Raw genomic sequence first — 245,773 nt, forward strand, 5'->3', positions numbered from 1 at the left:
CAGCACCATCTGCTCCGGGAGATCCAGACTGCCATGTGCCTTCTGCTGCCCAGGGAACTGGCCAAACATGCCGTGTTGGAGGGGACAAAGGCGGTGACCAAGTACACCAGCTCCAAGTAAAACTAATCACAATATATTCTGTTGGCATTTATAGCTAAAGGAATAGAGTCATTAGGTATGGAAGTGTGATATAAACTATACAAGGCATTGGTGAGACCACACTTGAAATATTGTGCACAGTTTTGGTCCCCTTTTTTGAAGAAAGATGTAATGGCATTGGAGGCAGTTCAGAAGAGGTTCACTAGGTTGATTCCAGAGATAAGGGGTTTGCCGTGTGAAGAGAGATTGAACAGTTTAGGCCTATACTCTATCGAGTTTAGAAAAATGAGGAAACATCAAGTTGAGATGTTATACAAGATGATAAAAGTTAGGGATAAAGTAGACGTGGATTATATGCTTCCTCTTGTGGGGTGTTCTGGAACGAGAGGTCATAGTCTCAGGATAAGGGGGAGCAAATTTAAACCAGAGATGAGGAGAAACTACGGGCGGTATTCTCCGACCCTCCACGCAGGGGCTGAAAATTACCCAAAATAGGCCCCCACGCCGGCACGTGATTCTCCGGCGACTGGAGAATCGGTGCCATTTGCGCGTGTTCGATCGACGCGGTGCCAGTCGGGGGCCAGGCTCGTGATTGGGTGTCACCAATCGGCAGGCCATCGTGATCTGGAAGCGACCAATCTTCCTCCACGCGGACCCGCTGTATGGCTCCGCCGTGTCGGTGGTGCCCGCACCGAGGTGGGCCACCACGCACATGCGCGGACCTGCTTGTGGCCGCCGTGCGCATGCGCAGGCGTGCAGTCTGTCCAGCAGGGCCCCGCTGGCCGCCAGAGCTGCGGAACGCATGCCAGAGGCCTGCTAGCCCCCTGGAGAATGGGGAATCACCCCGGATTTACGAGGAAAAAGTCCGGAGTGATTCTTGCCCGCTTTCCGGCGGGTGTGGGAACTTAGTCTCCCAAAGGGAGAATCCCGCCCTACTTCTCCCAAAGGCTTGTGAATCTCTGGATTTCGCTACCCCAGAGTGCGGTGGATGCCAGGACAGTGAATAAATTTAAGGAGGAATTTGACAGATTTTTGATTGGTAATAGGTTGAAGAATTACGGAGACAAGGCAGGACGGTCGAGTTAAGATCAGGATGAGATCATCAATGATCGAATGGCGGAGTGGTCTCGAAGGGCCAAATGGCCTAAATCTGCTCCTAATTCTTATGAACTATTCTGTATCTTGCTCATCATATTTCATTGTTGTTGGCTACCTGAGCATGCTCTTCAGGTGGAAACAGTCAGCTTCCTGTTTGTCGACAGAAGACAGGAGAGAAAGAACGTAATGATCAGTGTAAGAAAAGATTTATCAGGGTGTTGCCTGGTATGGAGGGCATTAGCAATCAGCGGTTGAATAATAGGTTTGTTCTCACTGGAACAACGGAGGTTGAGGGGCGACCTGATAGAGGTCTACAAAATTATGAGGGGCATAGGCAGAGTGGATAGTCAGAGGCTTTTCCCCAAGGTAGAGGGGTCAATTACTAGGAGGCATAGATTTAAGGTGCGAGGGGCAAGGTTTAGAGGAGATGTACGAGGCAAGTTTTTTTACACAGAGGGTAGTGGGTGCCTGGAACTCGCTGCCTGGTGGAAGCAGGGACGATAGTAACATTTAAGGTGCATCTTGACAAATACATGAATAGGATGGGAATAGAGGGATACGGACCCAGGAAGTGTTGAAGATTTTAATTTAGACGGGCAGCATGGTCGGCACAGGTTTGGAGGGCCGAAAGGCCTGTTCCTATGCTGTACTTTTCTTTGTTCTTTGTTGTTCTTTGTAAGGAAGCTTTGCACAATTACCTTGATTGTGGGGTTAATTTCAAGTGACACCAAAGTAATTGAAGATAACGGTTACATGATCGAAAATCTATTTTCTGTCTGCTGAATTTCAACTTGAACAGCAGATTCAGGTCAGGCGGCCAGGGTTAAAATCACAGAAATCTGTTTCCCAAACCAAACTTACCAGCAACCCTCCCACTTCCTGCTATCACTGAAATCAGAAAGTGCATGGATAACCAACCCTCTCCAAGTAGCTGAATGCAAGGAGCCTCACTTTCATGCAGATTTTGAACGATGGCCGCTACCAATGGGGTTTCCCCATGGCCAGGAAGAGAGTAGGAGAGTGGTGATAAATATTCCAGGAAATAAATGGTGAAAGGGGACATCACAAAACTGGTGCTCAAGCATTTGTCAGGAAGCGCCTGCACTTTTCGAGGTTGGGTCATTATTATGCAGCAGATTGCTCTCAGTTCCTCTGCCGTAGTCTGAAACACAAACAACAGATTCATATCTAAACAATGTAGAACTCTTGGGTATGCCCTTGAACCACCATCGACAGTTATTATTAATGGTGAGGCCTTCATTACACAGCTGTAATAATTGGGCCGATCAGAAGAATACTGAGTAGGAGCCAAAGGACATGAAGTCAGCAGTGGGCTGCCCTCCTATTGTGATAAGCAATCATAATTGCTTTTGGAACATTGCAGCAACTGGCGCAGTTAATCAATCTGAGCAGTGGAACAACATTATCAAAAATTACTGTTGCTGTATTGTTTATGGACTAATGTCAGAATGCAAATACATAAGGAGGATGTGTCTCAGTTTTGTCAGACTATGTACAACAGGCATTTTATCTATTGTTGACCTGGTAATCTGTAAAACACACGGTCTTTTGTCATATTTCAGAGATTAATTTTTGCTATGTGATGTTCTACAGAGTTTTAATTACATCCACCATGATCAGCAACTGGCAATTGCCAATTTTGTAAAATAAAACTTTCATAGGAACTTGATTTATTTTTTGGAAATTCGTGAGATTTACGTCAGTTGTATCAGCTATTTCAGGTTCGTGGAGACTCCTGCCCGACATTCTGAATTCTCCCTCAGTGTACCCAAACAGGTAGCGGAATGTGGCGACTATGGGATTTTCACAGTAACATCATTGCAGTGTTAATGTAAGCCTACGTGTGACACTAATGAAGATTATTATTATTATTATTATTCATCTCCCCCTCCCTCAGCCTCCAACACTGGGTCTGGGATTCTCCCTTCTGGGGACTAAGCCCCCACGCCAGCGGGAAGACCGGCGCCAATGACTCCGGCGTCAACGGGCCCCCAAGGTGAGGAATTCTCACCTGTCTGAGGGGCTAGTATACGCTGGAGGGGTTGGCGCCGCTCTAGCCAGTGCCAAAGGGACTGTGCGAGTTCACGCATGCGTGGAACGACTGTCGTGATCTCACGCATGCGGGGAACGGCCGTCGTGATTCCGCGCATGCGCAGACCGGCCGTCAAATTGTGGCCCATACGCAGTGGGTTCCCTTCTCTGTGCCGGCCATGGCGGAGCTATACAGTGGCCGGCGCAGAAGTAAGAATTTCCCCCATGGAACAGGCCCACCCGCAGATTGGTGGGCCCCGATTGCGGGCCAGGCCACCGTGGGGACCCCCTCCCCTCAGGGTTGGACCCCCGCACCGTCCCTTGAGGACCGCCCACGCTGACTTACCTACCAGATCCCACCATGGGGGACCATGCGTAACTGACGCTGGCAGGACTGGCCAAAAACGGACGGCCGCTCAGCCCATTGGGGTCCGGAGAATCGCCGGGCGAGCCACTGCCAACACCACCGACCGACGTGGCGTGAGTCCTGCCTCTGCCCGAAAAACGGGACCGGAGAATACGGCAGCCGCCATCGGGGCGGGATTAGCACCGCACCCCCCCCCCCCCCCTCCCCGGGGATTCTCTGACCCGGTGGGGAGTCAGTGAATCCCACCCTGGGTGTTTTGACAGGCGGATTCTGTACTCGCTCATCCCGAATTGCCAGGATCAACTGATGTGCACCTTGGGACTAATAGATTCTGACTGGCAGGTGTTAGGGTACTGGCAGAGAAGCGAGGCCAGTGGCCCTTGATCCCGTGCAACCAAGCGATAAGCCTTGAACCCCGAGCATTTATCCCATTCTTTGACATTGAGTCTGTGGGGAGCTGTCATTTCTAATAGTTAATTAGTTTGATGGGCGTGAGTCTCTGAAATATCACAGGACACAATTGCTTTCTGCTTCAGGGATAGACAGAACTGATAGGCACTTTTCTGACTCAGGCTGCATCATTCAGAAATCTCATTGCTGTCATGTCTCAATACTTAAGCCTACACGACATTTCCAGAAAGTAAGAACCCCCAACTTCCCCGACAAGGGTGGGCACTGTGTTGCCTTCTCTTTTAGGGTGTCATCTGCCCAGCCTATTAGGCACTGCTCCTCGACTTTCATCACACACACCCTGCCCCCCCCCCCCCCATCTGCCCTGCAGCCCTATACTCCCATGCCACACACTGCAGACTTACACAGCACTAAAAGCTCCCATAAACAACACAGACAGCAGATTTCAGCACCTCCCTACCAACTGCAAACCGCACGCGGACCTGAAAGTGCAGCATTATACCCCCGATAGCTGCCTTTCTCTTTCTCTTACATCCCCGTTACCCCTTCAAAAGCCACAACCCCCACTCCCCCACCTCCCTCCAAACCCCCCTGGCACCCCTGGCCCCAATGTGGCCTGCAGTCACCCACACCCCTATGTCACAGACAGCAGGCTAACAAAGCCTGAAAGCACATTTAGACAACAGACAGAAGATCTCAGGATCACCCACACCAAACACAATCACCATCCTCTCCACCGCCAACCAACCCCCCCCCCCCCCCCCCCCCCCCCCCCCACCCATCGCCCCCACCGTCCTCACCACCCCCTCTCCAGGGCTGGCCAGTGGGCTCTGTTGCCTAAGATTCTCTGGTACTGATCAGCGACAGTGGTGCTTACCTCCTTCCTCCCTCTGGGAGGTCGTTGCACCTGATTCCTGGTTTTAAAAAGCATTAATAATTTGTGCCAGCGTAACATCATGCCTGCTGGGTGGGAAGATTCGATGAGAGCTGCAAATGTGACGTTAACACCAAGTACATGGTAATAGATTCAAATTCATTCAAATGCTGATCACTCCCTTCCTGGCATGAACCTGATTGTGTCATTGGAGAGGGCCCGGGAAGTTCGCGATCGGGAATCTTACCGCCGCAAATCCCATTTTTTTGGCTTCTTGCAAACATTTATTGGTCTTGACGGGATTTGCGCCCATGGCTGACGGGGCCTCCAAATTCCACCTAATGTTCAAATCAAAATTTGCACAGAGAAGCAATATTTACATAAATTCAAATATAATAACATTGCTCAAAAGATTTTTTTATTAAATCTCAAATCATAAACAGTTCATTATACAAATATCTGCGATCCACATTCTATTAAGCTTTACTGACACAGAAGCAGAAACTAAGTTTTGTAATTCCAAAATATTTATTTATGATTTAAATAAAAAACAGAAATCACTATCATGAAGGTAATGAATTGATTATTTATTAATCAATAAATTAATCAACACTTTTTAAAATTTTACTTAAATCAGAAATCACTGGAATGAAAGTAATACTTGATTTTATTAGAAAACACATAATTTCTTTCAACAATATGATGGTGTTTAAAAATTGGTCATCTTACTATGACCTCTTGACTTGTCTTCATTTCTGCTCCTTTGCACATTGGAGAAGTTTTCACACAGTGCACTTTTTCATTTTCATTTGGAAATGTACATTCATCATGGTACCTCTTGAAAACGTAAAATTGTACATTAACTTCAGTGCCAAAAATCTGTCAGCTTTTACAAACATTGCGTCCTATAACCTTAACCTTTTTCTGACACAAATAATGTTGGCAGCATTAACTGTGTCACCATCGCCTCCCTCACTGAACAATTATTTGAGCATCTTCATTGAATCATGGCATCCATGGCATCACAAACTCAGTCCCTTTGGAAACACTGCCCTCCTGAGCGGCCATTGAAGTTGAGTCTCTGCTTCTACACTCAATCGTGTGGATAATATCTTCTGCGTCCTCGACCGCTCTGCTGCTTCTCCCTTCTTCCTCATCACCCACATGTTTCTCCCCATCAGGATCCTGATGGTCACCTTGCCCCTCGTCCAAGGTTTAATCTGACCCAGCCGTGGCACTTACCCACCCTGATCCTGAGACGCAACCCTCAAAAGTGTGTGAATTTGTTTTTCGAAACTAGAGGTAAGTCAGCAAACTATTTCCCAGTGGGAAGTACGAGATTAGCTGTGAGCACTGAACATTTGTTGATGTCCAGATGCTTAACTTTGAATGGCTTCCATGTACAAATACTGCAGGTGCGATTTAGCGACTTTGTTGCGCCTGACTTGGTGTCGGGGTGAAGGCGTTGAATCTCGTGACAGGCCTCTCACTCATTTCTCGACGCTCGAAACACCTCGCAAGGTTCAACAAGATCCTGTGAGACATTGTGATCTGGATCTCACCCGAACTGGGTGTGATCCAGATCTGCATGTTTAAATGATTCAATACGCTGATTTAAATATGCGTTTGCGGGATTCTACTGGTGCCCGGATCCTAACGCCCATGTCTAGAGGATCTAATCAGGGTACCATTTAGCACTGATTTCCGCAAGTGCTGATCAGTTGTAATGGCACCTGGGGGGGGGTTCCGGGCCATTAGGGACCCCCGGGTGGTTGTGGCAGGCCAGAGTGGTACCCCTGCACTCCCTCTGATACCCAGGCACCTTAGCACTGCCAACCTGTGTGGTGATACAACCACTGTAGATATGTGTGCTTGCAGTAGGCCGTACCTGTAATACAGGTTTCTCCGGTAAGCCCCTGCCGGCTAGCTCCGCCCACAGGGAGCTTGTGTATAAATAAGCGCTAGCTTCACTGAGATACTATTCTACAGCTGCTGCCGGAAGAATAGCATCTCACAGCAATAAAGCCTCTCTTGTACTTCACTCGAGTCTTTGTGTACCATTGTCAGCGCCACAACCTGGCACCCTGGCAGTGCAAATCAAGCACCCTGGCAGTGCCACTCTGGCATTGCCAGGCTGGCAGGGGAAATGCCATGGTGTCAGGCTGGCAATGCCAGGGATTGGGCCCAGGGGGCCTTACAAGGTGAAGGGGGGTAAGGCTGTGTTCCCAGGGTCCTCCCCAAGGTTTCGGGGAGGTGTAGAACAAGGGGTGTGGCTGAAAGGTGGTGGGGGGAACCAGGCAACGAGACAAAATGACGGCCCAATCTACAAGGAGTCTTTCCTGCTGGGCATGCCTGCAAAATTACATTGAATAACGGGGTGTTTCCTGGCACTGTAGCCACTGAGAAACACCCCACTAAATGCGCCAAAAACCGGAAATAGATTTTTTTCCATTGAAATGCACCCCTTGACTTCATTTCAATGATATGTCCCAAGGAGCTCAGGAATGCCGTGCATATTATATTTAACGTAAATCCCATTTCAAAATCCTTTTGCCCAAAGCCCTCATTTAAATATTATAAGCAGTTACCTGCCTCTCCGGAGGAGGTTACACACACACATTGAGATAAACTGGAGTTAAACTAGAAGTCAATAAGTTGGAGACAACTTCCAAACACTCAGACATTTTTGAATTTAATGACACTCCTAGCCCAAACTCACGCACATTTTACAGTTAAAATTCTTCCCTTATCTCTATAGATTCTCTGAAAAGTATAAATAAAATTACATAGATAAATTCAATATTTAAATAGCTTGAATAAAGTATTAACTTAACATATATGTTTGAAATATGTGCCCTGTGTAAATACATAAATGTCATTGCAGTACTAAACGAGAGTATGATTGTATCAGTTAAATGAAAGACTTGAATTTATAAAGCACCTTTCACGACCTCAGCATACCACAAAGTCAATTAAGTACTTCAGAAAATTGATCATTATTATAGTATTAGAAACACATCAGCCAATTTGTGCACAAGGTCCCGAAGATTAATAATTATGGTCACATGAAAAGTCCTACATTCCATTCAGCTCATTGATGTGGACGTGTCAACTCTCACAAGTTTATCACGAGAGATGTGGGGCTGGATTCTCCCAAAATGGGACTATGTCTCCATGCCGGCGTAAAAACTCTTGCGTTTCACTCTGGAGTTTCCTATAAAATGATCAACCAATTCACTCACCTGCAGGGGGCTAGCACGCAGCTTTAGCTGTGGATACAGGCCTGCACACTTCCAGTTTTGAGTCCGCGCATATGCACAACGGCGGTCTACAGCGGGCGTGCCGAGCGCCATGGCGGACATGGACCGCGGAGGTAGATGAGAAATGTAAGCCCCCCAATCGGCCGAACGCCAGAAGATCCGACCACCCCGATATGTCCACCAGCCGCCCATAAGGCCTCCCCCCGGTGTCCGATCCCCCTGTCCCCCACCACGCGAGATTCCCGAACAGCGATAGGTGGTTCGAACTACGCCACCGGGAACTCAGCCTGTCGGGAGCGGAGGATCGCTGGGAGGGCCTCTGTCAATGGGCCCCCAACCGCGTGGAGTACTCCGCTATCACGCCAATTCTCGGGTCTCGGAGAATCGCCGGACCGGCGCAGGCCCGGTTTCGGCGTGAAATTGGATTCTCCACCGCCGCGCCAAACCAAACGCGACTTCGGCACGGGGCTGCAGAGAATCCAGCACGTGATTTCTGAGCATCACTCAGGATCTCGCACTGTGACTTTATAGGATTTTCTTTTTGCTAACACACATGTGCCTGTGAAAGAGGCAGAGGCTTCCCCCAAAATATACCATGTCAGTGGGAAGCTGGTGCTGAGTTGTGGCTGACAGTGATCTGAAGGTTACTTCTACCTCATAAAGAACAATAAATCTAACTCCAAACCAATTTTCAAGTGGGAATGGTGCCCTTTCCAGTCTCAGTTAAGGCATGAGGACACCTGCCATCTTTCACTGTGCAATATGGACACTTATGATTAAACCCATCTAACATTTTACATCTTTAAAAGCCATACCCATCCGATCACAAGCAGCCTGGTCACTGAAAGAAGATGATTAAATACGACCTGCCTGCTAATAATCAGGTCAACGCTGGTTTTAAACGTTGCTAAGATTCAAACACGTTTTATTCACAGTTGCTGAAGTTGTTTATATTTTCCAGTGGGAGGTTAATGAGTGATTTGTAAAGCCTTGGTTTCTTACCTTTTCAGATTATTTGGTAAAGTGTAAACACTGAATTATTTATTAGACTGAAAAAAATCATGCAGCCCTCACAGGAGAAGAAAATATATAACAAATAATTGCATCTTGAATTCAGGAGGCTTTCAAGCTACATTGACTTTTGTTTTTACAGTTTAACTTGCTTGAGTTGTTTGATGGGTAACAGAAAAGATTAATCAGGTTGATGTCAATGTGATGCACATGGAAATTCAAAAGGCGTTTGCCAAAGTGCCACACAACAGATTAGTGAGCAACGTTAGAGTTCATGGAATAAAATGGGACAGTAGAAACGTGGATACAAAATTTGCTCGATGACAGGAAAAAGGGAGTCCAGGTTCAAGGTTTATATTTGGACTGGAGGAATGGTTATCGTGGAATTTCCCAGGGATCTTCTCTTCCTGATATAATAATGACCTAAACCTTGGTGCACAGGGTCTAATCAAAATTTGAAGGTGATACTAAACTATGAAGCATTGTGAACAGTGAAGAGAACAGCGTTGAACTTCAAAAGGAAATAGGCAGCTTTGTGCAATAGGCAGACAAGTTACAGATGAAATTGAATGCAGAGACATGTCAAGAAATTCATTTTGGTCAGAAGAATGTGCAGAGACGATATAAAATAAAAGGTACAATGCTAAAGGAACAGAAGGGCCTGCATATATATGTGCATAAATAATTGATCATGGCAGGGAAAGGTGAGAGAGTGGTTAATAAAACATATGGCATCCTGGGGTTTATCAATAGGGCAGAGAGTACAAAAGCAAATAAATTATGTTAAACCTGTATAATACACTAGTTCAGTCTCAATTGAAGTATTGCATCCAGTTCTGGGAGTCATACTTTAGGAAGGATGTGAAGGCCCATTCAGAGGGTTCAGAAAGAAATTCACGAGAACTGTTTCAGAGATGAGGAACTTGTTACATAGATAAATTGGAGAGATTGGGACTCTTTTCTTTGGAGAAGAAAAGGTCGAGAGGAGATTTAATAGTTATTCAAAATCATCAGGGGTCTGGATCAGTTCAGGGAGAAATTGCCCCCATTGTTGCAAGGATTGAAAATCAGAGGGTACAGATTTAAGGTAATAGGCAACAGAAGCAACGATGACATGAGCGAAATCTTTTTCACACAGCGAGTGGTTAGGATCTGGAATGCACTGCCTGAGAATGTGATAGATGCAGGTTCAACTGAGACTTTCAAAAGGAATTGGATTATTATCAGAAAAGGAAGCATATATTCACAGGAGAGACACAATGGATTGAATAATCTCCTCTATGTTGTAACTACTCTATAGTTACACAATCTGGTTTAGCTCACTCGGCTAAATCGCTGGCTTTTAAAGCAGACCAAGCAGGCCAGCAGCACGGTTCGATTCCCGTACCAGCCTCCCCGGACAGGCGCCGGAATGTGGTGACTAGGGGCTTTTCACAGTAACTTCATTGAAGCCTACTCGTGACAATAAGCGATTTTCATTTTTCATTTTTCATCTACACTGGATCACTAAATCCATAGATTTGTTAATATGACCTTATAAAGCTTTTAATTTATTAAGTATTGCTTAAGTGTTCATTTTACCATAGAATTTCTCCTTGAGGGAAATTATGTCATTAATGCTAATGCTGTTAATATTTGACAGGAGATTACATATCATAGAATTTTCAGGGCAGAAGGAGGCCATTTGGTCCATCAAGTCTTCACTGGTCATTAAAAAGAGCACGCTACTTAAGCCCTCACCTCCACCCTATCCCCGTGACCCAGTAACCCCACCTAACCTTTTTGGGCACTAAGGGGCAATTTATCATAGCCAATCCACCTAACCTGCACATCTTTGGACTGTGGGAGGAAACTGGAGCACTCGGAGGAAACACACGCAGACACAGAGAGAACGCGCAGTCTCCGCACAGTCAATGACTCAAGCCGGGAATCGAAACTGGGACCCTGGAGATGTGAAGCAACAGTGCTAACCACTGTGCTACCGTGCCGCCCGTGGAGGTGCATTTTCCTTTCTGATAATTCTATGTCCACATTTTCAGGGTTGTTTATTTTTTACTGGCATGAGTTGCATAAAGCAACCAGTAGTAATGTCGGAAAAAGGAAATCAAATCAAGTGGCAATACCACAGATGGAAATATAATGCAGACTGGAGGAGTTCCCTACCCATAAGACCATAAGACCATAAGACATAGGAGCGGAAGTAAGGCCATTCGGCCCATGGAGTCCACTCCACCATTCAATCATGGTTGATTTCAACTCCATTTACCCGCTCTCTCCCCATAGCCCTTAATTCCTCGAGAAATCAAGAATTTATCAATTTCTGTCTTAAAGACACTCAATGTCCCGGCCTCCACCGCCCTCTGTGGCAATGAATTCCACAGACCTACCACTCTCTGGCTGAAAAAATTTCTCCTCATCTCTGTTCTAAAGTGACTCCCTTTTATTCTAAGGCTGTGCCCCCGCGTCCTAGTCTCCCCTGCTAATGGAAACAACTTCCCTACGTCCATCCTATCCAAGCCATTCATTATCTTGTACGTTTCTATTAGATCTCCCCTCAACCTCCTAAACTCCAATGAATATAATCCCACGATCCTCAGACGTTCATCGTATGTTAGGCCTACCATTCCTGGGATCATCCGTGTGAATCTCCGCTGGACCCGCTCCAGTGCCAGTATGTCCTTCCTGAGGTGTGGGGCCCAAAATTGCTCACAGTATTCTAAATGGGCCTAACTAGTGCTTTATAAAGCCTCAGAAGTACATCCCTGCTTTTATATTCCAAGCCTCTTGAGATAAATGACAACATTACATTTGCTTTCTTAATTACGGACTCAACCTGCAAGTTTACCTTTAGAGAATCCTGGACTAGGACTCCCAAGTCCCTTTGCACTTTAGCATTATGAATTTTGTCACCGTTTAGAAAATAGTCCATGCCTCTATTCTTTTTTCCAAAGTGCAAGACCTCGCACTTGCCCACGTTGAATACCCAGTAAATAAGAGCAGACATGCAAGTCAACACTCATTTTGACGTACATCTTCCCAGGATCATTGGAAATTCTGGACTAAACAACCTCAAAAAATGCCTGGAAACGTACAAGCTTGTAAGTCGAGCTGTGGCTTCAAACGTACCACAGTCGATAACAAGCTTGTTTAGCCCAGCCCAACAGACTTCAGGTCAGAAGATTGCAAATACTAATGTACTTCTTGCCAAGTCATTGCGAAACATGATTCTACCAATTGCGTTTGCAGATCATTTCACAAAACTCACAAAGCTGACATTCCCTGATTCAACCATTGCAGAAATCTCTTCCTGTGGGAAAACAAAAAAAATACTGCAATAACAAAAGCTCTTGCCAACCTCTATTCTGAACCAGTTGTAACTCATACCAAAACAGGGCCTTTTGCTTTGATGGTGGGTAAGTAATGATATTTGCAACAAGACTGAGTTTTGCATTGTCATTAGGGACTCTCACCAGACTTTTAAGGCTGTAAAAAGCGACCTCTTGTCCATGGAAATATATAATATCGCAAATGCGGAACTATAACATAGCATATGTAGAAAACCTCTTTACTGTTTAAATTCCATTTTTGCAAACCACCACTTTCCATGAGAGAAATATATTGGTTTCTCTTCTGACTGGGGGGGCAGAGGGGCAGGGGGGAGAAGGGCTGGGGGGGGGAGGGGGCGAAAGTGGCTGGGGGGAGAGGGCCTGGTGGGTTACAGGGGCTGGGGGGAGAGAGGGGCTGGGGGGAGGGGCTGGGGGAGCGGCTGGGGGTGAGCGACTGGGGAGGGGGGGCAGGGAGTGTGAGTGATGGAGAGGGTGCGTCCTGGGGAGGAGGGGGGTGTGGTTGGGAAGGGTACTTGCCGGGAAGGAGAGGGGGGGGTGGGGAGGGCGCGTGCCAGGGAAGAGAGGGGTGGCCACGGAGGGCAAGTGATGGAGAGGGTGCATGCCCAGGAAAGGGAGGTGCTAGGAGGGCAAGTGATGGAGAGGGTGCAGTTCTACATGTTGCCCTGGAGGAGCTGGAGCAGGAGCGTGCCAGGGAGGTGGCGGAGGCTGCCGTCGAGGAGCGTGCCGCAGGGAGGCAGGTGGCAGCTGCCCTCCCCCCCATATTCCCTCTTCCCCCATGGCTGGCCTCTCACATCGGTGGATATGGGGGAAGGGGGATATGGGGGAAGGGGGGATATGGGAGGATATGGGAGAAGGGGGATATGGGGGAAGGTGGGATATGGGGAAAGGGGATATGGGGCAAGGGGGATAGGGGAAGGGGGAATATGGGGGACGGTGGGATCTGGGGAAGGGGGATATGGGGGAAGGGGGATAGGGGAAGGGGATATGGGGTAATATGGGGAAGGGGGATATGGGGGAATGAGGATAGGGGAAGGGGATATGGGGTAATAGGGTTCGGGCCATTGCGCCGATTCACGGAGAATCCTGCCCCTTATCTTTCCAATCATTATCTGGTAATTATAACATTGCTGCTTGTTGGAGTTTGCTATGTGCGAATTGGTTGCTCCATTTCCCATATAACTATCATGTTTACCCACGTTCCCTCTGCTTCATGCATGGTACACAGTGACCTGGATGGTGGCATGCAGGCCATGCTCAAAATGCTCCTCTAATATGCTGTGTCTGGAATTCCCAGGCTGCTGGCGGGATTCTCTGGTCCCGCTGGCAGCACCCCCCCCCCCCCCCCCGGGCTCCCTAGCGATGTAGAGTAGAGTGGCTTCAAAGGGAAATCCCATTTACAGACAGCAGCAGGAGCAGAGAATCCAAGTAAAATACTTAAAAGTACATTCAATGAACAGACTTAGCACAATGAGCAATAATGAGAGTACTTCATTCATTAGAAAATGCTTTGGAGTGTCCTCAGCTTGTGAAAGGTGCTTTATAAATGCAGATTTTTTTCAAATTTAAATTACTCACACATTTTCCCAGTTCCTTCTGATTCTGTTCAGTGGCAATACACTCAATAAATTTACAAGCTAAAGCAAGAAAATGGAACAAGAAGGTTATTCTGGGAGTGCATTGAACAATGAGTACTTGCTTCTAGACATTTCCTGAAATGTGGTAGTCGTGTGTGATTTTTTTTAAAAAGCAGATTCACTTCCCTGGTGCCATTGAGCATGCTTAGTTTTTGGTGAAATCTGACTGCAACTTATTTTCTGGCTGATTTTCTGACTTCAGGAAGCAAAGTACTGTACACACCCCTGTCAGCATCAACGGGGCCGAGGTGGAGATGGTTAGCAGTTTCAAATTCCTAGGGATGCACACCTTCAAAAATCTGTCCTGGTCGATCCACGTTGACGCGACCACCAAGAAAGCTCAACAGCACCTATACTTCCTCAGGAAACTAAGGAAATTCGGCATGTTCACATTAACCTTTATCAACTTTTACAGATGCACCATAGAAAGCATCCTATCTGGCTGCATCACAGCCTGGTATGCCAACTGCTCGGCCCAGGACCACAAGAAACTTCAGAGAGTCGTGAACACAGCCCAGTCCATCACATGAACCTGCCTCCCAACCATTGACTCCATCTACACCTCCCGCTGCCGGGGGAAAGCAGGCAGCATAATCAAAGACCCCTCCCACCCGACTTACTCACTCTTCCAACTTCTTCCATCAGGCAGGAGATACAGAAGTGTGAGAACACGCACGAAGAGACTCAAAAACAGTTTCTTCCCTGCTGTTACCAGACTCCTAAATGACCCTCTTATGGACTGACCTCATTGACACTACACCTTATATGCTTCATCCGATGCCAGTGCTTTTGTAGTTACATTGTATACCTTGTGTTGCCCTATTATGTATTTTCTTTTATTCTCTTTTCTTCCCATGTACTTAATGATCTGTTGAGCTGCTCGCAGAAAAATACTTTTCACTGTACCTCGGTACACATGACAATAAACAAATCCAATCCAATCCTTTCCGATTATCCATCATCAATTCTTTTTTCCCACTTGCATTAGAGAGTGTGTTCACAAAACCAGTAAAAATACAGTTGAGACTGAACATTTGATCTAGAAACATCGATACCACCAGACAGTTGCACTCCAGGCCGTCTCCTTTGTTAACGTCACAAGAACCTGCCAGGGTTTCCAATTAAAAGCAGTGTGTTGGTGAAACCTTTGTCGACTTTCATGCAAAAATGGCACATATTAGTGAACTGAAATTGCAGAGCTCTGAGTATAAATATTAATTCTATAGTTATTTTGTCATTTCATTATATTTTTATCTCAAACCCTAGTCCGTTAACCAACATGTGTCATGGGTACACTGAAATAGACAGGGGTCATGTTCTTCGAGATTCTGTCACTCTTTCCACAGCAAAAATGATTGTCATTGCCATAAAAGGCTCAGCAGTTTTTCAATTTTTGAAATGTTAAAGAAATCAGGAACAATTAACAGCATAGAAATCGTTTTGGCTCGGACTGTTTACCAGCTTTCCACTTCATTCACGTATCCTAACAGAGGGTTAGCTTATTTAAAATAAAACTCCTGTTATTTCTTGCTCTGAAATTCCCACGCAAATTCCGCTCAGAACTGTAATAACACTTCTACAAAAAAAAATCCCACGTGCTAACTCCACTCTCCATCAACTGGTCTTTTTAAAAAGGAAACAATTGCGGAACGCAACACGAAAACGTAAATCTTCATCAAATGAATATGGATGATTGAGTTGCAAAAGCTCCCTGGCACACTCAATGAGTTTAATATCTGTTGTTTTGTTGTCCTTAGGGCTCTTCAACCTTGGGTTTATACAGAAACGTGATATCATTTTCTGGCTGCATCAGTCCAAATCCATATCTGCTTGTGTTGAAGGCTGGGACTTCTGCTTTTGGATCAGCAAGTTGAAAATCAAAAGAGCTTAACATGATAAAAGCAAACCTGCAAAACATAATGCATAATACATTTCAGTTAAATTCAGTGAAGGTTGCTAGATATTTGACGCAACTGAAATGGAATGAAATGAAAATCGCTTATTGTCACAAGTAGGCTTCAAATGAAGTTACTGTGAAAAGCCCCTAGTCGCCACATTCCAGCGCCTGTTCGGGGAGGCTGGTACGGGAATTGAACCCGCGCTGCTGGCATTGGTCTGCTTTCCAAGACAGCTGTTTAGACCACTGTGTTAAACCAGCCCCTAGTTTAGGGTATTGCTTTGATAGAGAAGGCCGGATTTTTGTGAAGGAGGCGAACAGTGTCCACATACCCGTCTCCGTTAAGGAGGCGCCGCCTCCTACATTCTCCTTCTGGGGAGGCAGGGGACTGCGGAGTCAGGACCACCAGCACCAGGCCCGAGCAGGCAACCCAGATGGTGGATGGCGTTGCTGGCAGGTTAGAAAGCACACCTCTGTTTGCTATCTTTTTATTGTTTCACAGGATATGGACTGTTCTGGCTAGGGCAGCATTTGTTGCCCATCCCTAATCCCAACACACTCCTGCATTTGAGAATGTGGCAGTGAGCTATTACATTCTAACAGCTCCCCCCCCCCCCCCCTCCTAACAGCACTGTGGGTGTGCCTATGCCACATGAACTGGGTTTGGATTTAGATTTGGATTAGATTTTGTTTATTGTCACGTGTACCGAGATACAGTGAAAAGTATTTTTCAGCTGCTCGCAGAAAAAATACTTTGCACTGTATCTCAGTACACGTGACAATGAACAAAATCCCATCCAAATCCAGTTAATGTGGCGGAGGTACACCCACAGTGCTGTTAGGAGGGGGGAGTTTCCAGGATTTTGGTCACAGAATCATAGAATTTACAGTGCAGAAGGCCATTCAGTCCATCGAGTCTGCACTGGCCTTGGAAAGAGCACCCCACTTAAGCCCACACCTCCAACCTAGCCCCATAACCCAGTAACCCCACTTAATCTTTTTGGACACTAAGGCAATTTATCATGGCCAATCCAACTAACCTGCACATTTTTAGACTGTGGGAGGAAACTGGAACACCCGGAGGAAACCCACGCAGACACGGGAGAATGTGCAGACTCCGCACAGATAGTCACCCAAGCCGGGAATCTAACCTGGGACCCCGAAGCTGTGACACAACTATGCTAACCACTGTGCTACCGTGCTGCCCAGCGACAGTGAAGTAAGTGATAGATTTCCAAGTCAGAATAGTGCATAGCTTGGAGGGGAACGTGCAGTTGCTGGTGTTCCCATGTGTCTGCTGCCTGTGTCCCAGGTAATAGAGGTCATGATTTGGAATGTGTTGTCAAAGGAACCTTGGTGAGTTGCTGCAGTGCATGTTGTAGATGGTACACATGGCTGCTACTGTGTGCCGGTAGTGGAGGGAACAAATATTTTAGGTGGTGGATGGAGTGTCAATCAAATAAATTGCTCAATCGTCCTTGGTGTTGAGCTTCTTGTGTGTTGTTGGAGCTGCACTACTCCAGGTAAATGAAGCGTATCCAGGGAAATAAGGAGTATTCCAATACACTCTTGACTTGTGCCTTATAGTCGGTGAACAGGTTTTGATGAGTCAGGAGATGAGTTGCTCGCTGCAAGATTCCTCACCTCTGACCTGCTCTAGTAGCCACAGTATTTATATGGCTGGTCCCTGGTTCAATTTCTGGTCAATGATAACACTCCCAGGATGTTCATAGCTGGGGATTCAGTGAAAGATTTTGCAATATTGTCCAGGTCTTGCTCCTTATGGGCATAGAGTTCTCAAGTAGTTGCGAATGATATTGAATATTATACAACCATCAGTGAACATTCCAACTTCTGATCTTATGATGGCAGGAATGACATTGATGAAGCAGGTAAAGATGGTTGGGGCTCAGATACAACTTTGAAGAACTTCTGCAGTTTGTCTGCGTTGATGATTGACATTTTCTTTTCTGTTTTCAAAGATATCCTAGTATTGAGATAAGCACCTCCACAACCATCGAGGAGGGATAGTTTTGTTTGATTGACCTCTTTATTGCTTTATAATAACCTGCTCTTTCTTTGAAGAGTTTTCGAATATCTATGCATTTATTCACACAAGATTAAGAGGGGAGAAGTGTATAACAGCCTTTTTGTCATTGATACCATGAATGTCTATGAGAAGGTATGAAGGGCAATGTGTTTCAGAGGGAATGTTGCATGGATTTCCTTTTTGTTTCTGGACTTGGAACTATGGTTCCCTCAGGATTCACAATTCCTCTGAGGTGATGTGTACCATATCTACTGACAGAAAAGCTCCATCAAAATTTCATAGAATGGAGAGGTTGAAATGCGTATACCTGCATGGAGCTGGCAGGTGTGGAAGTGTTATGTGCCATTCTCACCCTTGTCCCGCATCAGGAAAGATTTCTGGAAACAAGAACTGGGTGGGAATCCCAGAATCTCATCCTGACTGCCTCCCCACTCTGCCGCCCCCCCCCCCCCCCCCCCCCCACCCACCCCCCACCCCCCTCCCACCTTTTTTAAAGGCCTTCCGGTTCAGACTCATTGAAAATCCTGGCCAGAGTTACTGGTGCTGTGGGTTTGTCTGGGTTGAAGATTGACATTTTCTTATCTGTTTTCATTTTCCCCCTGGACTATTACCCAGCTTGATTTCTATTCCAGTCGAGTGGACAGAATAGCCTGTATACTAAAGAAACAAATAGATTTGATCACTTCAAGCTGAGCAGGAAGGGTGGCATAAACGTTTAATACCATGAGAAAGAAAACTTTGGGTAGAAGTGTCACAGAATTGGGGCAGCACAGTGGCGCAGTGGTTAGCACTGCTGCCTACGGTGCTGAGGGCCCAGGTTCGATCTCGGCCCCAGGTCACTGCCCATGTGGAGTTTGCGCATTCTCCCCGTGTCTGCGTGGGTTTCACCCCCACAACCCAATGGTTTGCAGGTTAGGTGGATTGGCCATGCTGAATTTCCCCTTAATTGGAAAAAAATAATTGGGTACTCTAAATTTTTTTTTAAAAAAGGAATTGTCACAGAATTTTCCCATTTTCCTGCCACAGGTTCCGAAGATCAGTAGCAATCGTGAAAAACTGGCATGAACGTCCACTCTTAGCCACTTGAGCTCTTACTCCAGGAACTGCATTGAAAATCCCTGTGGAAATTCCAAAACCTTGCTCATGCCACATAGCACTCCAGCCCAAAACAGACAAACCTTTCTTAGTTGAGACAAGCAGCAATGCAATTCAACTGGTCTTCAATCACAGTCATCTGCATGCTTTGCTATGAAGGCAATGAAGCTTATGTGACATGGCCCATTTCAGGCAGCGAAAGGATTTTCTCGCAGGTCTCATGGCGCTGTCAGTATTGTCCTTACCTCTGAGCCAGTGGTTCTTTGTTCAAGTCCCTTCCCAGTACTTGATGGCCAAGGGAGGTGCGTTCATAATGCAGCCATACAATTTGAGTATCAGCCCACAAATCCTCCCACCACATGCCAATAGCAGACTGTAAGAGCAGTAAGAGCAAGAGTGATTCCTGGTCAGCCATGTGATGGTAAGAAAGGTGGAGCCTCTACCATCAACATCCATAGCTCCAGGCTACAACATGCATGTAAACATGTATGTTGCCACAGAAACTCCCTCACTGAGCGAACTGTAACATACACGAGGGGAGGCAATGGCATAGTGGCATTATCACTGGACTAATAATCCTCAGATCTAAGGTAATGATCTAGGAACATGGGTTTGAAATTTGAATCCAATTAAAATCACAAATTAAAAGTCTAATGATGACCATAAACCATTGTCGATTGTTGTAGAAAAACCCATTTGGTTTACTAATATCCTTTAGGGAAGGAATGCTGCCGTCCTTACCTGGTTCGGTCTTCAAGTGACTCCAGATGCACAGAAATGTGATTGACTCTTAAATGCCCTCACAAGGGCAATTAGGGATGGGCAACAAATAGATGCCAACATCCTATAAAAGAATTTTTAAAATACAACCACCGCATGGGTATCTCTGTGATGCAGCATATATTTATCAGGTGACAAAATGACTTTTCAAGAGAGTTCTGGGGATTTCATCAAGTTAGTCATCACAACAAGAAAGAGCAAGATGTGTCATTCCAGTTTTATTGGGTGGTTGGCTTTCCTGTCCCTCAAGCTGCATTAGTTGCCTTGCGAGCTCATTATAGCTGAGCCTCTTAATTTCTTCAGGCAAGTTATATGTAAATATTAGCCCTTTATAGACAAATGAGATAAATGTGAATCGATATGAAACTTACAATTTTAGGCTATTCATTGCAAAGGATTGTCCAATACAGACATTGACTCCTGCACCCCAAGGCATGTTGTAGTACTTCAGCTGTTTTCCACCCTTGAAGAACATTGTTTTCTTTGTTCCGTCCTTGTTTAAAAATCGGTCATACTTAAATTTCTGTAAATCCAATGAGAAAATGTTTTAATCAAAATCATATATCTTGGAGTGTAGTGACACAGTACCAAACTGGTTCACAAGCAAGGATTAGAAAGCAAGATGCTGAGAAGGACTGAATACTGGCAGTGGCACAGCAAGCTCAGCTCCATAGCAAAGGGTGCCATAAATATCAGTCCTGGGGCCATTGGCATTGACAGTGTCTGAGTTACATAGAACAAGGAATCAAAACAAAGCTAGCCAAGTTTTCAGATGTCAACATGGTTTAAAAGAATGGCAAATAAGAGCAAAAGCGCAAAGTGATCCAGATTGGTAGTATAGATCTTAAAAAAGTAGAAAAATGTGTTGAAAATGGCAATTAATATATACAAGGTTCAAGCCATCTATCTGTAAGCTGTGTTAACAACAGCGTGTGGCTCAAAATGGACCACAGGACTCTGTAACTTATCACAAGTATTTATTAATTTAAGAATATAGGGAAATTTATTTTACTGTGAGCCTTAAAAAGTCTTTATTTATTTTGGTTACGTTTAGTTAGTCTAATAAATAAAGCCATGGAAGGCCATGGCTGCCCTACAGCTGGGATTTAATGGAGCTTGCTGAGTCATACTAGGATTTGGGTGGGCCGGCATAATTACAGGGAAAGCCACACAACCTGTCCCTGCTTACAAGAGAATTGACCCCCAATTATACAGTGGTGGGAACGGGCCCCAGACCACTGATTAATTAGGCTCTTCATTGAACCAATTAAAGGTCACTATCCCTGAGCCCAGTGGGATTTACTCAGGGAATCTCTTCAGCGTACATCGATTTCCATGCTTCCTGTAGGCCACACAAAACACCTGGTAGAATTTGTCAGTGGCCTCTCAGCGGGATTCCTCTTTTAAAGGCATTTAGTGCCCAATCTAGGGGCCCGGTTTTGGGAGGGGGTGCCACCCCTGCCCTTGAGTCCAACCTCACCAGTGAACCCCTCACCACTTTCAACATCCTGGGGATTTACCATTGACCAGACACTGAGCTGAAATAGCTTCAACAAAGGGTCATCTGGACATGAAACATTAGCTCTTTTCTCTCCCAACAGATGCTGCCAGACCTGCTGAGGTTTTCCAGCATTTTCTCTTTGGTTTCAGATTCCAGCATCCACCGTGATTTTCTTTTAGCCATTATAAATATTGTGGCCACAAGAGCAGATCAGAGGCCAGGAATCCTGCTGCGAGTAACTCGCCTCCTGACTTCACAAAGCATGTGACCAACTACAAGGCACAAGTCAGGAGTGTGGTGGAATACTCTCTGCTTGCCTGGATGGGTACAGTTCCAACAACGCTCAAGAATCTCAATACCATCCAGGACAAACTGACATTCTGTCCACCATCTTGGGCATTCACTCCCTCCCCCATTGTGGCACCATGCCAGTGGTGTGTGCCATCTGCCAGATGCCCTGCAGCAACTCACCTAGTCTGCTTTGACAGCACCTTCCAAACCCAAACAAGGCCATGGGAACACCACTACTTGGAAGTTCCCATCCAAGCAAAATATAGCACTGTTCCATCACCGTTGTTGGGTCAAAATCCAGGCGCTGCCTCCCTAATAGCACCGTGGGTGTACTGACACCACATGGACTGCAGTGGTTCAAGAAGGCAACTCACCACTACCACCACCTCCTTCTCAAGGGCAGTTTAGTGTTGACAATAAATACTAGCTTAGCCAGCAGCATATATCACTCTTCCTTCATTGTTGCTGAGTTAATATTCAGGAATTCCTCACCAGCCACCATATTGAATACACCATGACCAAAATGATTGGAACAGTTCAAGGAGAAAGCTTGTGACCACCCTGCCATGGAACCTATGGATGAAGAATAAATGTAGCATTGCCACTATTTCCCACTCATTAGAATTTTTTGATAATGCCTTTTAACAACCATTATTCTCCAGAGCACTGCACTGAGGAGGGTAATCCCAGCCAGGGAGATTTTAACCTTATCCATCTGGGGGAAAATGGTGGACAGTTAAAACACTCAGGGTGACTTACCCCCCACTTCCCTCTGACAACCTTCATTTTAACCTGCTCCTTAAGCAGACATCGAAGGCAAAGTCAGTGAGTCCTTCCTTTGTTAAATATGCAGAAGACTTCATCAGGTCCTGAACACAATTTCAACATAGGCCTGTGCAATGAGAGCAGTGGTTCAAAAAGGCAGTTCACGACCAGCTTCTCAAGGGCAATTAGAGATGGGCAATAAATGTTGGCCCAGCCAGGGACGTCCACATCCCATCAATGATTTTTTTTTTTAGTGAAGCTGATGCATCTTTCCTGTCAGCCTGAAGCAGGTCAGGCATGTTGAAGTGCAATAATGTGAGGTAGGTTTTTACTTTCCTTTGTGTGACTGGGGCCAAGTCCCACAAGGAATATTTAGGTCTCACCTACCTCAGGCCTACACCTCCAGTTCAACCCCCCAGCCCCCAGCTCCCCCCGCCCCTCCACAAGACCCTTACATAATCTCCTTCCTCAGAATTATCTGTGTGCCTGTGAGTGACTATGCGATGTCCAACATTTGGAAGACCAGTGACGTAGTAATGAAGCCTGGAATGCTGAGGTTAAAATTGAAAGACCTTCATGCTGTCACCAAACTAACTTCAGACAAAGCAACCCGTTTGATTGGCACATCACTCACAAAGATTCATTTCCTCCACCACTGATGCACAGTGGCAGCAGTGTGTACCATCTACAAGGCGCACTGCAGGAACTCACCAAAGCTTCTGATGCAGCAGCATCCAAACCTTTGCCATCTCAAAGGACAGGGGCAAAAGATGCATGGGGACAGCACCACCTGGAAGTTCTCCAAGCCACACACGTTCTGACTTGGAAATATATCACCATTCCTTCATTGTCGCAGGGTCAAAATTCCCGAACCCCCTCCCTAACAGCACTGTGGATATTCTTACACCAGAAGGACTGCAGCGGTCCAAGAAGGCGGCTCGCCACTACCTTCTCAAGGACATTTAGGGATGGGCAATAAATGTTGGCCTGGCCAATGACACCCACATCCCGTAAATTAATTGTAAAAAAACTGATTCATGTGGTTTCCCACCAGAGACTAAAAGTGGTCTAAACAACTTGCCCATGGGACACCACCTTCCACAATGCAACATCTCTTTAGTAATGAATTGAATATCAGCCCTACATTTGGAACTAAGGTCCTGGAGTAGTGGGACTTGAACCCATGGCTTTCTGTCTGAATGAAAAGAGTAGGAGCAATTGGACCAAAATGATACTTTACCTTTGTGTTCGGGACCTGATGAAGTCACCTGCATATTTAACAAAGGAAGGCCTTACTGACTTTGCTTTCAATGTCTGCATGTTTCCCCACCTTTGCAGTGCTGAGAAACACAGGGGTATGCAACTCGACTCTCGTTGTATAAGGGGCCACAACCAAGAATGGCGAAAGCCCCGTTTTGTACACTTGGGAGCTCCGCTCGCTGGAACATCCCAGTGTAGCGAAAGATTGGGACGCCATTTTCGATGCATCCTGATCTCCAACAACCCCGAAGTGATCTACAACACCCTCCCCCCAGCCTGAACGCACTATGGGAGGGTCTCCTGCCTCCCCCCAAACACCCAAGCAGGGCAGCCCCAGCCCAATCGCACATGTGCAAAAAATGCCAGCTTGGCACCTTGGTAGTGCCAACCTGGCAGTGTCCATGCCAGCTGTAAATGCCATCTAAGCACCTTGACAGTGCCAGGCTGGCACCCAAGTGGCTCTGCCAAGGTGCAAGGCTGGCACAATCAAGGTGCCAGGCTGCTACTGTCAGGCTGCACTAGCATTGCCAGAGCACCACGCTGCCCAAAGAGAATGCAGCCACAATGGGCGGGATTTATATCTCAACGCCCCGCGTGATCGCGATGGATCTCACGAGGCATTGCGAGCCGGTTAGATCCCGGAAGCAGGGTCTCCCTACTTTTACCAGCCACGCTGTGCCGCGGTGAGCTGCTTTTCGGATGCAGCATAGCCATTGGATCCCGCCCTTATGTTTGGCATTGAAACTTTTAAATTACAATTTTTGCAAGCTGGTAAAGGACAATGCTGTTGAATTGATTTCATAGAATCATGGAATCTCTACAGTGCAGAAGGAGGCCATTCGGCCCATTGAGTCTGCACAGACCCTCCGAAAGAACACCCTCCGAAGACCACTCCCCCTCCCTATCCCTGCAACTCTGCCTAACCTACACACCTTTGGACATAAAGATTCAATTTTTATTATGGTCAATCCACCTAGCATGCATATCTTTGGACTGTGGGAGGAAACCGGAGCAGCCAGAGGAAACCCACTCAGAAACGGGTAAGAAAATGCTAACCACTTCACCCAGACAGTGACCCAAAGCTGGAATTGAACCCGAGTGGCTGGCGCTGTGAGGCAGCAGTGCTAACCACTGTCCCACGTGCCGCTGTCATTTTAGGAAGATATTAGGCCATGCGAATTTTCATTTTGAATAGTTTCTCAGCCATTTATGCAATGCATCATCAGATGAATCTAACTTACCTCGGGTCCTTCATAGATTTCTGGGTCCATCTGGGGACTTAAATAAGGAAAGAGGCAGAGTCTGTCTCCCGTGCGAAGGAGATATTTTCTGCCATCTGCAAGCTGCAGTGACATGTCTTGAAGAATCTCTCTGGTAATATAGGGTGCTGCTGTCAGTCGCAGAGTCTCGTTTAAAACACTATCTGTGAACAAAGAGGAAATTCACTGTATTTTCTGAAATTAATTAACTTAATCCACCTACTTTGTCAGCACATTGTTTTGTTTTCCAGTGAAGCAAAATTGTGATATTGATAACACAGCAATCCATTTTATTACCTTTTTACACTGTCATGAACTCCTGAATATTTGCTCTGAAATTACACTGAAGAACAGATTGACTGGTTCCAAGATCTCATCCCCAAATAAACAAAAAATATTCCAAATATTCTGAAGCCACCAGGACAGATTAATATCCCCTGTAAGCCACTGCAAGCTTTTAGTATCACAGAATGATTACAGTACAGGAGGGGAGGATATTTGGCTCATTGAGTCCATGTCAGCTCTCTGCAAGAACAACACAGCTGGTACCAATCCTCTGCCCTTTCCCCGCAGACCTCCAAGCTTTTTTCCTTCCAGGATTCTTACCCCATTCCCTTCAGCAGTGCAATCCACATCGTAACCACTTGCTACGTAAAAATGTTTTTCCTCATGTCTGCTTTGGCTCTTTTGCCGGTCTTGTTCAATTGGTATTTTCTGGCTCCCAACTCTTCCAATAATCGATACAGTTACCCCGTTTCTACTTCCTTTAACTTCTTTCAAGATTTTGAATAACTATAACAAACCTCCTGTTAGCTTCCTCATCAAGGAGAACAATCACAGCTTTTCCAATGTATCCACCAAGTTTCTCGGCCCTCAAATCATTGGGACAAATATTTTCTACACTACATAATCAAGCTTTTACATCCTTCCTAAGTGTCATGCTCAGAATTGTACACAATACACCAGTTAAGGCTAAATCAGTGTTTTATAAAGATTCATCATAACATCCATGTTTTTGTACTCTACTCCTCTCTTTATAAAACCTTTTTAACCATTTTCTCAAGCAATGTTCAACAATTCATCCATGTTTACCCGGAGGTCATGCATCCATTTTGAATTGTACCATTTGGATTATATTGCCCCGTTTTCTTCTTCCCACCAAAATACCTTTAACTCTCTGCATTAAATTTCAATGGCCCATTCCACCAGCCAGGTTAAAACATCTTGAAGTCTTTCAACATCCTTCTTACTTTCAAGTTGTGTTTCAATTTTGAAATTGTGCCCAATGCGCCCAACTCTAAGATTCACTGAGATCACTGCTCATTCTTCTGAACTCCAGAGAATACAGGCCGAATGTTCTCAGTCTCTCATCAGAGACCATCCTCCTTATCCAATGTAAGTTTATCCTTCCTTCGATATGTAGATCAAAAATCCACACACTCCTCAGTTGTGGCCTTCCAAAAGTCCTTCACATTTGAGTAAGACTTATTTAACCTTGCATTCAAATCCTTTTGCAATCAAGGACCCTCATGCCATTTGTCTTCCTAATTGCTTACTGTACCTGCATGCTAACTTTCTGTGTTCCTTGTACAAGCGCACTTGAGTCTCTATGAACATCAACATTTAAAAAGTTTGTGCCTTGAAAAAAATCTGCTTTTCTCTTCTTACTACCAAAGTGAACAACCTCATTCTGCACAATATATTTCATCTGCCATCTTACTTGTCTTATCTATGTAGGACTCTGTCAACTAAAACAAAGAAAACCGTGTCATTCAGCAATCTTGGTTAGCTTTGAAACCAAATGGTACAGTCAAAGGAGTATGTCCAAGCATATTTTGCCACCCAGTCCCCTGATCCCAATAAAATTCAACTGTGTTTAATTTAGATGAGAAGTTCACATGACCAAATATTAATTACAAGTTGACCAGACAAGACCTATCTATGCAATTGTAATTTTTACATTAGTCTTAGTATGGCATTTGTACAAAGCTGCCCAATGTGTGGGTCTCATGCACCTAACAGTACCATCAATGTAAACTTGCTGAATCCAAAACATTGCACATGCACGAAAATACAGCCCAGAAAGTCAACCTGAAAATGTCAGTGCACTTAATTTTACAAATTTTTGTGACTAGTAGAAAAAATAATCACATCAGAAAATAAACTACAATAGGACTGTGAATTTAGAAATTCTGACTCAGAAATTAAAGATGAAAATTGAAGTAGATTGGGTCCATGACCTTCACTTGGGTAGCCACTACCCATGTTATTTTATTAAAAACTATTACGATAATTGGTTAACATTTGATAATTATGAAATTAATAAAACAACATTTTAAGTAAAGAAGATGTTACCTAAAATTGGAGTATTGTCAAGAACATCCTGAGTAATAGTAGACATAGCATTGGTAAAGCCGATTTTCTTGACTTCTTCCTGGACTGCAGCCATTGCTTCTGGATGTTTCAGCAGAAAAACCAGGAGCCAAAATGCTGCAGGCCCAGCATTACCCTAAAAAAACATCAAAAGCAGTTAATCTTGACAGATCTTTTGACAGGAATTTTTTTCTTTTGTTGAGCTTTTCCGTATATGTGTCAATGCCAAGTGGCAATGGCCATAAATAGATATGTAGGACGCAGTTTAGAGAAATCATTATTGACAGACCCTCTGGAAAAAACTGTCAGAGATTCAACAGAGAAAATGATGGAGCTTCTATATATTTTCCAACGAAGAGTCCTTCATTGTATCTAATGAGTTGCACGGTTATGTTTTCTATCGACTGGTAATTTAATTTTTATATGTTATGCATGTTTTTTTAAAGTAAGGAATAAAACAGCTGTTCATAACAAAAGAGTCTTTTTTTTTGTAATGTAGCAAGTCTGAATTACTTTATGCTTATGTTTCTCGGAGTCAGTTATCAACTTCCAGTAATGTTAATACATATAAGATTAGATTCTCTGTCACCCGATGCCAGTATATGGTGGACCTCATGGAGTACCAAGGGGATAAGTATTTAAGGTAGGTGCCCCCAATGTCCATCCAATGTTTATAAACATCTGGGAGTCAAGTGCTTTTACTTCCTCTTTTTCTCAGCAGAAAGCACTAAACAGTTTTTGATGTAGTCATGAGCTGTCAATCATAGCTTGATGTTTATAAATGTTGGAGTTAGGTTCACATCAATGTATTTGCGATGTATTCAAGCATGAAAGGAGATTAAAATAATTAATCCAGACATCTGGCTGTCTGGAAGCTGTCAATTACAGGCTACTAAAAGTTATTTATTTTTGAAATGAATAGAAGCCTTGCAGATCAAAGGATATGAAGGGGTTTAAAGCCTTGTGGTATGGTTTTGGCTTTCTATTAAGTTACAGCTGCTATTTTTAAGACATGAGGCAGCATGTATAAGGCATAGGTAAGTGAGAAAGCAGTGATTTTTAAAAACTTTCTATTTAGTCTGCTCGTCAGATTTCTGGCAGGGGTGACTGATAGGGGGTTCGCTGCAGCATTGGTTGCAGTTGTTGGGAGGATAAAATCCCATCTTCGCACTGAGGACAAATGTCATTGTGTTTGGTGGCACTAATACCATGCTAGATGGAATGGATTCAGAACAGGTCTAGCAGCTATAAACTGGGCACCTATGACACGCTTTGGGCCAGCAACAGAATATGTTCTGTCACAATCTGCAATTTTTTTGCACAGTATATTCCTCACTCTACCACTGGGTGGGAGTCAGTGCCCTTGTCATCAAGGCATATTTGATTGAGTGTGGAATAAAGGAACCCTAGAAAAATTGAAGTTAATCAAATCAATGTAAAACCCGCTACTGATGGGAGTCATACATTGCACAAATAAAGATGGTTGCCTTAATTTTTGAAGGTCTGTCATCTTAGTCACAGGACATTACTGCAGGTGTTCCTTGTGGTTGTGCCCTAGACCCAACTATCTTCAATTGCTTCATTATTGTCTTTCTCTCAATCATAAGATCAGAAGTGGGGTTGTTCACTGATGATTACACAATGTTCATTTCATTCACAACTCATCAGAATATGAAGCAGTTCGTGCAGCAAGAACTGGGTAACATTTAGCCTTGGGCTTCTCAATATAGAAAGTAACATTCACATCACACAGCGCTCAGCAATAATTATAGCTACACGCAGAAGGAATTCAACCATTTCCATTGGACATTCAACAGCATTATCATCATTGAATCCCGGCAATCAACAATTGACAGAAGCTTAACTGGAACAACCACGTAAATACTGTAGCTCTAAGAGGAAGGCAGAGGCTGGGAGCTCCATGGCAAGTTTCTTCCTAACTCCCCAAAGCTCATCCACCACAATTCAGTAGTGTGATAGAATACTCTCCACCTATCTGGATGAGCGTTCAAGAAGCATTCAAGAAGCTCAACACCATCCATGAAAATGCAGCCCGCTTGATTGGTGTGCCAACCACCGCATTCAACAATCACCCCCTTCCCAGGGGCATCAGTATGTACCAGCTACTGCAATGACTTGCCAAAACTTCTTGGTCAGCACCTCCAAAACATGCAACCTCTAATGCTTGGTAGCTGAAGGCAGCAGACACCTGGGACACCACAACCACAGTTCCCTCCAAGTCACACAGTGTCCTGACGTGAAAATATATTGGCCATTCTCGCTGTATAAGTATCCTGCAACTTCCGAATCAACAGCATTGTGGGTGTGCTATCACCACATGGGTTTCAACAGCTCAAGAAGGTGGCTCACCACCATGTTCACATTGGCAATTGTGAGTGGGCAATAAATGCTGGTCTTGTGAATGATGCCCACATCCCATGGATGAATTAAAAGAAAGAATCTGACTAGGGGCAACAAATTTAGGAGTCTATATCTGAAAACAAATCCCAACCAATTTAACAGTGGTCTCAACTTTCATGTAGATTTTTGGGCTTCAACACTGATAGATTGATGACCCGTAGTAATGTTAGTGTCCAAAATCCTTGACAAAGCTTTTGGAGCTACATGTTAAATGTATTGAGAACCGAACATGCAGGTCAGTTCCAGGATCTGGCCTGCCCAGCGTGATTTCGGCATGTCCACCACGGTTTCCAAATCGGCAGCCATTAAAGGATAGGGAGTGGGCTTGGTATCCAATCATATGGGATGCTGAAGCTTGAGAGGCGATGGGAAGCCGTCCAGCACTCTGTTATTGGCAGCCTCACTGGCTCTGAAGATGGAAACAGATGAGCGACGAGTGGAGCTGAGTTTATTTTCTTTTTTAAAAGGCCAGATGCCCAGACATGAGGTGCGACCCCTCCAAGGGATCACTAATACCTGTGCTGTGGCCTAGTGGCCGTTATAGGTCTAGTGGGTATGTGTGTCTCACATGGGCTATTATGACCCCCCCACCCTTGCCCTGAACCCACCCTGTTTACCTCGGCATGGTCCAAAGCCGCCTGCATTGCTGACCAAAAATCCTAGTCACCGTGGCAAGGGGCCTTAATAGCCCCCATCATTAAATTTAATTGGCTGCCCACCCACTCCCTTTCAAAATAGCTGGCGTCAGGGTTGTGGTGGTTAACCAATGCCAAATTGCATGCACCCCCTCCCCTCCAAGTGGATAAAGATGTTTAGTTAGGACAGAGGTTCAAAATGTGTCATTATTTGTGAAACAGCATTTCAACAACAAACAGCGACCTTAGGAGAAAGGAAGGAGAAATTGGACCTTGTTTAACTTGTAATTTTAATCCTTATTTATTATGCGCTGATGAAACTTAACCATCATTTGATAAATACTTTCAGCTCCCTTTAAGCCTGTGATCATTAAAGTTATTTGTGTTGAGGATCTCCAATAGAGAATAATTATCATTATCTAATGTCCCAATAAAGCTGCATATGGACATAAAAGCACAGACAATTGTAATATTTAGGTTATATGTTTCAATATTCTAGAAATTCTCAAAATATACAGGTCTTGAATAATATTTGAACACTATTTTTCAATTTTGAATAAATTTTAAATTGGTCAGCAATTTTAATTACGAAATAGCTTAAGGAAACTGGTAACCTTGAATTGCATACATTGTTGTCGAAGTAATAGGTAGATAGGTTTCCAGTTACAGCATTGGTAATACACCAAGTCTAATCAATCAGATCGCTCAAAATGGCAACCCTGCAATTTGTCCTCAATTTCCATCAAACCAGTCGACTCCTCTTTCTTTTTTTTAATTAAGGGGCAATTTAGCGCGGCCAATCCATCTACCCTGCACATTTTTGGGTTGTGGGGTTGAGACCAATGCAGACACGGTGAGAATGTGAAAACTCCCACATGGACAGTGACCCGGGGCCAGGGTCAAACCCGGGTCCTTGGCACTGTGAGGCACAGTGCTAACCACTGCGCCACCGTGCTGACCACTGCGCCACCGTGCTGTTCCCGTCTATTCCTCGTTCTGACCATGCACTTAATTAGACTTTACAGTTTTCACTGAAATGGTATAAACTGAAAATTTCATTAAGAAAATTAATTATTTCGGGTTTTGGTCAAGGGTGGTATCATGATCGGTACAGGCTTGGAGGGCCTGTTCCTGTGCTATAATGGTCTTTGTTCTTATTTTTTGGAGAGACTAGAAATACACAATTTAATCAAAATTATCTGATATTGCTAGGTATGATAAGTTACTCAATCAAGTGCACAAAAGTTATTTTTACCAACGGTAAGAACAGGTCTGTGGAATATTAAAAGGAGGTCTCATTATCAAGACCCTACTTAGTAGTTAAACAGCTTCGAAAGAATTATTATGGTAGCATCCTTACAATTTTCCTTTCTTCCCATATCATAGAGCAGAATTCTCCCATGCCCACGCCAGCAGATTCAATGGGGGGAGGGGGACACGAGGGGTGGTTGGACGTGTGACAGTGGGGGGGTATTTGGCATGAGGCCAACAAAATTGGCTTTGCACGGCATGAATTTCCAACAGGATCCTGTGCTGATGCCCGCCATGGCAGATTGGGGCACCCACTGGTGGTCGGCAAGCAACTGATTTGCATCCCGTTAATGTGCTGAAACAGGTGAAGCCCCGACTGAAATCATCCCCCCAACCCTCCGTGACGCCAGTGGGAAAACAACGATCCTGGAGATTCATCATTTTTTCCAGGAGGTCCATCATCTTTCTTCAACGGTGGGTCACTGATGTTGTACACTATTTCAGTACCTCAATCAGATATAATGCCAGGATACACTCAATCAGGCCTGGCCCGCCAAGGAATATGGCGCTAAACCCCCAGATGCCCAATTAGTGTGATCAGGGCTGGATGATATGGCATGGTTTCCTGTCAGCCTCCGCAGTGGGAAACACACCCCACCAAACCCCCCTCCACTTTCATGGGATTTGTCCTAGATGAGAGAATTCCGCAATTTGTGGGAGATTTTCAGCCGGTGATCACCACGAGTGAAAACAGTGAGGCCTACGGTCAATCCTTCAAGACCGCGGGAATGAGAATCCCGCTGGCGAGATTGCATTCTTTGATTATCCCTGCCCCTCACCAGTGATCAAATGCGATCTTTAAAGGACACCCCAATCACCGTGGAGTTGGGTGCCAGCTTTATCAGGCCATGTTCCACCAGAGTGATGGCGTAAACCCCGCCCAGTCAATTTGATTTTACTCAGAGAGGCTCAGATCTGTGAAAAGTGGTCTGTGCAGCTGGAGAGCTAAACATCGGGTTTCAGTCTGCCCTGACGCTTTGAAAAAAATCTGGTAAGATTCCGCCATAATTTGTAGCCAGGATGGTGTGTGAGGGAACTTGCAGATGGTGTTGTTTCCTTGTATTTGCTGCCCTTGTTCTTCCAGACGTTGCTGAAAGGGTGTTGCAGATGGAGCCTTGCCATTCTGCAACAGTGCATCTTGTAGATGGTACACACTGCTGCCACTGTGTTGGAGGTGGTGAATGTTGAAGGTAGTAGATGGGATGCCAATCAAGTGGGCTGCTTGGTCCAGGATAGCCTCAAGCTTCTTGAGTTTTGCTGGAGGTGCACTCATCCAAACTTCTGACCTGTACTTATCAATCATGGGCAGGGGAGTAAGGAGATTAGTTACTCACTGCAGAATTCCCAGCCTCTGATCTACTCTGTTACCCACATTATTTATAGGGCTAGTCCAGTTCAGTGTTTGGTAGTTGGTGACCCCCAGCATATTGATGGTGAGGGATTCAATGTAATTCCATCAAAAGTCATTGGGGAAATGGCTACATTCTCACTTGGTGGAGATAATCACTGGCCGGCTTTTGTGAGGGATGAATGTTACTTGCTATTTCTCAACCCAAGCCTGAATCATAGGATTTACAATGCAGAAGGAGGCCATTCGGCCCATCAAGTTTGCACCGGCCCTTGGAAAGAGCACCCTACCTAAGACCACACCTCCACCCTATCCCTGTAACCCAGTAACCCCACCTAACCTTTTTGGACACTAAGGGCAATTTAGCATGGCCAATCCACCTAACCTGCATATCTTTGGACTGTGGGAGGAAACCGGAGCACCCGCAGGAAACCCACGCAGACACAGGGAGAACGTGCAGACTCCACACAGACAGTGACCCAAGCCGAAAATCGAACCTGGGACCCTGGAGCTACGAAGCAACTGTGCTAACCACTGTGCTACACTGTTGCTTCACAGCTCCAGGGCCCCAGGTTATCCAGGTCTTACTGCACACAGGAACAGAATGTTTCATTATCTGAGGGGACACAACACTCATGGAGAGCTTTATTCTGATTCCCATTGACTTCAGTTTTGTTAAATATCATTGATGCCACCTGGTCAAATATTGGCCGGAATTCTCCAGCCATTTGCTGGCGGCGGTATTCTCTGGTCCTAGCAGCAATGCATCCCTGCCCGCAGGTTCCTTGGTGGCTTCAAGGGGAATTCCTACTGACAGCGGCAGGAGCACAGAATCCCACCACCAGCGAACAGTGGCCACCTCCCGCCGCCAAGAAACAGGCAGCTGGGCAGCCAGAGAGTCCCGCCATGGCTTTGATGTCAAAGTCAGTCACTTACACCTCCTCATATTTAATTATGTTGGCTGAGGGATGAATGTTAGTCCAAAAACCCTCCTATTCGTACCTCAAATAATGGCTTGAGGTGTGTTACATTCACCTGTGAAGGGGGCAGCTGCTCCAATTAATGTTTGATCTGAAAGGCAGAACCTGTAACGATACAGCACTTCCTCGGCATTGCAGTGAAGTCTTAGGTTAAATTATGTGCTCAACCTGTAACTTTCCAACTCAGAAGTGAGAGTGCTACCACAGAGATGACAACGGATGGTTGTTTCAAATTAATGAATTTATCAGAAGGTTATGGAACCCTAGAAAAGGTCATCCATAGGTGAAAATAGATTGAATCTGCAGTACATATACAATCAGGGATGAGCTTTGATGATAACAATTGAAGCTGCGTACGAGAATCAGCAGAGTAATGCATGTTCAGGAATCTTCCAGTGACACTTTTTTTTACAAATCGCATTAAATTTGGGCAGCACGGTAGCATAGTGGTTAGCACAATTGCTTCACAGGTCCCAGGTTTGATTCCCTGCTTGGGTCACTGTCTGTGTGGAGTCTGCACGTTCTCCCCGTGTGTGCGTGGGTTTCCTCTGGGTGCTCCGGTTTCCTCCCACAGTCCAAAGATGTGCGGGTTAGATGGATTGCCCATGTAAATTGGCCTTAGTGTCCAAAATTGCACTTAGTGTTGGGTGGGGTTACTGGGTTATAGGGATAGGGTGGAGGTGTGGGCTTGGGTAGGGTGCTCTTTCAAAGAGCTGGTGCAGCCTCGATGGGCCGAATGGCCTCTTTCTGCACTGTAAATTCTATAATTCTATGATTCTAAACATCCCTGCCCGCCTGCAACAATACAGGGTAACCCATGGTGCATTCGATAGTGTATTGCTATATACAAAGGACAGCTGCCTTTATTATCCCACCTGATTGGTTTTCTTGCTAAACTGAGATGCTCATAATCTATAAAGGGATATATTTGTTGCAGATTCTTAGAAAATGCATACGGTTATCTAACAAAAAGAATCGATGAATTTTGTCCTTGGCTTTTATATTTTAACCTTCATGTGTTAGAATAGAAACAACAATTCAAATCACTGGAAAAAAAAACTTACACCCAGAGGAAATGTGAATATATAATGCTAACAATAACAGACAAAATGTCATGTACAATACCTAATACTAACTGAGTGTTTTATCTTCTGAGATTGCAACGCCATGGTCAAGGACATGTATATCAATTCCAAGACTTTAAAGCTTCACCTAGTGGTTATGAAACAGTACTGACAAAATAAAAGCAAGCCCTTCAATTTTCATACTTTGAATAGGCAGAGGATGAATCAGAGAATGCTATTTTTTCTCCCAAGTGATCAGATCACGACAAAAATAGCTTTTTAATAAGATACCACTCAAGGGAGAATAATAGCACTTATCACAGCATGAGTGAAGAGCCAAGAATGACTTGCATTAAGATAACCACTTTAGCATTGTCCCAAAAAACTTCACACAATGAGTTATTTTGAAGTGGAGTGATTCTTGTTCTCTTCGCCAACGATCGTTTAAAGATCTCACGAACAACACTGAGCTGAATGACTGGCTGATCTATTTTTACTTGAATATTGATTGGAGGTGAAATGCTGGCCAGAATACCAAAATAGACCTCCCTGTTCTTCTCAGACCAAAAACAGATGATTATAATTGCTGAATACAATTAGAAAACACAGCTGCTGCTGGCACCTCAGTGGAACATAATTTCCCGGTCCTTAAACTTGCTTGGATAAGAAACTGAAAAGGATCTACAAACTTAGGTTCAAAACCTCACCTAATAGCTCCTGTGGGCCATGGTTGCTAAAACTACTTTTACTGCTCTTTCTTCCATATAACTTTGCATGCAACCATTTCAATTTAAAGATGGGCTGAATTCTCCGTTTGGGAAACTAAGGGCGAGAATTTGCAGACATAAATCAAAGTTCACTTTCGGCCACATTTGGCGGGGTGTTTCTCGATGTCTGAAGCACCGAGATTGATTCCGTTAGTCACCGTCTTTTTGATGCCACACTTAAACAGATTTCATGCAGAACCGGCTCCTCACAAATTAGGGCACATTTTGACCGGGCTGCCCCGACCTCTACACCCTGCTTTGAGGATACCCCTTCTTCACCCAACCTTTTCTTGGCCCATGGAAACCTCCTCACCCCCCTCTATCATGGGCAACTCTCCCTCCTGAGCCTGACCCCTGACAGTGCTAGGAAGGTAGTGTCAAGGTGCCCAGGGGCAGTGCCAAGGTACTACCCTGCCCTGTCTGCGACCACCTGGGGATTGCTAATGGCTTGCGAGACCCAGCACCCCCCACCCCCACCCCCAAGGTACCATCACGCCTGGTCCACATTTGTGAAAAACATTTCTAAAGGGCGATGGGTTGAGTCCTCATAGGTGCAGCCGTTGACTTCAGGCGCTGGGTGAAAGCAACATCCGGGTATATAAATGAGCCTAGTGGCTCATTTAAATATACTGATTTGGATCACACCCACAGAGATCATGAACCAGATCGCGCCGAGCGGAACGAGTCAGGTGACTTGCGATTGGCCTGGTGCCTGGCGCAGAGCCCAGGCGCAACACTGCGGCTAAATTGCTTCCTAAGTGTTCAGCCTGGGTTGAACAGGATGCGATTTGCATTCCAGCTATTCGTTCTACGATTCAGGACATGTCAATGGGCTAGCACTCTGCTGCCGTGAATTGGAAGTAATTCCCAGCCCAGAGGACGGTGTAACTGCTGGGGCCGGAATTGCTTCCACTCACCCCACGCTCACTGCAGCCACGAACATGGCTCAGAGAAGACCTGCGTCCTAATTTTGGGAGTCTGAAGTGGATTCACTACTTGAAGACAATGAGGAGAGGAGGGATACCCACTTCCCCAGGGCGGGCCACAGACTCAAGTCATCCCTCCTGAACAGCACCTGGGAGGTGGTGGCACAGGCAGTCAGTGCTGCCCGCCTCACCAGGGGGAGACAGCTCATGATCCTGAGGGGTGGAAATCACGAGTGAGGCCTTTGCCCTGCGAGGGACAGTTGTGCCAGGGAGGGATTTGAAAGGATAGTGTGCAGTTGTCCTTTTTTTGGGGTGAGTTCTGCTAATCCAGTGCTTCCTGTGCAGTGGGGCTACGCTTCTCAGGAGTGCGAGTGGGCCAGTGATTGAGCATTTCCCCACCCATCCCCTTGATGATACCACTGGAGTATGAGGGTTTACAGAGAGGTGGCCTAGGTGAGCTCCCACAACACAGAGGTTCTTTTAACATTTACAGGACATAGTGAGCAGTCAGCAGTGTGAGCAGCCAGGAGCCTGTAAGTAGCACCAGAGGGGTGCATTTAAATCACAAACTGCAACAATGGCGGTCTGAACCAGGCCACCCCAATCCAGCGCGGGGGGGGGGGGGGGGGGCCCGAGTCCAAGGACTTGGCGTCAAGTCATTCCCCGCTACCCAGCCCCCAGCCCAAACAGCCACTCCCGAGCAGGGCCGACAGTTTTTGAGAGTCTTTGTTTACCCGTTCGCTCCCCCTCAGCAGCCATGTCGCCCAGTCCCTGCTCTTTAAACACTTGCACCAATTCGCGCCCATGTGACTTCCAGCTGAGAGGGGTGGAGCATAAAATGCCCAACCCAATAATGTGATTTAAATCCATGCAAATGACATTTTTTAATGGACTCGCCTGCGCGAGATGCAAACTTCGGCAGTGGGGGACCGGAGCATGGAGTCAGAATTGGTGCCGGGCACAAATCGTGAGTTTTCACTTACGTGCTATTCTCTGCCGGACCCCAACCGGTGGTGTGAAGTGGAAAGTTCTTTAACTAATTTACTGTGTTAAATTGAATTCCAAAAATCACGTTCTAATTGCTGCTAAATACTGGAAAGAAGTGAGTATTTTACATGCCATAATAATGATTATGTTAAAACAGAATTAATAAGCTGCTTTTGGAAGGTGAGGCTCCCAGTCAACAGCCGAAGCTGCTGAAACTGGAACAGAAGATTGGTGGGCAATCAGCCATTGGAAGTGCTGTGAGTTGGGCTCCTAGTGAGTGAGATATCACTGTAGTTGCTTTACTTCACAACATTTACCTAATTATTTAATGCTTACTGCTCAATGCTCACTGGCAGTTTATAAAATATAATTACCAGCAGCAAGAAATGGAACGCTCCCAAAAATAATTATGCTCCATTGTGGGAAATGGATTTTGTGGTTTACCTATTTGCCAATGATGGCAATCTGGGATTAAGCATTCAAGTGTTATCTTTGCTTCAGTGGTAGCACTCTCACCTCTGTGTCAGGTTTGTGGGTTCAAGCGACACTCCAGGGGATAATCCAGCCTGGCACTTTAGCATATTACTGTTGGAACTATCAGAGGTGCTGTCCCCCAGGTGAGATGGTAACCTAATATGCCCTCTCCGGTAGACAAAAAAGGTCTCATGGAGCAATTGAAGAAAAAGTACCGAGTGTTCGAAGTGTGTTGGCCAATATTACCTTTCAACCAGCACCACTTTAACAGATTATCTCGTCACATATTTCATTTTCTGTTCGTGGAACCTCATTATAAACAGTGTTTTTCAAATTTTTTTTCAGGGGACCCATTTTTGCCAACTGGCCAACCTTCGGGACCCAACCCGGCCGACCAGCGACCCACGGCATCCGACCTTCGCGACCCACACCGGGCGACCTTCGCGACCCATGCCGGCCGACCTTTGTGGCCCACGCCGGCCGAGCTGCCCGACCCACCATCTTCTCTTGCCTTGTTTGTTGCTGACAAAAATGGAGGAAATGGTTTTGGGTCCCTTTGGCCCCAATGGTCCCTTTGTCCCTTTCGTCCCTTTGGCCCCCCGAACATGAAAAAAAAAGGCTGCGACCATATTTTTAAAATGCAGCCGCACTGCGCATGCGTGCACGAACAAAGGTGCGCATGCAGATAGTTTTGCATGCGCAGTGCGGCCACATTTTAAAAATCTGTTCCTGGCCATTTTGAAGGCCACACGCAGCCGGCATTATTAAAAACCAGCTGTTGCGTGCGGATTTGTGCGATCGGGAGCGCCGCGACGGACGGCTCCGTGACCCTCCCGACACCCACCTGCGACCCACCCGTGGGTCACGCCCGTGGGTTTGACAATGCCTGGTTTAGAGAATCCCAAAGTGTAACACGGAGTTCACCTGACCCCAACTTTTAACAGATTGTGGTTTTGGGAGCACACGTGCCTCCCTTACAGGGGTAGTGCAACAGAGAGTTAAAGTGCTTTTAAATTAAAACAATGATTATTTATGAAACCAGTTAACACTTTATAAACCCACAGTAAACAACAGTACTCTATAAGTAACGCTTAATCTTTCCTTGCAACATCCATAAGACTAAAAAACACTTTTTACAGAAAGACATAAGAACATAAAAACTAGGAGCAGGAGTAGGCCATCTGGCCCCTCGAGCCTGCTCCACCATTCAATAAGATCATGGCTGATCTTTTGTGGACACTTTCCGGCCTGAACACCATAACCCTTAATCCCTTTATTCTTCAAAAAACTATCTATCTTTATCTTAAAAACATTTAATGAAGGAGTCTCTACTGCTTCATTGGGCAAGGAATTCCGTAAATTCACAACCCTTTGGGTGAAGAAGTTCCTCCTAAACTCAGTCCTAAATCTACTTCCCCTTATTTTGAGGCTATGCTCCCTCGTTCTGCTTTCACCCGCCAGTGGAAACAACCTGCCCACATCTATCCTATCTATTCCCTTCATAATTTTATATGTTTCTATAAGATCCCCCCTCATCCTTCTAAATTCCAACGAGTACAGTCCCAGTCTACTCAACCTCTCCTTGTAATCCAACCCCTTCAGTTCTGGGATTAACCTAGTGAATCTCCTCTGCACACCCTCCAGTCCCAGTACGTCCTTTCTCAAGTAAGGAGACCAAAACTGAACACAATACTCCAGGAGTGGCCTCACTAACACCTTATACAATTGCAGCATAACCTCCCTAGTCTTAAACTCCATCCCTCTAGCAATGAAGGACAAAATTCCATTTGCCTTCTTAATCACCTGTTGCACCTGTCAACCAAGTTTTTGTGACTCATGCACTAGCACACCCAGGTCTCCCTGCACAGCAGCTTGTTTTAATATTTTATCATTTAAATAATAATCCCGTTTGCTGTTATTCCTACCAAAATGGATAACCTCACATTTGCCAACATTGTATTCCATCTGCCAGACCCTAGCCCATTCACTTAACCTATCCAAATCCCTCTGCAGACTTCCAGTATCCTCTTCACTTTTCGCTTTACCACTCATCTTAGTGTCGTCTGCAAACTTGGACACATTGTCCTTGGTCCCCAACTCCAAATCATCTATGTAAATTGTGAACAATTGTGGGCCCAGCACTGATCCCTGAGGGACACCACTAGCTACTGATTGCCAACCAGGGAAACACCCATTAATCCCCACTCTTTGCTTTCTATTAATTAACCAATCCTCTATCCATGCTACTACTTTACCCTTAATGCCATGCATCTTTATCATATGCAGCAACCTTTTGTGTGGCACCCTGTCAAAGACTTTCTGGAAATCCAGATATACCACATCCATTGGCTCCCCGTTATCTACTGCACTGGTAATGTCCTCAAAAAATTCTACTAAATTAGTTAGGCATGACCTGCCCTTTATGAACTCATACTGTGTCTGCCCAATGGGACAATTTCTATCCAGATACCTCGCTATTTCTTCCTTGATGATAGATTCCAGCATCTTCCCTACTACCGAAGTTAAGCTCACTGGCCTATAATTTCCCGCTCTCTGCCTACCTCCTTTTTTAAACAGTGGTGTCACGTTTGCTAATTTTCAATCCGCCGGGACCACCCCAGAGTCGAGTGAATTTTGGTAAATTATCACTAGTGCATTTGCAATTTCCCTAGCCATCTCTTTTAGCACTCTGGGATGCATTCCATCAGGGCCAAGAGACTTGTCTACCTTTAGTCCCATTAGCTTGCCCATCACTACCTCCTTAGTGATAACAATCCTCTCAAGGTCCTCACCTGTCATAGCCTCGTTTCTATCAGTCACTGGCATGTTATTTGTGTCTTCCACTGTGAAGACCGACCCAAAAAACCTGTTCAGCTCCTCAGCCATTTCCTCATCTCCCATTATTAAAACTCCCTTCTCATCCTCTAAAGGACCAATATTTACCTTAGCCACTCTTTTTTTGGTTTATATATTTGTAGAAACTTTTACTGTCTGTTTTTATATTCTGAGCAAGTTTACTCTCATAATATATCTTACTCTTCTTTATAGCTTTTTTAGTAGCTTTCTGTTGCCCCCTAAAGATTTCCCAGTGCTCTAGTCTCCCACTAATCTTTGCCACTTTGTATGCTTTTTCCTTCAATTTGATACTCTCCCTTATTTCCTTAGATATCCACGGTCGATTTTCCCTCTTTCTACCTTCCTTCCTTTTTGTTGGTATAAACCTTTGCTGAGCACTGTGAAAAATCGCTTGGAAGGTTCTCCACTGTTCCTCAACTGTTCCACCATAAAGTCTTTGCTCCCAGTCTACCTTAGCTAGTTCTTCTCTCATCCCATTGTAATCTCCTTTGTTTAAACACAAAACACGAGTATTTGGTTTTACCTTCTCACCCTCCATCTGTATTTTAAATTCCACCATATCGTGATCGCTCCTTCCGAGAGGATCCCTAACTATGAGATCATGAATTCATCCTGTCTCATTACACAAGACAAGATCGAGGACCGCTTGTTCCCTCCTAGGTCCCATTACATACTGTTCTAGGAAACTATCGCGGATACATTCTATAAATGCCTCCTCAAGGCTGCCTTGACCGACCTGGTTAAACCAATCACAGATCATAGCATTTACAGTACAGAAGGAGGCCATTTGGCCCATCGAGTCTGCACCGGCTCTTGGAAAGAGCACCCTACCCAAGGTCAACACCTCCACCCTATCCCCATAACCCAGTAACCCCACCCAACACTAAGGGCAATTTTGGACACTAAGGGCAATTTATCATGGCCGATCCACCTAACCTGCACATCTTTGGACTGTGGGAGGAAACCGGAGCACCCGGAGGAAACCCACGCACACACAGGGAGGATGTGCAGACTCCGCACAGTGACCCAAGCCGGACCCTGGAGCTGTGAAGCAATTGTGCCATCCACAATGCTACCGTGCTACCCAATCGACATGTAGATTAAAATCCCCCATGATAACTGCTGTACCATTTCTACATGCATCCATTATTTCTTTGTTTATTGCCTGCCCCACCATAATGTTACTATTTGGTGGCCTAGAGACTACTCCTGTCAGTGACTTTTTCGCCTTACTAATCCTGATTTCCACCCAAATGGATTCAACCTTATCCTCCATAGCACCAATGTCATCCCTTACTATTGCCTGGATGTCATCCTTAAATAACAGAGCTACACCACCTCCCTTACCATCCACTCTGTCCTTCCGAATAGTTTGATACCCTCGGATATTTAACTCCCAGTCGTGACCATCCTTTAACCATGTTTCAGTAATGGTCACTAAACATAGTCATTCACGATGATTTGCGCCATCAACTCATTTACCTTATTCCGAATACTACGAGCATTCAGGTAAAGTACACTTTTATGTTGGCTTTTTTACTCTGTTTTGAATCTTAACACCTCGATCAGTAACCTCTCCTAAGTAATATTTCCTCTTAACTGTTCTCCTAATTTTCCTTCTCGTTGAACCCATATCTTAATGTAACAACCTGCCACGTCGCTTACCATTAATGTTTTTACTTCCAGTTTTATTCCTTTTAGTATTACTGGCCTACTCACTGAGCTTCCCTCAGTCCCTGTACCTTGTACTGTCACCCTTTTTGATTTTTGCCTATGGCTTCTCTGCCTTTCACTTTCCCCCTTACTTCCTTTTGCTTCTGTCCCTGTTTTACTACCTTCCAACTTCCTGCATCGGTTCCCATCCCCCTGCCAAATTAGTTTAAACCCTCCCCAACAGCTCGAGCAAACACCCCCCCCCCCCCCAGGACATCGGTTCCAGTCCTGCCCAGGTGCAGACAGTCCGGTTTGTACTGGTCCCACCTCCTCCAGAACCGGTTCCAATGCCCCAGATTTAACATCTCTGCAGTAACAGGTATAAGTTTTAAAATCACGAAAGTATCTGGAGACAGTCTTTAGATTGCAGAGAGAGATCCTTATACAGGTGCTTGCTTTGCCTTCAGCTATCCAGCTCTCAAAGCGAAACAAAAATCTACCCTGTAGCAGACAGCTCCAAAGCAAAAGTAAAAGCAGACAGAGAGCCCAGCTCAACCCACTCTCTGACATCGCTGCAGCCAACACTCATTTCTTAAAGGTACACCCACTACAGCTGTCTGATAAACACCCATTTTGTAAAGGTACTCTCACATGACAATAGTAACAGAACCACAGAGCAATAAGAGTAGACTATTCAGCCCTATGAACCAATTGCCTTTCAGTGAGATCACTGTGATCTGGATCTTAACTCCATTTATCAATTGTGGTTCTGTATCTCTTAACTCCCTTACTAAACAACAATCCATCAATCTCAGTTTTGTAATTTTTAGTTGGCGTGCCACCTCAACAATATTTTGTGGAAGAGTTCCAGATTTCTGCTGCCCAATGTGTGAAGAAACGCTTTGTGATATCATCCCTGAAGGGCCGAAGCTATATTCTCTTGTTTGGACTCCTCCAACTGACAAAATAGCTTCCCTCGATCTACCATTTAAAGACCTTTAATTAACTTAACAACTTCAATCAGATCCTTATACTCAAGCTTATCTATGCAAACTGGTCTCACAATATCATTTTTGTGGTAATTCTGGTGTATCTGTCCTGACCCTCTCTAAGGCCAATAGCTCCTTCATGATCAGAACTGTAGAATTCCAAATATAATCTAACCAGAGTTTTTGTTAATTGTTTCGGGAGTTGTCAGTATTGCTGGCAAGACCAGCATTTGTTACTCATCCCTATTTGACCCTTGAGAAGGTGATGGTGAGCTATTTTCTTGAACCACGACAGTCCTGCTGGTAAAGGTGCAGGCTGTCAGGAAAGGAGTTTGTGGGTTTTGACCCAGCTGCAATGAGGGAATGGCAATATTGCGCCAAGTCAGCTGGATGTGTGACTTGGAGGGAAGCTTGCAGGTAGCAGTGTACCTATGTGTCTGCTACCCTTGTTCCTCCAGGCGGTAGAGGTTGCAAGTTTAGGTATTGCTGAAACAGGCTTGGTGAGTTGCTGCAGTGCATCATATAGATGGTACACACCGCTGCCATTGTGTGCCGGTGGTGGAGGGGGAGAATGTTGAAAATGGTGGATGGGGCGCCCCTCAGACGTGCTGTTAAGCCCTGGATGGTGTCAAGCTTCTTGAGTGCTGTAGGAGCTGCACTCATCCTGGCAGGTGGGAAGTATTCCACCACACTCCTAATTTGTTCCTTGTCGATGGTGGGCAGGCTTTGGGGAGTCAGGAGGTGATTTTAACAGAGCAGGAAACCCAGCATCTGACCAGCTCTTGGAGCCACAGTATTTATAAGACTAGCCCATTAAGTTTCTCATCAATGGTAAGCCCCCCTCCCCCTTCCCCCACCCCAAGATGTTGGGGTTTCACCGATGATAATGCAATTGAAAGTCAAGGGGTAATGGTTTGATTCTCTCTTGATGGAGATGGTTATTGCCGGCACTTATGTGGCATGAATGTTCCTTGTCACTTATCAGCCCAATCCTGAATGTTTTCTAGGTCTGGCTGCATGCATGAATGGATGTCTTAGGATCTGAGGAGTCGTGAATGGTAATGAACACTGTGCAATCAACAGTGAACATTCTCACACTTCACCTTATAGTGGAGGGAAGATCTTTGATAAAGCAGCTGAAGATGGCTGGGCCCATGACACTTTCTGAGAAACTCCTGCAACAATGTCCTGGGACTGAGATGAATGGCCTTCAAAAGCCACTAACCCTTTTCCTTTCTGCTAGATGTGACTCAAACCAGTGGAGAGTTGTCTTCTGATTCCCATTGACCATGTTTGAATCAAAGCTATAATGACAACTGGTGGCCCTCGCAGAACCCAACTGTGCATTGGTGAGTAGATATCGCTGTGTAAACGCCACTTGGTGGCACTGTCGATGACATCTTCCATCACTTTGCTGACAATTGAGAGTAGACTGATGGGCATTAATTGGCCAGATTGCATTTGTTCTGGGTGCTGTGGAGAGGATATATCCGGAAACCTTCCACACTGTGGGGTAGATGCCACTGTTATAGTTGCACAGGAGTAATTTGACTATAGGGACGCAGCTTGTTCTGGGGCCAGTCTTTAAAACTACAGCCAGGATGTTGTGAGGGCACATAGAAGTAATAGCAATTGTCAGGGTGCAACTGTTGTATAACTTCCATCTGCTTTTTATTCCACCACCTTGAGATAAAGGCTAACATTCTGTTATCCTTGTTATTTACTGTCCCTCTGACTTTTCCTTATGCATTCTGGGAAGATACAAACAACCTGCAGAATGTATCGCAGACTATCCTGTTAGAGGCTGCTCTGCAGGGAATCACAAAGAAATTGCCATGCTCTGTTACATTTTGGCAGTGTTCAAGATTCCAATCATTTCCTTTTCCCTGTAAGATAAGATTTGAATTGCGCAACATTATTTTATGCAATGTTGCTTTAAAATGTAAAATATTCTATAATATTTATCTCTGGAAAATTGCAAATAATTGCCACCCAGTCTTCTTCAAGGAGCACATTCATAGGTTCAATGTCTTTGACAGAGGTATCCTATTCTTTCTTGTGCCTGAAATAGTCATGCAATAGTAGAAGGATAAGAGGGAAATCTTCAAAGACAAAAATGGTTTGAGATCATTTTGCAATATAGGGGAGTAACAGTCCAGTACAATGTAACAGGATCTGGTATTATCGTGCAATCTATGTTTAAAATAGCACTGGTTCCATTCTGATCTGTGCACTCCTAAGCAGTATGTGCTGCCAAGAACTGCTCACAATATCTCACAAGGTCTTTTTAGTGTGCCGGTAAACAGAATCTGTGGGGATTCTCCACCAACCTGTGACACTGCTTCATTTCCAATTCAGCTGAATATCAGAAAGCTGCGTTTAGTAATGAACATGAAAATTACTTCATACAATGTGATTTCATTTCATACATCTCAGTTTCCATAGCACCCCATAACACTGGACTATTTAATCTTAATATAAAGCCCAGCATAGAAACTATTCATGCAATTTGCAGTGTTTCTGTATTTCCTGGGATAGTAACAGGTTGGACCATTCAAAAAACTGTAAGTTCAAGAAAATGCTAGCAAGAAGCCTCATTCAGCTTCCATAGAAAGAATGCTTCAAACAGTTACTGGATTTTCGGAAAAAATAGATTGAAGAGACCAGAGAGACAGCAATCCAGTTTTATTTGACAATGATTCCTTGTGACTGATTGATATAAAATAATATATATAATATGATAAATATAATAAATATAATATAATGGTACTAAATTTATCTTCGACAACCCCGGAATAAGTAGAGGGGGTACATTATTGGAAACAATCTGATCTGCCATATATTGATGTTCAGCTCATTAATTTTGTCTGCTTTTTGTGAGAACATGCATCTCATATAAATAAAATAGTTAATTTCTATTTTCCAAGATGTGGGGGATGATTAATTAACCAGTTGCATCCGAAGCGGATTCGGGTGCAACAGGTGAATCATGCGCGAGTCCCAAATCGGGTTCCATGCTTAGTGGGAATACCTTGGGCGAGTCACCTGACTCGCTCCACCCAGAGCAATCTGGACCTCACCCTCACTGGAGGCACTGCCAGTGTGTCCAGGTGGCACTGGCAGGATGCCCAGGTGCCAGGTTGGCACTGCCAGGGATTGGCCCGGGGGCTTTGCCACGTGGAGGAATATGCGGGGATTCCCAGGGGCCTCCCCGTGATGGTGGGGGGGGGGGGGGGTCAAAAGAGCGTTGGAGCCTGAAACGGGGAGGGGATCGGGACAGCTTTCCAAAACGGCACCCCAATCTGTGAGGAGCTTCTGGAAATCTCTCTTAACAGCAGCCTTGGCGGGAAGGAGTTCCTCAAGGCCAAAAATAATGGCAAAGTGCCGTTGGATCGCGGGCCGTTTCTCGGCACTGCAGCCGCTGAGAAACACCCTGCTAAACTGGTCATTCAGTGGACTTTAGCTTTAAAAAAAAAATTCCAATTAAGAAACAGTTTAGCGTGGCCAATCCACCAAAACTCCAGCTGGGCTGTGGGGGTGAGACCCAAGCAGACATGGGGAAATGTGCAAACTCCACATGGACAATGGTCCGGCAGTGGACTTTAACTTGAGTCCGCTGAATCACTCTCGTGGTTTTCTTTGCTGTTTCAAAGCATGTTAGACATCATTGGATATATTTTCCAATCATTCAAAATGGTTCAATACACTCCAGCAACATGCCTTTCTATACACTTCCCAGATCAGCGTTAATTCACAGAATCTTTACAGTGCAGAAGGAGGCCATTTGGCCAATCGAGTTTGCACTGGCTCTCTCCGAAAGAGTATTCTATCTAAACCCACTCCCCTGCTTTATTCTCGTAACCTGCACATTCTTTCTTTTCTGATAGCAATCCAGTTCCCTTTTGAATACTTCAATCGAACCTGCCTCCATCAACCTCTCAGGAAATTGGTTCCAGACTCCAAACACCCTCCAGGTGGAATTTCTTTTCCTCACATCACCTCTACTCCTTTTGCCCATCATTTTAAATCTGTGAACATACGAATTTTGAGCAGGAGTAGGCCAGTCGGCCCCTCGAGCCTTTCATTAAGATCATGGCTGATCTGATTGTAACCATAACTCCACATTCCTGCCTATCCCTGATACCCTTTCACCCCCTTGTTAATCACAAATCTACCGAACTCAGCCTTAAATATATTCAAGACACTGCTTCCACTGCATTTTGAGGAAGAGAGTTCCAGAGACTCACCGTCTTCAGAGGAAAACATTATCCTCATCTCTGTCTTAAAGAGTGACACCTAATTCTAGATTCCCTGACATGAAATGAAATGAAAAATGAAAATCGCTTATTGTCACAAGTAGGCTTCAAATGACGTTACTGTGAAAAGCCCCTAGTCGCCATATTCCGGCGCCTGTTCGGTATGGGAATTGAAACGTGCTGCTGGCCTGCCTTGGTCTGCTTTAAAAGCCAGCTCTTTAGCCCTGTGCTAAACCAGCCCCTGACACTAGGAAACATCCTCTCCACATCCACTCTGTCAATGCTCCTCAGGATCGTAAAGGTTTCAATCAAGTTGCCTCTTACTCTTCTTAACTCTAGTGGATCCAAACCTAACCTCTCCAGCCTTTTCTCATAAGACAACCCGTTCATTCCTTGTATTAGTCCAGTAATCCTTCTCTGAACTGTTTCTAATTTATTTACATTTTCCTTCAATAAGAAGACCAGTACTATACACAGTACTCTAGATGTGGTCTCACCAATGCCCTGGAGAACTGAAACGTAACCTCCCTCCTTTGTAATCAATACCCCTCACAATAAATGATCACATTCTATTAGCTTTCTGAATTACTTGCTGACCTGTATACTAGGTAAGGTAGTATAGTCCCAGATGACTATAGACTACTTTTCCCTTTCAGGGGGAGAGCTGACTGGTGTTGTTTTGACCTGAGGATCACCACACCTCAGGTGAGGGTCAAGGTTGAGAAGACAGGGCCTTCATGGTTACCTGTATACTAGCCTTTGATTCATTTAAAAGACACCCCGATCCTTACTACCTCAGATCTCTGCAATCTCTCACCACGGCGGCACAGTGGTTAGCACTGCTGCCTCACAACGCCAGGGTTCGATTCTGACTTTGGGTGACTATCTGTGTGGAGTTTGCACATTCTCCCCATGTTTCCGTGGGTTTCCTCCAGTTTCCTCCTACGGTCCAAAGATGTTCAGAGTATGTGGGGTTACAGGAATAAGGTGGGAGAGTGGACCTGGGTATGGTGCTCTTTCAGACAGTTGGTGGAGACTTAATAGGCTGAATGGTATCCTTCTGCATTGTGGGAAGTCTATGGATTTAGAAAGTAAGCCTCTTTTTTATTCTTCCTGCCAAAATGGAAAATTTCATATTTGACCACATTATACTCTATTTGCCCACTCACTTAACCTATCTATGTCCTTTAGTAGCCTCCTTATGTCCTCTTCACAATTTACTTTCCTATGTATCTTTGTCATCAGCAAATTTAGCTAGCATACCTTCAGTCCCTCATCCAAGTCATTTATCTGAACTGTAAAAAGCTAAGGCCCCAACACTGATCCCTGTGGCAAACCACTCGTCACATCCTGCCAAGCAGAAAAAGACCCATTCATGCCAACTCTGTTTCCTGTTAGCAAACCAATCTTCAATCTCTGACAATATGTTACCTCCTACACAATGAATTTTTATTTTATGCAATAACCTTTGACGTGGGACCTTGTGAAATGCCTTCTGGAAATCTAAGTACGGTACATCCACCGGTTCCTCTTTATCCACAGCACATGTGACTCCTTCAAAGAACTCCAATAAAATAGTTAAATATTATTTCCCTTTCACAAAACCATGTTGACTCTGCGTGATTTCCAAGTGTCCTTCTATAACATCTTTAATAATGGCTTTGACATTTTCCCTACAACAGATGTGCAGCCTGTAGTTTTGTGCTTTCTGTTTACCTCCCTTTTTGAATAAAGGAGTTACATTTGCTACGTTCCAATCTCGTGGAACCTTCCCCAAATCTAGGGAATTTTGGAAAATTAAAACTGGTGAATCAACTATCTCGTTCTCCACTTCTTTCAAGACTTTAGACCCAGGGATTTGCCAGCTCACAGACCTAACTATTTACTCAATACCACTACCTTGGTGACTGTAATTTCCCTTTCATTCACTGGTTTACATCCATTTCTGGGTTACTTCTGTACTCTACAGTGAAGGCCAATTCAAATTATCTGTTTCATTCACCTGTCATAACCCTACTTTCCATAATCAATTCCCCAGATGCACTTTCTATTCGACCAACACTCACTTGGTTAACTCTTTTCTTATTTAAATATCTATATAAACTCTGTGCCCTCTAGATCTTCATGTATTTTTGCGAGGGAACAGTTTCTCACTCTTTACCCTGTCTATACCCCTCAGGGTTTTGAATACCTCTCATCAGGTCTCCTCACAGCCTTCTTTTCTCCAGGGAAAACAGACCAAACCTGTCCTCATTTCAACAGTTGTTTATCCCGGGAATCATTCTTGTGAATCTGCTCTGCAGTCTATCCACTGCCTTCTCACACTTCCTCAAGTGTGGTAACCGGAACTGGATGAGGTATTCCAGATCAGGCCTAACTAGTGTCTTGTACAAGTTCAACATGACCTCCTTACTCTTGTACTCAGTGCCCCTATTAGTAAAACCTAGGATACTCTACATATTCAATGACTTATGTACATATACACAGGTCACTTTGTTCCTACTGCTCTTTATTTTCTCTTTATTTTACATTGGCCGGAATTCTGCACCATAGGGATTCTCTGTTCCTGCCGACAGCGCACCCCTGCCCATAGTTTTCACGATGGCATTGGGTTGCTACAATAAAAGAATCACATTGATAAGCGGTGGGAACAGAGAATCCCGCTGCCAGTGAACGACACGTCACCGAGAAAGACATGGGGCTGGATTCTCTGATTACCGACGCCGAAATTGTGTTCGCCGATAGGCCAGGGAATCCGTTTTTACGCCGAAATCGGAGGCAGTGCCTCCTTGGATGCTCCGCCCCCTTAGAAACACCGTCATCGCTGAGTACGTCGCACGCTTTTGGGACAGCCTCAGGACATCACCTGCGGCCCTCCCCCGATGCTCTGCCCCCCATGGGCCAACTTCCCGACGGCGTGGGGTGCATGAGCTCACAGTTTTCGGGGACCTCGCGTGGCGGTTGTGGACTGTGCCCAGCGCCTCCTCAGTCAGGGGGGGTGAGCCGTTCCGCTGGCCGAGGGAGCTTCGGTGGGGGATGGGGGAACTGTGAGCATTTGGTCCGGGAATAGCGAGGGGGTTACAGGGCGGCACTATCTGGCAGGCCGGGTCAGCAAGCAGCCGGCGCAACTGCTGCATGCGCGGCCACAGACCCGGCAATTCTACGTCTGTATCTGCAGGTAAAGCTTTACGTGGCGCGGCTGCTAGACTCCCACTGGGTGGAACATTGGTGCGGGGCGACACCAACTTTTTGGTCGTAAGACAAGACACATGCTCCGAATATAGCCTCAAAATCAGAGAATCCAGCCCACGGTGGTTGGACGGGAGAATCCAGCCCATTGTCTCTCCATATTTTTCCTGCCAAAATTAATCACCTCACACTTCTCTACATTGAACTTCATCTGCCATTAGTTGGTACATTCCACCAATATGGCTATATCCATTTGAAGTTCAAGGCTATCCTCATCATAGTTGACAATTCAAATCTTTGTACCTTCTGCAAATTGTGAAAGCACACCCTGTACACCAGTCTAGCTCATTAATATATATCAGGAGAAGCAAAGTTCCATTCAATCAACCTGTGACTGTAGTTCACCATTTTCTTCTCCTTTCCTCTCTGAATTTCCCCAGATTCCAACAGCAAACGTCCTGTGAGGACATTAGTCCCACTGCTGTTAAAGTGTAAACCGTCCTTCCTGTATGGGTCCCACTTGCCCCAAAACTGGTCCCAAAGCCTCAGAAATCTAAAGCTCCATTTCTCCAGCCATGTGTTGAACTGCTCAATCTTCCCATCCTTCTGCTCACTAACACGTGGCACTGGGAGCAATCCTGAGATCACTGCTCTTGTGGTCCTGCTTTTCAATTTCCTTCCAAATTCCCTCAAATCTGCTTTCAGGACCTCATCCCTTTTCCTGCCTATGTCATTGGTCCCAATGTGAACTATAACCTCTGGCTGTCTGCCTTGCCCAAAAAGAATGTTTTGCATTCTTTAAATTATTTTAAAATTCATACTTGAACTTTACTAGTTGTAAAATATTCCTCTAAAATCTTAAAGTTGTATTTTCAAAACAACCAACCATCATTAACTGGTTCATCAATGCCCTCCCTTCCATCATAAGATCAGAAATGGGGATATTCACAGATGACTGCACAATGTTCAGCATTATTTGCGACTCCTCAGATAATGAAGTAGTCCATGTCCAAATGCAGAATGACCTGGACAATAACCCGGCTTAGGCTGACAAGTGGCAAGTTACATTCACGCAACGCAAGTACCAGACAATGACCATCTCCTCCAAGGGAGAATCTAACCATCTCCCCTTGGCATTCAATGGCATTACCTTCACTGAATCCCCCACTATCAGCATCCTGGGGTTTACCACTGATCAGAAACTGAACTGGACTAGTCATAATAACACTGTGGCTACCAGAGCAGGTCAAAGGCTAGGAATCCTGCGGCAAGTAACTTACCCCCTGACCCGCCAAAGCCTAGCCACCACCTACAAGGCACAAGTCAGGAGTGTAATGGTATACTCTTCACTTGATTGAGTGAGAGCAGCTCCATCAAGAAGCTCAACACCATCCAAGACAAAGCAGCATGCTTGATTACTACAAACGTTCAATCCCTCCCCCACCGACGAACAGTGACAGCCAAATGTACCATCCACAAGATGCACTGTAGGAACTCACCAAGGTTCCTTAGGCAGCACCTTCCAACCCCACAACCACTACCATTTAGAAGGACAAGAACAGCAGACACCTGGGAACCCCACCACCTGGAGGATCCCCTCCAAATCACTCACCACCCTGACTTGGAAATATATCGCCATTCCTTCACTGTCGCTGGATCAAAATCCTGGAACTTCCTCCCAAACAGCACTGTGAATTTAGCTACACCTCACCTCAGGGACTTCAGAGGTTCAAGAAGGCAACTCACCACTGCCATCTGATGGGCAACTAGGGATGTACAGCAAATGCTGGCTTAACCAGGGATGCCCACATCACGTAAATGATTTTTAAAAAAGATAAACTGCTGAAATGGTACTTCGGTAACTTTGGATCATCATCAATCAATAATCTATTAAAAATGTGGGTCCTTATCAGAAAGACTTAAAAATATTGAAAATTTTAATCTCAATGCATTTTGGGGACAAAGTACACTCAATGGAATCCAATGAAAGTAATTTATGATGTTGGATATGTCTGTCGCATGGATACTAGAAGTAATAGTTTATCAATAAATGTGTCTGTTGAAATATTAAGTGACTTAGGTATCTTGGCTGGGATTCTCCGAGCCCACATCCGGTCGGAGAATCGCCGATGACTCCGAAAATTCCCGCCACGCTGCTCCATCGCCGGGATGTGATTCTCCGGCGACCGGAGAATCGGCGGCAGTCGCTCGCGCGTGGTTGATGCGGCACTGGCCGTGGGACGTGGAAAGAGGCCCCCACGGCGACTCTCCATGGTCAACCAGCCGCGTTCCGCTGGCGTGGTTCACATATGATACCATCCGGCGGGAGCTCGGACCCGCGGCCGTGGTGGCTGTCCTGATGGGGGGGGGGCGGGGCGATCAGACTCCGGGGGGGGGAGGCCTCCGCGATGGCCAGGCTCCCGATCGGGGGCCTACCTCCTTCCGTGCCAGCCCGCTGTGTCGTTACGCCATGTTGCGTGCCTTGGCGCGGAAACAGCCGCCGCGCACATGCACGGACCAGCGTCTGGCAGTGGAGGGCCGTGTATCGGTGCCGGAACTGTGTGGAGCACTCCAGCTCCGTGCTGGCCCCTTTTGGGCCACTGAATCGCTGGGCCAAGAGGCCCGTTGACGCCGGCATGAAACACGATTTTGGAGAATCCCGGACCTTACCTGTACATTAAAGTCAAGAATTTAAAGTGTTATTACCGCATATGGATAAGGTGGAGGTATTCTGGACAGGCATTATACTACTCAAATCTAAGTGTAGGTTTGCAGCAGTGAATGGAGCATCCTTTCATGGTGATTCCCTACCTGTGTGGCCCAAAGCTGTAGTACCATTGCTCGGGCCTGCATGTCAGGATGCACGCCCAAATTCTGAAGCTGGTTCCGGTAGTTTTCAAGCCAGCTGCTTCTGTTGACTTTTGCGTTTAGATTCTCCACAGACAACAACTGCCACAGGCGATTCTTGACCAAGGTTGCCTCCTTCTTCTCATCTTCCAAGATTAAAATAAGTAACTCATTTACCACCCTGCTGAACTTTATACTAATTGAATTTGATTTCAAAGTGTTCAACTATTACAAAGTGCAGAAATTAGCAATGACGGTCTGATAGACCTGCAAATATTTTAAATTATCTGCCAATATAATTTGTTTCTCCAACACCATCACACATTTGGTTAATACATAGATAATTGGCTAATAGTGACTCACCAGCAGATAACGTCGATGAGACCAATTTCATCAAGAGTTGGTCGAGTCGTTTGTACACATTGTAGAGTTGAGCTGAATGAATCCCATCTTTAACCTTTGATGTTTGCTCATTAATTTGTACAGCTTCATTTCCAAACAACGTAAGATATCCCGCCCTAATTAAGCAATGAGAATGGACATGAAATTTGCCAGTCATCATTTCAGATGCTGATCATGACAAGAAAATAAACAATTTCTCCCAAAATGATTTAAAACCTGCTTTGGAATTGATCAGGTGCATTTCATTTTGAAGTGACATTGCTCATGTGTAACATACAAAAGATCATTTATTCCCTGCTATTCGTAAATGCAGGTGCATCTTCAGAGTATATAATACAAGAGTCTATTTCCTGATCATCGGCACTACCAGAACATACAGTCTGAATTTGGACAGAAACACAATCCATTATGTGTCATGATCAAGAGGTATTGTAAATCAATGGATGAAACTGTTGCTGAAAGGAGCAGAAATTTTATTACAATCTTAAACTCATTGGTAATGATATGTGGGGAAACTCATACAGAACTTTCCATGATTTTCACTGTGTTAATCTCACGTATTGTTATGAATGTAGAAATTTCAGGTGTATTGTATTATAGATATTTGGTGCAGTAAGCCTAGGTTAGTGTGTGTATGACTGATGCAGTCATGTTTTAAAACAAATCCTAGTCTGAAAAGTTGAGAACCAGGGGTGCAATTGAAGCATTGTAAAAAGCTTGGGCTAATGCAATTTTGTTTTCATTAAGGGGATTCCCTGTGCAGTGAATTAGATTTCAGCTTGGTAAGATGATGTAATTACTGGGTGGAGCATAGGTATCAGGCATTTTGTAGGAAAAGCAGGTTGCCGCAGTTGTGGATGAGGACGATACGTCAGGCAGATTGCACTCTGAAGTTCAGTTAAAATAGATTAATATTATTTAAAGCAGTACAGACTTGTCTGAGAACAAGGGGGAGCTGAAACAAGCTGAGAAACAGCTTCTGAAAACATACAGCAGAGTTTCTGCGTGAGCCTGACAGGAGACAGATCTTGGGCGAGATTCTCCGACCCTCCGCCGGTCAGAGATTCGCCGGGGGCCGGCGTGAATACCGCCCCGCCGTCTCCGGCACCAGAGATTCAGTGGGGGCGGGAATCGCGCCGCGCTGGTCAGCGGGCCCCCCCCCCCCGGCGATTCTCCGGCCCACGATGGGCCGGAGTCCCGCCGCTGTCATGCCGGTCCCGCCGGCGGGATTCAGACCAGCTACCTTACCGGCGGGACTAGGCGGTGCAGGCGGGCTCCGGGGTCCTGCGGGGGGGGGGGGGGGGGGGGTTGTGGGGCGATCTGGCCGGGGGGTGCCCCCACGGTGGCCTGGCCTGTGATCGAGGCCCACCGATCGGCGGACGGGCCTGTGCCGTGGGGCACTCTTTTCCTTCCGCGTTCGCCATAGTCTTCACGATAGTGGACGCGGAAGTGACCCCCTCCCCTGCGCATGCGCGGGGATGACGTCAGCAGCCGCTGACACTCCGGTGCATGCGCGGACTTCCGCTGGCCGGCGAAGTCCCTTCGGCCCCTGCTGGTGTGGTGCCAAAGGCCGCTTCCGCCGGTTGGTGGGGCGCCAACCACTCCGACGTGGGCCTAGCCCCTCAAGGTTAGGGCTTGGCCCTTAAAGGCTTAGACAATTCCGCACTTTTGGGGCAGCCCGACGCCGGAGTGGTTCATGCCACTCCATCCTGCTGGGACCCCCACCCCGCTGGGTAGGGGAGAATCCCGGCCCTTGTCTTTAAAGCAGTATCAAGAGATCTCTCTTTCTCAAAGGACATCTCTGTCAAATAAGTATTCCTATAGGCCATTGGTAGTTACAGTAGATTGAGAGGCTGAGATGGTTTTTCCCCCTTTCATTTAAATGGGAATAAATATAGCAATTAAGGGTATTGTATTCACTTTATTAAGTAGCATCGTGTAAGGGGTAATTATGAAGATATTTTCTCATGTGATGTTAAAGATTTTAGAGCTGCGTTAGTAATAAAGTTTATTTTAATATACACTATCCCTATTTCTTTATGTAATCACTCCAAGAGCGAGGTATCCCTTCCTCACATAGAATCATGGCAGTTACAGTGCAGAAGGAGGCCATTCGGCCCATCAAGTTTGCACCGGCCCTTGGAAAGAGCACCCTACCTAAGACCACACCTCCACCCTATCCCTGTAACCCAGAAACCCCACCTAAACTTTTTGGACACTAAGGGCAATTTGGCATGGCCAATCCACCTAATCTGCACATCTTTGGACTGTGGGAGGAAACCGAAGCGCCCGGAGGAAACCCACGCAGACATAGGAAGGACGTGCAGACTCCGCACAGACAGTGACTCAAGCTGGGAATCGAGCCTGGGACCCTGGAGCTGTGAAACGACAGTGCCAACCACTATGCTACCGTGCCACCTTAGTTTTACAAAATTAAAATAAACCATTGGGGCTTCTGTTCAGTATCCTTGACACGGTTGAGGCCTGGTCTGGGATCATAATAGTATAAAGACCATCGGCCTTTTGGCGAGAGTCATTCATCACAAATAGGGAATCAGAATTTAATTGGAGATCTGTGATTTTTGATTACAAAGCTCTCAGTTTAGTGAACATTTAGGACAAAGATTATCATTATCAAATTTTTTTCTAGATGCTTGGTAACAGCTTTAGCTGAGATTTTGTTCGGTACAGCGTCTATATAATTTACAACATAGGCCTGCAGTAGGATACTGCACTAATTTATTTAGTGGAAGAAAATGAGGAAAGAAGGGATGCCAGGCTGGTTGGTGGATGTAATCTCAAGTTAATTGCAAGTGAGATGACACTTGAGACAAACAAGCCTTTTTTCATTGTTATCTGTATCTAAGGCAGAGACACACCCTACCTAGGTATTTCTGAGGAAAGCTCTTTCTGTTTGTCATTGAGGAGCAGAGATAGCAGTGGGATTGGCTAGAAACTGACCTCCAGTTAATCTTCAACACAGCAAGCTGCATGTGGATGTCAGGGGCGAAATTCTCCGACCCCCAGCAGGGTCGGAGAATCGCCTGGGGCCGCCTAAAATCCCCGCCCCCGCCGTGGCAGAGATTCTCCGCCACCCGGGAAGTGGCGGCGGCGGAATCTCGCCACTCCGATCGGAGAGGCCCCTGCGGTGATTCTCCGGCCCAGATGGGCCGAAGTCCCGCCGCTGCGAGGCCTCTCCCGCCGCCGAGGTTTGAACCACCTCTGGAACAGCGGGATCAGCGGCGTGAGCGGGCCCCCGGGTCCTGGGGGGGGGGGGGGGGGGGCGATTGAACCCCGGGGGGTGCCCCCACGGTGGCCTGGCCCGCGATTGGGGCCTCTCGCTCTGACTCCGGGCCAGTGCCCTGGGTGCACTATTTTCTTCTGCGGCCGCCACGGCCTTCGCCATGGCGGAAGCGGAAGAGAACCCCACATCGCGCATGTGCCGGCAGTGACGTCAGCGGCCAGCTGCCGCTGACATCACTGCCGGCGCATGCGCCGACCGACCGAAAGCCTTTCGGCCAGACCCGCTGCTGGGGGCGCCGGTTTTTTTGCGCCAGTCTTCTGGTGCAAACCGCTCCGGCGCAGGGCTGGCCCCCAAAGGTGGGGACAATTCCCCACCTTTGGGGAGGCCCGACCCCTAAGTGATTGGCGCTACTCCCCTACGCCGGGACCCTCCGTCACGCCGGGTAGGGGAGAATGCCGCCCCTGGATTGTGACAGTTTATAACTTTTGATTTTCATTTTAAGGCAGTTTACAGTGTTGTGCTTTCTCAAATCACATAAGAGTAACTTCCGCCACAAGGGTGACATTGCATCTGTGGACATTTTTTAATTCAGCTGTTTTAAAAGTTGTTGAGCATGCACCTCAAGATACAGGTACCCTCTATCTCCCTTACCCGCAATGGAGAATTCAGCTCCTTACATGCTGGAGAGCTTCCACTTGGCGCTCCAGCTTTGTAATAACAATTAATAATAAGAATCATCTTTATTAGTGTCACACATAGGCTTACATTAACACTGCAATGTTATGGGCTGGTTTAGCACAGGGCTAAATCGCTGGCTTTGAAAGCAGACCAAGACAGGCCAGCAGCACGGTTCAATTCCCGTACCATCCTCCCTGAACAGGCGCCAGAATGTGGCGACTAGGGGCTTTTCACAGTAACTTAATTTGAAGCCTACTTGTGACAATAAGCAATTTCTTCTTCAATGAAGTTACTGTGAAAATCCCCTAGTCACCACACTCCGGTGCCTATTCGGGTACACTGAGGAAGAATTCTGAATGTCCAATTCACCCAGCAAGCACGTCTTTCGGGACTTGTGGGAGGAAACAGGAGCAGCCGGAGGAAACCCACGCAGACATGGGGAGACCATGTAGACTCCATACAGACAGTGAATCGAACCTGGGTCTTTGGCGCTGTGAAGCAACAGTGCTAACCACTGCCACCTGCCATTCATTCGACAGCAAACATGCCCTCTGTCCAGGAGTTGGTTAATTCAAGGAAAATCTTAGTCAGATGACTATTCCTGACACAGTACATCATCAGGGCCTGGGTTCTCCACTCTGCAACACCAGCAACTTGGAACCCCCCCCCCCCCCCGAACCCCCTGAGGCCCCTGGATGGGGGGGCCCTGCCGAGACCCCCGAACAGGGAGCCACCGAGAATTTCTGGTTAGCGGGACCACATCCAGACCCTCTGACTAAAGAGATGCCCTCAGATACCCTGTAACGAAAGGGACCCCTCCAGAGATCCCGTATCTAAAGGGACCTCCCCGAGACCCCCTAACTAAAGGGACCCGCAAGAGACTCCATAACTAAAGGTACCCCCAAAGACTCCCCAGAGGGTCTCCCTATTCAGGCGGTCTCTGGGGGGGCGGGGAGGTTGGGTCACCCCATACCTGGGGGAAGAGAGGTTGCAGAAAATCCAGGGGTGGGGCTGGTTTGTGATGTTGGGGGGTGCAGTCTGCTTTGCGATGCGGGAGGGGTTGGGGGGCTGATCCATGATGCTGGGGGTGTGGGAGCTGTTTTGCGATGCGAGGGGGTGGGGAGGCTGATCCACGATGCGGGTGCTGATCCACGATGCAGGAGTTGTGGGGGCTGTTTTGCGATGTGGGGTGGGAGTGGGGGGGGGGGGGGGGGGGGGGGGGGAGTGGCCACCTCACCATTGGGCCGCCTGGGATCTACTTGGTCTTTATGATTCTGTTCTGCATTGTTTTAAACCAGTAAAACTTCAGTGTGCCTGTCAAAGCTAATTTCAAAGTTCTATTGATTCAGGATTCTGACCAGAGACACTTTAGCCTGGAAGGCTCAGTCGCGCATCAGCTAATATATTTTACCACCATTTTTCAAAAATAATCTTACTTTCTGCTCAGTTCCTAATATCAGCACATTGGCATTTACCGCTGAACAATAAAATGTGTCGTACAAAGCAGTTATGTAAGAACACAAAACCTTTTCGTAACTCACTTTGGACTCACTTTGAAAAATAACTTATGCAGCAACCTCATACACCAGGCATCAGAATAGAATCCACATAAGTGCAGAAACTCATCATCACACTACCTGAACATAGCATCATAACAGAAGTTGAATAGCTCTTCTTTCATCCAGGCATTCTTTGTTCCATTTTCATCGATCAATAAAATTATTTTAAGATTAGACAGAAATGCCTGCGTCAACGAAGAAAGGTTTTTCCCTTGAAGTTGCCTGACAGAAACAAAAAATAATCACCATTAACATTCACAAAATGCCTTTATATTTGTCATTGAGATATTCCAGGACAAGTTACAATTCAATGAATAAATTATAACTTTCCTGGACTGTAATACCTTTTAAATGTGTTATAAATGTTAAATCATGGCTGAGGGGAAGTTTATTAATGAGCTGTGGATTCACCATTATCTTGCTCATAACCAATAAGCTTCCTTTATCAAAGCAACATTTTCACTGATTAAAACTTGCTTACAAAGATGCCCCCACATAATTGTCCCCTATTATAAGCTGTTTTTCTATAGATCGATGCACAATCAATGGACACGAAACGTAGATGAAGCCCGAACGAAAGACTTTAATTAGCAAGAAGTGGACCCAGCAGCAGACGTACAGAAGAATGGCTGGCTGCCGGGGACCACGGGTCCTTATACCCCACCTTGGAGACGGAGCTACCTTCCTCTCAGCCAATCGGCTGAGAGGCACACAATACCTGGGCCAATGGGCAGCGAGTCCTCTGCACCAATGGCAGCTCACACTCCCAGGTAGCGTAATACCCCTAGTCATACTACCACATTGCTGTAGCGTCTGCGGTTTTGCTTCGTATTGATACAACAATAGTGGCTCCAAAGCAAAGTAGCAAGATATCTGAATTCACCACACTACCCCCCCCCCCCCCCCGCCCACCATTCTATCCCCCTCCCACCATTTTATATTACACATGTTTTATCTTTGGAGCAAAGCCAAATTTGCTTCAGAACTCGTTCCTTAAAATTATCTTTCAGAGAAAATATCCCATTTTGCCTCCCTGGATATCTTGGCGCTATAAAGGAGATGAAAGCTGTTGTTTTCAAATGTGAAGAGCAGGCTTCATCATCTCATCAAATCTCCACACCACCTCTTCTAGCAGGCAGTGGTAATTCTCTGAAGGCTGCATGAGCATTGTGGTGATCCAATCACTGTAATAAAGCCTCTCTTGTACTTCACTTGAGTCTTTGTGTACAAATGTTAGCGCCACAATTTATTACAGTGAGATTTTCCTTACACCATGGACATCAGGATTAAACCTGACCGCCTGCAGCTGGATCCGCAGTCGCCCCACGGCAGGAAAGACTTTGTTCACTGGCTTGCAGTTTTCGAGGCCTACATCTCTTCAGCGGACCCTCCACTTTCAGAGGCTCAAAAACAACAGCTTCTTTACTCAAGACTCAGCTCCAGCGTCTTTCCGCTAATTCGAGACGCACCTGACTACGCCCGGGCCATGGAACTGCTCAAAGAGAACTACGTACAGTCGACGAACACCCTGTTTACGAGACATCTACTCTCTACTCGCGTCCAACAGCCAGGTGAGTCGATTGAGGACTTTTGGAGGGCCCTTATACCTCTAGTACGAGACTGCGACTGCCGGGCCCTCATGGCCACAGAACATTCCGACTTACTCATGCGGGATGCCTTTGTTACGGGCATTGCATCGGACCCCATCCAGCAACGACTGCTGGAAGGGGCCGCTCTCGATCTCGCGGCTATAAAGACTGGCACTATCAATGACGGCCGCCTCCCGTAGTGCGCGATCCTACCCCGCTAGCCACTCGTCCTACCCCTCGTGGACCCCGCAAACAGCCCCCCGGCCCACCCGTCCTACCCCCCGTGGACCCTGAAACCGGCCCCCCCAGCAGCCGCCCCCGTGCACTACGCCTGCGCTGCTCGCCGCACCACGCATCCTGGGGGTCCCCGCTGCTACTTCTGTGGTCAGCAGAAGCATCCCCGCCAGCGCTGCCCGGCCCGCACCGTGACCTGCAAAGCTTGTGGCAAGAAAGGCCAATTTGCAGCGGTGTAAAGCCTCTCTTGTACTTCACTCGAGTCTTTGTGTACAATTGTTAGCGCCACAGGCATGGCAGTGATATGAACGCTAGATGTGTGTGACATTAAATGATCAGCAGAGTGAAATATGCAAAACACTCAAAGTGAGCCAAAAAAAAGAGCTATAGGTACTGCAAAGGGTTTAGTGCGAATGATGATCATATGCAGTTGAATCTTCTGTGAAACTTAAATCTGAAAATCAATGCCAAGCAAAGGCAAGCACTTTTAATTACACAATTTTTATTTAGATTCAATTGCCATTTTATACCTCCATATTTTCTCATAGGACATAATAAAGTACTTTAATTGAATAATTCCCGTGCCCCCAAGGAACAATCAATGTCTGCTCCAAATAGAACTCAAAAGCTTCTTAAACTCATTTTGAAGTAAACTAGATTACCTGTCCCAAATGCATGTTAGTCGGATCACATAAGATTTTAATATTTCATTCTTGTGTTTTTGGCATCAGATTAGCAGGACGACGTGATCTCATAAACCACGAAATTGAAGTAAGCAGACAGTTTGCAAATAATTTTATCAGGGTCTTTGCTGAAATGAAAATCGCTTATTGCCACGAGTAGGCTTCAACTAAGTTACTGTGAAAAGCCCCTAGTCGCCACATTCCGGCACCTGTCCGGGGAGGCTGGTACGGGAATCGAACCATGCTGCTGGCCTGCTTGGTCTGCTTTAAAAGCCAGCGATTTAGCCGAGTGAGCTAACCAGTCCGAATCAGATTTTTGAAGAGACAGTGGCCATGCAAAGCTCCCAGAGTTTTTTCAATGGCTTGAATTTACTGGTGAGACCAATCACTTAATAAAAAGTGACTTCACAAGGAGCTGATGTTTAGGGAGAAGTGTTCATTTCCCCTTTCTGTTTACCTTCTCAGAGATACAGGGCGGGATTCTCCATTGGCTGAATCCGAAATCGGGAAACGCGATTGGGCGGGCGCCGATTTGACGCCAAATCGCAATTCTCCGTCACCTCGACAGTGGCTTCGATGCAGTCCGGAACGCCCATACTGCAAACACCGTATGCATATTATTAGCGGGCCTGACCCATTATTCTCCGGGGTCTCCGCCTCTGATGGGCTGAGTTCCCGATGGCATAGTTCACTTGTGCTGTAAAAAAGCATTAAACCGGCGTCGTGATGAGGGAGAGAGAGGAGGTATGGAACGTGTTCAACATCGCCATAGTTTGCTGACAGTTGTGCTGCTGGCTGGGGGGCTTCTGCCAAGGCCGGGGGAGTTGGGGTGGGAGCAGCGGGGAGTGGCCAGGAGGTGTGTTGTGGGGTTGGTGTGGACGGGTATGGAACACCATTGCCGCAGCCGGAAAGGCAGCCAAGCATCTGCGCACGCCACTGACAGCCCATCCTGAACTTAGGGCCACGGTGTCCCCCAGGCCAACCCTCTAGGTGCCCTCTGGCACCAGCCAACCCATCAGCTGTATGGACACGCTCCAGCAGAACCAGTGCCATCTTGTTGGCTGGGGTGAGTCTGTGGGGGGATTGTAATGTGTATACGCAGCTGCAGCTTGTCAGCCTCCTGAGTGTCAATCACGGACCCGGCAAATCCGATTGAAATCGATTGTGTTCCACATGGCGCCGGTGCTGAATCGGTCAGGTTCAGCGCCAGTTTTTCTGCTGTGAAAGTCAACGAATCCAGACCCGGCAAAAACTCTTAGTCTCAGGAATGGAGAATCCAGCCCATAACAAATTTGTTACAGGAGCAGAATGCACATCTATGCATCAGATAGAAACATTGGCCCCAATGGCGAAGCAGAAGCAGGTTCAGGAGCGGGATTCTCTGGTCCACCAGCTGCATGTTCCTGGGCAGCACGCCCTCGTTGGAAATAGGATTCTCCATTCCTGCCACATGGCAGTGGTATTTCATATCGTGGCCACCCCGTGCCGCCAGGGAACCAGCGGATGTGGGTATCCTGCCGGCGCAACAGAAAATCCCGGTGGCGGAGAATTCAGCTCAGGGTTTTTGACAACATCTGCACCTGTGAGAAGCCAGCCAGAGACACAAACCTGAGCATTCTTGCCATCACAGACAAATGTGAAGTAATTAACGCCCCTGCAAATGTCCCAACATTGACATGCTTTTAGCATTTATATATGGTGGACCGGGAAGTCCTGGACATTGGGGCAGCACGGTAGCATGGTGGTTAGCATAAATGCTTCACGGCTCCAGGGTCCCAGGTTCGGTTCCCGGCTGGGTCACTGTCTGTGCGGAGTCTACACGGCCTCCCCGTGTGTGCGTGGGTTTCCTCCGGGTGCTCCGGTTTCCTCCCACAGTCCAAAGATGTGCGAGTTAGGTGGATTGGCGATGCTAAATTGCCCGTAGTGTCTTAAAAAAGTAAGGTTGGGGGGGGTTGTTGGGTTACGGGTATAGGGTGGATACGTGGGTTTGAGTAGGGTGATCATTGCTCGGCACAACATCGAGGGCTGAAGGGCCTGTTCTGTGCTGTACTGTTCTATGTTCTATCTCTCCAGATGGGCCTTAGGAGGAGCCAGGAGGAAATAGCTTGAGGGTGGTGGTGGCTCTCATAGCCACTGATGACATGTAGCCATTAGCTTCAAGAGGCTCCAGATGTTAGCAACCACCTGACATGCCAATCTCAGCCTTCAGATGCACTGCTCCTCCACTGTTGAGTATCTGTTGGTCTCACCCTATTACTCGGGAAGTATCTGCTGCAACTTCTATCTTTCTGCTGCTTCTTCCCTCTGCCTATCACCTACAGCTCCACAGCAAGCTCCTTCTGCCATGAGTAGTTATCATGCTCCAAGTCTGAGACCTAATCCAGTGTTTGTAAATTATGTTGCAGACGATGATTGTTCATAGAATCCCGACAGTGCAGAAAGAGGCCATTCAGCCCAGCGAGTCTGCACCGACCCTTTGAAAGAGCATAATCCCCAGGCCCCCACTCAATTCTCGCAACACCTTGTAACCCCACCTAACCCGCAAATCTTTAGACATTATGGGGAAAGTTAGCATGGCCAATCCAACTTCCATGCACATCTTTGGACTGTGGGAGGAAACTGGGGCACCCAGAGGAAACCCACCTAGACACTGGGATTACTCGATACAGTCACCCGAGGTCGGAATTGAACTCGGGCCCCTGATGATGTGAGGCAGCAGAGCTAACCACTGTGCCACCGTACCACCCCTGGCACCAGAGCAGCCATGGCACCATTCATCTTGATCCTGAGCCTCAATACCTCCAAAGTGCACAAATTAACCTTTCAATGCAAGTATTTTCAAATAACCCTTTCCCAGTGGTAGGTAACAAAGCCACTGCAAGCACTGAGTATTTATTGATATCTGTAAGCCTGACTTTTGATGAGCCCCATGAATTGGTAATCAGTCATCTAACATTCATTACAATGACAAATTCCCAATTCCGGAACCATTAATGGGCTAGCACCGGCGCCACGTGGAACACGGACGATTCCAATGAAAAACGGTGTCCGAATCGCCGGGGTTGGGCTTGACACACGAGAGGCTGATAAGCTGCAGCTGCAGCTGCATATTACCACTCCACTCCCCACACACACCCACTCATTCCAGCAAACAAGATGGCACTGGTTGCGATGGCACGTTCCTATCCCGTTAATGGATCGGCTGGGCCAAAAAATACCTAAGGGGGGTGGACACCAATATGACCCATGGCACTAAGTTCACAGTGGGTAGTCACCGGCGTGTGCAGCCCCATGGCTGCCTTTCCAGCTGCAGCAATGGTGTTCCGTGCCCAACCACCCCGACACCATGGCCTATCTCCTGGTCATCCCCGCTACTTCCTCCGGCCCTGGCAGAGGCCCCCTGGCCAGCGGCACAACTGTCAGCACACGATAGCGATGTTGAACACTTTTCATACCCCTTCTCTGTCCCTCAGCAAGCGCGGCACCTGTTTCCTGATTTATAAAAGCACAAGTGAAACTCGCCATTGGTAATTCTCCTTGTCAGAGATGCAGCATCGCGAGAGCCCCGGAGAATACCGGGTCGGGCTCGTTAATGAAAAGCCAACGGCATTTACTGTATGTTCGGAGTAGAACGCATTGATGCCGCTGTTGAGGTACTGGACCATGGCATTCTGTCGGATGCCTGGTACCGGCCATGATTTTCACCACGCAATTCTGCGCCCAATTGCGTTTTTCCGATTCCGGCGCCGGCCGACGGAGAATCCTCCCCCCCCCCCCCCCCCCCCCCCCACTCCATGAATTCCATTGTTCTACACACTCTGGGAACAGAATGTTATGCTCCCCACACCAGCGGGTGTTTAGGGGACGGAGGAGCGTGAAATTGAAGGAATGTGTATGATTGGATTCCCCTCTGACTGGACTTTATAAAATGTAAAAAACCTTAAAACCCATGGACACAAACCCCATAAATAAAAGTCAAACCTCAGCGCAAAATACACAGACGCTGGCTATACTGTAAGGGGCTCATTTCAAACATTCCAACGACAGTAGAACCAATAATATTAAGGAACCAGAAATCCGGACATTATTACAACAGTGGCACAAGATAGCTGCCATCAGATAACCCAATTAAGAAGCTGAGGGGGCCACTGTGACTACCAAATGGCCCAGACCACAGCCATCTCACAGCATTCACGGCAGTCAAGAAAGTGAGAGGCTTCTGCATGCATATCAGCTTTGGAGGCAGCAATAACTCACCTTAATAGAAATCACATCAGCACTGAAAGCGTCTGTCTGGCTCAAGGTAGGTCATTGACTAAAAAGGTTGAAAGGGGCTAAGCAGATAATCCAGCAGGATGACTACAGGAAATATGTTTATGCTTTTCCAATAAGAATCATCATGAAAAGGACAAAATCGTCGGGCAGCACGATGGCACAGTGGTTTTCCTCTGGGTCCCCGCCCACACTGACCACACAACAATGTTACACCGGAGTTTTCCAGCATGAATTGGCTGCATGGCACTCAGAGTCACTCCTCCGACGGCGGGAAGCAAGATCCTTGACAGCCGACAAAATCAGCCCTAGACATTATTGTGAATTAAAGTTAATGTTTATATCATAACTGCTGCTCTACAGAATAAATATTACATGGGAAGTATGAGTTATATTTGCAATGTAACTTTTGGACGTGTTGTGTTATGCTTCACGGAGCATGAGCTGCTTCCTTGATGAATACTCTGACTGAGGAAGGTTCGGACTTGGAGATAGATTTAACACATTTATTGAACAGTTAACAATTCTCCTACTTGGGTTCAACTCTCCTGCTAGTCTATCTATAGTCACTCAATCTGACTAACCAGTCTGCTCTAATCCATGCGGTGGGTGTGATGCTTCCTGATCTGCCCCTGTGTCTCTGATTGTCACCTATGGAAAGAGAAAGCATGTGTGCCCTGTCCTTTTATATGGGTTGCCCCCTTGTGGTAGTGTCACCTCTGGGTGTGTCTTGAATGCCCATTGGTTGTGTCCTTTTTTACTAGCCTATTGGTTGAATGTCTGTGTGTCATGATGTCTCTGGTGCTCCCTCTAGTGTTTACTTAGTTCTAGTGCATTAACCCCTTGTCTATTTCCAGTGATGCATATCACCACAGGACGGATGCATAAAAATGAAGTAAGGGTCTCTGGGCTATAATGGGAAACGGGAAATGTGAATCAAGCTCACTTACTCCAGCATATCACTGGACAGTGATAGTGATGGAAAGCCAGTCTGTGAAAGGGGAAAACTGGCTCGGTCACAGGAAATATTGACATGTGCCAACAGTGTCATAGATGCAGCCTCATTCATTGCTCTTTCTGATATAATTTTACATTTTAAACTCCCATTATTATAGAAAAATAATCTCCAGTTCCACATTTTAAATCATCTGTGGAATAGCATTGGAAGGAATACCACAAGAAAACCTATCCATGAGTTAGCTTTATTGAATTTTTATGTATTACTTATTTCATTAGAAGTTAATGCCCTCAAATTATGCTGTGAGATATGAGCAGAAGAATGTTCAATAAGTCTGTCTCATAACTGATTTAAAATAAATGGACTTGTGCCTCCAGCATCGCTAATTTTGCACATTGCAGCTTTTCCATGGCATTGTGCCTAACATTAAAATCAATGGGCAGATAATTGGTGGAGTTGTAAGTTGGGCATTCCGACACTGGATTCTCCGATTTCCAGGCCATGTCCGGAGGATCCGTGGCATTTTACGTCAAAAATATCGGCGCCATCCCAGCACCGATCCTCCGACGAGTGAGGGGCGAGCAGCCACGCCACGTAAAATACACGGTCTCCATGACAAAAACAGCCGGAGAATTGCTGGGTCCATGGCCATGCATGTGCACGGTGACGGCCTGCAGCGGTCGCGCGTACAACGTGGCGCCGGCTCGCGTGGACCTGACCTACCAGCTAGTGCCCCTCTGGACACCCGCTGAACACCCCCTGGCCACCCCCACCAGTCCCCCAAGTCCTCACAGAAGCCCCTCGGCCAGCAGCATGGCTCCCGCCCGACTATGGTGGCGCTGGACACAGTTCGCAGCCGCCACGCCAGGTTCCCGACCGCTGAGAGCACACGGCCCCCCCCCCCAATGCGGTCGGGAACTCAGCCCATCGGGGGTGGAGCATCGGAGGAGGGTCTCAAGTGATATCCTGGGGTATTGCGCGGCCCGCCCAAGGGCAAGGCCCACAGTAGCCCCTACGAGAGGGCGCCGGATAAGGGTTGTGAAGCGTACTGCTGGCATGGCAGCGCCAGCAGACAGTACCCCTGGCAGCAGGAATGGGTGCCAGGATAATAGATCCCCATGGCACTAGGCACTGATGAGGCCAGTGGTGCTGGGATGGGGGGGGGGGGGCATACGGGGGCAGAGTCCACAGTGCCAACTGGGGCCACTGTGTAGTCCAGCGGACCTGGTTGTGGATGGGGGTACGCACCATGCTGACATGTCAACCTTTCACCCCCTGCAGCCAATGTATATTGGAATCCAACGAGCAATGGTGGTCTTTTCCCAGTCGCTGCAGCCATCGGGGATGTACGGCAGCAGCCCAAGCTGGAATTGCTCGAGGAGGAGGGAGCCGAGGCAGCAGTGCCTGCCCAGAGGGACAGAAGGTAGCTGCTGAGGTGGAGAGCCAGCCACCCAACAGGCCGAGGAGGAAGTGCAAAGGAGACGCGGCATGATGCCTCGTGTGTACCAGCACTGCTTATCATTCAGGGACCTGCCGGACTGGGCAAGCTGCCAAAGTATCCGGCTGAGCAGGAGAAGCGGGGAGGACACCTGCTCCTGGTAGGCATCAAGGTGATGGTCACCCCTCAACGGGGTCCTTCCAGGTGCCAAGTGTGATCCTGTCTGGAATCTCACAGGGGTGTTGAGATGGGGGTGGGACACTTGGTCAGTGAGTTCTGGGTGAACCCCATGGCAAGTGGCCAATCCCTATCCCCAATGTCCACCCATTCCAGCTCCTGCCCCATGCCTCCTTTGCAGCCAGCCCAGACCAGCCAACTCCTCACACCCTTCTGGCAGAGAACCAAGGTAGTTTGTAACATTATGCACAGGTGTCTAATGTGAAAACATATATATGGATTTGTGCCCTAGCCCCTGTCACTAAACTGTGCCTGCAACTGTGCCAACTTAACTGGTGTCTACTTTTCTGGCCTTACGGGCCCAAATGCTACATAGGTACATAGATACATAGAACATACAGTGCAGAAGGAGGCCATTCGGCCCATCGAGTCTGCACCGACCCACTTAAGCCCTCACTTCCACCATATCCCCATAACCCTCTAACCCCACCTAATCCTTTTTGGACACTAAGAGCAATTTAGCATGGCCAATCCACCTAACCTTTGGACTGTGGGAGGAAACCGGAGCACCCGGAGGAAACCCACTCAAATAAGGGGAGAGCATGCAGACTCCGCACAGACAGTGACCCAGCGGGGAATTGAACCTGGGACCCTGGCGCTGTGAAGCTACAGTGCCAGCCACGTGTGCTACCTTGCTGCCCACATCTTGATGGATCCCCAGTCAGCACATCAGGAGTGCAGACGGCCTGCTGTTATTCCCGCCCTGCACCCTGGGTTCTCTTTGGCGGCCGTCTTCTCGGGCGACCGGACCTGGGTCGGCCTGGCTGCTGCTTGGGTGTCCCAGGTGACATGGGGCTGCCCTGTTCTGCTCGCGGTCCACCAGATGCACCAGGGGCTGGAGGGGGGAGTCCGAGACGCTGCGTGTTCCGGCCCCTCCCTGTTGGAGTCACTGGCATGAACAGCACCTCCTCCTCCCTCGGGCTGTCTGATGGCCCCCGGGCTACTCCATTGGACAGCGGTGCGAGTGGAGCTAACCCCTGAGTCCCCTCGCCACCAGTCCTAGAGGTCCGCTCTGGTCTCAGCCAGAGTCTGCAGGTTACTAGTGTGTGGGACAGGGTTGGTGCCAGGGGCACAGTGTTGCCTACTCACCCTGGCCGCCCTGAGGAAGTCGCACAGTTTCTTATGGCACTCCTAGCTGGTCCGGATGGCATTGTTGATGGCGCTTACAGCCTCTGCCACCTGTGCTGAAGCATGACAAACGGCAGTGGCTGGCACCCTGCTTCCTGGGCCAGGATACAGGGTCGCCTGCCTCTCCTCCACGGTGTCCAGCAGGGTCTCAAGTTCGGGGTCCGTAAAACGGTGGCGCTCTCCTCACTGTCATCTTGTTGGCTGGGATAGTGTGTGTGGGGAGCGAAGTGTGTACGGCTGCAGCTTGTCAGCTTCCTGAGTGCCAATTGCGAATCCCATACCGTTTCTCATTGCAATCGATTGTGTTCTACATGGTGCTGACGCTAGCCCCTTAACAGTCATTGAATCGGTCCAGGAGCGGCGGCAGTTTTGCTGTCCTAAAACACCACAAATCCTGCCCCAGCATCAACACTTAGCCTCAGTAACGGAGAACTCCGCTGTAGCTCTCTAATGGACAGTTGAATTTTGAATGCTAAATTGATGGCTATGGAAAGCAATTTTCTGAGTTGTGTCTCACTAATGACAACGAATCAATGAAGTTAATCCTCAGAAATAGATTTAAACATGAAATAGTTTTAAACTTGACTGGCAGATACCTTGAAAATCAACTGCAACATATTCTGTTCACCTCTGCAAATACATTTTAGAGAACTGCATGTGCCTGTTCAGAAATAGAGTTTCAACAATTTCTAAATTTCGTTTAACTTTAAACTGAATTGGTATTTCTGTATTTGTGTTCTCAGAAAGGGTTATTAATTTCAGTTTTGTGTCAAACAAAGGTGTCTAAAGTCTGTAGTTTAGTTTTACTTTAAACTTTGCCTGAAATGTAATTTAGGAATTATGTTGTAAAATCAATTACAGGGGTTAAAAGAAATTAAGCTGATCTGCGCAACCGAGGGCCCACAATGTAAAACAGAAGTATTTGAGTTTAGTTGTAACTAGGTAACTGCCAGGTACAGGCAGAGCAATATAGAGGGACAGACAGCAGAAGCTAAAAATTGAAAGTCCAGGAACCATGGAATAAAAAAAAAAGAGGAAAGTCTCAGAAAGACTGAAGTCAAAGGGACAAAGAACTGGAATCTGAATAAGGTACTGCTCACTGAATTCAGGAGCAGAGAGAGAGAAGCTCCGAGTAAAAGACACGGGGCTGGATTCTCCACCCCGCCGCGCCATATTTCTGCCCTGACCCGCCGGTGGGATTCTCTGTGATGCTGGCCAGTCAATGGGGTTTCCCATTGCGGGGCTGCCCCACGTCATTGGGAAAATCACGGCAGTGGAGTATCCCGCCCAGGGTTACAAAGTACAGACCTGGAGAAGTCGGCTAGTGAGTAGCCAGACATCCATGATGTTCCTAAGGTTGGTGACACTTAATGCAGCCTGTGAAGCAGTGATATTCTGTTGACATGGCTGGGTATTTGAGAGACTGTGTGGAAGCTTGAATGCACATGTAGTGGAACAATGAAAGGAGAGGTTAATGTCCTGGGTATGGATCCTGGGTGAATGCACCAGAGAGAAAATGTTGTTTGGAAGAAGATTCCAAAACGTGTTCTTTAAGAGTAGATTTTGGAAACCCTCATGTGAAAGCCAGAGTTCCAGACCAGTTGGCTCACAATGTGTTCAACATCCGGATGGGGTGGGGATTTGATGAGAAACCCTATTGGGTGGCATCTGTCATTTCATTTCACAAAATGGTGTATCTGGCCACATTCCCCTGATTGGTTTACATGGACTGTGTACTTACGGGGAACATTAGTGCATAAGATACATTTTGTAACTTGTATGATCCTTGCAAATCTATGCATATCTGTAAAGGAATAGCTCTGATGAAGGAATGGTGGATTATCATTAGTCTTTTCTTGTTTAAGAAATGTTTCTTTTAATTTAAATTTATTCTGCAATCTTGTGATCTTATTTATCCATGTTTCTAAACAAAATTTAGTTATGATCTATCGAGCCAGGGTTCAAGCCAGACTGTCCAGTAGTAACATTAGCTGTCATCGTAGCAACCTATGTAACTGCAATTGATAATTTATGCGGCAAATCATTTTACTCGTTTCACTTATCTGAATTATTGTTTTCCTTAAAATGGGATGCATTTCCATACAATAAAGCATTTAGCCCATCACTTGCTACAGTGGAAATGAGAATGTACTGATTACTATGCCATTGATTTCTTTCTTGAAATATTTATAATATATATTCTGTGACTGCAGAATACTTACATTTTCAACAAAGCTTTTTCTTTGTTGTGATCATAGTCAGGCAGCTGAAGGTTGAAGATTCGATCCATTAAAACTAATGCGTACTTTGTGAAGTTCAACTTTGCACTGGACTCTCTCACAACTGAATCGAACGAATGAGGATCAAGTAAAACCGTTATAAATCGTCCCGCTATTTGGACCTAAGTAGGGAAAAAAGATCAATAGCTGTGTCATAGAGTTCCCCAAAATGAAACCCACACAGTTCCCTCTTGTAATTTTTGGTTTTCTTAACTTATTGGAGGTTAGATCAGACAGCAAAGTTGTTTTAAAAATTTGTTTTCTACACACAGACTTTTGCTTCCCAAGAAACAAGAGATGCATATGAATCCGTTTGAGATGATTCAAGAGTTCAAATTGTTCGAGAATCATGAAAATTTATTTATTTAGAATTTGTCATGATAATTAATTTTCAGCACATTGGAACTTCAAATAGTCCATTCTATCCTGTTAATATTACTCTAAAATTGCAATAATTAAAATTTTGTGGCACTTACTATTTGAATGTTTTCAGAGTATCTACCCTTTCTTTCCAGTCCTTTTTCTTAATTTCTAACTGAGAAAATATTGTCACAAGTAGACTTACATTAACACTGCAATAAAGTTACTGTGAAATGTCCCTAGTAGCCACACTCCAGCGCCTGTTCGGGTACACAGAGGGAGAATTTAGAATATCCAATTCACCTAACATCTTCAGGACTTGTGGGAGGAAACTGGAGCACCCGGAGGAAACCCACGCAGACATGGGGAGAACGTGCAGACTCCGCACAGACAGTGACCCAAGCCAGGAAACGAACCAGGGTACCTGGAGCTGTGAAATAACAGTGCTAACCACTGTGCTACCGTGCCGCCCTGGTCTATTAGTTCTTTACACCTCCACCTCGTTAAATAGTCCATTCACAACAGGTTCCCGATGCACAGGTGTGCATAGCCCCCAAGGAGGACAGGGTCATGCCCGGGTAGTACCCAGTCACTGCCCATGGCACTGGAGGGTAACAGAGATTCTACGTTTTTGAAGTATGTTTTATGTTGTATAGTTGCTCTGTTTCCACTGGACAGGCTAGGATATAATTAAAATCCCAATGCAAACTGGGATGCACATTACAGGGCAGGATTATCCGACCCCCATGCCGGGCCAGAGAATTTCCGGGGGGGTGGCATGAATCCCGCCCCCGCCGGCTGCTGAATTCTGCAGTGCAGGAATCGCACCACGCTGGTCGGCAGTCGCTGCCAGCGGCCCCCCCAGTGATTCTCCGACCCGCGATGGTCTGAGCGGCCGCCCGTTTTAGGCCGGTCCTGCTGCCGTAAATTAGACCTGCTACTTACCGGCGGGACCTGACTCTGCGGCGGCCTCCAGCGTCCTCGGGGGGCACAGGGGGATCTGGCCTTGGGGGTGCCCCCACGGTTGCCTGGCCCGCGATCGGGGCCCACCGATCCGCGGGCAGGTCTGTGCACTCTTTCCCTCCGCACCGGCTGCTGTGGAACTCCGGCATGGCCGGTGCGGAGACGAACCCCCCTCGCTTGCGCTGGGATGATACCAGCACACGCTGGTGCTCCCGCGCATGTGCCAGCTCGCGCCGGCCAGCAGAGGCCCTTCAGCACCGGTTGGCACGGCGCCAAGCCCCTTCTGCGCCGGTTGGCACGGCGCCAGCCCCACTGCCGCCCATCTAGCCCCTGAAGGTACGGAGGATTCGGCACTTTCCAGGTGGCCCGACGCCGGAGTGGTTCATGCCATTCCTCAGTGCCGGGACTGCCACCTCCGCCGGGTAGGGGAGAATCTCGCCCCATAATTTGTTGAAACTTCAATCTGTGAACTCTCTCCTCCATCTTCACCCCATTTGTATTTCTATCTATTAATTTCATTTCTTCCACACCACTTTCCATCTTGTTTTTCACTTACCACCATCTCCCCTCTCCCTACACCACATTAATAGGGCCATCTGTTCCTGTTCCAGGTTGTCCTTTGACACACTGTGTACATTTGTTCTGATCTATTAAGTTCCACTACCTGCACCCTTCTTAGCCATGATAACCACCATTTATATTCCCTTTGTCTTTTAGTCCATCTCTCTCTAACCTCCATCTGTCACTGGCCCTCAATCCGACCCCATTGCTCCGCCACCGACTGCAGCATAAATATGATTCTGGGCGGGATTCTCTCAGTTCAGGTCGGGCCGGAGAATAGCCGGGATGGACGTGAATCACGTGACACCTCCCTGACGCTGGTCCGCCAATTCTACGGAGTGCGGAGAAATGGCTCCATTGGCGTCGGCACGGTCGGCGCAGCGCCGATTGGGGGCCAGTCTAGGCAGACCACACCTGCGGCGATTCTCCGCCGGGATGGGCCGAGCGGCCATACAAAAACTTTAAGTCCCACCGGCGCCGTCCACGTGTGGTCTTATCCGGCGGGACCTCGGCGTGCATGCATGCGGGGACGGCCTGGTGGGGGATGGGTCCGACCCCGAGGGGGGGGCTTCCGTCGTGGCCTGGCCCGCGATCGGGGCCTACCGATCGGCGGGCCGTCCTCTCGGGCTGGGGGCTCTTGTGCTCCGTGCCGGCTCCTGTAGCCCTACGCCATGTTGCGTTGGGGCCGGCGCAGAGAAGGGAGCAACTGCGCATGCGCGCAATCGCACCGGTCCCACTGCGCAAGCGCAGACCCGCGGTGCCCCCTGATGTCGGCAGCTGAAGCAACGTGGGTTACTCCAGTGCCGTGCTGGCCTCCTATAGGGGTCAGAATCTCTGCTCCTGAGGGCATGTTGACGCCGTCGTGAAACGCGACGGTGTTTATGGCGGCGTCGACATTTAGCTTCAGGATCAGAGAATCCCACCCCCTATTTCCAGTTCTGTCTAGCTCTGACGTGGAGTCACCCAGCCTCGAAACATGATTTCTATTCTGTCTCCACAGATGCTGGTGAGATTTTTCAGCATTTCATTTTTTTGTTTAAAATTAATCCCATTGTTTACTGGGAGTTTACAGATACAAATATTTTACAATCATCAAAATAATTGATCAGTGACATTTTTCATGCATTCTTTCTTTCGCAAATGTTTCATTCTCTTTTTATTGAAAAACATTTTATTGAAGGCACTTTAAATATGCATTAATCACAAAAATTCAAAAGCCAACCATGTCAACAGGTAACAAAGTCCACCCTCCCTGCACCTCCCCTAACTAACACCCCCCCCCCCCCCCAACTCAGCTTGCTACCATTCATAGAACACATTCATAGAATTTACAGTGAAGAAGGAGGCCATTCGGCCCATCGAGTCTGCACTGGTTCTTGGAAAGAGCACCCTACCCAAGGTCCACACCTCCACCCTATCCCCATAACCCAGTAACCCCACCCAACACTAAGGGCAATTTTGGACACTAAGGGCAATTTATCATGGCCAATCCATCTAACCTGCACATCTTTGGGCTGTGGGAGGAAACCGGAGCACCCGGAGGAAACCCACGCACACACGGGGAGAATGTGCAGACTCCGCACAGTGACCCAAGCCGGGAATCGAACCTGGGACTATGGAGCTGTGAAGCAATTGTACTAACCCACAATGCTACCGTGCTGCCCAAGACCACCCGCCTCCCTTTGCAATCTTTTTGCCCCCCACCCGAAAAGTAAAACATAACTGGCCCCCACACCACCCGCTGATGACTCAATACCCCTTAACAAAGTCTATAAACAGCTTCCACCTCATGGTGAACCCCTCCTCTGCTCCCAAATGCCGAACTTGATATTTTCCAAATGCAGGAACTCTGCCAAATCGCTCACCCATACCCCTACCTTCGGTGGTTCCGCCACACAACAAAACCCGTCTCTGGACTATCAGGGAGGCAAAGGCCAAATTAGGAGTTGGATCGGTGATCCTGGAAGTGGTGTGGAGGTGGCTGCGTGGACAGCCTGCCTTGCTGCTCTGGAATGGTATCAAACTTAAAACAAAAGAAAAACAGAACAGCCTGCGAGCCCTCATCCCTCACACCCTCTCATCCCCACACACTACCCATACCCCACGCATGCCAACCAATGACCCATCCCCCCCAATTGCCTCTCATATCCTCCATGCCAACCTATGCCTCCAACACATCCTTCATGGTGCTTTTTCGCCACTATGTCACTTCATGCCAACCCATGACCTTACAACTACCCTATCGAACCATACTCTATTCCCATTCGGGTAGTTTGGGGCCTCAGTGACAAGGCCACAGTTAGTTCATGTTTCTTGCACTGAGGAGCTCCGCTCGCCAGAACTCCTCAATGGTGAGTGATAGGGTGCTATCAGGGGTCTGGGTCGGGGAGGGGAAGATCTCGGACATCTATAAGATTATGCAGGAGGTGGAGGAGGTACCAGTAGAGGAGCTGAAAGATAAGTGGGAGTTAGAGCTGGGGGAACAGATAGAGGACGGGACATGGGCAGACGCCCTGGAGAGGGTTAACTCGTCGTCGTCATGTGCGAGACTAAGTCTCATTCAATTTAAGGTACTGCATAGAGCCCACATGACGGGGACAAGGATGAGTCGGTTTTTCGGGGGTGAAGACAGGTGTATTAGATGTTCGGGAAGCCCTGCGAATCATGCACATATGTTTTGGGCATGTCCGGCACTGGAGGAGTTCTGGAAGGGGGTGGCAGGGACGGTGTCGAGAGTGGTGGGGTCCAGGGTCAAGCCAGGATGGGGACTTGCGATCTTCGGGGTTGGGGTGGAACCGGGGGTACAGGAGGCGAGGGAGGCTGGAATATTAGCCTTTGCGTCCTTGGTGGCTCGGAGGAGGATCCTGATTCAGTGGAGGGACGAAAGGCCTCCGAGTGTTAACACCTGGTTAAACGACATGGCAAACTTCATCCAATTGGAAAGGATCAAATTCGCCCTGAGAGGGTCGGTGCAGGGGTTTTCCAGGCGATGGCAACCCTTCCTAGACCTCTTGGATCAGAGATAGAAACTGAGGCCATGACAGCAGCAACCCGGGAGGGGAGGGGAGGGCGGGAGGGGGGGAGGGGGGGGGGGAGGGGGGACAACGACGAAGGAAGTACGGTAGCGGCGGTGGCACGGGCAAGGCCTGCCCGAGGACGCTGCTAGAAATGATAAGTTGGTCTGACTGTCGGTTCGCCGGCGGGGGGGGGGGGGGGAGACGCGCGGGTAGGGGGGGGGGGGGATTCTTTTTCTTTTTCTTGTTAAGTAGGGGGGTTTGACTTTGTTTTGTTATAATTTAAATGTAAATGTAGGGGGGGTTAAAATGTTTGTATTTTGAAAAATTCAATAAAAATTATTTAAAAAAAAAAAAAAAAGAACTCCTCAATGCAGGAGGAGATCAGGAAGCCATTCTTACATGGCATCCCAATCTCTGAACCCTTACGTGACTCAAAGCCCCAATTCACCTCAAAGTGGTCCTCAGCACCATATCCACACAGGGCACCCTGGGCCCAGTCCCCATCATGGGACAAATGCCAGCTGGCAGTGCCACCTGGACACCTTGGCATTGCCAAACTAGAACCCAGGTGGCAAAGTACCCAGATGGTACCAGCAGTGCTAAGATGCCAACTTGCCAGAGGCCAAGCATCTGGGCACCTCCAAAACCCTGGGAGACTCCCACGAGTGCTATTCTGTCAGGTCATTGTTTGTGGAGACCAGCACTGAACGGCGCTCACCCACCCAAGGTCTGCAAGGCAAAGGGCTTAGATCCCAAACCCTTGGGTAAATCATGGGAGTACATATTAGAGTGAGACTAGCTGTCTCACTCTAACAGGCAGATTTGCTAAAAAGTGATCTGCTCACAACGGGCAGGATTCAAATCACGATGTCTCGTGAGAACACGTTAGATCTCGCGAGCTCTGGACAGCCGGATAGATCCTGGAAGAGGGATCTCCCGGCATCTACCGGCTTGCTGCGTTTTGGGTGTAACACGGACGGTGGATCACGCCCAAAGTGTGGGTGAATATCGGTCTGGATCTTCCTGTTAAACTCGCCCAAAATGACTCTTTTTTTTGGGTGAATCGCGCCCACAAAGTGAAATTAAAGCCCTGTTTCTGGGAAGAAACATTCCAGTTTTCAGTCAGAATCTGTATTATGCCATTTTTTATAAAAGTTCCATCCCTTTTCACCATTCTTGTTACTTTCCTGTATTAAGTTTTAGTAACACTAGATGGCAGTGAAAGTTCGCATTTTGCATTTTCTGTGCAGACCTGCCTTGAAGAACCTTCTTTAAGACTGAGCTTTAACATGAACAACATTATACATAACTAACGTTTAACAACTGCTTCAGTGACCATGATAGCAAAAATAACTTTCCAATTGATCTACCTTGCTGGGCAGGGTAATACATTTTAACACATTCCCTTTCATACAAGTTCAAATTGGAAACACAATGGGGTGAATTCTCTGACTCTCCAGCCGCGTGTTCCTCGGTGACGGGCCGACGTCGGCAGCGGGAATCTCCATTGGGATTTCCCATTGTGGCCACCCCACGCCACTGGGAAACCCCACGGACAGGGGTGCGCTGCCGGCAGAACAGAGGATCCCGCTAGCGGAGAAATCACCCCAATGTCTTTGATTTGCCAATCCCGCTGCAGTGAATGGAGATTTGGCCGAGCGCCAAGTCCTCTGTCCTTGCTGGCAGCAGGCACCAGGCAGACTCACAGCGGAGAATCCTGCCCAATAACAAGAACAGATCAGCTGATGAAAGTCATAATAATTTTCTTCACATTAGAATGGTTTGGGAATAAATGTTTTTACAATTTTATTTTCAATTTATTCTGCGTACTGCGGTATGACATTGTTCTATTCTTCAGTAAAGAATTTAGGCAATGTAACCAAGATTAGCTAAATTAGACATCAGCTCTACTGTGGGTAGAGCAACAACAAGCTGATCCAAGAGCAACATTAAATGGAAACAAGTATTTTTGGAAGTTTGCAGATATGGTTCAGTATCAAAGTTAAAGAGTTCTTACCGTGAAGATGTCCCCATATTTTTTCTTCATTTTTATTAAGAATTTGGCACTATCCTTGCCAAATTCAAAGGCATGCCCCAGCCATGGGATGGTACCTTTATCTAGAGGTGGTTCATTTGATAACCTAAAGGAACAATTAAAACATGAATTCTAAGTTCATTCTTATTATTACTACCGCTATTACTTTAATGGATATGAAAACATGTATGCCTCAATCAAAACATTCACATAAGCGGGTTAAAACCTGGATTAAAGCACACAGAGGAGCCTCATATTCAGAAGGGGAAGATTCAACCTCATCACCTCCTTGAATTCTTTATGAGGTGTGACACCTCAAGGGGATTGTGGTAAATTCAACCAACTTAGACTTTTGGATGGCAAAGTTTCACTCACAATACTATTATCAAATTTGTGGGTTAATCTATTTGAGATTGGCTAAAGGGTAGAAAGGTCGTTAGGAATTCCATTGTGGTCAATCTGCATTGAGGGATGATGGGAAAGTACGGAGTGGTTTTGTCCTTAAGTTTGGTGTTTCTGGTTTACATCAACCACCGAGATTATCCATGCCGGTTCATGGTGGGGGTCATGGTGGGCGAGAGCAGAAAACCTCACAAGATGAGCAAACATTGGTTTTAAGGTGTTGTAAAACCAGGTCACAATTGTGTGCACAAGCTGTCAATGGCAGGCCGTGTTTCCCACCATCACATTGGGAACATCATTTCAATATATTTTTATCTCATTGTAAGGATTCCTTGCTGAAATCATCCCCGCACTGGATCAGCCGGACATGTTGGTATGCAATTAGAACAACATGTTTTAAGAAAGGTGGTGGCATAATGGTATTGTCACTGGACTAGTAATCCAGACACCCAAGATAATGATCTGGGGACCCAGGTCCGAATCCCACCACGACAGGTGATGAAATTTGAACTCAATAGCATTTCTGGAATTAAAAGTCGAATGATGACCAAGAATCGAGTATCGTAAAGGCCCATCTGGTTCACTAATGTCCTTTAAGGAGGGAAATCTGCCGTCCTTACATGTGACTCCAGACCCATAGCAATATGGTTGACTCTTAACTGCCCCCTCAAGGGCAATTAGGCAATTAGGGATGGGCAATAAATGCTGACACAGCCAGAGGCGCCCATGTCCCATGAACGAACAAACACAAAAGTAGGGCATAAACGACGTGCATTATATGTGTGTTAAACTTAGCCCTGCTGCCTCACGGCACCGAGGTCCCAGGTTCAATCCCGGCTCTGGGTCACTGTCCATGTGGAATTTGCACATTCTCCCCGTGTTTGCGGGGTTTCGCCCCCACAACCCAAAGATGTGCAGGGTAGGTGGATTGGCCACGCTAAATTGCCCCTTAATTGGAAAAAATTGAATTGGGTACTCTAAATTTAAAATATATATATATATATATGTGATAAACATTCATGTTGTTGCTCTACTCAATAATTCAGTTCTTAAACAGTTAAAAGGTTGAAGCTCGTAGAGCAATCATGCAAAAACTGATCATTCCAGTTGAGGTAAATTGGATTGGATTTGTTTATTGTCACGTGTACCGAGGTACAGTGAAAAGTATTTTTCTGCAAGCAGCTCAACAGATCATTCAGTACATGGGAAAAAAAGGGAATTAAACAAAATTCAAGAAAAGACAAGAAAATACATAATAGGGCAACACAAGATATACAATGTAACTACATAAGCATTGGAATTGGTTGAAGCATACAGGGTGTAGTGTTAATGAGGTCAGTCAATAAGAGGGTCATTCAGGAGTCTGGTGACAGTGGGGAAGAAGCTGTTTTTGAGTCTGTTTGTGCGTGTTCTCAGACTTCTGTATCTCCTGCCCGATGGCAGAAGTTGGAAAAGTGAGTAAGCTGGGTGGGAGGGATCCTTGATTATGCTTCCCGCTTTCCCCCGGCAACGGGAGCTGTAGATGGAATCCATGGATGGGAGGCAGGTTCGTGTGATGGACTGGGCGGTATTCACGACTCTCTGAAGTTCCTTGCAGTTCTGGGCTGAGCAGTTGCCATACCAGGCTGTGATGCAGCCCGATAGGATGCTTTCTATGGTACATCTGTAAAAGTTGGTAAGGGTTAATGTGGACATGCCAAATTTCCTTAGTTTCCTGAGGAAGTATCGGCGCTGTTGTGCTTTCTTGGTGATAGCGTCGACGTGAGTGGACCAGGACAGATAAATGTTCAAAACCTAGTTAAATGTTAGGAAATGCAAATTTAATTGAGCAGGCCTACATTCCAAAATTATAGAGATAGCAGAGATTCTGTTAATGTATCCGAGAATTTTTGAAACAATTTAAGTTTGTTCCAATTTAGCTTTTCAAGTGGGAAAATAAGCTGCAGGATATTTCCACTGAGTGAATTCCAGTTGACTCAAATGGAAATGTAATGGAAAGAAATAAATGAAGTACAGCTGGAAACTTCCTTCTGACTATATTAGTAGATTCACAGTATTAACTGTGAATAAAAACTGCCCTATTTCCTTCCTGAGTGAGACTCGATCAAAAGCAGGGCCTTGAGCCCAGTCTGTATAGCAGCAATATAGCTGATTCCAACAGAGCATCTAACCTGCACCAGAGTCCTGGCTAATCGCATAACCAGCGCTGTAGATTGGACTTTAAACTAAATAGTGGGGGGGAGAGGGTTCAGCTGAATGGTGAATTAGAAAATCCAAGTTAAAGGAGAAGGTAAAAGGGCAAGTTAATGGGGAGTACTTTAAACGAGTTAAAGGGGCAAGGGCTCAGGAGAGGTGAGTAAAGTTTCCAGAACAAGTAATAGAACAGAAAATATAGACGGTGGCACAAATCGACCTTCGGGTAGAGCAAAAAGGGGGGAAAATATGAAAAGGCGGGTGGTCAATGCAGTGCTGAGGGTGTTGTACCTAAATGCGCTCAGGAGACAAAGGTAAATGAGCTTATTGCGCTAAATAGAATTGGCCGGTACGATGTTGTGGGCATCACAGAGACGTGGCTGCAAGGGGATCAGGGCTGGGGTCTAAATATACAAGGATATGTGTCCTATCGAAAGGACAGGCAGATGGGCAGAGGGGGCGTGGTTGCATTGTTAGGAACAAATAAATTTTAATTGATAGCAAGAAGCGATATAGAATCGGAGAACATTGAATCTCTGTGGGTAGAGTTGAGGAATCGCAAAGTTAAAAAGACCCTAATGGAAGTTATGTTCAGGTCCCTGAGCAGTAGTCAGGGGGTGGGATTCACCTATTTGGCAGCAGAGTGTCCACTCCGTCGGAAGCAGCGCCGCGTTTCACGACGGAGTGAATGGGCCACTGGGAGTACCGATTCTGGCCCCTACAGTGGGCCAGCACGGCGCTGGAATGGTTCATGCCACTCCAGACTCCCATTCCGGTGCAAACTGTGCACTGTACCAACCCGCGCATGCGCGGTGGCCTCCCTCAACGTGCCGGCCCCGACGTAACATGGCACGGGAGTTCAGGGGCTGGCACTTAAGAAAATAGGCCCGGGGAGTGAGAGGTCGGCCGCCGATCGGTGGGCCCCGATCGCGGACCAGGCCCCATCGGAGGCACCCCCCAGGGTCAGAGCCCACCTCCCCTCCCCCCCTCCACAGGCCGTCCCCCGACCCTGCGCGCAGAGTTCCCGCTGGCTGCGACCAGGTGTGGACGGCGCCGGCGGGACTCTGCCTTTTTAGAGTGGCCGCTCGGCCCATTCGGGCTGGAGAATTGGTGGCCCGGCCGCATAGAGCGTCCCGCAACCAGCGCTGCACCAAATGCGCCGGCGCCAATGGCGCCAATTCTCTGCTCTGAGGAGAATCGTGTGCCGGCGTCGGGGCGGCGTGGCATGGTTGCGGGGTTCTCTGGCCCAGCATGGGACAAGGAGAATCCCGCCCAGGCTGTTGGACTAGGATAATCCCGCCCAATGTACAAGGAATCTCTTGTGGTTTACCAAAGAAGTGGAATCTCTTGTGATTTACCAAAGAAGTGGAATCTCTTGTGATTTACCAAAGAAGTGGAATCTCTTGTGGTTTACCAAAGAAGTGGAATCTCTTGTTAAGAGGAAGAAGGAGGCCTATGTGAAGATGAGGCGTGAAGTTTCAGTTGGGGCACTTGATAGTTACAAGGAAGCGAGGAAGGATCTAAAGAGAGAGCTAAGACAAGCAAGGAGGGGACTTGAGAAGTCTTTGGCAGGTAGGATCAAGGAAAACCCAAAAGCTCTCTATAGGTATGTCAGGAATAAAAGAATGATTAGGGTAAGAGTAGGGCCAGTCAAGGACAGTGGTGGGAAGTTGTGTTTGGAGGCTGAGGAGATAAGCGAGATACTAAATGAATACTTTTCGTCAGTATTCACTCAGGAAAAAGATAATGTTGTGGAGGAGAATGCTGAGACCCAGGCTATTAGAATAGATGGCATTGAGGTGCATAGGGAAGAAGTGTTGGCAATTCTGGACAAGGTGAAAATAGATAAGTCCCCGGGGCCTGATGGGGTTTATCCTAGGATTCTCTGGGAAGCCAGGGAAGAGATTGCTGAGCCTTTGGCTTTGATTTTTATGTCATCATTGGCTACATGAATAGTGCCAGAGGACTGGAGGATAGCAAATGTGGTCCCTTTGTTCAAGAAGGGGAGTAGAGATAACCCCGGTAACTATAGGCCGGTGAGCCTCACGTCTGTTGTGGGTAAAGTCTTGGAGAGGATTATAAGAGATACGATTTATAATCATCTAGATAGGAATAATATGATTAGGGATAGTCAGCATGGTTTTGTGAAGGGTAGGTCATGCCTCACAAACCTTATCGAGTTCTTTGAGAAGGTGACTGAACAGGTAGACGAGGGTAGAACAGTTGATGTGGTGTATATGGATTTCAGTAAAGCGTTTGATAAGGTTCCCCACGGTCGTCTATTGCAGAAAATACGGAGGCTGGGGATTGAGGGTGATTTAGAGATGTGGATCAGAAATTGGCTAGTTGAAAGAAGACAGAGGGTGGTGGTGGATGGCAAATGTTCAGAATGGAGTTCAGTTACGAGTGGCGTACCACAAGGATCTGTTCTGGGGCCGTTGCTGTTTGTCATTTTTATAAATGACCTAGAGGAGGGCACAGAAGGTTGGGTGAGTAAATTTGCAGACGACACTAAAGTCGGTGGAGTTGTAGACAGTGTGGAAGGATGTTGCAGGTTACAGAGAGACATAGATAAGCTGCAGGGCTGGGCTGAGAGGTGGCAAATGGAGTTTAATGTAGAGAAGTGTGAGGTGATTCACTTTGGAAAGAATAACAGGAATGCGGAATATTTGGCTAATGGTAAAATTCTTAGCAGTGTGGATGAGCAGAGGGATCTCGGTGTCCATGTACATAGATCCCTGAAAGTTGCCACCCAGGTTGATAGGGTTGTGAAGAAGGCCTATGGTGTGTTGGCCTTTATTGGTAGAGGGATTGAGTTCCGGAGCCATGAGATCATGTTGCAGCTGTACAAAACTCTGGTACGGCCGCATTTGGAGTATTGCGTACAGTTCTGGTCGCCTCATTATAGGAAGGACATGGAAGCTTTGGAACGGGTGCAGAGGAGATTTACCAGGATGTTGCCTGGTATGGAGGGAAAATCTTATGAGGAAAGGCTGATGGACTTGAGGTTGTTTTCGTTAGAGAGAAGAAGGTTAAGAGGTGACTTAATAGAGGCATATAAAATGATCAGAGGGTTAGATAGGGTGGACAGCGAGAGCCCTCTCCCGCGGATGGAGGTGGCTAGCACGAGGGGACATAGCCTTAAATTGAGGGGTAATAGATATAGGACAGACGTCAGAGGTAGGTTTTGTACGCAAAGAGTGGTGAGGCCGTGGAATGCCCTACCTGCAACAGTAGTGAACTCGCCAACATTGAGGGCATTTAAAAGTTTATTGGATAAGCATATGGATGATAATGGCATAGTGTAGGTTAGATGGCCTTTAGTTTTTTACTTCCCATGTCGGTCAGGGCCGGCTCAAGGCACCGGCAACTCGGGCAGTCGCCCGGGGCGCCATGTGCTAGGGGGCGCCAGAGACTCGGGTCCCACGCATGCGCAGTTGGGCCGGTGCCAACCAACGCATGTGCGGTGGCCGCCCTCCCCCAGGCCGGCCCCCCCTCGGTCTGCCCCCCCCCCCCAGTCCGCCCCCCCCAGGGTCCTTCCCCCCGCCCCCCCTCGGGTCTGCCCTCCCCGCTCCCCCCTCGGGTCCCGCCCCCCCCTCTCGGCCCCCCCGCCCCCCAGGTCCGCCCCCCCCTCTCGGCCCCACCCCCCGGGTCCGTGCCCCCCATCTCGGCCCCCCCCTCTCGGCCCCGGCCCCCCTCCCCCCTCTCGGCCCCGGCCCCCCCCCCCCTTCTCGGCCCCGGCCGCCCCCCCCCTCTCGCACCCCCCCCCCCCCCCCCAAGGGCGCCGAAGTTCAGCTTGCCCGGGGCGCCAGCAACCCTAGGGCCGGCGCTGATGTCGGTGCAACATCGTGGGCCAAAGGGCCTGTACTGCGCTGTATCGTTCTATGTTCTATGTTGTGCAGAAAATAAATCAGGAGATAGAAAAGGCATATAAGAAAGGCAATATTACAATAATCACGGGGGACTGCAATATGTAGGTGGACTGGGAATATCAGGTTGGTGGTGGATCCCAAGAAAAGGAATTTGTGGAATGTCTATGAGGTGGTTCTTTTGGAGCAGCTTGCGACAGAGCCCACTTGGGAGCAGGCAATTCTGGATTGGTGATGTGTAATGAGGCAGAGCTGGAGCGGGATTCTCTAATTGCGTGGATGAGTGCCCACGCTGTCCTAAATGCCGTCGCGTTTTACGACGGCGTGAACGTGCCGACCCTATGACTAATTCTGGTTAACGCCGCTCCAGCTGCTGATCCCGGCCTGAAGTGGCCGCCGCGAGATCTGCGCATGCACAGTGGCACCGGCGCCAATGCGCGCATGCACAGTGGCTTCCTTCAACGCGTCGGCCCCAACTTAACATGGCGCAGGACTACAGGGGCTGGTGCGTAAGGAGACCCCCAGCCAGAGAGGCCGGCCCACCGATTGGTGGGCCCCGATCGTGGGCCAGGTCACATCGGAGGCCCCCCCCACCCCCGCCAGGTTCGGACCCCCCCCCCCCCTCCCCCAAGGACTATCCCCAACCCTTCCACGCTGAGGTCCCACCGACTGAGAGCAGGTGTGTACGGCACCGGCGGGACTCGCCGCTTTCACGACGGCCGCTCAGCCCATCCAAGGCTGAGAATCGGCGGGCTGGCCATGTATAGCGGCCCGTGACCATCGCCACGCCAACCACGCCGTGCTCCGCTCTGCAGAGTATCATGTGCCGACGTCGGAGCGGCGTGGGGCGATTCGCGCCGCTTACAGGGATTCTCCGGCCCGGCCCCGGGCTGAGAGAATCCCGCCCCTGATTAGGGAACTTAAGGTGAAGGAACCCTTAGGGAGCAGTGACCACAGTATGATAGAATTTACTCTACAGTTTCAGAAGGAGAAGCTGGAATCAGATGTAACTGTATTAGAATTAAATAAGGGTAACTACAAAGACATAAGGAAGGAGCTGTCCAGAGTTGATTGGAAGGGGAGCCCAGCAGGGAAGACAGTGCAACAGCAATGGCAGGAGTTTTGAGTGGGATTTTGGGAGGCACAACAGAAATTAATCCCAAGGAGGAGGAGACATGTTAAAGGGAGGATGAGGCATCCATGGCTGATGAGGGAAGTCAAGGACAGAATAGAAGAAAAAGAAAAAGCATACAAGATGGCAAGGATTAGTGGGAAGCCAAAGGATTGGGAAGTATTTAAAAGCAAGCAGAGGATAACTAAAAAAGCAATAAGTGGGGAGAAGATGAAATATGAGTGTAAGTTAGCTCATAATGTAAAAGAAGATAGCAATAATTTTTTCAATACACAAAGGGTAAGAGAGAGGCAAGAATAGACATTGGACCACTGGAAAATGAGGCTGGAGAAGTAGTAATAGGGAACAAAGAAATGGAAGAGGAACTGAATAGGTACTTCACATCAGTCTTCACAGTGGAAGACACAGTGGGAGACCAGAACCGCAGAAGAATCAGGGGGCAGTGGTGAGTTTAGTGGTCATCACTAAGGAGAAGGTTTCTGGGGAAACTGAAAGGTCTGAAGGTGGATAAATCACTTAGACCGGATGGACTACACCTCAATGTTGTAAAGGAGATAGCTGAGGAGATTGTGGTGGCATTGGTGATGATCTTTCAGGAATCACTGGAGGCAAGGAGGGTCCCAGAGGAACATGGCTATTGTAACACCCTTATTTAAAAAGGGAGAGGCAGAAGATTGAAAATTACAGGCCGGTTAGCCTGATTGTTAAATAAGATAAGAGCCCATGGTGTTAAGGGGAAGATACTGGCATGAATAGAGATTCGGCTGACTGGCAGAAGGCAGAGAGTGGGGATAAAGAGGTTTTTTTAGAATGGCAGCCAGTGACTAGTAGTGTCCCTCAGGAATCGGTGTTGGGACCATAACTTTTCACAATATACATGAAAGATCTGGAAGAAGGAGCTGAAGGCACTGTTGCTAAGTTTGCAGAGCAACAGGTAGTATTTAGGAAGCAAGTGGGCTGCAGAAGGACTTGGACAGACTAGGAGATTAGGCAAAGAAGTGACAGACAGAATGCATAGTGGAAAAGTGTGAGGTTATGCACTTTGGTAGGAAGAATGGAGGCATAGACTATTTTCTAAATGGGAAAAGGCTTAGGAAATCAGAAACACAAAGGGAGTTAGGAGTCCTAGTTCAAGATTCTCTTGAGGTTAACGTGCAGGTTTAGTCAGCGGTTAGGAAGGCAAGTGTAATGTTAGCATTCATGTCAAGAGGGCTCAAATCCAAGACCAGGGATGTACTTCTGAGGCTGTATAAGGCTCTGGTCAGACCCCATTTGGAGTATTGTGTGCATTTTGCGGCCCCGTATCTAAGGAAGGATGTGCTTGCCTTGAAATGGGTCCAGAGGAGGTCCACAAGAATGATCCCTACAATGAAATTTTTGCCATATGAGCAGGGGTTGAGGACTCTGGGTCTGTACTCGTAGGAGTTTAGAAGGATGAGGGGGTATTGAAACTTACAGGATACTGAGAGGCCTGGATAGAGTGGATGGAGAGAATGTTTCCATTCCTAGGAAAAACGAGAACCCGAGGCCACAGCCTCAAACTGAAGGGACAATCCTTTAAAACAGATGAGGAGGAATGTCTTCAGCCAGAGAATGGTGAATCTGTGGAACTCTTTGCCGCAAAAGGCTGTGGACGAGGTGACAAATTTGATTGATTAGGAGAAGGCGGTGGATGTTGTTTGCATGGATTTCAGTAAAGCCTTTGACAAAGTGCCGCATGACAGACGGTACAAAAGGTGAAGTCACACAGGATCAGAGGTGAGGTGATAAGATGACTGCAGAACTGGTTCAGCCACAGAAGGCTGTAGTAGAAGGGTGTTTTTCTGAATGGAAGGTTGTGACTAGTGGTGTTCCACTGGGATCTGAGCTGGAGTCTCTGTTGCTTGTAGTATATAAAAATGCTTGCCTTCATTGGACGGGGCACCGAGTATAAAAATTGACAAGTCATGCTCCAGTTGTATCAAACCTTGGTACAGAGCCTCACTTGGAATATTGCGCACAATTCTGGTCGCCACACTACCAGAAGGATGTGGAGGCTTTGGAGATGGTGCAGAGAAGATTTACCAGGACGTTGCCTGGTCTGGAGAGTGTTAGCTATGCGGAGAGGATGAATAGACTCGGACTGTTTCGATTAGAACGAAGGAGGTTGAGGGGTGACCTGATAGAGGTCTACAAGATTATGAAGTGCATGGATAGAGTGGATGGGCAGGCACTCTTTCCCAGGGTGGAGGGGTCAGTCACAAGGGGCCATAGGTTTAAGGTCCGTGGGACAAAGTTTGGAGGAGATGTGCGAGGCAGGTGTTTTACACAGAGGGTGGTGAGTGCCTGGGATGCATTGCCAGGGGAGGTTATGGAAGCAGTTAACATTAACGGAATTCAAAAGGCATCTTGACAAACACATGGATAGGATGGGTATAGAAGGATGCGGCACAAGGAAATGCTGAGGGTTTTGGCCAAGGTTGGTATCATGACTGGTACTGGCTTGTAGGGCCGAAGGGCATGTTCCTGTGCTGTTTTGTTCTTTGTCTTTAAGGCAGAGATAGATAGGTTCTTGATTAATAAGGGGATCAGGAGTGTTGCGGAGAAGGCAGGAGAATGGGGATATCAGCCATGATTGAATGGCAGAGCAGACCCAATGGGCCAAATGGCCTAATTCTGCTCCCATGTCTTATGGTCTTATGGTCTTGCCAGTTAAGAACTTTCTATAATTGTCTGGCTCGAATTCTGAGCTGGGCCACTAGTACGTCCAGTGGGTTAGGAGTTGGGGGGATGGTGAACAGGAAGAGGGAGAGCATGGGAGCAAGCACAAGGAGGCAGCGCCTAATAGTATTACTGTGAAGGCAGAAGAAGCTCGCCTTCAGATGAAAAAGATTGAGCGGAGGATACACTGTGTCCAGTTCTGGCAAGTTTTACAGTGGGGTCTTAAAACAGGCTTTACAGTTGTCCAAATGTACATGCCGTGCCCAGAATACAGACGTAATGAAGACCAAACCCCTTCTCCAATCCTGTAGTCTGACTGTGTTGTCAGTAAGTGTGCTCGCTGCTGACTTCGAAGAAAGCCTTGCCGAGAGATAAAGTGGTCTCTGTGGAGAGAACTTCACGTCTCCTAAAGGGCAAGTGATGGCAACATTCTGTCGTTGTTCTTTCCTGCGTCAAACTGCACAGACCGGCAGGAACTGAAAAGCGCAAATAGCAAATCACTTGTAAAATTTGCACTAAGAAAATAAAGGTTGGGGCATGCACATGGGGTTAAGGTGGAAGCTGAAATGTCAAGAACAATTAAACCTCGTTTTAAAAAAAATCTCGTAATTAATTAATCATAATTAACAACTTCCCACAAAACTTGACTGTTTCAGAGCCAAATGAGGTGTTCAGCATCAGTTATTACACAGATTGCTATTTAAAACCCAATTACGCTTAATGTTTCATGGAGTTTCTAACAGTGATATGAGAACGGGATAGGGGATGTTTTGATTGCATGAGCTGATTTCACTGATTCCTGGCTTGTGGGTGGGGATGGCTCAGGGATCCACAGCGTGTGGTGAAGCAGCAAATGATAAATCACAACTCTATAATTCCACCTTAATCTGTGCTTACGATAAACCGTGAAGTTGCAGTTAGATTCAGAGGTAATAATGCTGACAGTTTGCTGTCAAAACATCTACACCTTCAGCACTCCCCATTCAGGTACTACATCCATTTTAGTGGCAAAAACTTATCAACAATTAAGTTCCAAGCTTGGACCACTGGTGTCCTATGATCTAACTTCAAAGGGAAGGATTATAAAGTTTCCCTTCATAACTTTGGTGTTTACACTGATTTGTTCAATTCTGTACCATTTGTTACTGAACTTTGTTTGATGCATGTCAAGAAAACTACTTAAATAAGGCAGGAATCAAAATGTTAATCAAAACATTTTGCAAAGCAAATGTTTTTCTTTGTCCACTTGCTCTCATTAAACAGCACGTTTTCCATTTTATGCCTGAATAAACATTCCTCTTAAGTAAAGAGTGTTTGTTAGCCGCAATTAGTTAGTTGGCAAAAGGAAATACATACATAATAGATACAGAATAATTTTCATATTCTAAGTATCACAATAAATGGAGAGGAGCAATGTTGTACTTCTCTGACTTATTTTTAAAAAATTTTTAATAACTTTCGTTATATCTACTCAGTTGGAGAAATGTTTCTATTTTTGATTTCTCAATATGTTATGTTAAATATTCACCAGTCTAGTGAACCATCGTACACACATTCAGCAATTCAACTATTTGATATTTAACACACAGACACATGTTCATGCCAAATTAAGAGTCATAGTAGTGAAACCAATGTTATTCTAACACAAATAAAATTAATGTAAAGGAACATATCCATAATCTATTTGCAGGTTCACAAGAAGACTTGATCATGTTGTGCTACCAGACTGGAATGGTTCTTACTCTGATGATGGGTGGAATTTAAACTAGGTGACAAGACTCTCGCCCATTACTGGAAAGCTGGCAAGAGCCTTTGTTGCTTCCTTTGGGGAAGGTCCACCATAATAATTGCCACTCAGACCAGTGGTGGGCCTTCCCCAGGATCAAGGACCCTGGCTGTTATAATATGGGTGCTGTCCGCTGTCACAGTATGTTGTATTATGGGTTCTTTAAATGTGTTAATACGGAGGTCTTGAGACTTCTCTATTTAAAACTTGAATCACAGAATTGTTACGGTGCATAAGTGGTCCATTCAGCTCATGTTTGCACTGGCTCTCCAAATGAGTATTATGACCAAGTGAGCATATGACTTTAACTGTTCACAGATCCAAGGTATGGTAATGCATGGTGCTGCTGCTGCCTTGCAGGTAGGCTGCTTACTTACAGAGTTCTGTTCTCTCAGAGTCTCTTCCGATTTGAATCTATACACCATGCTGTGTGTGACACTATTCTCCAGTCCCACATTATCCTTTGCCCTGCCATGCACCTTTACATCTGCGATGGCATGCAGGCACTTATCACAACGCCTGGTCAGAATCCTGCCCCTGAATGCTGCCTGCCAATCAGAGGCTGGCAGCTCCTCACTGCTGGCAGCTGAGAGAGTGCTAAGAGCTGCCAGCACTGCGCCAACTAGAGGCCACAGGTAAGTGAGGGCGGGATGGAGGTCGTGGGAAGGGCGGTCAATGGCTGAGCGGTGACAGGCACATAGGAAGAAAGGGCAGGGATTGGCTGTCAGTGGCCGTATCCACTTCCATGCCGAGTACCTGAATCGGATAACAAGTGCTCCCCAGGAGCACCAGAAACAAACATGGCAGGATGGTTGAGTACAAGTAGCAGCAGGATGAGGTCCTTAAGTATCAACTAAAGGGTTTGAATTGGCATTGGGATGCAATGGCTGTCTGCTGGCTTTCCTGCCCCAGGCTTAGTCAGGACAACAGCAGGGGGGGAGCGGGGTCCCTTGGTCTTGGGCCAGCAGGTCAGAGTCAGAGAGTTGAGACACTCCTTGAGCTCACAGCCAAGTACTGAGAGAGTACAGACTGTACTGGGAACACGTGGACCTCACAGTCAAGTGAGATAGAGAAGAGATAACTCTGGGGTGCAGTCGGCCATGCAATAGGGCACGTTGTACTCTCACTCCAGGGAGGCGGAAGGGCTGTGTGGTAATATGAGATAATGCTTGGTGTGCAAGGCATTTTCACAATCACTGTCCATGTATTTGTCTGCTTCTACACTGGGCTGCAGATGGGATGGTAATGTTTATTGGAGTCATCTCCAGCCTGTATCTGGGAAGATATAATAAAGGTGTGTGGTCTGTGAAGATTTCTTGGGACATGGACAGTGAGAGAGGGAGCGTTGAAGCTGGTCTCCAAGTAATATCCTGCATTCTTGAACAAATGGCGCAGTTGTCAATCATAGAAACATGCATAGAAAATAGAGCAGGAGGAGGCCATTCAGACTATTGATCCTGCTCCACCATTCATTATGATCATGGCTGATTATCAAGTTCAATACACTGATCCCGCCTTCCCCCCCCCCCCCCCATATCCCTTGATCCCTTTAGCCCCAAGAGCTATACCTAATTCTTTCTTGAAATTACAAAATGTTTTTGCCTTAACTACCTTTTTGTGGTGAATTCCACAAATTCACCCCTCTCTAGATGAAGAAATTTCTCCTCACCCCAGCCCTCATCCTCAAACTATGACCCCCTCGTTCTGGGCTTCCCCCCACCATCAGGAACATTCGTTCTGAATCTACCCTGTCTAATCCTGTTAGAATTTTGTACATTTCTATGGGATCCCCTCTCACTCTGCTCAACTCCAATGAATATAATCCTAACCGATTTAGTCTCTTCTCATATCTCAATGTTGATATGTGACTGACGCTAATGGCTGTATGAGATGCTTGGAGAGAGAGGCCCTTTGAGTGCATGATGCCATGATGAGAGTATGATACCGGAATGAGTTCAAGGTTGAATTACCTTGGTGGAACAGATGAGATCATTCATTCTGCTCCTGCACTAGATGGCATTGCGGGTGCGGAAGCCAGCTGCTCTAACCTCCTCTGCTGATGGCCTGTCAGGCCGGAGTTGCGAGGCTGGTGTGCTTTCTGGAGCCCTCCCTCAGCTACAGCACATCCCTATGTTGCCGCACTCCTTTAATCGTGGCCTTCTTGTGGTTTGAGGCCTTGTTTCTCGGGCTGACAGGCATCTCTGTGCATGTCCAGGAGACCTCTGGGCACGAGAGTGTGATATGTATGTGCTTGGGTGGAATTTAAATGTGGTGCACGGAACTTCGACCCCACCAGGTAACGGCAGGATGGATTAATCAGCTCCTGACCAGCTGGGTGATTCAGAGAATTAATCATTCCTGCATAATTAATGATTTTTGAAGTGCTGTAACAACTATGACTTCCCATCATTCCAACTAGAGAGAAATGTGACACAGAATCCACCCACTTCTCCACTCTGTATCAAAAATGGAAAATTGCACCCATTGTGCCAATCCATTGAAAGATTGTGAAATCAAGGAGAGAATTTCCTTCTGTTAACATTAGCAGACAAATTATAGAGAGGTCAAGATGCAATTTTTTCTATGGAGAGGGAAATGTCTTCCCTGTCTCAAATTGTTAAGCCAGTAATTAAGATCTCATTGGCTCCAAATGAATGCTTTTGTTTAGAGAGTTGAGAAATTTTAGAAATTAACAAGTTAATGAATCAGCAGATTTCAAAATAGTTGCAAGAGAGAATCAGATAGCAGGAAGTGTCATATTACTATTCTGGTAATGCTGACAATTGCTCCATACAAAATGAGTTGTTTGTAAATGGGCTACATTGTTTCATGGTTGGCTGCATGATCTAATTGATCCAACTTGGAGAGTGATGTAAAGTGACAGCATCATTTGAAAGGCCTGCTTCTGGATGAAACATTAAAGCATGGGCCCATCTGCTCTCACACCTGGACATAAAAGTTTGCACAGCACTATTTAACAGAAGAGAAGGGAAGTTACTCCACTGCCCAGATCAACATATACCCCTCAATCAACATCATTTAAACCAAATTGATTATCTAGTTGTCACTTCACTGTTGTGTGCAGGTGAACTGCTGTGTTTTCTACATTCTAGAAGTGGCTACGTTTTATTAGCTACAGCCCTCTCAGACATCCAGAAGTGTTGAAAGGTGCTGGTTATAAATGCAAGCTGCTCTTTTGTGAGGGAAGCACCAAAGAGTGGTCATCACTTCTTTTTCTATACAAGTCACTAACCTTATATAGAGTTCAGCTCATTCTGAAACCTTAATTAAAATTGCAGCATTAATCTTTGGGGACAGTCCCTTTCTCGTCCCTGGTGCCTCAGGTCATGCTGCAGTACTGTAGCATTTCCCTGACTAGTTGTGGTGAGTTTATTAAGGCTCGGAATCCAAAGTGAGTAATAGTAAAAACAACACTTATTTTACAACAAGTGTGTATATGCGTACGGCAGAACCTCACCAAGCACTTGCTCCTGTCGGTCAGTTTCACACTAGCCCCCCTTTTATACAAGTAAGGGTCAGCTACCCTGCCCCTAGTGAGGGAGCTCATACACCTCACGGAGCATGTGGAATACAATCATCCCCACACCGTATGTTCTGTGCTGGTTATTCTGTGCTGGTTATTACAGTGAGCTACCTCGGCGAGACAAAGATCTCGTCCAGAGTCAATATTCAATTCCTAATCGGACAGCACGGTAGCATAGTGGTTAGCACTATGGCTTCACAGCATCAGGGCCCAGGTTCAATTCCCGGCTTGGGTCACTGCCTGTGCAGAATCTACACATTCTCCCCGTGTCTGCGTGGGTTTCCTCCATGTGCTCTGGATTCCTCCCACAAGTCCCAAAGGATGTGCTATTAGGTAATTTGAACATTCTGAATCCTCCCTCTGTGTATCTGAACAAGCGCCGGAATGTGGCGCCTGGGGGCTTTTTACAGTAACTTCATTGCAGTGTTCATGTAAGCCTACTTATGACAATAAAGATTATATTAAAAAAATAATGAGACCCAACTCATGAAAATGTTTCTGAGCCACGGCAGCAAGTGGACGTCCTGTACCAAGCTAGTTCTGCCAATGAGCCTGCCTTGGGAGAAAAGAGAGAATGGAAAGATTTGCATTCAAAAGCGCTTTTCATGGCCATGTCTCAAAATGCTTGTCAGCTCATGAAGTAAGTGTAGTTACTATTGTAATGCGTGGAGTGCAGCAGCCAATTTGCATTCAGGAAATTTCCCCAACAGCCAAGTGCTAGTGACCACAATAAGTTTTGGTGTTTTTGGTTGGGAGATAAATATTGGCCAAGATACCATATATAACGTTCCTGCTCCTTGTCAAAATAGTCACATGATCTTTTACATCTATCGAGTAGGTAAATAGGGCCTCGGTTTCATATCTCATGTGAAAAATGACACCTCCAACAGTTCCATGATCCTTCAGCAATGCACATGAGTGTCAGCCTTGATTTTTGTACTCAAACCCTGGAGCGAAACTTGAACCCGGCACCTTACAATTCAGGGCCTATCCCATAAAATATTAAATCTGTGGGTATAAACGTAACCGAGTCATTTAATGCAGATGCTTTCCAAGTGCGAAGGGACTCAACGTTAAAAAGACACAGAGTTGCTTGGTAGTACAGAGCTTAAATATTGCTGGAAGGAGAGACATGTTACAGAAACTTTTCATCTTGCATTCATCAGAACAAAGGCTGAGTTCTTGCTTTCTCCATGGCAACCCCTTGCCCAATGCCCAATCTAAATTGACTTGCCAAACACCCTTTTCTCCTGGAGTGTCAATTATTGTGATCCTTTGAGATTTGGTATTCTTGCATTTGTGCTGATAAGTGCAGTACCGAAAACCTTTGGCAACATATCTCTCCTTTCAGCAAGATACACCTGGGGTGTTTGGAACCCTTGGGCGTAGTGCGAAAAAATTGAAAGTGTAGAATTGCTTAGTCATTACATTAAATGGTGGAAAATGGGACAGGCCTCTTTACTGAGGTGTGATCCCCTCCCAACGTCTCAATGTCCTGTGTCCAGGTGATCCAATGCCCCCAGGCACAGGGATACTCAGCTGCCATGTATCTGATTCAAATATTTTGTCACAATTTAAATGTTGATATTTTCTCGAACTTTGGCTCACCTCTTCAGCCTAATATAGGTCTAAACTAATGGCTGATCAATCAATGTCAGTGAAAATATGTATACTAGCAGGGGAACTTGCAATAAGTTTCGACCTTGTTGTGACTGAGTTCTTCACTAGAATCTACAGCAGCTGTATTCTTTCACTTAACTCCACCTGTCACCTCTTCTGTATACAAAACTGCAATGTTTATATAAAAAATGTTTGAACAGAACTATTAGCTTTCCTGCTCTTGACATCAGTAATTATTCATTATGCTGTGTAAATCAGTAAAACTGTCGGAAAAGCCTGCAAAATTCTTACATGCGATAATTTAATTGAAAGAAGAGATAACTAAAAAAGCTTAAAATCAGCAATGAGAAGAATTTTAATCCCATTTATCTCCTCCCCAACTGGGCATAGTATGAAATATGTATTTTAAATGCAGTCCACGCCGACAATTAAAGTGAACGAGTTGAATTAATGCCAACAGTTCAACAACTTTTGTCTTCAATTCATGGAATTCTACCTGAGAGTAATGCAAGATATTTACAAATTATTGCTTGTTATCCAATGTCATTAGCAGATTGGCGAACTTGTTAAACCTATTCACACAGTATGATTCACGTTCGTCCTCTATATCTGATGGACTCCAGACTGCACAACACCAAGATCGTTGTCAGTGCCCTGAAGCTCTGAGGTGTTCCTAGTTCAGTCAATACTTTCGCTCTGCATACTATTGAATCCCTCTGATGGCTGGGAAGTATGCATTCTCACAGGAAAGCCAATACAAGCTTTGGGGTGTGGACAATGTATGGTCTTGTTCAGTGCTTTAAACACGTCAAAAAAGAAGATGCAATCTCATCGGTGATCACGAAAGATCAAGAGGACAATACAACCAAATGAAGGTTGTCTTCAATTCCATAGTTTTGAGTAGAACTTTTAAGAAAGACCAGTGGATTGAATCAGAAGCTTATCATTGAAAGAAAGAGCTAAATTGATATCTTCTAAAGAACTGTATTTGTCGTTTTTTTTATTTATTGGCTGTGGGTGGTGCTGGCTGGGCCAGTAGTAAGGGTATTTAAGAGTCAACCACATTGCTGTGGGTCTGGAGTCACATGTAGGCCAGACCAGGCCCTCAAGGATCTTAGTGGACCAAGTGGCTTTTTACGACAATGTTTTCATGGTTCATCATTAGATTTTTAACGCCAGATTTTTATTGAATTCAGATTTCACCCTCTGGCACGGCTGAAGTCAAACCCAGGCCCCCAGAGAATTAACCTGGGTCTCTGGATTACTAGTCCAGTGATAATACCATTACACCACTGCTTCTCCTAATATCTGAAAATCGGAAAGCATTATTATTTCATTAAAAAGAAAGACACTGTTGATGCCGAAAAACTGAAATAAGAATAGGAAATTTGGAATAACTCAGCATGACATAAAGTTATCAACCTGAAACACTGGACTGACTTTTAGTTCCAGACTCTTGATCCCAGTACTGGGCTGCACTCCAGGTCAGGAACCCGGATGTGGGGGGAGATGACCTCGGCGGGTAACTAAAAGACTACTTCCGGGAACTCTGTCCCATTAGATGACAGTAGAGCCAATGGGAGCAGCCCAGAGTCTGGGCAGCTGACAGCCCCACATGAAAAGATGGGCACTGCTGCAATAAGTCACGACTACGAGGGTGCCTCAAGATGGATGCACCCTGTGAAGATTTGTTCAAAGTGTACCAGGGTCACAGTGCCAGTCCATCAGAGCAGCGGGAGAACTTCGCCAAAGGATGGTCTCAGGCTGCTACTGTTGCCCTCACATGCACCTCTGTTCTTTCAGGCCTGCCCCTCGGAGACCACCACCATTCCATTTACAGGCTCCATCTATTTCAGGGGGCCCATCAACATCTAAAAAAATCCATATAGCATTTTATTAAATTTCAAAATTATGGACATCACCAGATAGGCCAGCATTTATTGCCCATCCCTAATTGCCCTTGGTGGTGGTGTGTTGTCTTCTTGAACCGTTGCTGTCCATCTGTAGGTGCAGCACGGTAGTACAGTGGTTAGCATTGTGGCTTTACAGCACCAGGATCCCAGGTTCGATTCCCCACTGGGTCACTGTCTCTGTGGAGTCTGCATGTTCTCCCCGTGTCTGCGTGGGTTTCCTCCGGGTGCTCCAGTTTCCTCCCACAGTCTAAAGACGTGCAGGTTAGGTGGATTGGCCATGATAAATTGCCTTCAGTGACCAAAAAGGTTCGGAGGAGTTATTAGGTTATGGGGATAGGGTGGAAGTGAGGGCTTAAGTGGGTTGGTGCATACTCGATGGGCCGAATGACCTCCTTCTGCACTGTATGTTCTATATAACTTCTATATCTTAGCACCTAGCTCTAAATGGCTGCAAAACCTTTACTGATAGTGTAGCTGGAAGCGTCCGGCTTTGGGTATTGGATTGAAATGAGCAGCTTGGGAAAGCTTTCTTGGAATTGAAATATTAACAATTTAAAGGCAGAGTTAGAATACTGTGGAAAATGGTCTTCACTCAGTATTCACCTCTAGTTGCCCGTGAGAAGGTGGTGGTGAGCTGCCTTCTTGAACCATGGCAGTCCAAGCGGTGTAGGTACACCTGCAATGCTGTTAGAGAAGGAGTTCCAGAATTTTGACCCAATGGCAGTGAAGGAATGGCAACATGTTTCCAACTCAGGATGGTGCGCGACTTAGAGAGGAATGGAAAGTGGTAGTCTCCCCATATATCTGCTGCCCTTGACCTTCTGGGTGGGATGTGAAAAGTGCCCTCAATTGGCACTTTAATTGATCTAATTAGCTATCCATCACTAGCGAATAGATGATCATCACCTCCCAAGAAGCCGTCTCCCTGGAATCCCTCACCACCCCTACCCCCCTCACCACCCCTACCCCCCTCACCACCCCTCACCACCCCTACCCCCCTCACCACCCCTCACCACCCCTACCCCCCTCACCACTCCTACCCCCCTCCAATGCCTCTACCCCCCTCCAACGCCCCTACCCCCCTCCCCCCCTCCCCACCACCCTACCCCCTTCCCCCCCACCCCTACCCCCCTCCCCACCACCCCTACCTCCCTCCCCAACGCTTCTATCCCCCTCACCACCCCTACCCCCCTCCAACGCCCCTACCCCCCTCCCCACCACCCCTACCCCCCTCCAACGCCCCCCCCTCTCAACGCCGGTACCTCCCCCCTCCTTTCAACGCAGGTACCCCTCCCTCTCTCCTCTCCTCTCAACTCAACGCCGCAACCCCCCCCTCCTCTCCTCTCAACCCCCCCCTCTCCTCTCCTCTCAACTCAACGCCGCAACCCCCCCCCCCCTCCTCTCCTCTCAACTCAACGCCGCAACCCCCCCCCAAAACGCCAGGACACTCTCTCCCCCCCCTCCAAAACGGCGGGTCTCTCTCTCTCTCCCCCCTCAAAAACGCCGGGTCTCTCTCTCCCCCCCCCCAAAATGCCGGGTCTCTCTCTCTCTCTCCCCCCCCCCCCCCCCCAAAACGCCGGGTCTCTCTCTCTCTCCCCCCCACCCAAAACGCCGGGTCTCTCTCTCCCCACCACACAAACGCTGGGACTCGCCACTTCCGCAGCGGGTGAAACTGACGTGTATCGCGTAAGTCCGCTGCTGGCCCTTTCGGGAACGGAGATTAACGGCTTAAAAGAAGGCCCCGACACCGGAGTCATCCGCACTGCTTTTGCCCGCCGGAAATGGGCGTCACGTCGGTCCGCGGAGAATTTCGCCCCCTGTCTGCAAATGTGACCTGAATTACTGAGTATTTCCTGTATTTTCTGCTTTGATTATCATTTAAGTGTTTTGATAAAACCTTGGTGGCACGGTAGCACAGTGGTTAGCACTGCTGCCCCACAGTGCCTGGGACCTTGGGTGACTGTGTGGAGTTTGCACTTTTTCCCATGTCTGTGTGAGTTTCCTCTGGGTGCTCCAGTTCTCTTCCACAATCCAAGATTGTGCTAAACTGCTGTGGCCTTTCAGAAGGTTGGTGCAGAGTGGATAGGATGATTGTCCTCCATCTGCACTGTAGGGATTCTATTCTATTCTATCAGACTCTGGGTAGACCAATGTGGAATTAATTTACTCGGTAGAATTTGAATTTGTTCGTAAATATTTGAAGATAGTTCTTTCTGAAGATTGCACTCTCTATTTCAAAATAAAGGTGATGAGCAATGGGTGGGAATTTCCACACAATTCCTCAGTGGTGGATGCGGCCTGCCATTGGCTGGCGTTGGGATCTTCCGGTCCCGCTGTTGTCAACAAGGTTCCCAGTTGTTCCCACCCTCCGGCATCCAGGAACCTGCAGTGGGGGCTTGTCATCAGCGGGTCCAGAAGATTCCGGGCGCGATTCTCCGAGCCTCGCGTGGGCCGCGATTCTCCGAGGTGCAGAGAATCGACGGCATTTGCTCCGGCGCGTTTGAGGCCGCCGATTCTCCGGCCTGGATAGGCTGAGAGGCCGTGCGGATACAACAGAGTCCCGCCGGCGGCAGTTCATCCCTGGTTGCTGCCGGCGGGAACTCTGCGCGAAGTGTCAGGGGGCAGCCTGTGGGGCGGGGAAAAGCGCTCCTTCACCGGGGGGGGGCCTCCGATGGGGTCTAGACCACCACCGGGGCCCACCAATCGGCGGGCCGGCCTCCGCCCCCCCCCCCCCCCCCCCCCACAGGCCTACTTTGTTGCACGGCCGGCCCCTGAACCCCAACGCCATGTTGAGTCGGGGCCTGGGCGCTGAAGTAGTCCCCCACGCCAGGAATGGAGGCTGGAGCGGCGTGAACCGCTCCAGCGCCATGCTGGCCCCCATCGGTTGTCCCCGCGCCCATTTGGCACCATCAGGGTCATTGACGGCGCGAACACTTGGTCTCCATTTTGGAGAATCGCTCCCCCCCATTGGCGGAATGGCCGGAAAATCTGTCAGATCTCTCTTTTATAAGTGTTACATGTAGGCTTACATTAAACTGCAATGAAGTTACTGTGAAAATCCCCTAGTCGCCACTCTCCAGCACCTGTTCAGGTACACTGAGGGAGAATCAGAATGTCCAATTCACCTAACAGCACGTCTTTCGAGACTTGTGGGAGGAAATTGGAGCACCCGGAGTAAACCCACCCAGACACGGGGAGAACGGGCAAACTCTGCACAGACAGTGACCCAAGCCAGGAATCAAACCTGGGTCCCAATCTGAACCGCGTAAATGTTGTGATGAAAACTTTACAGAGAAGTTCTGTGACCAACATTTTGTTGAATGTGTCTAGAAAATATGTACCCAGGGGTTTTATCAGTTTGAAAGAAGCCTATGACCTGGATAAGCACTTTCATGATCATTCCTATCTCCTTCTCCCATCTCCTCCTGCTTCAAATGCGTTAATGTTTGCTCCACTGACGATCCATGGGCCTCAGGCGAAACCCTGAATTTCAACTGATAAAGATCAGAGTAAGTTTAAAAGTTAATCTCCTCCAGATGTTCATGTTAGTCATTCCTTGTGCTCATTACAGGACAGTGTCTCCTCGAGACAGTAAATGTCCTGGGTTATCACCACCTACCTAGTGTTGGATATTTTGCAGAAACATTTGAAATGGATTGTTCATACGTTGGACGCCTTCAGCAGGGGAAGATCTTTGGATTTCAAGAGCACACGTGAACAGAGTCAAGTTGAGAAATTCCTGCACCCCTCCAATCACCCTCTGGGTAACTAAAAGCCTTCATTCCTTACTAGAACAAGAAATTACATTGCAATGCAGCCTTAGTCATTTCTCAGCTCATGTTCTGCAAAATGGTGAGGACTGAATCTGGGCACTAGAGCCAATAATCTGCGGGCTTTCACTCTCAGTTTAAGACTGGGATGCAGCCACTGTGGGAGATTCATTGATTCTGGTGTTGTTAATGGGTACTTGTATTTTATGGGTGCACCCAGAAGGGGAAAAAACAGTAAAACGTGGAAATAAGAATACTGGTCCGAGTTGTTTTCTTTTTTCCCTTCTGGGTATTTCCAACCATAACAGAGCAGGGATGGGCTCGAAAACACAAGAGTTGACCAAAACACATGACTTACCAGTATCACTTATTTTAATTTGTGTTGGAACTTTTTTCACCAGATGCTCGTCTTTAGTTTCTTTTCTCAGGCACTTTGCTTCTCTTCTATTTTGACCTTTATGCTTCTGGCTTATTGCCCTGTTATTTTTACTCTTTCCCTTAAACAACAATTTCCCGCCTTCATTATCCCAGCTTACGCTGTTTCTTTTATTGCTGTCTTGACTGATTCTCATTCAGACAATCAGCCAGCCAGATTTGCACAGTTGATGCTCCACCATCAGAGACAACTTATTGCAGACTACTTGAGGTCGGACCTTCATATTTAGCAACTTTGACAGCTGCCAAAACTGTGAAGTGGATCTCATTTTTAAACTGTAGAAATAGCAGCCCTGGAATTCTCCCCCAAACTTAGATCAGATTCAATTAAAGACTGATATCATCAAGAGTGGGAGAACTGTGGTAACATTCACACCATGGACACTATTTTTAGGGACAATATGTAGCTGTCAAGCATGTGCATGGCTGCACAAGATCTGTATATTTGGTCTTTTATAATATATTATTTTGTGTCACCCATGAGGAATATTAAGAAGACATGTGTTCAACCTGGTGAGACAGTATGCAGCTCCATTCAGATGACAGCACCACTCCTCCTGCATATTATTTATGATGTGAACCAGGGCAGGTCTGTCAGCCCAGATTAGCCTGACAAACAGTTTTGAAGCTTAGAAACCACCTTATGCGTTACTAAGAGTGTACTTATCATACCAATTTGCAAACCGTGATGTGCTTCCACATCATTTGCAAATGTTGTTGTGGTATACAACCAAAATGATGCTTTTACCTGACTTTAAAGGATGCAGTGAGGTATCCCGGTGGACGGGTTAATGCCAGAGAAATTGGATAAAGCAGCATAGCAATCGTAATCATAACCGTAATCTTTATTATTGTCGTCACAAGTAGGCTTACATTAACACTGCAATGAAGTTATTGTGAAAATCCCCGAGTCGCCACATTCCAGTGCCTTTTCGGGTACACTGAGGGAAAATTCAGAATGTCCAAATTACCTAACAAGCACAACTTTCGGGACTTGTGGGAGGAAACCGGATCACCCAGAGGAACCCCACCCAGACATGGGGAGAACATGCAGACTCAGCACTGATAGTGACCCAAGCCGGGAATTCAACCTGGGACCCTGGCGCTGTGAAGCAACAGTGCTAACCATTGTGCTATCCTGCCGGTAGCGGAGAACGCTCACTTCAATGGAACAGCCAGGTCTGAGGTCGATCACAATTGAACTTTGGGCCTCACCCAAATAAGATTGCTGAGCTCTGCACCCCCAGGCAGCATGCCGTGAAGCGGCAATCAATTTCTAGTTGGTCAGTTATGGTGTGTTGGGTCCTTAGCAGAACTTATGTAACTGTTTTAGGCCTGTGGAAGTACCTATCGTGCGCACAAGACATTTAAATCTACTGGCTGGGAGCAGTGCAGCATGTAAATATTCTCTTTAACTTACACTGCAACTGCAGCTGCTACAGCTACACTCTTGTCCTACCCAGGATAATGTTTTTTTTGGAAAGGACGAATCCAGAGCTAAGGGTGTTGAAAATGGCAGCAACATTTTGAAACAGAAATAAGGCCCAAATTTACATTTGTGTATTATTGGGGTAGCGAGTGTCCTGGACGACTAAAATACACCCAAACCAAAATGGTGGCTGATGACTGCACATCCAATGGATAGTCATGCAGTGAGATTCCCACAAAAAATTCAGAAGCTTACTGCCTATTTTTGCAGAGCAAAATAGGCGACTGTTGGTTGAAAATTGCTCCCAGTTCCTTCTTTCTTTCACATTGCCAAACCCTTAATTTGTTACATTTTGTGAATCCATACCTTAGGAGTAATTTACTATTGTTACAATGTATTTCATAATGTTTAATAAAGTTCCAGAGCAATTCTCTTCATTTCTGTGCAAACTATCCCACTTAAGGCAGGCAGTCACCCCTAATGAAGACATTAACAATCACCATTGAAGAAATTATTGGGGAAATTGTCCTTTAGGCACCAACAAGATTTATGATTGGTACTGTCTATTACTGACAGAGCTTGTTGTTCTGTGGTTTTGCCACTGGCAGTATTTACGAGTAAGGGTTAGGCTAAGAGAATTCATATCTGATGAGGTGTAGACTGAGGTTTACCACTGTTATGATTTGCCTAATATTGATTTTGAGCAGCAACCCCACAACAATCACCAACCCTGCAAAACTCTCACCACAAAGTGGCCAAACCAGGCTGAGTCAGTGAGTGCCATTCATTAAATTTAAATTTGGTGTGGGCATATATTTCTACATCAGTTTTGAGTAACTGGGCAGCATTATGATAATCCAAACATCTCCACTTGACATTCAACAAAATTCCCATCACTGAACCTCCCCCCGCATCCCCTTCAGCATCTTGGGGGCTATTGACCAGAAACTGAACTGGACCAGACTGATAATTCCTGTGGCCTCAAGAGCGGGTCAGAGATTAAAAACTCTGCGATAAGGAAATTCCTCACTCGCCACAGACTACCCAAGATCTGCAATCATAAATCAGGACTGTGACAGAATACCTTCCACTTACCTTGTGAGTGCATTTCCGATAACACCAAAGGAGCTCTTCACCATCCAGGACAAGACAGCCTGTTTGATCAGTAACCATCCATCACCTTCAATATTCATTCCCTCCATCACTGACGCACTTTGGCAGCAGAGTGTTCCATATGCAAGTTTGCGGCGAGAATTCACTATGCTTCCATCGACTGCACATTCCAAACTTGCTACCTCTATTCCCCCCTGGAAGGATTTGTCCTTCCAAACCACACATCATCCTGTCATGGAATTGTTTGTTCATCCCTCTGCTGTCACTGGATCAAAATCCATGGATTGCAGCAGTTCAAGAAGATGGCTCACCATGACCATCTCCAAGGCAATTATGGGTGGGAAACAAATGCTGAGCTTGCAAGCAATGCGCACATCCCACGAAAAAATAAAGGAAAACAATGAGATGAGGAAGGTAGCCCAGACCCAACAGCAAAGTTTGAATCAGAATTTAACAAAAATAAGCCAAGAATGCGGAGAATGCTGAAAAAACTCAACAGGTCTGGTAGCACCAGAGTAAATGTGTCAAGTCAATATGACTCTTCTTCAGAGCTGAAGAGAGACGGAAATGTGATCGGTTTTATGATGTGAGAAAAGGGTGGAGGATACCGTATGCTTGCCCAGGGTGGCGTAATAAGGGGAACTGCTTTTAAACACTCCCTCACCACTCACCCCCAGTCAACACACTCTGCGCGTTGCTCTTTGCTTTGGACAGCACGGTGGCACAGTTTTTAGCACTGCTGCCTCACAGCTCCAGGGACAGGGTTCAATTCCAGCCTCGGGTAGCTGTCTGTGTGGAGTTTGCACTTTCTACCCCTGTCTGCGTGGGTTTCCTCCAGGTTTTTGGCCATGCTAAAATTGCCCCATAGTGTCCAAAAAGTTAGGTGGTGTTACTGGGTTACAAGGAAAGGGTGGAGGCATCGGCTTAAGTAGAGTGCTCTTTCCAAGGGCCGGTGCAAACTTGATGGGCCGAATGGCCCCCTTCTGCATTGTAAATTCTATAATTCTATGATTCTATGATCAAGTGAAACAATGATCAGGCGGCACGGTAGCACAATGGTTAACATAGGATTTCTGAGCATCTGGAAAGACACTGCTTGATTAGGGATAGTCAGCACGGATTTGTGAGGGGTAGGTCTTACCTTACAAGTCTTATTGACTTCTTTGAGGAGGTGTCTAAACATGTGGATGAAGGTAAAGCAGTGGATGTAGTGTACATGGATTTTAGTAAGGCATTTGATAAGGTTCCCCATTGTAGGCTTATGCAGAAAGTAAGGAGGCATGGGATAGTGGGAAATTTGGCCAGTTGGATAACGAACTGGCTAACCGATAGAAGACAGAGAGTGGTGGTGGATGGCAAATATTCAGCCTGGAGCCCAGTTATCAGTGGTGTACTGCAGGGATCAGTTCTGGGTCCTCTGCTGTTTGTGATTTTCATTAACGACTTGGATGAGGGAGTTGAAGGGTGGGTCAGTAAATTTGCAGATGATACGAAGATTGGTGGAGTTGTGGATAGTGAGGAGGGCTGTTGTCGGCTTCAAAGAGACATAGATAGGATGCAGAGCTGGGCTGAGAAGTGGCAGATGGAGTTTAACCCTGACAAGTGTGAGGTTGTCCATTTTGGAAGGACAAATATGAATGCGGAATACAGGGTTAACGGTAGGGTTCTTGGCAATGTAGAGGAGCAGAGAGATCTTGGGGTCTATGTTCATAGATCTTTGAAAGTTGCCACTCAAGTGGATGGAGCTGTGAAGAAGGTATATGGTGTGCTAGCGTTCATTAGCAGAGGGATTGAATTTAAGAGCCGTGAGGTGATGATGCAGCTGTACAAAACCTTGGTCAGGCCACATTTGGAGTACTGTGTGCAGTTCTGGTCACCTCATTTTAGGAAGGATGTGGAAGCTTTGGAAAAGGTGCAAAGGAGATTTACCAGGATGTTGCCTGCAATGGAGAGTAGGTCTTACGAGGAAAGGTTGAGGGTGCTAGGCCTTTTCTCATTAGAACGGAGAAGGATGAGGGGCGACTTGATCGAGGTTTATAAGATGATCAGGGGAATAGATAGAGTAGACAGTCAAAGACTTTTTCCCCGGGTGGAACAAACCATTACAAGGAGACATAAATTTAAGGTTAGTGGTGGAAGATATAGGGAGGATGTCAGAGGTAGGTTCTTTACCCAGAGAGTAGTGGAGGCATGGAATGCACTGCCTCTGGAAGTAGTTGAGTCGGAAACGTTAGGGATCTTCAAGCGGCTACTGGATAGGTACATGGATTAGGGTAGAATAATGGAGTGTAGATTAATTTCTTCTTAAGGGCAGCACGGTAGCATTGTGGATAGCAAATTTGCTTCACAGCTCCAGGGTCCAAGGTTCGATTTCGACTTTGGTCACTGTCTGTGTGGAGTCTGCACATCCTCCCCGTGTGTGAATGGGTTTCCTCCGGGTTGTCCGGTTTCCTCCCACAGTCCAAAGATGTGCAAGTTGGGTGGATTGGCCATGATAAATTGCCCTTAGTGTCCAAATTCTATGATTAACCTAGGACAAAAGTTTGGCACAACATCGTGGGCCAAAGGGCCTGTTCTGTGCTGTACTTCTCTCTCTTCTCTCTCTCTCTAACATTGATGCTTCACAGCGCCAGGGTCTCAGGTTCGATTCCCAGATTGGGTCACTGTCTGTGTGGAGTCTGGACGTTCTCCCTGTGTCTGCGTGGGTTTCCTCCGGGTGCTCCTGTTTCCTCCCACAAGTCCCAAAAGATGTGCTGTTAGGTGAATTGGACATTTTGAATTCTCTGTCTGAGTTTCCGAACAGGCGCCCGAATGTGGCGACTAGGGGATTTCCACAGTAACTTCATCGCAGTGTTAATGTAAGCCTACTTATGACAATAAAGATTATTATTATAAGAAAGTCAAGGGTTGGTTTGAGCGTAGGAGAGATTAAATCCCAAAACTGCCATGGAACAAATGGCAAAGAGAGTGGGAATGGTTGAAGGAAAGAAACAAAGGTCCAGTGTTGGTGTTTAGAGCAGAATAAAGCACAGTTTGAAAGCAAAAACCAGTTACAGACTGGCACCTTTGGCAAAAATTAATAAAAACAGAGGACAGAATTCATAGTCTGAAGTTGTTGAACTCAACTTAAAGCGAGGGCTAACAGCAGGCAGAGGAGAGAAATATGAGCAAGGTGATAAATTGAAATGGCAAGCGACAGGAAGGTCAGGATCATGCTTGAGGACTGAGCAGAAGTGTTCCACAAAGCTGTCAACCAGCCTGTGTTTGGTCTCCCATTGCAGTGTAGACTGTATCGTGCGCAGTGAATATATAAATTGAAAGAAGTACAAGCAATTCGCTGTTTCACCTGGAAGGAGGTGATGGGTGAATGGACAGAGGTATCGGAGGAGGAATGATTCCTTTGAAATACTGATGGGGAAGGGGGGGGGGGGTTAGCGATAGCATCATGCTGGAGGTGGAAATGGTGGAGGATGATCCTTGGAATGGTGGGGTTGAAAATGAGAACAATTGGGATCCTTGGTTCTGACAGTGGGGAAGGGGTGAGGGCAGAAGTGTAGGAAATGGGTTGGACATGGTTGAAGGCCCTGTCAACCATAGTGGAGGTGATTTCTTAGTTGATGAACAAGGAATACATGTCAAAGGTTCGTTGTGAAAGGTTGCATCATTAGAACAGATGCGACAGAGATGGAGAAACTGGGAGAATGGAATGGAGTCGTCATAGGAAGCAGGGTGTGAGGAGGTGCAGTTGAGGTAAGTGTGGGAGTTGGTAGGCTCATAATGAATATTATTAGACAGTTTATCTCCAGAAATAAAGACAGAGAAGTCAAGGAAGGGGCAGGAATGTTGGACATAGATCACGTGAGAAAGGTGGAAATTAGGAGCAAGATTGAGTGATTTTTCCATTTCCGAATTAGAACGGGAGGTGGCACCAATGTAGTCATTGGTGTATAGAAAAAGAGTTCTGGGAGGGGGCTTGAGTAAGACTAGACCAGATGCCAAATTCTTCTCTGGACCCATGTTTGATTTCTTTATTACAACCATTATTACTCCATTGCCTTTTCCTCCATGACATCTTTGGTAGTTTATCTCTTCTGCCCCCAATCCATCCTTCACTTTCCTTTCTGTTCTACCCGACCTTCTCCCTTTTCCAACACCACAAATCCCATTACATTTCAGTTCTGGAGAAAAGACCTCTATTGGACTCAAAACGTTAACCCTGTTTCTCTCTCCACAGATGCTGTCCAACCTGCTAAGCTTTTCCAACACTTTCTAGCAGATTGCTTTTATACAGATCATCCTGCACTGAATTCTGAGATTGCCATTAAGTCCCACTGCATGGCTTAAAGTCAGAGGCAACTCCACTTTGGTGGGCAATGGGGGGCAGAACCTTTGGTGGCGGTCAGTTGAAAACCTTTGCTGGTGCAGTGCCTCTGTCCAATTAAGGACGATGGCCCATCCCCAACAGCACCGGAGCAATTAGAGAGTTAGGAACTCAAGAGCCTCAGCAGTACCACTGACACCATTGCATCAAAGGGGAACATTGCTGCTGTTGGGGCCTCTTTGTGGAGTCTCCATACAGAAGGCCCTCCCTCAGAGCCTGTTGGAAGATTTCACTGGGCAGTCTCGCACATGATGACTGGCTTTCTGGATGCAGACAAAATACTGGAAGTGGCCCTCAATTGGTCACAATAGCTCAATTGCCCTCCCATTAGGCTGTCATCCTTCCCCTCGCTGATAATATGCCATGGCAGTTGGAAGATGTCAGGCCCGGCCTTCAGCATCGCTGCCCCCCCCCCCCCCCCCCCCCCCCCCCCCCCCCCACCTCCTAGGTAGCCAGGTCTCCCATCTCCCAGCCCATCCCCATAGAACCCGAAAAATTCAACCCCATGAGCCCAATCCACTTCTGCCTCAATGCTGAAAAGATGTTTCAAGAAGAGAAATAAAAGGTAAAGCTTTTACCGGTTGGCCTGGTAATACAATGGCTGGTTAACAAAAATAAGTTGAGAAACTGGAAATGGAAATTGGCAAAAGTTCCACTTTCAGTCTCATTCATGAATAGGTTCCGGGTGTACGCACCCATCCACCCACCTGACAGCACATCAGACCCATACCCACAACAAAAATAAAAACAAAGCCTAGTCACAGATCTAAGCGTCATCTACAGACACACCTCTCACAGAAATGAAAGGACTAAAAGTGCTATTGTCAGAAACCTCACCCACAAATCACGTTATCTCTGGTTTTTCAGTTAATCCTTTGTTTATATTGTCTTTCATGATTGCTGATTAACTATAAGACCATTCCATACTGATGGCGTACGCCAGTTTCACCCCATTGTAGGGTGGAGGCCTTGTCACTCAGCAGGGAGTAACCCTGTCTCTGAACTGGAAGCTTGATTTTACTGCAACACCCCCCTCCCCCGCCCCCCGGCAATGCCCCTTCTGGACATGTTTTTGGGATAGAACATAATGCATGGCTAGCCTCTCCGACAGAGTCCCCATACTAAGGGGAGGTGCTAAAATAAGAGCCTGTCCCCCATTTAAAAAAAATTTTGTTAACAAGCCTTTAATAAGCAGACGGGGAGTCCACACCAAGTAAAATAAGATACAAAGTTTATTTACCCAAACAGTACGTTCACTGCCTGGTAGATCCTGGTGGCACTACATGGTGGCGCAGTGGTTAGCACTACTGCCTCACAGCTCCAGGGTCTCGAGTTCAATTCTGGCCTCAGGTGACTGTGTGTGTGGAGTTTGCACTTCCGGGTTTCCTCCGGGTGCTCCGGTTTCCTCCCACAGTCCAACAATGCGCAGGTTAGGTGGATTGGCCATGATAAATTGCCCCTTAGTGTCCAAAAGATTAGGTTGGGTGGCAGTGCAGACTTAAGTAGTGTACTCTTAAGAGCCGGGGCAGACACGATGGGCCGAATGGCCTCCTTCTGCACTGTAAATTCTATGATTCTATGATCCCTACTGGGTTCCAACCGAGATCGGTGCCTTACTGGCTGACCTTATATACATGAATTAATTGAGATACCCCACCCCCTAGCAGGGGAGCTCATACTCTGCAAGAAGCACAGGGAAGACAAGCATTCCCACCCCATCGGTTCCGTTTGGGATATTGCAAAGTCAATTGACCTGAATATTATGTTGCCCATGCCAAATACAATTGGCATAGGCAGATGGACCAGATTCTGAAGGTCAGTTTTTAAATAACTTTGTCGAAAATGTGGAAGTTGGGAAAAGATGTACATCGTTTGGGTGGACCCAGTGCGCATTAGGGGCACTCCCATCCATGATGATACCCCAACTTTGTGCTTCACAGCCTGGCCTCCAAAACTCACCCCCCACACTCCTCCTTCGGCTCTCCAATCCCTTTTCGCCCGGGAAGCCTGGGACCTACCTTATTTGGGTTGCTCCTCATTATTGGGCCTCCTTGTCGTCCCAGCAGTGCACACTATTGAGTTCTGGTGCTGCTGGTACCAAGGCTGCCAGGCAATCAGATTGGTAGGCAGGCTTCAAGGGCAGCACTTCCTCCCATGGGATTGGATGTGTTATTGCTGCACGGCATCTTGTTGAACCTCGGTCGATGCAGCAGCACCAACATTTCTGCCGGGGATGTAGTGGCAAGGGCGCCTCAACACCACTCCCCCCACACCTGCAATTAAACCCCAGGACTTGTTGCCCATGGAAGAAGTGTTCAGGGCACAGTTCAAGCAGGATGATAATCAGCCTTTTAACAGTTCCTCACTCTTCTCCAAAAGAAATTAAATATGTGTGAAGGTATGAAACAATTCCCTATTTCCGAAATAAAAAACACAAAAGTCTGGTTTAAAAAGCCCCTAATTTAGAATGCCAAACGGAATTTATACTTCAATTGCCAAAATAAATGGTCATGATGCTACTTGACTGGATTAAAATCGTCAAAACTTTATTCAACTATCAACTTTGTTGTCACTACTATACACTGACGATTAAACACAAGATATCTCTGTGAGTTAACAAGTGGCACACTTGTCTCCCTGAGCTGGATGGAAAGACTGGAAATTAAAGGGGATTTCTCTGGATAACTCTCATTTCCATTCCAGCGGGCAGATTCAAAACAGTTGTGCAAATGGTCTGGGAACAGGTCATGTCCATCCCTTCTGGGATTGCAGGCAGGGGACCAAGTGTACTTTTAGAATAAGTCCACTTATTTTGATAAACACCAATTTACATTCCAATACAGATTCTCAACTGGAACTTGGAACTGGAATCCATGAACAAATAAATGTCAAAGTATCAGGCATCATTTGAAAAGTAGACCTAATTAAATCAGAATTATTCACAATATATTAAATGACATTAATAACTAGAAAACGATAATGGGCTAGATTCTCCAATTTTGAGACTAGGTGCTGACGCCGGCGTGGAAACAGTGGCTTTTTACGACAGGACAAACGGCACAATAGCTGCACCCATTCAGCACCTCTAAATGGGCTAGCACCATCGCCATGTGGAACGCAACCAGTTCCATGCGAAACAGTGCCGGATTCGCCGGGCCCGTGATTGGTGCACATGAGGCTCACACGCCGCAGTCGCACTTATACAATCCTTCTCCCACACACACCGTCCAACAAGATAGGTGGATGGAGAGCAGCACCACAGTTCAGGGATGCTGAGCTGGAGACCCTCCTGGACGCCATGGAAGAGAGAAGGATGACCCTGTACCCCGGCCTGGGAGGAAGGCAGCCAGGCACCACCATTCGCCGTGCCTGGGGGCAGGTGGCAGATGCAGTCAGCGCTGTGGGCAACACCATCCGGACTGGCCAGCAGTGCCGGAAGAGGCTCCACTATCCCCTCAGGGCAGCCAGGGTGAGTTGGCACACACCTGTCCCACACAGCCGTAACCCTACCAGCCCCCCGGGGATGGAGGAAACCCCACCCTGCCCCACATGCCAGCACCCATGCCAGCCGCAATGGCTGGGTGCCCTGGCCACTGAGGCCATCACCTACCCAAACCCTGGGCTGCATGCATCGGACCGTCTAACAGTGTTGATGTATGTGTTCACCGCACCCACCGCCAAGAGAATGCCGCACCCAACCGCCGGGAGCGGGAGAGGACCGGAGAGGGACCACCAGACCTTGCGGCCCCTCCCTATGTCCAAGCAGTTGGTCCACGACCTGGAGGAAAGGGAGGTCACCGAAGTGGAGGTCGGCGGCGGGCAAGCAAGTGAGACCCTGCTTAGTTACGCATCCCCATGACACATATGTGGGTCGTCCCCCCCCCCCCACCCCCCCCCACAACCCCCTCAACCTATACACCCCTCACCCCTGTTGGACCTTCTAAACCACAGTGTGTGTCTTTAACCCTGTAAAAGGTGGGCAAATGACCACACATGTTGTTTAATACGGTAATAGTTTATTACACGCACCCAAAGTGAACGCACACATACAAGTTTCACTCTACACTGAGACACAAGAACTACCCTAACTTCACGTCCAGGTGACTGGCAAGTACGGAGCCCATATCTGGGATCTGTTGTCTGGCAGTGCTGGATGTTTGGTGCTGGTCGTCTGTGTCCCCAGCTTTGTTCCCTCTGTGGATGGCATGGATGTTCCTCTCCTTAGCTGGTGAAGGTATCACCGTTGTTGTCGTTGTGGTCGAGAGAGCGGGTGGTGGGCTGCACAGCATTTTTGATCCCTTGCAGGTTTTGCGTGCTTTTGGGCAGTCCCAGGTAGATGTCCAATAGATCGATCAGGGCTCAATCACCCTGATCGATCTCAACCAATTCGTGGTGGACACCCTGACGGTGGGGCGGGCCCCAGTCAGCCTTGACCGTTAGTGTCCGAGGCACGTAGGCCTTCCCAAATACACCACCATGTCTGCCACATATTGTTACTTTCTATCTGGAGCCCATTGTCCTGGGATGGCCTTTCAACGGCCTTTTCCCTGTGTCAGTTTCTGCAAGGTCAAGGCTGCAGCCCTTGTATATTGCAAGCTTCAGCCTGTTTCCGTCTCTGTTTCCCATGGATCTGTGCGGGTGGTCATTTTGGATGCATCCTCACCCCTCACCCTCATCATCCTTACCTCCTTCACCCCCCCTCACCCCCGGCCTGTTTTTCCACCAGTGCCTTCGGTCCTGGCGCCCATCCCTGCCGCCAGGGTCATGTTGGCTGGCACTGCGCTCATTGAGTGTGGCCCTGGGTGGGCTCCCGGTGGGTTGCTGTTGGTTGGTCGGGGTGTTCAGTGCCGGCGGGGCGGGGTGGAGGTGGGGGTGGCTATATGGCCAGTGCCACTGTGTGGAACCAGGGCCCAGAGTTGGTCGGTAATGGTTGTTCAGCAAGATGGTGTTCGATGCCTGGGCATTGCCCCAGTCATGTGGTGAGGGCACCCTGGCTGCTCAACCCGGCGTCCCCCCTATCCCTCCCCTCCTCCTGCACTGTTCACGCCCCCACCACGGACTGCACGGCCGATGTCCAGGCCAGCAGCCCGCAGTCACTCCATGCCATTTCCTACCTCCGCTCTCTCGCTCAGCAGCCAGAATGCCAGGTTCACGATTTGCGAGAGCACAACTGAACAACGCCATTGGGAACTCGGACCATTGGAGGCGGTGATCGCAGAGGCCCCGGAGCATTGGGTGTCAAGCCCGCTAATGATATGCCCACTGTTCTTTTAGCCCGCGTGGCAAGCGACGCATTTACGCTATTTTCGGGATGCCTGTGCATACTGATTTGGCATCAAACTGGCGCCTACCATGATTTTGGCATCGGAACCAATTCTCCGCCCAATCAGGTGTCACAATTTTGCCGTCAGCCAATGGAGAATCCCGCCCAATGCATCCCTTTAACACTCGCAGTTTGCATTTTCACCACATTTGCTGAAATACAAAAGTAGCTTTAATTTCGAATGGACTTTTATTTCTCTGCTTCCCCAGATGTCTTGTACAAATGTCTTTTACTGCTATTTTAACAGAGGACTTAATCTATTCATTTATTTATTTATTTTTAAAATAAATTTAGAGTATCCAATTTTTTTTTCCCAATTAAGGGGCAATTTAGTGTGGCCAATTCACCAATCTTGCATATCTTTGGGTTGTGGGGGGCGAAACCCACACAGACACTGGGAGAATGTGCAACTCTATTCATTTTAAATGGATTAACACTTTCATTCAATGTGCTGAGAGGAATTTGGTATGAGGTCAATAAGGATTTATGTGATAACATCTCCCGTTGTTACGTCTAACCTTTAGAGTTCATTTTGAAAGAGGTTTACTGTTATGAAAAGGCTCAATCAAATTGTTTCCACCGTTACAACTATTGGGTCTAAAATTCTGTATTGTTTAGTTTCATACAAACTTGAGATTGTTCTGGTGAAAGGGATCGGGATTTAGGTGTAATTCAGATATATTTGAATTAATATGGTACAACAGGGACATGGGCGACAGATCAGAAATTAATACATGTATAAAAATTATTCGGTAATGAGGACCAAAGCAGTTCCAGTAATCCACCATTTTATGCCTTAATTGTACCGCTTGTTTCTTTGCTAGCACTGGATGGCAACTTGGTTAATGTCACATTAAGCCATGGTAGATTTTATATCCTACTGCTATGCTAAGTATTTGCCGCTTCTCAAATAGTTTTTTAAACTCCTATCATTCTTACCAGCTCCCCATCTCGCCATTCTCCGATTCTTTCCTCCCATCTCTCACCCTCTCAACTATTCAATCCTACCACTCTCTCCAGCCCTGCCCGATCACTTAAATATCTATCCAGAACCGTTTGGAGTTGGAGCCTCTCACAGCATTATATAGGAGGTACAGTGGGATGTAATTGCACAACTCGACCTATAAAATTAGCTGACTTGCACTCTATGGGAGTCCTGATCCAGGCCTATTTCATTGGCATGGTTAGAATTTCAAGGTGTTTGTCTTTTTTTATTTCTCATAGACCTGGGGCTGGATTCTCCATCCCACCGTGCCAGATTTCTGGTTCAGCATGCCAGCGGGATGCTCTGTATCGCTGGCCGGCCAATGGGGTTTCCCATTGTTGGGCAGCCCCATACCGTCGGGAAACCTCCAGGCTGCCGACAAAATGCAGCCGGCGGAGAATCCAGCCCCTGAACTTTTAGGGTGGCTGGGGCTTCGCCCCCACCACCTGAAGAATCGGTGGGAACACATTTCCACCCATCACTCAGGAGGAAGTCCTCCCTTGGAGAGTTGCCGGTCAATCAAATTGGCTGCCAGCTCTCCAGTCCCTCTAGAAACAGGGCTACAATAGCCAGAAGAGACACTGCATGAAGCTTCCTGAGCCTAAGTCCCGGTCCCAAGTATCAGGGTCCAGACGGGAACTGTCAGAAAGACCTGGGGGTGTGGTGAGGCTGGCAATTGGACACTCGGGCATAGGCTGGGGTGGTGGGATGGGGATCCAGAGGTCACTGGCCTTAAGGGGAAGGTGCCCCCAGTCAGGTGGGGACATCTGATGGGGGGAGCACCCTCCTTGCCACCCAATATCTAACTCTATTTATTTCCAGGTTTCCAACCGGAGCTGCCATCCGTCCGCCAGCCTAGAAATTGGCTGGGTGGGAAATGGCCCTTAAGTTGCCACTTAAGGTTCTTTATTGGGGCAGTGGTGGGCTTCTTGTCTGAGACCCTGCCCACCCCAGCATAAAATCACTGTGAGGTTGGGGTGGGTGGGGACCCAGTGGAAATCCTGTCCATGTAGTTTCACGACCCCCCAGCCCTACATCAGAACCCACTGGATTGTGGTTATCTAGCTTTGTATATATATATATTTCACATTTTATTTTGTTTTATTATGACCAAAAGAATAAAGCCATTTTTTGATGACAGTAAGAAGTCTTACAACATCAGGTTAAAGTCCAACATGTTCGTTTCAAACATTAGCTTTCGGAGCACTGCTCCTTCCTCACCTTCCTCAGGTAAGGAAGGAGCAGTGCTCCGAAAGCTAGTGTTTGAAACGAACATGTTGGACTTTAACCTGGTGTTGTAAGACTTCTTACTGTGCTCACCCCAGTCCAACACCGACATCTCCACATCATTTTTTGATGAAGTAGTGAAGAATATGATTGTGTATATAAGAATATATTCCAAACAACATTCAGCAATACAACCCTGTCACATACAGGGACAAAAAAAGGTGAAATTCATGAGATTTTAGGAAATCATCAGTCAGTGAGTCCATCAGCTTCAAGTTAAAATTCAGTAAAGGAAAAACTAAAAAATCACGATTAAGAGACTAGAAGAGAATATTGGTAAAAGCTAAAAATAATGAAGGAACTCCGAGATCAGGATATACAATGTGTCACTCAATGCATTTTATCTTATGAAGAAGTAGCTGAGCTAAGTGGCAACAACATAGAGCAGGAATACCACTCCTCACTCTACTTATTGCCAGCTCAGAGCCCCTTTAATTGTTGAGATGTTGAGAGGTTTAATCTTGAATGAAGTAGATCACCTTAAGCCGACGGACATGCAGTTACTCCACACCAAATTATGTGCTTGCTTATCACAAAAATAAAAAGCTTTTATTAATTTTTAGAGCTTTGTATCACATGGCAGTACTTGTCACTATTTATTTTTAAACTGGATAATCAAAGTACAAAAACATCAGTGGGTTTGCCAACAAACTAAATGACATGAGAAAAGATATTTAATGTGCCCTGGATTTTAAGTTACAATTCAAGAATTGACCTGCTCCACTACTTTCCCTACAAAAGAAAAGAAAACATTTATTTATTGTTATTTATCTTACCTGACCCTTTTACGTTTAAGGTAGAGTATAACAAACAGCATAACTGCAAACAACAAAGTGTACCACTGCATTCTTGTCCCACAAAAACCGCCTTCTTCACTTCTTCTGTGGTGATGCTTAATGAGCTTCCTGTGGGATATTTTGAATGTCAATTGGAAGAACAAGTTTAAGTCTAAAGGCAGATAATCCAGACAGCAACAGGTTTGACTTGCCCTGTGACTTTCTGTCAAAGTGGCGCAGTGCAGAGCATCGCTGCCTTTATAACTGAAATTCCTAACTTCAGAATATGGCATCTTTCCATTTCTAGGGGCCCTCCCCTTTTTCAATGAACGTGATGTAAGATTCAAGTTTTTTTTTCAGCACAAAAAAAATCTCCTCACATGAAATACAAACCAGGGGCGAAATTCTCTGACCCCCAGCAGGGTCGTAGAATCGCCTGGGGCCGCCAAAGATCCCGCCACCGCCATGTCCAGAATTCTCCCACCCACAAAAAGTTGGCATGCCGCCAATCCAGCCGCCTGCCTCGAAAAATGGCGGGGGCCGGCGAGAGGCTACGGGCTTCTGTGCTGCCGTTATTCTCCGTCTCGGATGGGCCGAAGTCCCGCCACTGAGAGGTCTCTCCCGCTGCCGTGGTTTGAACCACCTCTGTGCCGGCGGGATCGGCGGCGCGAGTGGGCCCCCAGGGTCCTGGGGCAATCGGACCCCGGGGGTGCCCCCACAGTGGCCAGGCCCGCGATCGGGGCCCATCGATCGGCGGGCGGGCCAGTGCCGTGGGGGCACTTGTTTTCTTCCACTGCCGCCACGGCCTCTACCATGGCGGAGGCGGAAGAGAATCCCCCAGCGCGCATGCGCCGGTGGTGATGTCAGCGGCAGCTGACGCACCGGCGCATGCACGAACCGGCGAAGGCCTTTCGGCCAGCACCGGCACTAGGCGGCGGGCATCAAAGGCCGTTGTTGCCGGTTTTGGCGCCAGTCGGTGTGGTGCCAACCGCTCTGGCGCGGGCCTAGCCCCTCAATGTGAGGGCTTGGCCCCTAAAGGTGCGGAGAATTCCGCACCTTTGGGGAGGCCCGAAGCCAGAGTGGTTGGCGCCACTTCGCTACGCCGGGACCCCCCGCCCCGCCGGGTAGGGGAGAATTTAGCCCCTGAACTTGATCTGCTACTTTGGATGTTCCCCTGAAGAGGCAGCTCCGAGATAAACCTAGGGACACTAGTTACATAACTTGCAGCTCCTGACCTGCAATAATATGTTCAGATTACCTTTGAGATGGCAGGTAAAGGTATCAGGATGACATAATTCTGAGATGTTATTACTTACCTTGTGATGTTTTAGCTGGTTTAGCACACTGGGCTAAATGGCTGACTTTTCAAGCAGACCAAGGCAGGCCAGCAGCATGGTTCAATTCCGGTACCAGCCTCCCCGAACAGTGCCAGAATGTGGCAACTAGGGGCTTTTCACAATAACTTAATTGAAGCCTACTTGTGAGAATAAGCGATTTTCATTTCATGTTCTTTGTGTTCCTTATTTCAGGATGGTTGCCATAGTGTTCGCAAAGGCCACAAAATTGCTTTAACTTAAACAAAGTATTAATTTATTTACACTACTAATTTAGATTCGGCACGTACTCCTTAAGAATACACAATTGATCAATGACATCTAACTACACTGATCTACAGCTAATCTCATTACTGATCTAACCTCACTTGCACTATCTGCTCTTCTGACCTTCACTAGCTAACTCCTGCATACACTCCTCCCCTAAGGTCTAGCATCGCTGCCTTATATAATTGTAACTGTAGCTCCTTCTGGTGGCTACTCTCAACACGTTTAATACTCAAAAGTAGTGAGAGAAGATGAGATTTGATCAACTATATTTCCTCAGGTTCAGGAAGCAATATTTGGCCAGGAATGTATATTTCATACAAAACTAACACAATTAACTGTTATTACACCTGTAAATAACAGTGAATCAGACCTAAATTTTCAGGTTGTGCCAGTTGTATGGGTGGGACAGATCTGATGGACCAGTAAAAGGTCCATTAAATGTGGGCAGGCATTACACAGGGTACTGTTTAAATTTTCGGCATGCGAGGTTGTCCCGTAGACATGAGTGATTTATGTGTTCTTGATTTCATCAAGTAAGAGACATGCAGGGGAAGCCTGGAACTCACCCAATGGAACAGTAAGACCTGATCAATTTTCCTGGAAGGGCTCCATATCCATAATTCTGCTGAGTTAGGAGCACTGAAGCTCTGGCGACTTGCTATGCCATCAGGGTGGGATATCTGGAGTCTCCTCCTCGGAAGAGGATGGAAGTTCAGGATGTGGCAGAGGGACAGACTGGCAGTGTGCAAGCTGCAATTTTCTATCGTGCAACAGGAGGAACATTCTCTTTCCTACTGCTTGTTAAAGCTGCTCAATGACTAACATCAATGGATGGTGCATTATTCTGTCTACATGGTATAAACAAATGACATTGAGACTCGGCAGCCAATGTAGGACCGCCATTTAAATCTTTAAATCAGGATCCCTTCTGTTTTAGGTGAGAGCACTAGTTACCCATTTTGCGGCCTGCTTGAATCATGCATCAGGTGGCTAACGGGTAGGAGATTTATCGAACATTTGCCTATCTCCACTTGATTTTCACCTGAACAGAGATTTAGACAAAATTTATCCCCATACACACATTAAATGAAGTTTATGCACACAAACTGCATCTCCAGAAGATAATATACAAAAAGGTAGCGCACGACGGTCAAAATCCTCTGTCTTCATTCGGGGCTGGGATTTTCCTGTACTGCAGGAGTGCACGGAGTTTTGTCTGGAATGCCAAATTTCCGGTTCTCGCTCGCAATGGGTCCCACCACAGAGAGACTGGAAAATCTTGCCCCATAGATTATTTTTATTTTACGTATTTTACTTTAACTTATTTCTTAATTACGCAATTATCCGATTTCAAAATTACCTAACAAAATCCAGTAAAGCTTTAGGTTTGAACAAGACAGATCATAAGGCAAGATGGACCCCTGAGTGGTAAGTTAAAAGAGAAAGTTTATTTTAAAACACAATAGACTTCACAGCCTCAAATGAGTGACCAGGTCACTGAAAAGTAAGGTTATCCTATAGTTCCTTCATTGACAGCAATATTTCCAAATTTTGCCTCTGAACATTAAGTACATAACTAACTACCAAAGATGACATTCAAAGACTTTACTTTTATCCCTTAAATTATGTGTGAATCTAAAGTGTGCAGATTAGACCAGGTAAAAGGAGGTCTGAATTTGGTGTATTATTTTGGATACCCAGGGTTCTCCTTTGAAGAGGTAAGGTACCTCTTTGAACATGGTTTTGGGACACCTTTGGGAGGGTTAAGGCACCCTTTGGGTCGTTAAAAGTAAACATGATTATGCACTTTTCATGCACAAACACATTGGAACTGTCAAGCTGTAAAAAAAAAAGCATCCAACTGCCCAGGGAACACTTAACTGTCCAGGAAAGGTCCAATTGTCTAAGAATTGTCCAGCAGTAAAATGTGTCAAAGCTATCCAGGAAGTGTCAACACAGTCAAAGAAATGTCAAAACGCACTAGTTGTGTTGGCATGCAGGGGGTAAGGGCAAAAGATGGTGGGGCATGGATTGGCATTATGTTGGTATAAGACAAATGGGGAACTGCGATGGGAAGAGGGACATTAAGTTGATAAAGGGGTGTGAGGGTTTCAGGGGGATGGGTAAAGTGTAACATAGATGCCATGGGTGGTGCATGGGGATCATGGGTTGGCATGGATTGGGCATATGGAGTGTGTTAGAGGATGAATGGTGTGGTCTGAAGGGATGTTTTCTTCTTATTATTCATTTAAATACCTGCCCTTTGCCTGGATTTTTTCTGGGGTCACCCACCCCAAATCCAGTTTCAGCCCACCTCACCCAACCAAACTTCCCATCCACGGGGGTCCGTTTTTAAAGGTTGGGTTCACCGAATGAGAAATCACCCAACTCTGTGCTCCCAACTTGGGCACGATAATCTAGGCCCATGTCTGTGTAATTTCATAATTGCTTAATTTAATTATTGCTTTGTTTTAATTGGAGTTTGACTGCCGAAGCACATCTCCTGAAAGGACAATATTTATTTTACAGTGTCTTTTGTTATCTGACTTTGCAGAATTGTTTATTGTCCATTTGGTCATGACTTTGTCTGAGTTTAGCCCAAAATATGTGATTTGATAGCCATCCAAAGCAGAAATCGTAAACTTGTAAGCTTTTAAATCTAGCCTCAACACAATTACTTGATGAATTACTATTTCTTCACTTACAACTTAATGGAGATACACTATTTGGTCATTATCAGTTTCTGGCTGGTTCCTAATTATGTAATAACCCTCAATTAATATATGTGAGTGATTATAAAGTACAGAACACAAAATGGCTTCTTATCTCAGTATTGACAAAAAATGGTGTATTGACCTTGTTAGTTTATTACAATTAATATTACATGAAATTACTCTATAAAGAGTATATAGGTTTTAAAGAGACTATTCTATCTTGAGTGTAGAACTTAAAGGTGCAATAATATGTATAAATGTAGACATGTGAATGTTCAGTGTCAGCTCTGCTGATTGGGTTAATCCTTCAACCTGCCACCAAAGTACACTGCTTTCAATCAATCTGCTTCCTGTGCCACATGTTTAAGTGTGTTATCACTATTAAAGGCTAACATATATCTGACAGGCTGTGAGTCTCTGGGGCCAGCCCCAATGAACTCCCCAACAAGGTTCCCGCCCGATCTGGCGTGAACATGCAAACAGCTCATTAGACCTGTTTTGAATCTAAGTTAGGGGCAGAATTCCCAATTCACCTGCCTCCAGGGATGCTCCAGCACCCCCCAAGCTGGAGTCCCGCTGACATGAATTGGTACAAGTCCTGAGAAACAGCGACCTGGCTTCTTGCTGAGCTGAATAACTTACATGTGCGAAGGATAAAGAGGCAGCCGCTTAAAAGGAACTGTAGTTAGCTGCTCCCAAGTTAATTGAATCTCTGTAGAGCTTTACAAATAAACAACCTTAATCCTCCCTTTGCAACTGACTGGACCTGTCAATCAAATAGCTTGTGAAAGGCAACGGTCTGTAAAATTCAACATAACCAATGCAACTCAAAGCTTTAAGGCTTCTAGGCATACAAACAGGCTTGAAAAAGTTAAAGGGCAATGAAATTTACTGTGAAAACCACTTCAAAGTTTTCCACCACATTATAGGGAATATTTTTAACTTCATCTCACAGATCTTTGTGCTTAACATACTGACAGACAATTTGAAGAGTTCATACTACAGTTGGGAACACTTTCACTGTATTATCAGAGAACTTTATTTTTGACATACTGACTGTTTAAAGGGTTTGAAGGCTGCAGACAGAAAGACAAGCCAAACGAACCCCTCCCAGGAAAGAACCCCAACCTGAGTCCCTCCAGCCCAGCACAAGCCCTCCCCCCCTCCCATGAAACACCCCCCTGGCATTCTGGAAGCAATTTTAGGGAGGGCACTCAAACCCTTGCCACCCCTTGGAGTGTAAGGTGATAGGTTGGCACTGCCAAAGGGCCGGGCCTGAAGGGGGAATTGGCACAAGGGGGAACATGGAAGTTGGGAGGAATGAGGGGGAACTGAAGGGGGGGGTAGCTGAGTGGACTGGGTTAAAAGGGTGGAACTGAGTGGGGGGCCTTGCCAGCGATTAGGGTGGTAGGGGGCCTTGCCAACAATCCGGGGGTGGGGGGGGGGGGGGGGGGGAGGGCGCTGCAGCAGCATTCTGAGATTGGTGTGCCCTTTAAAAGTGACACTCTGCTCTCTGAGGAGCGGGACTTGACAGAGAGATTAGGTTCTGCCCATCTCACATTCAGCAAGAACCCTGATGTGCCATGCAGTGGGTTGTCGGGTTTGCTCCTGGAGCCAGTCGGTATCACTCCCGCACTTTGTCTCCAATCAGGAGACTCGCACCCACAGATTCTACTGCTGTTACCATGATATATTCTGTTGTCGCTGTGCTTGAAGGATACTGCAGTTCGGAATAAGTCACAAGGACATTTTTATCAACAATACTGAACCAAATACATATTTACAGTAGGTATGGAGAGGGCTCCATATTAAGTCCTTACACATTGCTACTCATCTCTAGATGGTACCCATTCTATGACATGTGCCTTCTAACATCACTGTGTGGGTGACACTGTGTTCAGTCTCATGTTCGTCCTTTAGGTAACAGATGCTCTACTACAATATGTACATTGTTTCCGCAGCCAACATGAAATTCGAAGAGTACATAATGTTTTATTAACCCACAGAAATACAAAAATCTCCCTTTACGATGTCCTCAAGGTCACATATTGAACTTAAAATGGTTGTTTCCAACTATGTTGTCACAATTCACTGGAAGTTAGATTAATTAGCTTAAAACTGGCCTGAACATTACTTACAACTTTGATCGGTGAGGCTGAATATGTTGATATACAACTTATTGCAACAGACTAACACACATACAAAGTAAACCCTAGGTCAGTCAAATTCAAACATTTAAACATAAAATAATTGACTTCGGTAAAATACTGAAAGAGAAGCCAAAAGGTCAAATACAACTTTACTGATGTTGGTTCAATCTCAGCCCTCAGAATGGTCTATGTTCCTTATGTTAACTTGTCACAGGTTTTTGTAAGAAGTTGATGTTGCAATGTGTGTAAATACAATTCTCATGCACCAAAAATCTTGTGCAAGTTTCCGCATGAAGGTGAGACCCACTTATGATTTTGCAATTTCTGCGTCAGTGTTTAAAGCCTATGAATGAGGAAAGCTAAATTTGCAATAATCAAAATATTTATGACTATCAACATTTGAACCAGAACATCCAACCAAAAATGTAAGTCTCTACATCATTGTGTCGTGATCAAGTCTCTACCAGAAACAGGACTACCCAAGTAAGCCCATCATGTCAGCTTGTTCCTGCCCCACTGAATTAATTTCTTCCTATCTTGACTCCATACTCTCTCCCCTTGTCCTGCCCTTCCCACTTACATTTACGATTCATCCGATGCCCTACACAATATCAGCAACTTTCAGTTCCCCTGCCCTAACCACCTCCTTACCATGGTTCAATTCCTCTATACCTTCATTTCGCATCAGGATGGTTTGAGTGCCCTCTGCTTTTTCCTCTAACAGAGGCCTGAACAATCCCCATCCACCACGACTCTCCTCCGCCTGGCTGAACTTGTCATCTCATTAGACAATTTCTCCTTTAACATGTTTCACTTCCTCCAAACCAAAGGTGTGGCTATAGGTACCCACATGGGTCTCAATTTTGCCTGTCTCTTTATGGGGTATGTGGAACATTCATTGTTCCAGTCTTACTCTGGCCCCATCCCACAATCTTTTATCGGTTCATCGACTACTGTTTCGCTGCCGCTTCATGTCCCTGTCTGGACCTGAAAAAATGTATTAATTTTGCTTCCAATTTCCACCACTCTATCACCTTCACATCGTCCATCTCCGACATGTCCCATCCCTTCCTTGACCTTTCTATTTCAATTTCTGGGGATAGACTATCCACTAGTATCCATTACAAACCCACCGACTCCCACAGCTATCTCGACTACAAGTCTTCACATCCCACATCCTGTCAGGACTCCATCGCATTTTTGCAGTTCCTTCGCCTCCGTTGCAACTGTTCCAATGATGCCACTTTCCAAAATGGTGCTGCTGACATGTCTTTATAATTCCTTAATTGTGGTTTCCCACCTACTGTGGTCAACAGGGCTCTCAACCGTGTCCGCCATCTCCCACACCTCTGCTCTTACCCCTTTCCTTCCACCCCAGAACCAAGATGGGGGCCCCCTTGCCCTCATTTTTCACCCCACCAGACTCCGCAATCTAAGAACCATCCTCTGCCAATTCTGCCAACTTCAGCGCAATGCCACCACCAAATACATTTCCCCTCACTCCCCCTGTCAGCATTTTGTAAGGATTGTTCCCTCCCGGATACCCTGATCCACTCCACCATCACCCCAACACCTCACCCTCTTCCCACGGCAACGTCCCATGCAATTGCTGGAGGTACAACACCTGTCCCTTTACCTCCGCTCTGCTCACCATCCAAACTCTTTTTAAGCAAGACAGCATTTCATGTGCACCTCCTTCAATCTGGTTTATTGCATTTGCTGCTCCCAATGCGGTCTACTCTACATTGGGGAGACTAAATGCAGACTGGGTGACCACTTTGCAGAACACCTTCAGTCCGTTTGCAAGCAGGATCCATGTTGCTTGATATGTCAAATCACCATCCTGATCTCATGTCCATCCTTGGCCTGCTGCAATCATGGAATCATAGAACTTACAGTGCAGAAGGAGGCCATTCTTCCTATTGAGTCTGCACCGGCTCTTGGAAAGAGCACCCTACCCAAGGTCAACACCTCCACCCTATCCCCATAACCCCACCTAACCATGTTTGAACACTAAGGGTAATTTAGCATGGCCAATCCACCTAACCTGCACATCTTTGGACTGTGGGAGGAAACCGGAGCACCCGAAGGAAACCCACACAAACATGGGGAGAACATGCAGACTCTGCACAGACAGTGACCCAAGCCGGGAATCAAACCTAGGACCCCGGGGCTGTGAAGCAACTGTGCTAACCGCTGTGCTACCGCGCTGCCCATTCTGCAATGTTCCAGTGAAACTCAATGCAAAAGGGAGGAACAGCACCTCATCTTCTGATTAGGCATATTACAGCCTTCCGGACTTAACACTGAGTTCAACAACTTCAGACTTCTCTCCTCCACCTTCACTCAATTTTTATTTATATCAATTTATTTTCATTTCTTCCATTGATCTGTTTTTCCCTCATAATTGTCCCCTCTCCACCCACTACATCCCAGCCCCTAGTTGCATGTTGATACGCTACTTACCGTTGCTCTGCCATTAACACATTCTAATCTCTTTATGTTTCATTATCAGCACCCTTCTTAGCCCTAATCACCCCATTTATATTCCCTTTGTCTTACTGTCCACAACACCATTGTCAATCTCCATCAATAATATTGCTAGCCCCTTATTCACCACTCCACACACCCCTCTCTACAACAGTATAATCTGAACCTATTTATAGTTCCCTCCAGCTTTGACAAAGAGTGATCCACGCTCCAAATGTTAGCTCCATTCTTTCTTTACGGATACTGTCAGACCTGCCGGGATTGTCCAGTATTTTCTGTTTTTGTTTCAGATTCCAGCATCCACAGTAAGTTGATTTATTTATTATGTAAGCCTCTTACATAAGATCTTAGTGGAAACTAAGATCTTATATATTTTTATCAAACAAATATAAATATATTTTTGGACAATAAATCACTGGAAGCAAGGAGGGTGCCAGAGGACTGGAGAATGGTTAATGTAATACCCCTGTTTCAGAAGGGAGGAAGGCAGAAGACAGGAAATTATAGGCCGGTTGGCCTGACTTCAGTTGTTGGTAAGATTTTAGAGTATTATTAAGGATGAGATTATGGAGTACTTAGAAGTGCTTGGTAAAATTGGACTGAGTAAGCACATATTCATCAAGGGGAGGTCATGCCTGACAAATCTGTTAGAATTCTTTGAGGAAACAACGAGGAAGTTAAAGAAAGGAGAACCTGTGGACGTGATCTATTTGGATTTCCAGAAGGCCTTTGACAAGGTGATGTACAGGAAGCTGCTAAATAAGATAATGGTGTTAGGGCCAAGGTATTGCCATATGTAGAGATTGGTTGACAGGCAGAAGACAGAGACTGGGCATAAAGGGGTCCTTTTCAAGAAAGCAGCTGATGACTAGTGGTATTTCACAGTGTTGGGACCACAGCTATTCGTGATATACATTAATCATCTGGAAGAAGGAACTGAGGGCATTGTTACTAAGTTTTCAGATGATACAAAGATATGTAAAGAGACAGGATGTGTTGAGGAAGCAGGGAGGCTGCAGAAGGACCCGGACAGGCTAGGAGAGTGGACAAAGAAGTGGCTAATGGAATGCAATGTAGAAAGATGTGAGGGTGTGCAGTTTTACAGGAATAATAGCGGCATCGACTATTTTCTAAGTGCGAGAAGGCTTCAGAAATCAGAAGCACAAAGGAATTTAGGAATCCTAGTTTAGGATTCTCTTAAGGTTAACATGCAGGTTCAGTTGGCAGTTGGGAAGGCAAATGCAATGTTAGCATTCCTGTTGAGAAGGCGAGAATACAAGAGAAGGGATGTACTGTTGAGGCTGTATAAGGTTCTGGTCAAACCCCATTTGGAATAATGTGAGCAGGTTTGTGCCCCATATCTAAGGAAGAATGTGTTGGCCTTGGAGAGAATCCAGAGGAGGTTCACAAGAATGATCCCTTACTTTGAGTTCACTCTATCATGAGTTTGCTGTGGGGGAATTGGATCACACCAATATTTAGAGTTGGGGAATACAGCACTGCTCACAACGGGGGAAGTAAATCCAAAACACCATTCCGTTTATGGACTGGAGGTAAGATAAATTGATGCTGCATTAACAGCCCCCAACCCCCCAATCTATGATAGTAGACAATTTTAAAGAATTATTGCTTGGCTATCCCTAGGTTTTCCGTCCTAACTTTGGTACGACCAACCCAGGAAAATGAGTAAAACCCAGTTCGGCTGGGTCACTGTTATCTTAGGAAGATTGTACAAGTTGGGAGACCCTTCTGCCCCTTGATGGGCAAGCACGAAACCAAGGCCAAAGAATCTCTGAGCCAGAGGTCCCATTAAAAACCTCAGTCAAAGCACAGTGGCGCAGTGGTTAGCACTGCCACCTCACGCTGCCAAGGACCCGGGTTCGATCCTGGCCCTGGGTCACCGTGTTTGCATGTGTCTCACCCCCACAACCCAAAGATATGTACGCTAGCTGAATTGGCCACACTAAATTGCCCCTTAATTGGAAAAAAAAATAATTGGGTAATCTACATTTATTTTTAAAAATTAAAATTATGAAAGCCACGATCCTGACTGGATTTTATAATGGTGGTCAACACACCAGATGTATGGCAGTATGCTGACCTCCACAAATCCATATGTTGTATCGGGTGCAGACCAGGCAATCAGCCGAGACCCCAAACATATATTTTTTAAAAACATCACAGATCAGTCCATTTGCTTAGGGGACCAAAATAGCTATGATAAGGATTGTGAGAGGATTGGGCCGCCCAACTCCCATGGATGAGCAGGGATTTTAGTAGGGATCCGCAGGTGTGCATTGGCGATGCCTAAGATTTCCTTGAGGGATCTCAAGGGGCATTCCTGCTTTCTTTGATCCCACACGGAAATTTAAAAAAAATAAACGCACCTTCTCGTGTCTTTTCAACCCCTAATCCACTGCTGTGTTTATTGGTCTGGCAGGGCCACCCTGATTTTCCCCACTCATTTGAGGGATTTTAACTGTGCACCTGTTAGATTTGCACCACGTTTTATCAACTATTTCTGGCAGAATGAAGTACTATGAGGAACGGGGGAGGTTGATCTTAATGACAGTAAGTGGCAAAAGCAGACAAGTCAGTTCAATTATCTTTCTGTGGTTCTAATGTTTATGCTCTCGTTGACAAACCACAGCTGCATTATGACAAAAGCTGGCCTTTACACAGCATCACTGACTATCAGGCAATTCTGCTTCACTCGGCCTGCCTGCACAGCAGCTGCCTTGAAGTCAGGAGCCTCCTCTTCCTCCTACTCATCTGAGAGTATTGTAAATCCCTTGGCAGGCTGCGCAAATTTATTCTGGTTGCAAAACTGTGAAGAATTATGATCTTACTCCTGTTGTTTGCACCAGATAGCAACATCCTTCTGAAGAAAACAAAACAATTCAAACATTGCTTCAGTATGCCTGCGCTATGCTCCACAATAACTCCCGTGTAACATATTGTATTACCACTCTGACGTTATGTGGGATTTGCTGCATGATTGGCATCATGAGAAAGGCTTACAAAGTGATAGGGAAATCTTTCAATCTTCCCTCCTCCTCCTCTTTTGTTTCAACCCAGTTATGAGCATGCTTTCCTTCCAGTTTCCAATTCTAATGAATGATCCATGCCCTAACGTTAATTAACTTTTCTGTTGACAGATTCTCTTAAACCTGGTGAATTTTGAATAATCTTTTGCTTTTATTTCAGTGTTCACCATATGCAGCTTTAAAAAAAAAAAAATTTAGAGTGCCCAATTATTTTTTTTCCAATTAAGGGGTAATTTAGCATGGCCAGTCCACTAACCAGCACATTTTTGGGTTGTGGGGGTGAAACCCATGCAGACACGAGGAGAATGTGCAAACTCCACATGGACAGTGACCCAGGGCCGGGATTCGAACCCGGGTCCTCAGTGCCATAGGAAGCAATGCTAACCATTGTACCGCATGCCGCCCGCATATGCTGCTTTTTAAAACTTTGTTTTTATTAATATATTAATACCCTTGTAATACTGTGAAAAAATTTACTAAAATGGCAGGTAAACAGTATCACTATGTCCCAAGGCCTATAATATTTTAAATCTCATGCTAGTTATATCATTTGCTGCTTTAGTCAATTTGCTGCTTTGGCAATAGCTCCATTACAGCTGGGTTATTGCACGATTCTGGTGGACATTGAAAAAACTTCACTTGAGAAAACTAAGGACATGATTTTCCGACCACGTCACGCCCGGCGGCGCAAGTCGCCTGCAATATGGATTAGGACCCCGCCATTCACCTTATTTAAATATCCCGATGCCGTATTCACCCGGCACTCAGGAGTCAAGAGCCGTGACTGCGAGACTTCAAACAGGTGCTGTTTAGCATTGATTTCCACAATTGTGGACAAGGTGTTTTGGTACCTCGGGGGATCTCGTAGGTCATTAAAGCGCCGTGGGTGGTTGGGGACAGGGCAGAGTAGTACCCTGGCACTCACCCTGGCACCAGGGCACCCGGACACCTTGGCACTGTCAGCCTGGCACCCTGTGTCAGGATAATGCTGCCAGGGTGCCAGGGCACTGCAAGGATACCAGGCTGGCAGTGCCAATGTGCCTGGATGCCAGATTGACAATTCCAAGGATAGGGGCCTGAAGGGTTATTCCCGTGAAAGCGGGGATGAGAGGGGATTTCAGGGGGGCCACAGAAAGGTTGGGGGGGAGTGAAGGGGGTCCTGAAATGGGGAGAGCCTGAAAGTTGGGAGGTGGGGGTGTAGATCGGGGCAGCTTTTCAAAATGGCACCCTGATCTGTGTGGTACCAGTCTGGCTGGTGAGCTCAGCTCCCCAGTGGAGAAAAACATTCTAAGTGTGGCCTCAACAAGGAGAAAGACCCTGAGGCTTAAACATAGAACATAGAGTGCAGAAGGAGGCCATTCGGTCCATGGAGTCTGCACCGACCCACTTAAACCCTCACTTCCACCCTATCCCTGTAACGCAATAACCCCTCCGAACCTTTTTGGTCACCAAGAGCAATTTATCATGGCCAATCCACCTAACCTGCATGTTTTTGGACTGTGGGAGGAAACTGGAGCACCCGGAGGAAACCCACGCAGACATGGGGAGAACGTGCAGACTCCTCACAGACAGTGACCCAGCGGGGAATCAAACCTGGGAACCTGGCGCTGTGAAGCCACAGTGCTACCCACTTGTGCTACCGTGCTGCCCCCAGCTGAATATCAATCTCGGTGTTGTAGCTGCTGAGAAACACCCCACCTTATGTGCCCGAAACCGGACTCTGAACTTTTTCTGATGAATCGCGCCCTAGAGCTCCAATTTTAACCCAAGCTGCTCAAATAGAATAGTGGAGAGAAAAATTGGGCGAGGTGTAAAATGGGCGTCCAGTCTATACTTGGCTTGTTCCTGCCAGGCACAGAAAAGGTTGAAAGTAGTATGCAGTTTATCTGCAAGCAAATCCATTCGCAATCCAACAAGTTATAATAAACATAGTTGATAGGATAGTAGAAGTATTTTAAATAGCCTAGTATTGTTATAAATTCAGACTTCTGGAAAATAATCTCTAGTGAAATTTTCCCTTGTAGAGAAAACTGTTGCTTGGAATTCCCATAGGGGTTGTCTGGCAACAGATTGGTGGAACTTCCAGACACAGAGCAGAAATGCCTAAAAATGTACAGTTTCCTCCACGTCTTCAGGGATCGCACCGATATTCCACCAAAGCTGCAGCACAAAGTTGGGAGGCGTCAATGAAACTAAGGGTCAATAGTTCAAGTAATTAATCTCATCAAAGAAAAATATGCATTAAAAGATCTCAAAGGAAAGTGAGTAATTTGATTTGTGGCCCTGGATGACTGCATTATTTACTTTTCTGAAAGGTCTCTGATAGTTATGTCATTTGTTATTTCAAGTTGAAGGGAAACTATTTTCCTCATGATTCAATTAATGTTCTGTGATTGTACGGACGTATTTTCATTTCCTTTATGTCCCCATTCAGTCTCACAAGTAAGGAGTGGTTATTAGAGAATTACTGGTTCATTGCCAGTGGCTGAAATATTATGCAAAGACCGATAGTGGGCAGGAAAAGTGGCATTGAAGCTGCTGGCACCAATGGCGGCTTTCTCCTCCATATCGAGCAATGCACTCCCTAAGCTCCTCTGGGATGTCTGCTCACCAGGTTTGACACCCGTCTGCCTTGAAGTCGGCAGGGACGATCACATCATCCGTTTACATCGGCGTGGAACATGATTTCACGGTTTGGGCACCTTGTGATATTTTCGTTACCCACCGCTGAATCAGCCCAATGAAAAGTGGTTCACAGTGGAAAGTTGCCCAACTGCATGTGAGGATTGGAAGCAGTTTTCTGGTCTGAAAGCATACAGGCTGTAGCAAGGGTACCAACTCCACGCACGAAAAAGGAAACCTTTACCTTCCTCGGAATAGTCGGCTATTGCAGGCAGTGGGTACCGGACTATAGAGAGGTGGACGCAGTACTGCCCAAGGCTACCCTACAGGATGCCCCTTCAGTTGTTACCTGGATCCCAAAGAGGGAGCAAGCATTTTGTAACTTGAAACAAGCTATGGTTAGCGCCCTTGCCTTGGGACTTCCTAATTTCAGCAAGTCCTTTCCTCTTTATGTGAATGAAGCAGGGGGATTTGCAACGGGGTCCTTTGACAGATGGGTATGTCAGCATGGCTTTAAACTCAGCACAACTGCACTCTCAGACAGCCAGCACAGGCACAACACAGCCATCTTAAAAGCTCTTGGCTGACGTCCTCTGGAGGGCCTGGAGCCGGGGGGCCCTGGCCGACTGATTGGTGTCACTGACGTTGCCATACCATCTTGGGCTGCCCGCTGTCCATGAGATGCACCAGTGTCAGGAGGGGGGGATTCTGAAGGAATGGAGACCATCATAGTCTCCTTGGTGGCAGGCCTCAGCTTGGCCTCCAGCACCACCTCCTCCCTGGCATTGCCCCTGGGGGGGATCCCTTGGGACAGAAGGGCAGACGCAGAGGCCTCTGAGCCACCTGACTCTTCCAGTCCTGGAGGCTCCACGTTGTCTGCACCATTGTGTTGACAGCGATGCTGCTCAGTTACTGGACCATGCTCTGCAGTGTCTCGGCAATGTCCATGTGTGTCCGGCTATACGTTTCTCAATGACTGGGATATGATGTCGGATCCCTCAGCCATGGTTGTCTCAGACTGTGCTATGCCATGGACACCATCATTCAAGATGTAGATGCCGTGCTCCAGGTTTTCCACTGCAGTGTCGGCACCATCTCATGTGTCTTCAGCCTTTGAGACTCCTCCAATCGACTATGCACTCGCTGGAATGTTGAAGACACCCCCTTCCTGATTCTCACAGCTGTGTCTTATCATCTGAATCAGTTCTGGGAGAAACATGTCCAAAGGTTCGGCGTCTGACTGGGATCCAGCAGACCCACGACCGCCATTTCCCATGAATGTTCCTGCCTCCAACTGATGTGCATCAGCAACTGTGTGGTATTCACCAAACTGTGCCCCAGTAGCCTGTCCACTCCTGTCGCCCAGCGAGGCGTGTGTCTCTGTGATGGTGGAAGCTGCAGGTGAAAGTTCTGACACCCCAAAAGTGGTCTCCTCGGAGTTTTCCTCTGAGTATTCTCGTTGTGTGGCGAGGGAGGAAGAACTGCAGATGACCCGACCCCATTGATGCACTATCAATTATGACGAGACAAGAGTAGGATGTAATTGAGGCTTTATTACACTGAGATGTGTGGCCTCCTACAGCAGCTGATGAAATGGCTGCTGTACGGAGAGCACACACATTTATACTCCGCCTACTGGGCGGAGCCAGCAGGCAGGGATCTACCCGTGTACCTGTAGTACAGGGGTCTTACCGTAACACCCATATATATACAGTATAATAAATCAGTGGTGACTACCACATTGACCCCCTGTTAAAAATGAGTCCAGAGGGGGTGGTGGTGAACTATATATAGACAAGTTGCTTTTAAAAATCACAGTGAATATAGCAAATTTAGGCGGTCCGGTGCCTTGATCTGTCGTCGAGAGCGCTGCAATGCTGGTGGCGATTCAGGCGTCGGCTTGGTCTTCGGTGACTCCGGGAGCGTGTCAAAACCCTCTTCATCCCCGGGTGGGAGCAAGGGGAGGACGGATTGTCCTGGAGCGGGGTCTGCGGTGGGGTGCACCGGGGGAAGTGAGGGTGCGTGGGGAACCAGCTGGTGCCGGGTCCCTGAGGAAGACTGTGTCTTGGCGGCCGTCGGGATACGCTACGTAAGCGTACTGCGGGTTGGCGTGGAGTAGCTGTATCCTCTCAAGCAACGGGTCTACCTTGTGAAGTCACAGGTGTTTACGGAGGAGAACGGGTCCTGCAGCTGCCAGCCACGTTGGGAGCGAAACCCCGGAGGTGGACTTCCTGGGGAAAGCAAAGAGACGTTCATGGGGGGTTTCGTTAGTCGCGGTGCACAGGAGCGACCGAATGGAGTGAAGTGCGTTGGGGAGGACTTCCTGACAGCGGGAGGCCAGGAGATTTCTGGACAGGTGTTGTACCTCCAGCAATTGCGTGGATAGGAGATGCCTGGCATAGATTTTGTTGGCCCGCTGAGTGTAATTCTCCTTCAGCGCATCCTGGACGGGGGGAAAAACGTTGGAGCTCAGCCGTGTGTACAGAATCTGGAGCTTCTGTGCTTCTGGGATTGGATCTGACGCAGACCCGATGTAAGCTTCAAAACAGGCTAGCCAATGCTCGCAGTCTTTTTTGGCGTTGACTGCTTGAGGATGCAGCTGCAAGTGATCCAGCTTGATGCAGAGGTCCATCTCTGAAAAATCTCTGTGTAATAAATTGATGCACTATCAATTACGGCGAGACGAGAGTAGAATGTAATCGAGGCTTTATTACACAGAGATGTGTGGCCTCCTACAGCAGCTGACAAAATGGCTGCTGTACGGAGAGCACACACATTTATACTCGGAGGGATCTACCCCCATACCTGTAGTACAGGGGCCTTACCCTAAAACCCATAAAAATACAGTATATACATCAGTGGTGACTACCACACCTATCAGATGGAGATTCCTGCGTGAGAAAGGACATGTGGTCAGTGAGGGGAAGGATCATTTGATCTGACAGGAGCAACTCAATTGAGACAGGTCATCTGGCTAAAGGGGCAGTGGATCCTCACCTCTGTGGCGCAGGCTAACCTCACTGTCAGTGACTGCTCTCTCCTCGGGCAACCCCGTGGTTTCCACAGATCGTTACTCTTAGGGGGGTGAGGACTTAAATTTCTGGGACTCGGTCCCCAGTCTTGGCCTTTCCCATTTATTATGGGCGGCACAGTGTCACAATGGTAGGCATTGCTGCCTCACAGCTCCAGGGTCCCGGGTTCAATTCCGGCCTCGGGCGAATGGCTGTATGGAGTTTGCACTTTCTCCCCATGTCTGTGTGGGTTTCCTCCAGATTCTCCGGATTCCACTACAGTCCAAAGATATGCTGGTTAGGTGAATTGGCCATGCTAAATTGCCCCTTAATGTCCAATAAAGGTTAGGTGGGGTTACTGGGTTATGGGGATAGGGTGGAGGTGTGGGCTTAAATAGGGTGCTCTTTCCAAGGGCTGGTGTAGACTCCATGGGCAAATGGCCTCCTTCTGCACTGTAAATTCTATGATTCTATCTTCTCCTGCAAGGACAAAGAGATAGCATTGTGAGCTGCACACGTGGTGGGTCAGGGGGAACTATAACAAGTGGCATGTGTGGGTACCACACCTGGATATGATCATAGAATCAAAGAATTTACAGTGCAGAAGGAGGCGATTCGGCCCATTGAGTCTGCACCGGCTCTTGGAAAGAGCACCCTACCCAAGCTCACCCCCCCCCCCCCCCCCCCCCCCCCCCCCCCGCCCTATCCCCATAACCCAGTAACCCCACCCAACACTAAGGGCAATTTTGGACACTAAGGGCAATTTAGCATGGCCAATCCACCTAACCTCCACATCTTTGGACTGTGGGAAGAAACCGGAGCACCCGGAGGAAACCCACGCCGACACGGGGAGAATGTGCAGACTCCGCACAGTGACCCAAGCCGGGAATCGAACCTGGGACCCTGGAGCTGTGAAGCAGTTGTGCTAACCACTATGCTACCGTGCCGCCCTTGTGCTGGTGGGTGACAGGGGGTTCTGAGGAACAAGCACGAAGATTGGATTGGATTGGATTTTGTTTATTGTCACGTGTACCAAAGTACAGTGAAAGGTATATTTCTGCGAGCAGCTCAACAAGTGCATGAAAAGAAAAGGAAATAAAAGTAAATATATAATAGGGTAACACAAGGTACACAATGTAACTACATAAACACCGGCATCGGGTGAAGCAAACATGGGAGTAGACAGTCCATAAGAGGGTCGTTTCGGAGTATGGTAACAGCGGGGCAGAAGCTGTTTTTGAGTCTGTTCGTGTGTGTTCTGGAGGTTTGTTCGGATGTGAGGAGGATGCAGGTGTCAGCCAGTGATTTAGAATTTAGAACAGTACAGCACAGAACAGGCCCTTCAGCCCTCGATGTTGTGCCGAGCCATGATCACCCTACTCAAACCCACGTATCCACCCTATACCCGTAACCCAACAACTCCCTCTTAACCTTACTTTTTAGGACACTACGGGCAATTTAGCATGGCCAATCCACCTAACCCGCACATCTTTGGACTGTGGGAGGAAACCGGAGCACCCGGAGGAAACCCACGCACACACGGGGAGGACGTGCAGACTCCACACAGACAGTGACCCAGCCGGGAACCGAACCTGGGACCCTGGAGCTGTGAAGCATTGATGCTAACCACTATGCTACTGTGCTGCCCACTGATGTGGGGGAGTTTGGGAATTTTAGGGGTGGCAGGCGAATTGATACCAGGAGAGAGGAGGTAACTTACCCTTGCAACTCGTTGTAGGTCGTTTGTCTTCTTTCTACATTGGATGGCATTCATTCTGGTCATGCTGCTGCACTGACAGCTGCTGCCACTGTGTCACAGGCGGCATTGATGACCATACTGCTGGTCCTCCGACCCTCTCGGGGGCACAGGGCAGCCCACCTCTCATCCATAGCATCAAGAAGCCATGTGAGGCTGCCATCCCCAAAGCAAGGAGCAGGTCTGCGTGCAGCCTTGCCTGTGTGTTGACTGGGAGGGAGTGGTGAGGGAGCGTTTAAAAGGAGCTCCCCTGGTTGGCTGCGAGCTGCTGAGGCGCAAGTCGGGCGAATCAGGCGGTGAGGGAGTTAGTCAAGTCGAGAATATCGTGGGGGCTCATTATTGGCACTAAATGCTGTTGAATATGGGTTGCGATCTCGCCAATGGGACAGTCGCAAAACACCCCGCCAAATGCATCTAAAACTGGACTTTGAATTTTTTCCGCTGAATCACGCCCCGTGATTTTTCAAAAAGGTCAATCATTCTCAGACTAACCAGGTTAGGGACAAAGGAAGCTATTTGAGAAGTAACATGTGATTCCTTGACAGTAATCACATTATATATTGTTATATTAAAAACGATTTAGACAAGCCAGCAACAGATGATTTTATCACAGTGAACATCAATTTTGAAGAACATTGGAATGAATGAATAGTTATTTTTTTTTAAAGTTGACTATAAAAACTCTGAACAAAATGTATGACACTGCAATATTGAAAACTTTTGTCAAGGTTCAACATCATTTCAGCGTGTACCCTCCAATAACACAATGTATCAAAATGCATTGAAACTTGTGCCAGTAATATCAAAGTTGCAAGCAGTGTGTCTATTATTGAATAAAAATCCAAGATTTAGCCCATTAATTCATGAAGACAACTGGGATTGTTAGTTCACCCTGAAAAGGTACACAATTTTAGCTGTATTATGTTACATTTTTAGGCTTTACATTTTGAGTTCAGATTAGCTTGCTGGAATTGCTTTTGTAGTTTTAAGGCAAACAAGAATGGAATGTACGTAGCTTGGGAAACAAAAGGAAAGGACAGATGAGACCTTGTTGCATCAATTCATGTGAGCAGTTGGATCCCGGTCCAGAACTCACGACTGAATCGGAGTTATAATTAAATAATTCTTAATTCATTGGTTTTAAATTTACACAGGAATGTACCTAAAGGGATTAAGTTAAAATGTAGACACAAAATGGCTACAAAGAAATCAGATTAGAGGAAATCTAAGAAACCAAAATTATACAAAATTGAAACCAACGTTATAGAAAGTAAAAAGTTGCATGGCTGTAGTAAAATTAGAAGAACACATTGTTCTATTACCAAAAATAATTACGCACAAAGGCGAAGACCAATTAAGCTAAATGAAAGAATATGTTAGCCAATCAATAGGTGACAAGATCCCATGTGGATTAACAAGATTAACATGTGGTGAGAGAGGGTCTTGAATCTTTTCTAAGGGTTAAACATTCCATCTCCAGAGACACCGACAGCTAGCGTATCCGGACTGAAGAGAAGTTGCAAACTGTATCCGGACACAAAAGATAAGGGGCAGGATTCTCTGTTGGCCGATGCTGGAATCGGGAAACGCGATTGGGCGGAGAAACGCGCGTGAGGCGAAAATCGTGGCTTGTGCCAGAATGCCATGCTCTGGTGCCTCGACAGCGGCATCAATGCGTTCTACACCGCATGTACAGTAAAGGCTGTTGGCATATCATTAGCGGGCCCGACCCGGTATTCTCCGGAGCCTCTGCAACGCTTTGCCTTCGCCAGGAGGAAATGTCGACGGCGAGTTTCACTTGTGGTTTTAAAAATCATGAGATAGGCACCGTGGTTGCTAAGGTAGAGAGAGGGGGTACGAAAAGCGTCCAACATCTCCATAGTGTGCCGACGGTTTTGCTGCTGGCCGGGCTTCTGCCAGGGCCGGTGGGTGGCGGGGATGGGAGCAGTGGGGGGAGTGGCCAGGTGGTGGGCCGTGATGGACGGGCACAGAACACCATTGCAGCAGCCTGCAAGGCAACCATGTGGCTGCGCGTGCCACTGACTACCCACTGTGACTTTAGTGCCACGGTTCATACCCACCCCCCTAGGTACCCTCTGGCCCCAGCCGAACCATCAACAGGATGGTGCGCTCCAGCGCAACCAGTGCCATCGTGTTTGCTGGGATGAAAGTATGTGTGGGGAATGGAGTGCTAATATGCGGCTGCTGCTTATCGGTCTCTCGAATGAAAATCCTGAAACTGGCGAATCGGACCCCGTTTTTCATTGGAATTTCTCGTTTTCCACGTGGCGCCAGTGCTAGCCCATTAACGGTTCAGGAATTGTTCCGGAACCTGTGTCTATTTTGCTATGGCAGAAGTCCACTGACTCTGTCCCAACGTCAACATTTGTGGCGCGATTCTCCGATCTCGTTTCGCTGGAGCGAGAGCGAATAGCGGGAGAGGTCAGAAAACGAGATCCGTGCCAGGCGGCAAACAGTTTGTGGTGCAACGGGCCCATTCCCATAGCAGAAACCGCGATCTCGCCGTAGCCAGGTGAGAAACCAATTATTACCACTTAAGCCCCATTTCCATACAATTAACGAGAACCATCCCATATCCAACAGCCTCCCCAGCAAGTGCTCACACTGCCACCAATTAGTACTCCTTTGCAAAAATGTGAAACTGACGGAAGGGCTTCTGTGGGGAGCTGAGGAGGTGAGTAGCCATCTTTGTTCACAGGCAATAAGCCTGGGGGTGCTGGGTTTGCCACCCTAGTGCTTTTTGCGGGGTGAAGGACACTTGGCTGGGGTGGAAGGACCCTCGGCTGAGGGTGCGGGGGCCTCCGAAGTGATGGGCCACCATGAAAGGGAGAGGGGGCGAGGCGCGGGCAACCACTCGCGACACCTGCATGCCAACCCTTGGATTGCTTACCATTCCGAGGGCCATCCTTATCTCTGCCTGTCTCCCCCAATGACCACCCATAACCTCCATCGACTGGCCCCTGGCTGCGCGGCTGAAGGCTATTGCCAATATAGAATTGGCAATCGTGTTTAAGTGAGCATTTCCCAGATGCCAAGACAATTCCCGTGGGTGGGCGGGCAATATAGAATGTGGGAGTCATTGCCTAGCATCCCAATCACACCTTGATGCATGAACACTGTGCTTGAGTAATGCGGAAGCAACACCACACACACAGTTTCGAACACCCAAGGGATGGGACATAGCTCCTGGGGCATGTCCACAGCCGGAGGGTGGGTGAGCGCCACGGGGAGGGGAGAGGATGTCTGGAGAGATGGGCAAAGAGTCCGGAGGTCACCCCGCATTACGGAGGGAAGAGACTGAGGCATCATAATGGTTGTAGACAAAGGTGTTTAATGTGTTGTATAATACCTCACTTCTGATGGTGTCATACCCCCCACCGCTCCAACCCTCACCCCCTCTCCTGGTCCCCTCAGTGATCCTCAATGTGCCTGGCCCTCCTAGCTCTACTACTATGTCTAGGTGTGTCCCCAGGAAACACATATGAGGTGGAGGCTGCCAGCTGCTTACCTCAATCCGTGGCCTTCAATGCCCCTGACATGTGTCCTCTGGGGCCAGAACGCCCCAGCTCAGTTGTCAGCGGCACATGCACAGCCGTGCCGCCCTGTGGCAAGTGCTGACCTTGAGACGCAGCCTCACCAGAGAGGTGGAACTCGGGGGAGCTGTTGGCCACTGTCGCCATTCCACGGGACGGGTCTGGGTTGACACACAGCACCCCCTCCTCCCGATTGGTGCCCATAAGGCCCTGGCGTTCACCTTGAAACGGAGGGGCAGCTGGTTCGAGCCCCAGCAGCCCTTGCATCACCTGGCTCTGCCAGCCCTGGCGGTTCCCCATGGTCCGCACCATTGTGTCAACAGCCTCAGTGATGTTCCTCAGTGACTGGAACATGGGACATGTCCCGCAGAACCTAATCAAGGTCAGCCTGGCACTGGGTCACGTCCCCCAGCGAGTCGGACATTCTGCCGAGACCCTCAGCCATAGCTGTCACCGACTTGGACACCTTCACTCATGGTGCCAACATCGTGCACCAGGATCTGCAGTGCGGCTGCCACCCGAGCAGTGTTGCCCTCAGTGCCACTCATTGCTGGCACCATCTCCTCTGCCCGTTCCCTCTGAGACTTCTCCAAGTGGCTATGGATGTGCTGGAGTGACACTGACACGTCCCTCTGAATGTCCCGGCCACTCCCTATCGTCTCCATCAGCTCCGAGTATTTCTGGACCACAGGCTTAGCATCAGGCTGGGACCCAGCTGGTGGAGGCTGGGTATGACAGCTGTGACCCGACTATAACAGTTGCATCCTCAGAGCTCTCCTCCAAGGTAATCAACTCGGAGTCAGGAGAAGGTGCCGCCCGGGATGGGCAAGTGCCATCAGTGGAAGGGAGGACTTGTGGGAGAATGGACATGTGGTCAGTGAGAGGGATGGGTCAATTAATAGGGCAATAATAATTTGTGCTTGACAGGTCCTCCAGGTAGAGCCAGGTGGTTCCTCACCTCTGCGGTGTCTGCCAGCCTCCACATGGCTGAACAATCTATCCTTGTCACCTCCAGGGCATGCTCCTTGAAGAACGTGCGCATTCTCAAGTCTGGTACCTCTCCGCCAGTCTGGGCCCTCTCTCGATCATTATGGGAGAGCTTTTCCTGAGTAGACACAGAGAGGGCATCATTAGCCACACGCATGGTTCACAGTGGTTGGAAGTGGGGTGTGGAGGGAGGGTTGGGGGCTTGAAGGGGGGGTGGTTGGAGGATGGTTCACAGTGGTTGGAAGGGGGTATGGAGGGAGGGTTGGGGGCTTGAAGGGGGGGTTGTTGGAGGAAGTACTGGGACCGTATGGGGATTTGGGTGGTGGGTGGTCCCTTGGGGGTAGGGTATTGCTGTCTACTCACTTGTGCTGCCTGGTGTAGGTCGTTGACCTTCTTATGGCGCTGAATGCCAGTCCTCCTGGTCACAAGCTGACAGCTGCCGCCACCTCATCCCAGGCAGCATTGGCTGCCTTGTGGCTGTCTTTCCAGGACCCTCGGGGCGAACTGGACATTCTTCCTGGCCTCCACAGCCCCAGATTTGCATCACCGAATCTTCAGGCTGGTCTCCTCGGCACCATTGCTGCGAGCTCGCAGGGGTTGGCTAAGCAAGTGCAGCTTATGTGCTGCTCGTCTTTGTTAGCAGGGAGCTGGCATGCATGGTGCCGGCGAATCAGCTGGTGAGCATTCATTTGCAACAAGAAGCCTGTGAGTCCTTGTTAAGTGAACCAATTAATGTTGAATCCCGTTGCCGGCCTGGTCGGCCGAGCAGCGCGAAGTACTTGACAATTCCCCACTCGTTACCACACTGAGAAATCTTTACGGAGAATTGCACCCTTAGGGCGCGATTCTCCGCAAATGCGGAGAGTCGTAAAGGCTGCCGTGATACTGGCCATGTTTCACGGCAGCCTACGCGCCCCCTCCCGGGACCCGATTCTCCCCCCCCGGTCGGGGCTAGCAGCGCGGCCCCATGAAGAACGGCATCGCGGGTTTGGCGACCGTCGCTAAGCCCGCGCGCCAAGCGTCACGGCGGCTGACGCGCACGATGACGTAAGCTGCGCATGCGCGGGTAGGACGGCTCCAACCCGCGCATGCGCGGATGACGTCATCACGCATATGCGTCAAACCCGCGCATACCCGGGCCGTCATGCCCTCAGCCGCCCCGCGGACTGATCCTGTGGGGAGGCGGAGGAACAAAGAGTGCGCGGGTATTGGACCCGCTGCCCGCGATCGGTGCCCACTGATCGCGGGCCCATGCCACCCATTGGCATGGCCATGGTGCGGCCGTGCCAATCGGTGCCATGGTTGTCCGGGACGGCACTTTGCGGCCGTTTTCACGAACGGTGAGAGCAGGTGTGTTTGCGTTCGTGAAAACGGCCATAAAGGCCTGGGAACTCGGCCCATCGGCCAGGGAAGAATCGCTGTTCGCCGTAAAAAGCGGCGAGCAGCGATTCGTGTCGTGGGGCGGCCGTGGTAGGGGGGAGAATAGCGGGAGGTCGGGAAAAATGTCGGGAAGGCCCTCCCGCTATTCTCCGACCCGTCGTGGGCAGCGGAGAATCGCGCCCTTAGTCTCTGAAATGGAGAATCCTGCCCAAGATGTTGCTAGCCGTATCAGACTGAAGATAAGAAGATTCATGCTTTCATGCAACTGACCACCCATTAAAAGTCATAGACGTCTATTGGACATGATGACTATGTCTATATCCATTAGAATTATGTTGCTGAAATTCGTTCAGTGCATAAAGAAGTCAGAGAATGATGCTTATGAGAAGGTTTAATTGTATGGATGTATGCTTCTTGTATGTTTTGATTTAATTGATCCTGTATTATAATTCCATAATTCTATATTACAACTCTGTACTAATTTTTATTATTCTTTCAAATAAACTTCTTTTGAATTCATTATTGAAAAGAGTCTCATCTTACCATGTGGGTTTAAAGTTTTGTTAAAATTAATTTACAGGATATGGGAGTCGTTGGTTAGGCCGGCATTTATTGCCCATCCCTACTTGCCCTTCAGCAGGTGGTGGAGAGTTGCCTTCTTGAACTGCTGCAGTCCCTGATGTTATGGGCCAGGGTTTAGAGAACCCCAAAGTGTATCATGGAGTTCACCTGACCCACAACTTTTATTAGATTGTGGTATGGGGAGCACACGGCCCACTCTTCAGGTGTGGTACAGCAGAAATGGAAAAGTAATTTTGAAAGCAAAACAATGTTTATTCTATAAACTCAAGTTAACCTTTTTAAAACAAACAGTGAACATCTTAGCAACCATAAATTCAAATACAACCCCCAAATAATACAACAGTAAGTAATCCTTTAAGCTTTCCTTTTGGCATCCATAAGACTTAAAAACAAAAACTTTAACAGAAGCACCTCAGATTTAACTTCACTACTGAGAACAGTTACCACGTTGAAATCAGCAAATGGGCATTCATCAGCTTGCAGAGATTCACACACATCCTGCTGTGATTGAAGCTTCTGCAAAACGAAAATGAAACCAAACCCACCCAACAGCAAAAAACCTAAAGCAAAAGTAAAAAGCTGACAGACAGCCCAGCTTCACCACTCACTGACATCACTGCTGTAATAAACACCCATTTCTTAAAGGTACTCTCACTACAGATATTTATATACACATCCATTTATAAAAACCCATTTCTTAGAGGTACTCTCACATGACACTGAGGTGTAGGTACACCCAGAGTGCTGTTAGGGAGGGAATTCCAGGATTTTGACCCAGCGACAGTGAAGGAACGGCAATATATTTCCAAGTTCGGATGGTGAGTAACATGGAGGGGAACCTCCAGGTGGTGGTGTTCCCAGGTATGCTGCTCCTCTTGTCCTTCTAGATCGTATTGGTTGTGTGTTTGGAAGACGCTGCCAAATGAACCTTGGCAAGTTCCTGCGGTTCATCTTGTAGATAGTACACACGGCTGCCACTGTTCATTGATGGTGGAGGATTGAATGTTTGTGGAAGGGGGAGCAATGAAGCGGGCTACTTTGTCCTGGATGGTGTTCAGCCTCTTGAGTGTTGTTGGAGCCGCACTCATCCAGGCAAGTGGAGAGTATTCCATTACACTCCTGACTTGTGCCTTGTTGATGGTGGACAGGCTATGGGAGGGGGTCAGGAGGTGAGTTATTCACTGTAGGATTCCTCCCCTTTGACTGCTCTGGTAGCCATAGTATTAATATGGCTAGTCCAGTTCAGTTTCTGATCAAGGGTAACCCCCAGGATGTTGATTGTGGGGGATTCAGAGATGGTAATGCCATTGAATGTCTGGAGGCGATGGTTAGATCCTCTCTTGTAGAAGGTGGTCATTGTCTGGCACTTGTGTGACGTGAATGTAACTTGCCACTTGGCAGCCCAAACCTGAATATTGTCCAGGGCTGGCTGCATTTGGACATGGACTGCTTCATTAACTGAGGTGCCGAACATTGTGCAGTCATCCCCAAACATCCCCACTTCTGACCTTATGATGGAAGGGATCTTTGATGAAGCAGCTGAAGGTGATTGGGAAGAGGACACTACCTTGAGGAACCCCTTGATGTCCTGGAGCTGAGATGATTGACTTCCAACCACCACAACCATCTTCCTTTGTGCTAAGTATGACACCAACCAATGGAGAGTTTCCCCCATGATTCCCATTGACTCCTGTTTGGCTAGGGCACCTTGATGCTATATTTGGTCAAAAGCTATCTTGATGTCAAGGGCAGTCACTCTCACCTCACCTCTGGCATTCAGCTCTTTTGTTCATGTTTGAACCAAGGCTGTAACAAAGTCATCAAATGAGTGACCCTGGCAGAATCCAAACTGAGCATCCGTGAGTAGGTTATTGCTGAGTAAGTGGCACTTTATAGCACTGTTGCTGACTGCTTCAATCACTTTGTTGATGATGAAGGGTAGATTGATAGGGCAGTAATTTGCTGGGTTGCATTTGTCCTGTTTCTTGTTTACAGGACACACCTGGACAATTTTCCACATTGCCGGGTAGATGCCAGTGTTGTAGCTGTACTGGAACAGCTTGGTTAGGGGTGCGGCAAGTTTTGGAGAACAAGTCTTCAGTACTAGTGCCAGAATATTGTCAGGGCCCATAGCCTTTGCACTCTTCATTGAACCAGGGTTGATCTCCTGGCTTGGTGGCAATGGTAGAGTGGGAGATATACCGGGCCAGAAAGTTGCAGATTGTAGTTGAATACAATTCTGCTGCTGCTGATGGCTCACAGCACCTCATAGGTGCCGAGTCTTGAGTTGCAAGATCTTTTCGAAGCCTATCCTATTTAGCATGGTGCTAGTGATGGTACATGCTGGTACGTATCCTCAATGTGGAGTCTCTTTCGGAACCCGACAGTTCAAATCAATTGGGTTGACTCCAATTGCAATCCATCCAATCCATGAAGGTGTGAGCAAAGCTAGCATACCTAGTTGCTGCAGTGATGATTGTTCTGGATGGTTAGAGGATATCTATATAAATTGGGATGGTGCGTGGCCATTATGGTGGATGTTATGTTCTCATACGTCTGTTGCCTTGCCTTTCTCGGCAGTGGAAGTTATGGATCTGTGAGTTGTCGAAGAAACCTTGTTGACTTGCTACTGTTAAGACAGTGGACAGTACGTACAGCAGCAGTGTGCACCAGTCATTCAGGGTTTGGATGTTTAAGCTATGGTGGGCTGACAAAAATTCCTGATGGTCTTTTAAAATGTCTGAAAAGAGTTGACTACAATGGTGTAATGGTATGAACATACACTCATGGGTGGCACAGTGGCTACCACTGCTGCCTCAGCGACAGGGACCTGGGTTTGATTCTGATCTTGGGTGACTGGAATTTGTACGTTCTCCCTGTGTCTGCATGGGTTTCCTCCGGGTGCTCCAGTTTCCTCTCGCAGTCCAAGGATGTGCAGGTTACATGGATTGGTCATGCTAAAATTGCCCCTTAATGTCCAAAGTTGTGCAGGTTTGGTGGGGTTACGGGATAGGGTTGGAGAATGGGCCTAGATAGGGTATTCTTTTGGCGGGTTGGTGCAGACTCGATGGGCCAAATGACCTCCTTCTGCTCTGTAGGGATTCTATGTCTATAATGTCTGGAGCTTCACCTGTTGACTTTTCTTCCACACAGTTTCCATCCATTAGCCTGGATGGAAGATTATCGGGAATGTGTTAACATTTGGCAATTGGGTTGTAAATTCTTACAATTATCCATTTATTATTCTTTATTTTAAATCCATTGTGAAAAATGCCACTGGTTCATCCTGTTAAGTTTATTATACTTCAAAACTGTGGTAACCCAGACCAAAGATGGATTCCATTCACATACATAACTCTAAGCCCTCTGTAAGCTGCTGCTATTCAATATGGATTTCAGAACACTGATATCAGTGAGGCAGCTTCCAGCATTTGTACTGTCTAGCTCAGTTCTCACATATCCCTGGCAGCATTTCCAATTTTTCTTGGATCTAAAGTTCTGATACTGGGCTCAAGAAGCTGGATTTATTATATAAACACTGGGCTTGAATGCCAGCAGGGGAGAATCAACAATGATTCTCCAACAAGAAATTAAAATCAGAACATTTTGTAAATTTCGAACAGGTCAGCCAGAGAAAAGGGAAGTTCATGCTTTGGTTGCATAGCGTCCGTCACCACTGCAAACCGTAAGATGATAACTATGAGATAGAATCGGGGAGGTTGAAATTGGTGGTGGAAAAGCAGGAACAGTCGCACGAAAGTGCTGAGAATGAGATACTGCAGCAGCACAATATGCAGGCAGGAGGTTGAAGAGAAGGGAAAGCAACGGCCACACAAATATAATAAAACAAGTGAGCAAGAAATCAGCCCTTACAGCAGTCACATTCTCAAATGTGGCTATGTTTCAAATCTTAAATAGGAAGTTAATACAAACAAAGTCTTAAACACTTTTGAACTGTTAGCTAACTAATAAATGCAGATGTAGAAAAAAGATAGGTCTGCTGTTTAGGAGCAACAAGTTTGACCAGGGTCCTCAACAAGTTTCACATAATTTCATTACTTTTGAATTCTGCACCCATTGAAATGCATCCCAGTACTTTGCTTGCATTTCAATTGCTTTGCTGACCCTTGATGCTGTTTTATTTATTTATTAACTAGTATACCTGGATACCTTTTCTCTTTGACCCCATTTAACTTATTTTCTAAGATGCAGGTAATGCGTCTATATTTTGTACCAAAGTGAATCACATCATATTTATTTCTGGTAAAGTCAATTTGCTACTTAACTTCCCAGCCTGTAGACTGCGTCTCATTCAGCTAAAAGTAGTGTTTCGAGCACACCTCATGAAGGCTAAAAGGAGACGTTTTTTCGATGGGGTGGACGATAGATGTGGCGCGGGATTCTCCATCCTGACCCACCTGTCCGCTAGTGCGGCCCACCCCCATCAGCAGCGGGATCCTTTGTCCAGGCAGCCGACCAATGGGGTTTCTCATTGTGCACAGCCCAACTCTGTTGGGAAATCCGCAGGCGTGAGTGCATTGCCGGTGAAGCAGAAGATACCGCTGACGGAGAATCCAGCCCGCGATCGTTGTTCAAGGGGGCCGGCACGCCACGCGCACATGTTCTGGTTGTGCTAAAAGCTGGTAGGCTTCTGGAGGTCCTTTCTTGATACCATGTTGTCAATCCTGAATGTTAGGTTAGAGCCTTGCCCACTGGTAGCAGCTTTTGGGGTTTTGGGTGTGCTGGAGCTCCGGACGGTGGCAGGCGCAAACGTTCTGACCTTAGCCTCGCTCATGGCATAGAAGTGGATCCTCTTAGGCAGGAGGCTGACTACATCATCAAGGGCCTCGGTGTGGCTTGGTGACCTGGTGGAGTTTTTTCACCTTGTGAAGGTCAGAATCACCGTGAGAGAGTCGGTAGAAGGGTTTTACTATAGATGGCAGCTGTTTATATTGTACTTTAAAGAGTGTTAGCCGTCGGGGTGGGGGTTTGGATGGGGTGGATGGGGGATTAGTTTATATTGTTATGGGGTGGTGGCGTTATTACTGGGCTGCACAGTAATGCAGTGGTTACAGCTGTTGCTTCACAGCGTCTGGGACGCAGGTTCAATTCCAAGCTTGGGTCACTGTCTGTGTGGAGTCTGCACGTTCTCCCTGTGTCTGCACGGGTTTCCTCTGGGTGCTCCAGTTTCCTCCCACAAGTCCCAAGAGACATGCTGTTAGGTGAATTGAACATTCTGAATTCTCCCTCAGTGTACCCGAGCAGGCACCGGAGTGTGACAACTAGGGGATTTTCACAGTAACTTCATTGCAGTGTTTATGCAAGCCTATTTATGACACTAATAAAGGTTATTACACTATTATTGCATGTTATTGTTAGTTTTTTGTAAAGTTTGTATAAAAATGGTTAAAATTTCAATAAAAATATATATTTTAAATACTTCCCAGCCTGCAAGCTTTCAAATGCCATCTTGTACTACGGTGATTGCTCCCCTGATGTTTGCTAACTCACTCAATTTGGTATCATCTACAAATTTGAACTGTCCCTGAATCCAAATCATTCTGTTGAGTAATGAATAAAAATGAACCAATACTGATCCTTGTGAAACAATAATTTCTACCTTCCTTGAAACTGAATAAATAATAATAATGATCGCCTATTGTCATAAGTAGACTTCAATGAAGTTACTGTGAAAAGCTCCTAGTCGCCACATTCCGACGCCTGTTTGGGGAGGCTGGCACGGGAAATATGGTTTATCCTCACTCTCTGCTTTTTTTTTTACCAATTTGTTATCTATTCAAATACTTGTCCCTTGCCTCCACATGCCCTAACCTTTGTCACAAGCTTACAGTGTGATATTTTATTGAAGGCTTTTTCTAAATAACAGGTGCAATCTAACCAAATTCGTTCTAAGTGTGGTAGCAAGAGGAAATGCCTAGAGTTTTCTGACAGCCAGCCCAGCTGGCCATATGGGCCTCCTTATATTGGACCTGCACATTGGTCGCCGATCTCCATACTGGTGTCATCAGACACGTCCTAAGCGGGTATCCCTTATCCTGAAAGAGACATCCGGCCATCGATTCCCCGTTTTCCTAAGGGTCTAGCATGCCGGCTGCGTCAAGCACCTGGCTCTAGCTGTCGATACTCCCCAGAGAATTGCCAGGTCCATGGCCGCACACGAGTGCAGCGATGGCCTGCAGCGGCCACTGATACATGGCGGCGGCTGCTCGTGGAACCTGCCCGCGAAATAGTCCCCCCGTTTGGCTGGCTCGCGCGCCTGGACCACCTCCCCACAGTGCCCCCAGCCCCGAATAATGAACCCCCTGCCCACTGATTGGCCCTCCCTGGGGAGGATTGACTGAGTCCGCAGCCACCACGCCGAGTTCCCGACGGGTGAGACCAAACACGGCCCACGCCGTCGGGAACTCGGCCAGTCTGGGGCGGAGCATCGGCGGGGGGGGGGGGGTGGGCCTCAGGCAATATCGATACGTGGCGCGGCGTACTCGCAGAGTATGCCGCTTTGGAGTGGGCGGAGCATCGCAAAAGCGCCGATGCCCCCCAATTTCATCGGAAACTTGGATCCTCTGGCTGGTTGCCGAATGCAATTTTGCCGTCGGGACCAGAGAATCCAGCCCATGTTCCTGCAAACCCACATGAAGTGCGAAATTGGGAATAGTGTACAGACCTAATAATGGGAGTGAATTAGATAGGTTCCAGCCATCTCAAAATTACTTACCTGCCGTACTTTGCTCCTCCGGATGTGAAAATCCCTCTAACTCTTTAGCCAGCTGCCCTGAGCAGTGATATGCTTTAAATTCAAAACCCCAACCATAAAGAGGCATTATCCTTAACTTCAGTCATCATAACCAATAAACTCCATCACCACATTAGGCAATGCAAGATAATTTTACCCAGCATGCAACTGTACTGCAGTGCCAGCATGTTATTTAGCAGCTTGACTGTTGAGCGTATTCACACTTCATTAAAATGCTCAATGCACTTACATCCAACTCTATTCCTATTTCAACAAAATAAAACCTGCAAAACATTAATCCAAAGGTAGCCCACCAGCTAACTGCCCCTCCCCTGCAAAGCAGTCAACCAAATATTCTTTCACATTAAGCAACATGTTACTTATGGGCAGCACGGTGGCACAGTAGTTAGCACTGATGCCTCACAGCTCCAGGGCCCCAGGTTCAATTCCAGCCTCAGATGACTGTGTGGAGTTTGCACTTTTTCCAGTTGGCTGCGTAGGTTTCCTCTGGGTGCTCCGGTTTCCTCCCACAGCCCAAAGATGTGCAGGTTAGGTGGATTGGACATGCTAAATTGCCCCTTAGTGTCCAAAAAGGTTAGGTGGGGTTGCTGGGTTACAGGGACATGGTGGACATATGGAATTGAGTCGGGAGCTCTTTCCAATGGCCGATACAGACATGATGGGCCAAATGGCCTCCTACTGCACTGTAAATTCTATAATCTATGATCTCTTGTACTTGCTTCACTTTGGTTTATCATATTCGCTGTTCCCAATCCACTCTCCGTTAAATAGGGGAGACTGAAGGCAGACTGGGTGACTGCTTTGCAGAACACCTTTAATCAGTTTGCAAGCATGACCTCAACCTTCCTGTTGCATGCTGTTTCAACTCAGCACCTTGCTCTCATGCTCAAACATCCATCCTTGGCCTGCTGTAATGCTCCAGTGAAGCCCGGCTGCAAGCTGCAGGAGCAGCATCTCATCTTCCGGTTGGGCACGTTATAGCCCTTGGGACATGAGTTTGACAACTTTAGATTTTGACAAGTCTTCTCCATCTTAAACCCCACTTTTCTTTTTTTTTATATTCCATACATGTATTGCCTCAATGCAAAACACCCACCTCTCCCTCTGACACCAGGCTGTCCGTCTTTTCTTTTTTTAAAGTTGCTACTTTCTGTTGCAGTTTCTACATTCTCCCTCCTTTCAGTTCTGATGGAGTCTATGGACTCGAAACATTAATTCTGTTTCTCTCCTGATAGTAAGAAGTCTTACAACACCAGGTTAAAGTCCAACAGGTTTGTTTCAAACACGAGCTTTCAGAGCACTGCTCCTTCCTCAGGAGCAGTGCTCCAAAAGCTCGTGTTTGAAACAAACCTGTTGGACTTTAACCTGGTGTTGTAAGACTTCTTACTGTGCTCACCCCAGTCCAACGCCAGCATCTCCACATCATCTTTCCTGATCGACTCTGGCAGACCAGCTGAGGTTTTCCAGCTTCCTCCTTTCTTGTGTCAGATTCCAACAGCTGCAGTATTTTGCTTATTTTACTGAATTGATGTAGGTAGATCGTTGCCTTGATTTTGTTGTGAAACATGCAATGGGCGGGTGTTACTCAGGCTGACCAACCTGTTAGATGGCACCAGTGGGAGACCCTGTTGATTTTCATGGTTGGGCTTCTTTAGGCAATCGGCTGATTGGGACACCAAGAAATCAAATGGCCAAAGATTTACAGGGGCCCTGTAAGAAAGGATTCCAATATGCCAGGGAGAAATTGATCAATTGACCAAGAAATTCAGGACATTTTGTATGTTATCAGCTGACGTCCTATTCACTTTAACTGAATGCAAGCAGTCACTTGGAAGTATGGAACTTGAACATTACGGGAAAGAGAGACACGCTGCCGATGCTTTTCATCAGGACAAATGCAAGAATACCAAATTTTAAATGATCACAAATTATACCTCAAGAGAAAAGAGTACTGATTAGTTAGCAAGTCAACTCTGATTTTCTGAGGCATTGTGACAGGCAAAGCTTCAGGGAACAATTGGGTCCCCACGTTTATGTGTAATTCACAAAGGCCACAAGGCTTGAACATGTGTTTTTTGTTCATAGAAAATAGTTCCCTGCATATGAATGCATGTCACTTCCAGCAACTGTAAATGAACCACATTACAAGCTTGACTGGCACATGCTAGCACAGTGGTTAACGCAGTTGCTTCACAGCTCCAGGGTCCCATGTTCAATTCCCTGCTTGGGTCACTGTCTGTGTGGAATCTGCATGTTCTTCCAGTGTCTGCATGGGTTTCCTCCGGGCGCTCGGGTTTCCTCCCACAGTCCAAAGATGTGCAGGCTAGGTGGATTGGCCATGCTAAATTGTCCTTAGTGTCCAAAAAGCTTAGTTGGGGCCACGGGGATAGGTTGACAGTATGGGCTTGGTTGGGTTGCTCTTTCCGAGGGCTGGTGCAGACTCGATGGGCCTAATGGCCTCCTTCTGCACTGTAAATTCTATGGTTCTATGGTTATCTTCACTTAGTTGTTCGTGTAACCAATAGCACACTCAGAATTGTTCAACAAGTGCTGCTCAATAGTGGAATCGTAGCTATCAACGGACATTTTCTTTTGGATGTTATAAGCGTTGACTAGTTGTGTACTATCCATACTCTGCCTATTGTGAACGACTAAAGGAATATACTGTTCCATTCGGTCAGCCTCAAATTATAGTGGAAAGGCAAAGTATTTCAAAACATTGATCAACAGGTTAAAGCAACTATTTCATGCTGCTACTATTTGATGGCTATGTGAGTAGTTTTTTCCATAACAGGATGCTGCCTTTGGTCCACAAATACATTCTGCCTACCGCACAGTTGAGCAATATCTGAATTTTGTGGTTAATGTAATACCAAGCATTTAGGCTGTATGGCTCAACAATAGGTTGTCAGCGATGCCCACATCCCATGGACGCATAAAAAAACGGTCCATCAAATCAAACATCTGTTTCGAAGTTTTGATTTTGGGTCTGTGCTGAGATAACTGATCTCTGCCAGTAATACAGGGTGTCAGAATTGACGTGTGAGAGACAAAATCAATACGAATTATGTTCCTGACTGCGATCAGCAATCTCCACCGTGAGACAAGCTTGTGTCGGTTTGTGCGAGAACAGAATTGGACTTAGCTATGAGGCTCTCCACTTTCTCACTGTGTCCATGCCTTCATAGAATGGGTGAGGGGTGGGGAGGAAGTTAAATAGCACAGGATAAGGGAAATAGGTGGAAAACCAACAGCACTTTATAAAGAAGTAGAAACTGACAGCACCCATGAGCCTTCCAATATTTGTTTTGATATGTCACAACTTGAACGATTTACAGACATTGTCCAACAGCTTTATATGAGCAAATTCAAACAGACTTGATTTATTGAGCTGGAGTACCGCCGAGAATTGTGCCTTAAGGTGAAAAAGGTGGAGGACTGTAAATCATTATGCTTGCTGGTGTTAACATTTTATGTAATTGAATTCATATTTTGTCATAGTAAAAGTGTTCTGAAGACATTGTGAAATATACTTAAGGTGTTGCCACAACTACTAGAAGAAACGTCTTATTTATTGGCAGAGTAGATGGATGTTGAATAATATTGTGTGTTTGGCTGAACATATTACAATGTTGAACTCAGACCACTCCACGGAACGTATTGCTTTGGCTTATGAATATTTATGAAATAATGGAAAGACCGTTGAGTTCATTTAATCTGTTTCACACAGTTGTGTTGTCTGAAGCATCATTATTTGACACCCGTGCGGCCCAACCAGCAGCGACCATGAATTCCCCTGCGGGACAATGTAGATGCTGTGGCTGCGCAGGACTTGCACTTTTACAATAATTGATAAACCAATATAAGGCAGAAGTTAAACCTTGTATTTCTTACTAGACTCTCGGACCTATTAATTAGTAAGATTTTTATTAATATTAATGAGTACGTTTTTTACGCAGAGGGTGGTGGGTGCCTGGAACCCTTTGCCAGCGGAGGTGGTAGAGGTGGGCACGATAGCATCATTTAAGATGCATCTAGACAGATATATGAATGGACGGGGAACAGAGGGAAGTAAATCCTTGGAAAATAGACGACAGGTTTAGATAAAGGATCTGGATCGGCGCAGGCTGGGAGGGCCGAAGGGCCTGTTCCTGTGCTGTAATTTTCTTTGTTCTTTGTACTTTATTGTACATTAACACTGCAATGAAGTTTATTTATACTTTAAGATTAGGCAGAGTGGTTTGTTTCTGATTGGAGCAATACAAGACCCTACTAAGCTGTTAAAATTATGCAAAGCACATATGCCATCTCTCTAATTAGCCTTGGATGAATGCTGTCTGGGCTGGTTGCCTGATCCATATCAACGTGCTCAGCTATTTTAATATTTTATTTATTTTATCCACCATACAAATCTATGCATGGCTGGCGATTCAACATTGTAAGCAGGAGTGAAGACTAGAAGTGATTATTTAATACCACTGGGAGTCTTTGGGAGTCCATTTGATTCTGTCCTAAGGTATCCTGCAATTGCATTACACTTTCTTTCATGGTCCTCTGGTTCCTAACAAATACATCGATCCTGTGCTATGCTGGTTTAATAGGTATTCCTTTCAAGTACAAGTCAGACAATAATTTTCTTTGTTCCTATATTTTATTGCTGTATAGATTCATTGCTGTCAGAAACAATATTTAAAAAGTTCTGTATGGGAATTGGAACTTACAAAACTAGCAACCTAGACATTCAGTGTGAGAATTTGAATTCTGTTGGAAATACTGGTATCAGTAACCATCAATCTGTTGCATTTTCATAATGATCCAAGAAGTTCATTTATGTCCTTTAGGTCTGAGCAAGATATGACCACTGCAGCATCAAAGCAGGACAAAGATGGCACTGCCAGGGGATATGGGGATAACCATGAACTTTTTGTGCATTTAGTTATTTCAGGCTAGAGCAAGATTTGTAACATGTCCAAATTCACTGTTCACTGCTGCCTAAAATAGGCCATATGTCTTCAAGAGGATTGCAAGGCACTATTTGTTAATTATATGTTAATTATGTTTACTTGTATACAGATGATGCCCGCTAGTTGACATTTTCCTTGAGATAGATATAGAGACAAAAATTGAAACGGTACAGTGGTTGGGTTAGGAGGTGTATGCTTGTAATGTTTAATTCTGTAAATAACTATTATTCACCAACTGGCTTTCTGGATTAAAACACCGTTGACTATTGGCACCTCTCTTTGCACACACCACATGCCAGCCCTAATCTGTCCCATGACTACAAGGGATTCCACTCCTTTAATGTCCAGCTGGTGTAAAATGTATAATGCAGGTCGCTGCCCAGTATCCTGGCAGCAGTCATGGTACCTTCATTTTTTGTAACATCTCAATTTTAGTCATTGCAACTAAGCAGAGGGTGGCTATTGGGTGACAAATGGGCTAACCACTTACCACATGGCTCATCGCTTCTGTGCGCACCCACACACGAGGTTAGATATTAATAACAAGTGCCATGTTCCCACGATAAATATGATAGAACAAACCACTGGAATGCTTTAACAATAAACATAGACTCATAGATCCCTACAGTGCAGAAGGAGGCCATTCGGCCCATCAAGTCTGTACCGACCCTGAGAAAGACCACCCAACCTAAACCCAATCCCCCGCCCTTTCCCTGTAATCCCACCTAATCTTTTACACACTTCAAGGCAATTTAGTATGGCCAATCCACCCACCATGCACAAGTTTGGACTGTGGGAGGAAAGTGGAGCATCTGGAGGAAACCCACGCAGCCACAGGGAGAATCTGCAAACTCCACACAAACAGCCACCCGAGGTTGGAGTCGAACCCGGGTCCCTGGCGCTAAAAGGCAGCAATGCTAACCACTGTGCCACTGTGCACCCCTAATTAATTTAAATTGAAGTAATGGGAATATAAGCACAGACAGGACTAAAGACATTCATTACAATTGAATTAGTAAATTAATCAGAACAGTGTAAACATGGTAGGGCAGGTGATGTGTTGCGCCTGCAGCACATGGGAGGTCCTGGGTACCAGTATGATACATGGCAAACCCATCTGCAGTAAATATCTGCAGCTCGAGGAGTTTGGGCTCAGAGGCAATGAGCTAGAGGTTGAGCTGCGGACGTTGCGATGCATCAGAGAGGGAGAAAGTTATGCAGACATTTTGTTACAGGTGTCCGTCACACCTTTAGTCTTCTGATTTGTTCCTTGGCAGGGACAGTAGGGTGTAATTGCGAGTGCAGCAGGAATGGGGATTGAGAAAGTAAGAATGAAGGAACTTCAACCCTTGTAATTGTCCAAAAGGTTCAAGGATCTTGTGGTTTGTGCGGACGTAAGCAGGGGCTGCAGGACGGGCGAGTAAACTGACCCTGGCACAATGGTACAGAAAGCCATTCAAGCAGCAGTGGGTGGGATTAATTTGGAATGTGGTAACCTTAGTAGTCGAGTGTAGTCAGGAGGATAGACACATTTCTCTGCAGCCAAGAACGAGAGTCCAGAGGTCGGTGTTGCCTACCCGGCACCAGGGTTCAGGATTTATGGGCTGGAGAGGAACTTGCAGTGGGAGTGGGACGATCCAGTTGTTGTGGTCCATGTAGGCACCATTGACACAGATAGGATTAGGAAAGAGATTCTGCTCGGGGACTATGATCGGCATAGGGTGTCCAAGCTTAATAAACCTAAGAGCTACGTATGACAATCTTCAGATGTTCGAGAGCCACAAAACATGAACAAACTTTACGCAAGCTAATTACTGCACGTAGAGACTTCATGGGTCTCCATTCTGGCCGTAAGTCTTGAAAATCCGGCTAATATATTGTCAAGGCTGTAATCCACTGAAATCTTCAGTTTTTCCCTCTGTATGCTTCCCAGCTTTCCTGGCACCAGCGTTTTGTCTCTTATCTTCCAGGCTTCCTTCACATATTATGCAGATTGTGACAAAAACAAATCTGCTTCACAGACGCACATCAGAGCTGGCACATGCTCACTGCTCAACTGACTTTTGCAGCCTCTGCCCTTCCAATATGGAAAATCAGGCAAGCGGTTTAAAAAAGATTGATTTTACTTGAATAAAAAGTTGTAACCGCCTACTGAACAACATATTGGAATCAGAGTAAACCATGTCCCAATACAGTCGACCTTTCTTCAGTTTTAAACTGTTTCCTCCCTTTCCAGGCAGATGCTGCAAGTTGGAGGGTCAGCAGCAAGCGTGTGGGCTAGGGAGCCAAGGAAAATGGCCACTGAGCATCACACGGCTCCATGGTGGGAAACTACAGAACTATAGGGCAGCACGGTAGCATTGTGGATAGCACAATGGCTTCCAGGGTCCCAGGTTCGATTCCGGTTTGGGTCGCTGTCTGTGCGGAGTCTGCACATCCTCCCCGTGTGTGCGTGGGTTTCCTCCGGGTGCTCTGGTTTCCTCCCACAGTCCAAAGATGTGCAGGTTAGGTGGATTGGCCGTGATAAATTGCTCTTAGTGTCCCAAATTGCCTTTAGTGTTGGGTGGGGTTACTGGGTTATTGGAATGGGGGTAAGTGTTGGCCTTGGGTGGGGTGCTCTTTCCAAGAGCCGGTGCAGACTCGATGGGCCGAATGGCCTCCTTCTGCACTGTAGATTCTATGATTCTATGAAATATCGCGACAGTGCTGGAATGAATCAGTAAATAGGAGTGGCGGATGGTTTAACATTTAGTCTCAGAACTGTGGCAAGATTTCTTTTATAGTTTTTCATTGATTCTACAGTGGGCTGCATGAGTCACAGGGCAGCACTTTAAGTATGTTTAACCTCAGTGCCCGGCCTGCGTACTGTCGTTCAATGTTAGTTTAACAATTCATATTTTAATGTTAATGTTCGTACGGAACGAGAGATTCTACTGTTAAGTTAATCTGACTAGGATGATGGGTTTAATTTTCTCAAAAAACTTGTGGAGATGTATTTACCATCAAAGGTTGTTGTTTTGGGTCATTTCTGTTTGGATTCGCTGCTCAATTCCCAAATGTTTCATGGTTGATGGAGTGAGCCCTTGAAACTCAAGAGAACCTCAAAATATACTTCCAAAAAAATGCAGTAACTTTTAAAAGGAGTAGTACGGTGGTAAAGTGGTTTACACTGCTGGCTCACAGTGCCGGGACCCAGGTTCAATTACGGCCTTGGGTGACTGCGTGATGTTTGCACATTCTCCCCATGTCTGCGTGAGTTTCCCCTGGGCTTTCGAGTTTCTTCCCATAGTCCAAAGATGTACAGGTTAGGTGGGTTAGCCATGCCAAATTGCCCTTTAGTGTCCCAGGATGTATAAATTAGGTTAAGGGTTTGGGTGGGAAATTGGGCTTGGGTGGAGTGCTCTTTCAGAGCGTCAGTGCAGACCTAATGGGCTGAATGGCCCCCTTCTGCACTTGAGGGATTCTATGATTCGAAGATGCATTGGAAACCTTTCTTTGCCATAGATTAGTAAAAAAACAGGTATGATTATGCTGGTTCGTTAGGCACAAAAGCAAATCCTTGAGATGGATGCACAATATTGCGAGAGGCCAGAAATGGGATTTGTGCCGGCAAAATTTTGGAACGTGATGATGTGATCAGGTTCACGCCCAGTAAAGGCAAGAACCAGATTTGAATGAATCTGAATGCATTTCAAGTTCATTAGCAAAGTTACAGCTGAATCTTCAGACCTCATGAATCTTGCCGCCCACCAACTTGATATCATGCGGGTGCAAATCACTGCTGCTTTCTACAAATGGGAACCTTGCGCCATGACCTCCAAGAAGGAGGAAGTAGATAAGAACCCCTCTCCACCTTGTAACAGGATGTATAGGAGGACAGCATCCTCTGAGCAACTGCAGAAGGTGGCTGGTTCAAGGGCGTTGGGCAGAACTGAGAGGGGGGGGGGGGGGGGGGTTGGAGGTGAGTGTGGGTTCGCCCAGATCTTCCTCCGCGATGGGGGTCGGGGCTGGTGTGTGTTGTTCTGAAGCCTTCAGCCTGTCTGTTTGATAAAGTATTCACAGCCCGGAATGATTTATTAAATGTGCACAGCCTAGAATTAAACTTTTGCCGGTGTGGGAAGGAAGTATTTTAGAAGAAGAGGAATTCGTACAGTTTCAGAGGGTCAGTGCAGACCGAATGGCCTCCCTCTGCACTGTAAGGATTCTATGATTCTATGATCTTTGGACACAAAGGGGCAATTTAGCATGGCCAATCCACCGAACCTGCATATCTTTGGACTGTGGGAGGAAATTTAGAGATTATGCAGTGGCTGTCTAGGAGTCTTCTTAAGTGCAAAGGCATGACAGCAAAGAGATCTGGGGATGACATAGCCTGATTATGAATGGTACCCTTTAGTGTTGCCTACCTCAGCTACAGAGTAATTGTGCCCTCTGACAGTTATGTTCGGCAAATTAATTGGCCATTATGAGTTAAGCATTAACAATGTCACCTTCCCACATTGTCAAAATCAAGGAGAGGGGTGCAAACTCCTGTATCAAGGATTAACGCAGGGGACCAAGTGGGAATGTTTGTGCAGGGCCTGCCAGAGAGAAAAAAAAGCCTTCAATGTGAAAGGCAACAGAGTGAGCGCTGGCCACTGGAGAAGGTGAAGGAATGAGGCATTCCAGGACCAGGAGGACAAGGGGTGTTGGGTGGATAGGAAGGCAACCAGAATACCAACCTCACTGTATCTCTCTCTGATCGTTCACAGAGTTCCGAGAGACCTCGGATGGGGCTAGTGGATTTGGTGATTCTACTAATAATTGCAATGGAGGAGCACTGGCTCCAGCAGCTATGAGAGGTCACACCCAAAGTGAGCCCAGTGCCAGGAGGCCAGGGGGGCATAGGGCAGACTCAAGGAAAGTTCCGTAGTTCAGGCCAGACAGGAGACTCGAAGACTAAGGAGACCGGGACTTTACAGGACCCAGGTGTTTATCACAGAGCTGTCGGACAACATGTGCTGCTGGAGACTCCGCTTCACAAAGGAGATGATGCAACACCTGTGCGACATTCTTTCAAACCCAGGGCCACGTGGAGGAGGAGGGCACCCGCTCCCTGTGGCTGTGAAGGTGATGGCAACCTACAATTTATAATAATAATCTTTATTAGTGTCACAAGTAAGCTTACATTAACACAGCAATTAAGTTACTGTGAAAATCCACCAGTTGCCACACTACGGCATCTGTTCGGGTACACTGAGGGAGAATTCAGAATGTCCAATTCACCTAACAGGCACGTCTTTTGGGGCTTGTGAGAGGAAACGGAGCACCCGGAGGAAACCCACGCAGACACGGGGAGAACATGCAGACTCTGCACAGACAGTGACCCAAGCCAGGATTCGAACCCGAGTCCCTTGTGCTGCGAAGAAACAGTGCTAAACATTGTGCTACTGTCCCGCCCATTAGATACGCCATTGGATCATTCCAGGGCTCAATGGGTAACCTTTATGACATCTCGCAGACATCTGTCCAGAAAAATGCTTCCATGAGGTCATGAATGCACTCTATGCCAAGGCATTGGACTACATTAATTTCAACCTGGACCAGGCCCATCAGGACGAGAGGGCAGCAGGATTCAGGATCATAACTGATATGCCACAGGCGCAGTGTGCCATCAACGGATGTCATGTGGCCTACATCCTTTCATCCCATTGCACCGGAATGAGACTTGAGGCGAGAGTATAATGTTCACTGATTAATGCCAGAGTCCTTCCAGGATGTACATTAATCTCAGTTTGAGTGGGGCAGCATGGTAACACAGTGGCTAGCACTGTTGCTCACAGATCCAGGGTCCCAGGTTTGATTCCCGGCTTGGGTCACTGTCTGTGCAGAGTGTGTACGTTCTCCCCCTGTCTGCTTGGGTTTCCTCAGGGTGCTCCGGTTTCCTCCCACAGTTCAAAGATGTGCAGGCTACATGGATTGGCCATGATAAATTGCCCTTAGTGTCCAAAACGGTTAGTTGGGGTTCATGGGTTACAGGGATAAGGTGGAGGTGTGGGCTTTAGCACTGAGATCTTTCCAGGCATGATGGGCCAAATGGCCTCCTTCTGCACTGTAAATTCTATAATTCTCTGAGTGGGCCCAGCTGTTTCCCTTACATTGAGGGCCTGTAAGAAAAGCTGTGTCCAAATGGGGTGAGGACGTATCCTGATGGGAGGAGAGTCAAAGAGAGTGAAGCCTTAAGGGTGTGAACAACAATAGATTTTAACAAGTGCAATTGAGACATTTCTTTATGATTCCCAACTGTCTGTGCCTAACATCACCAGTGCCCACTCTGTGCTCCGACAACTCCTTATTCTTGCTATCTCCCAATTTGTTCCCAGGATGCACATCAAAATTGGAGGTGGCCTGCTGCCTCCCACGCTCTGTTGCCTGAGATGCTTTTGGTCGGCATCCTTTAGAGGTCTGAGGCTCCGGTTACTCCATGGAATGGAGGGGCAGCTGGAGGTTGCTCCAGAAGACTCAACGTCATCTGGCACTGCCAGTCCTCAAGGTTCGCCAGTGGGTGCAGAACCCTTCCGTAATGGTCCTCTGTGTCTGCACCATAGTCACTCATGGCTTTGAGATCTTAACCCAGGCTTTCCACTGCCGACGTCACCCTCCAAATGTTGGCCTGGGTGCCATGCATTGCCATCATCATCTCCTGTGACTAAAGGCTTTGGGACTCCTCCATTCAGCCTTGCAGTCACAGGAATGTCATTGCCAACCCCTCCTGGCATTCCTGGCTCTACCATTGTATCTCCAGCAGCTGATGGACGAATGTGTCCAGAGGCACAGCACCTGGCTGGGGCACCGATGCAATCTCAGATCCAGCAGACTTCTGTCTGTCCAATCCCTGTGACATTCCTGTCTTCACCTGAGTCTCAGGGCAGCACGGTAACATAGTGGTTAGCACAATGTCTTCACAGCTCCAGGGTCCCAGGTTCGATTCCCCGCTGGGTCACTGTCTGTGCGGAGTCTGTACGTTCTCCCTGTGTGTGCGTGGATTTCCTCTGGGTGCTCCGGTTTCCTCCCACAGTCCAAAGATGTGCAGGTTAGGTGAATTGGCCGTGATAAATTGTCCTTAGTGTCCAAAATTGCCCTTAGTGTTGGGTGGGGTTACTGGGTTATGGGGATAGGGTGGAGGTGTGGGCTTAGGTAGGGTGCTCTTTCCAAGAGCCGGTGCAGACCCGATGGCTGAATGGCCTCCTTCTGCACTGTAAATTCTATGATTCTATGATTACATCAGACACAGTGTGGTGCTCACCAGAAAGTGAACCATAAGCCTGCCTGCTAAGATCGCCCACTGAGGTGTGTGGCTGGTGGATGGTGCGGGTGATAGCTGTGATACCCCTGCTGTGTCCTCCTGGAGATTCCTCTGAGGTGCTGCCGAAGGTGGAAGGGAGGGCTCTGCTCGGGAATGAATGAGAGTCATCAGTTGATGTTCCTGCAAGGCCACGGACATGGTTTTATTACATGGCTTGGTCTGGTCCAGGGTTTGAACAACATTTATCTCACTTGAGACTGGTCATCTGGCAGAAGGTGAAATGGTTCCTCACTTCTCTGTCACATGCCAACCTCACTCTCTTTTTTCGGGCCTGCTTTAGGTCCTCCCCCAAGAACTTCATGTCCCTCTCTTCAAAAGGTGATCCTTAAATTGGGCATCCCACTGCCCTTTCCTCCTCTCACTCTCAGGGGTCATGGGCTATCTTATCCTGTAAGGACACAAAAGGGGATAATGTGAGCTGGACAGTGGGTCGTACATTGAAAATAACTGACATATGCGGGTACTGTCTCTAAACAAGAACAGTATCTGATGGAAAGTACCGGGTGTTTTGAGGATGATGCTGGGAGGTTGGGGACTGGGAACCTGTGAGGTTGCACTATGTGGGGAAAAAAAGCACCGGCCTTGATCTCGGGTGGGAAGGGGTTGGGAGGGGTAGGTGCCTCCATAGGAAGCCTCTTTCCGACTGGGGGAGCCTTTCCCTCATGGACTGGAACCCCTCCCCCAGGACACATGCCACGTGTCTCACTCCAGCACTTAGTCCCAGATATGGCGTTGCCAATCACCGAGCATTAGAGCGGGCCTGTTGGAGTCGGCAGGGATGCTTTCCCAGTCAATTCTCCGGATGGCGGGAATCGAGCCTTCGCCCGCACCCTTCTGAAAAATTCATGTCAAGAAGTAATGAAAGCACACGGAAATGCTTGATTTGAAGCGGCCCTCAGGAAATTTATAATCGGAATTGGGTCCCTCTTTTGGATCTTTTCAGGGGCACTACAAACAGAAAAAAACAAAAAATGTACAATTATAATAAAATGTTTAATCTCAATTTAGCCAGAACGATATTCATAGAACTATTTTGCTACATAGTTTATGGCAGTTAGCTGCATTTCCTCTGTTGGAACAGTTATGTCCCTTGCATTGCTCCTATGTTACCTTGTTATCTCGGTGGCCATTTCTCTGGCTCATTGATTTTATTAATATGTGCCCTCCTTCCTCCCAGTGCTACTGCCTTCCATGTGGTTTGATTCTACACACCTTCAAAATGCGATGAACCGGTGTCCCAGCACATTCGAGCCGCACTCGACGTGTTGAAGAGCCACAGGCAGCTCGCGGGTCCCTTGTACATGGAAAATACGATTCGGGAGTTGAATGCGTGGCTGAAAGATAGACGTGAGAGAAGTGGGCTCCAGTTTGTGGGGTGCTGACACCAGCACTGGGGAAAGAGGGCTGTACGATTGGAATGATCCTCACATGGACCGTGCTGGGACCAGTGTTTTTTTATCCAGAGCAGTAGTGAGGGTTTTAAACTAAATAATAGGGGTGAGGGATCAAATGAGGGAAGATGAAATAAACTAAAGAGAGGGGACAGGACAAGAAACCAAGGTATTATTCAGAGTAATGATAATCAGATCATGCAGGAAGGGACAGAGCATATAAACCTTAGAGAACACGAGCAAGTAAGGTTAGAGGCTGCAAATATAGTTTTTAAAAAACCTAATGCTCTGTGTCTGAATGCGTGCAGCAAATGTAACAAAACAGTTCATCGTCAGCTCAAATAGAAATTAATGTGTATGATCTGATAGCCATCACAGAGACATGGCTGCAGCATGTCAAAGGCTGGAACCTGAATACTCAAGGGGGCATGACATTTCAGAAGGACAAAAAGCTAGAAAATAATGATGGGATAGCTCTGTTAATGAAGGATGACATTAGTACCATAGTGAGAGATAACCTTAGCTCTGGAGATCAAGATGTAAAATCAGTTTGGGCCGTTACAAGAAATAGCAAAAGTAAGAATTTCCTTATGGGAGCAGTTTATTGTCCCCTAACAGTAACTAAAAAATGAAAATGAAAATTGCTTATTGTCACGAGTAGGCTTCAATGAAGTTACTGTGAAAAGCCACAGTCGCCACTTTCCGGCGCCTGTTCAGGGAGGCTGGTACGGGAACTACACTGTAGAATGGGATATACAAGAAGAAATAATGGGGATTTGAGAGAAAAATCGACGGTAATCCTGGGTAATTTTAATCTCCATATAGATTGGATGAGTTAGATTCGAAAAGGTAGTTTGGAAGATGAGTTCATAATACGTTTTCAGGACAGTTTCTTAGAGCAGTATGTCCTGGAGCCAACCAGACTATTCTAGACCTGGTAATGTACAGTGAGACAGGATTAATTAATGACATAGAACAACATAGAACATAGGATTTACAGTGCAGGAGTCCATTTGACCCATCAAGTCTGTACCGGCACTTGGAAAGAGCACCCCACTTAAGCCCACACCTCCATCCTTTCCCTGTAACCTCACCTAACCTTTTTGCACACTAGGGGCAATTTAGCTTGGCCAAACCACCTAACCTGCACATCTTTGGACAATGGGAGGAAACCGGAGCACCCGGAGGAAACCCACGCAGACATGGGGAGAGCGTGCAGACTCCGCATAGACAGTGACCCAAGCCAGGAATTGAACCTGGGACCTGGCGCTGTGAAGCAACCATGCTAACCACTGTGTTACCGTGCTGCACACAAACCTTATCATGACCTTATCATAAAGAAGCCCCTAGGTAGCAGTGGCCTTAACATAATTTCACTTTGCATTCAGTTTGAGGGAGAGAAGAGTGGATCTAAGACTTTTAAACTTAAATAAAGGCAATTATGAGGGTATGAAGACAGAGATGGGTAAAGTGAATTGAGAAAGTAGATTAAGGTTAAATCAGTCGCATTGCAATGGTAGATATTTAAGGAGATATTGTAAATCAGGGAGAGATGCCGGCACAGTGATAATATCACTGGACTAGTAATCCAGAGAACCAGGCAACTACTCTGGAGGTTTTAATCCCACTATTGAAGCTGGTTGAATTTGAATTAATAAATCTCTGGAATTGAAGCTGGTGATGGGTGCTGTGTTACTGACAATTTTAAAGCTGAATTCGACTGATTCTTGGGAGACAAAGGGAGTCGAAGGTTATGGGGGTAGACAGGAAAGTAGAATCCGTAATCAGATCAGGTATAATGTTATCAAATGCTGAAACAGGCTCAAGGGGCCAAATGGTCTAATCCTAATTCCAATTTGTCTGCCCATATGTTTCTGCTGCCTGGACTGTCTTGAAGGAACCCTACAGTACTCAGTAGTGTGTCAGATTTCATCATGGTCTGCTGCATGTTGTATATCTCTATCTCATGAGTGCACAGTTCACCATTTTTCAATGGCCAGCTGAAGAGGAGGCAGAGAGGGGAAGGAAGAGACAATCAAAACATCCCTCTTTGGCCAGGCTTCCCATGATTGACAGCAATACCAATGATTGCAACCCCATTTCTCCATTAACCAATAGTCCCACTCTTTACCTTGCCAGGGTTATTGCCTGTTGTATATCCATCAGTTTGTTGTATATTTTATATATCCGATTTGCCTCAGGGCAGAGATAACGCCAGTTTCAAAGTGTGTTTTAAAATATCACTGCAGTCATAAAATATCTGCGGCCGCGCTTGCACTTCTGCTTCTAGGGGTGGGATTTTCCGGCCCTGCCTACCACTGGGATTATCCAGTCCTGCCGAAAGTCAATGGACTTCTGGCCAGACTGCTGAATCTCCCACGGTGGGTCCCACCAGGACAGGGCCAGAAATCCCGGCCTAGGTCTTTCTGTTTACTTTAGTTCTGAGTCATCACCCAGGCTTAACCAATCCAACACAGTGACCATGGATCATTTACCAGACTTACATCGACAAACACATACCAATTAAACTATTCAACACTGTGCTGACCACCTCAGCATACACCTGACCACAATGCGAGATAAAAGGCCACCACAAAGCAGGCATGCCAAAACAAATTTAAAAATCAAACTTTGTCATATTGGATGTGAGTGTCAACTAATCATCCTTGTGCGTTCTCTTAGTACCTGTGTTTTATGTACCCAATGAACCCTGGGTTGAAAGGCACGGACTACACATGGCCTTGTGAGATAGTGCTGAGCAACCCCTGGGCCTTGAAGACCCAATTGTAGATTGTACCAATTTAGCATGGGTGGTAGCAGCCTGGTTGATGGACAGCAGCAAAGATGCTGAGGAAAGGCAGTCATGGTAGAACAAATTGTCATCCTGTGAGAGGATAGCAGGTTTTTGCATCATGGTGACACTGCCATTCCCCCAGGTTAGCGCCTGAGCAATCCTCGTAATTTTCTGGAGGATGGATTGCTGACTGCTCCGACACCCCCAGATAGTGTCGATCTGAGCCGGCGTGGCAGCATGCCGATTTTGCACGTTTTCAGCCTGAGCTTCCACTGCAGTACCCAGACTTTGGGTTGTTTCTGTTTGTGCTATAATGAAAGCTGAAAAATTGACCATCAGTTGATGCTTCACTCCACAAATGCTTTCATGGAGTTGGACACCTTTTCCATGCTGGTGAGGATGAACTCTAAATTTGGTGCAATGCCCAGTGTCAAGTCGATGGCTGACTCTTCCGTGCTCCTTGTCATTTAAACCCGCTTTCCGACAGGTCTCTCAACGGATCAAGCATTTCAATGTGCATACCCATCAACCTCTTTCTGCAGGTAGGCTGTCAAAGACTCAGCTAAATCGCTGCAGCAGAACATGTAGCAGATCTTGCCCAAAGGACAGCCAGCACTTATGCTAGCCTTGTCCCCTGCCCTGGCTGCACCCCACTCCAAACCAGCGTCTCACTGCAAGCAGATCCAAGCTCTAAGCTTTCCTCCAGAGTATACAAGATCAATATCTGAGCTAATGGCTGCAAATGTGAAATCTCCCCCCAATCTTCTCCCAACACCTGACCCAGTCTCCCCCACAATTCACCCTCCAACCTCATAATCCCCACAGGGTAGGATGGGTCAGGGAGCTTGAATGTGTTGGGAGGGTAGAATGAGCCAACAGAGGGCATAGGATGGGGCAGGGTGGTACGATGAGTTGGCTTGGGTAGGATTGGCTGGGGGTTTGGATGGGTCATCAGTGGTGGGGGTGGTAGTTGAGGGTTAAGTGTGTAGTTGGGTGGTCAAGGGCAGTCGCGGGTATTCCGAGGTGGGAGGACTTTAGTTGGGGTTTTTGGAGGGTACCTGGGTAGTCAAGGGGGGGGGGGTGAGGGGCAGGGTGTAATCAAGGGTTGGGGGGAGGGGTGGTCTGGGAGGGGGGTTGGGAGGGTAATTTGATGGTCAGGGGTGTAGTCAAGGGTGGGGGGGGGAGATATTAGGGTAGGTCGGAGGATAGTCTGGTGGACTGGACGGGGGTAATCGGGTGGTCCAGTAGGGAATCTGCGGGAGCAGTAGTATAGTCACCCAGGAATTAGAACTGGTTTTTAGCCTTCTAACTCCCCATGGGTAACAATTCTGTTAAGTAAGGCAGCACGGTAGCATGGTGGTTAGCATAAATGCTTCACAGCTCCAGGGTCCCAGGTTCGATTCCCGGCTGGGTCACTGTCTGTGCGGAGTCTGCACGTCCTCCCCGTGTGTGCGTGGGTTTCCTCCGGGTGCTCCGGTTTCCTCCCACAGTCCAAAGATGTGCGGGTTAGGTGGATTGGCCATGCTAAATTGCCTGTAGTGTCCTAAAAAGTAAGGTTAAGGGGGGGGGGGGGGTTGTTTGGTTTACGGGTATAGGGTGGATACGTGGGTTTGAGTAGGGTGATCATTGCTCGGCACAACATCGAGGGCCGAAGGGCCTGTTCTGTGCTGTACTGTTCTATGTAAGCTGGAACCACCTAAATTTCCCACTTTAAACTAGAGTTTTGCAGACTTCCAGGCCCAGGGTGATTGTCCAATGGCAGTTGTCGTACAATGGATCAAAAGGAACTCCCAAGGGGACCCCAATTCATCTTCTGGGGTACCGTCAGGGTATGACCCTCCAGAGAATGAAAGATGTGGGCCAAAAATCTCATACAACGTTTGTGGTTCATTGCAGATAGCTATAACGATGTCTTTCTCATGACAACCAGGGTAAGCTGAGTGGTTCAAAACATTTTCTTGCTTACTTGCTGTTCCTTCAGCTTGCTGCTGCAACCTTCATCTAGAACTGGCCTTGTAAAGGCCGCACTCTAATTTCAAAGCACCCTAATATGCCACTTGCGTTTTGTCCTCCATTCAATAAAGGAGCGGACCCATGCGATACTTGCCGAGCATTTTCAGCACATCTGGCGGCTGGTGGACACAATTAAATCTGGCATAACTCACCATGTGGCAATTGTGGGCCCATATTGTTGTGAGGCATTTCCATCACAATCATAGTTTAATCGCACATGCTAATTCTCGTCTCGCACTTTGCAGAACAAAAGTGATTTAAAAAGAAAAAAAAATCAATAATTCCCTGTTTATTTTGGAGAAAACATCACAGAAAATAGTCTCCAGTTGAACTCAGTTGCACCTAAGGGCAGATAGTCTTCAACATATCCCATCATGAATCTAATCATATCACTTAGATCGTGTGGTCTTATAAGGACAAGCCAATGTAAATAATAATTATACTCATATACTCCCTGATCCATCTGCCCAACCTCCTGTGCTTCTGAGCACATGTTTTTGACATTTTCTCATGCTTAATATTTCTTTCTTATGGCACAATCGCTCTCTTGATATCAGCCTGATTTGTGATAATTTTATGAATGAGAACTCCTCCACAAATCCCCACCTACCAGAGGTGCTTATCAAGGAATCTGGAGAAACAGCCTGTGATTTGTAGATGTAAATACCTGGTGGGTGATAGTGGATTCGATCATTTACCCAGTCGGTTATTCTTTTATCAACACTTACAAAAATAAAACTGGAGCTTCTTTCAAGCATTGATTTGTTTTGAACACCCAGATTGTGACTCATGAAATAGGCGTGCATTTAGGGCGGCTCTGTTTTCACTAACAATTTTCCATCTGGCCTGTTGCAAACTCTGCAGAGTGCAGCCAAGGTGCTCACCTACTCAAACAAACAAACAAAGCAGGCAGAAAGCCAGTTTAAGAAATCTTCAGCTCTTTTTCTTCACTCATGATTACTTTTACAGAAAAATGGGAGTAGATTATGGCGACACCCAGTTCACTGAGCGAAGGGCGTGAACGTGTGAGCACAGATATTCAGGTGGGAAGGGCGGAAAGAGGGAAGTCAATGTTTAAAAATAGAACATCATTTCTCTGCCTTTAATTGTTCATTTAAACAATTGCCCGTGGGGCGGCACGGCGGCACAGTGGCTAGCACTGTTGCTTTGCAGCTTCAGGGTCCCAGGCGCGATTCCCGACTTAGGCTACTATACATGCGGAGTGTGCATGTTCTCCTCGTGTCTGCGTGGGTTTCCTCCGGGTGCTCCGGTTTCCTCCCACAAGTCCAAAGATGTGCAGGTTAGGCGGATTGGGCATGCTAAATTGACCTTAGTGTCCACAAAGGTTAGGCTGGGTTACGGGGATAGGGTAGAGGTCTAGGCTTGAGTAGGGTGTTCTTTCCAAAGGCTGGTGCAGACTCGATAGGACGAATGGCCTCCTTCTGCACTGTAAATTCTATGATTTATGAATCACATTTCTTTTCTGAAAATATTCTTTTAACATTCTCAGTTGCTTCTGGTTTCTGGAATTCAGTGAAAATATATCATACTGAACAATGAGGAGCACTGTCCAGGAACAGCTGGAATGTTCCCCTGTTGGTCGTACCCACCTGTAGATGAATCGTTAAACTGCGATCTTGTCTCCCCTCTCAGGTGAACAACAAAAGATCCCACCTGCACTATTTGAAGAAGAGCATGGCAGTTTTCCAATATCCCGGACACTAATTATCCCTCGACCGACATCATTAAAACACATTATTAAATTGCAGTTTTGTGGCATTTACTTGTGTACGAATTGCCTGCGACATTTCCTGCATAACATCAGTGATCAGACGTCAAAGAGTACTTCACGGACTGTAAAGTATTTGAGTCAACTTGAGAATGTGAACAGTGCTTTATAAATATTTTGCCTGCTCTGCTTGTGTTTGCCACCAAATTGGAACAATTGGAGTGGGGAATGAAGAAGTAACTGGTTAAAAACCAAGGGCTGAATTTTTTTGCTTTGAGGCAGGGAAAGAGAATTTGAGACTGTTTCCAGTCCTGAAACAACCCCTGGAGGAAAACAGCCACTCTTGGTGATTTTCTCCAGGGGGTAGTCATTAATTTCATGGATAAACCTGTCCAATTAAAGGTGACAGTAGGCAGTCTCTTGAAGCTAAAGGGTCAATCAGATTCCTGGGGGCATGAGAGAAGAACAAGGATGCATTAGAGGGTAAATAACAACGAGGGCATGGCCACATGCAGATGCCCTCTCAGCAACTTTAAAAAGCCAGAAAAAAGTGTGCAGTGGGGAACCCTCTACAGGGTTGCCTTCGGCTCCACCCCCACCCAGGCAGGCAAGCAGGCAGGGAGAGCTTTAGGCTTTGCTGGAGCATTGACACCCTGGCCTGCCTCTGAGTATCTGCCTCTTGGCACTTAAACTGCCCTCTGTTGCATCAGATAACTGGAGGCCGACTAGAAAATACAGGGTGGCCTCCTTGAACTGCCCTTAACAAGGCTCTTAATGAACCTAATTGCCTTACAACCTCATGGGGTGGGTCGCCTGCTTGCCTTGAACCTGCATTGGTAAAAATATCTGGCAACAGGAATGAGTCGAGAAATTGGCACATTGGCCAGCGCTGGTGTATATGTTCTGTTTCACCTGCACAAAAACAGGTTGGGGTTCTCCCAATGTGGGTTAATGCCCGGTTGGTTTTCCCACAGCCTGATGGTGTGAATTCCATTTGCATGCCATGAACATTCATTAAAACAACTGTTCGCCGGAATCTTCCCACGCTTTCCAATCTTGTGTCACACCACCGGGAAATTACGTTGGCCTCCAAACTGTTTGAAAATGAGGGGCACACATAAGTCGGAACCCACGTTGCTTGGGAGGTTAAGGTGAGTACACAGCCTACCTGCCATTGCCCTGCACTGCTTTTGCTGTGCTGAACACCTCTCTGCTGGGGTAGGCCGGTTTGTGCCCTCCATCGCTATGCCGAGCTTGTCCTTATGGACAGCACTGTGCTGTGGGACTCGTGGGACCTCACCTTTCACTGACTCAGATTTGTACTACACCAGGGTTGTGGACTGTAGGGGCTCCTGCTTCTGAAAAGACAGCGCTGTGGTGTGGGACTCATGCACCATCCACTTCAACCAACTGAAGTTCGACAGGGGGTCGTGTGAGAGGTGAGGGTGGGGCTGAAGAAGACGAGGGAGGCAATGGGGAAGGAGGGTTGTGTAAGGGCAGTGGCTGAAAGGCAAACACAAAGAGGGGCAATGGGGAAGGAAGGAAGGCCGTGGCGGGTGGGGGGGGGGGGGGGGTAGCAGCAAGGGGGCATGGTGGAAGGCAGAGGAGCAGGGAGTTGCAAGACGATGATGAACATTAGAAGGCCGAGGCAAGGCCAAAGGGAGGGAAGATGCACCCCAATAAGAGTATATAAATCGCTGCCAAACAAGAGGGTCAAAGGGATACCACATTGTTTACTGGAAGGGATGCACTCAGACCCCAGAATAGTTGGGTTAAGGTTGCGGGGAGGTGTGTTCCTTGTTAGTGTGGCACATTGGGGGTGGTTCACACCAACAGTCTGAAGTTTGGCGTGGTGTGATTTGGAAAGTTCACTGTTGTCCTTAGTCCTCTTTGCAAAGTTGAAGTATGTCAAGGCTCCCATTTTAGTTCAAGGGCTTGCAGACAGGAGTCATAGAGTGCCGAGATTCCACCTGCGAAATGAAAAGGAGTCACATGTTACAGGCAGTCCAGGGGCTACGTGGACCTTACAGTCAGATAAATGAGAAAGGAGACTGTACAGCAGGAGCAATCATTGGGGGCATGGTGTAGGGAGGTATTTCTAACTGTGCATCATGAGGCACCATGTAAATGAGAGGTATGTGGACAGTGAGGGAGGGAGGGCTGAACTGGATCCTGAAGCACATTTAGCAGCAACATTTTGAGGTCCCAGAATCATGGTGTTGTGCAAAAACAAAAGTGAGATTGGTTCTGTCTGGGAAGCTATGAGGGAGTGTGGGAGAATCTCTCCTCGGCATGGGCTTAAGGTTGGTTCACTGGAGGCATCAGCCTGTGTTTAAGTGGGTAGTCTTTATCTCCAAACAGCTATCCCTGCAGGCCCCTCAAAAACCCAGGCACTAGGGAGTGATTGAGGATGTTGAGGTCATGGCAACTCTCAGGGTAGCATGCTCTCATGTGCCGGATGTGCTTGCAATGATCACAGCTCTACGTGCTCCCTCTTCAAGCAGACCATAGGACTACAGATGCCTGGACCACTTAAGTGGCTCTGGGCAATACCCACGAGAGAGGGTTTGCCGCATGATCGCAGTTGGCCGTGCCCTTCGCAATCTGGCTATGGGGAGAAGTGAATGCTTACCGGAGGGGAAACTGGAACATGGTGAGAGCACCTCGGAAGATGAAGATGAGGAGGTGCAGGATGTCCAGGGGGCTGCTCAGGAACAGTATGAGTGTGCTGATGTTATGGAGGAAGGAAGACGCGGGTGACGTGCCCGTGACACTTTCAGAGCTGACAGGCTGCAGGAGGACTAAAGTTAAGTAAAATCATCTTTATTCATCTCCCGTGGCCTTCCATGCCAATCCCTGACATTTTAGGGGATAGCCAAACCATTGCTGAGAGAATATTTTTTGCATTCACACCTGGATGTACTGACATCACGATTGCTAAGATTTGATGTTAGCTTTGGTCAGCGGTGACCAGCTCATATGTTCACTCAGTCCTGTAGATCTGGGGAGACTGTAGTGTGGCAGTCTTTCCTTTGATGTAATCTGATACCTCTCTAACACTCTCTCTCCTCCTCCTCCTGGTTCCAGGCCTAGTCCTCAGGCTTTATGTATAACTGGAAAGCCCTCTGATGGATTCAGATGGGACCTCCCTATAGAAAAAGAAAAAGGAAACTGTAATTTTTTGGTTAAAAAGCCTGTGAAGAACATAACTGTGAGGTGAATCTGCTACTTTGTCTCTCTCCTTGGCTACTGACATGTTCAGTGTCACAATTATCCTCCCATTCATCCAATGCCCCAGTTATCTCCCAGTTATACCCATTTTGAATTGAACAGATAATCAACAAATAAACAAATTAGAGGGGTGCAACTCAAATTTGATGGCGCACATTTAATCCTGTCTTTGAGGCCTGGGGTTGGGTTGGCATTTTGACCACTGATCCAGTGTTGTCCTGATCCTGATGCGGGTCCAAAGGGGTTGGAGATGGCTGTGCCTGCTCAAATCTGTTTTCGATTTTTTTGTTTGTTTTACCACATTTTAAAATTTTGTTTTAGTGCCTTTCCTTTTTCAGGCTCAGGCAGACTGTGTGTTATTCTTTTGAGGACAAGGATTATTTTTTATAGAATTATAGAATTTACAGTGCAGAAGGAGGCCATTCGGCCCATCGAGTCTGCACCGGCTCCTGGAAAGAGCACCCTACCCAAGGTCAACACCTCCACCCTATCCCCATAACCCAGTAACCCCACCCAACACTAAGGGCAATTTTGGTCACTAAGGGCAATTTATCATGGCCAATCCACCTAACCTGAACATCTTTGGACTGTGGGAGGAAACCGGAGCACCCGGAGGAAACCCACGCACACACGGGGGAGATGGGCAGACTCCGCACAGACAGTGACCCAAGCCGGAATCGAACCTGGGGCCCTGGACTCTTGGCTTGGGTTGAGTCAGCCTTTTCTCCTGATACTTGTCTCCCTCTTTATCAATTTTCATCAGTGTCGCAAAGGATGGGCTTCCCCTTTCAGGGTGCCCACAATGCAGGCACCTTGACTTTTTTTTCCCTCAGGTCTGTGATTCCCCCTTGGCTAGTGCTCAATGGTGTATTCCTTCTTCTTTTGTGTGGGGGTGGGAGAAGTGTTGTGTACTTTTGGGACTGTATCGGCACATCCTTGGAGGGGCATGTGGAAGTCTTTAGGGCCTAGTACCCCCGAGTTTGCTCATGGTGGTGTTGGGCTAGGCCAGGCTAAGCGCTGTGGTCAGTGTCCATGGTAGGGCACTCCTTACTAGGGTGCCTGTGAGGAGTCTGTTGCGGTTCGATCCACAACCGGATGGGTGGTGACTTTGGGATCGACCGAGTGTTGCGACCAGTGACAATCCAATTCGGAGTAGGAGCGGGGCCCCATCTGTGGTTACTTGACTGGCTCTCATCTAGCTGTAACATTTCAGGCAGTGGTCTGAGAAGTTTTGTTATCCGAGTGATGGTTCAGATAATTCTTGTTCTTTCTTTTTAACCTTTTTCTTTCTTTGGAAAAACCAATGTGTCCTTCTCTTGGCACTAGATTTTCTTCTGAGCTAATAGCGGTAATATTAGATGGCGGGCCTGGCGTAATGGACATTCAGGCACAGAACTCTGTTATCTTTAGGTAGCCTCAATCCTTTCTTTTTGAATGATCCTGGTTGTCGGGATGGATTCCCTGCTTCTGAGGTGGGAACTCCCCTTTTTGGGAGTTACCATGATGGCTCCCTCTCTCTGGAGTGAGGTTCCCTCTATCTTTCGATCAGGATCTGGCTATATCCTCCTTGGGGATATTTTTCCGCTAGTGGTCTGGTGGCCTGCTCTGTCCTTTAATCTGTGATTGGAGAGAGGGGTATGATAGCCCAGATTCTTTTTCTGGCTCCTTCTTCTTGATCTCTTCACATTTTCTATGGGAGATGAGAAGTGTTGAGATTTGAGGGCTGAGATTTTCTTGGCCTCATGGTGCATGGTCCTCTTCTTGTAGTCTATAATGTTCAATAATATTCTGTTATGCAATGTTCAGACCTGGGCCTGGGGCGTTTAATCGCACTGTGAGTATCAGTATATATCCCCCTTAGCTCTGGTGTTTCTCGGGATAATTTTCTTCCCTTTGTTATTTTCTTTTTGAAGCTATGGGTATGAAGTAGGCCTGTGCTGATGCCTCTACCCTGCTGTGGTGGGGACAGGTCTTGTATACATGGAGGAAACACTTTGGAGATTTTGTCCCTGATTCATCCGGTCTTTTTTGTTCCCTTGCCGGCCATTACTCCTCTTTTATGCTGAGCATGTTGTGCATTGATACCTTTGGCTTTCTTCCTCTTTTGCTTGTTTTGATGTGACTTTTGTAACAATTGAAAATTTCAATAACAATTCATTAAAAAATAATTAGAAACTCTGAGGCAGTGTACAAATATCGAGTCCAGGTGACAAAATGCACCCCGAACCCTGAAGCCCCAGAGTCCAGTAGATAGCCGTGATTCATCCTGTCGAATGCCTTCTCCTGATCGAGAGACAGGAAGCCGCTTGAGAGACCAACCCTCTGGGGAAGATAGATGAGGGGCGGAATTCTCCGCTCCCGGGAAAAATCGAGAGGGCCGTCGTGAACTTGGCCTCGGAGGCTGCTCCTCGCCCCCTATTCTCCCCTCCTGGTGGGGCTAGGAGCGGCCTCCATAACTCTCGGCCGCGGGAGCGTCGCACCAAGAATGATGCGGCCGGCGCGTCTAATGACGTCAGCCGCGCATGCGCAGGTTGGCCGGCTCCATGACACTGACGGCACGAACCCGCGCATGTGAGGTGGCTGTCTTTCACCTCAGCCGCCCCGCAAGTCGGGGCGGCTTGATCTTGCGGGGCGGCGGAGGGGAAATAGTACGTCCGATTTGGAAGCCGGCCCCACGATCGGCGGGCGCCGATCGCGGGCCTGTCCTCTCCCGAGCACAGTCGTGGTGCTCTTTCCTTGCTAGGCCACCTACAAGCCCCAAACGAGCTTCTTACTCCCGTTTCACGACGGCAGCGACCAGGTGTGTTTGCCGCAGTCGTGAAATGGCCGCAAACGCCCATCCGGGTGGGAGAATCGCCGCTCGCCGTTTTTCGCGCTGAACGGCGATTCTTCCGAATGGGGGGGGGGGAATCGTGGGGGGCGCCAGGGGGGCATGAAATTTGTCAGGGGGCCTGCCGAGAATCGCGCCCGAGGTGCCTGTTATATTACCATGATTGGTAATATGTTGTATTCTTTGTCCTTTCTTCCAGAATGATCCAATATAGTGTTGATAAAGAATACACCAATCAAAAGATTGAAACAAAACTAATTTATTATTACACTACTGATTAAATGAATTTGCACATTCTACTGAGCTACAGATAATAATTAAGTGATATTGAATCTGTCTTACAGTATTCAATAGTCTAAATAGTCACGAACTACACTATGATCTAAACTTGTGTTAACTCTATCTACTCTAATCTTCTTCTTATGCTTTCACCAAGCTTTCTCCTTATGCTACTTTTCTTAGCTTCGCCCAGAATTCCCTGAGAGGCTGTCTTAAATACAGAGAATTAGGAACGCTCTCTAGTGTTTGATTTACACAGAGATGTAATTATTTTTTTTTTTTTTTATTTTTTTTTTAGAATACCCAATTATTTTTTCCAATTAAGGGGCAATTTAGCGTGGCCAATCTGCCTACCCTGCACATCTTTGGGTTGCGGGGGTGTAACCCACGCAAACACGGGGAGAATGTGCAAACTCCACACGGACAGTGACCCAGAGCCGGGATTCGAACCCAGGTCCTCAGCGCCGTAGGCAGCAATGCTAACCACTGTGCCACCGTGCTGCCCAGAGATGTAATTATTAACCTGACTATATACATATCATTACAGTGCCGGCTCAGAATCAGCTCCCAGGTGATTTGGAGAGATACTTGTCTGTAAATAATTAATTAGATGCAGATTTATGCCATTCCGGTCATCAGGAATGTCGCTGCCATAACTGCCCGCCCCTGCACTTAGACTACAAAATGGAGAATTCTGCCCAAACAATGCATTCTCACCTTCCCACACTCACAATCACCTCCAAAGATCTATTGTGAGTCTTATTTCTTCCCTTATACATGCTGTCCATCAATGAGATAATATGTATTCAATAGGTTTACAGATACCACCTGTGACGTATCGCTGAGGAGGCTTCTCGAATAACAAAGTGGTTTATTGGAAACAACAATGAGGTTCAACCATGTACAGGCAGAGAGGTATATAATACAGATCTTTACTCCTTGTCTCCTGGGTTCCTGCTCCCAAGATCCCGTGCTTTCTGTCCATTGGTCGGGGTTTTCACACTCCCACCTGGTAGGCACCGAGCGGGTCACATGGCCCACGAACAATCGACCGCTTAAAGGGGCCACACGACCACACCACCCGAATCTGCTTTTCCAGCACATTCCTCTATACCCACAGCCTCCTCTGTGCAAATAATAATCTGTATTTTTGTCCCAAGTAGGCTTACATACCAGACTGCCTGTCTGATGTAAAGGGAAAGTCCCCTGTGACAGCACCTAGGATGAATGGAGTATGTGGCCACAACAAATATCAGGAAGTTCAGTAGATCAGAAAATATGTTGTGCATTTATGTCGAATCTGCTTTGCGGACTATAATTGTCAGCATAATAGATTTTCATTTATCTGCAATCCTATATTTAAAAACACACATGATTTTAGAAAATGAAAATGATTGCAATGTTAATTGTCATACATTCCCCTTTCTGTTTGACGTGATAATGACACTTCCATTAGAGACTTTCTTGTTTTAGGAATGTCGTTCACTTACATACTTCACTGCTACTCCCTGGTAGCTGCTCATTCAAAGAACAAAGGACAAAGAAAATTACAGCACAGGAACAGGCCTTTCAGCCCTCCAAGTCTGCACTGACTATGTTGCCCGTCTGAATCTAAACCCCCGACGCTTCTGGGAACTATATCCCTCTATTGCCTTCTCCTCATAGCTAATGGCCTCCATACCAGGCAACACCCTGGTAAATCTTTTCTGTACCTTCTCCAAAGCCTCAACATCCTTCTGGTGACTAGAATTGAACACTATATTTCAAGTGCGGCCCAACTAAGGTTCTATAAAGCTGCAACATGACTTGCTAATTCTTAAACTCAGTGCCCCAGCCAATGAAGGCAAGGATGTGTATTCCTTTTTGGCTATCTTCTCCACCAGCGTTGCCACTTCCAGTGACCTGTGTACCTGTACACCCAGATCCCTCTGCCTATCAATACTCCTAAAGCTTCTGCCATTTACTGTATATTTCCCATCTGTATTAGACCTTTCAAAGTTCTGATTTAGAATATGCAAAAATTCTATTTTCAACCATAAGACATAGGAGTAGAACCAGGCCATTTGGCCCATCAAGACTGCCCTTCCATTCAATGAGATCATGACTGATTTATCTGATGATCCTCAACTCCACTTTCCCACCTTAACCCCAGAAGCCTTGATTCCCTTACTGATTAAAAATGTTTATCTCAGCCTTGAACCTACCTAATGACCGAGATCCTACAGCCCTCTGCAGTAAAGAGTTCCACGATCCACCCTCTGAGAGAAGAAATTCCTCCTCATCTCCATCTTAAATGGTGACCCCTTACTCTGAGATTACGCCCTCTGGTCCTAGACACTCCCACAAGAGGAAACAACCTCTCAACATCTACCCTGTCAAGTTCCCTGAGAATCCTATATGCCTCAACAAGGTTACCTCTCATTCTTCAAAACTCCAATGAGTACAGGCCCAACTCTAGTCAATCTCCCTTCATAAGAAAATCCCTCCCATACCTGAGATCAACCAAGTGAACCTTCACTGGACTGCCTCCAATGCCAGTATATCTTGCCTGAGACAGCAGGACCTTTTATTACAGAACCCGCCTGTCATATGCAAACATGCAACCAATGAACACTCAGAATAGGACACAACCAATAGGCAGTCAGGACACTCAGAGGTGGCATCATCACAAGGTGGCATGACATAAACACTATAAAAGGGATGAGGCACTCACACCCTGCCTCTTTCCACAGACATCTAGAGAGTTAGACAGGGTTGATCAGCAGCATCACAACCCAGCATGTGGCTTAGAGCAAGCTGGTACAGTTAGACTGAGTTACTACAGTTAGATTAGCAGAGAGTCGAACTCATTTGAGAACTGGGTTAATAGTTCAATAAACACGTTGAACTCATTTCAGAGTCTGGAGCATCCTTTAGTTAAGACTGCATCATCCGAAGCAGCATAATACAGCACCACCTAATTTTCATCTACTTATGTTACTTGAGGAATAGCCAACACTTCTCTTTACAAGACTGTGCTCCAGATCAATGAGCATCATTCTGACCTCCACTATAAGCAGGCTGTGGACCCAGTAAAATCTCCCCTGCTGTTGTAGAAATCCATGGCATAAAAAGAAGCCATTTGGCCTATCGTGACTTTCCTGGCCAAAAAATATATATCCAATCTAATTGTACTTTCCAGCACTTGATCCATAGCCTTCAAGTTATTGTCTTTCAAGTGCATATCCAAACACTTTTTAATTGTGATAAGGTTTTCTGTCTCTCACACCCCTTCAGACAGTGAGGTCCAGGAACCTGCCATCCTCTGGGTGAAAAAATTCTCAACTCCCTTCCCTGAATCCTTCTACCAATTATTTCAAATCTTTGAGCTTAATTATTTACCTCAAAGGTTTGGATGAATCACAATTTTCTCCATCCATTCTTTTCTGCTCCCACTATAAATTCCATTCCTTCAGCAGCATCTCCCTTTCCCGATTCATGACCACTGACGCAACTGCGTCAAGGCTAAAGAAATGTGGATGTCCTCTTTAACAGCACACGGATTATCACAGTAGACACACTATTCAATATCCAGAATGCGAACTTCAACTTCCAAACAGCACTTGCTACTGGTTTATCTCACCCCCACAATAAATGAAGCTTTTATTTATTTATTGACCCTAATCACTGCCCTCCATTCTTCATTCTCAATGGACTCCAACATTGCCAAAATAAACAATACATCCTGGGTGGGATTCCCTCCGATGCAGCCTGGCCCGCGATCGGGGCCCACCGATTGGCGGGCCGGCCTGTCTGGCAGGGGGTCTCCTTTCCTACGTGCCGGCTTATGTAGCCCTGCGCCATGTTGTGTCGGGGGCCGACGCGTTGAACGAAGCCACTGCGCATGCGTGGATCCCACAGCGCCTGGATCGTGCTGGCCCCCTGTAGAATTAATCCTGGGAGCGGTCCGTTCGTGCCGTCATAAAACGCAATGGCGTTTACGATGGAGTGGACACTCTGCCGCGGGATGAGAGAATCCCGCCCCCTGTACTCAACAGGAATTTGTTCTCAAAGTCCCAACAGTTTCTTGTTATCCACTATGTTCAAATTCATCTTCATTTCAAGTTCCTCCATGCCCTGGCTTTCTTGTAAGGAAGATTAGTGTTATAACCTGTGATGCACTATCAATTACGATGAGACGAGAGTGGAATGTAATCGAGGCTTTATTATGCAGAGATGTGTGGCCTCCTACAGCAGCTGACGAAATGGCTGCTGTATGGGGAGCACACATATTTATACTCCGCCTACTGGACGGAGCCAGCAGGCAGGGATCTACCCTCGTACCGGTAGTACAGGTGCCTTACCGTAAAATCCATATACATACAGTATATACATCAGTGGTGACTACCACAACCTGCACAAGACCAAGAGGGTTAGATCAATTAGTCTCCCTATGAGCTTTGTTCTGTCTGAGCTCCCCGCTGAGGAGTGGGGAGACCATGCACAGGGTAATAGACTTTGATATAAAAGTCAGCAAGACTTACAACCAGCACCTCAGACTCAGCTGGGATCTGAAGAGTATTGTACATATCATTACTTTGCAATAAAACTTGTTTCTCTTTATCCACCTGTCTGTGGTCACTAAACGTAGAGAGTGACTTTCAGTCAAAATCAATCATTCTCAGATTAAATTTACTGAATTAGCCAAAAGAAGCTATCTTGGAAATAACACAAGATTCCTTGACAGTAATCACTTTTTTTATTGTTATAATGACGATGGATTAGGCAAGCTGGCAACAGATGATTTTAAGCGAGTGGAAATTTTGTAAGGATTGAATATGTTAAAAAATCAATAGCTATTTCCAAATGCTTGGCTAGATTAATACCCCTTTGAAAATAAGTCTTTCAATAAAATACATTAAACTGTTAATTTGAAAAAGTATTCAGTTCAACATAGTTACTTCATGTACCTCACAGTGCTGCAACACAGGTGTTCCCAAACAGGTTCCGCAGAACGCCTCCCAGGGGCAAGCAGGTAAATACAATTTGAGTTTCGTGCTGTTTCGCTTCGGCAGCCCATACACTAAAATTGGAACGGTACAGAGAAGATTAGCATGGCCCCTGCGCAAGGATGACACGCAAATTCGTGAAGCATTCCAGACAATATGAAACTTAAAGTGTTCCGACAAGGGTGAGAACTTAGCCCGCGACGGCTGGGCGAGCGGGGGTCTGCCTGAGAGAGTAAAGGGGGTGTTTTGGCTTCGTGAAAGGAGAACGCGGCCTGTGGGGGGCGAGGTTCAGGCCTCATGAAAGGAGAGGGAGGCCTGCTGGGTGGAGTAAGGGGTGGGGCGTTTAGGGTCTCAGCAAAGGAGTGGGTGATTCAGGCCTCAGAGACAGGTGAATCTGTGTGTGCGCGTGAAGATGTGTGTGTGTGACAAACAGGTGTTTTGTTTTGCTTTTAAATTGCTCATCGAATTAGTGAGTCTTGTGTCAAACATGTGACCAGATGTCAGGTCATTGTCAAGCTGCCGAATAAGTAGGCAGAAAAAAAATAAGCAGCAGGGGGCGCTGCTTTGAGCTCCTGCCCCATTAGAGTGTCTCTCCTTACAACCTGAGTGTTGCATCCACTCATTTATTTATGTTTATTTCTCTGTTGTTGGTAACCACTTCATTGTTGAGACAGGGGTGCACAGGTTTTGGGGTTTTGGTTTTGTTGCTGATCTGTCGGGTGTATTTGAATCCGACAACCACCTCATCAAGGTTGGTTTGATGCACCTGAGTTTTTGTTTGTTGTTTTCCACCCTGTCTCTTTTTTGTTTCTTTAATCTCCACCAAATCTCTCTGGGTTCCTGTCTTATCTTTATCGTCTCCCGACTTTCTTGCTGGTAAAAACTGTTATCGACGGACTGACTGTCTTCAAAAATTCTCTGTTGTTATGGCCGGGGGGGGGGGGGTTGTTAACTTCAGAATTGCCTGTGTCTGCTTGTAGAGACCTTTCCGAACATTTTGGGTCGTAACAGTGTGTGCACGCGGCGTGTATGTATCGAAACTTCCAGCAGCAAATTGCCCCTTTGAGCCAAAGGAGCAGCCACACCCTTTACTTTAAAAATTACAGACAGAGAAGTCCCAAGTATATTTTTAATGAGAACTTTTCCATTCCTTACAAGTTTATTATAATCATCAAGACTTGCCATATGATTGTGCGTATTGTGCAACAACAATCTTTTTTTTGTCGTTTGGCTCTGTAATGTTTCTCGGGGGTTCTTTCAGTACTCTTGGGAGATCAAAAGGGTTCTGTGGCTGGAAAGGTTTGGGAAACCCTCATACAGGGCGGGATTCTGTGATCCTGAGGCTAAGTGTTGACGCCGTCGTAAACGCCGTCGCGTTTCCCATCAACACAACCTCAGGATCAGCAATTCTGGCCCCTACAGGTGGTGGGCCCCGATTGGTGGGCCCCGATCGCGGGCCAGGCCACATCAGAGGACCCCCCCCCCCCGAGGTCAGACCCCCCATACCCCCCTCCAAAGGCCCCCCCCCCCGACCCTTCCACGCCGCGTTCCCGCTGGCTGACAGCAGGTGTGGACGGCGCCGGTGGGACTCGCCATTTTTACGATGGCCGCTCGGCCCACCCCGGGCCAAGAATCCACGGGCCGGCCGCTTAGAGCGGCCCCTGACTGGCGCTGCGCCAACCATGCGGGCGCCAATGGCGCCGATTTTCCGCTCTGTGGAGAATCGCATGCCGGCGTCGGGGCAGCGTGGTGCAATTGCGCCGGTCTCGGGGATTCTCCGGCCCGGCCCCGGGTTGAGAGAATCCCGCCCACAATGTCTAGCTAAGTGGCACAGTGGTTAGCACTGAAAGATAAGGACCTGGAGCAGCGTGGGTCATACTGCCCGATATCGCTGCTAAATGTGGATGCAAAGTTGTTAGCCAGATTGTTCGGGTCGTGAATCGAGGACTGTGTGCCGGGGGTGATAGAGGAGGACCAGACGGGTTTGTGAAGGGGTGGCAACTGTCGGTTAATGTGTGCAGGCTGCTCAATGTCGTGATGCGCTCGGAGGGGCAGGAGCTAGAAATAGTGATGGCAATGGATACGGAGAAGGCGTTGGATCGGTTGGAGTGGGTGTACCTGTTGGAAGTATTGGTTCGGTTCGAGTTTGGCCAGGGTTTCGGGGATTGGGTTTGGCTGTTGTACAGGGCGCCGATGGCTAGTGTCCAGAAAAATAGGATGAGCTCGGGGAATTTTTTTTTCTTCCAGTCATTTGGCGAGTCAATTTTTTTGTTGTTGTTGTTTTAATGTGCCAGTTTTGTCTCTTTTACTCTGAGACCTGGCAAGACTGAGGTCCATGTTTTTTAACTGGTTAATTTATCTTTTTTTTTAATAAAGGTTGGGAACTTCTCTTCTTTTGCTGAAGCCCATCAGTGCAGGGATTACTTACCACACAGAACCCCCGTAAACTCTTCCCTGATCATGCACGTCGGTTTCCCACCACTCAGCTTAAGCTTCTTAATCTTCTCTCGCTTTGGGACATCTCGCCGCAGTTTACTTGGGCCATTTCTCTTTCACTTCAAGCACTATTTTCTGTGTGCTCCTTTTAAAAAAACCTTTCAGCAACTCTTTTTAAAAAAACTTTTAAGTTTTTTTTAAACTTAAAGCTGCCGCTCTTGCTTTGCAGGGATATTTTCCATTGTTTTTTTGTCTCTTTCTTTCTTGCTAAATTTCTGACTCCAGTCGACAATTCTGGTTCCTGTCCTTCAGCCTTTCCAATGCACTGAGCCTCCCAGACCACCTGCGTATCTACAATGTAAGTGACGGTACATTCCTGCATTTTGCTCACCTTTCTTGTGGATTCTGACCCAGCATCTTGCCTTATTCTCTCCGTTGCCCATCCATCTTGTAACTGTGGGGAGTCACCACAGTGGGTAAAGCCCTCTTAGGCAAGAAACATGTAGGGGGCTAGCTGCACCTATTCTGTGACTGAATGATTCTTATTAATAATTCGTTTTTGTGTTCATTAATAAAGTCTGTGAAAGTGCATCTTTATACAGGGTTAACATTTAAATTTTTCTCCTAACGTTCCAGGATTCCTTGGCCCAGTTTTTTTCCTCTCATCTGTCAGGCTTCCTTCACACACCATGCAGATTGTGACAAAAACAAATCTGCTTCACTGACACTCATCAGAGCTGGCACATGCTCACTGACTTTTGCAGCCTTTGCTCTCCCAATGTTGAAAATCAGGCATGTAGTTTACAAAACAGATTGATTTTATTTGAATAAAAAGTTGTAACTGCCTACAGAGCAACATATTGGAATCAGAGTGATGCACTATCAATTGTACTAAAGACTCAGATTGGTACAACAGAGGCTTTATTACAGTCAGATGCGTGGCCTCCTAATGCAGCTGGCAGAATGGCTGATCAGGAGAAGTCATGCATATTTATACGGCTCCTTGTGGGCGGAGCTAGCCGGCAGGGGCTACCGGCGAACCTGCGGCTGAACACGCACTTCTCCTTGTTGTAGGTGAGGTTGAGGAGAGAGGCGGTGTGGAGAAATTTGGCAAGGTTGGCGTCGTGGTCCTGCTGGTCATGGCCGCAGATGGTGACGTTGTCCAGGTACGGAAACGTGGCCCGCAGTCCGTACCGGTCAACCATTCGGTCCATTTCTCTTTGGAATACCGAGACCCCGTTGGTGACGCCAAAGGGGACCCTAAGAAATTGATAGAGGCGACCGTCCGCCTCGAAGGCAGTGTATGGACGGTCCGATTTACGGATGGGGAGCTGGTGGTAGGCGGATTTAAGGTCAATCGTCGAGAAGACCCAGTACTGTGCAATCTGATTGGCCATATCAGATATGCGAGGGAGGGGTACGCGTCGAGCTGCGTGTACCGATTGATGGTCTGGTTGTAGTCCATGACCATCCTGCGTTTCTCCCCAGTTTTAACCACTACAACTTGGGCTCTCCCGGGGCTATTGCTGGCCTCGATAACACCCTCCCGAAGCAGCCGCTGGATTTCGGACCTGATGAAGGCCTTGTCCTGGGCGCTGTGCCATCTGCTCCTGGTGGCGACGGGCTTGCAATCCACAGTTAGATTGGCAAAGAGGAAGGGAGGGTCAACCTTGAGGGTCGTGAGTCCGCAAACGGTGAGTGAGGGTAGGGGCCCGCCGTATTTGAGGGTGAGACTCTGGAGGTTACATTGAAAATCCAGACCCAGCAATAGTGCAGCGCAGAAGTTGGGGAGAACGTATAGGCGGAAACGGCTGCATTCTACGCCTTGGACAGTGAGATTGACCACACAGAAACCTCCGATCGGGACAGAGTGGGACCTGGAGGCCAGGGAGATCCATTGGTTGGCGGGGTGGACCGCGAGGGAGCAGCGCCTTACCGTGTCCATGTGGTTGAAGCTTTCGGTGCTCCCGGAGTCCAGTAGGCAGGAGGTCGCGTGGCCGTTGATTAACACTGTCGTCGAAGCAGATGCCAGGTTGTGAGGACGGGACTGGTCCAGCGTCATAGAGGCAAGCAGCGGGTGGTCGTCCGAGGACTCAGATGGGGAGCTACGGCGACCCGGGCCCGGCGTTCCAGTCCCGAGGGGGAGACAGAATGGCAGCGATGGTGACTTCAGGAGGACCTGTGGGGGAGAAGATGGCGGCGCCCTTGCAGCGCACGTTGTAGGAGCGGGGCAAGATGGCGGCATCCATGGAGTGCACTTTGTGGGTGTGGGGCAAGATGCTGGCGCCCACGGGCCACACGTGGACCTGGGGGAGAAGATAGCGGCGCCCACTGGCCGCACGTGGCCCCGGAAGCAGAAGATGGCGGCGCCCATTGTGCGATCGGCTGGGGGAAGGGAGCGAATTCGGGCACGATAGCGGCGACTGCACGGGCCTGGCACACCGCCGCAAAGTGGCCCTTCTTACCGCAGGATTTGCAGATGGTGGCGCGGGCTGGGCAGTGCTGGCGGGGGTGCTTCTGTTGGCCGCAGAGGTAGCAGTGGGGACACCCAGAGTGCGTGGTGTGGCGGGCAGTGCAGGCATACTGAGCAGGAGTGGCTCCAGTCCGGGGTGTTGTTTGCGGGGTCCAAGAGGAGCAGGAGGGGTGGACCGCGCGGCGAGCGGGGTAGGACTGGACGTTGCGAGATGCGACCGTCATGGAGAGCGCTAAAGCTTTTGACTCCGCTAGGTCGAGCGTGGCCCCTTCCAGCAGTCGTTGTCGGATGGGGTCTGATGCAATCCCCGTCACGAATGCGTCACGCATGAGGAGATTAGAATGTTCCGTGACCGTGACAGCCTGACAGTCACAGTCCCGTACGAGTGGGATAAGAGCCCGCCAGAAGTCTGCAATCGACTCACCAGTTAGTTGTACGCGAGTGGCGAGTACGTGCCTTGCGAAGAGAGTGTTCATCTTCTGAACGTAATTCTCTTTAAGAAGTGCCATGGCGTATGCGTAAGTCGGGGCATCCTGGATCAGCGGGAACACTCTGGAGCTCAACCTGGAATATAGAACTTGGATCTTCTGAGCTTCCGTCGGCGCGGGGGTCACTGAGTTGATGTAGGCCTCAAAGCAAGCCAGCCAATGATTAAAGTCCTTTCTGGCGTCTGGCGAGAGGGGATCCAGCTGCAGGTGATCTGGTTTGATCCTGATGTCCATAATGCAGAAAATCTGACTGTAATAAATTGATGCACTATCAATTGTACTAAAGGCTCGGATTGGTACAACAGAGGCTTTATTACAGTCAGATGCGTGGCCTCCTAATGCAGCTGGCAGAATGGCTGATCAGGAGAAGTCATGCATATTTATACGGCTCCTTGTGGGCGGAGCTAGCCGGCAGGGGCTACTGCCGAACCTGTAGTATAGGTACTACCGTACATCCCCTAATACAGGTGCACACAGTTATCACAGTGGATCACCACACAGAGTACCCATGTCCCAATACAGCAGACCTTTGTTCAGTTTTAACCTGTTTGCCCCCTTTCCAGGCAGATGCTGCAAGTTGGAGGGTCAGCAGCGTGCGTGTGGGCGAGGGGGCCAGGGAAAATGGGCACTGATAATCACGCGGCTGTGGTAAACCACGGTATTGCATTATGTGGTATTGTACATGCCTGGGCTTGTCCAGGCTGGCTCCGCCTGTGGCTCATCCCCTCAGGCTCATGTATAAAGGTGGTATGTCTCCACCTCCGACCCAGTTCGGGTCAGAGGCCAGGAGGCTTGCTGTTTAGTGTATTAAAGCCTCAGTTACATTTATCACTTGTGTGTTTATTGCTGGTATATCAATTAAATACACTAAACTTTAAGATGAACTCATCACTCAAGCCAGATCGCCTGGAGCTGGGCCCACAGGCAGCCAACGCCACAGAAACCTTTGAGCACTGGCTAAGCTGCTTCAAGGCGTACCTCGCATCCTTCACCGAAGACTTCACAGACCTCCAGAAGAAGCAGATCCTCCACGCACGGGTGAGCCCAAGAGTCTTTCTTCTCATCAGGGATGCCCCCTTGTATGCGGACGCAATAATGCTACAGAAGGGACAATACATGAAGTCCGTTACGGAGGTGTATGCTAGGCACCTCTTTGCCATGAGACGGCAACGTCCGGGGGATTCACTTGCAGGATTCCTGCATGCTTTGCGTGTATTCTGCCGGAAATGTGATTGCCGGGCGATATCGGCTACACAGCACGCGGAGCTGCTGATCAGGGACGCTTATGTCGCGGGCATGAAATCAAATTATATGCGCCAGTGATTACTAGAAGGGGGTACACTCGGCCTCCCAGAGACAGTACAACTCTCCAACTCGCTGGAGGTGGCCTCCCAGAACATGGAGGCCGATAACTCCGACCGCGCAGCACCCTCGTGGGCCTCGTGGGCGCAGCCATCATCCGACCCGGATGCGACGCAAGCCTGTGCCGCGCAGTGGCGCGCCAACGCCGGAGGCCCGAGGTGCTCCTTTTGCGGCCAGGGCAGCCACCCCAGACAACGCTGCCCTGCACGGAACGCAACTTGCAACGGCTGTGGGAAGAATGGCCACTTTGCAAAAGCCTGCCACGCCCAAACTCCCCCTAAAACGTCAAGGCCCAGCAGCGCTGCATGCTGCCTGTCGGGGCTGCCCTCAGCTGCCGCGCCACCCGCCATGTACGACCCGTGGGCGCTGCCATCTTCAATGTCGGCAGCCACGTAAGACCCATGGGGGCCGCCATCTTTAACGCACCCTCCAACCGCCATGCATGACCCTTAGGGGCCACCATCTTGGACGCCATCGCCAATGCCTCCTGCCACACGCGACCCATGGGGGCCGCCATCTTGGGACCACTCCACTGCCTCCCGGGAGCCTGGCTCACCCGAACGTACGCTGGCCGCCGCTACCTCCGACCGGCCTACCGAGCACCTTCCAAAGCTTGCCTCCATCACGCTTGACCAGTCCCGGCCGCATCACCTCGCGAAGTCTACGATGACTGTCCGGATCAACGGGCACGAGACGGCCTGTCTTTTCGACTCCAGGAGCACGGCTCCACCGTGGGACACTACAGAAGAAATATTGTGACAATGCTGGAATGGATCAGTAAATAGGAGTGGTGGATGGTTTAAGATGATCAACATTTAGTTTCGGAACTGCCGCGAGATTACTTTTGTAGTTTTCCATTGGTTCTGCGTAGGGCTGCATGAGTCAAGGGGCAGCACTTTAAGTATGTTGAACCTCAGTGCCCAGCCTGTGTACTGTCTTTCAATGTTAATTTAACAATTCATATTTTAAATGTGAATGTTTGTATGGAATGAGAGACTCCCCTGTCAGGTTGTTCTGACCAGGGAGGCCGGTTTACTTTTCTGGGAAAACGTGTAGAGATGTATTTCCAAAAAAGGTTATTGTTTTGGGTTGATTCCCAAATGTTTCACAGTTGATGGGGTGAGTCCTGGGAACTCAAGAGAACATCGGATAAACCATTCAAAAGAAATGTTTTTTTAAACTCTGAAGAAACATGCATCGGAAACTTCACTTTGCCATGGATTTTTTTAAAAGATTGGCTTGCAATGGAGTCAGTCTGTGGCTGAACTGAATCCTGAATCTTTTTGTTTGCTATTAAATCTGAAACAAGCAGCAGCGTAGGTGTTGGGGAGTGTTTGATTCACAATGGCCCTTTGAAAATTTAGAATAAAAATCTGGGTTCCTCCTTTGTTTGATATTGTCTGGGGCAATCAAAATCAAAATCAAAACAATACAATTATAAATAATGGGCTGGCTATTCCATTTCTGAGTCGAAGGATTGGATAAGGGGCTATGTTTGGAGGATGCGTCTGGTCTTATGACCAAAGTGTCGGCGCCGCCCCCGCACTGATGCTCCGTGGCCACGTAAAGCCCCCGGCTTTACCTGCCGATACGGATGCAGACTGGCCGGGTCCGTGGGCGCGCATGCTCTCGCTGGCAGCCTGCGACGGCTATGCCGTACAACATGGCGCCGGCCGCACATGGACCCCGCCTGCCAAAAACTGCCCCCCTGTAACCCCCCCCCCCCCTCACCACCCCCGGACTATCCCGCCGCCAGTCCCCCCCAGGCCCCGCCGAAGCCCCCCCTGCCAGCGGAATGCCCCCCCCGCCCCGACTGTGGCGGTGCTTGACACAGTCCGCGGCCACGACGCCAGGTTTACAAACATTGAGAGCACACATGTTCCTCGCCATCGGGAAATTGGCCATCTTGGGCGGAGCATCAGTGGAAGGCCTCGGGTGACGTCCTGAGGCTGTCCCAACGGCATGCGGCGTACTCCTGGACAATGCCGTTTTTGGAAAAACAGCGCCTCCCCCGATTTCGGCGCAAAAAGAGATTCAACACCCGAAGTGTTGACACCGGCGCAGGATTCATGGAGTTTCACGTCAGCAAAACCAGCGCTGCACCTGGATTGATTCTGGTACTGTTGAGAGGCTATCACGAGCGCCACGCGGAACACAATCGATTCCTGAGTGCCAGATTCGCCGGGTCTGGGATTGACACTCAGGAGGCTGACAAGCTGCAGCCACATCTACACACTTCACTCCCCACACACACCATCACAGCCAACAAGATGGCAGCAAGTAGAGCTGCTCCACGCTTCACCAACGTCGAGCTGGAGGCCCTCCAGGATACAGTGGAGGAGAGGCAGATGATCCTGTACCGCAGCCCGGGAAGGAGGCTGCCAGCCGCCGCCATTCATGGTGCCTGGGCGCAGTTGACAGAGGCGGTTAGCGCCGTGGGCAACACCGTCTGGACTGGCCAACAGTGTCAGAAAAAACTGCACAGGTCGGCCAGGGTGAGTAGGCAACACTGTGCCCCGGCACTAACCTGCGACCCACACACCCATAACCCAACATCTCAACATGGAGGGCAGCAGAACCTCCACCCTGCACCACGTGCCAGTACCCACACTGGCCGCCATGGCCAGATGCCCTGGTCACTGAGGCCACCAGCTACCCACCCCAGGGGCTGCATGCATCAGACTGCCCAACGGGCTACATGGTGGCCCCTATTGGCACTGCGGATTCTTTCTCCGCATGTCTCCCCCCTTATCCCCGCACCTCTGCCCCGTTGGTGCCCAGCACCATGGAGTGTCTGGCCCTGGCGCCTGTCCCTGCTGTCAGTGGTACCATTGGCTGGCGCTGCCCACATATGCTCCATGGCCCCAGCCCTGAGCTCCCGTAGGGGCTACAGTGGGCATTGTCCTGGGTGGGCCACCTGATGCCCCACCGGTGGGTGGCAGCCGGCTTGTAGGAGTATGGCGGAGGGTGTGGTACTGGGGTAGGGGGGGGGTGGAACACCCATACAGCCAGTGTCACTCTGCAGAACCGGGGCCAAAGTGGGTGGTCAGTGGGGTGCTTAGCAAGATTGCCGCCTTGCAGGCCACGGCAATGTTGGTTCATGACTGTGATGCACGATCAATTGCATGAAAGATTGGTACACCTGTGGCTTTATTACAGTCAGATGCGTGGCCTCCTGCTGCAGCTGGTGAAATGGCTGATCAGAAGGAGGACACGCATATTTATACGGCTCCTTATGGGCGGAGCTAACTGGCAGGGGCTACCGGCGAACCTGTAGTGCAGGTCCTACCTTACATCCCCTAATACAGATGCACACAGTGGTTCACCACATTCACCCCCTGTTAAAAATGAGTCCGGCGGGGGTGGCGTGGAACTATTTACAGTTTTGCAAATAATGGGAAGGGGGATAAACAATGTCCATTTTGATAGTCCGGTGCCCGTCAGAGGTTAAGTTGATCCGGTGCTTTGATGGTTCGCTGGGAGCGACGTAACGGTGGCAGCGATGTCGGTGCTGGCGGTGCTGGTGATAGCCAATAGTCGGATGACTCCGGGAGCATGCCAAAATGTACCCTGTCCACCAAGGGGTCCGTCTTGTGGAGTCGGACGTGCATATGTAGAAGGACCGGTCCTGGAGCTGCGAGTCAAGTCGGGAGTGACACCCCGGATGTGGACTTCCTAGGGAAGGTAAAAACACGTTCATGGGGTGTGTTATTTGTGGCGGTGCACAGTAGAGACCGTATGGAGTGTAGTGCATCAGGGAGGACCTCCTGCCAGCGAGAGGCTGGGAGGTTTCTGGACCGTAGGGCAGCTGGACGGCCCTCCAAACCGTCTCGTTCTCCCTCTCTACCTGCCCTTTTCCCCGGGGGTTGTAGCTGGTCGTTCTGCTGGAGGTGATACCCCTGCTGAGCAGGAACTGACGCAGCTCATCGCTCATGAATGAGGATCCCCTGTCACTGTGGATGTAGGCGGGGAAACCGAACAGAGCGAAGATCGTGTTGAGGGCCTTGATGAGGGTGGCAGACGTCATATTGGGGCATGGGATGGCGAAGGGGAACCTGGAGTATTCATCAACCACCTTGAGGACATATGTGTTGCGGTCGGTGGAGGGGAGGGGCCCTTTGAAATCCACGCTGAGGCGTTCAAGGGGCGGGAGGCTTTCACCAGGCGCGCGCGGTCTGGCCAGTAGAAGTGCGGCTTGCACTCCGCACAGACCTGGCAGTCTCTGGTGACTGGCCATACTTCCTCGATGGAGTAGGGCAGATTGCGAGCTTTGACGAGGTGGTCCAATCGTGTGACCCCCGGGTGACAAAGGCTGTCATGCAGGGCCCAGAGTCGGTCTACTTGTGCGCTAGCACATGTACCTTGGGAAAGGGCGGCGGGGGGCTCATTGAGTTTGCCGGGGCAATACAAAATCTCTTAATTATAGGTGGAGAGCTCGATTCGGGGGCGGGGGGGGGGGGGGGGGGGGGGGGGGGGGGGGGATTGGAGTCCAGGGCAGCACGGTAGCACAAGTGGGTAGCACTGAGGCTTCACAGCGCCAGGGTCCCAGGTTTGATTCCCCGCTGGATCACTATCTGTGCAGAGACTGCACGTTCTCCCCGTGTCTGCGTGGGTTTCCTCCGGGCACTCCGGTTTCCTCCCACAGTCCAAAGATGTGCAGGTTAGGTGGATTGGCCATGATAAATTGCTCTTGGTGACCAAAAAGGTTAGGAGGGGTTATTGGGTTACGGGGATAGGGTGGAAGTGAGGGCTTAAGTGGGTCGGTGCAGACTTGATGGGCCGAATGGCCTCCTTCTGCACTGTATGTTCTATGTACCTATCTATGTATCTATGTATAGGCTGCCGGGGATTAGTTCTGTTCGGTTTCAGGCTCGGGCGCGCGACTAATCGGGGGGGGGGGGGGGGGGGGGGGGGGTGCCTCCTTTCCCTGTTTGGCTCCGTGGTCCAAGTTTGCCATGGAACTTGGCGCGGCTGCTAGAGGCCGCAGCCTTGCGCATGCGGGGACTCCGAACCGGACGTGCGGGAACCCGTATCCACAGCTAAAGCTGGGAGATTTACTCCGAGTCTCTGCTAGCCCCCTGCAGGGCATTGAATTAGGTCAACATTTTAATCGGAATTTCGGGAGTGAAACTCCACCCTTTTTACTTCGGCATGGGGACATAGACTCATTTTGGGAGAATCCAGCCCCAGTTCTGTCTTTCTTTCAATGTTCCTGCATGCAATAAGCAAAGTGAATGTAGCAATGGTGAAATTGGAGGTCCAATGCTGATTGTCTAATTAATCTCAGAGCAATCAACTGATGTTACAAAAGTGGTTGCAAATAAACCACCACATTTGCAAAGCAATTGAACTCTGTAGCTAAATTTCACCCCCCCCCCCCCAATCACCTCCCCCAACAAGCCCTAGTTCCAATTGGAATCCATCCCAAAATTCCTCCCACGTGTTGACAATCAGCCAGGCCGAATGTTGTCGCTCAGTTCTTGCCTTCTGTGCGTCCCTATCCTTCACTCTATCACATGAACCAACCCTTTGAGTGCCTTCCCTATACATCTCCACTTCCCTATTTCTCTTTCCACCCTTTTCAAGCAATTTAAAGCTTGCCTGGTCTCCCCTACATCGTGCATCATCACTTCTTTTCATTTTACTCGATTATATTTTTCTTTCTGTACGTCTCCTTCTGACATCTTCTATGTCAAAGACACTAAACTCAAATTATTGTTGTTGGATCGTTACCAGACGGCGCAAGCCAGAATCCACTTTTCTTTGTTTGTTGTTAAATCAGCAAGTTGAAATTTCCTGCACTATCAGGGGGGAAAAAGCCCATCAGTTACCATGGTGTTCCATCAGTTGTCAGAGCTCCCCATCTGTTATCAAGAATCCACAGAGAGTGGAAAATTTGAATCTGCGGATTTTAATCCCCTTGTGCGATACTGATAGTTAACTGACAAAAATACCAGTTTTTCCCTTATCTTATCACAATGCAAAAAGCATATTTTCTCACTGGACTTGAGTACTAGCTGGATTTCGAAGCCAGTGGTCATTTTTAAAAATGTGTTTTGATTGTTTATTTTTTCAGTTGTGTGATGTGAAGCAGCTGTGAACAGATTTGTTCCAGATTATAATGGTTGAGAGGCAGGAACCATAGAGTCCCGACAGTGCAGAAGGAGACCATTCAGCCCATCAAGTCTGCATTGACCCTCTGAAAGAGCACCTTACCTAAGCCCACTCATCTGCCCTATCCCTGTAACCCCACCTAATCTGCACACCTTTGGACACTGAGGGGCAATTTAGCATGACCAATCCACCTAACCTGCACATCTTTGGACTGTGGGAGGAAACGGGAGCACCCGGAGGAAACCCACGCAACACGGGGAGAACCTGCAAACTCCACAATCACCCAAGGCCAGAGTTGAATCCGGGTCCTTGGCATTGTAAGGCAACAGTGCTAACCACTGTGCCACCGTGCCATCCCCCCACTTAGTGTGCACTTTGAAAATAGCTGATGTAACTGAAGAGTGTATGCTTCTATTGTTGGCCGTTGGACATCCTGAAAGTACAGACTTTATCCAATAAGGAGACTGAAAAGTGGTTAGAGCTATCGGCAGTGCAAAAGCAAGAGATGAACAGCCAAAGAATGAAAGACAGTGAAAGAAACCAGAGGGAAAAAAATAGGAGAACAAAGCCCAGCTATCTGAGAATAGCAGGTTAAAAATTATCACCCCAGCATTCTATGGAAAAACAAATAGGAGATGTTTGATTTCATGTTTGGTTTCATGTTTCAAGTTCCTATACCTCCAAAATCCTGGGTCTTTGTTGTGTGTTTATCCAGCGGGGGGGGGGGGGGGGGCTGCTGCTGAGGAAAAGAACTACTGGCCTCTGATTGGCTGCCAGTTCACAGCAGGTGGGAATCCCCATTGAAGAGACAGTGAGAGATCCAGGTTAGCTCCTCTATGAAGATCTGCCAATATTACATGCCAATCAGGCAGTTCAGGAATCACTGCAGGGCCTTCCACAGGGATCAGGACCTGGGAGTGGAAAATACCACCCACTGAGAACTGCTGACCAATCAGAGGCTGCTACCAGTATGACATCCACTGAAGGCCTAGGACTGCAGAGCCTCCCAGGCTAGAGGTGAATCCTGGCAGGAATGGCTTTGCAGGGTGGGGGTTACATTGCGGGGAGTGTAGGGGGGTTGGCAGCAAGGTCAGAGATGTGGCTCTCAGTGCTCCTCCCTTCCCTATTCCAGGTTCCTGATCAGCCATGAATGTCTTTGAATGGGGGAACCCCCTCCATGAGGCCACAAGCAACCCACACAGGTTTGCATGTTATGCTCCACAGGTGGTGGCAACCCTGTCCGCTGCTGAGTTAATGTTAGCAGAAGTGTGAAGAGGCCCTTAATTGGGCCCTTACTGGACTCAATTGGAGATGAGGCAGAAAGACTGTCCACAGGTTTTCTTGTCATAAACGTAATCAGAATGGAAATGGGAAAGGGTGCTCTATCAGAAGGTCAGTATAGACTTGATGGGCCGAATGGCCTCCTTCTGCACTGAAGGGATTTTAGGATAACCTTAATCCCTTTTTGGAGGTGACCCAGATCAGGAGCACTCCCTCAACAATCAGCTCCATTTGAGTCATTTCCCACAGGCACTTCTTTTGGGTCCAAGCAAGTGAACTGCCTCTCCCTCAAGGGATCTTGGGTGGGATTCTCCCATCGGGCGGCTAAGTGCCGACGCTGGAGTAAAAATGGGAGTGTTTTACTCCGGCGTCAGCGCCCGTTCTGGGACCCCATTCTGCGGCCCACAGGGGGCTAGGACGGTGCTGGAGCTGCCTACGCCGCTCCAGCTGCCGATCCCGGCCTGAACCTGGTGCCGCAGGGTCCATGCTTGCGCAGTTGGGCCAGCGCCAACTAGCGCATGCACAGTGGCCTTCTTCCCCGCGCCGGCCCCGACGTCAAATGGCGCAGGGCTACAGGAGCCGGCACGGAGGAAAGGAGGCCGGGGCAGCAGAGAGGCCGGACCGCCGATCGGTGGGCCCTGATTGCAGGCCAGGCCATTAAGGAGGCCCCCCTGGGGTCGGACTCCTCCTCCCCCCTCACAGACGCCCCAGACCCTTCAACGCCGAGGTCCTGCCGGCTCAGTGGATGTTAGAACGGCGCCGGCGCGACTCGGCTTTTTGATGATGGCTGCTCGGCCCATTCGGGCCGGAGAATTGGTGCGCCAGCCCGGGCCGGAGAGTCGCTGCATACCCTGACCGGCGCCGCATCAACCACACTGATTCTCCACACTGCAGAGAATTGCACCCTGGTGTCGGGGCGGCGTGACTCGATTCGCGCAGTGCCGTGCCGATTCTCCGATGGCGGGGGGGGGGGTCGGAGAATTCCGCCCATTATCTCCTTCCAGAAGCTATTTTATCATCAGCTAATTATCTGGATAATATAGGGATCCATGGGTTTCTCTTCAAACAATTGTACTTCCTTCATTTCAGAGTGTTAAAGCGAGGGAATTCTTAAAGCAGTACACAGGATACTAGGTGAGACATTACACTTCACAGAATTAGTTACAAATGTATTAACGTGTCAGAACTTGCAATATATTTCAAATGGATAAGTATATTGCAACATTGATTATAGAAAAGTGGAAAAAATAATCTTAGTTCTAATACAGAATGTAGTAAAAGACACTTTAAAAACTGATTCCCCAGACTAAAATAAATCTTAAGATATCCAACAATTATTTAAAACAAATAATCATTTCAGCTAGCTAATCAGCTGGGCATTCTAGAGCTGTTGCGAGGACTTACTTTAAAAGTCTCCAGCTCATGAGCAGATTAAAAAGTGTTCAACATCTTTGACTTAGCTGACAAAAGGCTTCTTATTTTGTAATCCTGTGCATTATTCGCCCATGTTCCCGTCACTCCTTGAATTTAATCTGCAATGCTGCAGTTGAATCCTGTGAGGGGGCTGTACATTTTTTTTACTTTCTTCAAAATGCATGTGCCTTTTTTTTCGGTTTCCATGCATCGGTGCAATATATTGCAATCATGCTTGGAGCAGGCAAATGGAAAACATTTGACAGTCAAAAGAATTTGTGACACCACGGTTTTTTGCTTGTGCAGATGCTGCTTTGGATTTCAAAATGAACTTTGCCGATATAAAGGAAACTTTATTAGATATCCGCATCAGATTCAGAAAACCACAAATGAAAGCTGAAGCAAAATTCTAAGCAGAAAGTTTGAAAAGTACGATATTGCTGTTTTTACTCTTTCGTTGAACCGTTTACTTCAAAGAACCAATGCTGTCAGTAAATCGCTGCAAAATGTTGATACAAATTTATTGAATGCTGCACAATTGTTCGCCTCAGTTAAAATTTTTGTCATGATTTTTGAAATGACTATAGCTCAGTGGAAGCAGAGGCACTAATGTGAACAGAAAATATACGTCCCTCTGATGAGGAGAAGCACACAAGATGCAGGAAGTTACTTTTCAATGAAACTAGAGTCAATGAAATAACTTTAAAAAGGAAAGAGAAGATCACTATTGAGACTTCCAATGTTAATTATGACACAGTAATGATGAAATTGCAGAGTAGAAGTGAATCTCTGAAGAAATCAGTTGATTTATTTTGTGTGCCTTTTGATAGAAGTTTGAAGAAAATGCTAATAGCCACTGCAGTAAGAAATTAAGTGAATTTTAACGGGAGGACAGAGCCATAAATCTTTTTGAAGGCAAAGTGAAACAATTCATTTATTTCATCGATAATGATGAGCTCTGCTCTTTAATGCCACCAGCTGATTTGTACAGCAACGTTTCCAAACGTGGAAACCATTCTGAAAATAATTTTAACAATCTCTGTCACAAATGCTTCCAGTGAATGTTCTTTTTCTGTGTTGAAAATAGATCAACGTTATTTCTGAAGTACGATGAGTCTAGAACTTTTGACAAGTTCAGCAATACTGCCGATTGAAAATGCGTGTTTTCAAGATTTTATTTGCGAAGATGTAATTGATGATTTTGTAAAGAAAAAGTGAAGAGCCATCTAAATTGCCGTGCCAACAAGGGATGAAGCAAGAAAATCTTAAAAATTTGTCTCTCTTCCATATTCCCTTGTTTAAATTCTGTTTTTCAAAATGGCCATTGTTGGTCTGGTATAATGGCTGCAGCTCATCACATGCTGGTAGTTCTAACTACCATTGCCCTCAACAATGGCCTTCATTGCCCTCAACAATGTTCCTTGCTTGCTCACCTCAAGACTCACACATCGCAATATTGACCATCTTTACCTTCATTCTGACAAGAGGTAAGTATGACTTCAATTCAGCAATTATTCATGCAAGCATGTTTTCACAAGTTAAAAGCAGTGATCAATCAAAGGGGCTTTTCACAGTAACTTCATTGAAGCCTACTCGTGACAATAAGCGATTTTCATTTCATTTCATTTCACTTTCATTTCATTTGTGTATTTTTGTGGTTTCCACCTTTGTGTTCTATGGGACGTGGGTGGATGGGGTCGGGAGGGGCGTGAGGTTGGGCCCAGAACTGAAGGTGAGTGCGGGGCCAAATGAACTACAAACCCACCTCTGGTTGTACCATCTTTCTGCAGGGGTATGAGGTCGCCACAGGCTTGTCATCAGCCACGCCTATTGCGGGTACCCTTCGTCACTGAGGAACTATTCCTGAATTTGGTTTGATCCCTTGCAATATCCAAAATCTTCAATCTACCCAACATGTATGAGTCGTGGACACTTCCTGGGTACCTGGTGCAAACCTGAATGATCAGTTTCTTGTGGTCGTGGACTAGCTGTACATTGAGGGTTTGGCAGCCTTTACGCTTTACGTATTGTAGTGGCTATTGGCAGGGAGATTTTAAGGCCACATTAATACAGTTCATGGCATCCTGCACCAGTGGGAATCTGACAATCTCAGAAAATCCCAGTGCTTGGCTTCTTGGCATGCTTGATCTCTGTTGATGTTGATGTAATTGTGGGCATTGGCAAAAAGGGCGGCTGTGACCTCATAAATTCATTTGTGCATGGATACTTGAGAGATCTGATTGCGGTATCAGGTAAGGTAAAGGAAACTCACCACAGGCTGCTTCCTCTTTTGAGGGGGAGAGCTGACTGGTGGTCGTTTAATCTGAGGTTCACCACACCTAAACAGCTGGCTTGTAATGCAGAACAATGCCAGCAGCGCGGGTTCAATTCCCATACCGGCTTCCCTGAGCAGGCGCAGGAATGTGATGACTAGGAGCTTTTCACAGTAACTTCATTGAAGCCTACTTGTGACAATAAGCGATTATTATTATTAAATGGATGCTCTCCCAGTCCCCGTGCCTTTAATTCCTGAAGAATGTGAGTCACCATATCCCTGGACATGCAAAGCCATAGGTGACACTGATTCTCACTCATCTGTAGATAAGAGATATGAGGCCCTGGTTCTTGTGAGCTGCCTACATATAATATCTCTGTGAGCTTTATCCCCAGCATCTGGAAGATACCTTGCTGGTCCTTGCCCCTAAGTACATTTTTCCTTCCTTTGGTGATCTAAGCACCTCAATTTCAATCTTCTTCTCCTTCTCTCCTCCCTGTAATTGATTATGCAGGCAGAAGAAATCCAGGCTTCACCTTCCTGATGGTCTTCTATCTGCAGTATCAGTGAGAAACAGACAAGTGGCTGAGAGAGATCGAGATGGCAAAGTGCTCCCACCTATTGGTGAGCTTAGCAGATGCAAACCCTGAAAGTTGAAAACACAGTAGGCTGATAGCACCGCACACCAACTCTGGGGATAGGCATGAAAACACTGCAAGGAGACAGCGAGTGCATGGAGTTGCCCGATATATTGGCCCTTCTCCATGTGTAAATACTTTCTGCACACTACACCTTTAGGTTTCAAGGATGTAGACGAGATAGGAGAACACCTCTGCCTCAATCTTACACAACCCAAAATAAACATGACATGATCCTGCCAAACATGTGGGCGAGGTTCCTTCCACAAGCACACTGAACATTAAAGTTGAGGCATCACTGGTGTCGAGAATGATCTGAGAAAGGGTCACACACTGCGGTGATATGGAAGCAGACTATATAGTCGAGGAACCCATGAGAATGACATCTGCAATTTGTGGGGGGGGGGGGGGGAGGGAAACAATGATTTCAAACCTCATCATAAAGAGGAGACAAATTCAAGAGGAGATTTGAAATGGGTGTGGTCCTATTTACATTTATGTACAATACATACATGTTGTCAACATCCATGCCATCATTGTGCTCCCAAGACTTTGTTGCTTTCCTAATCCTACCACTATTTCTGGCTGCTTCCCCGGCATCTATAGTTGAGGTGGAGGCAGCCTGATCACTACGATACCCTGTTGTCTTTGATGACCTTGGCATGTGTCCTCTGGAGGGCCAAGACCTCCATTGGATGTCCTGTAGTGGGACAGGTGCATCCTCTTCAGTCTGTGAAGCTGAAGGTAATGAGGTCACTGGAAGTGGGGATTTGTATGAGCCGGCGAGTCCCGGAATCATCTGGGTGTAGGTGCATGGCCTAGGGGTGTCCAGCCATTGATACCTAAAGACCACTGGTCAAATCCGTGATGATAAGATGTAGCTGGAGTGAGATCGAGCTGCCTGCACCCCTCCTGCATTGACACTGATAGATGCCACCCAATGCGTACAGTGAAGGAGTGCAGCTCCTGTAACAGTGCAGGTCTCCAGAGTGGCTCCATCCTCCAACATTGACCCTGGTGTGTTGGCATGCTGGTGTTATGACCTCAGACTGAAGGCAGGTGGGCTCCTCAATCATATGTTGCAATCTAAAAATTCAGATGACATCCCTTCCAGATGTTTCCACGATTGTCGCTTCATCTCCAGCAACTAATTTAGGATTGAGTCTGGAGGATCGCCATTTGACTCCGACTCAGGAGAATTGTGGCCTCCAGCAGTCCTCCGAGTGCTGGCGGTCCCTGTCTCCACCTGCTGTGGACCAGGTTGTACACTGTTCTCACCAGATTATGAATCCGAGGCTGCCCTAGGACAAGATCTCAATGGGATGTGTGTCTTTGCATTGGTGGAGGGTGTGGGTGAGTGCTGTGATGGGTCTCCAAAGGTGTCCTCAGGTTCCTCATCAGAGGGATCCTCCGGCGTAGAGGTAAGGCTGGGGCCGGTTAAGGGTCATGGGCTCTTGGCAGGGTTGCCCATGAAAGAAAATAGAGATAATTAGTGTTTGGCAGCCAAATAAAAAACAGGACTGTGCACTCACAGTAGCATAAAGTGAGGGATGACAGGTTACTCACATGGGTGTTTGTTGCTGACCTCGCCATTGCCACAGGCACGGCCCATGTCCTATCCGGGAAGCTCCACGGCGCGACTTTCAAAGAGTGTGAGAACTTTGAATTTTGGTCCTCCACCCCTGGTCTGAAACCTCTCCCTTTTAGCTTGTCATGCTGAAGACAGGTGGAGACTGTGAGCAAGACACATGCCAGGGCAGGTGATAAGGATGTCTGGCGTGTCTGGGCAGTGAGTGGAGTCATGGACAGGATGAGTAGATATTTAGATGAGGTAAAGCCAGATGGAGAAGCAAGAGTGTGTGTGGGAGTGACGGGTGACATCCTTTTAGCTGGCAGTGAGTGAGAGCCCTGTGATTGTGTGATGGTCTTGTGAATGTGTGAGTTAAAAGTGATGAGATGGGGCAGCACGGTGGCCTAGTGGTTAGCACAACCGCCTCACGGCGCTGAGGTCCCAGGTTCGATCCCGGCTCTGGGTCACTGTCCGTGTGGAGTTTGCACATTCTCCCCGTGTCTGCGTGGGTTTCGCCCCGACAACCCAAAAATGTGCAGAGTAGGTGGATTGGCCACGCTAAATTGCCCCTTAATTGGAAAAAATAATTGGCTAATCTAAATTTATTTTTAAAAAAAGTGATGAGATGCATGATCTCCCCATGGCCACTTGGATGAGATTATTTACCCTCTTTCTACACTGCTGGCTGACCTAGTTTGGGCAGCGTTAGCATTGACCATCTCTATCACCATTTCCCAAGCCTGAGTGGTGAGGTTGGGAGACCCCTTGAAATCATCATGGGGCTAGAGGACACAGTGATGGGCTCCCTGGCATCTAGCAGGCATTCGAGGGAGGTGGCACTGAACTGTCTTCTTCCTTTTTATGGATCTCACTGTCATCTGTGGCAGTCCTGGGCTGCAGAGATTGAGAAAGCTGTGCAGGTCTCACAGTGCCGAGGTCCCAGGTTCGATCCCGGCTCTGGGTCATTGTCCGTGTGGAGTTTGCACATTCTCCCCGTTTTTGCGTGGGTTTCGCCCCCACAACCCAAAGATGTGCAGGGTAGGTGGATTGGCCACACTAAATTGCCTCTTAATTGGAACAAATGAATTGGGTACTCTGAATTTATTTTAAAAAGAGAAAGCTGTGCAGGGCTGCTGTCTAAATATGACGCCCAGAGCAAAGAAGCATGTGGTAGTCACCACTGATGTGTATACTGTATATATAGGAGGTTTTTTTATTCTTGGGGCCTCACGGTAGCATGGTGGTTAGCATCAATGCTTCACAGCTCCAGGGTCCCAGGTTCGATTCCCGGCTGGGTCACTGTCTGTGTGGAGTCTGCACGTCCTCCCCGTGTGCGCGTGGGTTTCCTCCGGGTGCTCCGGTTTCCTCCCACAGTCCAAAGATGTGCGGGTTAGGTGGATTGGCCATGCTAAATTGCCCGTAGTGTAAGGTTAATGGGGGGATTGTTGGGTTACGGGAATACGGGTTACGTGGGTTTAAGTAGGGTGATCATTGCTCGGCACAACATCGAGGGCCGAAGGGCCTGTTCTGTGCTGTACTGTTCTATGTTCTATATATATGTGTTTTACGGAAAGGTCCCTGTACTGCAGGTACGGGGGTAGATCCCTGCCTGCTGGCTCCACCCAGTAGGCGGAGTATAAATATGTGTGCACCCTGTACAGCAGCCATTTCGTCAGCTGCTGTAGGAGGCCACACATCTCAGTGTAATAAAGCCTCGATTACATTCTACTCTTGTCTTCTCGTAATTGATAGTGGATCAATGCAGTGATCTGAAAATGGATCAGAAGATTCAGAGGTCACATGCCAGCAGTATGAGTGTTTCCAGTGTTTCCCATGCATGCATGATTTTTTTTCTTCTTTTTAAAAATAAATTTAGTGTACCCAATTTTTTGCCAATTAAAGGTCAATTTTTCATAATAATGTGTATTTGTGTCACAAGTCGGCTTACATTACAATAAAATTCCTGTGAAAATCCCCTAGTCGCCACAGTATGGCGCCTGTTCAGGTACGCTGAGGGAGAATTCAGAATGTTCAATTCATCTTACAAGCACGTCTTTTGGGACTTGTGGGAGGAAACCGGAGGACCCCTGGAGGAAACCCACACAGACACAGGGTGAACGTGCAGACTCCACATGGAATTGACCCAAGCCGGGAATCGAACCTGGGTCCCTAGTGCTGTGAAGCAACAGTGCTAACCACTGTGCTACCGTGCCGTCCACTTTAGCATGGCCTATCCACCCATCCTGCACATCTTTGGATTTTTGGGGTGATACCTATGCAGGCACGGGGAGAATGCGCAAACTACACACAGACAGTGACCCGGGGCCGGGACCGAATCCGAGATCTCAATGCCGTGAGGCAGCAGTGCTAACGACTGCGCCACCATGCTACCTCACCCATGCATGCATGATTAATCAGATGGGAAGTGGATGATATGGTGTGAAAACCTACCTTTGCGACCAGCAGGAAAAATACCATTTTGCACTCCGGTTGATTCATTATGTACAATGGGCTGGGGCGGGGAGATGGGATTCCACCCTGTACATTTGCCCCAGCTGATCCTTTCCTTGTGGCTGACACTTGGGTTCAACAGGTCTTGGCCTGGGCCCCGGTCACTGTCATAATATACACACCAGTATATCATGGTGCAGACACACACTGATTGACACACAGCAAGACCAATCAACACACACCACCTCGGCCAATCACCAGTTAGAGCACACTCACTATAAAGACAGAGGGCACCAGTTTTCCCGCTCATTCGGGATGCAGCCTCTAAGACGGACAGAGCTCACAGCTTGTAGCACGGATCTTTACCATGTGCTGGGAGAATAGATTGGTTAGGATAGGCATAGGTCTTTAGTTTAATCTAACATAGTGTCGACCCACAGTGAAAGTATGTTCAACAGTTTCTAGCTTAATACAATAGTGTTGTACTATTTTAACTGTTGGTAGCCTGCATGTGTAACTGCTGAGGTAAACGCAGTCTCCACAGATCCAGAGTACCCAACACATCAGTCACCATGGTATTCAGGTCACATAGACTTATCATCCTCCAAAGTTAGTCAGAAATCACATGACTCCATTTGACCTTGATTTAAAAGTCAATTTAAAACTAAGTGTCACATAAATCCTCACATTTATAAAGTATCGAGATTACCATCTTTTAAGTAATATCCAATTCCTTTTCCTGAAAGCAACACCACTAGTAAAGGTCAAGGTATTTAAGTACTTTAAACTGATAACCATGAACCTGTGAAGAAGTTTGTAAAAGGTTAATACCAATGATTTTGTAGGCAAACCACAGATTGTGTGGGCACTTCACCAGTTTAACATGAAAGAGGTCTCACATACTTGTGTTATTTGAGAATGTACTGCAACAAAATAGACTTGTTTGACAGTTTTTGATACAATCCAGCCTTGCTTGTCACTGGAATTTCTGTTTTGAAATACGTGAAGGAATAACCATAAGAGGATATGTACAAAGAGAGTTGAAGCGCAAATCAAAGATTTCTTTATCGCATATTTTACATCAGGATGATGCATTAGCACTCCACCCTGAGCAGCAGGATATTTATTTTTCCAACATCATTTACGTTGCTTTGAGTCACTGGCTACTGATGACTTACAAAACTGATTCAATTTCATTTACAGCTGTCAACATTTAGGTTTTTGCAGATCTGGAAAGAACAATTTCATGCAACATTGCACATCAACAATTGTCATTGTTGTTTAAAACAAGGCAGGACTTTCCATCCTTCGCAGATTTGGTAAGTTACAAGCATTTTAGTATGATATCATGCCCATAAACCTTTAGACCAATATGCCATGTCACACTGTGTTAGACCACAACGTAATGCCTCAGATCCACCTTGTACATCACAATATCAATTACTTAAGCATACTGAGTAGGTTTGAAATTTCACCGGGGTGTCCTCTAATCTGTGTAACTCTGTTAATTGAATCCCCCCCCCCCCCCCAAAAAAAAAATAACAGGGACAGTGTAATCAGGTTGCCATTTTTGTCTACCTATTCAGGGGAAATGGCAGGTAGGGCCTGCAACTGGAGGCGGGGGTGGGGGGTGGGGGTGGTGCTTGCTTAAAGAGCTGTGTCTTTTAAAAAGGTTTTTGTAGTAAACACTAGGTTAACTGTAATTCATTAATCACTTGTAACTATATACATACACACACACACGAAAGGATAGAGGCATGGAGTAATCTCCAGCTCTAGATCTTTTCACATCTCTGTTCAATCACACTAATCTTGTGCCTTGCATCATTGCGTGGGTGATACAGTACTCAGGCCCACATTAACCACATAAACCAGGCCCTTATACAGGAGAAGGGAATCCTCAAGCATCCCTGGTCCTCATTTTGAAGTGGTAATTGTGGCCATTAAATAGACAAACACCAGAATCCACAAATTTGTACCTGGACTGTAAGCAACCTGGACTCCCAAAAGACTACCAGGATAATTGTTCTCATCTCCTGGACAAGAAATGGTTGGAAACAGTTGCGGAGACTCTGACAACTTCCCTTTCTCATGGGTGACACAGAATCCAACAGGTATGCGTAAATGCTATGGATTTTCCTGCAAGCAACACTTTGCTTCTCTAGACCAATCAAATGGCCCATCCTCTTGTTGACGTTATGAATTCCAATGGAAGTTCACATGCACAGACTGGACAGAAAAGGATTCCGATTTGACAAATTCCGGGAGAAAACTACCAGGGTAGTTTCACACAACACAGTCAGCATTGCGAGATGGGAGTAATCAGTCTGTCACCCTCGAGATAATGAATAACACAGCGTTTAAAAGTAAGGTCACATTGGATAGTGAGATTCGGTGTATGCTTGATAGTACAGCATCTGCACGTCCTCCCCGTGTGTGCGTGGGTTTCCTCCGGGTGCTCTGGTTTCCTCCCACAGTCCAAAAGATGTGCGGGTTAGGTGGATTTGCCATGCTAAATTGCCTGTAGTGTCCTAAAAAGTAAGGTTAAGGGGGAGTTGTTGGGTTACGGGGTTACGGGTATAGGGTGGATACGTGAGTTTGAGTGGGGTGATCATTGCTCGGCACAACATCGAGGGCCGAAGGGCCTGTTCTGTGCTGTACTGTTCAAAAAAAAAAAAAAAAAAAATCATGAGAGATCAGCAACACAATCAAGTGGGCAGCACGGTAAAGTGGCTCGCACTTACGCCAAGGTCCCAGGTTCGATTCCCCGCTGGGTCACTGGCTGTGCAGAGTCTGCACGTTCTCCCCGTGTCTGCGTGGGTTTCCTCCGGGTGCTCCGGTTTCCTCCCGCAGTCCAAAGATGTGCAGGTTAGGTGGATTGGCCATGCTAAACCAAAAAGGTTGCAGGGGTTGTTGGGTCACGGGGATAGGGTGGAAGTGAGGGCTTAAGTGGGTCGGTGCAGACTCGATGGGCCGAATGGCCTCCTTCTGCACTGTATGTTCTATGTTCAATCAATAATACAAGGACCAAAAGATGAAATCATGAACCACCAAACAAAATTCAAACCATTTTTGAACATCAGTCATAGGCTATTAATCAGAAAGAAAGAATGAATTTGCCTTTCAAAGCATATTCTCACACCCTCAGGATGTCTAAAAATAGTTTCGAATCAATTAATCACTTAAAAATGCAGTCACTGACTTCCGGTGGCGGCTATAAAGGAGTAAGTCGCTCTCCCTCTCGCTCGGGTCAGACTTTTGGACCTTTACCCCCAATTTTCTACCGGACTTGAACTGTAAAACTGAAGACAGAGGTAATTGTGTACTGAATTCCCACATTGGTGCGTGGATAGATGGACTAGGAGTGCTCGTAAAGGCAGAAACAGAAAGACAGAGAAGGCTTGGGCTGAAGCTGCAGCGGGAGACAGCATGGCGGAGGACCGGACATCTGGGCCGGGATTCTCCCCTACCCGGCTGGGCGGGGGGTCCCGGCGTAGCAGAGTGGCGCCAACCACTCCGGCGTCGGGCCTCCCCAAAGGTGCGGAATTCTCTGCACCTTTAGGGGCTAGGCCCAAGCCGGAGTGGTTTCCGCTCCGCCGGCCGGCACCAAATCCGGCGCCAACGGCCTTTGGCGACCCCGCCCGGCATCGGAGCTGGCCAAAAGGCCTTCGCCAGTCCGCGCATGCGCCGGTGTGTCAGCGGCCGCTGATGTCACCACCGGCGCATGCGCAGTAGGGGGGGTCTCTTCCGCCTCCACCATGGTGGCACTGGCCCGCCCGCCAATCAGTGGGCCCCGATCACGGGCCAGGCCACCGTGGGGGCACCCCCCGGGGTCCGATCGCCCCGCGCCCCCCCAGGACCTCGGGGGCCCGCTTGCGCCGCCAATCCCGCCAGCACAAGAGGTGCTCCAATTCCCGCCGGCGGGAGAGGCCTGTCAGCGGCGGGACTTCGGCCCATCGCGGGCCGGAGAATCGCCACGGGGGGCACGCTGATAGGCAGGGCGTGATTCCCGCTCCCGCCAATTCCCGGGTGGGAGAGAATTCCGGCCACGGCGGGGGCGGGATTTACGCCGGCCCCGGGCGATTCCCCTACCCTGCGGGGGGTCGGAGAATTCCGCCCATGGTTTGTCGACCCAGCGGTCAACGGAGAAGCTGATGCAAGTTATTCAGGAAGGCTTTGCTACGCAGAAACAGGACTGCTTGGACCCGATAAAAGAGTCGATTGAGCGGTTGGAGCTTAGATTGGAGGTGGAGAAGGCGCTGGCTGAGCAGGAGGAACATCAAACTGCGCTGGAGTTGGAGGTGGGGATGCTGAGAGACCTGCAGGAGAAGCTCCTGGAGAAGGTGGAGGACCTAGAGAATAGGTCCCGCCATCAGAACTTGAGAATCGTTGGGCTCCCGGAAGGGTCCGAAGGAGCGGACGCTGGGGCATACATCGCAGATATGTTTGAGAAGCTGCTGGGGGATGGGGCATTCTCCTGACCCTTGGAGGTGGACAGGGTTCACAGAGCACTCGCGAGGAAGCCGCGAACGGGAGACTCTCCGAGGGCAATGGTGGTGAGATTTGACAGGTACTTGGAGCACATTTTACAGTGGGCCAAGCAGAGATGGAGCTGTAAGTGGGACAATAGTATCCTGCGGGTCTACCAAGACCTGAGTGTGGAGGTGGCCAGGAGAAGAGCAGGCTTCAACCAGATTAGGTCGATCCTTTTTAAGAAAAAGGTGAAGTTCGAACTGTTGTATTCGGCCCGTCTCTAGGTCACATACGAGGAACAGCACTTTTATTTTAAGTTGCCTAAGAACGCGCTGGACTTCGTGAAAAAGGAAAGGACTGGTGATGGACTGAGAACTTTTGAACTTTGCTGCAGCGTTCATGTTTTTTTTTCTTTTGGTTTCTCTATTCTTTTAAAAACTGAAGTTTCTCGTTTTTTGTTTTGTGGAAGCTGTTTGTAATGCCTTTTGTTTTGATTTGGTACCAGTGGCAGAATTGAGTGAGTTAAGGTTTTCATTTGCACTGTTGGGGGAGGGAGGTGTGTTTGTTTAGATTTTGGTGTTTTTCTGTCGGCAATTGTGTGGGGATTGTTTGATGTTGGTGTATGTTTGTATGAGCGGGGGGGGGGAGGATGGGGAGGGAACAATAGGTGGGACACTATCCGGCACCAGGGATGGGGGTCACCAAGCTAGCTGGGCGGGCTAGCTCATGGAAGCGCAATGGGGGGTGTGCATATGTTCGGTTTATCAAAGGGGTTGTGTTACAGAGTGTTGTTACTGGGGGGGGGGGGGGGGAGGGGGGAAAATGTTCTGCTGACGAGGGGGGGACTTGGGCCAAGGGACAGAGAGGAGGTTAGGGGCAGAGGCTGCCTGGGGGCGGGCTGGTGGAGGCACGGAGCATGGGCTGAGGGCGGGCCCAAAAAAGGGGATGGCTGATCGGCGAAGGGGGGGGCAATGAGCCCCCACCACTGGGCTGATCACCTGGAATGTTCGAGGGTTAAATGAGCCGGTCAAGCGGGCATGTGTGTTCGTGCATCTGAGGGGACTGAAGGCGGACCTGGTAATGTTGCAGGAGATGCACCTGAGAGTAACTAACCAGATTAGACTGAGGAAAGGCTGGGTCAGTCAGGTCTTTCACTCAGGACTAGACTCAAAGACTAGAGGGGTCGTGTTCCTGATCAATAAGTGGGTGGTGTTTGAGGTGGGTAGAATAGTCTCGGGTGTGGGAGGTTGGTACATTATAGGTCAGTGGGAAACTGGAGGGGGTGCAGGTGGTATTAGTAAATGTGTAAGCGCCAAATTGGGATGATATGGAGTTGATAAAAAGGATGCTGGGGAAGATACCGGACCTGGACACGCACAGGTTGGTCATGGGAGGGGACTTCAACACAGTTAATGACCCTGGCCTGGATCGATCAAGCTCGAAAACGGGCAGGGTGCCAGCACTGGCAAAGGAACTAAAAGGGTTCATGGAGCAGATGGGGGGGGGGGGGGGGGGGGTGGAATCCATGGAGATTTGGGCAACCGAGGGTGAAGGAGTTCTCCTTCTACTCACACGTGCACAAAGTGAGTGTCCTCCTGGATCGATTTCTTCATTTTGCATAAGGCTGGGCCTTACTGGCAGGGGTGGTGGACACAGGGTACTCGGCGACCACAATCTCAGACCATGCACCGCACTGGGTTGACCTGCAGGTTAGTAAAGACAGTAACCAACGCCCACACTGGAGGTTAGATGTGGGACTTTTGGCTGACGAAGTGATGTGCGAGCGGCTGAGGAAATGTATTCAGAGCTACCTGCAGGTCAAGGTCACGGGGGAAATTTCAGCAGCGGTGGTCTGGGAAGCACTGAAGGCGATGGTCCGAGGGGAGCTGATCTCGATACGGGCCCATAGGGAGAAGGTTGACAGGGCAGAGATGGACCGACTGGTTAAGGAGATACTACAGATTGATAGGAGGTATGCTTTGATAGGAGGGGCTTTTCACAGTAACTTCATTGAAGTCTACTCGTGACAATAAGCGATTTTCTTTTCATTTTCATTTCATTTCATTTCATTTCATGCGGAGTCCCCAGAGGCAGGGCTTTTAAGGGAACGGCGGAGGCTACAGGGGGAGTTCGGCTTGTTAACCACAGGGAGGGCAGTGGAGCAGCTGAGAAAGGCGAGGGGGGTGATCTATGAGTTTGGAGAGAAGGCCAGCAGAATGTTTGCACAGCAGCTTAGAAAGAGGGGAGCAGCCAGGGAGATAGGGAAAGTAAATGATGGAGATGGGAACCTGGTTGGAGATTCAGCAGGGGTGAATAAGGTGTTTAGGGATTTCTACAGTAGGCTGTATAGGTCGACCCCCTACGGGGCCGGAGGGAACGAGGCACTTCTTGGGGGGCTGAATTTCCCAAAGGTGGATGGGGAGCTGGTAGAAGGGGGGGCCCCGATCGGGTTGGAAGAGATAGTGGAGGGTCTGAAGGCCATGCAGTTGGGTAAAGCCCCGGGTCCGGATGGCTACTCAGTGGAGTTTTATAAAAAGTTCTCTGGGATATTGGGGCCGGTGTTGATGAGGTTGTTCAATGAGGCAAGGGAAAGAGGGGTGCTGCCACTGACAATGTCACAGGCCACGATTTCGCTGATTCTGAAGCGGGACAAAAACCCGGAGCTGTGAGGGTCCTACAGGCCAATATCCCTGTTTAATGTGGATGCCAAACTGCTGGCAAAGGTTTGTCCCCCAGGATTGTGGATTGTGTTCCGGACATTATTGTGGAGGACCAGACGGTGTTTGTTAAGGGAAGTTGGTGGCCAATGTAAGAAGGCTGTTAAATGTGATCATGATGCCCCCGGAAGGTAGGGAGGTGGAGGTAGTGATCGCAATGGATGCAGAAAGGGCTTTTGATGAGGTAGAATGGGATTATCTGTGGGAGGTACTGGGACAGTTCAGATTTGGGTGGGGCTTTATTGACTTGGTCAGGTTGCTGTATCAGTCTCCTGTGTCAAGCGTACGGATGAATAGGACAACATCGGACTATTTTGGACTGCACCAGGGGACGAGACAGGGAGCCCTTGGCAACTGCTCTGAGAGTGTCAAGGGGCTGGAAGGGGCTGATCCGGCGGGGGAGGAGGAGGGGGGGGGAACACAGAGTTTCGTTCTCTGCAGATGACCTGCTTCTGTATGTATTGGACCCATTAGAGGGGATGGAAGAAATCATGAGGATTCTAGGGGAATTTGGCCGGTTTTCGGGGTATAAGCTAAATATGGGGAAAAGTGAGATGTTTGCGATCCAGGTGAGGGGACAGGAGAGGCAATTGGGGGAGCTGCCGTTTAGATTAGTAGGTGGAAGCTTTAGGTACCTAGGCATTCAAGTGGCGCGGGAATGGGACCGGCTGCATCAATTAAACCTGGCCCAGCTAGTGGACCAAATCAAGGTTGATTTTCGGAGATGGGACGCGCTCCCGTTGTCATTAGCTGGGAGGGTGCAGGCGGTGAAGGTGACGGTCCTCCTGAGATTCCTATTCGTATTTCAATGTTTCCCCATCTTTATTCCGCGGTCCTTTTTTAAACGGGTCAACAAAGTGATCTCTGGCTTTGTTTGGCGGGCAAGACCCCACGGGTACGGAAGGTAATGCTTGAGCGGAGTTGAGTAGAGGGCGGGCTGGCGCTGCCAAATTTTAGTAACTATTACTGGGTGGCGAATATAGCCATGATCAGGAAGTGGGTGGTGGGGGAGGGGTCGGCATGGGAGTGTATGGAGGCGGCATCATGCAAAGGCACCAGTTTGGGGGCGTTGGTAACTGCATCTCTGCCGTTCCCGTCGGCACGGTACTCCACCAGCCCCATGGTGATGGCGGCATTGAGAATCTGGGGGCAATGGAGGAGACATGTGGGAGCAGAGGGAGCATCGGTCTGGTCCCCAATCTGTGATAATCACTGGTTTGCCCCGGGAAGTATGGATGGGGGGTTCTGGATATGGCGGAGAGCAGGGAGTGAGAGGATGGGGGATATGTTTATAGAGGAGAACTTTCCGAGTATGAGGGCGCTGGAGAAGTTTGGGTTGGCGAGGGGAAACAAATTCAGGTATCTGCAGGTGCGGGACTTCCTACGTAAACAGGTGTCAACCTTCCTGTTCCTACCGCTGAGGGGGATTCAGGACAGGGTAATTTTCAGAGGGTGGGTAGAAGAAGGGAGCGTCTCGGACATCTACAAGGAACTTATGGGGTCAGAGGTGACGTCGCAGTCCGAGGTGCTGAAGCGCAAGTGAGAGGAGGAGCTGGGAGGAGAGATAGAGGATAGTCTATAGGCGGGCACGTTGAGCAGAGTCAATGCTTCCACAACATGTGCCAGGCTCAGCCTGATGCAATTTAAGGTCGTTCTCCGGGCTCACATGACAGTGGCCCGGATGAGCAGATTATTTGGGGTGGAAGACAGGTGTGTTAAATGTGTGGGAGGACCAGCGAACCATGTCCTCATGTTCTGGACATGCCCGAAGCTTAGGTGATTTTGGCAGGGGTTTGCAGGTGTCATGTCCACGGTGTTAAAAACAAATGTGGCACTGAGTCCAGAGGTGGCGATTTTCAGGGTGTCAGAAGACCCGGGAATCCAGGAGGAGAAAGAGGCCGACGTTCTGGCCTTTGCTTCCCTGGTAGCCCGGGGACGGATACTATTAGCTTGGAGGGACTCAAAGCCCCCGAAGTCAGAGACCTGGCTATCGGACAGGGCGAGCTTTCTCTGTTTGGAGAAAATCAAGTTCGCCTTGAGAGGGTCACTGTTAGGGTTCGCCTGGAGGTGGCAACTGTTTATCGACTTCTTCGCGGAAAATTGAAGGTGGGGGGGGGTTACTTTAGCTTAGAGCAGGGGGTTAATAAAGGTGGGACCTGTAAGGGAGGGAGGGAGACGGCTTTTGCACTATGTTTATAATTTCAAGTACATTGTTTATTGTGTTGTTATAATACCAAAAAATACCTCAATAAAATTTTTATTAAAACAAAGTGCAGTTACTATTTTAACGTCAGGCTTTGTGGACAGGCTTTGGAAGTCAGGAGATGAGATACTCGCTACAGGATCCTTAGCCTCCCAGGATATTGATAGTGTAGGATTCAGTGAGGATAATTAATGCCATTGAATGCTAAGTGGCGATAGTTAGCCAATATATTCATGCCACTAGCACCCTAATATTTTGTGGCAATTTCCTTCCTACATTGCTGGCCAGTTCTTGTGGGATTTATTCAAGGTGATCATTTCCTGGCACTTGTGTAGCACGAACGTTACTTGTCACTTGCCAACCCAAGCCTAAATATTGTCCCGGTCTTACTGCATTTGGACAGCTGAGTATCAGTAGCCGTATCTGATGAGTCACAAATGGTGCTGAACATTGTGTAATCAATTGCAAATATTTCTACTTCTGACCTTATTATGATGAAGCAATAGAGATGGTTCGGCCTAAGATACTACCCTGCAGTGATGTCTTGGAGATCAGATGATTGACCTCCAATCACTACAACCTTCTTCCTTTGTGCCAAGAATGAGAGTTTTCTCCATGATTCCCATTGACTCCGTTTTTTCTAGGGCTCCTTGATGCCACACTTGATCAAATGCTGCCTGGATGTCACGGGCAATAACTCTCACCTCACCTCTGGAATTCAGCCCTTTTGTTCACATTTGAATCAATACTCTAATCGGGTGAGGAGCTGAGTGGCCTTGGTGGAAGCCCCCAAACCGAATGCCAGTGAACAGGTTGTTGCTTAGCAAGTGCCATTTGACAGTGCTCTATCCATACCCACCATTACCACATGGGCTCGAAAGGCGGAGCACCATATTTAAAAGTCACCCGGACAACCATTTACTCAATGCAGCCAGGAACTCCAGGAACTGCATTCAGAAAAATGTAAAAGAATAGACAGCAACCATAACTGCCCAGTACAGCGATTCCTCCCTGGAGACTCTCCTCCAAGCTGTCCTGGAAGGTTGGGAGGTGCATTTTCCCACATATGGCAGCAGCAAGCCCTACTATCTGACCACAGAGGCCTGGGAGGTGATCACAGGGGTGGGCAGCACCCATGGAGCCCACAAGAACTGGCCAGCAATGTAGGAAGGAAATTGTCACAAAATATTAGGGTGCTAGTGGCATGAATATGTTGGCTTTGCACAAATGAAATTAAACTGCCATGTATTTTGTAACCGTGTCTGGGCAGCAATTAAGAGCAAAGGAAGGAAACAGGAAGACTAGGGAACAGGTTATTCTTTACAACTGAAATATTTTAGGAGTCAGACGGTTGTGAGCTGACTGCAGGTGTCACACCCGGTGAGTGATGACAAGGCAATTATTCTCCAAATAGCTCAACTCGACATGCAGTGCATCACACAACCCAGTTTCTGGGACAGGTTGGGCTGGATTCTCCGATTGCCGACACCAAAATCACATTCGCCGATTGGCCGGAGAATCCTTTTTCACACCAGAATTGGGGGTGGCGCCGTTTTGCAGAAGGTCCGCACCCTCAAAAATGGCATAATCGCTGAGTACGGCACACGTCATTGGGACGGCCTCAGGACCGTCGCCTCCCTGATGCTCCGCCCAATGGCCAATTTCCCAACGGCCTGGGGCATGTGTGCTCATAGTTTTCAGGGACCTCACGTGGCGGCTGCGGACTGTGTCGGGGGGGGGGGGGGGTGTTCCGCTGGCCAGGGGGATTCGGAGGGGGCTAGGAGGACTGGTGGGAGATGGCCTGGGGCTGGCGAGAGGGCTTACAGGGGGGCACTATTTGCCAGGCCGGGTCCATGCTCGGCCGGCGCCATGTTTGTACGGCGCAACCGCTGCAGGTTGCCGCCGTGCACATGCGGAGCTGGCAATTCTCTGTCTGTATCTGCAGGTAATTTATGTGGCGGCAACTGCTATCCAGCCACCGGGCGGAGGATCGGAGATGGGGGCGTCACCAACATTTTGTAAGACTAGACACATGCTCCGGACATAGCCTCAAAATCGGAGAATCCAGCCCATTGTTTTCCCTTGCTGAAACAAAGACCATTCCCACATCCTGGTTATTTAAGCTGTACGGTGTGGTAGTCACTGGCTACATTTACTAACAGGTTTACAGGTGTTGTTTGGAAAATGAAGGGGTCTCAGTGGAATTCAGGGGCTGGATTCTCCGTTTTTGGGACTAAGCCCCACGCCGTCGTGAAAACTGTGATTTGTATGCCAGGAAAACTGTCGTCAAAAGGCCACAGATTCCCCATTTTGTTGGGGGCTAGCAGGGAGCTGTCGTAGAGCTCTCAGCTCTAGCTGCCAATGCTGCCTCCAGCACTTCCGGGTCAAAGGGTGCGCATGCGAACAGCGGCGGCTGCAGCGGTCGCGCCATGCTCCATAGTGGAATTAGCCAGCGGACCTGGAACAGCAAAACAGTGCCCAGCATCGGCCGCTTGCACGCCCTGGACTGCCCGCCCACATTACCTCCAGCCCCAAATGAAGACCCCCCCGCCCGCCCGCCTGCCAATCGGCCCTCCCCCAACTGTGGCGACCCTGGACTTGAGTCCATGAGTACACCGAATTTTGGGGAAAGAATTTAAAAACCAGCTCTGCTCCCAATTTCGGTACCAAAACGAATTATCCGCCCCATCTCCGAACGCGATTTTGCTGTCAGGGTGCGGAGAATCCAGCCCCCGGATTAACAGATGCTTTGTTTATTTTTTCCGTCTTTGAGGGACAACAGGTTTATTGTTAGTGTGCTGAAACGCAAGATTTTTCTTTGTCGTATTTCACTTTGTTTCTTTACTTTTATGTTTGTAATGAAAGTGTGGCTTGAATTCTCACTGTTTCTTCAAATGCTAATATCGGGAAGAAAGTACACCATCGTAAGAAAATGAATGAGCTGCTGCCGCTCTGCAAGGGTAAACACACCATCTTCTCACTGCAAACTGACACTCTCTTAAAGGCATCTGGCAGTCTAAGGGTTAGAGTTCAGAACGATGTCACACATGACCAGCAGATGGGACGTCTGCACTGGATGAGTGCCAACCACTTTATGTTCTTAATCTCACATCAGTTGTAGGACAAACAGCTTCTTAATCACTTACTGGGGAGGTCTCAGCAGCTGCCATAAACATGTATGCTCCTAGACTGCTCATGCAACCATCGGGATTGCAATCAATCCGTCTGTCTTTCTGCAGGAGAAGAATGCCCACAACAAGCAGCGGCAACGTCCCAGTATGAGGAGGTGGACACTGGATTCCTACCAGAGAGATGGGACTCCCTCGGGAAGTCATTGAGGATGCATTCAGTCTGCAGTTGTCAACTGCGCCCACTGACTGTGGGTTGTCTTTGATTTATGAGCTTGCCCAGTCAATCACTATTCCAGGCCACAGCAATAAATGAAGGAGGGTTCAAACCGAACCTGACACAGCTCCAGCTCCAGCCCCAGACTCAAACCCACCTCTGAGGAGGATGACTCAGAAAACCCAAAAGATGCACTGTTCTGGCATTCAGCTGCACCCTCCAGCAGCACAGATAATCTCACCCTGGAGGGTCCAATTTCTAGAGTAAGGTCAGGGTCACAACCTGGTGAGCACATCACTGATACGGACCTACAGCTGGCAGTGGCAATGACAGCCAAGGCTTCTGGCACTCAGAAGACTGCTGGAGGCCAGTCCCCTACCCAGCCCCACATAGATGGCGAGCCTCTGGACTCGGCCGTACGAATCCAGTTGGAGATGCAGAAACAGCCAGGGGAACATCACGCAGAGTTGCCAGTGTTCATGTACTGAATCGACGGCTGGAGGTGTCCATCCACATTCTTTTTTTTTGATAAACAATTTTAATGAGGTTTTTTTGGCATTGTAAACAGTAGAATTACAGAACGAGAAAACATACACTAAAGGCAGCACGGTAGCACAGTGGTTAGCACTGACCAAAGACTGAGCTGAACTAGCCATATGAACACTGTAGCTATCCGAGTAGGTCAGTGCTTATGAATCCACAGTGACTGGCTCACCTCTGACTCCCCAAACTCCTCCACCACCCACAAGCACAAGTCAGGTGTGTGATGGAAGACTCTCCATTTAGGGGCCTCACGGTAGCATGGTGGTTAGCATCAATGCTTCACAGCTCCAGTGGTCCCAGGTTCGATTCCCGGCTGGGTCACTGTCTGTGTGGAGTCTGCACGTCCTCCCCGTGTGTGCGTGGGTTTCCTCCGGGTGCTCCGGTTTCCTCCCACAGTCCAAAGATGTGTGGGTTAGGTGGATTGGCCATGCTAAATTTCCCGTAGTGTAAGGTTAATGGGGGGATTGTTGGGATACGGGTTACGTGGGTTTAAGTAGGGTGATCATTGCTCGGCACAACATTGAGGGCCGAAGGGCCTGTTCTGTGCTGTACTGTTCTATTCTATTCTATTCTATAAAAGGACTGTACAATAAACAAAGTAAAGCAGTGCAATTGGCCTAACCCGTCCTACCCAGATCTGCATAATTGACCCCCTATACTACATTCCTCTAACCCTCCCTGCCCCCGCTGACGATTAATTCTCGGCAAAGAAGTCAATGAATGGCTGCCACCTCCGGGCGAACCCTAACAACGACCCTCTCAAGGAAAACTTGATTTTCTCCAAGCCCAGGATACTCGCCATGTCTGAGATTCAGGCTTCCGACTTCGGGGGCTTTGACTCCCTCCAAGCTAGAAGTATCTGTCCCCGGGCTACCAGGGAAGCAAAGGCCAAAACGTTGGCCTCTTTCTCCCCCCCCAGACTTCCAGGGCCTCTGAAACCCCAAAAATCGCCACCTCCGGACCCATTGCCACCCTTATGTTCAATACTCCAGACATGACGTCCTCGAACCCCTGCCAGTTTCTCCTAAGTTTTGGACACGCCCAAAACATATGGACATGGTCTGCCAGTCCTCTCAGACACTTTACACATCTGTCCTCTACACCGAAGAATCTGCTCATCCGGGACACTGTCATGTGGGCCCAGTGGACGACCTTAAACTGAATCAGGCTGAGCCTGGCACATGTTGCAGTCCCATTAACCCTGCTCAGCACGTCCGGCCACAGGCCTTCCTCAATCTCCCCTCTCAGCTCCTCCTCCCATTTATGCCTCAGCTCCTGTCTGCGTCTCCTCTGCCCCCATGAGCTCCTTGTAAATAGCCAAGACACTTCCCTCCCCCACCCATCCTCTAGACACTACCCTATCTTAGATCCCCCTTAGTGGCAAAAGTGAAAAAGATGGCACCTGCCTGCACAAAACGTCCCGCACCTGAATATACCAGAATTCATTCCCCCTCGTCAACCCAAATATGGCCTCCAGCGCCCTCAAGCTAGGAAAGCTCCCTTCCAAGAACAAGTCTCCCATCCTCTCAATCCCCGCCCTCCGCCATACCCGATACCCCCCCGTCCAACCTCCCCATGGCAAACCAATGGTTGTCACATATTGGGGACCAGACCGATGCTCCCGTTGCTCCCACGTGCCTCCTCCACTGTCCCCAGATCCGAAGGGTCGCCACCACTACAGGACTGGTGGAGAAGCGCGCCGGCGGGAACGGCAGAGGACCCGTCACCAACGCCCCCAGACTGGTGCCCCTACATGAGGCTGCCTTCACCCCCTCCCAGGCCGACCCTCCCCCCACCCCCCACTTCCTTATCATGGCTATGATAGCTGCCCAATAATAGGTGCTGAAATTCGGCAGTGCAAGCCCCCTTCCCCCTGGTTCTGCTCGAGCATCACCCTCTTTACTCGCAGGGACTTGCCCGCCCATACAAAGCCCAAAATGATCTTGCTTACCCTCTTAAAAAGGAACGTGGAATGAAAATGGGGAGACACTGGAACACAAATAAGAACCTCGGGTGGGCCGTTATTTTAACCGTCTGTATTCCCCCAGCTAACGACAGCGGGAGCGCATCCCACCTCCGAAACTCCCCTCGCATTTGATCTACCAGCCGGGACAGGTTCAGTTTGTGCAGTTGACCCCATTCCCGCGCCACTTGTATTCCCAGGTACCTGAAACTGTCCCCAACTAACCGGAACGGCAGCTCCCTCAGCCGTCCCCTTGGCCCCTCTCCTGAACTAAAACATTTCACTTTTTGTTAGATTCAATTTGTACCCCAAAAACCGGCCGAATTCCCCCAGGGTCGCCATGATTCTGACCATCCCCACGATCGGGTCCGAAACGTACAAAAGCAGGTCATCTGCATACAATGAAACCCGATGCTCCCCCGGGAACCAGCCCCTTCCAACCCTCTGAAGCCCTCAGAGCATTTGCCAGCGGCTCTATAGCGAGTGCAAACAGCAGTGGGGAGAGGGGGCACCCCTGTCTCATCCCACGGTGCAGTCTGAAATAGTCGGAAGTTGTCCTGTTCTCACACTCGCCTCCGGGGCCTGATATAACAGCCTGACCCAGTCGATGAAACCCACCCCAAATCCAAACCATCCCAGTACCTCCCATAAGTAGTCCCATGCTACCTGGTCAAATACCTTTTCCGCGTCCATAGCCACCACTACCTCCACCTCCTTTCCCTCTGGGGGCATCATGATCACTTTCAGCAATCTTCTTATATTCGCCCCCAGTTGTCTACCTTTAACGAACCCTGTTTGGTCCTCCCTAATAACACTCAGCACACAATCCTCAATCCTAGTAGCCAAAAGCTTTGCCAGCAGTTTGGCATCCACGTTAAGAAGGGAGATCGGCCTATAAGACCCACACAACTCTGGATTCTTGTCCCGGTCCATCCACATTCTGTCTGCTGCCGTGGCTCCAACATTCAAGAGCTTGGCTGCTTCCATGGATGGTGCCTGCCGCCTTAAAGACCCAGGTACAGCAGAATACACAGTGGCTGCCAGATATGCATTCGTACCTAACTATATCGCTCTAAAGATTGGCGCAGTACAGCAGTGGCTAGGTAAGAAGGGGAGAAAGCATATAAGAGTTAAATTAGTCTTAAAAGCACTGCCTGGGAGGGTGGTAGAGCTGGGATGCCTCACATCCTTTATAAAGTACCTGGATGAGTACTTGGCATGCCATAACTGTTTTGTTATGCTCCTGACGTAGCATAAGCTGCTTCCTTGATGTGCACTCTGACAAAGGAAGGTTCAGACTTGGAGATAGCTTTAACACATTTATTTAAACTGTTAACAATTCTCCTACTTGGATTCGACTCTCCTGTTAATCCTGCCATAGCTACTCAGACTGACGAACCAGTCTGCGACAATCCTGGTGGTGGGAGTGACGTGTTTCAAGTCAACCCTGTGCACTCACTGAGAGTCTCCACTGGAAACTCCACTCCACTCCTGTGGTAGTGTCACCTCTGTGTGTATCGTGAATGCCCATTGGTCGTGTCCTGTCTTACTGACCTATTGGATGAATGTCTGTGTGTCATGTCTCTGGTGCTCCCTCTAGTGTCTATCTAGTCTACGTGTACTTACATTAGCCCCTTGTGTATTTACAGTGATGCATATCAGCACAATAACATTCAAGGCTATGGGCCAAGCGCTGACAAGTGGGATTCGGTGGGCAGGGCAGGGCCTTTTACGCAGACTTGATGGGCCAAAGGGGCTCTTCTGCACTGTATTATTCTGTGATTCTGTGATCCTACTGCTATGGCTAGGTGCAGCCCCACATCCGCAGCTGAGGTGGAGGCAAGCTACTGACTGCTATGCCCTGTGCTAGTTGAGATGGGAAGGGAAGCTAAATACATATCCACGTCAACTGGGCTACTCTGTAAAATTAGAATTTTTATTTTTCAAATGGACAAGGTTTTACCCTGACTAGCCATGACTCATAACAGAGGAATCTGAACCTTTCAGAAAAATCAGCAGAGCCTTGCTATCTTGACAGAAAAGGAATTGGGGGGGGGGGGGGGGGGGCAGCGGAAGGTGGCTAATGCCCCTTCTTGGAATTGAACAAAGCTTTTTTGCATTTGTAAAGACAATTTTGGTCACCAGAGAGGCTGTGTCTCCAAAGACAAAAGCCAGCTGTTTGTGACTCCTATAATCCTATGTGGTGTTAATGGCCCAGCCGTTATCTTCTCCCAAGCACAATGGGCAGGATTCTCTGCCGCCCCGTGCCAAAATTGCGTGGCAAGTACTCATCCAGGTATTTTAGAAAGGATGTGAGGCATCCCAGCTCTCGCACCCTCCCAGGCAGTGCATTCCAGACTGTCATCACTCTCTGGGTAAAAAGGTTTATATCAAATCCCACCTAAATGTCCCACACCTCACTTTGAACGTATGTTCTCTTGTAACTGGCCCGTCAAATAAGGGGAACAGCTGCTTCCTATCCACCTGGTCCATGCCCCTCATAATCTTGTACATCAATCAGGTCACCCCTCAGTCTTCTCTGCTGCAGAGGAAACAATCCAAGCCTATCCAACCTCTCTATAATTTAAATGTTCCATCCCAGGCAACATTCTGGTGAATCTTCTCTGCACCCCGTCCAGTGCAATTACATTCTTCCTCTAATGTGGCGACCAGAATTGCACACAGTACTCCAGCTGTGGCCTCACCAAAGTTCTATACAACTACATCATGACATCCCTGTTTTTGTAATCTATGACCCAATTGATAAAAGCGAGTGTCCCCCATATGCCTTTTTCATCGCCCTATTAACCTGCCCTTCTGCCTTCAGAGATCTATGGACAAACATGTCAAAGTCCCTTTATTCTTCAGAACTTCCCAGTGTCAGACCTTTCATAGTATACTTCTTTGTTAAATTACTCCTTCCAAAGTGTATCACCTCACATTTTTCAGGATTAAATTCTATCTGCCACTTATCCGCCCATTTGACCATCCCATCTATAGCTTCCTGTAACCCAAGTCACTCAACCTCATGTTAACCAGCCAGCCAATCTTTGTGTCATCTGCAAACTTGTTCTACCTTCCATATAGTCATCTACGTCATTTATATAAATGACAAACAATAGGGGCCTCCACTGGTCACTGGCTTCCAGACACTATGTCAGCCATCTATCATCACTCTCTGTCTCCTACCGCTCAGCCAATTATAAATCCACTTTATCAAATCACCCTGTATTCCATGTGCATTATCCTTCTTAATAAGTCCCATGTGGGACCTTGTCAAAGGCGTTGCTGAAATCCATGTAAACAACATCACCTGCACTACCCTCATCTATACATTTGGTAAGATGCTCAAAAAATTCAACCAAATTTGCTAGGCACCACCTCCCTCTGACAAAGCCATACTGATCATCCCTGATCAAACCTTGCCTCACCAAGTGGAGATAGATTCGCTCCTTCGGTATCTTCTCCAATAGTTTCCCAACCACTGATGTGAGACACACAGGTCTGTAGTTCCCTGGCTTGTCTCGACAACCTTTCTTAAATAGTGGGACCACATTAGCTGTTCTCCAGTCCTCTGGTACCTCCCCTGTGGCCAGAGAGGATTTAAAACTTTGGGTCAGAGCCCCGACAATCTCCACCCTCGCCTCCCACAGCATCCTGGGACACAATTCATTTGGACCCGGAGATTTGTCCACTTTTAAGCCAGCAAATACCTTGTCACTCCCTATGACAATTTGCTCAAGAGCCTCACGATCTCTATCCCCAAGTTTCATAACTACCTCTTCATTCTCTTGGGTGAAGGCAGATGGGAAATATTTATTCAACACCCTATCAATGTCTTCTGGCTCGACCCACAGATATCCCCACTCTTACCCTGGTTATCCTCTTCACATTTGTTGTACTTATAGAATATCTTGGGATTTTCCCGACTTTTACCAGCCAGAACTTTCTCATATCCCTTCTTTTCTCTCCTAATTAGTGCTGTTAGGTGAATTGGACATTCTGAATTCTCCCTGAGTTCCCGAACAGGTGCCGGAACGTGGCGACTAGGGTTTCTCACAGTAACTTCATTGCAGTGTTTTTTGTTTTTTTTAAACTTTTTTTTAAAATTTAGATTACCCAATTATTTTTTCTAATTAAGGGGCAATTTAGCGTGGCCAATCTACCTACTCTGCCCTTTTTTGGGTTGTGGGGGCGAAATCCACGCAGACACGGGGAGAATGTGCAAACTCCAAACGGACAGTGACCCAGAGCCGGGATCGAACCTGGGCCCTCAGCGCTGTGAGGCGGTTGTGCTAACCACTAGTCCACCATGCTGCCCTCTTCATTGCAGTGTTAATGTAAGCCTACTTGTGACAATTAAGATTATTATTATTATTATCTAATTTATTTCTTAAGCTCCATCGGCACTTTCTGTAGTCCACTAATGCCTCTCCAGACTTGCTTCCCTGATATTTGTTAAAAGCCTCTCTTTCCTTCTCATCGTATCCTGAAAATAAGAAAAATTAAGAAATATTGAAGGCAAATTGGCTTAGATTAACACTGCAATAAAGTTACGGTGAAAATCCTCTTGTTGCCACACTATAGAGCCTGTTTGGGTACACAGAGGGAGAATTCAGAATGTCCAATTCACCTAACAAACACGTCTTTTGGGACTTGTGGGAAGAAATTAGAGCACCCGGAGGAAACCCAGGCAGACACAGGGAAAACGTACAGACTCCCCACAGACAGTGACCCAAGCCGGGAATCGAACCCGATCCCAGGCGCTATGAAGCAACAGTGCTAACCACTGTGCTACCGTGATCCCATACTGGTGTTTTTGCTTTTTACTGTAAAGGTCTGATGCTACTCGATATCAAATAAATGGCATTTCCACCATTTCCACTTCTGGTCTCTCTGCGAATCCTCAAAACAGTTAAATGGGTGGATTAGGGGTAGGGGCTGCTCTCTGCCATTGTTAACTCTCTCGAGTATGTCTAAATACAGAAAAATGTGTCATTTGAAACATGGAAGTCTGGCAATATCTGGTCTGAGAGGATACAGGGAAAGATCCCATGAAAGGTTAATAGCAGCTGCAAAGAGCAGGATTATAAAATGCAGATTCTTTCTCACAAGCAGGCTTAGCAAACACACAGGTTTCATGTAATAAGTTAAAACAATGGCTCACACCTTCATTGAATGTGACTATCTTAGGACGTTTCTGGAAAAGCATGGATGAGAGTTTCAATTAAATTAAGTGACAAATGTTTAAAACAGGCAGGTCTTTCAAGTCATAACCAAGTAAAAATTTTAGTATACAGCTAAAAGCAAAGGTTTCACACCTTCATTGAAATTAACTCTCTTAGTAAACAGCTGGAAAGGATGGATGAAGCTCAGTCGAATTTGGTGTCAATTCTAAGTGTGAAATTCTACTAACATCAAGTCAATTAAAGAAAATTGGAGACAACCTGTCTATGAGAAACATAATTTAAAGTCAAAATCAAAGGCAAAGTTATGAGCTGGGGACAATTGGAAAATTAAATTATTAAAATGACAGAAATTAGAAGTAACACCTATTGAAACCAAAGCATTTTTTGAACATCACAAAGGACAATGTAATCAGATCATGCCCAAAATGAATAATTAGTTGTATAAAAATGTTTACATCAAAGATACTTTTTTAACAATCAAAGTGAAATAAGTTAATTTACAATAAGGTCTTAAAACTTAATAATTGGTAGAAAGAGAATATAAACCCAGGGAGCAGAAGCAACAGCAACAGGAGAGAAGGGGAGGAGAACTCAGAGAGAGGAGAGAAGCATATTTAGCTCTCACAGATCAGTCATGGGAAAAACAAGACAAGCAGCTGAGTTTAAACAGCTATACATCTAAGGAAGACTAGAATTTAAACAGGAGTCAGAGTCAGCTGAGAGATAGCTAGCAGAGCCAGCTCTTCTAGCTCAATACACGGGATTGACAAGGCACAGCAATAGAGCTAACCAGCGAATACATCCCAAGAAGACCAAACTTTAAAGAAGATTGATTGTCAAGGTGGGCCTGAAGGTCCCTTCAACCAACAGGAAAGATCCAGAAGCAAGATCTTTTTACCTTTCTGTAAAGAAAGTGTTTGCAGCTTTTAAAAGAAAAAATATAATAATAAAATAACTTAACTTAACCTGAAAAAGTAGTTATTCCTAAAGTTTACATTACTTACTTAGCAATGCAGGACCCAGGACATCGATGCTACTAAGTGGTAAGTAGATAAAATCTTCGGTGAAGGTATGGGTTATACCGGGGGATAACTTGAAAATATAGTTTGACCTGAATAGCACCCACCGAAGCCTGCATCGGAGTCAGGGAGTGAGAATCCCTGTTCACCATTTAGAATGTCGGCCCTTTTTGGTATAGGGGGAATTCTAAGAATAGTGGTGAGTTTTTAAAAACAGTTGATTTGTATGTATAAGCTGCTATCAAAGGTTTCTTCACGCTGTGGTTCCTTTGATGGCACAGATACATTTTTTTACACAATATCTCCACTGCTGCCACCATGTTCTGAGATGGTCCTTCTTATCTGTGAACTCCAGGAGTGGTCCTTCGTTACTATACAGACTGTATTCATACTGTTACTTGCTCAACACCCGTTTATTAGTGCTACATCTAAACAGGTCACAGAGCATGTAGCTCCTCGGCATGGTATTGCAACCTTTCCCTCCAACCTCATGACTGACTGACTGATACCAGTGGTACATCATCACCTACATCAAACATTAGCATATCCCACCTTTTAACCCTGTGTACTGCAGTCTTCTAGTCAAGAGTGTCAGTTGACCTCGCATTAAGAGTTAGCAACCAAAGCACATTGGACATTATGGAAGGGTAGGATTTAATGACTGAGGTGAGAGAATGTAGAATGGGCCTGTGTGAAGGAGTGAGCCAAGGACAGTGAAGCATCACTGTCTCTAACAGGGCTCTCTGCAACATTGATGCAGGGGGAGAAGTCTATCTTAGCTGGAGTGTCCACGTGATAGGATCAAGATCTCACACGGATGCTAAGGCCAGCTGGGACTGAGACTTGTCGGAACCTCTGTGGTTGGAGGGTTATCAAGCAAAAGGTCTTCCTGACGTTGTTCATTGGAAAGCTCGCCCTGTCTTTAAAATCCTGGGGACAAAATTCCTAGCATTCACCCTGACTTCAGGAAACAGATTGTGGGCCTCACGCCAATTCAAGTTGCCCCGCCTGCCAACTTTCCTGTTTCTCGTGGGACTGGAGGATTCCACTCCTGACAATGGAAAATTCTCAGCTTTCCGTCCTGGAACATTGGGCTGAAATTAATAGAGGTTTGAACCCACAATTTCTGACTCAGAGGTAAGTGTGTTACTAACACAAATAGCTGCTCATACAATGTCTGGTGGAGTGAGTGCACTGCTAATTCTTGGAGTATGTCTCATTCAGTTGGTGGTGATCCCAATGTACCACTAATAGACTTGTTACAGCATTCCTTTCCTCTCCAAAGTCCTTCACTGTGATACCACCTCCCAGATCTGTACTCATCTTTCCCAGAATCTATTTGAATGCCTCCAATCAGCTTTGCACTTGTCACAATTCGCAAATAGTTCTTAGCAAAGTCAGAAATGACAGCATATGTGGTTGTGATAACAATACACTATCCTTTCCTGTCCCTCATATCCTAGCTACAGACTTTGGCATGGCTGGATATGTCTTCCTCCTCAAACACCTTCCCCTGTTATGCAGCTGGGGAAGCCTGGTTCCATTCTAATCAATCTAATATCTGCAATGGCTTCGCTTTCTGTTCCCACATTTTGACCTTTGTTGTCTCTCAAGGATCCTATCCTCCCATTTCTCATTTATAACCTGCCTTTGGCTATATTATCTGAAAGCGCAGCCTCAGTTTCCAGATGTACACTGACAACATGGTCACTCTATCTCACCCCTAACCGCCTCTATCAGCCTGATTTGTCAGAATTTCCTCCAATTAAATATTGGGAAGATCAAAGCCACTGATTTCATTCTCAACATCAACTTTGTTCCCAGCCACCAGCTCCATTCCTCTGGCCGTCCCCCAATCAGAAACCCCCAGACTCCCATCAAACACCCTCAGCCACCCCATCAGGACCCCCAGGTAAGAACCAGCCCAACAGGGACCCATAATAGAGACCCCCATAATGACCCCCCCCAACAGAGACTCTTCCCCAACAAAGACCCCCATCACAACCCCCCAACAGAGACAGTTGCATAATGGATTGATTATTGATTCTGTGCGGCACAGTGGTTAGTACTGCTGCCTCACAGCACCAGGGGGTTAAATTCCAGCCTCGGGTGAATGTCTGTATGGGGTTTGCACTTTCTCTCTGGGTTTGCATGTGTTTCCTCCGGGTGCTTCGGTTTCCTCCCACAGTCCAAAGATGTGCAGGTTAGGTGGACTGGCCCTGCTAAATTGCTCCTTCGTGTCAAAATGGTACGGTGGTGTTACTGGGTTACGGGGCTAGGGTGGAGGTGTGGGCTTAAGCAGGATGCTCTTTCCAAGGACCCGTGCAGACTCGATGGGCTGAATGGCCTCCTTTCGCACTGTAAATTCTATGATACCCTGTTGACCTGGACCCTCTGCTACTCTGTCTGCACCATAGAGATGATTTGGAGATGCTGGCGTTGGACTGGGGTGAGCACAGTGAAAAGTCTTACAACACCAGGTTAAAGTCCAACAGGTTTGTTTCAAACACTAGCTTTCGGAGCACTTCTCTGATTCATTCATCATCCCACTGCTCGCTGACTTACATTGACAATGTTTAGCAATGCCTCTATTTTAAAATTCTGATTCTTGTTTTCAACTCCTACCATGGTTGTTTTTTCTAATTTATTAAGGGATGTGGGCTTCGCTGGCTATGCCAGCATGTATTGCCCATCCCGATTTGCCCTTTCTTGAACCGTTGCAGTCCGTGTGGTATCAGTACATGCACTGTGCTGTGAGGGAGGATGATCCAGGGTGTTGACCAAGTGACAGTGGAGGAACGGTGATATATTTCCAAGTTGTGTTGTCCCTTTACAACTTTAATAATGTCTTGGCATTCCTTGGCCAATCTTTTTTTAATCTTTCGATCCTCTTTCTTTCCTGTTTTGAAATATGTGCTCATCTGTTCTACCTAATATTTTGTTCATAGACAAATATTAACTTTGTTTATAGGCAAGTTGGTCTTTCTCTTTTATTCTACCCCTGACCTATTACAGGGTTAAAATCAGTTTGTAATTTTAAAATATCTGTTTGAAACAATTCTATTTTCTCTACAATATCTATATCTCCACCTATTTTGCTATTTCCTTGCATTCTCTCATACCCATAAAATCTACTTGTTTAAAATATAGCTTTTTAATTGACTTCCTTTTGTTTCCTACATGATCTACTGTGAATGCCAGAATATTACGCTCACTGCATTCCAAATGTTGTCATACATCTACTTGTCTAGTATTCCCTTTTCATTCATTAGAATGAATCCAATATCACATTAACCCTAATGGAGAATGTTGCCAATGCATTTAGGAACAAAGAAAGTGAGTCGGCAGGTGTTTTTCTTAATCAAAATACTATGGTCAGTTAATGTTTCCACTTTCCCTTTGCTGTTTTTTGACTGGGGGACCAAGGGGTATAACCCACTGGACACTAATTGAAGGTGATTGGCAAAGGAATCAAAGACAACATGAGGAATCACCTTTTGCGCAGTGAATTGTTGGGATCTGGAATGTATTGACTGAGAGTGTGATGGAGGCCGGTGATTAGATAAAGCAGCGCTGCAGGGAAAATCTGGGAGCTGTGGGACTAGGTGAGTTGATCGTGCGGGTACAACATGCTGAATGACCTCCTTCTGTGCTGTAACCATTCTGTTCTTCAATGGAAGGTTAAATATAACTGAATGGAAGATTCTATCTTGGCCACAGTTCCAAGATCTAACCTATAATAGAAACAATGCTTTAATCTGAAATTATTTAGTGTAAGTAAGGCAGGCTAATAATTGTGAGACACACCCTCATCTCAAAAATGAATCACATAAAAAATGGTTTCAACATTTCATTTTCCGATTAAAGATTTTTGTTGTGTTATGTAATTTGGAATAACGCAAGCTGCCACTTGATGCAGTTTTGAGTAAACAGTGCTCCAGACTTTGAAGTGAGTTTAATGTGTTTTATTGAACTATTAGTACAGTTCTCAATGAGTTTGACTCTCTGCTAATCTAAATGTAGTAACTCAGTCTGACTGAACCAGCCTTGCTCTAAGCCACATGCTGGGGTGTGATGCTGAGGGTACACCCTGTCTCACTCTCTGTAGATGTTGGTCTGTAGAAAGAGGTGGGGTGTGAGTGCCTCATCCCTTTTATAGTGAGATACCACCCCTGAGTGTCCTGACTGCTCATTGGTCGTGTTGTATTCTATGTGTTCATTAGCTGCATGTTTGCATATCATGACATCTCTCCTTTTTTTATGTTTTGTTGGTGTATGTGAATGTATTTACATGTGAATGAGTCTGTCCAACGTGACTGATGGAGGACAACAGAACAGAGCAAACAAAACAAACGTTCACAAGTCCAGTCTCTGAGGCTTGAGTCTGATCCTGGTCGACCGCCGGAGAGGTAGCGGAGGGGATGATGGTGCCTTGAAAGGCGGGATGGAAGCCTGACTGGTGGCCTCATGGTGCGAGGTATCAGGAGCTGACAATTCAACATATGGAAATGGAGGAGAAAGTGGTTGCGGGCAGGCAACTTTGCGCAGTGCCCATCGATTCCTTCGCACTATGGAGCCATCAACCTTACGTAACAAAATAAGAGCGGGGCACGGCCTGTCGAACAACGACAGCCGGAGCAGACCACCCACCATCCGGTACCTTGATCCTGTCAGTGTCGGCCGGTGACAGCACGGCCAGATCGGTGGCATGGGCAGCATAGCCCTGCTTTTGACGGTCTCTGAGCTGCTGCATCTTCTGCAGCACTGGGAGGTGAAAAGGTTGGGCAGGTGTATGGCTGGAAGCGTCGTCTGCAGGTCCCTGTTCATCAGGAGTTGAGCCGGCGACATGCCAGTGGACATCGGAGTTGCCCTGTACGCGAGCAGTGCAAGGTGTATGTCGGAAGCAGAGTCTGCGGTCTTGCAGATGAGCTGTTTCACAATGTGCACCCCTTTCGCGGCTTTTCCATTGGACTGCGGGTAGTGCGGACTGGAGATGACTTGCTGGAAATTGTATGACCTGGCAAACGTGGACCATTCTCGACTGTGAAAGCACGGGCCATTGTCACTCATGACGGTGATTTGGATGCCATGCCTTGAGAAAGTCTCCTTACAGGCTTTGATGACGGTCCGAGAGGTGAGGTCCGGGAGCTTCAGCACCTCAGGGTAATTCGAGAAATAGTCGATGATCAATACGTAGTCGCAACCATTCGCATGAAAGAGGTCGATGCCAACCTTGGACCACGGAGAGGTCACAATGTCATGCTGTTGGAGTGTCTCCTTGCTCTGCGTTGGCTGGAACTGCTGACAGGTAGCACAGTTCAGGACCATGTTCATGATGTCCTGGCTGATGCAGGGCCAGTAGACAGCTTACCAGGCTCTGCATCTGCACTTCTCAACGCCCAGGTGTCCCTCATGAATCTGGCGCAGCACTAAGCTCTGGAGACTGAGCGGAATGACAATCCTGTCCAGCTTGAGGAGGATACCACCAATCACCGTCAGGTCGTCCTTCACATTGTAAAAATGTGGGCACTGCCCTTTCTGCCAGCCATTGGTGAGGTTGTGGATGACACGCTGAATGAGGGGGACTTTGGCTGTCTCATCACGGATGAGAATTACCTTCTCATCTGTCGCCGGGAGAGTGCTAGCACACAGCTGCACCTGCAATTCGATGTGCTGGATGATCTCCAGCGGCTCACTGGGCGAGGTGATGGAGCGGGACAATGTATCAGCGATGATGAACTCCTTGCTAGGTGTGTACACCAAGTTGCAGTCATACCTCCTAAGTTTAAGCAGGATTCTCTGCATCCGATGCGTCATGTCATTCAGGTCCTTGTGGATGATGTGGACCAGAGGCCTATGATCCGTCTTGACAGTGAACGTCGGCAGGCCATAGACATAATCATGAAATTTGAGGATGCCGGTGAGACGACCCAAGCACTCCTTCACAATCTGTGCATATCTGGTGTCAGTGGGCGTCATCGCCCTTGATGCGTAGCCTACTGTGCCCAGGATGATGTGTCATCTTGTTGAAGCAGAACCGCACCGATGCCACCCTGACTCGCATCTGTGGATATCTTTGTCTCCCGGTCCGGGTCACAGAATGCCAGGACTGGTGCAGTGGTGAGCTTGGCTTTCAGCTCCAGCCACTCTGTCGGGTGTGCCGCCTTCCACTCAAAGGCAGTTGCGTAGGGCCGTGGTGTGTGTGGCCGTGTTTGGAATGAACTTGCCCAGAAAATTGACCATAGCCAAGAAGCGCAGCACTGCCTTTTTGTCCTCAGGGACCTTCATCGCCTCGATGGCCTTGATTTTGTCTGTATCCGGGCGCACACAATGCTGTGAGATCTGGTCGCCTAGGAACTTAAAGGTCGATGTGCCAAAACAACATTTGGACCTATTTAACTTTAGGCTGTTGGCATGTACACGGCGGAATACCTTCTGGAGACGGGACACATGTTCTTCAGGGGTTGTAGACCATACGATGATGTCGTCCACGTACACACGAACCCCTTCAATGCCTTCCATCATCTGCTCCATGATGCGATGGAATATCTCCGATGCCGAGATGATGCCAAACGGCATGCAATTTTAGCAGTATCTGCCAAAAGCCGTGTTGAAGGTGCAGAGCCATCTGCTGGACTCTTCTAGCTGGATTTGCCAAAATCCCTGTGATGCATCCAATTTGGTGAAGAAGCGCGCGTGTGCCATCTCACTCGTGAGTTCCTCCTGCTTCGGGGTGGGGTACTGTTACCGCATGATATTCTTATTGAGATCCTTGGGATCAATGCAGATGTGCAGGTCCCCCAAAGGCTTCTTTATGCACATCATCGAGTTGACCCAGTCAGTCAGTTCGGTGACCTTGGATATGATGCCTTTTTGCTGAAGATCTTTGAGCTGTGCCTTCAGGCACTCTCTCAGTGGAGCAGGGACTCGTCGTGGTGGGTGGACCACTGGCTTGGCATCAGGTTGTAGCAGAATTTTGTATCGATATGGCAGCGTGCCCATCCCGTTGAACACATGTGGATACTGGGCGAGAATGATGTCGATGCCGGCCTGAAGATCCACATGGGAGGATGTTGTGGTGTAAACCCTTTGAATGAGGTTCAGCTGCTTGCAGGCGTGCGCACCTAGTAGTTATGCCCTGTCCGGCTTAACAATTTCAAAGCGTAACCGTGCTTGTGTGTGTCGTTTGGAAAAGTGCAGATGGCAGGATCCCAGTGCCGTGATAACATTCCCGTTGTAATCCAGGAGCTTGCAGGAAGCTGTAAGGACCGTGGAGGGCTTCTTCATGCGTCTGAAGTCTGCCTGTCAGAGGAGGTTGGCAGAGGCACCTGTGTCCAGCTTGAACTGGATGGGGCAGTGATTGACCTTCATCACTGCTCACCATTCATCCTCGGAATCCACAGCTAGGATCGATTGGACTTGCGATGAGTCTGGTGTGGCATATTCACATGATGTCATAATGCCCACACGGGAGACGTTGTCCAGGTATTAATCATCTGGATCCGTTGCACTGCTGGGATCAGAATCCTGTAGGCATTGTTGCACACTCCGATTATGCCCTCATCAGAATTGGGAGCGCTGGCTCCTGACTGGTGGTGCCGATCTGCACAGGGCTGCATAGTAGCCTGGCTTCCCGCAGTTTAAACAGCGTCTGCCTCTTGCAGGGCAGTGCTTCTTTGAATGGGCGGTGCCACAGTTTGAATACGTCATTACGTCGGTGTCCTGATGTCCGTGCAGCATTGCACATGCGCAGTGCGGTTCTCAGACACCAGCAACTCTGTACAACTGGCAAAATTATTTACAACACATAAGGAGGCGACTCTTTTGGAGTTGGGGGTGGAGACTGGGGAGGCAAATATACATTTGGGTGTTACAGTGGGCAATATGCGAATGGGTTTGGTGTTGGTGTCACTTGCTTCTTCCGGACAGATCTCACTGCCGTTGTCGTCTCACACTCACCTCCGCTTCAACCGTTCCTCCCATCTTTCGCCTGTATTCTCCTTGTTCTCTGTTCCTGGAGATGCCAAGTTTGTTATCGTATCTCGTGCCCTCCTTCCAGCTGTCATTTCCCTGTCTTCCCCCACCTCCCTGGTTCTCCTCTCTTGTTCCCTGTCCCTTCCCTCTCCCCCCCGCCCCCACCTCCTGTGGTCCGCCTTTCTTTCCTCTTAGATTTAGCTGTCCAACGCCCCCCCCCCCCCCCCCCCCCCCATTTTATCTCTCCCTCTCATGCTTTGGCTACTTTCCCCTGATTCTTGGCTACCTGGCTATTCTTCTGCTTGTTCGTTGGCCACAAACAGGTCCCGGAACAATTGGGTGAATGGCTCCCACGTTCTGTGGAAGCCGTCGTCTGACCCTCGGATGGCGAATTTGATTTTCTTTATTTGGAGAGATTCCGAGAGGTCGGACAGCCAGTCTGCAGCTTTGGGTGGTGCTGCTGACCGCCAGCCAAACAGGATTCTGTGGCGGGCGATCAGGGAGGCAAAGGCAAGGGCGTCCGCCCTCCTCCCCAGGAATAGATCTGGCTGGTCTGAAACCCCGAAGACCGCCACTTTCGGGCATGGCTCCACCCTCATTCCCACCACTTTCGACATGGCCTCGAAGAAGGCTGTCCAGTACCCCGCAAGTCTGGGGCGAGACCAGAACATGTGGGCGTGGTTGGCCGGGCCTCCTTGGCACCGTTCACACCTATCCTCCACCTCTGGGAGAACCTGCTCATACGGGTTCTTGTTAAGTGGGCTCTATGTACCACTTTCAGCTGTGTCAGGCTGAGCCATGCGCATGTGGAGGTGGTGTTGACCCTGGGCAGTGCTTCGCTCCAGAGTCGCCACCCTATTTCAATCCCCAGGTCCTCCTCCCATTTCTTTCTTGTTGCATCCAGTACGGTGTCGGCCCTTTCTACCAGTCGGTCATACATGTCACTACAGTTTCCTTTATCTAGTATGCTTTCGTTCAGTCACTCTCCCAGTAATATCTGTCGTGGTGGTTGTAGGTACGTCCTTGTCTCCTTTCGGAGGACGATTTTGAGTTGTAGATACTTTAGCACGTTCCCCCTAGCTAGCTGGAACTTCTCTGTCAGTTCGTCCAGTGTTGCGATCCTGCCGTCCGTGTATAGGTCCCTGACTGTCAGTGTCCCCCCGTCCTGCCTCCACCTTTTGAAGGTGGCGTCAGTCAGTCCTGGTGTAAACCTATGGTTATTGCAGATGGGAGCTTTGTCCGACATTTTGGTCAGGCCAAATTGCTGCCGCAGTTGGTTTCAGGATTGGAGGGTGGCTGTCACCACCGGGCTGCTGGAGTGTTTTTTGGGTGGGGATGGGAGTGCTGCCATGGCGAGGGCCCGGAGGGAGGTCCCCATGCAGGAGCCCTCTTCCTTGCGCACCCACTCGGCTTCTGGCTCCTTGATCCATCCCCTTATCCGCTTGGCCGTCGCCGCCCAGAGGTAGAATTGTAGGTTTGGGAGGGCTAGCCCCCCCCTGGATTTTGATTTTTGTAGGACCTTCTTTGGGATCCTGGCGTTCCCCCCCCCCCCCCCCCCCCCCCGCCATACGAACGCCATGATTAGTTTGTCCAGTGCTTTGAAAAAGGCCTTGGAGATGGAGATCAGAATGGATCTAAGTAGGAAGAGGAACCTGGGCAGTACGTTCATTTTGATCGTCCAGACCCTCCCCGCGTGGGAGAGTGGGAGTGTGCTCCATCTTTTATTTTTTACTTCCTCCGTCAGACTGCTGAAGTTCCATTTGTGGATCCCTTTCCAGTCATGAGCTATTTGGATCACCAGGTAGCGGAATTTGTATCGGGCTTGTTTAAATGGCAGCCCCTTTAGTGCTGCCCCCCCCCCCCCTCCCCCCCCCGGCAGGTGTACTGGGAAGATCTCGCTTTTGCTCATGTTGAGTTTGTCGCCTGAGAAGGCACCAAACTCTTTCAGGAGCGCGATGGTTCCATTCATGCTGATTTATGGGTCCGAAATGTAGAGGAGCAGGTCATCTGCATAGAGTGAGACTCTGTGCTCTCTGCCACCCCTTCGGACCCCCTCCAGCTTTTTGCTGCTCTCAGTGTGATTGCTAGTGGTTCGATCGCTAGAGCGAACAGCAGCAGGGACAGTGGGCATCCTTGTCTGGTGCCCCTGTGCAGCTAGAAGTATCGGGAATTGGTGTTGTTGGTCCGTACGCTCACCATGGGAGCATTGTATAGGAGCTTTACCCAGGAGGTGAACCCTGTTCCAAGCCCGAACCGCTCCAGTACCTCTATGAGGTATTTCCATTCGACTCTGTCGAAGGCCTTTTCTGCGTCTAGGGAGACGATCACCTCTTGTGTTCTCTCCCCGGAGGGGGTCATTATCACATTCAGCAGGCGCCTGATGTTTGAGGTAAGCTGACTACCTTTGACAAAGCCCGTCTGGTCCTCTGCGACCACCGCTGACACACAGTCTTCCAGCCTTTTGGCTAGAATCTTGGCCAGTATTTTGCCGTCTACGTTCAGCAGTGAGATGGGTCTGTATGACCAACATTCCGTTGGATCTTTATCTTTCTTAGGTATCAGCGAGATTGAGGCCTGTGCTAGCATGGGTGGCAGTATGCCCCTAACCAGCGAGTCTGTGAACATCTCCCGCAGGTGCGGGGCCAGTGTATAAGTCCGCTGGGAACCCGACTGGTCCTGGCGTCTTCCCCGCCTGCATGGAGCTAATGCTGTCCATGATCTCTCCCAGTGCTAGTGGTGCTTCCAGGTCCCATTTTCTGCCCTCCCCCACGACTGGAATGTCCAGTCCATCAAGGAACCGTTTCATCCCGGACTCCCCCATTGGGGGCTCTGAGGTGTACAGCCCTTGGTAAAAAGTCTTGAAGGTTTTGTTGATCTTTTCTGGTTCTGTTTCTAATGTGCCTCTTGTATCTCTGATTTGTGCAATTTCTCTGGTGGCTGCCTGCTTTCTCAGCTGGTGTGCCAACAGGCGGCTGGCTTTGTCTCCGTGTTTGTATAGGGGCCCACGTGCCTGGCAGAGTTGGTGCACTGCTTTCCTGGGGGAGAGCAGATCAAAGTTCCTTTGCAGCTCATTCCTCTCCGCCAGGTCGGGGCCTCGGAGTACTTACGGTCTACCTCCAGTATGGAGTCGACCAGCTGTTGCCTAGCCACCCTTTCCTCCCTATCTCTTCGTGCTTTGAAAGTGATTATTTCCCCACTTTCCTACACTCCATGTAGGGCTTTGGGCCCTGTCCGTCTCCAGCCTCACGTCCATGTAGTGTGGAGCTTGGTCTGAGATCACAAATGCGGAGTATTCCGCTTTTTCTATCCCAGAAGCACCGTTTCCCCAGCACAAAGAAGTCAATTCTGGTGTATACTGGCGAGAAGAAGGAGAACTCCTCCCCTGGGTGGGCGAACCTCCAGGGGTCCACCGCTCCCATCTGTTCCATAAAGTGACTGAGTTCCCTTGCCATGCTTAAGGTTTTCCCCGTTTTGGGGTTTAATCTGTCTGTCGTTGGATCCTGTACACAGTTGAAGTCCCCCCCCCCCATGATTAGTCGGTGTGTCGCTATTGATGCACCATCAATTGGACTCGAGTCGTAATGACGTTCCAAACAACAGGCTTTAATACGCTAGATGTGAGCCCGGCAGTGGTCATACAGAGAAAGGCCGACTGCCAGCCAACACGACCTCTTATACCCTGCCTTGTAGGCAGAGCTACTAACCTCTCAGCCAATCGGTGGGGAGTCACATGACCAGCCACAACCAATTGGCAGAGAGGCACATGACTTGCCTGGGCCAATGGGCAGCGAGGCAGCTGCACCAATGGCAGCCTGGTTCTCCGGTAATATGATCTCACTAGCCATACTACCACAGCTATGTCAGGGATTTCTGTCATGGTCTTCTTGATGAAGCTCGTGTCATCCCAGCCGGGTGCGGACACATTAACTAGTACTACCGGTGCCCCACCCAGGGCCCCGCTGACCATGACGTACCGTCCCCCTGGGTCGCCCTAAACATTGTCCTCTTGCTGATCAGTATTGCCATCCCCCTGGCCCTTGTCCCATAGCAGGAATGGTGTCCCACCTGTATAATATACACACAGGTATATGATGGTGCACAAATAGGCAGTGACTGACACACAGGATGACCAGTGAACACACAGAACACAGCAGCCAATCACCAAACAGGACACGACCATTATAAAGCCAGAGGGCACTAGTTTTCCCACTCTCTGGGATCCAGCTTCTGAGACAGTCAGAGCTCGTGAGCAGCAACAAGAACAAACACCATGTGGTAGTAAGATGGTCTGGTCAGGTTAGCCTCAGGTCTCCAGTCAAGTCAGCATAGTGTCTTCTTTCTGATGATGTCTGTAACTGTTTATAAAGCCAAAAACTACCTCAATAAAATTGTTTATTAAAAAAAAGTCAGCATAGTGTCAACCCACAGTTAAAGTATGTATGATAGTTAAGAGTTCAATAAAATCAAGTTGCATTTCTTCAAGTGTTGGAAGCCTGTCTCTCTCACTGCTGCAGTAAACGCAGTCATCGCAGACCCAGCATACCCAACACATCATAGTACCAGTGAGTCATGGTCGAGTTGTTCCTGTTGGCCCAATCCCCGCTTTGGTCGGGGCCGCTGCTTGTCCTGCTCTGCTGCTGTGCCTGGGGGGTGGGGGGTAGTGCCGCCGGATCGCTCCGCTCCAGAGTGCCAGTTCTCCCGTTCTAATGAGCTTTGTAGTCCGGGTTTTTCTTCGTCCCCACTCTCTTGTTGCGGGGGGGGGGCGGCAAACGGGTGAATTTGCGCGCTTGGTTGCAAGTTCATCCCGGTCACTCCCTTTCCCCAACTTTATCCCCCCTCGCCCATATACCCCTCCTTTGTCCCTCTATCCCCTGTTCATATCCCCGTTTGCTCTCCCGTCTCTGTTAAGTGGTCATCCCACCCCCTGCCTGGCGCCTTCCCCACTGTTGGGGGCGTGCTACGGCCCTGCTTTGTTGCGTGCCCCCAGCGCTAGCTTACCTGCCAGTGCGGTGGCCCCCCTCTCGAGAGTTACTGTCTCGCTTCTCCCTTGTCCGGCCTCTGCGGTTTTCTGCCCGCTCTTCCCCCATCCGACCCTGCACTCTTCTTGCTTGCTCTCCCTTCTCTGCTACTCTCAGTCCCTCATGCTGGGGCCTGGTCTCCCACCTGAAGCGGACCCTTGGGCAGTGGTTTGATTTTTGTTCATGGCGCGCTTTCCGTGCGGGCGGGGGAGCCTGGCGTTGCCACACCCCCCCCTCTGTCGGCGTGTTGTTGCCCCTTGCCATTGGCTCCTTATTTCTACCCTAGCTGCTGGTTTCCCAGCCCGTGTTCCTCGACAAACCTGTTTGCTTCAGCGGGGTCTGTGAAGAAGTATTCTCTTTCTTGGTATGTGACCCAGAGTTTCGCTGGGTACAGCATACCAAAACGCACTTCGTTCTTGTGAAGAGCTGCTTTCCCCCTATTGAATTCGGCCCGTCTCCTGACTGGGTCTGCCCCAATGTCCTTGTAGATTCTAATGAAGTGTCCTTCACATTTGTAGGTTCAGTTTTTCCTGGCCCAGCGCAGGATTGTCTCCCTATCCCGGTACCGGTGCAGTTTAGCTAGAACTGCTCTCGTGTGGTTCCCTGCCTTGGGCTTCGGGCGCAGCGACCGATGTGCTCTGTCCATTTCTGTGGATTGGGGAAAGTTTTCCTCCCCACTAAGTTGCCCAGCATCTCGGCCACGTATGCTGTGGGGTTTCTACCCTCTGGTAGGCCCACTTTCCTGACATTTTGCCTTCTCGAGCGGTTTTCCTGATCGACCCTGCACTCTTCTTGCTTGCTCTCCCTTCTCTGCTACTCTCAGTCCCTCATGCTGGGGCCTGGTCTCCCACCTGAAGCGGACCCTTGGGCAGTGGTTTGATTTTTGTTCATGGCGCGCTTTCCGTGCGGGCGGGGGGGCCTGGCATTGCCACACCCCCCCTCTGTCGTCGTGTTGTTGCCCCTTGACATTGGCTCCTTATTTCTGCCCTAGCTGCTGGTTTCCGCCTAGCTCATGGTGGTCGCCGCCGGTGGGGGTGGGGGTGGGGGGGGTGGGGGGAGGTGGGTCCGTCCTTGCTGCTAGCTGGGTCCCCACTTTTGTCCCAGCCCTGGTCCGGGCCACTGCTCGTCTTAACCTGCGCTCTCCTGCCCGGGGGGGGGGGGGGGGGGGGGTCGTCGGTCGTTCCTGTTGGCCCAATCCCCGCTTTGGTCGGGGCCGCTGCTTGTCCTGCTCTGCTGCTGTGCATGGGGGGTGGGGGGGTAGTGCCGCCGGATCGCTCCGCTCCAGAGTGCCAGTTCTCCCGTTCTAATGAGCTTTGTAGTCCGGGTTTTTCTTCGTCCCCACTCTCTTGTTGCGGGGGGGGGGGGGGGGGGGGGGGGGCGGCAAACGGGTGAATTTGTGCGCTTGGTTGCAAGTTCTCGGTGAGAGGGATGCAAATTTGTTCCTCTCCAGGAGCTCTCTTGCCCCGCCGGAAGTCAAATCAAGTGCTGAATATTGACATTTCTCCAATTGCTATAATTTGTCATTACTAACACGTGGCGGCTTCCCACAGTTTATAATTATCTTGGTAGGGAGTTCTAAGTTCACATTTTGATTGACAGCTCGAAGAAGTTATTAAAAACATTAGCTTTCTTTGATGTGGTTTGTCACGGATTAAGTATTTGAGGGGAACTAAATGTTTTTAATGGGCTTTTATTTTAAATTTAGAGTACCCAATTCATTTTTTCCAATTAAGGGGCAATTTAGCATGGCCAATCCACCTACCCAGCACATCTTTGGGTTGTGGGGTTGAAACCCACGCAAACACGGGGAGAACATGCAAACTCCACACGGACAGTGACCCAGAGCCGGGATCGAACCTGGGATCTCAGTGCCGTGAGGCTGCAGTGCTAACCACTGCGCCACTGTGCTGCCCTTTTAATGGGCTTCTTTATAGTAAAGACCATAACAGATATTTAGAATTTTTTGTTTAATTTCATCTCCACATGGTTCCTGAGGTTTGCCCATGGTGACGATTGGTTGAGTTGGCATGGATGGTATAAGGGCAAAGATTGATGGATGGGCAGGCATTAAGTTGGCACTGGGGTTATATGGGGTCATGGGGTGAATGGGAGACTAAGTTGCCACAGATCAGTTCAGATGAAGAAATTTCCTCCATTCAATCAATCCTTCGTTCACAGTTTGATAACTTATTTAACAACGCAGTTAAGAGGAAAGCTCTGACCATCGTTGGTGATTCCTCTCGCTCTTTATATCATCAATTTGAAAGGTTCCCTTTGGGCCTATGCTTTAGAATGCCTATTGCCAGGAAAAGTCTGTTCAAGAAGGTCTTGTTCCCAGTGCTACACATGTACGAAATAATGTAATGTAAATTTAACTAGCTGTTTTTATTTATTTTAACTGCAGTATGTGCTACAATGGCAGAATACAATGTGTTATGTTTGTATGGTATGGATGTATGTTACATAGGCACAAATGTATGAATGTAGCTATACATGAAATGTTCACTGTTTTTAACCACAGCTCTCAATGTAGTTTGTAACTGCAGATGGGTGGCACAATAGCATAGTGGTTAGCACTGTTGCTTCACAGCGCCAGGTTCGATTCCTGCTTGCGTCACTGTCTGTGCAGAGTCTGCACGTTCTCTCTGTGCCTGCGTGGGTTTCTTCCAGGCGCTCCGGTTTCCTCTCATAAGTCCCAAAAGACGTGCCTGTTAGGACATTCCGTATTCCGTAACAGGCGCCGGAGTGTGACGACTGGGGGCGTTTTACAGTAACTTCATTGCAGTGTTAATGTCAGCCTTGCTGCGACACTAATAAAGATTGAGGGTTGTATTAATTGAGAGCTGGCAATCTGTTTCAGTTCGAAATGAACATATGAATTAGGAGTAGGCGTAGGCCACTCGATCTCCTGGCACTGATGATGTTTGCTTTTGGTGAAGAGGGAATTGGCAGGGCTTCAAAAACCAAGATCTGCAAGAGGAAGTCACTGGGTGCAGGGTGGATGCAAAAAGGTCACTAGGAGGTCATCCACATTCATGGGGGAAAATAAATTGTAAGATTTTTATCATTCTACTAATTCTTACAGTTTGTTCTTAATCTGTAGCATCGATGGATTTTAGCCCTTAACTACCTTTTAAACGGTTTAGTTTGAATTTCTGCTGAGACAATAGACAGTCAAAGTAGTTGGGATACTTGGCTGGTGTTGCTTGTGAGAAGCCACATTTAATTTTTTTTACGTCTGAAGTTGCCTCAGATTCTGTATTCAGCACCTCTGTTTGAAGAGCTCAAAGTAATTTGTTCTTAGAATGGCAACTTATGTTTAAACAAATCACGCATTGATTTAATTCATTAACTATTTGTAGAGCATCAATATGAGAAGAAATCTTCTCTTTTTTCTGACATTATGGTAGGAAACGTTGTTGAAAAGAGAATGTGACTTTGTGATTGCTCTGTCTGTAAAGCAAACCATTTCTTTGCAATGGAATGTAAACGTTGAAGGGCCCATGGAAAGAAGAGATTAACACTTTATTTAGTCTCTATGGCTCTACTTACAGAAGTAGGGTGACTGACACAACATCATTCATAACTTAAGCCAACGGAAGAGGTGAATTTAGACTATTTCCAAATAAGGCACGGTAGCATTGTGGATAGCACTATGGCTTCACAGCTCCAGGGTCCCAGGTTCGATTCCGGCTTGGGTCACTGTCTGTGCGGAGTCTGCACATCCTCCCCGTGTGTGCGTGGGTTTCCTCCGGGTGCTCCGGTTTCCTACCACAGTCCAAAGATGTGCGGGTTAGGTGGATTGGCCATGATAAAACTTCCCTTAGTATCCAAAATTGCCCTTAGTGTTGAGTGGGGTTACTGAGTTGTGGGGATAGGGTGGAGGTGTTGACCTTGGGTAGGGGGTAGGGTGCTCTTTCCAAGAGCCGGTGCAGACTCGATGGGCCGAATGGCCTCCTTCTGCACTGTAAATTCTATGATAAATTCTATGATAATGAGCACAAGACCATAAGACCACAAGACATAGGAGCAGAATAAGCCATTCAGTGGGTTTAATGTGGTGATATGCCTGTGCACAGTTTTGTATATAGTTGTCTATCAATGTAAATAGGTATTGATGTGACCTCCAATCAGCTGGTGGTGATAGATGTCTACCATGTGACTCGAGGTATCCGACAGTTGGTAGTAAGTCATACAAGAGGATAGTCACACTAACAATAGCTCCAGGAGAATTCACTGAATAGATTTATTTTGTAACTGTCTGTATTATAGTTCATTAGTTATCTTTCCACATGTCTGTTAATAAATTATTCTACTAGTTAAAGAACTAGATGTTCTGTGTACATCATTACTACGGCATAACACAAAACATAACAATTGATAGTTGGAAAATCATGATCTTTGTTGGCACAGTGTTACCATGGCTTATGGGATATGGTTCTTTTGGACACAGTTCAACATCACTTCAAAGACAGAGAAGAGAATGACATTGCCTGGGCTGATAATCCTCAAGTACTCACAGGATCTTGAAGGATGTGGAATTTTTATGCTGTCTTCTTGCTTTGTATTAAGTATATGTAAAATTTTGCTAAATACATTTTGCTTGATTCATAAATACTTTCATATTTTTAATACCTTGTTAGCTCAAGCACAACTGAGGAACGTACTGTTAGAAATTAAGAATTCAGATCTTAGCATTTCTAATTAGAAGAGTTTATACCTCAAAGTGATGTTACAATCACATTTCTAGACCCGTCTACACTATACTTATGGTAGTCTGGAAACAATGGTAATGTGGTGGCATATGAAAGACATCAGCTTGGTAGCCTGGCCCCATTCCCTCACCATTATTTGCATGAGAAAAGCAGAGAATGAAAAGGTCAAAACGAGTTCCAATGAGGGTAGTGAGATGAATAAGGTTCAGGCAGTCAAGCCGTGGCCAGGATTAATAGCTCAGAATTTCCCTTCACTGTCCGATTTCAGGTAGGAACATATTCTATGTGTCACTAACTCTACCTCTGAGTGAAATCAAGACCACATTTGACTGAGTGTAGCATCAAGGAGCTCTAGCAAAACTGCAATCAATGGAAATCAGGGGAAAACATTCCGCTGATTGGAGTCGTACCTGGCACAAAGGAAGATGGCTGTGGTGGTTGGAGGTCAGCCAATTCAGCTCCAGGACATCAGCGCAGGTGTTCTTCCAGATAATGTCCTAGGTCCAACCATCTTCACTGCCTCATTGATTAACTTCCTTCCATCATAAGGTCAAAAGCTAATGATTGCATAATGTTCAGCATCATTCGTGACTCCTCAGATACCAAAGCAGTCCATTTTAAATGCAACAAGATCTGGACAATATCCAAGCTTGAGCTGAGAAGGGACAAGCAGCATTCATGCTACATAAGTGCCAGGCAATGACCAACTTTGACACAAGATAATTTAACCATCACCCCTTGACATTCAATGGCATTACCAACGCTGAATCCCCCACTAGCAACATCTTGGGTAGTTACCATTGGCCAGAAAATTAACTGCATTGAGCTAGCCATATAAATACTATGGCTATGAGGGCATATCATAGGCTAGAAATCCTAACTCACCTCCTGACTCCACCATCTATCTACAAGGCAGAAGTCAGGAGTGTGATGGAATACTCTCCGCTTGCTTGGATGAATACAGCTCCAACAACACTCAAGAAGCTCATCACCATCGAGGCCAAAGTAACCCACTTGATTGCTATTCCTTCCACAAACATTCACTCCTTCCATCAAAGACGTACAGTAGCAGCAGTGTGTACCTTCTACACGATGCACTGCAGGAACACATGAAGGCTCCTTGGACAGCACCTTCCAAACCCACAACCATCACTCCAGCAAGACAAGAGCCGTGAACATATGAGAACATCACCACATGGAAGTTACCCTCCAAGCCACTTCAATCCTAACTTGGAAATATATTGTTGTTCCTTTAACACCACTGGGTCGAATTCTTGGAACCACCTCCCTAACAGCACTGTGGATGCACCTACACCACACAATTGCAGAATTGTCATGGCGGAGAAGGAGGTCATTTGGCCCTTTGAGTCTGCCTTGGCTCCCCAAATGAGCATGATGACTTAGTGTCATCCCTTTGCCTTATTGACATGGACTGCAATGGTTCAAGAAAGCAGA

At 47.6% G+C, this 245,773-nt stretch overlaps 1 protein-coding gene and 1 non-coding gene across 2 annotated transcripts; one reads left to right on the forward strand and one right to left on the reverse strand.

The window, feature by feature from the left end:
- Positions 1-15,040: 15,040 nt before the first annotated feature.
- On the reverse strand, positions 15,041-118,640 carry ptgis (prostaglandin I2 (prostacyclin) synthase). Its single transcript, XM_038803264.1, has 10 exons — positions 118,423-118,640; positions 79,747-79,870; positions 72,772-72,950; positions 60,089-60,232; positions 54,491-54,645; positions 54,092-54,273; positions 27,407-27,560; positions 25,034-25,215; positions 20,347-20,498; positions 15,041-16,060 (listed from the first exon to the last, which is right to left on the reverse strand). The coding sequence occupies exons 1-10, from the start codon at positions 118,491-118,493 to the stop codon at positions 15,907-15,909; spliced, it is 1,497 nt and encodes a 498-aa protein (XP_038659192.1). The 5' UTR covers positions 118,494-118,640; the 3' UTR covers positions 15,041-15,906.
- Positions 118,641-182,704: 64,064 nt separating this feature from the next.
- Positions 182,705-182,815, forward strand: LOC119969808. Its single transcript, XR_005461477.1, has one exon. It is a non-coding gene; the product is annotated as a U6 spliceosomal RNA (small nuclear RNA).
- The last annotated feature ends 62,958 nt before the right edge of the window (positions 182,816-245,773 follow it).

This window comes from Scyliorhinus canicula, chromosome 7 (genome assembly GCF_902713615.1).
Source record: "Scyliorhinus canicula chromosome 7, sScyCan1.1, whole genome shotgun sequence".
Classification (NCBI taxonomy): domain Eukaryota; kingdom Metazoa; phylum Chordata; class Chondrichthyes; order Carcharhiniformes; family Scyliorhinidae; genus Scyliorhinus; species Scyliorhinus canicula.

Coding starts and splice junctions, on each gene's coding strand:
- ptgis (XM_038803264.1), bottom strand. CDS start 118,493: ATGCAGTGGTACACTTTGTTGTTTGCAGTTATGCTGTTTGTTATACTC. Junction 27,561..54,091: donor TACAGCTTTGGGCCACACAG/GTAGGGAATCAC, acceptor ATGTTTTTTTAG/GGTAATGCTGGGCCTGCAGC. Junction 16,061..20,346: donor GCAATGAATAGCCTAAAATT/GTAAGTTTCATA, acceptor TATGTTTTGCAG/GTTTGCTTTTATCATGTTAA.